This window comes from Mustela nivalis, assembly GCF_964662115.1.
Source record: "Mustela nivalis genome assembly, contig: HAP1_SCAFFOLD_405, whole genome shotgun sequence".
Classification (NCBI taxonomy): domain Eukaryota; kingdom Metazoa; phylum Chordata; class Mammalia; order Carnivora; family Mustelidae; genus Mustela; species Mustela nivalis.
This window is the reverse complement of record NW_028136247.1, coordinates 324232-612589: the sequence shown is the minus strand read 5'-3', so window position 1 is coordinate 612589 and position 288358 is coordinate 324232. Positions and strand designations below refer to the sequence as shown.

The 288358-nt window shown below is 39.2% G+C and overlaps 2 protein-coding genes and 2 pseudogenes across 4 annotated transcripts; 1 reads left to right on the top strand and 3 right to left on the bottom strand.

Annotated features, from left to right (window-relative positions):
* Positions 1-32645: 32645 nt before the first annotated feature.
* LOC309857124 (mRNA decay activator protein ZFP36L2 pseudogene) lies at positions 32646-33805 on the bottom strand (annotated as a pseudogene). The gene has a single exon. The product of its transcript is annotated as an mRNA decay activator protein ZFP36L2 pseudogene (transcript).
* Positions 33806-95771: 61966 nt separating this feature from the next.
* Positions 95772-254909, top strand: LOC309857125 (phosphatidylinositol 3,4,5-trisphosphate-dependent Rac exchanger 2 protein-like). The gene is made up of 8 exons (XM_082749985.1): positions 95772-95776; positions 208148-208218; positions 209514-209636; positions 221861-221962; positions 225302-225463; positions 249900-250033; positions 252814-252978; positions 254836-254909. The coding sequence occupies exons 3-7, from the start codon at positions 209514-209516 to the stop codon at positions 252938-252940; spliced, it is 648 nt and encodes a 215-aa protein (XP_082606111.1). The 5' UTR covers positions 95772-95776; positions 208148-208218; the 3' UTR covers positions 252941-252978; positions 254836-254909.
* LOC309857126 (uncharacterized protein) lies at positions 130776-208221 on the bottom strand. Its single transcript, XM_082749986.1, has 2 exons — positions 208158-208221; positions 130776-131285 (listed from the first exon to the last, which is right to left on the bottom strand). The coding sequence occupies exon 2, from the start codon at positions 131134-131136 to the stop codon at positions 130807-130809; it is 330 nt and encodes a 109-aa protein (XP_082606112.1). The 5' UTR covers positions 131137-131285; positions 208158-208221; the 3' UTR covers positions 130776-130806.
* On the bottom strand, positions 247264-247899 carry LOC309857130 (coiled-coil domain-containing protein 50 pseudogene; annotated as a pseudogene). The gene has a single exon. The product of its transcript is annotated as a coiled-coil domain-containing protein 50 pseudogene (transcript).
* Positions 254910-288358: the final 33449 nt, after the last annotated feature.

The following is a 288358-nucleotide window of genomic DNA, read 5'->3' as shown; positions in this document are numbered from 1 at the left end:
ATAAATTCTAGAAGAAATGGATAAATTCTTAGAAAAATATTACCTCCCATAACTGAATCAAGAAGAAATAAAAAAAAATTATCAGACTGGTTATGAACAATAAAATTGAATCAGTAATTAGGAAAATAAAAATTTAAAAAAAGACCTCCCCCAAACAAAAGTCTAGGACCAGATGACATCATAGGTGAGTTTTACCAAACACTTAAAGTTAAGAACTTTTCTTTTCAAACTTTTACAAAAAAATAGAAGAGAATGGAAAGTCTCCAAAACCAGGCGAAGACACTACAAAAGAATAGAACTACAGGCCAATATCTCTGATAAACATAGATGCAAAAATCCTCAACAAAACATTAACAAAACAAATCCAACAACTTATGAAAAAAAAATCATCCACCATGATCATGTTGGATTTATTCCTGGTATGCAAGAGTTGCCCAATATAAGGGGTGTGCCTGGGTGGCTCAGTCATAAAGTGTTTGCCTTTGGCTCAGGTCATGATCCCAGGGCTCTGGGAATAATGAAATTGTTTCATTGGCTTGAGCCCCAAACCAGGCTCCCTGTAGGAAGCCTGCTTCTTCCTCTTCCAGTCCCCCTGCTTGTGTTCCTGCTCTCACTCTCTCTCTCTCTCTGTCAAATAAATAAATGAAATCTTAAAAAAAAAGATTGTCCAATATTTGCAAATCAATCGACATGATACATCACATCAATAAGAGAAGGGTAAGAACCATATAGTCATTTTGACAAATGATAAAAATGCCTTGGTGATGCAACATGGGGGCTTAAGTGGGTAGGAGAAGAATCAATGAAACAAGATGGGATTGGGAGGGAGACAAACCATAAGTGACTCTTAATCTCACAAAACAAACTGAGGGTTGCTGTGGGGAGGGGGTTTGGGAGAAGGGGGTGGGATTATGGACATTGGGGAGGGTATGTGCTTTGGTGAGTGCTGTGAAGTGTGTAAACCTGGTGATTCACAGACCTGTACCCCTGGGGATAAAAATATATGTTTATAAAAAATAAAAAAATTAATTAAAATTTTAAAATAAAATGTTTTTATATATAAATAATGAAAAAAAATGCCTTTGACCCAGTACTATACTAATTCATGATAAAAACCCTCAACAAAGTAGGTTTAGAGGGAACATCCCTCAACATAATAAAAGCTTTATATGAAAACCCCACAACTAATGTCATACTCAATGGTGAGAAAAATGAGAGCTTTTCCCTTAAGGTCAAGAATAGGACAAAGATATTCACTCTGAGCACTTTTATTCAACATGGTACTGGAAATCCTAGCCATAGCAACCACACAACAAAAAGAATTAAAAGTCATCCAAATTGGTAAGAGAGAAGTAAAACTTTTATCATTTGCAGATGACATGATAATATACTGAAAACCCTGGAGACTGCCAAAAAGCTACTACAACCAATAAATGGATTCATTAAGGTTGCAGGATACAAAACCAGTGTACAGAAATCTGTTGCCTTTCTATTCACTTATAATGAAGTAGCAGAAAAAAAATTAAGAAAACAATTCCATTTACAATTATACCAAAAATAATAAAACACTAACAAATAAACTTCCCTAAGAGGTAAAAGACCTGTACTCTGAAAACTATGAAACATCACTGAAAGAAATTAAAGATGAAACAAACAATGGAAAGATATTCCATGCTTATGGATTTCAAGACAAATTTTGTTAAAATGTCCATACTACCCAAAGCAACCTACACATTTAAAATACCAACAGCATTTTTCACAGAACTAGAACAAATCATCTTAAAATTTGTATGAAATCACAAAAGACGCTGAAAAGCCAGAGATGTCTTGAAAGAGAAGTACAAAACTAAAGGTATCATAATTCCAGATATCAAGATACAGTACAAAGATGCAGTTATCAAAAGAATATAGTACTGGCACAAAAATAGACACACAGATCTATAGAATAGAACAGACGCCTCAGAAATAAATCCATGGTTATGTGGTAAATTAAACTTTGGTAAAGGAGACAAGAATACACAATGGAGAAAAGAAAGGTTTTTCTATGAATGGTGTTGAAAAAGGAGGACAGCTAGTTGCAAAAGAATGGAACTGGATTATTCTCTCACATCATACAAAAACCCCAAAAAACTAAAAATAAATAAATAAATAATCTCAAAATGGAGTGAAGACCTAAATCTGAGACCTGAAGCCATAAAAATCCTTGAAGAGAGCACAGTCAGTAATTTCTCTGACATTGTCCATAGCAACATTTTCCTAGGTAAGTCTCCTGAGGCAAGAGAAACAAAAGCAAAAGTAAACTATTGGCACTATATAAAAATAAAAAGTTTCTGCATAGCAAAAGAAAGAATCAACAAAACAGAGACAATCTACTGAATGGGAAAAGACATTCACAAATGATATATCCAATAAAGGAATAGTATCCAAAATACATAAAAAAAAAAAAACTTATACAACTCAATGCCAACCCCCCCCCCAAAAAACCCTAATGATCTAATTAAATGGATTAAAAATGGGCAGAAGCCATGAGCAGACATTTCTCCAAAGAAGTCATACAGATAGATTAGTCATAGGAAGAAGATGGAAGGCACATCATGTCATCCTGGAATTTGATTTTCTGAAAAATATTTTTACAATATGTACAGTATATTATTCACTAGAAGATCATAAATATGTAATTTATATATGGTTATGCATGTTGAAACAATTTGAAGGATGGAGTGAATTATTTAAAAAGCAAGGCATGGGGCACCTGATTGGCTCAGTCAGTTAAGTGGCTGACTCTTGATTTTGGCTCATGGTCCTGGGAGCCATATGCACATCAGCCTCCATACTCAGCAAATGCCTTTTTCTGCCCTTCCCCTCCACCTCACTAGAGTACACTCTCTCTTTCTAAAATAAATAAATAAATCTTAAGGGGGAAAAAAAACTAAGCATAAAGCAAGATCCCTATTTCTTTGGTGACATATAGGAATTCTTTTATGGTTACTTAAATTAATAATCTTAGGGCTATACCTAGGGCATATGATATATTCTGAGCTTATTAAATGAATGAATAAATAAATGAATAATATTTGGTTACTGAATATACGAGAAAACTTGGGTCACCATAACAACACAGTCTTTCCCTGTAAGTAGATATTTATAGGCAAGTCATATTCTAATTAAGAGCTTGCATGGGGAGCACATAATTATGACAGGAAAAGGCCATTATTGTTGTTACTATCCCTAGGGTACAACAGCCAAATTTAATAATTTTCAGAGTGACATACTTGCCACAGGAGAGAGAAAAATTAGGTCTATGGGCTGGTAGACCCAGTCAACCACTGGCTTGACTTATAGTCCTTTGGCTATTCCATCCCTTCACTATGTGAATTGGACAAATTATAAACTACTGGATTAAGACTTTTGCTTCATAACTTTTATATTCCAGCCAGCTTTCCCTCATTCAGATTTTTTACAGGCTTTCCATTTCTTTTGTTTTTACTTTTTTTTTCTTGAACCCATGTTTTGTTATTCATAATTTCAACTTTCTACTTAGATAATTCTCAGTGCAAGAATATTTATTTTCTATGTCTTTATAATTTCATTTTGTTATTAAATCTTTCAGTTATAGACAATCAATTTTTTATGGTATGAGAAAGGATGTACACTTTTTCCTAAACTGTCTTAAATGAATAAATATTGATTTCTGCTATATATTCTTAATCTTTTGTACATTCAACCATCTCCAGAAAGGATGGGGGGGGGGAAAGGCTGAGAGATAACTTATTTTTATGAGCTAAGGATAACATTGTATGGAAGTGATTGCATCATTATTGTATTATTGAGAAGTTGAAAAAGTTGGTTGACACCTTCTCTGGCTCTAATATGTCTATGTAAACTTAATTAACTCTGTATTGCTGACTTTTTGTTTTTATTAATTAATTATTTCTATATATAATTCATGTTCAATGCAAATATTCAAGGAAGACTAAATGTTTTAATGCCCAGTCAGGTTGCATGAATAAGAGTTAAATTTCTGTTACTCAGTTTTCTGTCTTAAGGTCATATTTCATATTGTGAAATCCCAAAAATAAAACCCTTATTATAAGTTTTCCTAATTTGAGTTTGGTTGATTAGAAATGACACTGGAAATTGGTCTGTGTGGGACTATAGAAAAATCTATCACAGAATACAAATAGCAATGGTGAAGGAAAAACAAACAAACAAACAAACAAAAACACAGATCATCATTTCATTTGATGAAATGTTTTGACCAGAGACTCACAGACTTAACCCTATATTCTGTGACCCACACCACAAAGTAATAGTTCAGTGTTCCATAATTCAGTGCTCACAAGTTTAAAGTATATAACTACCATGAATATTGAGAATTGATTATGCTCTCCAATATTATTACTATAGGGTCTCCATTTCCACGGCACTATTTGTGGTTGCCTATAAACACTTTTCCTGGTGTTCTTGCCCTCTCCTCTTCATCTAGACACCTAGATTCAACCATTAAACATAGCCAACATGTGAAATAATAGAAAATATATATATTGGCCTCTGGCCCTGGTTCCTGACAGAGAGTTCCTGAAACTGTTGTAATTTCCCAAGTGATAAGGGCACTAGGAGCATTTATTCTTATATTTGGGCTTTGACACTGGTTCCTTAAACAGAGCTCCTAAATCCTTTGGAATTTTCTGGCTCCTGGATGAGGACTGGTTACCAGGAAGATGCTTGGAACTTTTTTTCCCAAGGAACAGAAGAGGGGCTAGAAATTGAGTTTACAATTAATCATACCTATGTGATGAAGTCTCCATAAAAATCCCAAAGGTATGGGATTCAGGGAGCTTCCAGATTGGTGTACACAACCACATGCTGGGAGATTACTTAACTCCACAGGGATAGAAGCTCTTATGCTTAGGACCCTTCCAGACCTTGTCTTATGGAGCTCTTCATCTGGCTGCTTATCTACAACCTTAATCATATACTGTATTTATAATAAACACAATAAATGCAAGTAAGAGTTTTCTTGAGTTCAGTGAGTTTTTCTAGGAAATAATTAAACTCGAGGGGGGAGGGGAAATCATGGGAAACTCTGATTTGTAGTTAAGTTATGGGTAACCTGGGGACCTATTACTTGACAACTTGAAGTTGGGTGCAGTCTTGTGGAAATGAGCCCTTAACTTGTGGGGTCTGCATTAATTCCAACTAGTATTAAAATTGAATTAAACTTTAGGATACCCAACAGGCATTGCAGAGAATTGCTTTATTTGGGAAACACACACACACACACACACACACACACACACACACATACACACACCCCTGGTATCAGAAGTGCTGTCAGTACAGTAGTAGAGTAATGAGAGAGAACCAGCACACAGAAGGAGTTTTGTTTTATCCTGCACACTCTGTAATTGCCAGGGAGTGAGTCTCTCTCTCTGGACCCCCAACCCTAGTGTACCTGAGGTATTATTCTTCTTGTTAACACACCGTGTGTACACCTCTCTCTCAACATTTATCACAGCAATCTATTTGTTGATTTGTCTGTTCTCCCCATCCATTTTTAAGCTGTTTAGATGGAAGTTCCATATATATATATATATTATATATTATATAACATATATATATATTAACTTCAACCTTTATCTGATTTTATATATATAAAATCAGATAAAATAGTTTTAACAGATAAAATAGTTTTAACATATTAAATTAAGTTTGTCTCCTTAAATATTTTAATAATTCCTCTACCGCTTTTCTTTTTAGTTTGAGCTATCTATAATAAAATTTTGCTGAACAAAAATAAATTGCAACTTCATCCAAATGGATAATAATTAGAAATTTGGAACAAGCTATCTGAATTAATGTGCTTCTACTGTGTTCAGAATAATTCTAGAATATTAGAACCAGAAGAAATCCTAACTTATTTACACATGTGCTTATTAGGCTCTTCCAGTTTAGCTAAGAAGATAGGAAGGATAAAGATCTGAAACAGCTATCTGGGGCCAGAAAGGAAGGTCATGTGAGGAGAGTGCCATGTCCAGCCTCTGACAGCAGCTCTGTGATTAAACAACTCCTATCTAGTTCTCATGAACAGGCATACACTGCTGCCAGAGCTGGAACTACTGTTATAAAGTCACTGCTCTAGTGGCTACCTATTCCCAGCTTGTCGTGAGCCACTATTCCTATCATTACTCTCTCTACCTACTTTATGCTCCTGCCTAGAAGGGCAAATGCTGATGTTCTCTACAAGCCTAAAACCTCAAACCAAACCAAATTTCACAGGACCAGGTCTCTTCAGATAGCTACTCTCCCTCCTGCTGCATGGAGATCTTGTACATGCCCACCTATTAAAATGCTGGTCACCCTGTAAATTAGTTGCCTTTTGGAAAAGCACTTCCTTGATGAGTTATAATGGTGAGAAGGTATGCTCTAGCTTCTTAGAGGTCCTAAGAGTGTGGAATGAGTTCAAGTTACGCCACTGGGAGCTCCTCTTTCATTGAATAGAGGCAGAAAGTGAAACCTAAAAAGTTAGATAATGACTGCAAGAAGGGTTCCATTCAAAGCCTACCCTGAAGCACACCATCTCCCCATAATAGGAAACTCTCTCTTTGTCTCAGTACTTTTGACCTATCCAAATGTTTGGAGTAAGCCTGCAAGGGCTAAATTAACAGATACATTATGTTTATGGAATGTGTAAACATACTGCCAATGTAAGTTTTATTAGAATTATTTAGGCTTAAAAATTAAGGGTGGTTATGGTTTCTGGATTGGTATGTAAGGACATTAGAGGCTCACCACTTTATCTTAACAACAGATACAAAGCTAAACAAACTGAAAAATCAATACTTTTTGGGGGGATCTTTAAGAGGATTAAGGTCATGGGGCAAACTATTTTCAACAAAATTGGACCAACAGAGAATTACAGTATACTGGAGTAGAAACCTCCCCAGGAACCCGGAATAGGGTCAGGAAATCTGAGCTGTATTGATAAATTGCTGGAGGCTAGGCCTGTACAAATCTGAGAATTAAAGGCTTTAGGGGAATCCAGTCATAGGGGACTGCCACACTTTTGTGACTCTACCGTCAGGAGCTTGACTGGTGGTCACAGGAAATAGCTCAGTAAATTCCCTTCATGTTTCTGGCAGGGAGAGGGGAAAGGAGTCATTTGTAAATATGCCAGAGCACTCTACTCTTCTTAACATGGTCTATCTTCAAGAGAAACTAGTTAACCTCCTAGAAAACCTGCTGGGATTTTCTCTGAGCCTATTTGACATAAGGAGGAAAATACCCAACTTCAACCTTTGTGGAGTTAAAACAACAACAACAACAAAACAAAAACCAGAAATAGTTGTGAAGTTCACAGTCTAGAGGCATAGGAACACTCAAAGACTGAGACCTAACCATAGCACTATAGAATGCTTCCCTCTCACTAGAACTATGATTACATTACCAAAGGCCTACTTACTGTTGTTCATTTCCCCTAGAACATCATACCCAGTAATCAAGAGAAAATTACAAAGCATATTAAAAGGCAATAAACAGAGTTTGAAGAGAAAAAGCAAGCACCAGAACTGGCCATGACAAGGATGTTGGAATTTTCAGAGAGGGAATTTAAAACAATGAAGATTGGACATCAGGAGAAGACAGCAGAGTAGGAAGTTCCTAATCTCATTCCTCATCCTCTGGATACAACTAGAAAATACCAACATCAGTGTAAATTATCCAGAAAATGACCTGAAGACTAGCAAAAGAGACTCCCCACAGCTAAATGTAGAGACAAGCCCACATTCAAGACAATAGGAAGGCCAGAGACATAGTCGGGAGCCAAATGGACCTGTGAGACTGTCTGCACGAGAGAGGGATGTTGTGGGCTCAGGGAGGGGAGAGGAACAGACTCCCCACACCAGGCATCCCAGGCATGGGAGATCCAGACTGGGAAAACAAATAAGCATAATATTTGGCTTTGAAAACCAGAGTGGGCAAACAATCAGTTCCACCTGGAACTTTAAAAACCAGGAACTTGGTTCTAGGATAGCTGGAGATAGCACAACAAGCACCACTCCTGTGATACAGCACAGAAGTAGCAGTTTGAAAAATGCCTAGAGCACACAGGAAGATTGATTAATTGATTGATTGATTGATTTCTTAATCTCAGAGTATGTGCTGGAGGGCAAGGATTTTTGGGAGACTTCACCAAGAACAAAACAGCTGGCAGGTACCATTTTGCTCCCCTGCACCCCAGCCTAAATACAGGGACACCTGAGGGAACTAGCACAGCATTAATACTCTAGAACTATCTTGCAAACGGTATGCCTTGTCCCCACACAGTTCTGTGAAACTGTACCTTCCATCCTAACCTGACTCCCCAGCATTTTTCCCAGGCAGCTTCAGGTCCTGTCCAGCATCAGGCCAGCTCTAATCTTGCTGACACCATGTGTCCTGCCCCCACATTCTGCATACCTGCTCCCACCAATTGACCCTTGGAGCAGAGCCCATCAAAAGCAGTGTTTCAAGCCCAGCACTGTGCAAGCAGTCCAACAGCAGCCAGCACCACTCCAGAGTGATTTAGTTCTGGGAAGAGGAGAAGATAACCACACACACCAGTTCCACTGTGAACCCTGCAATGAGCTAGGGGGCAGACATCTGGTATGACCGCAGGCCCCATCCACCAATGAAAACTTCTCAAGAGAAAACACAGGCAAAGCACCGTGCAGTTTGGTTTTACTGCATGTTTAGCAAATGCCTGGTCTGACAACACGATTTTAAGGTGGGTCCAAACTAACACACTAACAACACAGGGACCAAACCCTACATACAACATGCAAAGGGAACCATTACAGATGACTGAACTGAAGGTAAACATGGCTCAGCCACATCAAAAGGGTACATACAACACACATAGGAGAAAACCCTAAAGTGCCAATTTTTGGTAAACAAGGGAGGTGGTGCTATAGGACATGACAAGACCTCTTCTTCATAAGACCAGTACTTTCAAGAGCAGGGGATATAGGTAACTTTTGTAATACATGGAAACAGTCACAGAGAGTTAGACAAAATGAAGAAACAGGGAAAAAAAAGAAGATTCCAAATGAAAGAACATGATAAAATCACAGCAAGAGAGCTAAACAAAGTGGAGATTAGTAATATACCTAATACAGATTTTAAAGTAATGCTCATAAAAAGAGAAAATAATGGAGGACCTAAAGGAGGGACTTGAAAAAGAGATAGAACACATAAAAAAGAACAAGTCAGAGATGAACATCTTAAGTAAAATTAAAAATATGCTAGGGAATAAATAGTAGACTAGAAGAAGTAAAGGAATGGATCAGTGATCTTGAGGGTAGAATAATAGAAAGGAATGAAGCTGAACAGGAGAGAGAAAAAAGAATTATAATAAATGAAAATAGATGAATGGAAATAAGTGACACCATTAAGTGCAATTGCATTTGCATTACAAAGGTCCCAGAAGGAGAAGAGAGAGAAAAGAGAGCAGAAGGTTTATCTGAAGAAATAATAGCTGAAAGCTTCCTGAATATGGGGAAGGAAATAGATATCCAGATCATGGAGGCACAGAGGGCCACCAACAAAATCAACAAAAGGAGGTCTACACCAAGACACATAGTAATCGAAATAACAAAAAGTACTGATAGAGAATTTTTAAAGCAGCAAGAGAAAACAGTTACAGACAAGAAAGTCCCATTAGGCTATAAGCTGATTTTTCAGCAGAAATTTTATAGACCAGAAGAAAGTGGCATCATATATTCGAAGTGCTGACAGGGAAAGAACCTGCAATCAAAAATACACTATCTGGGGCACCTGGGTGGCTCAGTGGGTTAAGCCGCTGCCTTCGGCTCATGTTATGATCTCAGGGTCCTGGGATCGAGTCCTGCATTGGGCTCTCTGCTCAGCAGGGAGCCTGCTTCCCTCTCTCTCTCTCTCTGCCTGCCTCTCTGCCTACTTGTGATCTCTCTCTGTCAAATAAATAAATAAAATTAAAAAAAAAATACTGTATCCAGCAAGGCTATCATTCAGAATAAAAGTAGAAATAAAGAGTTAAAGGAACTCATTACCACTAAGGCCACTCTATAAGGAATGTTAAAGGGGACCCTTTGAGTATAAAAGAAATACCAAAAGTAAGAACAAGAAAAGTAGGAAGCAAAAAAATAAAATAAAATAAAGTGAATCTGTAATTATCAGTGAAGGGATTCATCAATTAAAAGGATCTAAAATATGACACCATATACCTAAAATTTGGGGGATGGAGAAAGAAGTAAAGAATGGGGTCAATCTTAAGAGACCATCAACTTAATATAGACTGCTGTATGCATGAGATGTTAGGTACAAACCCAATGGTAACTGAGAATCAAAAATTAGTAATATATATGCAAAAAATAATGTGAAAAGAAGTAAGTACATCACAAAACAAAGTGAGAAAACTGTGAGAGAAGAGAGCAAGAGAAGAATGGAAGATAGAACTACACAACCATAAAACAAGTAAAAAAAAATGGCAGTAAGTACATACCTATCAATAATTACTTTGAATGTAAATAAACTAAATGATCCAATCAAAAGACTTAGGGTGATGGCATGGATAAAAAAGGAAAAAACCATTGATATACTGCCCACAAGAGTCCCATTTCTGAGCATGTGCAGATTGACAGTGAGAGAAGGAAAAGTATTTATCATGCAAATGGAAATGAAATAAAAGCCAGGATAGCAAAACTTACATCAGGCAAAACAGACTTTAAAACAAAGATTGTAACAAGAGACAAAGAAGGACACTATATAATCATAAAGGGAACAAATCCAACAAGGGGCTCTAACAATTGTAAATATTTATGTAGCTAACATGTAAGCACCCAAATGCATAAAGCAGCTAATACCACACTTAAAGGAAGTAATCAACACCAATACAATACTAGGGGAGTTTAACCTATCCATTTATATCAATGGATACATCATCTAAATAGAAAATCAACAAGGAAACATAGAACTAAAGGATTTAACATATATATTCAAGACATTCCATCTTAAAAACAGCAGGATACACATTCTTTCAGGTGCACATATTATAGTCCCTAGAAGAGATGACATGTTAGGCCATAAAACAAGTCTCAACAAATTATAAAAGACTGGAATTTTACCATGCATCTTTTGACCACACCATTACGACACTAGAAATCAAGCACAAGAAAAAATCTGGAAAGAACGCAAATATATAGAGGCTTAAAACATGCTACAAAACAATGAATGGGTCAACCAAGACATCAAGAGGAAATTAAAAAAATACATGGAGACAGATGAAAATGAAAGCACAATGATCCAAATTCTTTGATGTTACAAAAGATGTTCTGAGAGGGAAGATGATAGCAGTCCAGGCATACCTCCAGAAGCAAGAAAAACTAAACAAACAAACAAACAAACAACTCACCTTACACCTAAAGGATCTAGCAAAAGTCCAAACAAAACCCAAACAAGTAGAAAGAAGGAAATAATAAAGATTAAAGCAGAAATAAACAAAATAGAAACTACAAAAAACCAATAGAAGAGATCGATGATACCAGTAGATAAACAAATTTGAAATGAACAACAAGAAATAACAGCTAATGCCATGAAAACACAAAGGATTATATGGGATTAACTATGAATAATTATATGCCAATAAATAGGGCAACCTAAAAGAAAAGGATAAATCTTTGGAAACATACAACCTCCTGAACCGGAAGCAGAGGGAAGTGGAAAATTTGAACAGACTGATTTCCAGCAATGAAATTGAATAAAGAGAAATTAACAAAAATCCAATTTATAATTGCCCCCCAAACAATAAAATATCTAGGAATAAACTAAAGCAAGGAGATAAAAGACCTATACTCTGAAAACTATAAACAGTGATGAAAAAAATTGAAAACACCAAGGAAAAATCATTCCATGTTCATGGATTGGTAGAAATCAAATATTGTTAAAATGTCCACACTACCCAAAGTAATCTACAGATTTAATACAGTTCCAACCAAAATACCAACAAGATTTTTTTAAAGATTTTATTTATTTGAGAGAGAGAGAGACAGAGAGAGAGCACAAGTGGTAGGGGAGGGTAGAGGGACAAGAAGACTCCCTGCTGAACAATGGAAGAACAATACAGGATAGATCCCAGGACCCTGGGATCATGACTGAGCAGAAAGCAAACATTTAGCCAACTGAGCCATCCAGGTCCCCCAACAACATTGTTTACAGAACTAGAAAAAACAATCCTAAAATTTGTTTGGAACCATAATAGACCTGGAACAGCCAAGGGAATTATGAAAAAGTAAAATAAAACTGGAGGTATCGTGATTGCAGATTTCAAGCTATATTACAAAGCTATAGTCATCAAAATAGTATGGTACTGGCACAAAAATAGACCTATGGAACAGAATAGAAATCCCCCAAATAAATACTTGGTTATATGCTCAATTAATCTTCAACAAAGGAGGCAAGACATTGCCATGGGGAAAAGTTTCAACAAATGGCTTTGAGAAAACTGGACAGCTACATGCAAAAGAATAAAAGTGGACCCCTTTCTTACACCATATACAAAAATACTTTTTAAGTGGATTAAAGACCTAAAGGCAAAACTTGAAACCATAAAAATCCTATAGTAAACATGGGCAGCAACCTTTTCGACATTGGCCATAACAACTTTTTTCCAGATATGTCTCCTGAGGAAAGGGAAACAAAAGCAAAAATAAACTATTGGGACTACATAAATATAACAAGCTTCTGCATAGTGAAGTAAACAGTCAATAAAACTGTAAGGCAATCTAGTGAATGGGAGCAGGTATTTGGAAATTATCTATTGGATAAAGGATTAGTATTCAAAATATATGAAGAACTTATAAGACTCAACACCCAAAACCCAAATATTCCAATTTATAAATGGGCAGAAGACATGAACAGGCATTTCTGCAAAGAATACACTCAGAAGGCCAACAGACACATGAAAAAAAAAAAAAAAAACGTTCGTTATCACCTACTCTCAAGTAAATGCAAATTAAAACTACAATGAGATATCAACTCATACTTGTCAGAATGGCTAACATCAAAAAACATAAAAAATAAGTGTTGGCAAAGATGGGGAGAAAAAGGAAACCTCATGCACCCTTGGTGGGAATGTAAACTGGTACAGTCACTGGGCAAAACAGAATGAAGTTTCCTCAAAAAAATTAAAAATAGAATTATTATATAATCCAGTAATCCCACTCCTGGGTATTTTCCCCAAAGAATATAAAAATACTAATTTGCTAAGATATATGTACCTTATGTTTATGGCAGCATTATTTATTATAGCTAAATTATGGAAGCAATCCAAGTATTCATCAACAGATGAATAGCTAAAGAAGTGGGAGAAATATATATGTGTGTGTTTATATATGTTACATTATATATCTATCTATATATATATATTACATTATATATCTCTCTATATAATATAATACTCAGCCATAAAAAGAATGAAATCTTGCCACTTACAACAACATGAAGGCATCTAAAAAGTAAAATGTTAAGTAAAATAAGTCAAAGAAAGACAAATACATGAATTCATTTGTATGTAGAAATTAAGAAATGAAACAAATGATCAAAGAAAAGGAGACAAACCAAAAAAAAAAAAAAAAGACTTTTAATATAGAACAAACTGAAGGTTACCAGAAGGAAGGTGGGTGGGCAATGGGTGGAATTGGTGACCAGGACGAAGAGTACAGTTATCACGATGAGCACTGAGTGATGTAGAGAACTGTTGAATCATTTTATTGTACACCTGAAACTAATATAATGCTGTACATTATATATACTGAAATTTTTAAAAATGAAATTTTAAAAACCAACTATGATTAATAAGCTAAGGGCTCCAGTAGATAAATTAGACAGCATACAAGAACAGATAGGCAGAGAGATGGAAATCTTAAGGAAAAAACAATGCTAAAGATAGTGACAGAAACAAAGAGTGACATTTTGGGTTCATTAACAGATTGGACATGGAAAAGATCTTGGAGTTTGAGGATGTATAAATAAAAACCTCCAAGAGTAAAAAATATGGGAACAAAGAATGAAAAACCTGAACAGAATATCCAAGAAATGTGGGACAACTATAAAAGATGTAATATATGTGCAATGGGAATACCAAAGCATAAGAGAGAAAGGAACAGAAATGAAACTGAAGCAATAATGACTGAGAACTTCTACAAATTAATGTCACACATCAAACTGCATATCCAGGAAGCTCAGAAAACAAGCAGGAGAAATTCAAACCCAAACCAAAACCAACCAAACAAAAAACGGCATACACTACACCTAAGCATATTATTTTCAAACTATAAAAAAGTCGAAGATAAAATCCTGAAGGAAGCCACAGAAAAAAGTACCTTGCCTACTGAAGACAAAAATAAAATAATTATGTCCAACTTCTTTTCAGCCATCACAAAGGTAGGAAGAGAGTGAGGTGAAATATCTAAGGCATTGAAAGAAAACACCACCAACTTAGGATTTGGCACATTAAAAAATTATACTTTGGAGAGGAGGAGTCAAGATGGTGGAGAAGTAGCAGGCCTAGACTACTTCAGCTAGCCGGAGATCAGCTAGATAGCTTATCTAAAGATTGCAAACACCTGAATATCCATCGGCAGATCGAAGAAAAGAAGAACAGCAATTCTGGAAACAGAAAAACAACCACTTTCTGAAAGGTAGGACTGGCGGAGAAATGAATCCAAAGAGACGGAAAGATAGACCCCTGGGAAAGGGGCCGGCTCCCGGCAAGCAGCGGAGCAAGGGCGCACAAAATCAGGACTTTTAAAAGTTGTTCCGCTGAGGGAAATGGCTCCAGAGGCTAAACCCGGGTGAAGCCCACACGGGGTCAGCGTGGCCTCAGGTCCTGCAGGGTCACAGAAGGATCGGGGGTGTCTGAGTGTCGCAGAGCTTGCGGGTATTGGAACGGGAAAGCCGGCTACAGAGAAAGAGCTGACAGTAAGCTTACAGCTCGGTGTTACCTTGAACCGGTCGCAGGCTCGGTGAGCTCGGAGCGCAGCCGGAGGTCAGGCAGACAGGAGTGACTGGGCGCTGTTCTCTGAGGGCACACTGAGGAGTGGGGCCCTGGGCTCTCGGCTCCTCCGGGCCGGAGACCAGGAGGCCGCCATTTGTATTCCCCGTCCTCTGGAACTCTACGGAAAGCGCTGAGGGAACAAAAGCTCCTGAAAGCAAACCGGAGCGGATTACTCACCCCGCCCCTGGTAAGGGCAGTGCAAATCCGTCTGGGGCAAAGACACTTGAGAATCACTACAACAGGCCCCTCCCCCAGAAGATCAACAAGAAATCCAGCTGAGACCAAGTTCAAATAACAAGGAGTGTGGTTTCAATACCAAGGAGAGCAGCAGAATTCCAGAGGAAGAGAAAGCAAAGCAGGGAACTCATGGCTTTTTCCTGTGATTTTTTTTAGTCTTGCAGTTAATTTAATATTTTTCTTTTTAATTATTTTTTTCTCAACTTCTGGTTAAATTTTTTTTAACTTTACCTTTTTTTCTTTTTTAACGTTTTTTTTTAGCATTTTTTTTAATTTTTTTATTTTTTATAAACATATATTTTTATCCCCAGGGGTACAGGTCTGTGAATCACCAGGTTTACACACTTCACAGCACTCACCAAAGCACATACCCTCCCCAATGCCCATAATCCCACCCCCTTCTCCCAAACCCCCTCCCCCCAGCAACCCTCAGTTTGTTTTGTGAGATTAAGAGTCACTTATGGTTTGTCTCCCTCCCAATCCCATCTTGTTTCATTGATTCTTCTCCTACCCACTTAAGCCCCCATGTTGCATCACCACTTCCTCATATCAGGGAGATCATATGATAGTTGTCTTTCTCTGCTTGACTTATTTCACTAAGCATGATACGCTCTAGTTCCATCCATGTTGTCACAAATGGCAAGATTTCATTTCTTTTGATGGCTGCATAGTATTCCATTGTGTATATATACCACATCTTCTTGATCCATTCATCTGTTGATGGACATCTAGGTTCTTTCCATAGTTTGGCTATTGTGGACATTGCTGCTATAAACATTCGGGTGCATGTGCCCCTTTGGATCACTACATTTGTATCTTTAGGGTAAATACCCAATAGTGCAATTGCTGGGTCATAGGGCAGTTCTATTTTCAAAATTTTGAGGAACCTCTATGCTGTTTTCCAGAGTGGCTGCACCAGGTGGCATTCCCACCAACAGTGTAGGAGGGTTCCCCTTTCTCTGCATCCTCGCCAGCATATGTCATTTCCTGACTTGTTGATTTTAGCCATTCTGACTGGTGTGAGGTGATATCTCATTGTGGTTTTGATTTGTATTTCCCTGATGCCCAGTGATATGGAGCACTTTTTCATGTGTCTGTTGGCCATCTGGATGTCTTCTTTGCAGAAATGTCTGTTCATGTCCTCTGCCCATTTCTTGATTGGATTATTTGTTCTTTGGGTGTTGAGTTTGCTAAGTTCTTTATAGATTCTGGACACTAGTCCTTTATCTGATATGTCGTTTGCAAATATCTTCTCCCATTCTGTCATTTGTCTTTTGATTTTGTTAACTGTTTCCTTTGCTGTGCAAAAGCTTTTGATCTTGATGAAATCCCAATAGTTCATTTTTTCCCTTCCTTCCCTTGCCTTTTGCGTTGTTCCTAGGAAGATTTTGCTGCGACAGAGGTCGAAGAGGTTGCTGCCCGTGTTCTCCTCAAGGATTTTGATGGATTCCTTTCGCACATTGAGGTCCTTCATCCATTTTGAGTCTATTTTTGTGTGTGGTGTAAGGAAATGGTCCAATTTCATTTTTCTGCATGTGGCTGTCCAATTTTCCCAGCACCATTTATTGAAGAGGCTGTCTTTTTTCCATTGGACATTCTTTCCTGCTTTGTCGAAGATTAGTTGACCATAGAGTTGAGGGTCTATTTCTGGGCTCTCTATTCTGTTCCATTGATCTATGTGTCTGTTTTTGTGCCAGTACCATGCTGTCTTGATGATGACAGCTTTGTAATAGAGCTTGAAATCCGGAATTGTGATGCCACCAACGTTGGCTTTCTTTTTCAATATCCCTTTGGCTATTCGAGGTCTTTTCTGGTTCCATATAAATTTTAGCATTATTTGTTCCATTTCTTTGAAAAAGATGGATGGTACTTTGATAGGAATTGCATTAAATGTGTAGATTGCTTTAGGTAGCATAGACATTTTCACAATATTTATTCTTCCAATCCAGGAGCATGGAACATTTTTCCATTTCTTTGTGTCTTCCTCAATTTCTTTCATGAATACTTTGTAGTTTTCTGAGTATAGATTCTGTGCCTCTTTGGTTAGGTTTATTTCTAGGTATCTTATGGTTTTGGGTGCAATTGTAAATGGGATTGACTCCTTAGTTTGTCGTTCTTCTGTCTTGCTGTTGGTGTAGAGAAATGCAACTGATTTCTGTGCATTGATTTTATATCCTGACACTTTACTGAATTACTGTACAAGTTCTAGCACTTCTGGAGTGGAGTCTTTTGGGTTTTCCACATATAGTATCATATCATCTGTGAAGAGTGATAATTTGACTACTTCTTTGCCGATTTGGATGGCTTTAATTTCCTTTTGTTGTCTGATTGCTGAGGCTAGGACCTCTAGTACTATGTTGAATAGTAGTGGTGATAATGGACATCCTTGCCGTGTTCCTGACCTTAGCGGAAAAGCTTTCAGTTTTTCTCCATTGAGAATGATATTTGCGGTGGGTTTTTCATAGATGGCTTTGATGATATTGTGGTATGTGCCCTCTATCCCTACACTTTGAAGACTTTTGATCAGGAAGGGATGCTCTACTTTGTCAAATGCTTTTTCAGCATCTATTGAGAGTATCATATGGTTCTTGTTCTTTCTTTTATTGATGTGTTGTATCAGATTGACTGATTTGCGGATGTTGAACCAACCTTGCAGCCCTGGAATAAATCCCACTTGGTCATTGTGAATAATCTTTTTAATGTACTGTTGAATCCTATTGGCTAGTATTTTGTTGAGTATTTTCGCATCTGTGTTCATCAAGGATATCGGTCTATAGCTCTCTTTTTTGGTGGGATCCTTGTCTGGTTTTGGGATCAAGGTGATGCTGGCCTCATAAAATGAGTTTGGAAATTTTCCTTTCATTTCTATTTTTTGGAACAGTTTCAGGAGAATAGGAATTAGTTCTTCTTTAAATGTTTGGTAGAATTCCCCCGGGAAGCCGTCTGGCCCTGGGCTTTGGTTTGTTTGGAGATTTTTAATGACTGTTTCAATCTGCTTACTGGTTATGGGTCTGTTCAGGCTTTCTATTTCTTCCTGGTTCAGTTGTGGTAGTTTATATGTTTCTAGGAATGCATCCATTTCTTCCAGATTGTCAAATTTATTGCCGTAGAGTTGCTCATAGTATGTTCTTATAATAGTTTGTATTCCTTTGGTGTTAGTTGTGGTCTCTCCTCTTTCATTCATGATTTTATTTATTTGGGTCCTTTCTCTTTTCTTTTGGATAAGTCAGGGCAGGGGTTTATTATTTTATTAATTCTTTCAAAGAACCAGCTCCTAGTTTTGTTGATTTGTTCTATTGTTTTTTCGGTTTCTATTTCATTGATTTCTGCTCTGATCTTTATGATTTCTCTTCTCTTGCTGGGCTTAGGGTTTCTTTCTTGTTCTTTCTCCAGCTCCTTTAGGTGTAGGGTTAGGTTGTGTACCTGAGACCTTTCTTGTTTCTTGAGAAAGACTTGTACAGCTATATATTTTCCTCTCAGGACTGCCTTTGTTGTGTCCCACAGATTTTGAACCGTTGTATTTTCATTATCATTTGTTTCCATGATTTTTTTCAATTCTTCTTTAATTTCCTGGTTGACCCATTCATTCTTTAGAAGGATACTGTTTAGTCTCCATGTATTTGGGTTCATTCCAAACTAACCTTTTGTGGTTGAGTTCTAGCTTTAGAGCATTGTGGTCTGAAAATATGCAGGGAATGATCCCAATCTTTTGATACCGGTTGAGTCCTGATTTAGGACCGAGGATGTGATCTATTCTGGAGAATGCTCCATGTGCACTAGAGAAGAATGTGTATTCTGTTGCTTGGGGATGAAATATTCTGAATATATCTGTGATGTCCATCTGGTCCAGTGTGTCGTTTAAGGCCTCTATTTCCTTGCTGATCTTTTGCTTGGATGACCTGTCCATTTCAGTGAAGGGAGTGTTAAAGTCCCCGACTATTATTGTATTGTTGTTGATGTGTTTCTTTGATTTTGTTATTAATTGGTTTATATAGTTGGCTGCTCCCACGTTGGGGGCATAGATATTTAAATTTGTTAAATCTTCTTGTTGGACAGACCCTTTGAGTATGATATAGTGTCCTTCCTCATCTCTTATTATAGTCTTTGGCTTAAAATCTAATTGATCTGATATAAGGATTGCCACTCCTGCTTTCTTCTGATGTCCATTAGCATGGTAAATTCTTTTCCACCCCCTCACTTTAAATCTGGAGGTGTCTTAAGGCTTAAAATGAGTTTCTTGGAGGCAACATATAGATGGGTTTTGTTTTTTTATCCATTCTGATACCTTGTGTCTTTTGACAGGGGCATTTAGCCCATTCACATTCAGGGTAACTATTGAGAGATATGAATTTAGTGCCATTGTATTGCCTGTAAGGTGACTGTTACTATTTATTGTTTCTGTTCCCTTATGATCTACCACTTGTAGGCTCTCTCTTTGCTTATAGGACCCCTTTCAATATTTCCTGTAGAGCTGGTTTGGTGTTTGCAAATTCTTTCAGTTTTCGTTTGTCCTGGAAGCTTTTAATCTCTCCTTCTATTTTCAATGATAGTCTAGCTGGATATAGTATTCTTGGCTGCATGTTTTTCTCGTTTAGTGCTCTGAAAATATCATGCCAGCTCTTTCTGGCCTGCCAGGTCTCCGTGGATAAATCAGCTGCCAATCTAATATTTTTACCATTGTATGTTACAGACTTCTTTTCCCGGGCTGCTTTCAGGATTTTCTCTTTGTCACTGAGACTTGTAAATTTTACTATTAGGTGACGGGGTGTGGGCCTATTCTTATTGATTTTGAGGGGTGTTCTCTGAACCTCCTGAATTTTGATGCTCATTCCCTTTGCCATATTGGGGAAATTCTCCCCAATAATTCTCTCCAGTATACCTTCTGCTCCCCTCTCTCTTTCTTCTTCTTTTGGAATTCCAATTATTCTAATGTTGTTTCGTCTTATGGTATCACTTATCTCTCGAATTCTCCCCTCGTGGTCCAGTAGCTGTTTGTCCCTCTTTTGCTCAGCTTCTTTATTCTCTGTCATTTGGTCTTCTATATCCCTAATTATTTCTTTTGCCTCATTTATCCTAGCAGTGAGAGCCTCCATATTTGATTGCACCTCATTAATAGCTTTTTTGATTTCAACTTGTTTAGATTTTAGTTCTTTTATTTCTCCAGAAAGGGCTTTTATATCTCTCGAGAGGGTTTCTCTAATATCTTCCATGCCTTTTTCGAGCCCGGCTAGAACCTTGAGAATTGTCATTCTGAACTGTAGATCTGACATATTACCGATGTCTGTATTGATTAGGTCCCTAGCCTTCGGTACTGCCTCTTGTTCTTTTTTTTGTGTTGAATTTTTACGTCTTGTCATTTTGTCCAGATAAGAGTAAATGAAGGGGCAAGTAAAATACTAAAAGGGTGGCAACAACCCCAGGAAAATATGCCTTAACCAAATTAGAAGAGATCCAAAATCGTGAGTGGGGAGAAAGGGGATAAAAAGAGGTTCATAAAGGAAGAAAGAAAAAAAAAGAAAAAAGAAAAAAAGAAAAGAAAAGAAAAGAATTTTTAAAAAAAGAAAACACCTAAGAAAAATGTAAAAAAGAAAAAATATATATATTAGATAAACTAGTAAAAAATCGTAAAAAAAGAAAAAGGTAACAGTTAAAAAAAAAAAATTTTACCCGAAGGCGAGAAAAAAGAAAAAAATGAAAAAGGAAAAAGCCATGAGTTCCGTGCTTGGCTTTCTCCTCCTCTGGAATTCTGCTGCTCTCCTTGGTATTGAAACCACACTCCTTGGTAGGTGAACTTGTTCTCAGCTGGATTTCTTGTTGATCTTCTGGGGGAGGGGCCTGTTGTAGTGATTCTCAAGTGTCTTTGCCCCAGGCGGATTTGCACTGCCCTTACCAGGGCCGGGTTGAGTAATCCGCTCGGGTTTGCTTTCAGGGCTTTCATTACCTGAGCGCTTTCCGTAGAGTTCCGGAGGACGGGAATACAAATGGCGGCCTCCTGGTCTCCGGCCCGGAGGAGCTGAGAGCCCAGGGCCCCACTCCTCAGTGCGCCCTCAGAGAACAGCGCCCAGTTACTCCCTCTGCCTGACCTCCGGCCGCGCTCCGAGCTCACCGAGCCTGCGACTGGTTCAAGGTAACACCGAGCTGTGAGCTTACTGTCGGCTCTGTCTCTGCAGCCGGCTTTCCCGTTCCAATACCCGCAAGCTCTGCGACACGCAGACACCCCCGATCCTTCTGTGACCCTGCGGGACCTGAGGCCACGCTGACCCCGCGTGGGCTTTGCCCCGGTTTAGCCTCTGGAGCGATGTCCCTCAGCGGAACAGACTTTTAAAAGTCCTGATTTTGTGCAGCGTTGCTCTGCCGCTTGCCGGGAGCCGGCCCCTCCCCCCGGGGTCTATCTTCCCGTCGCGGTCCTACCTTTCAGAAAGTGGTTGTTTTTCTGTTTCCAGAATTGCTGTTCTTCTTCTCTTCGATCTGCTGATGGATTTTCAGGTGTTTGCAATCTTTAGATAAGCTATCTAGCTGATCTCCGACTAGCTGAAGCAGTCTCAGCTTGCTACTTTTCCGCCATCTTGACTCCTCCCTTTTTTTATCGTTTTTTTAACTAGTTTATCTAATATATATATATATTTTCATTTTTATATTTTTCTTAATTGATTTCTTTTTTATCTCTTTTCTTTTTTTTTCTTTTTTCTTTCTTTTTTCTTTCTTCCTTTTTGAACCTCCTTTTATCCCCTTTCTCCCCCCTCACGATTTGGGATCTCTTCTAATTTGGTTAAAGCATATTTTCCTGGGGTTATTGCCACACTTTTAGTATTTTACTTGCTCCTTCATATACTCTTATCTGAACAAAATGACAAGATAGAAAAATTCAACACAAAAAAAAAAAAAAACAAGAGGCAGTACCGAAGGCTAGGGACCTAATCAATACAGACATTGGTAATATGTCAGATCTAGAGTTCAGAATGACAATTCTCAAGGTACTAGCTGGGCTCAAAAAAGGCATGGAAGATATTAGAAAAACCCTCTCAAGAGATATAAAAGCCCTTTCTGGAGAAATAAAAGAACTAAAATCTAACCAAGTTGAAATAAAAAAAAGCTATTAATGAGGTGCAATCAAAAATGGAGGCTCTCACTGCTAGGATAAATGAGGCAGAAGAAATAATTAGGGATATAGAAGAACAAATGACAGAGAATAAAGAAGCTGAGCAAAAGAGGGACAAATAGCTACTGGACCACGAGGGGAGAATTCGAGAGATAAGTGATACCATAAGACGAAACAACATTAGAATAATTGGAATTCCAAAAGAAGAAGAAAGAGAGAGGGGAGCAGAAGGTATACTGGAGAGAATTATTGGGGAGAATTTCCCCAATATGGCAAAGGGAATGAGCATCAAAATTCAGGAGGTTCAGAGAATGCCCCTCAAAATAAATAAGAATAGGACCACACCCCATCACCTAATAGTAAACTTGACAAGTCTCAGTGACAAAGAGAAAATCCTGAAAGCAGCCCGGGAAAAGAAGTCTGTAACATACAATGGTAAAAATATTAGATTGGCAGCTGATTTATCCACGGAGACCTGGCAGGCCAGAAAGAGCTGGCATGATATTTTCAGAGCACTAAAGGAGAAAAACATGCAGCCAAGAATACTATATCCAGCTAGACTATCATTGAAAATAGAAGGAGAGATTAAAAGCTTCCAGGACAAACGAAAACTGAAAGAATTTGCAAACACCAAACCAGCTCTACAGGAAATATTGAAAGGGGTCCTATAAGCAAAGAGAGAGCCTACAAGTGGTAGATCATAAGGGAACAGAAACAATAAATAGTAACAGTCACCTTACAGGCAATACAATGGCACTAAATTCATATCTCTCAATAGTTACCCTGAATGTGAATGGGCTAAATGCCCCTGTCAAAAGACACAGGGTATCAGAATGGATAAAAAAACAAAACCCATCTATATGTTGCCTCCAAGAAACTCATTTTAAGCCCGAAGACACCTCCAGATTTAAAGTGAGGGGGTGGAAAAGAATTTACCATGCTAATGGACATCAGAAGAAAGCAGGAGTGGCAATCCTTATATCAGATCAATTAGATTTTAAGCCAAAGACTATAATAAGAGATGAGGAAGGACACTATATCATACTCAAAGGGTCTGTCCAACAAGAAGATTTAACAAATTTAAATATCTATGCCCCCAACGTGGGAGCAGCCAACTATATAAACCAATTAATAACAAAATCAAAGAAACACATCAACAATAATACAATAATAGTAGGGGACTTTAACACTCCCCTCACTGAAATGGACAGATCATCCAAGCAAAAGATCAGCAAGGAAATAGAGGCCTTAAACGACACACTGGACCAGATGGACATCACAGATATATTCAGAACATTTCATCCTAAAGCAACAGAATACACATTTTTCTCTAGTGCACATGGAGCATTCTCCAGAATAGATCACATCCTCGGTCCTAAATCAGGACTCAACCGGTATCAAAAGATTGGGATCATTCCCTGCATATTTTCAGACCACAATGCTCTAAAGTTAGAACTCAACCACAAAAGGAAGTTTGGAAAGTACCCAAATACATGGAGAATAAACAGCATATTTCTAAAGAATGAATGGTTCAACCGGGAAATTAAAGAATTGAAAAAAAATCATGGAAACAAATGATAATGAAAATACAACGGTTCAAAATCTGTGGGACACAACAAAGGCAGTCCTGAGAGGAAAATATATAGCAGTACACGCCTTTCTCAAGAAACAAGAAAGGTCTCAGGTACACAACGTAACCCTACACCTAAAGGAGCTGGAGAAAGAACGTGAAAGAAACCCTAAGCCCAGCAGGAGAAGAGAAATCATAAAGATCAGAGCAGAAATCAATGAAATAGAAACCAAAAAAAAAAAAAAAAAAAAAAAAAAAAAACAATAGAACAAATCAATGAAACTAGGAGCTGGTTCTTTGAAAGAATTAATAAAATAATAAACACCTGGCCCAACTTATCAAAAAGACAGGAGAAAGGACCCAAATAAATAAAATCATGAATGAAAGAGGAGAGATCACAACTAACACCAAAGAAATACATACTATTATAAGAACATACTATGAGCAACTCTACGGCAATAAATTTGACAATCTGGAAGAAATGGATGCATTCCTAGAAACATATAAACTACCATAACTGAACCAGGAAGAATTAGAAAGCCTGAACAGACCCATAACCAGTAAGGAGATTGAAACAGTCATTAAAAATCTCCAAACAAACCAAAGCCCAGGGCCAGACGGCTTCCCGGGGGAATTCTACCAAACATTTAAACTAATTCCTATTCTCCTGAAACTGTTCTAAAAAATAGAAATGAAAGGAAAACTTCCAAACTCATTTTATGAGGCCAGTATCACCTTGATCCCAAAACCAGACAAGGATCCCATCAAAAAAGAGAGCTATAGACGAATATCCTTGATGAACACAGATGCGAAAATACTCAACAAAATACTAGCCAATAGGATTCAACAGTACATTAAAAAGATTATTCACCATGACCAAGTGGGATTTATTCCAGGGCTGCAAGGTTGGTTCAACATCCGCAAATCAGTCAATCTGATACAACACATCAATAAAAGAAAGAACAAGAACCATATGATACTCTCAATAGATGCTGGAAAAGCATTTGACAAAGTACAGCATCCCTTCCTGATCAAAAGTCTTCAAAGTGTAGGCACAGAGGGCACATACCTCAATATTATCAAAGCCATCTATGAAAAACCCACCGCAAATATCATTCTCAATGGAGAAAAACTGAAAGCTTTTCCGCTAAGGTCAGGAACACGGCAGGGATGTCCATTATCATCACTGCTATTCAACATAGTACTAGAGTTCCTAGCCTCAGCAATCAGACAACAAAAGGAAATTAAAGCCATCCAAATCGGCAAAGAAGAAGTCAAATTATCACTCTTCACAGATGATATGATACTATATGTGGAAAACCCAAAAGACTCCACTCCAGAAGTGCTAGAACTTGTACAGTAATTCAGTAAAGTGTCAGGATATAAAATCAATGCACAGAAATCAGTTGCATTTCTCTACACCAACAGCAAGACAGAAGAAAGACAAACTAAGGAGTCAATCCCATTTACAATTGCACCCAAAACCATAAGATACTTAGGAATAAACTGAACCAAAGATGCACAGCATCTATACTCAGAAAACTACAAAGTATTCATGAAAGAAATTGAGGAAGACACAAAGAAATGGAAAAATGTTCCATGCTCCTTGATTGGAAGAATAAATATTGTGAAAATGTCTATGCTACCTAAAGCAATCTACACATTTAATGCAATTCCTATCAAAGTACCATCCATCTTTTTAAAGAAATGGAACAAATAATTCTAAAATTTATATGGAAGCAGAAAAGACCTTGAATAGCCAAAGGGATATTGAAAAAGAAAGCCAACGTTGGTGGCATCACAATTCTGGATTTCAAGCTCTATTACAAAGCTGTCATCATCAAGACAGCATGGTACTGGCACAAAAACAGACACATAGATCAATGGAACAGAATAGAGAGCCCAGAAATAGACCCTCAGCTCTACAGTCAAGTAATCTTCGACAAAGCAGGAAAGAATGTCCAATGGAAAAAAGACAGCCTCTTCAATAAATGGTGCTGGGAAAATTGGACAGCCACATGCAAAAAAAAAAAAAAAAATGAAATTAAACCATTTCCTTACACCACACACAAAAATAGACTCAAAATGGATGAAGGACCTCAATGTGAGAAAGGAATCCATCAAATTCCTTGAGGACAATGCAGGGAGCAACTTCTTCGACCTCAGCTGCAGCAAAATCTTCCTAGGAACAACGCCAAAGGCAAGGAAAGCAAGGGAAAAAATAAACTATTGGGATTTCATCAAGCTCAAAAGCTTTTGCACAGCAAAGGAAACAGTTAACAAAATCAAAAGACAACTGACAGAATGGGAGAAGATATTTGCGAATGACATATCAGATAAAGGACTAGTGTCCAGAATCTATAAAGAACTTAGCAAACTCAACACCAAAGGAAAAAAAAATCCAATTAAGTAATGGGCAGAGGACATGAACAGACATTTCTGCAAAGAAGACATCCAGATGGCCAACAGACACATGAAAAAGTGCTCCATATCACTGGGCATCAGGGAAATACAAATCAAAACCACAATGAGATATCACCTCCTACCAGTCAGAATGGCTAAAATCAACAAGTCAGGAAATGACAGATGCTGGCGAGGATGCGGAGAAAGGGGAACCCTCCTACACTGTTGGTGGGAATGCCACCTGGTGCAGCCACTCTGGAAAACAGCATGGAGGTTCCTCAGAATGTTGAAAATAGAACTGCCCTATGACCCAGCAATTGCACTATTGGGTATTTACCCTTAAGATACAAACGTAGTGATCTAAAGGGGCACGTGCACCCGAATGTTTATAGCAGCAATGTCCACAATAGCCAAACTATGGAAAGAACCTAGATGTCCATCAACAGATGAATGGATCAAGAAGATGTGGTATATATACACAATGGAATACTATGCAGCCATCAAAAGAAATGAAATCTTGCCATTTGCGACAACATGGATGGAACTAGAGCGTATCACGCTTAGCGAAATAAGTCAAGCAGAGAAAGACAACTATCATATGATCTCCCTGATATGAGGAAGTGGTGATGCAACATGGGGGCTTAAGTGGGTAGGAGAAGAATCAATGAAACAAGATGGGATTGGGAGGGAGACAAACCATAAGTGACTCTTAATCTCACAAAACAAACTGAGGGTTGCTGGGGGGAGGGGGTTTGGGAGAAGGGGGTGGGATTATGGGCATTGGGGAGGGTATGTGCTTTGGTGAGTGCTGTGAAGTGTGTAAACCTGGTGATTCACAGACCTGTACCCCTGGGGATAAAAATATATGTTTATGAAAAATAAAAATTTAAAAAAAGAAAAATATTTATACTTCATAAATGAAAAATTAAGGCTTTTGCAACACAAATTGAGGGACTTTGTTTCTCATAGACTTACATTTCAAGAAACATTTATTAAAAAATTCTATAGAAAGAAGGAAAATTATAGATATCAAAAACTCCGATCTACTTAAAGAGGGAAATTATTAGAGAAGAAATAAATGAAAATAAAACAAAAATTTTGTTTTTCTTTATTTAAAAAAATTAATTTTGTCTATCATGAAATTTATAAGGTGTACAGCATGTAACTTTGATACACTTACATATTGTAATATGATTGCCATTGTAGTGATATTTATTATATTACTTAAATGGAGTACAATATTGTTGTCTATATTCATTTTATTGTGCATTAGATCTCTGTGGCTTATTTATTACTCATTATGTAGAGTATATTACAGTTTTTATTTGTTATATATATATTACAGAGTATATAACAGTATCTCTTTGTTAATATATAATTTGTTTGTTCCAAATAAAACAATGCATTTGATGATATATACTTGTTTCTGTATCTAACATACAACATATGCTTATGTATGCTTATATAAAATAAAGTGAATGAAAGCACTGACAGAAGATGGGAAGTTCATGTGAGGTGTGTTTCATTATTATAGGTTACTTACACTATCTGTGAAGCTGTATGGTGTTATTTGAAAATTACCTTTGATTAGCTGTAAATGTATATTGCAAATTCTATGGCAACCACTAAAAAAAAAAAAAACTAAAAGAAAATATAGTTAATATGTTAAGAAAAGAGATAACTTGGAACAAAAGAAAAATGCTTAATTAAAAACAACATGACAGAAAGGAGTGGAAGACAAAAATAGAAAATATTGGGGTGACAGATAGAAAATAGTAACATGATAAATATTAATCCCATTATGTCAGTAATCACCTTGAATGTCAATCATCTAAATATGACAATTAAAAAATCGTTGGAATGGATTTATAAAATCCCAACTCTATGTAGTCTGTAAGAAAACAACTTTATTTATTTATTTGTTTGTTTATTGATTTTTTAAAATTGTATGTATTTATTTGACAGAGAGAGACACAGCAAGAGAGGGAACACAAGCAGGGGGAGTGGGAGAGGGAGAAGCAGGTCTCCTGCTGAGCAGAGAGCCCTATGTGGGGCTCCATCCCAGGACCCGAGGACCACAACCTGAACTGAAGGCAGATACCCAACCACTGAGCCACCCAGGCACCCCATAAGAAAACAACTGTAAAACATAAAGACAGGGGTGCCTGGGTGGCTCAGTGGGTTAAGCCGCTGCCTTCAGCTCAGGTCATGATCTCAGGGTCCTGGGATTGAGTCCCGCATCGGGCTCTCTGCTCAGCAGGGAGCCTGCTTCCCTCTCTCTCTCTCTCTCTGCCTGCCTCTCCATCTACTTGTGATTTCTCTCTGTCAAATAAATAAATAAAGTTAAAAAAAACCATAAAGACATATGTAAATTAAAAGTAAGTTAATAGAGAAATATATTTAATGCTAATAAAGATTATAATACTAATATTAGACTGAATAAACTTGGAAGCAAGTGAAGTCAGTCTCCAAGGAAACATAACAGTTCTTAGTGTGTGTGAACTTAGTAAACGATCATCAAAATATATGAGGCCAAAATTTATGAGGCAAAAACTTGTAGAAGTACTAAGAGCAATAGATGAATACATTATTTATAATTGGAAACTTCAGCACTCCTCTATCAGAAATGGATAGATCTAGCAGGCAGAAAATCAGTAAGGACACAAATGGAATCAACATTGCTATTAATCACCTGGCTATAATGGACATCCATAGACTATTTCATCTAACAGCAGATGGACATTCTTCTCAAGCTCACAGGGAACATTATTTGAGATAGACCACATGCTGGATACATACAAACCATGACCAAATAAAAACCATGACCAAATGGGATTTATTACAGGTATGCAAGATTGGTTTACCATCTGAAAATCAATTAATGTAATACTTCACAGCAACAGGCTAAATGAAATCACACGATCATATCAAAAAATATCAATAAATGCGGAAAAAAAGTATTTGACAAAATCCAATACCCATTCATGATAAAAACTCCCAGTAAACTAGGAATAGAGGGGAATTTCCTCAACCTGATAAAGAATATCTATTAAAAAAAACTCTACAGCTAACACTATACTTAATGATGAGAAACCAGAAGCTTTCCCACTAAGATCAGGAATAAGGCAGGGGTGTCTCCTCTCACCAATCTTTTTCAATACTGCACTAGAAGTATTAGCTAATGCAGTATAATAATGAAAGGAAATTAAAAGTATATAGACAGGTAAGGAAGAAATAAAAAAGTCTTGTTTGGCATTATTATCTATGTAAAAATCCAAATGAATCCATAAAAATATTCTAGAACTAATAAATGATTATTATAAGGTTTTAAGATATAATATTGATGTACATAAGTTAATAGCTTCCCTGTATACCAACAGCAATTAATAGGTGAAATTTGAAACTGAAAATGTAACATCATTTACATTAGAATCATAAAAAATGAAATATTTAGATATATGAAAAGTACAAAATCTACATGAAGAAACAAAAAAAATCTGATGAAAGGAATAAAGATGAAATAAAATTAATTTCTGGTCTATCTATGAAAGATATTTTTGAAAGAATGAAAAAAGAAACTACAGATTTAGAGAAAATATTTATAAAAGATATACCTGATAAAGAGCTATTATTCAAAATATATAAAGAACCCTTTTTTAAAACTCAAGAGGATAATAACCAAAAAAAAAAAAAAAAAAAAAAAAAAAAGGGGCATCTGGGTGGCTCAGTAGGTTAAGCCTCTGCCTTTGGATCGGGTCATGATCCCAGGGTCCTGGGATCTCTGCTCAGCAAGAAGCCTGCTTCCTCCTCTCTCTCTCTCTCTGCCTTCCTTTCTGCCTACTTATGATCTCTCTCTGTCAAATAAATAAATAAATAAAATCTTTTAAAAAAAGTGGGGAGGGAGAGAGAGACTGAAAATAAACCAATGACTTTAACAGACACCTCACCAAAGAAAAGATATAAATGGCAAATAAACATGAAAAAAAATTCTGCACATCATATGTCATCAGAAAATGTGAATTATAACAATAAGATACCACTATACACCTATTAGAAAGGCCAAAATCTGGAACATTGACAACAGCAAAGGCTGGTAAGGCTGTGGAGCAACAGGAATTCTCATTTATTCTGGTGGGAATACAAAACAGTGGATTCACTTTGAATGACTATTTGGTGTGTTTGTTTGTTTATTTTCCAAGCTGAACATACTTTTACCACACAACCTAGTCATTACATTACTTGATATTTACTCAAAGCATTTGGAAACTTATACCCCCACCACCCCATACTTAAATGTTTATAGCAACATTATTCATAATTACCAAAACTTAGAAGCAACTAAGATGTTCTTCAGTGGGTAAATGGATAAACTATGATACATCTAAACCATGGAATATTGTTCAACACTAAAAAGAAATGACCCATCAAGCTATGAAAAGTCACAGAGGAAAGTTAAATGCATATTACTAACTGAAAAAAGCCAATATGAAAAGACTATACACTGTATGATTGTAAGGATATTCTGGATAAAGCAAAATTATGGAGACAGTAAAAAAAGATCAGTGGTTGCCAGGGGTTGGGGGACAGATTAATAGGTGAATTACCAGGATTTTAGGGTAGTGAAACAATGCTGTATACTACAGTGGTAAATACATATCATTATACATTTGTCCAAACCCCCAGAACATACACCAAGAGTGAACCCTATTATAAACTGTGGACTTTGGGTGGTAATGATCTGGGGTCCTCAGTTATAACCAATGTACTAATCTGGGTGGGGGGATGTTGATAATGTGGGGAGGACAAGGGTAGAAGGGAAATCTTTGTACCTTTCTCTCATATTTGCTTTAAACCTAAAAATAATCTTTAGGGGCGCCTGGGTGGCTCAGTGGTTTGGGCTCCTGCCTTTGGCTCGGGTAATGATCTCAGGGTCCTGGGATCGAGCCCCACATCGGGCTCCCTGCTCCGCAGGAAGCCTGCTTCTCTCTCTCTCTCTCTCTCTCTCTCTCTGCCTGCCTCTCTGCCTACTTGTGATCTCTGTCTGTCAAATAAATAAATAAAATCTTTAAAAAAAATAAAAATAAAAATAATCTTTTAAAAAATTAAGAATGGCTGATATAAATAAAACACTGACTAAATGGGTCCACAACACGTTATTTTCTTTTTTTGTTGTTTTTTTTTTATTTGTTTGTTTTTTGTTTTCCCAAAAAATTTATTGGGGGAAAAATACAAAACATTTACAGTACAATGTTTAAAGTCACAATTTGTAGTGAACTGATTCCCCAAAATAGATTACAACTCAAGTTGACTTATCTTGTTACATTCAAAAACCTACTTCTGTCAAAATAGTCCCGAGTACATACATACATAGTGCCCCATCTGTACCTACATACAAACTAAAGCTACTGCTCATTCATTCGCTGTCCAGGAAAGCATTCCCGCCTACCTACACACGCAAAAAAAAAAAAAAAAAAAAAAAAAGTACAAGTTTTGGAATTTTCTGTAGTGAAAACAAGGCACATTCATGTACTACATACCATTCTTAGCACTAAGAGGTGGCCTCTTCACTTTAGATCTATATTAGAAAGTGGTAAATATCTTCTCCTTTCGTGCAGTTGGCCAAAGGCACTGTGAAACTAACTCTCCCACCCCATTATTGCTACATGTCTTTAAATGCAGAGTAGGTCACAGTAGAATTGGTGGGATAAACAAAAAACATTTTTCTTCTTGCTAATTTAAAAAGCTGGAATGACAAAAAACATTCCACATTTAAGCCTGCTTGCAAAGTATGTGGTCAACTTTTTTTTTTTTTTTTAAAGTTGGATGAGCTAAAACCATTATACATTCTAAGAAAACTCATAAGATATTCCTCAAACTACTTCCACAGCATCAGGATAGATTTCTGTAAAGAAATCATGCAATCTTTCCAAATTTACGTAAACAAGGAAAGAAATTAATGAAATAAATATTACATGCAATCTCTTAAGATTTTTTTACTCATTTACAATAAAATAACCAAGTGAAGTTACAAAAGGCCTATATTATTGTGAAAAGAACATACACGCCACATTCTGCCAATTAATAATGACAATCATAATTTAACATAATAAAAGAATATATATCTATTGCTTTTCATCATACTTGATAAATACAGTATGAACAAAAATTTCAATGTATACTTTTCACAAAATAATAAATAAGTTAAATGGTTTTTTCATATTGAGTTGTGGTGCACTGGTGCAAATCAATTCAAAACAGCTAAAATTTCAGCAGTTATTCTCCCAAGCGTTGTTGCTGGCGCACAAGACCAAAGAGGAGGCCGCGCTTGGGGCTCTGGGCGCTAGCAGATCCTCGGCGCCCCCTGTGCCGTACAGCAGCGCCGCTGCGGCCACAGCCACCGCCGAGGCACAGCACGTCGCAGCACCCGAGGGCGTGGAGGCTGCGGAGGCAGAGGAGCAGGACCAAGCAGAAGAGGAGCAGGATGAGGCTGAGGAGCAAGAAGGTGGCGGCGGCGGCGTGCGCGACGTGGGGCTGTTGAGCAGCAGCGGCGACTCGCGGCCCCCCCGGGGGCTGGTGGTGGCCCGATGGGAAGCCTGAGAAACTGAGGCTGTGATGCAGCTTGGGCCGCAGCTTCCGCGGGAAGCCCAGGTGCAGCGCGTCCCGCGCGCTTAAGGCGCGCAGGTCCCCAGAGGCGCCCCCAGACGGCGCGGGCCGCCGCTCATCTGCATTGTGGATGAAGTGGCAGCGCGGCCCGTAGGGGCAGAAGCCGATGGTGTGGAAGGTGCGGCACAGCTCGGTCTTGTACTTGGGGTGCCGGGTCAGGCTGCGTAGCCCGTAGAAGCAGTGCGCGAACTGGCACTTCTCACCATACTTGCACGTGCCGCTTTCCTGGAAGGGCCAGCAGAGCTCAGTCTTGTAGTGCCTGGGAGTTGATCTGGGAGCCTCCGCCCCGCTTCTGCTGCTGCTGCTGCTGCAGGTGCAAGAGGTGCTGGCTGCACTCGCCATTCTCGCTGAACGATTGGCCGCCAAATTTGTTCTCCTAGTTCTTCAGGGCCGTGCCTCCGCCCCATGATGGCTCCTTGAGTGTGACATAGGAGACCCGGCCGCCCTCCGCCCCGCTGCCACAGCTGCTGCTGTTAGCCGCGCCCGGGAACTTGGGGGAGCAGCTGCCCGGGCTAGGCGCGGGGTGGGCGAGCGCCTGCAAGTTGCTGGCCCAGTGCCATCGGAGAAAGCACAGCGTGAAGCCCGAGCTAGCGGCCGCGACCACCTGCGTCCCCACCGCCTTCTTGTCCAGCATGTTCAGATTGAGGTTGGCCAGGGATTTCTCCGTCTTGCACAAGAAGTCGATATTGTAGAAGGCGGACAGAAATGTGGTTGACATGTTTCTGGATCCTGTAATGGTCCAAATTGCAGGCAGGGAGATCCGGAGGAGCCCTCAGGGCGGCCACGAAGAATAATGGGTGACCAGCGGGGGAGGGACCGAAAGTTTGCCAGGGGACGAGGCAAGAGGGAAAGGGAAGCAGCGCGACCTGGTTTGAGGGTGCCCGGGAGTGCGTAGTGGGGGGAAAGAGGACAGAGGAAAAAGAGCTCTCCTCCGCCCCTTGGGGGTGCCCGGCCCGTCCGCCCCCCACCCATTCACCCCCCCACCCCCCCACCCCCCGCGTGGAGCCCGCGACAGCTAGCAGACTGCTGGACCACAACACGTAATTTTCATTTGTCATTTCATTTGTTTTCTTTAACTTCAATCTAAATAAGTAAGTTGGTGCCTAAAAATAAATGTCACACCACAAGGAAAACTGGTGTCAAACTTACCAGAGCTGCGGTTATGTGAAGCTCTTAGTATTTGGTTTAGGAAGCAAGGTAATATGGAAGATAGAAATTCATTTAATTGATATTTACTGAGAACTAAGTATGTGTTGGACACTGTACTAAGCTTTGAAATCAGCAATAAATAAGGAAGATATAGTTCTTGCTCTCATGAATCATAAATAATATATATTCAATAGACCCATTTTCCCTTTTTTTTAGAATGAAGAATAGGGCAAATGATCGAATGAGGGTTTAAAACTAAATCATACAGTGTACTCTACCACAGTTTTCTAATTAAAGTGTTAATGAATAACCTTAAGCAACCAAAATAGAAATCTGAACTTTAAAAGTGATGATTTGACTCCAATTTTAACCAAAATTGTAAGTCAGAGTAATCCCATAGGATATTTTCAATAATTAATGACTCTGATGCTCATTAGGGTTTCCTTCTTTTCCTTCTCCCCCCACTATCATTTCCCCTGATTAAAAAGAAAGTAAAACAAAACCAAAAATCTCTCAACAACAAATATTAGGAGTCAGTATCTTTTAATTATTGGCTTGATTTTAAGCTTTCAAAAACTCAGTGATGTATGATTATAAATCTCAGACCCCTTGGTCCTGAGCAGTTACCAGTTTGCATCACTAAAGACTTATTATTGCCACAGCAAGTGTCCATCCAAGTCATTCAGCACCAGGCCAATGGTAAAGAATCTGTCTTAATTCCAGCTCTTATTTCCAGCTGATTCATTACTGCTCACAAAGAAGTTTCCTGAAGCCCATTAAAACCCCAGAAGTATAGGCTCATGCATGGAGTGCTCCTTCCTGCTGTTGATCTCAGTACCAGAAAAGACATGTTGTCAGCAGTGGAATATCAAGCAAGAGATTTCTGGAGAATAAGTCTAATATTACTCCATATTTACCACTACTTCCTAGAATTGAAAATGTCTGGATTCCTGGAGGAAGACACTGTTACTCAGAACTTTGAAACTCAGATCAGGGTTAACAGATATGGACCACATCATTCCCCAAACAAAAAGAATATTAAGCCCTAAATTCAAATCTCATACAGTGCTCCTATTTAATATCACTTCACTTAAAGTGGAGCACAGATGTACATCTTTGAGCTGTCTCCCAACTCCACTTCGTATTCTTATATAGTTTGTACACTCTGTTTCCTCAACCAAAGTCTCTCCCCATGCTTGGCCCACTAGCTATTACTCTATGTAATTAGTAGATATACCTTGCCCTCCACTTCCACCTTAAATGCTCCCAATTTGGATGGTATTGCAATCCCAAAGAGCAAATGTGAGCACCCTGAGATATTGGGCCACGAGTAGTTTCACTGGGAGAAGGACACTTCTGAACCCCTGTACTCCTGGAAAATGAAGCAGCAGTTAGATTCACCTAGAAGCCACACAAGTTCAACTGCCTGCTAGACACTTCAATCTTGCACACTGACTGACTCACAGGAATACTTAAGTGTCTGGGCAGCTTTATGCCTGTTTTGGTAGAATGTTGGATTCCATTCAGGATAACACATTTATTATGAAATAAAATGGAAATCTTGCCATACTAGTGAATTTATAAAACTAGGATAGATTTTTCTTTTTTTTTTTAAAGATTTTATTTATTTATTTGACAGACAGAGATCACAAGTAGACAGAGAGGCAGGCAGAGAGAGAGGAGGAAGCAAGCTCCCTGCTGAGCAGAGAGCCTGATGCGGGGCTCGATCCCAGGACTCTGGGATCATGACCTGAGCTGAAGGCAGAGGCTTTAACCCACTGAGCCACCCAGGTGCCCTAGGATAGATTTTTCTAAGTCATATTCACTTTTATTATAATAATATATCCTCATATTTAAAAATAATGTCAATTATTACAGCTTATTGACACAGAAAATAAGCCCTCAGACAATTTAAAGCCCTCAGACAATAGCCATTTCAAGTCAACCAGGGGAGTTGAAGCTTCATTAATAAATATATCAGAGCAAATGAAAATAACAATAATGAGGCACCACCACACATACAACACCAGCTAAAATTGAAAAGACTGACAACCCCTCAGTGTTCACATGGATTCAGAACAACAACTCATTTTCTACAGGAGGAAGCACACTGAGTTTGGTGGCATATACTAGATCTAAAAATTAGCATACCCTGGGATAGCTGGGAAGATAACAAGAGTAGGAGGACCCTAAGCACACCTAAACCCATAGATAATACTAAATAACACTTGCATCAATGTAAATAGCCCAGAAAATGACTCCAAGACTGGCAAAACAAACCCCACTAAACTAAGTGTAGAAAAGCGGCCACATGGAAGAGCATAGGAAGGACAGAGACACAGTTCCTAAACAGTCCCTTGGGATTATCCACAGCTAGAAGGGATGTCATGGGTAAAGAGAGGAAAGAGAAACAGGCCCTCACACTGGGGAACTTGAAAGGACAAGACAAATCACCATAATATATGGCTTTGAAAACCAGAGGGGCGAAATTTTGTAAGTACTTATAATCAGTGGGATTTTAACCTGGGATTTTAAAAAATCAGTGGGCTTGGCTCTGGGAGAGGGGGAGGTCCATAGGAAAGAATCCCTACCCTTAAAGAGACAACAGAACAAATAGTTCCACAAGATACAGCATAGAAGTTGCAGCTTGAAAAACGTGTGAGGCATATGGGTAAGAAAGTTGTTTACTCATCTCAGAGCATGTCCTAGAGGGATTAGGTCACTGGCAGAATCCTGCAGGAACAAAGGAAATGGCAGGCACCATTTCAGTCCCCATGTCTCCCAGTATAAACACACAGCCACCTCACTACCTAACTTGATTAACAGTGTGCCCCACTCCCTCCATCCAGGTGGGCCTCTGACTGCAGATACCCTCCCCTAGAAGACAAGTGTGAAGACCTTGCAAATCAGCATGCATCCTTCTTCTGTGCACACTGCAGATTCGTCTCCTCCAATACGCTCTTGGCAGACACCAACCAAAGCAGTTTCACAAAACTGGCAATGTGCAAGCAGCCTTGACAAGAGCCAGCACCACTCCATACTGAGTCCTGCCCAAGGGAGAGTGAAAGATAACTACACACAACAGTAAGACCACCCAACCCAGAAGTAGGCTGGTAGCAAACAGCTGGTCTGAATGTAGCCCCACCCACCAATGAAAGCTTCTCAAGGGAAAACACTCTGCAATTTTGTGCTATTACTTCTCTGACAAAAAACTGGGCTGAGTCAACTTCAGCCCAAGGTGGCCCCAGACTAGTCTACTAACACCACAGGGACTGAAACCTTCCCACAACAAGTAAAGAGAGCCATCACAGACAACTGGACTAAAGGAAAAATGGCTCAGCCATAACATCAGGGTACATGCAACACACAGGAAACACGCCTGAAATGCCAGGTTCTGGTGAACAAGGGAAAGGACACTGCAGAGCACCACAGGACCTCTTCTTCATAAGGACACTACTTTCAAGAGAAGGAGACATAGCTAACTTTCTTAATATCTGGAAACATACATAGATAGTTAGACAAAATGAGGAGACAGAAAAAATATCAAAGAAGAGGACAAAATCACAGCGAGAGAGCTAAATGAAATAGGGATGAGTAATATGCCTGATAGAGAATTTAAAGTAATGATCATGAAGATACTGGGTTTGAGAAAAGAGTGGAGGACGTCAGTGAGACCCTCACAAACAGATAAAGAAGAACCAATCAGAAATGAAGAGCACAATAAATGGAGTTTAAAGTACACTAGATAGGATAAATACCAGACTAGAGGAAGCAGAGGAATGAATTAATGGCCTCAGAGCGATGGAAAATAAGCAAACTGCACAGGTGGAAAAAAAAAAAGAAAGAAAGAAATTAGGCAAAGTGAGAATAGACTTAGGGAAACCAGTGACACCATGAAGCATAATGACATTGACATTATAGAGATCCCAGAAGAAGAAGAGAGAAAAGGGGGCAGAAAATTTATTTGAGGAAATAATAGCTGAAAACTTCCTGAATATGGGGAAGGAAATAGAAATGCAGAATGAGACGGCACAGAGATGGCTCAATAAAATCAACCAAAAGAGGTCCACACCAAGACACACAGTAATTAAAACTGCTAAAAGGTAGTAGTAAAGAGAGAATATTTTAAAGAAACAAGAGAAAACAGTACCATACAATGAAAACCCTGTTAGGTTGTCAGCCTGATTATTTTTAAAGAGTTTATTTATTTATTTGAGAGAGATACAGATAATGAGAGGGAGCAGGAGTGGGGAGGAGAGAGAGACGCAGGCTTCTTGCTGAGCAGGGAACTGGATGCAGGGTTCCATCCCAGGACCCTCAGATCATGACCTTAGATGAAGGCATATGCTTAATGACTGAGCCACCCAGGTGCCCCTGCAAGCTTGATTTTTCAGCAGAAAATTTGCAAGCCAGATATGAGTGGCATGATATATTCAAAATGCTGAAAAAAGAAAAAAGAAAAAAACACCTTGCAACTTAAAATAGTGTATCCAGCAGAGCTATCATTCAGAATAGAAGGAGAAATAAAGAATTTCCCATATAAAAATTAAATGAGTTCATGACACTAAGACAATCCAACAAGAAATGTTGAAGGTAACTCTTCTAGTGGAAAGGAAAGGTCGTAAGTTAAGAAAAGCAGGAAGCACAAAAGCAGTAAAAGTAAGCATATTTGTAAAAATCAATCAAAGGACTCACAAAAGAAAAGGATGTAAAGTATGGCATTAAATACCTAAAACATGACAGGGAGATGAGACAAAAATGGGTTGAAACTTAAGCAAACATCAACTTAATATAGACTGTTGTATGCAGATGTTATATACAAACCTCTTGGTAATGCAAAATCAAAGAACAGTAATACTTATACAAAAAGTAAGGAGAGAACAATCCAAGTAAATCACTAAAGAGAGGTAAATTATTGTGAGAGAAGTGAACAAGGAAGAAAGGAACAAAGAAGATCTATAAAAAGAACCATGAACCAAGCAACAAAATGGCAGTAAGTACATACCTTCAAATAATTATGTTGAATATCAATAAACTAAATGCATCAATCAAAAGACGTAGGGTGATGGAATGGATAAAACAAAAATAAAAACCTACATGCTGCCTACAAGAGACTCATTTCATATACCTAAAGATACACACAAATTGAAAGTAAAAGATGGGCAAATACTCATCATGCAAATAAGTTTGAAAAGAAAGCTGCAGTAGAGAATCTTATATTGAACAAAACAGACTTTAAAACAAAGATGATGGGGCACCTGGGTGGCTCAGTGGGTTAAAGTCTCTGCCTTCGGCTCAGGTTATGATCCCAGGGTCCTGGGATTGAGCCCTGCATCGAATTCTCTGCTTCACAGGGAGCCTGCTTCCTCCTCTCTCTCTGCCTGCCTCCCTGCCTACTTGTAATCCCTGTCTGTCAAGTAAATAAATAAAATCTTTTTAAAAAATTAAAAAATAAAACAAAGAAGATAATAAGAGACAAAATAGGGCCCTACTTGATAATATAGAGGAAAACCCAACAAGAAGGTATAGCAAATGTAAATATTTATGCACTCAACACAAGAATAAACAAATGCATAATATGATTAATAACAAACATAAAGGTAGTAATTGATAATAAAATGATTATAGAAGAGGGATTTAACACCTCACTTACATCACTGGAGAGGTCATCCAAACAGAAATTCAACATGGAAACAGGGAATTGAATCACACATTGGACCAGTGGATTTAACAGATACACTCAGAACATTTCATGCTAAAACAGCAGAATACACATTCTTTTCAAGTGCACATATAATATTCTCCAGAATATATCACATATTAGTCCACAAAATAAGTCTCAACAAATTCAAAAATATCAGTTATACCATGCATATTTCCTGACCATAATGCTATGAAACTAGAAATCAACCACAAGAAAAAAAATCTAGAAAGAGCACAGACATATCAAGGTAAAATAACATGCTATGAAGCAATGAATGAATCAACCAAGAAATCAAAGAGGAAATAAAAATTACAGGGAGACAAAGAAAATGAAAACACAGTGGTCCAAAATCTTTAGGATGCAGCAAAAGATGTTCTGAGTTGGAAGTTTATAGCAATACAGGCATACCTCAAGAAGCAAGAAAAATCTCAAATAAACAACCCAATTTTACAATCTAGAAAAAGAGGAACACAATTGAAAACAAGTAGAAGAAAGGAAACTGTCAAGATTAGACCAGAAATAAACAAAATAGAAACTGAAAACAAACAAAACAATAGCACAGATCAATGAAACCAGGAGATGGTTTTTTGAAAAGTTCAACAAAATTGATAAAACTTTAGCCAGATTCATCACAAAAAAAAGAAAGAAAAAAAGAGGGACAGACAGAGACACAGAGAGATGAGAAAGAGAGAGAGTGAAGATCAAAATGGAAGAGAAAGAACACAAATCATATGATCGATTGAATAGATGCAGAAAAAAATTTGAAAAAATACATCCAATTATGATAGCAAGCTTGTAGGTTTAGAGGAAACATATCTCAAAAAAGTCTACAAATGAAAAACACATCACTTACCTCATACTCAATGTGCCAGTACCATACTATTTGTGAAAAACAAAAAAATTTCCCTCTAAGGTCAGGAACAACAGAAGTATGTGCATTCTTACCACTCATTCAGCATAGTACTGGAAGTTATACACAAGCAATCAGAGAACAAAAAAATAAGAGGTGTATAATTGGTGAGGAAGAAATAGAACTTCTACCGTTTAACAGAGGACATGATACTATATATAGAAACCCTAAAGATGTCACAAAAATCCTACTAGAACAGATAAATAAACTCAGTAAAGTTGCAGGATTTAAAAAAAATCAATATACAGATATCCACTGCATTTCTATACACTGGTGATGAATTGAAAGAGAAACTAAAAAAACGATCCTACTTACAATTGCCCCAAAATAATAAAATACCTAGGAATAAACTTAACCAAGGAGTTCAAAGGCCTGTACTGAGAATTATAAAACAACAATGAAAGAAATTAAAGAAAACAGAAACAAATGGAAGTCATTCCATGCTTATGGATTGGAAGAACAAATATTGTTAAAATGTCCATACAACCCAAAGCAATCTAGAGATTTAATGCAATTCCTATCACAATGCCAATGACATTTTTCACAGAACTAGAACAAACAAACCTAAAATTTGTTTGAAATTCCTACAGACCCCAAATAATCAAAGCAATCATGAAATAAATAAATAAATAAATAAAACAAAGCTGGAGGTGACACAATTTCAGTTTCAAGCCATATTACAAAGCTGTAGTCATCAAAATAGTATGGTACTGGCACAAAAACAGAGAGGATCAATAGAACAGAATGGAAAGCCTAGAAGTAAATCTATAATTATATGGTAAATTAATTTATGACAAAGGAGGCAACAATATGCAATGGAAAAAGATAGCCTCTTCAACAAATGGTTTTTGAAAAACTGGACAACTACAGGCAAAAGAATGAAACTGGACCACTTTCTTACACCATCACAAAAATAAACTCAAAATGGAGTAAAGACATATATGTGAGATCTGAAACCATAAAAACCCTAGAAGAGAACAGAGGCAATAATTTCTCTGATATTGGCCATTGTAACTTTTTTTCTAGATATGTCTCCTGAGGCAAGGGAAGCAAAAGCAAAATAAAATATTGGGACTACATAAAAAAAAAAAACTGCTACACAACAAAGGAAACAATACAACTGAAAGATAACCTACTGAATAGGTAAAGATATTTACAAATGACATATCTGATAAAGGCTTAGTATCCAAAATATACAAAGAACTACACAACTCAACACCAAATAATCCAACTTAAAATGGGCAGAAGACAGGAACAGTCATTTCTCTAAAGATGACACCCAAAGGGCTAACAGATACATGATAAGATGCTCAGCATTATTCATCATCAGGGAAATGCAAATCAAAATCACAATTACACCTCTCACCTGCCAGAATGCCTAATGTCAAAAAATAAGAAATTGTGTTGGCAAGAATATTGAGAGAAAAGTACTCTCATCTACTCTTAGGAGGAATGTAAACTCGTATAGCCACTATAGAGGACAGTATGAAGGTTCCTTATAAAATTAAAAATAGAACTACCTTTGATCTATAATTCCATTTCTGGTATTTATCCAAAGAATATGAAAACCCTAACTTGAAAGGATCTATGCACACCTATGTTTATTAGAGCATTATTTATAATAGCAAAATTATGGAAGTGTGCCTTGGTAGATGAATGAATAAAGAAGGCATGGTATAACATACAATTGCATATTATTCAGGGATAAAAAAAAGAATGAAATATTGCCATTTGTAACAACATAGATGGATCTAGAGTATATAATGCTAAGTAAAATAAGTCAGCCAAAAGAAATAAATACCATATGATTTCACTGGTACATGATAATTTAAGAAACAATATAAATGAACAAAGGGGGGAAAAGATATATATATATATATATATATATATATATATATATATATATACATACATACATACATACATACATACATATACACACTCTTGGGCACCTGGGTGGCTCAGTTGGTTAAATGTCTGCCTTTGACTCAGGTCATGATCCCTACATTGTGCTCCTTGCTTGGCAGGGAGCCTGCTTCTCCCTCTCCCTTCTGCCTCTGCCTGCTGCTTCCCTATCTTGTGCTCTCTGTCAAATAAACAAAATCTTTAATCTTTCTTCTATAGAGAATAAATAGATGGTTGCCATAGGATAATTGGCTGTTGGGATGGGTGAAATAAGTGATGGGCATGAAAAGTACACCTATTTTGATGAGCACTGAATAATATATGGAATTGTCAAATCACTAAGTATACACCTAAAATGTATTAACTGTGTATTAACTGCATTGGAATTAAACTTTAAAGAAAATTTTAATACCTTAGTATTCAGTTATTCTACTCTTTTGGTAATGGAAAACCAGGCATAGGTACATCAAAAGTACACATATTCAAGAATGTGTGTGTTCTTATTTGTCTTAGAGGAAAAAATACCTTGAAAACTAAATGAGACTTCTGTTTTCCAACTTGGGAGTCATCACTTCCAAGAAGAATAAAGCTGAATAAATAGAACACCAATGACTTTTTCTTAGATTCATCCAAGAGTTGTGTCACAAGGTTGACCAATGCCTCCCAAGTTGGTGACAGGTGAATATAGAGAATCACAGCTTACTGGGAACAAAAGCCCTGGAGAAGCTGGCTGCTGGAGTCAACCAAGGTAGGAAAAATTAAATTATAATCAACAAATTCCTGGAAGATCAATATGCACAATGATGAAGAGTTGAAAATAAGGAGTGGGAGTCTTAGGGGCCCAACACTTCCATGAGTTATCTCTATGAATCCCATCAGGAGCTCTGAATGAGGATCAGGGAGCTTCCTTTGGGGAAAGGAGAATTAGCCTTTCTGAAATATTCTGAAATATGCCGAGAGCATTTTGTACTTCTGAACACAAGCCTACCCTCAAAGAAATCTATTTCACCAGAACCCAACCACTTTGGGTTTTACCAGGGACTTGACAGTACTGGGGGAAGAGAATTATTGAACTCCAGTTTCCTCTAGTCCCCCTGTCTCACCTAAGCAGAGACAGGAAATGGCTGAGAAGCACTTGCGAAGGTCAAAGCCCAGTGGCATAGGATCACTACAAGATTGAGGCCATGGATGGAACTAGAGCGTATCATGCTTAGAGACCTAATCATGAAACTATAAAACACTTCTCACCCCACTCCTTACCACCACCTCAATAATGCTCTTGCACAAAAGATTACAAAGAGAAGACTATAAGCCTTAGTCCTATTTTAAGAAATTTCAAGGAAAACACAAAGACTGTGACGGATTTAAAAAAAAAAAAAGTGACACTGATGAAATTTTTACCTTTAACACTTACAGCTAGAGCAAATAGCAAATACAGCTCAACTCCTAGCCAGGTAAACATAAAACCTTCTGCTCACGGCTTATTTACATAGATTCTTTTACTGAGAACATTGTGTCCAGGTTTCAACAAAAATTTAAAAGACATGCTAAAAACAAAACAAAGCAGCCTAAACAGATAGAGCCATTAGAATCAGACTCAGATATGGCAGAGATTTTGGAATTATCAAACTAGACATTTAAAATAGTTATAATTAATAAAATAAGGGCTTCATGGGGAAAAGTGGACAACATGCAAATATATGTAAGTAAAAGTGGAGAGATAAACACTCTGAAAAAGAATCCAAAGAAAACAGCAGAAATCAGAAACACTGTTACAGAAATACAGAATAAACTTGAGGGGCTCATAATTGGACTGGACATAGCCAAAGAAAGAATCAGTGAACTCAAAGATACATCAATAGAAATTTCCCAAATTAAAAAGCAAAGTGAAAAAAAATAGTGAAAGAAACATAACAGGGTATTCATGAATTGCGGGACAATTTAAAAATGTAGAACAAATGTGTAATGAGAATACCAAAAAGAGAAGAAGGAAAGGAACAGAAAAAAATACTTAAAGTAATGGTTGAGAATTTTCCAAAATAAATGACATACACCAATCCATAGATCCAGGAAACCTGGAGAACACTAAGTAGGCAAATATTTAAAAAATCTACATTTAGGCATATTTTATTTAAACTTCAGAAAATCAAAGACAAAGAGAAAATCTTGAATGAAGCTGGGGATGAGGAGGAATGCCTACATACAGAGGGACAAGAATAAGAATTACATCAGACTTCTCTTCAGAAACCATGCAAGCAAGCATGAAAAACCACCAACCTAAAAATCTATTTCCAGCAAAATTATCCTTCAAAAGTATACAAGAAATAAAAATTTTCTGAGACAAACAAAAATTAAGGGAATTTGTTGCCAGTAGTTCTGCCAAGCAAGAAATGTTAAGAGAAGTTCTTCAGAGAGGAGGAAAATGATATAGGTCAGAAATATTTTTTTGGTAAAGATTAATCTACTTATTTGAGAGAAAAGAGAGAGAGAGAGACAGAGCAGTGAGGAAGGGCAGAGGTAGAGGGAGAGAGAGTTTTAAGCAGACTCCATGAAGAACGCAAGATCCTGAGATCAGGACCTGAGCCTGAAACCAAGAGTTGGATACTTAACCAAGTGTACTACCCAGTTGCCCTAAAACTCCTTTCTACATACAGAAGAATATTAGAGAAGGAATAAATGAAGACCCTTCTCTGTTCCCTCTCTGAGGTAATGGCACCAAATCCAGCACCTGGACCATCCTAATATATGCTGAATAATATGGACATGGAGCACCATGGATTGTTGACTAAAAGAAAAAATAGAAGACTTATTCCCCTGACTCATGCTGAAGATATTGAAATGAACATGGTGAGTTCTCAGACTTCTAGAAGAATCTACTCTGAAGGAACTGGGTAAAACTGTAAATGAAAAATGAAAATACGATGAAAGTTATTTTACTTTCTGCTTTATAAATGTGAATAATTTTTGTCTTATGCAACAGAACATTTTTTTGTAGCATTGTAATCCTAGTTAAATTGTGGCATTATTTTGAGATCAATCATTAAGAATTTAAAGAAAAGGGAATTGAATATTTATACTGTAGACACTATGAACTCTTTAAAAGTCAAATATTAGTTTTAAACTGGAAAAGAAAAGGCCACAGAAGCATCACCCTATAAGTTTTAATTTCTAATAGTGTAAATACCAATCATTATAACCCACATAAACAAAAATCCATTTGGGTCTTCACCCCACCTCCCCACTCTTTTAAGAATAAAAGCTTCTTATGGGGCACCTGGGTGGCTCAGTGGGTTAAGCCACTGCCTTCGGCTCAGGTCATGATCCCAGAGTCCTGGGATCAAGTCCCACATCGGGCTCTCTGCTCAGTGGAGAGCCTGCTTCCCTCTCTCTCCTCTCTGCCTGCCTCTCCATCTACTTGTGATTTCTCTCTGTCAAATAAATAAATAAATAAATAAAATCTTTAAAAAAAAGAATAAAAGCTTCTTAAAACTCAAAAGTGAGAAAACCACTGTTACTCATCATCAGTTATAATTAACCTTAAAACAGGACTCTAGCGGCCTCCAGATTTGAGTTGAGGAAAACCATATAGGACTGAAGTTGAGAGAACAATCACACAGCATAAGCTCAGTCACTCACCAGCTGTGTGATTTGCAATAAGGTCCTCAGCTTCACTAAGCATGTATTTCCCAGTCTGAAAAATGGTAATTTGTGGCTAAAATTAATTAGAATGGTATAGAAGTCTTTAGACAATAGTAAATTGTAATTCGTTGATGTTAATACTATTGTTATAAAACAAGCTCAAGGAAGTGATGGCCAGGGGCACCTGGGTGGCTCAGTGGGTTAAGCCGCTGCCTTCGGCTCAGGTCATGATCCCAGGGTCCTGGGATCAGCCCCGCATCAGCTCTCTGCTCAGCAGGGAGCCTGCTTCCTCCCCTCTCTCTGCCTGCCTCTCTGCCTGCTTGTCATCTCTCTCTGTCAAATAAATAAATAAAAAATCTTTAAAAAAAATTAAAAAAAAAGGAAGTGATGGCCAGTGTTCTCTAAGACAAATGCAAATGGAACTAATTCAACACTTAAAAGTAACTCATAAAATAAGCAGTAAATGCTTCCCTATTAAATATTTTTATTGCGTTTATTTCTATAGAACCATCTGGCCTCTCCCATAAATATGCAAAAGAAAGGAAGAACAGGTGAAGGGAGAAGTACCCTGGGAAAAATACTCCATTGTCTGACGTTTCACCCAGCCAGTGGTAAATGATCAACTTGCAGTTAGGGCTAGCTGGTGTTTTGTATCCCCATAGGCTCTTGTCAGTTCTTTAAACTTAAGTTTGGCAGTTCTTTTAGATACAATGGTTCTACAATAGGTTGCTTGATACCTTAATTTGGAGAGAAAGCAACAATTTGCACACCTCCATCCTCTACTGCTCAAATTATGGGAGAGGGGAGATGGTTCTATAGTAATAAGTGTCTGAAAACTTCTATACCATTCCAATTAATTTTAGCCATAAATGACCATTTTTCAGACTGGGAAATAAATGCTTAGTGAAGCTGAGGACCTTATTGCAGATCACACAGCTGGTGAGTGACTGAGCTTATGCTGTGTTATTGTTCTCTCAACCTCAGTGCTATATGGTTTTCCTTGACTCAGATCTGGGAGCCCCTAGAGTCCTGTTTTAAGGTTAATTATAACTGTGTCTCTCAAATGGACACTTCAAATTCACATGAGCGATGAAACAATGAAATTGCCATGCGTAGCAAATTTTAGTGCTCTTTGTGAATTAATTTGCCTGCAGTCCCCCAGGTTGTCTTCTGCACAGGCAGGACATAGTACAAATTCTACTTTGAAAATGTGGAAGAAAGGTGCAGCTGTCCAGAGTGCTGGAAATGCTTACAGCACATAGAACCCCACACTGTTTAACTTTAGAGGCTCTTTGGCACACAGGTTGGCCTTCTTGGTTATTATAGTTTTAGCATAAACCTAATCCAGATCTAAAGCAGAGGACAGTGGCTAGAAAAATGGTCTCCTTCCTCCTCGCCTACTTCATAACAAAAATTTCTTTTGAACTAATTAGCAAAAGTGGAACAGTGTCAGGAGGATGAACATCTCATATTTTCTCTATACTAGAAGATTCACCTTTCCCTATCAAATCAACCCTTTTCTATTATATATAAATTAATTTATCCAGAAAGTTAATATTTTGACTCTTGTGCAGATGTGAGGAGCTGGATATGTATGGAATATACACAAAAAGTATTTTTGAAGCTAATATATTTATTGGATAGCTACTAACTTCTTGCATGGTGCTAGAATAAGAAATATGAGTAAAATATTACTTGCCCTTCAAGAGCAAGTATATTAGTTGGAAATTTATTCCCAAGCATTTGTTGAATTACCTTCAAGTTCTAAGCACCAGGCAAATAATAAAGAAGTATCTATTTACCTTTATTTGCTTAATGGTGGAGATAAGTGTGGATAAGGGACACTTGATCAATTTTGGGGGAGGAGAGAGTTTAGGGCTGGTGGGAAGTAGAGAAGTTGGGACATCCTACAGGACCCAAAAGAAGTGATGACTGAATGGTCTTTAAAAAATTTTTTTATTTTTTTATTTTTTATAAACATATATTTTTATGCCCAGGGGATAAAGAAGATGTGGTATATATACACAATGGAATACTATGCAGCTACCTGGTGACTGAATGGTCTTTAATGATGAGCAGAAGTTAGCTGGCTAAGGAAAGAGGGTAGGGTAGACCTTCAGAGTGCTGGCACTGAGAAAGAGAACAGAGTATACATTTCAGGCATATATTTCAGCAGTGAACACTGTGTATATGGTGAAAACAGCACTTCTTTCATTCAGAAAGGTAGAGCAGAAGAAATGAATTCTAAGCTGTTGGGGCTAATAAATTCAGAAAGTCCACTTCACCACTTTGTGGAGTTACCTAAAACATAGACATTAATAAGAAGATTTCAAATGCATAAACTCAACTCTTTCCAGAAGATGTTCTATAGAATATAAGATGCTTGGTATAGTAATAAAAACTACTTAATAAATGGGTCCCAAGGTCAAACCAGTTAGGAAAATGTAAATATTCATTGTGAATCTTAAGAAGGGACAAATTCTACAGTTTTCCAGAAGGTTTGGATAATTTTTCACCTGAGCATCTTGAGAAACTTGTTCTCAGAAAACACACTGGGAAATGACATGTCAGCACATGGATGCTACCTGGCTAGTCTAATAGACCCCATTCTTCCTGAAGACAAGCTTACTCTCCTGTGATCATTCAAGTGAGAAACAGGGTGGGGAGAGGCAGCTATAGATACATTAATGGTGGGAAGACCCCACAATGCAAAGTGAAAGTTGTCTAGATAACTGGCTTTTGACTTAACTCATTGCTCATCTGCTGTGTGCTATATATTAGGTCCTTCAGCTCTCCAAAGTGCCAGCTTTCTGCTATGGCCAAGAAGCATTTCCTCTTGTCTTCTCTCACTTCTTTGTATTTTTCTGACCTCTTTAGGCAGTACAGTGACTCACATGGATATTAGAGTTAACACTTGTTTTTATAGCTAACCTATTAGTTGAGAGAAAGTAGGAATTCTGGGTAGGGATAGGAAAGGTAGATTGGGAAATAATTTGATCTATTTTGGTCCCTAGACACTTGAGAAAATTGTGCCCCCCCCCAAAAGCCCAGTTTTCAGAGTCAAAAGCAGGTATCTAAAATTCTAAATGAAAGGCTATGTAAGAGTTATCTCTCATCTGTATTGGAGACATCAGGGTAATTGGCAAGGGCTGGTCTCTTAGAGAGGATCTGACCTACTTTGGGACATCAAAGGGGAAAAAATAATAAATTTGTCCTGATTCCACAAAGCCTTTAGTTTTACATCACTTGCATAAAATTATTGCTCCATTTACTCTCCTGATGTCAGTATGTATCTCCCAAGTGTTAATTTCAATAGGCTATTTATATTTTTTATTATGTTTATAGATGTGTAAAATCCTATCTTTAAAAAGATCTTTACAGATCACAGAGGATAGTGCACTCAGTTTGTGTTCTTCATTTTTTGTAGAGGCAGACTTTATTGTGCATCTATTAGGATCCAGAGGATCTACATATAAGAGAAGGAAATGTTAGAGATGGAGGCACTTGGGATATGTTGAGGGGAGTAGTTCTTGTGTTTGCCTTTCTCTCATGATTGACCATGGACTCTGTGCCTTGTGGGACATGAGGTTAGGACAGTGCAGCAATGATAGGGTGAGAAAATTCACATAGGAAAATGTATAGAGAGCAAAATTTTATATTAAGCATGTTATGTCTACTTCACAACGTTTGTGCTAGGTGTCAGCTATGTCTAGCTTATACTGTTAGCATCATTTTTCATCCATATAGAAATTTATCATATAAATGCTTAACTTTTGAAAGTCACATTGTGGGAGAGGGGGCAAAGATTGTAGAGTAGGGGACTCTAATTCAACCAGTCTCCTGAATTGAGCTGGATAGCTGCCAGCCCACTCTGAACACCCACAGAATCAGCCTGAGATGTAAGAAGATATATCCAGATCTCTATAAACAGAATACCTCTGGTGGTTGGTTTTGAGGTATGAAGCAGGGAGCTATGATTATGAGGGCAAATATTGGAAGATAAATGGAATGGAGAAGGAGCCTCCAGGATCCTGCACCTCTGCAGCACAAAAGCCTCCCCTCCAGGAACCAGGCACAAAGGCCTATTAGCTAGCAGTGGGGATAGGACTTTAGGGCAGCCCCCAGACTGAAACCTGGAGCCGCAGGGGCACACAATTGAACAGGGGGTGACTGGCAGTTATAGAAGCACAAAGGGCAGAGACTTGTCTGTCACTTGGAAGTGAGCACTGGGAGTGGTACTGTGGGAAGGGCACAACCCAGGATTTTGCCCTTTAGCAGCACAGACAAAAACAGAAAGAGTGTGGCCTAGAGAGCTCACTGGAGAACAGAATGCAATCTCTGTTTTGAGACAGAAGTTTGGATATGGTCACTTCTTTTTTCTTTTTTTAATTTATTTCTTATCTATTTTCAGCATAACAGTATTCATCATATTGGATATGGTCACTTCTGCTCTGACTCTTGTAAAGATGCAGAAAGTTGCCAGGGAAAGCTGGCAGAGAACAAAAGCCCCCCAAAACCAGTTTTCACTGAGCCTGTTCAACTCTGCCCAAACAGGGTTGCCTGAGTAATGGCATTCCCAGTTCCAGTCCCAGAAGAAAAGGCCTACAATGTTAAAGTCCCTATAAAACAGGTGCATGCTGTTTGGGTTGTGGTCAATAATTTCAACTCTGTACATTAAGCCTCACCCATACATGAGAAGGGAAATAATTAAGATTAGAGCAGAAATCAATGAATTAGAAACGAGAAACACAACAGAACACATCAATGAAACTAGAAGCTGGGTCTTTGAAAGAATTAATCAGTTCAATAAACCACTGGTCAGACTTATAGCCAAAAGAAAAGATAAAGGACCCAAATTAATAAAATTATGAATGAAATGGGAGAGATCATGACTAACACCAAGGAAATCGAAATTATTATCAGAAATTATTATCAATAGCTATATTCCAATAAGTGAAGTGACCTAGAAGAAATGGATGCTTTTCTGGAAACCTATAAACTACCAAGACTGAAACAGGAAGAAATTGACAACCTGATTAGAGCAATAACCAGTAAGGAGATTGAAGTAGTGATCAAAAACCTCCCAAAAAACAAGAGTCCAGGGGCTGATGGATTCCCTAGAAAATTCTACCAAACATTCAAAGAAGATATAATATCTATTCTATGTACCACTGGGGACAAAAATATATGTTTATAAAAAATAAAAAATTAAAAAAATATATAGAGAAACAGAAGGAAAACGTCCAGACTTTTTCTATGAAACAAACATTACCTTGATCTCCAAACCAGACAAAGATCCCATTAAGGAGGATTTCTGACCTATATTCCTGATGAACATGGATACCAAAATTCTCAACAAGATCCTAAATAATATAAATATGACTCTTTATCTTGATTAACAGCTTTCTAATGTAATTAGCTGCTCCCTTATTGGGGGCATAGATATTTACAATTGTTAGATCATCTTGGTGGATAGTCCCTTTAAGAATTATGTAGTGTCCTTCTGTATCTCTGACTAGTCTTTAGTTTAAAATCAAATTTATCTCATATGAGAATCACCAACCTGACCTTCTTTTGAGGGTCCATTGGCATGAAAGATGCTTCTCTATCCCTTCACTTTCAGTCTGGGTGTATCTTTAGGTTCAAAGTGGGTCTCTTGTAGACAACATATGGATGGGTCCTGTCGTTTTATCCAATCTGCAACCCTGTGCCATTTTATGGGCACATTTAGGCCATTCACATTGACAGTGATTATTGATAGATATGTTTTTATTGACATCGTGTTACCTTTGAAGTCTTTCTTGCTGTAGATTGTCTCTATATTTCTGTTCAATGCTATTCTTAGGATTTTTCCTCTTTTATATTTTTATATCCCCCTTAATATTTCCTGCTGTGTTGGCTTGGTGGTTGCATAGTCTTTTAAGCCTTGCCAGTCTGGGAAACTCTTTATCTCTCCATCCATTTTGTATGTCAATCTTGCTGGATAAAGCATTCTTGGCTGCATGTTCTTCTCATTTAGTGCCCTGAATATATCTTTCCAGCCCTTTCTGGCTTGCAAGGTCTCTGTGGCAGGTCTGACGTTATTCTGATGGGCTTTCCCCTGTAAGTAAGGAGCCTCTTTGACCTAGCGGCATTCAAGAGACTAAAAGTATCATCTACCATTATCAGGTGGGATTTATCCCTGGGATGCAAGGGTGGTTCAACATTCACAAATCAATCAATGTGACAGAACACATTAATAAGAGAGAAGAACCACATGGTCCTCTCCATGCAGAAAGAGCATTTGAGAAGATACAGCATCTTTTCCTGATTAAAACTCTTCAGAGTGTAGGGATAGAGAGGAAATATTCCTCAAGTTCATAAAATCTATGTATGAAAATCCCACAGCAAATATCATTTTCAATGGGGAAAAGCTGAGAGCCTTTCTCTCAGGAACACAACAAGGAAATCGAAATTATTATAAAAAATTATTATCAATAGCTACATGCCAATAAGTTAAGTGACCTAGAATAAATGGATGCTTTTCTGGAAACCTATAAACTACCAAGACTAAAACAGGAAGAACACTCCTGCCACTATTGTTCAACATAGTACTGGAAGTCCTAGCAATAGCAATCAGACAACAAAAAGAAATAAAATGTATTCAAACTGGCAAAGAAGAAATAAAAATCTACCTCTTTGGAGATGACATGATACTTTGTGTGAAAAACCGAAAAGACTCCACCCACAAATTGCTAAAATTCATATAGCAATTCAGTGATGTAGCAGGATACAAAATCAATGCACAGAAATAATTTGCTTTCTTATACATAACAATGTAACTGTGGAAAGAGAGAATCAAGGGGCGCCTGGGTGGTTCAGTGGGTTGAGGCCTCTGCCTTCGTTCGGCTCAGGTCATGATCCCAGGGTCCTGGGTCAGAGCCCCACATTGGGCTGTCTGCTTGGCGGGGAGCCTGCTTCCTCCTCTCTCTCTGCCTGCCTCTCTGCCTACTTGTGATCTCTCTCTCTGTCAAATAAATAAATAAAATCATAAAAAAAGAAAGAAAAAAAGAAAGAGAATCAAGAATTGATTCCATTTAAATAGCACCAAAACCCATAAGATAACTTGGAACAAACCTAATCAAAGAGGTAAAGGATCTATACTCTAGCAACTACAGAACACTAAAGAAAGAAATCGAAGAATACACAAAAAGATGGAAAAATATTCTGTGCTCATGGATTGGAAGAATAAATATTATTAAAATATCTATGCTGCACAGAAGAATCTAAAATACCATTGATCAAAATACCAATGGCATTTTTCCAAGTGCTGGATCAAACAATTCTAAAATTTGTATGGAACCAAAAGACCCAATTCGCCAAGGAAATGTTGAAAGAGAAAAACAAAGCTGTGGGTATCACATTGCCCAATTTCAAATTATATTACAAGGCTATGATCACCAAGACAACGTGCTACTGGCACAAAAACAGACACATAGTCCGCTGGAACAGAATACAGAGCCCAGATATAGACCATCAACTCTATGGTCAAATAATCTTTGACAAAGCAGGAAAATATATCCAATTAGAAAAAGTCAGTCTCTTCAATAAGTGGTGCTAAGAAAATTGGACAGCTAAATAGGGAAAAGTGAAATTTGAGCATTCTTTATACCATACACAAAGATAAACACAAAATGGATGAAAGACCTCAATATGAGATAGAAATCCATCAAAACCCTAGAGGAGAACATAGGCAGTAATCTCTTTGACATAGGCCACAGCAACTTTATTCAACACATCTCCAAAGGCAAGGGAAACAAAAGTGAAAATGAACTTTTGGGTCTTCATCAAGTTAAAAAAGCTTCTGCACAGCAAAGGAAATAGTCAACAAAACAAAAAGGCAACCTGTGGAATGAGAGAAGATACTTACAAATGACACTACAAAGGGCTGATATCCAAGTTCTATAAAGAACTTCTCAGACTCAACACCCAAAAAACAAAAAAATCAAGTTAAAAAATGGGCAGAGGACATGAACAGACATTTCTCCAAAGAAGACATATGGATGGCTAACAGACACATGAAAAAATGTTACTGGCAGTGATCTGGGAAATTCAAATCAAAACCACATTAAGATACCACCTTATAAAATTAGAATGGCAAAAATTAACAAAAGAAGAAACAGCAAATGTTAGCAAGGATGTAGAAAATGGGAAACCCTCTTACACTGTTGGTGGGAATGCAAATTGTTAAAGCCACCTTGGAAAACAGTGTTGAGGTTCTCAAAAAATTACCCTATGGCCCAGTAATTGCACCACTGGTTACCTATCCCAAAGATACAGATATAGTGAAAAGAAGGGTCATATGCACCTCGATGTTCATAGCAGCAATGTCTATAATAACCAAACTTTGGAATGAGCTGAGATGCCCTTCAACAGAAGAATGGATAAAGAAGATGTGGTCCATATATACAATGGGATATTACTCAGCCATCAGAAAGGATGAATACTCAACTTTTACATCAACATGTATGGGGATGGAGGAGATTATGCTAATTGAATTAAGTCAAGCAGAGAAAGTAAATTATCACATGGTTTCACTTATTTGTGGAACCTAAGGAATAGCATGGAGGACATTAGGAGAAGGAAAGGAAAAATGAAGGGGAGGGGAAATCAGAGGGGGAGAGGAACTATGAGAAACTATGGACTCCAAGAAAAAAACTGAGGGTTTTAGAAGGGAAGAGGTGGGGCGTTGGGTTAGCCTGGTGATGGGTATTAAGAAGGGCACATATTTCATGGAGCACTGGGTGTTATATGCAAACGATGAATTGATGAACAATACATCAAAAACTAATGATGGGGGAGCATAGGTGGCTCAGTGGGTTAAACCTCTGCCTTTGGGGAGAAGTAGCAAGCTGAGACTGCTTCAGCTAGCCGGAGATCAGCTAGATAGCTTATCTAAAGATTGCAAACACCTGAAAATCCATCGGCAGATCGAAGAGAAGAAGAACAGCAATTCTGGAAACAGAAAAACAACCACTTTCTGAAAGGTAGGACCGGCGGAGAAGTGAATCCAAAGCGACGGGAAGATAGACCCCGGGGGGAGGGGCCGGCTCCCGGGAAGCAGCGGAGCAACCGCGCACAAAATCAGGACTTTTAAAAGTTTGTTCCGCTGAGGGACATCACTCCAGAGGCTAAACCGGGGCGAAGCCCATGCGGGGTCAGCGTGGCCTCAGGTCCCGCAGGGTCACAGAAGGATCGGGGGTGTCTGAGTGTTGCAGAGCTTGCGGGTATTGGAACGGGAAAGCCGGCTACAGAGACAGAGCCGACAGTAAGCTCACAGCTCGGTGTTACCTTGAACCGGTCGCAGGCTCGGTGAGCTCGGAGCGCGGCCGGAGGTCAGGCAGACGGGAGTAACTGGGCGCTGTTCTCTGAGGGCGCACTGAGGAGTGGGGCCCTGGGCTCTCGGCTCCTCCGGGCCGGAGACCAGGAGGCCGCCATTTGTATTCCCGTCCTCCGGAACTCTACGGAAAGCGCTCAGGGAACAAAAGCTCCTGAAAGCAAACCCGAGCAGATTACTCACCCCGGCCCCGGGTAAGGGTGGTGTAATTCAGCCTGGGGCAAAGACACTTGAGAATCACTACAACAGGCCCCTCCCCCAGAAGATCAACAAGAAATCCAGCCAAGACCAAGTTCACCTACCAAGGAGTGCGGTTTCAATACCAAAGAGAGCAGCAGAATTCCAGAGGAGGAGAAAGCAAAGCACGGAACTCATGGCTTTTTTCCTGTGATTTTTTTTAGTCTTGCAGTTAATTTAATTTTTTCTTTTTCATTTTTTTTTTTTTTTCTTCTCGCCTTCGGGTAAAATTTTTTTTTTTTAACTGTTACCTTTTTCTTTTTTAACGACTTTTTACTAGTTTATCTAATATATATATTTTTTCTTTTTTACATTTTTCTCAGGTGTTTTCTTTTTTTAAAATTTTTTTTCCTTTTCTTTCTTTTTTTTTTCTTTTCTTTTTTCTTTTTTTCTTTCTTTCTTTTTGAACCTCTTTTTATCCCCTTTCTCCCCACTCACGATTTTGGATCTCTTCTAATTTGGTTAAAGCATATTTTCCTGGGGTTGTTGCCACCCTTTTAGTATTTTACTTGCCCCTTCATTTACTCTTATCTGGCCAAAATGACAAGACGTAAAAATTCAACACAAAAAAAAGAACAAGAGACAGTACCGAAGGCTAGGGACCTAATCAATACAGACATCGGTAATATGTCAGATCTAGAGTTCAGAATGACAATTCTCAAGGTTCTAGCCGGGCTCGAAAAAGGCATGGAAGATATTAGAGAAACCCTCTCGAGAGATATAAAAGCCCTTTCTGGAGAAATAAAAGAACTAAAATCTAACCAAGTTGAAATCAAAAAAGCTATTAATGAGGTGCAATCAAAAATGGAGGCTCTAACTGCTAGGATAAATGAGGCAGAAGAAAGAATTAGTGATATAAAAGACCAAATGACAGAGAATAAAGAAGCTGAGCAAAAGAGGGACAAACAGCTACTGGACCACGATGGGGAGAATTCGAGAGATAAGTGACACCATAAGACGAAACAACATTAGAATAATTGGGATTCCAGAAGAAGAAGAAAGAGAGAGGGGAGCAGAAGGTATACTGGAGAGAATTATTGGGGAGAATTTCCCCAATATGGCAAAGAGAACGAGCATCAAAATTCAGGAGGTTCAGAGAACGCCCCTCAAAATCAATAAGAATAGGTCCACACCCCGTCACCTAATAGTAAAATTTACAAGTCTCAGTGACAAAGAGAAAATCCTGAAAGCAGCCCGGGAAAAGAAGTCTGTAACATACAATGGTAAAAAATATTAGATTGGCAGCTGACTTATCCACAGAGACCTGGCAGGCCAGAAAGAGCTGGCATGATACTTTTAGAGCACTAAACGAGAAAAACATGCAGCCCAGAATACTATATTCAGCTAGGCTATCATTGAAAATAGAAGGAGAGATTAAAAGCTGCCAGGACAAACAACAACTAAAAGAATTTGCAAATACCAAACCAGCTCTACAGGAAATATTGAAAGGGGTCCTCTAAGCAAAGAGAGAGGCTACAAGTGGTAGATCAGAAAGGAACAGAGACCATATACAGTAACAGTCACCTTACAGGCAATACAATGGCACTAAATTCATATCTCTCAATAGTTACCCTGAATGTGAATGGGCTAAATGCCCCTGTCAAAAGACACAGGGTATCAGAATGGATAAAAAAACAAAACCCATCTATATGTTGCCTCCAAGAAACTCATTTTAAGCCCGAAGACACCTCCAGATTTAAAGTGAGGGGGTGGAAAAGAATTTACCATGCTAATGGACATCAGAAGAAAGCAGGAGTGGCAATCCTTATATCAGATCAATTAGATTTTAAGCCAAAGACTATAATAAGAGATGAGGAAGGACACTATATCATACTCAAAGGGTCTGTCCAACAAGAAGATTTAACAGTTTTAAATATCTATGCCCCCAACGTGGGAGCAGCCAACTATATAAACCAATTAATAACAAAATCAAAGAAACACATCAACAACAATACAATAATAGTAGGGGACTTTAACACTCCCCTCACTGAAATGGACAGGTCATCCAAGCAAAAGATCAGCAAGGAAATAAAGGCCTTAAACGACACACTGGACCAGATGGACATCACAGATATATTCAGAACATTTCATCCCAAAGCAACAGAATACACATTCTTCTCTAGTGCACATGGAACATTCTCCAGAATAGATCACATCCTCGGTCCTAAATCAGCACTCAACCGGTATCAAAAGATTGGGATCATTCCCTGCATATTTTCAGACCACAATGCTCTAAAGCTAGAACTCAACCACAAAAGGAAGTTGGGAAAGAACCCAAATACATGGAGACTAAACAGTATCCTTCTAAAGAATGAATGGGTCAACCGGGAAATTAAAGAAGAATTGAAAAAAATCATGGAAACAAATGATAATGAAAATACAACGGTTCAAAATCTGTGGGACACAACAAAGGCAGTCCTGAGAGGAAAATATATAGCGGTACAAGCCTTTCTCAAGAAACAAGAAAGGTCCCAGGTACACAACCTAACCCTACACCTAAAGGAGCTGGAGAAAGAACAAGAAAGAAACCCTAAGCCCAGCAGAAGATAAATCATAAAGATCAGAGCAGAAATCAATGAAATAGAAACCAAAAAAACAATAGAACAAATCAACAAAACTAGGAGCTGGTTCTTTGAAAGAATTAATAAAATTGATAAACCCCTGGCCCGACTTATCAAAAAGAAAAGAGAAAGGACCCAATAAATAAAATCATGAATGAAAGAGGAGAGATCACAACTAACACCAAAGAAATACAAACTATTATAAGAACATACTATGAGCAACTCTATGGCAATAAATTTGACAATCTGGAAGAAATGGATGCATTCCTAGAAACATATAAACTACCACAACTGAACCATGAAGAAATAGAAAGCCTGAACAGACCCATCACCAGTAAGGAGATTGAAACAGTCATTAAAAATCTCCAAACAAACAAAAGCCCAGGGCCAGATGGCTTCCCGGGGGAATTCTACCAAACATTTAAAGAAGAACTAATTCCTATTCTCCTGAAACTGTTCCAAAAAATAGAAATGGAAGGAAAACTTCCAAACTCATTTTATTAGGCCAGCATCACCTTGATCCCAAAACCAGACAAGGATCCCACCAAAAAAGAGAGCTATAGACCGATATCCTTGATGAACACAGATGCGAAAATACTCAACAAAATACTAGCCAATACGATTCAACTGTACATTAAAAAGATTATTCACCACGACCAAGTGGGATTTATTCCAGGGCTGCAAGGTTGGTTCAACATCCGCAAATCAGTCAATGTGATACAACACATCAATAAAAGAAAGAACAAGAACCATATGATACTTTCAATAGATGCTGAAAAAGCATTTGACAAAGTACAGCATCCCTTCCTGATCAAAACTCTTCAAAGTGTAAGGATAGAGGGCACATACCTCAATATCATCAAAGCCATCTATGAAAAACCCACCGCAAATATCATTCTCAATGGAGAAAAACTGAAAGCTTTTTCACTAAAGTCAGGAACACGGCAGGGATGTCCATTATCACCACTGCTATTCAACATGGTACTAGAGGTCCTAGCCTCAGCAATCAGACAACAAAAGAAAATTAAAAGCATCCAAATCGGCAAAGAAGAAGTCAAATTATCACTCTTCGCAGATGATATGATACTATATGTGGAAAACCCAAAAGACTCCACTCCAGAAGTGCTAGAACTTTTACAGGAATTCAGTAAAGTGTCAGGATATAAAATCAATGCACAGAAATCAGTTGCATTTCTCTACACCAACAGCAAGACAGAAGAAAGAGATATTAAGGAGTCAATCCCATTTACAATTGCATCAAAACCATAAGATACCTAGGAATAAACCTAACCAAAGAGACACAGAATCTATACTCAGGAAACTATAAAGTACTCATGAAAGAAATTGAGGAAGACACAAAGAAATGGAAAAATGTTCCATGCTCCTGGATTGGAAGAATAAATATTGTGAAAATGTCTATGCTACCTAAAGCAATCTACACATTTAATGCAATTCCTATCAAAGGACCATCCATATTTTTCAAAGAAATGGAACAAATAATGCTAAAATTTATATGGAACCAGAAAAGACCTCGAATAGCCAAAGGGATATTGAAAAAGAAAGCCAACGTTGGTGGCATCACAATTCCGGACTTCAAGCTCTATTACAAAGCTGTCATCATCAAGATAGCATGGTACTGGCACAAATACAGACACATAGATCAATGGAACAGAATAGAGAGCCCAGAAATATACCCTCAACTCTATGGTCAACTCATCTTCGACAAAGCAGGAAAGAATGTCCAATGGAAAAAAGACAGCCTCTTCAATAAATGGTGCTGGGAAAATTGGACAGCCACATGCAGAAAAAATGAAATTGGACCATTTCCTTACACCACACATGAAAATAGACTCAAAATGGATGAAGGACCTCAATGTGAGAAAGGAATCCATCAAAATCCTTGAGGAGAACACGGGCAGCAACCTCTTCGACCTCTGCCGCAGCAACATCTTCCTAGGAACAACGCCAAAGGCAAGGGAAGCAAGGGAAAAAATGAACTATTGGGATTTCATCAAGATCAAAAGCTTTTGCACAGCAAAGGAAACAGTTAACAAAATCAAAAGACAACTGACAGAATGGGAGAAGATATTTGCAAACGACATATCAGATAAAGGACTAGTGTCCAGAATCTATAAAGAACTTAGCAAACTCAACACCCAAAGAACAAATAATCCAATCAAGAAATGGGCAAGGGCATGAACAGACATTTCTGCAAAGAAGACATCCAGATGGCGAACAGACACATGAAAAAGTGCTCCATATCACTCGGCATCAGGGAAATACAAATCAAAACCACAATGAGATATCACCTCACACCAGTCAGAATGGCTAAAATCAACAAGTCAGGAATTGACAGATGCTGGCGAGGATGTGGAGAAAGGGGAACCCTCCTACACTGTTGGTGGGAATGCAAGCTGGTGCAGCCACTCTGGAAAACAGCATAGAGGTTCCTCAGAATGTTGAAAATAGAACTGCCCTATGACCCAGCAATTGCACTATTGGGTATTTACCCTAAAGATACAAATGTAGTGATCCAAAGGGGCACATGCACCCGAATGTTTATAGCAGCAATGTCCACAATAGCCAAACTATGGAAAGAACCTAGATGTCCATCAACAGATGAATGGATCAAGAAGATGTGGTATATATACACAATGGAATACTATGCAGCCATCAAAAGAAATGAAATCTTGCCATTTGTGACAACATGGATGGAACTAGAGCGTATCATGCTTAGCGAAATAAGTCAAGCAGAGAAAGACAACTATCATATTGTCTCCCTGATATGAGGAAGTGGTGATGCAACATGGAGGCTTAAGTGGGTAGCAGTAGAATAAATGAAACAAGATGGGATTGGGAGGGAGACAAACAATAAGTGACTCTTAATCTCACAAAACAAACTGAGGGTTGCTGGGGGGAGGGGGTTTGGGAGAAGGGGGTGGGATTATGGACATTGGGGAGGGTATGTGCTTTGGTGAGTGCTGTGAAGTGTGTAAACCTGGTGATTCACAGATCTGTACCCCTGGGGATAAAAATATATGTTTATAAAAAATAAAAAATTAAAAAAAAAAAAACAAAAAAAAAAACCTCTGCCTTTGGCTCAGGTCATGATCCCAGGGTCCTGGGTTGGAGCCCCACATCAGGGTCTCTGCTCAGCAGAGAGCCTGTTTCCTCCTCTCTCTCTGCCTGCCTCTCTGCCTACTTGTGATCTCTGTCTCTCAAATAAATAAAATCTTTAAAAACAAACAAAACAACTAATGATATACTATATGTTAATTAACATAATAATAAAAAAGTAAAGATACATTGTCTTGAAAACAAAATCTGGAGGAATGTTGAAACCTTCAACTACTAACCCTTCCTCCCTTGTCCCCAAAAATCTCTCATATATATTGAACTATCCTTGAGAAGTGAAGTAATATTGTCCTGGAATTGGTAGTACAGATTAATTCGGTACTTCCTTGGTTGCTGAATATGCATTAAGACACACACAAAAAAATAGAGCTACTCATCATTTATTGTGTAAATAAATGTCTTGCATTATTTTTAAGTGACTTAGTGTTGAAGCATTGCAGTTTTTGGTGTCTCCCAGATGTGAAGTAAAAGATCCAAGACATTCATTAGTTTTGAAATGTCATTTACAGGGGAAGAACATAGAGACTCTGTACTTAAGAGAGTGATAATTCACACATGTATTTTTGGATTGTAATTTGAGGGGATGGGAATAATGTTTTTATTTAGGGCATGTATTTCTAAGAATAAGCATAATATGTTAACAAGGCAAGACAGACTCAGAATACTACTTTCTCTCCCTTTTCTCCAGAATAAGCTAATGACATCATTTGGGGTTATCTCTTTGCATTATCCCCTCTTTGATAATCAGAGCCCCTTTTTGGTAGAGTAATATAGATGTCATTTGAGTGCACCCACTCCTGAGATGTTGGCTCACATTCCCTATGCAAGGTTCATACACTGCAATTGACCCCCTGAGCTCTGATGTGTGCCAGGCTTCTGTCCTCTCAGACAGTCCCCAGGTGGAGGGCACAAAGATTTCATTTAGCTTGAGATTTTTGAGCTTTTTCAAGAGTAGGACTGTTGATGAGGTCACTGAACAGTCTTGGAAGGGTCCTTGGCTGAATACTTTGTTGTATGCTTTCTTTCTGCATGTGCTGTACAACAAGGAGCAACCCTTTTGGCATGGACTTTCCTCTCAAATATTTCTAACAGAGTGCCTGGCATGTAATAAAGCTCAAGAAATAGTATTTTTTCCTCTTTTTCCTGCATGAAACTTATTTAAAAAAAAAAAAAGAACTACAGGGAATTTTTAGGAAAGTGAAAGTCCATTTCTACCTGAGGTGAGGATGAGAAATGTTTTGTGGATGAGGCTGATTTGAGCCAAGAACTGAAAGAAGAGTTTCACTTATTCATTTGACAGACGTGAGAGCCTACTTATTACATTTCAGGTACTGCTGCAAATGAGAATATGATGGCAACCAAAATCAAACACAACAGGTCATAGTCTGAGGAGGAAATAAACATTCATCAAATCAGCACATAGGTAAACATAATTTTATATGGCAAGTGACCTACATGCCCAAACTAATGCTGCAATCTAAATGTCAACCTTGAAAAATCCAGAACACAGCAGCTTTCTCTCCACCTTAAAGAACTGGTGAATCAACAACAAATCAAACCAACTCCACACATAAGAAGGGAAATCATCAAGATTAGAGCTGAGATCAATGAGGTAGAAACCAAAGATACAGTAGAATGTATCAATGAAACTAGAAATTGGTTTTTTGAAAGAATCAATAAGATCGATAAGCCACTGGCCACATAATCCAAAAGAAAAGAGAGAAAGCCCAAATTAATAAAATTATGAATGAAAAGGGAGAGATCACAACTAACACCAAGGAAGTAGAAATAATCATCAGAAGTTATTATCATCAGTTATATGCCAATAAGCTTACAACCTAGATGAAATGGATGCATTCCTGGAAAACTATAAACTCCCAAAATTGAACCAGGAAGACATCGACAAGCTGAATAGAATGATATCTAGTAACGAGATTGAAGCAGTGATCAAAAACCTCCCAAAAACAAGAGCCCAGGACGGATTCCTGGCGGATTCCCTGGGGAATTCTACCAAACATTCAAAGAAGAAATAACACCTATTCTCCTGAAGTTGTTTCAAAAAATTGAAGCAGAAAAAAAACTTCCAGACTCTTTCCATGAAGCCAACATTACCCTGATCCCCAAACCAGGCAAAGACCCTACCAAAAAGGAGAATTTCAGACCAATATCACTGATGAATATGGATACTAAGATTCTCAACAAGATCCTAGCAAACAGGATCCAACAGCACATTCAAAAGATTATCCACCATGACCAGGTGGGATTTATCCCTGGGCTACAAGGATGGTTCAACATTCGCAAATCAATTAATATGATAGAACAAATTAATATGAGAAGAGAGAAGAACCACATGGTCCTCTCAATCGATGCAGACAAAGCATTTAACAAAATCCAGCATCCGTTCCTGATTAAAATGCTTCAAAGTATAGGGATAGAGGGAACATTCCTGAACTTCATCAAATCTATCTATGAAAGACCCACAGCAAATATCATCCTCAATGGGAAAAAGCTTGCAGCCTTCCCGTGGAGATCAGGAACAAGACAAGGATGCCCACTTTCACCACTCTTGTTCAACATAGTATTAGAAGTCCTAGAAACAGCAATCACACAACAAAGAGAAATAAAAGGTATCCAAATTGGCAATGAAGAAGTCAAACTCTCTCTCTTTGCAGATGACATGATTCTTTATATGGAAAACCTAAATGGTGAAATAAATTATGTTCGATTTCATCTATGAAACCACAGAAATTGTTTCAAACAATGTAAAATGATTACAATACACTGGATATTTAAAAATGGGAGACAAGGGGCACCAGGGTGCCTCATTCAGTTAAGCATCTACCTTTGGCTCAGGTCATGATCCTAGTGTCCTGGGATCAAACCCTGAGTTGGGCTCCCTGCTCATCAGGAAGTCGGCTTCTCTCTCCCTGCTCTTGTACTCTTGCTCTCTCTCTCTCTCTCTCTTTAAAAATTAAAAGTGGGACATAAAAGTATAGGATATAATCCCTATTTTATAAAACAAACGCATGTTTGTCCATGCATAGGAAAGTTGATTATATACCACGTTGAGATTTTGAAGCATAGAGGATGTTCTCATTGAAGAGTAATGTTTTGGAGTGCTTGGGTGACTCAGTCAGTTAAACAGCTACGTTTGGCTCAGGTCATGATCTCAGGGTCCTGGGATTAAGTCCCACATCAGACTCCCTGCTGAGCAGGAGCCTGCTTTTCCCTCTCTTTGCTGCTGCCCCTGCTTGTACTTTCTCTCTCTGTGTGTCAAATGAATAAATTAAATCTTTTTAAAAAAGTAAAGAAAGAATAATGTTTTTTCCAGGAGACAAGTAGACCTGTTTTTCCATTGTTTGAATTTGCATTCAGAGCCTTTGCATGCTTCAATGAGGAACTGTTGGAGGTTACAGCATGGTTAGAGTCAAGGATCAAACCAGGCCCTTACTTATGACTCCTTCAAAGCCCAGACACCTTGACAAGGTTAAGGACGGGAAAGTTGAGTAACACTGAAAAAAGTGTCTGTGATATGTGTCGTGCGCTCGCCTACATGACTTCCCACACACTCCCCCTACAGAAGGAACAATGTGTTCAGGGTCATGAATTCCTAGTTGGTCCTTGTTGTTCTGTAACTCCAATAACCCACACCCTGGTTGATTGTCTAGCTAATGGCTTTACTCGAAACTACCTGGCATCACGAGGTTTGCTTGTAGTTAATGTAAACTTGTTATAGGAACTTGCAGTCATCTGACTAGGTACTGATGTATTACTCCTCCTGTTGTGGTCTGCCTTATAAATGCTTGTAAGATGTGGAGTAAAATTGGCACTGTTGGACATCATCTTCAGTGTCCCTCCTGCCCCCATCTCTTTGTCTCTTAATTTCTTTTCACCATCCTCTTAGCCCTCACATTTTCCTGGTTGATTTGTCGTGCTGGCTGCGACAAAGGAGCCTGCTTTTCCCTCTGTTTGCTGCTGCCCCTGCTTGTACTTTCTCTACGTGTCAAATGAATAAATTAAATCTTTAAAAAGTAAAGAAATAATAATGTTTTGCCAGGAGACAAGTAGACTTGTTTTTCCATTGTTTGAATTTGCATTTAGAGCCTTTGTATGCTTCAATGAGGAACTAAAGTTTTAACATGTATTCTTTCTCTTTTGGTTGCTTCTTTTTGGTTTTGATAGGGTAGGGAGTAAGGTGAAGGTCCTTGAGAAAACAAACATTAAAGTTGTGAATACAAATTCAAAGGGGTATATGCACCCCAATGTGGATAGCAGCATTATCAACAATAGCCAAGTTATGGAAAGAAACCAAATGTCTATCTACTAATGAGTGGATAAAGGAGATGCAGCATATTTTGTGTATATATATATATATATATATATATATATACTTCCACCATACACACACACACACACACACACACACACACACACTGGAATATTACTCAGCCATCAGAAAGAATGAAATCTTGCCATTTGCAATGATGTGGATGTAGCTGGAGTGTATTACGCTAAGTGAAATAAGTCAGTCAGAAAAAGACAAATACTACATTATCTCACTCACTTGTGGAATTTAAGAAAGAAAACAGATAAATACATGGGAAGGGGAGAAGAAAAAACGGAGAGGGGCACCTGGGTGGCTCAGTCATTTAAGCATCTGCCTTTAGCTCAGATCGTGATCCCAAGGTCCTAGGATTGAGCTCCCTCCTTGGTGGGAGTCTGCTCTTCCCTCCTCTCCTCACTCATGCTCTCTCTCACTATCTCTCTCTCTTTCTCTCAAATAAATAAATAAAATCTTTTTTTTAAAAAAGAAAGAAAAAATGGAGAGAGGAAAACAAGCCATAAATTACTCATAAGGACAGAAAACAAACTGAGGGTTGCTGGAGGGATGTGGGCAGGAGATGGGATAAATGGGTGATGGGTATTAAAGAGGGTATTTGTTGTGATGAACACTGGGTGTTCTATATAAGTGATGAGTCACTGAATTCTCCTCCAGAAACCAATATTGCACTGCATGTTAACTAACAAAATTTATACTAAAATAAATAAAAAGAATTAATGAACAAATTTGATAAAGTTGCAAGATACAAAATCAAAATTCAGACAAAAAGTTTTAAAAATTTTAAAAAATGAATTGTAAATAAAACATGCTCTCAGTTGTCTTATTTGTGTAATAATGAATTAATACATTATTACCTGGAATTTTGTCTGAGAAAACAAAAGAATGTCAGATTTTACCTTTGGAAGAAATCCAGCTTCAAGAAAATTTTGTTGTGAATTTTTCCTTTGAACCTTGAATGGATATGACAGATACTACAAAGTTCTAGTTCCAATCTTCTTCTGGAGCACACTCAGGGGAACTGTTCTTTCCTGACTACTTATAGTTAGGTGTGTCCCTGGGCCTAGTTCTGCCCAATGCTGAGGATCCTTTCTGATTCAGATTGTACAAAATGCCAGTAAGAGACCCACCCGCTCTGCTCATCCTTGTGAGGCAAATGTAGAAATATGTGCTGACATAAGGCTCCTTCAACTCAGGTCCCTGAGTGAACTACTGAGCAGAGACTCTTCAACCCCTCCTACTGCCCCCACCTAACACCACCCCAGGACCATGTTGGACATGTTAACATACATGAAAGATACACCTTTGTTGTTTAAGCCACTGAGATTTGGAGTGTTTATGGTTACCACAGTTAGCCCATCCTGAATGACAGAAACAGCAGCTTGAGCTCCTTACTGACACCGGCTCGTCCAAAGATCAAAAGAGCCTTCTAAATATCCAAGTTTTCTATTATGACAGATTTTCATGATGCGGCCATTTTCAGTGGACAGTGGAACTTTCTTTTAGAACAGTACACAACATTGCAGTAGGGAAGATTACATGAAAATGCCTGGAGAATGATTTCCTTCTGTGATTTCTAAAGACTGTGTGTATTTAGTGCCAAATGAAAAATTGCCAGACAACAAATGAAAAACTCAATCAAACATCTATGTGTTCTCAAATAGTATCGGGCTCCTTCATGTCAGACAAAACATCTGGTTCACTGCTGAACTGGAACGTTTTGCAGTGGATATTTAGCATTGTCCATAAATAGGACTAAAGTCAATAAGGAAGTCTGAGTTTGGGCATAGAAATCCTCTGTTTGGTGAAGTGAACAAGAAATAGACATAAGCAGGAGGAGTCAAGATGGCGGAGAAGTAGCAGGCTGAGACTATTTCAGCTAGCCGGAGATCAGCTAGATTAGCTTATCTAAAGATTGCAAACACCTGAAAATCCATCAGCAGATCGAAGAGAAGAAGAACAGCAAACTGGAAACAGAAAAACAACCACTTTCTGAAAGGTAGGACTGGCGGAGAAGTGAATCCAAAGCGACGGGAAGATAGACCCCGGGGGAGGGGCCGGTTCCCAGAAAGCAGCGGAGCAAGGGCGCACAAAATCAGGACTTTTAAAAGTCTGTTCTGCTGAGGGACATCGCTCTAGAGGCTAAACCGGGGCGAAGCCCATGCGGGGTCAGCATGGCCTCAGGTCCCGCAGGGTCACAGAAGGATCAGGGCTGTCTGAGTGTCACAGAGCTTGCGGGTATTGGAACGGGAAAGCCGGCTACAGAGACAGAGCCGACAGTAAGCTCGCAGCTCAGGGTTACCTTGAACCGGTCGCAGGCTCGGTGAGCTCGGAGCGCGGCCGGAAGTCAGGCAGACGGGAGTAATTGGGCGCTGTACTCTGAGGGCGCACTGAGGAGTGGGGCCTGGGCTCTCGGCTCCTCCGGGCTGGAGACCAGGAGGCCGCCATTTGTATTCCCGTCCTCCAGAACTCTAAGGAAAGCGCTCAGGGAACAAAAGCTCCTGAAAGCAAACCCAAGCGGATTATTCACCCCAGCCCCTGGTAAGGGCGGTGCAATTCCGCCTGGGGCAAAGACACTTGAGAATCACTACAACAGGCCCCTCCCCCAGAAGATCAACAAGAAATCCAGGCGAGACCAAGTTCACCAACCAAGGAGCACCGTTTCAATACCAAGGAGAGCAGCAGAATTCCAGAGGAGGAGAGGGCAAATCACGGAACTCATGGCTTTTTCCCTTGATTTTTTTTAGTCTTGCAGTTAATTTAATTTTTTTCTTTTTCATTTTTTTTTCCTCGCCTTCTGGTAATTTTTTTTTAACTTTTACCTTTTTCTTTTTTAAGGTTTTTTAACTAGTTTATCCAATATATATATATTTTCCTTTTTATATATTTCTTATTTGTTTTCTTTTTTTTAATTCTTTTCTTTTCTTTCTTTTTCTTTTTTCTTTTTTTTTTTCTTTCTTCCTTTTTGAACCTCTTTTAATCCCCTTTCTCCCCCCTCACGATTTGGGATCTCTTCTAATTTGGTTAAAGCATATTTTCCTGGGGTTGTTGCCACCCTTTTAGTATTTTACTTGCTACTTCATATACTCTTATATGAACAAAATGACAAGACAGAAGAATTCAACACAAAAAAAAGAACAAGAGGCAGTACCGAAGGCTAGGGACCTAATCAATACAGACATTGGTAATGTCAGATCTAGAGTTCAGAATGACAATTCTCAAGGTTCTAGCCGGGCTCGAAAAAGGCATGGAAGATATTAGAGAAACCCTCTCAAGAGATATAAAAGCCCTTTCTGGAGAAATAAAAGAACTAAAATCTAAACAAGTTGAAATCAAAAAAGCTATTAATGAGGTGTAATAAAAAATGGAGGCTCTCACTGCTAGGATAAATGAGGCAGAAGAAAGAATTAGTGATATAGAAGACCAAATGACAGAGAATAAAGAAGCTGAGCAAAAGAGGGACAAACAGCTACTGGACCACGAGGGGAGAATTCGAGAGATAAGTGACACCATAAGGCAAAACAACATTAGAATAATTGGGATTCCAGAAGAAGAAGAAAGAGAGAGGGGAGCAGAAGGTATACTAGAGAAAATTATTGGGGAGAATTTGCCCAATATGGCAAAGGGAATGAGCATCAAAATTCAGGAGTTTCAGAGAACACCCCTCAAAATCAATAAGAATAGGCCCACACCTCATCACCTAATAGTAAATTTGACAAGTCTCAGTGACAAAGAGAAAATCCTGAAAGCAGCCCGGGAAAAGAAGTTTGTAACATACAATGGTAAAAAATATTAGATTGGCAGCTGACTTATCCACAGAGACCTGGCAGGCCAGAAGGAGCTGGCATGATATTTTCAGAGCACTAAACGAGAAAAACATGCAGCCAAGAATACTATATCCAGCTAGACTATCATTGAAAATAGAAGGAGAGATTAAAAGCTTCCAGGACAAACAAAAACTGTAAGAATTTGCAAACACCAAACCAGCTCTACAGGAAATATTGAAAGCGGTCCTCTAAGCAAAGAGAGAGCCTACAAGTGGTAGATCAGAAAGGAACAGAGACCATATACAGTAACAGTCACCTTACAGGCAATACAATGGCACTAAATTCATATCTCTCAATAGTTACCCTGAATGTGAATGGGCTAAATGCCCCTGTCAAAAGACACAGGGTATCAGAATGGATAAAAAAACAAAACCCATCTATATGTTGCCTCCAAGAAACTCATTTTAAGCCCGAAGACACCTCCAGATTTAAAGTGAGGGGGTGGAAAAGAATTTACCATGCTAATGGACATCAGAAGAAAGCAGGAGTGGCAATCCTTATAACAGATCAATTAGATTTTAAGCCAAAGACTATAATAAGAGATGAGGAAGGACACTATATCATACTCAAAGGGTCTGTCCAACAAGAAGATTTAACAGTTTTAAATATCTATGCCCCCAACGTGGGAGCAGCCAACTATATAAACCAATTAATAACAAAATCAAAGAAACACATCAACAACAATACAATAATAGTAGGGGACTTTAACACTCCCCTCACTGAAATGGACAGGTCATCCAAGCAAAAGATCAGCAAGGAAATAAAGGCCTTAAACGACACACTGGACCAGATGGACATCACAGATATATTCAGAACATTTCATCCCAAAGCAACAGAATACACATTCTTCTCTAGTGCACATGGAACATTCTCCAGAATAGATCACATCCTCGGTCCTAAATCAGCACTCAACCGGTATCAAAAGATTGGGATCATTCCCTGCATATTTTCAGACCACAATGCTCTAAAGCTAGAACTCAACCACAAAAGGAAGTTTGGAAAGTACCGAAATACATGGAGAATAAACAGCATCCTTCTAAAGAATGAATGGGTCAACCGGGAAATTAAAGAAGTATTGAAAAAAAGTCATGGAAACAAATGATAATGAAAATACAACGGTTCAAAATCTGTGGGACACAACAAAGGCAGTCCTGAGAGGAAAATATATAGTGGTACAAGCCTTTCTTAAGAAACAAGAAAGGTCTCAGGTACACAACCTAACCCTACACCTAAGGGAGCTGTAGAAAGAACAAGAAAGAAACCCTAAGCCCAGCAGGAGAAGAGAAATCATAAAGATCAGAGCAGAAATCAATGAAATAGAAACCAAAAAACAATAGAACAAATCAATGAAACTAGGAGCTGATTCTTTGAAAGAATTAATAAAATTGATAACCCCCTGGCCTGACTTATCAAAAAGACAGGAGAAAGGACCCAAATAAATAAAATCATGAATGAAAGAGGAGAGATCACAACTAACACCAAAGAAATACAAACTATTATAAGAACATACTATGAGCAACTCTACGCCAATAAATTTGACAATCTGGAAGAAATGGATGCATTCCTAGAAACATATAAACGACCACAACTGAACCAGGAAGAAATAGAAAGCCTGAACAGACCCATAACCAGTAAGGAGATTAAAAAAGTCATTAAAAATCTCCAAACAAACAAAAGCCCAGGGCCAGACGGCTTCCCAGGGGAATTCTACCAAACATTTAAAGAAGAACTAATTCCTATTCTCCTGAAGTTGTTCCAAAAAATAGAAATGGATGGAAAACTTCCAAACTCATTTTATGAAGCCAGCATCACCTTGATCCCAAAACCAGACAAGGATCCCACCAAAAAAGAGAGCTATTGACCAATATTCTTGATGAACACAGATGTGAAAATACTCAACAAAATACTACCCAATAGAAGATTCAACAGTATATTAAAAGGATTATTCACCACGTCCAAGTGGGATTTATTCCAGGGCAGCAAGGTTGGTTCAACATCCGCAAATCAGTCAATCTGATACAACACATCAATAAAAGAAAAAACAAGAACCATATGATACTCTCAATAGATGCTGAAAAAGCATTTGACAAAGTACAGCATCCCTTCCTGATCAAAAGTCTTCAAAGTGTAGGGATAGAGGGCACATACCTCAATATCATCAAAGCCATCTATGAAAAACCCACCGCAAATATCATTCTCAATGGAGAAAAACTGAAAGCTTTTCCGCTAAGGTCAGGAACACAGCAGGGGTGTCCATTATCACCACTGCTATTCAACATAGTACTAGAGGTCCTAGCCTCAGCAATCAGACAACAAAAGGAAATTAAAGGCATCCAAATCAGCAAAGAAGAAGTCAAATTATTACTCTTCGCAGATGATATGATACTGTATGTGGAAAACCCAAAAGACTCCACTCCAGAAGTGCTAGAACTTGTACAGTAATTCAGTAAAGTGTCAGGATATAAAATCAATGCACAGAAATCAGTTGCATTTCTCTACACCAACAGCAAGACAGAAGAAAGACAAACTAAGGAGTCAATCCCATTTACAATTGCACCCAAAACCATAAGATACTTAGGAATAAACTGAACCAAAGATGCACAGCATGTATACTCAGAAAACTATAAAGTACTCATGAAAGAAATTGAGGAAGACACAAAGAAATGGAAAAATGTTCCATGCTCCTGGATTGGAAGAATAAATATTGTGAAAATGTCTATGCTACCTAAAGCAATCTACACATTTAATGCAATTCCTATCAAAGTACCATCCATCTTTTTCAAAGAAATGGAACAATAATTCTAAAATTTATATGGAACCAGAAAAGACCTCGAATAGCCAAAGGGATTTTGAAAAAGAAAGCCAACGTTGGTGGCATCACAATTCCGGACTTCAAGCTCTATTACAAAGCTGTCATCATCAAGACAGCATGGTACTGGCACAAAAACAGACCCATAGATCAATGGAACAGAATAGAGAGCCCAGAAATAGACCCTCAACTCTACAGTCAACTAATCTTGGACAAAGCAGGAAGGAATGTCCAATGGAAAAAAGACAGCCTCTTCAATAAATGGTGCTGGGAAAATTGGACAGCCACATGCAGAAAAATGAAATTGGACCATTTCCTTACACCACACACAAATATAGACTCAAAATGGATGAAGGACCTCAATGTGAGAAAGGAATCCATCAAAATCCTTGAGGAGAATGCAGGCAGCAACCTCTTCGACCTCTGCCGCAGCAACATCTTCCTAGGAACAAAGCCAAAGGCAAGGGAAGCAAGGGCAAAAATGAACTATTGGGATTTCATCAAGATCAAAAGCTTTTGCACAGCAAAGGAAACAGTTAACAAAATCAAAAGACAACTGACAGAATGGGAGAAGATATTTGCAAACGACATATCAGATAAAGGACTAGTGTCCTGAATCTATAAAGAACTTATCAAACTCAACACCCAAAGAACAAATAATCCAATCAAGAAGTGGGCAGAGGACATGAATAGACATTTCTGCAAAGAAGACATCCAGATGGCCAACAGACACATGAAAAAGTGCTCCATATCACTCGGCATCAGGGAAATACGAATCAAAACCACAATGAGATATCACCTCATACCAGTCAGAATGGCTAAAATCAACAAGTCAGGAAATGACAGATGCTGGCGAGGATGCGGAGAAAGGGGAACCCTCCTACACTGTTTTTGGGAATGCAAGCTGGTGCAGCCACTCTGGAAAACAGCATGGAGGTTCCTCAGAATGTTGAAAATAGAACTGCCCTATGACGCAGCAATTGCACTATTGGGTATTTACCCTAAAGATAGTGATCCAAAGGGGCACGTGCACCCAAATGTATATAGCAGCAATGTCCACAATAGCCAAACTATGGAAAGAACCTAGATGTCCATCAACAGATGAATGGATCAAGAAGATGTGGTATATATACACAATGGAATACTATGCAGCCATCAAAAGAAATGAAATCTTGCCATTTGCGACAACATGGATGGAACTAGAGTGTATCACGCTTAGTGAAATAAGTCAAGCAGAGAAAGACAACTATCATATGATCTCCCTGATATGAGGAAGTGGTGATGCAACATGGGGGCTTAAGTGGGTAGGAGAAGAATCAATGAAACAAGATGGGATTGGGAGGGAGACAAACCATAAGTGACTCTTAATCTCACAAAACAAACTGAGGGTTGCTTTGGGGAGGGGGTTTGGGAGAAGGGGGTGGGATTATGGACATTGGGAAGGGTATGTGCTCTGGTGAGTGCTGTGAAGTGTGTAAACCTGGTGATTCACAGACCTGTACCCCTGGGGATAAAAATATATGTTTATAAAAAATAAAATATTAAAAAAAAGAAATAGACATAAGCAGAAGAAGAAGCATTAAATGTTTTGTTAAATGCTTTGTAGCTCCAGAAGTTGGGAGATTTATTCTCCTGATAAAAGATATCTCTTAAAAGTCTATTGTCAATAGTAGACTAGTTTTTTTTTTTTAAATAGAAATTTTATCTCTCTTAAAATGCAAATATGACAGAGGTGGTCACAACAATTTGTCAAATATACGTGCAAATAGGGGCACCTGGGTGACCCAACCATTTGAGCCCCTGCATTTGGCCTCAGGTCATGATCCCAGGGTCTGGGATCAAACCCCACACTGGGCTCTCATCTCAGCAGGGAGCCTGCTTCTCCCTCTTCCCTTAGCTGCTGCTTCCCCTGCTGTGCTCTCTCTCCTCCATTCTCTGTGTCAAATAAATAAATAAACTCTTTAAAATCCATACATGCAAATCATGTAAGGAAAGTAATCTGGGTGTTTACGCTAGAGTAAGCTATAAACTAGGAAATGGATAATTAGAGAAAATTATGAAGAGAGAAAAGCAATTTCAGGAAATAAGCAAGAGCTCTTCAAATTAAGTGACATAGAGATTTCTCAAAGTTCTGTTCTTCCTACACAGACAAACACTTAATCTTTTTTCTCCTAAAATGAGATTTTCCTATAAAATGTGCAGATGGATTCTGGAATTCCTGAGAGAGGCAGACACACACCTAGATGCACAAAGACAGAGACAGAGACAAAGAGAGGAGAACTTTTTTTCATAATCAAAGACACAGCATGTATGCTGTGAACAAGAAAGCTGATAAATAGTACTTTGTTGGGGGGGAAAGCATTGATGTTCACATGTTTATTTGGGCCGATTTTCCACAATTAACTGTGTCTTAGTGCTAGCCAATGATTTCTACTTTTTAATGGTCTGTTTTCCATAAATTGATACAGTTTAGAGAGGCAAGGAGTCCTGGTCTGCTTCATGACTGTGAGCCTTGTGTTCTGCCTGATGTCAGCAACATTTGTTCTGGGAAATTTGCTGCTTCATTGCTGTTGGCCTCACAACAGGATCACAACATACTTCAAGGTCATATACAGTGTTCTCTGGAACGAAGTAGAGGAAACCCCATTTCCTGCTAGAATCAGTTGAGCTTCTGGTACAAAAAGTCACTATTGGCTACAACCTCGTGTGTGGCTCTGGAACTCTCTGAGGGAACTGGTCCAATCAGACATGGATTTGGAGCAAGAATTGGCCTGTTGTTAATTTACTTGGCCTCATGCTGATGAATAATAATGACTTATATGTCATAGATTTTTATCTGATGGGAGCATAAAAGGCTTTAAATCCCCATATTCCCATCAACCCCTTTGCAACTAACTGAAACTTAAAACACTGGCATTTTGGGGGCACCTGGGTGGCTCAGTGGGTTAAGCCTCTGCCTTCTGCTCAGGTCATGATCCCAGGGTCCTGGGATTGAGTCCCACATTAGGCTCTCTGCTCCGGAGGGAGCCTGCTTCCTCCTCTCTCTCTCTGCTTGCCTCTCTGCCTACTTGTGATCTCTCTGACAAATGAATAAAAAACAAAAATCTTAAAAAAAACCTGGATTTTCCCCCTATTGTTGCTTCAGATAGCTATTTAATAGAAAATATGTGGAAATGGCTGGATGCAGATAACACTTCAACTGACTTGATAATAATCAGATTCCTGCATCCCTTCCTTCAAATCACTGAGGACAATTGTTCAGATTGATAGTTTCACATTGTATGTCTCAGTGTAGTTAACCCAATCTCATCACTGTTATTAAGTATTAAAACTCGTGAAGACCTATTTCTCCACCTCCTCCTCTTCTCGCTTTGTTTTTCCTTGTGAGCAACCCACTGCTGCCTATAGACTTATGCTGGTAATAAATGTGTTATTATAGCCAGCAATCATTTTTTCCCTTATTTTTTTCTTTTCAATATCCAGTGTCAGTATCAATTCCCCACCTTAGGTCATGAGTGTCCTATTACTTCTGATCTCCAAACTTCATTATCAATATATTGATCATTTGGCTTTCTGCCTATGGGAGACAGTCTTATTTGAACTTCTTGAGTTTCTACATGTCTTTCTGGGTGAGCCAAGACTGCAAGTCCCTATTACCCAGGCCATTTCTCATGTTTGTTTATGCAGCTGGGAACCTGCGAGAGGAGGTAATATTTGGGTGTAGAGCATAGTAGCTTGCTTCTTGCTAAAAAAGAAATGGATTCCTCAAGCTCCACTGATGCTTGCTTTGTTGTGAATAATAAAGTTATTTGTTTCTGACCCAAGATCTTGTGTCTCTGCTAAGCACCTGGGAAACTGTTATGGGCTAACTTTATAGCCTATAAGTGGAATAAAACCAAATCTATATCCACAGTCTATACCACCTGGATTGCTTTTATGTATGTGCTTTTGCCCCCAAATAGTAAGCCCTTTAAGATCAATAGTCTGAGTCCTCTTTGCACTGCCTTTCATAAACTTCAATAAACATTCAGGAAGTGTTCAGTGGCTATGGTGATATCAACTTATATCATGAGGGGATGGAATTTTGATATCAACACAACAAGGATATCGTGGCAACTTGTAATGCCATAAGAGGATGCCACTCCTTGCTTTCCCCTTACTCACCCTAACTCATGAGTAGATGATACCATGTTGTGGAGAGATTTTTCTGTAGGAAACAGATGTGAGGAACTAGACTGTAATGGAAAGATGCTGGGAATATCACAAACAGGGTTACTCCACCCTTCTGTCCCCACCCTAGCAACAGAAAGCTTCAGCAGAACAGTCATTTGCCATGAAGAAGAAAAGCTCACTTCAGGAAAAAACAAGGCACAAAAAGAAAACAAAAAAGAAGAAGTAGGAGGAGGACAGTGAATGGAGCTGCTTCTTCTCTATATTAGTACAATAACAAATCTTTGTCTCTCTCTGTACCGTTTACTGAGGAGGAACTGACAGCTTTCTTTGAACTGAAAACCATCATATGGCTTCCAAAGGAGTTCAGTAGGTGCAAAGATTCTCTGACTAGTAAATTCCTTTATCTTTTTGAGGTAGGAAAGTACTCATTTCCCTGTCAAGTAAATATATGAACTAATTCCTTCTCATTTAACCAGACATATTTTTTTTTATTTTTTAAAGATTTTATTTACTTCTTTGACAAAGAGAAACAAGGAGAGAGGGAATATAAGCAGGGGGAGTGGGAGAGGGAGAAGTAGGCTTCCCATTGAGCAGGGAGCCCCATGCAAGGCTTCATCCCAGAACCCTGGGATCACAACCTGAGTCAAAGGCAGACACATAATGACTGAGCCACTCAGGTGCCCCTAAACAGACATATTTGTAATGCTAAATGATGCACCAGTAAATGTGCTGTACTGATTCTATGCCTTGGAAGGTGTTCCCAAGAGAGCAGACTCATTGGTGTGACCACCATAAGAATCCGTGTTTCATATCTCCCATGGCAGGAAGCATTACTGACCTAAAGCCCAGCAACCTTGCTTTGAAATCCATTTCTCCATTTGGACAAAGCTCATGCTTCTCAGGCCTTGTTTTTGGACACTGAGTGTGTCAGGAATATTATAGCAGGTCCATTCCTTGGATGTGTGCTACTGCTCTGATGGATGACTTCAGTTCAAAATGTCCCAGCAACCTTGTGGAACTCCCCTTGCAAGTGAACTTCTACACGACTGTCTTTCCTTGTTTCCGTTCCTCTCTTGTGGTCAGACTTGCACCACAGTCTAATAGCTCTCCTACTTTCCCCCAACTCCCTCCATATTTTCTCCTTAAGGGCATTAGCCCTAATAAATTTCTAGCATGTTCAACCCTATCTTGGTATTGGCCTCTCGAAAGATGGACCAACTTATGTGCCTTAGAAATTAACAATGCTATTTGTTGAAAGCATGGAGATTCTTAGAGTGGCTTGAGATGAACACAATATAATCTGAAATTATGAATATTGGGCTCATATAACAATAAAACTCTGAGAGTTCCAGGAATTTTGGAGGAAATTATAATAAAATGCTATTTACACTGTGTACTTATTATTTCAGCAGTTTTAAATTTTTTATTCTAATGCGGGTTATATTTATCAGGATTATGGTCTCCCAAATGCATCCTTGGTTTCTCAGACCATTCCTTTGGTTACAGAGGTTGTGTGCCCCAAATCCACTTGCTTTCTCTCCCTACAGTCTTCAACCCTTATTGTCTTATTCATCCTTTAAGATTGGTTCCGACTGTCTGTGAAGCCTTTGCAGCCTCTTCCCAAGCAGAGTATTTCTCTGTGTTTTCCTTGCTTACAAAGGACTTTTATTTAGTATGTTACTGATTATAGTCACTTACTGTCATATTTGTTACATTACCATGAGATCCTTGTGTTATCTCTCATGGTGGAAGTGTCTTTTGAGTGGGTTGCATTTTATGAATATGTGGGTCCCTCTCCTTTCAAGGAGCAAGCTAAGGACACATTCTGTGCACACTTACAGATCTGAGTGTAACTACTTTCTCAGTCATGGCTATTTAATAGGGAAGCACTTGAAAATTTTGCAACTTAGATCTCACCATTGGGGACTGTTTTTGTCTTTTTTGCCTGACTCTTGACTGCTGAAAAATAATGTTAATTATAAAGTTACATAATGTTTTGTACTGATAATTTTAAAAAAGACAATAATGATTTAAGACCAGTCAATCAAATCTTTTAATTTGAAATTATAACTACTTTCTATAAGCCAGACAGATCTCACTTTTGACTTTTTGCTCTAATTGCTTCCAAAATGAATGCTTAACTCCATATTCTGTTATCCTCTTCAATATGTTGCAGCATTTTGGAGGGCACTTGGGTGTCTCAGTAAAGTGTCTAACTTAGGTCATGATCTCAGGGTCCTGAAATCAAGCTCTGAGTCCTACTCCCCAGCTCAGTGGGGAGTTTGCTTCAGGACTCTTTTTATCTCTTTCTCTGTCTCTTTCTCTATCTCAAATAAATACATCTTTTTAAAAAATGGTACAGCAGGGACACCTGGGTGGCTCAGTGGGTTAAAGCCTCTGCTTTCAGCTCAGGTTATGATCCAGGGTCCTGGGATCGAGCCCCGAATTGGGCTCTCTACTCAGCAGGGAGCCTGCTTCCTCCTCTCTCTGCCAGCTTCTCTGCCTACTTGTGATCTCTGTCTGTTAAATAAATAAATAAATAAAATCTTTAAAAAAATGTTACAGCATTTTCTATATTATCTCAATATACTGCCCATCATACTGGAGTTGTTAGGAGCCATCAGAATGATATGTGTCTGTGGAGAAAATCACCTTTCCTCCCCTGGGATTCTCATCAGTTTTCATGAGCCTTCTGCTAAAGTCCTAAGACTGTTAAAGATTTAATATCTGGACCCCTTTTAAAGTCAGAACAGAGATCAGGTCCCAAACTTTCATCTGGACATCTATAAAGCTGGGATATGAAGAGAGAGACTTCTGACTGTTGCCAAATTTTTGTTATTCTTCAGTCTCTTCCCTCTTGCCTACATATTCCTGTCAAATTGCACTGAAGATATAGAAGATTAGAGAATTTATTTGCATATAACTGTCTCAAATGACCATTTTGTTTTATGGCTTTGTAAAAACATCACATGAAAATATTGGTGTTCTTTTATTTTATTTTTTTAAAAGATTTTATTTATTTATTTGACAGACAGAGATTACAAGTAGGCAGAGAGAGAGAGGAGGAAGCAGGCTCCCTGCTGAGCAGAGAGCCCAATGCAGGACTCGATCCCAGGACCCTGAAATCATGACCTCAGCCGAAGGCAGCAGCTTAACCCACTGAGCCACCCAGGCACTGTGGTGTTCTTTTAAAATATCGTGATCTAACCCCCAGTGAGTGCATTCAACTGTATTTGATCGACAGCTGTTGTAGAATAGTTCAAATTGGGCTAATCTTCCAAATTAGAGAATGGTGAAATTTGATAAGAAACTTTCAGTCATTAAGTGAAGCAAAGCAAAAAGAAACTTCACCTGTGTCTTTTCTATTCCTCCAAAATGCAGTAGCTCTCTGTTGAATGTATAAAGTTTTATTAGACATAATTGAATATGTTTGAGCTTGAATTTAAAATCATTCATTGTAATAGAATCTCTATATTTTTAGAGTGATTTACAATGTTTCATGTAAGTAGTTCAGCAGTAACCCAGGCACTGTGTAAGGGAGGCTCAGCGAATATTTCTGAAGTTCTTCTCTGGCCCATCTGTCTGTATATATATATATGATACCCTATATAGTCATCTACTCTACTATTTTTCAGAGTGAGAATGCATGAAACTTTCAGTGGGTTCTGTAGTTTCCATGAGTAGAGAGGTAGCAAGCATAATAATCGTCCCTCTTATTTCAGACCCCCAAAATACAGAATTCTATCTCACCCTTGCTAGATATTAGCCTGGAGGTGAGCATAGACATCTTTTTTCTGAGACCCTTTCTGATCTAAAATCTCATTAATCTCCCTACTCTATTGAGCTAGAAGCATTTTATCAAGTACGGGGAAATGGTGGGTTATAGATGACAGGGAATGTAAGCTTTACCCAACTGAAACTTGCAATATTTTTTTTCTTCTTTTTCATCTGTAACTAGTCTTCTGCACTAAATATCCAAAATTATTGTTTTCTTTTCTGTTTCCTTTATTGCTCTTCCCAATTTAGAGCAATTATTGGTAGTCACTGAGCAGAGATGACTTTGTGTGTCTTGTGGGAGTTCCTATAATAATCCACATGTCAGCTTGCCTATGTCAATATATAATCTTCAAAAATAAACAGTTAACTCATACTATATGCAATTAATTCAAAATGAATCAACAACACAAATATAAGGGCAAAACCATAAAAGTCTTAGAAGAAAACACAGTGTTAAATCTTCATGGCCTTAGATTTTGGCAATGGATTCTTAGATCTGACACCAAAAGCAATAAGAGAACAGTAAGAGGAAAAAAATAGATAAATTGGATTTCACTGAAATTTTAAAAATTGTGCATGAAAAGATATTGTCAAAAAAAGTGAAAAGATAACCTAGAGAATGGGAGAAAATATTTACAAATAATTTATCTGGTAAGAGTTTAATATCCAGTGTATATAAAGAATTCCCAAAACTCAAGAGAAAAGACAAAAACTGATTAAAAAATGGGCAAAGACTTGAATAGACATTTCTCCAAAGAATATTTACAAATGGGTCATAAACACATGAACAGATACTCAACATCACTAATCATTAGGGAAATACAAATCTTTTTTTTTAAACATTTATTTGACAGACAGAGATCATAAGTAGGCAGAGAGGCTGGCAGAGAGAGGGAGAGGCAGGCTCCTGCCCAACAGAGAGCCCGATGCGGGGCTCCATCCCAGGACCCTGGGATCAAGACCTGAGCTGAAAGCAGAGGCTTTAACCCACTGAGACACCCAGGCACCCCAAATCTTAATGAGATACCACATCAACTTACTAGGATATACTACCATAACTTCAAGAAAATTGAAAAATAACCAGGGTTGGGGAAAGTGAAACTCTCCTCCATTGCTGATGACAATGTAAAATGGTTCAGTTTTCTGTGAGAGTCCGATAGTTCCTCCAAAAGCTAGATACAGAATTATAAGACCCAGGAGTTATGCTCCTATGTATATACCTCACAACAGGAGTTATGCTCCTATGTATATACCTCACAACATTAAAAAGGGGTTCAAACAGATATTTGTATGCCAATGTCCATTGGAACATTATTCATGATAACTGAGGGGTGGAAACTACCCAAGTGTTTATTAACAGATGAAAAGATAAACAAAATACAGTGTGTACCTATGATGAAATACTATTAAGCCATAAAAAGAAATAAAGTTCTGATACATGCTGCAGCATGGATGATCCTTAAAAATATTATGCTTAGTGACAAAGAGCAGATGGAGAAGGACAACTATTGTATGACTCCACGTAATGAAATATCGGGAATAAGCAAATTCATATACAGAAAAGTGGTCTAGTGTTTACCAGGATGTAGAAGGACAGGACAATGGGGAGTTATAACTTGATTATATAATCTCTGTTTGGGGTGATGAAAAGATTTTGGAAATAGATGGTGGTGATAGTTGCATAATATTGTGAATGTAACTAACACTGCTACATCATATACTCAAAAATGACTAAAATGGCAATGAATAAATAAATACATGGCTTTGTTCCCCTATACTAAATAGACAAGCCAAATATGGAAGATGAGTTTAAACATTAGTTTAAGGTTACTGAAAATTGATATTTATTCCCAGAAAGATAGAGTAGAAACAGCAGTGTTTCATAAGAACCGTGAGAAAAAATAAGTATTTCACCCTTTGTTCAGTATGTTTCCTGTTTGTAGAAGAGAATTCTTTAAAAGAGGAACAGAAGTTTCCTTAAGCCTTGTTGTTACTGACATCTGATTAAGACAACCCACATTAGAAGATATTTGGGTTGGTGAAGTTTTCCATTAACTTCATGTGAGTTTTTCTACAGGAATTTTAAATAATACTTTTCCTTTAAAATTCTTATATATGCTTGTCTTAGTTACTAAATCTTGTAGTCTGTCACTATCAACAAAACATAAGAGCTCTCACTAAGGCAGGTCTTTAGTCAACTTGTCTTTCTTCTTATTTTTTCCTGCATGAAATTAGTAATAGGATCTACTAATACTTTTAAATAATTACTTTATTTCTGCTTGGATGACCACCTGGATTAGGACTAAAACTTTCTAACTGCATAACACCTTTCTTCAGGGAAATATTAAATCCTCGGACTTATTTCCATTCTAATTTTTTGGTAACGTTAGCCTTTTTGAAGGGTAAGGAAGATGGCAAGAAGTGAAGAGAAATAGTAAGAAGCAGCCAATACCTAACTTTTTACCCTCTTAAATGGCAACTGACAACACATTAAAAAAAATTCCAAAATTATGCTTCTTTATGCCAACATACCCTTAGTTTGGATTTGCAATAAAATGTTTGCTGGAAGTAAACAATTATTTGTAAGCTCAAGTTGGTGTAATTATATAAAAGTTTCATAATATAAAGTGATATCTAAATATGAAAACACACACAGAAACAAATATAGGCACATCACAATCCCAGATTCTCTGGGACATGATAAAAGCCTGAAGGAAAGAGAGGGAGGGGGATATATTTTTAAACATAAAGGATACTTATGTAACGTAAGGATAAAGTATTTATGATGTCAGAAATTGGGTAGGATAAACAGAGTTCAATGACTTTGATCAGTCCTAGAAAGAAAACAGCTATAGTGAGCATAAAAGAAAGGCGGATAAAGAAAGATGAGTACAGAAAATGGGATTCTTGGAAGAACTACATAAAATAAGTGGGAGTGAGGACACTGGTGACTTTCTCATTCACTTTTCAAGTGGCCAGGATGTTGTAGTGTTAGATTACCTGGGTCTTTTGCTTTTTTTTTTTTTTAATTTTTTTATTTTTTATAAACATATATTTTTATCCCCAGGGGTACAGGTGTGTGAATCACCAGGTTTACACACTTCACAGCACTCACCAAAGCACATACCCTCCCCAATGTCCATAATCCCACCCCCTTCTCCCAAACCCCCTCCCCCCAGCAACCCTCAGTTTGTTTTGTGAGATTAAGAGTCACTTATGGTTTGTCTCCCTCCTAATCCCATCTTGTTTCATTTATTCTTCTTCTACCCACTTAAGCCTCCATGTTGCATCACCACTTCCTCATATCAGGGAGATCATATGATAGTTGTCTTTCTCTGCTTGACTTATTTCGCTAAGCATGATACACTCTAGCTCCATCCATGTTGTTGCAAATGGCAAGATTTCATTTCTTTTGATGGCTGCATAGTATTCCATTGTGTATATATACCACATCTTCTTGATCCATTCATCTGTTGATGGACATATAGGTTCTTTCCATAGTTTGGCTATTGTGGACATTGCTGCTATAAACATTCAAGTGTACGTGCCCCTTTGGATCACTACGTTTGTATCTTTAGGGTAAATACCCAATAGTGCAATTGCTGGGTCATAGGGCAGTTCTATTTTCAACATTTTGAGGAACCTCCATGCTGTTTTCCAGAGTGGCTGCACCAGGTGGCATTCCCACCAACAGTGTAGGAGGGTTCCCCTTTCTCTGCATCCTCGCCAGCATCTGTCATTTCCTGACTTGTTGATTTTAGCCATTCTGACTGGTATGAGGTGATATCTCATTGTGGTTTTGATTTGTATTTCCCTGATGCCGAGTGATATGGAGCACTTTTTCATGTGTCTGTTCGCCATCTGGATGTCTTCTTTGCAGAAATGTCTGTTCATGTCCTCTGCCCATTTCTTGATTGGATTATTTGTTCTTTGGGTGTTGAGTTTGCTAAGTTCTTTATAGATTCTGGGCACTAGTCTTTTATCTGATATGTCGTTTGCAAATATCTTCTCCCATTCTGTCAGTTGTCTTTTGATTTTGTTAACTGTTTCCTTTGCTGTGCAAAAGCTTTTGATCTTGATGAAATCCCAATAGTTCATTTTTTCCCTTGCTTCCCTTGCCTTTGGCGTTGTTCCTAGGAAGATGTTGCTGCGGCAGAGGTCGAAGAGGTTGCTGCCCGTGTTCTCCTCAAGGATTTTGATGGATTCCTTTCATACATTGAGGTCCTTCATCCATTTTGAGTCTATTTTTGTGTGTGGTGTAAGGAAATGGTCCAATTTCATTTTTCTGCATGTGGCTGTCCAATATCATCAAAGCCATCTATGAAAAACCCACCGCAAATATCATTCTCAATGGAGAAAAACTGAAAGCTTTTCCGCTAAGGTCAGGAACACGGCAGGGATGTCCATTATCACCACTGCTATTCAACATAGTACTAGAGTTCCTAGCCTCAGCAATCAGACAACAAAAGGAAATTAAAGGCATCCAAATCGGCAAAGAAGTAGTCAAATTATCACTCTTTGCAGATGATATGATACTATATGTAGAAAACCCAAAAGTCTCCACTCCAAAACTGCTAGAACTTATACAGCAATTCAGTAAAGTGTCAGGATATAAAATCAATGCACGTAAATCAGTTGCATTTCTCTACACCAACAGCAAGACAGAAGAAAGAGATATTAAGGAGTCAATCCCATTTACAATTGCATCCAAAACCATAAGATACCTAGGAATAAACCTAACCAAAGAGACACAGAATCTATACTCAGAAAACTATAAAGTACTCATGAAGGAAATTGAGGAAGACACAAAGAAATGGAAAAATGTTCCATGCTCCTGGATTGGAAGAATAAATATTGTGAAAATGTCTATGCTACCTAAAGCAATCTACACATTTAATGCAATTCCTATCAAAGTACCATCCATCTTTTTCAAAGAAATGGAACAAATAATGCTAAAATTTATATGGAACCAGAAAAGACCTCGAATAGCCAAAGGGATATTGAAAAAGAAAGCCAACGTTGGTGGCATCACAATTCCGGACTTCAAGCTCTATTACAAAGCTGTCATCATCAAGACAGCATGGTACTGGCACAAAAACAGACACATAGATCAATGGAACAGAATAGAGAGCCCAGAAATAGACCCTCAAATCTATGGTCAACTAATCTTCGACAAAGCAGGAAAGAATGTCCAATGGAAAAAAGACAGCCTCTTCAATAAATGGTGCTGGGAAAATTGGACAGCCACATGCAGAAAAATGAAATTGGACCATTTCCTTACACCACACACAAAAATAGGTCTTTTGCTTTTTAAGACTGTTTCTTCACTTTGTTACCCCCACATATTCTGGGGGTATAGGTGTTCATGTTCATGTCCCTCTAGTTTCTGCTGTAAAATTGTTGAAAGCCAGAATGAGGACTCCACCATATTCTAAGTGAAAAACTCCTCAGATACCTGAGGATACATAGCCTCTGAGCAACTTAAACATTTCAGAAGAGATTTTAACTGTTACAATGGAAACAACTTCTCCTTCAGAAGCAAATGACCAATTTGACCACTGCTTTATATGATCTTCTAATAAGACTGTTATGACTTTATATGATCTTCTAATAAGACTGTTATGACTCATTCCTTGATTGATGCTACCATGCTGCTATACCTCACCTTATGAGTGCTTTACTAGTGACTTTTTTTTTTAAGTAGGCTCCACATTGAGTATGGAGTCCAATATGGGGCCCAAAGTCACAATCCTAAGACCAAAACCCAAACTGAGATTAAGAGTCAGATGCTTGACTGACTGAGCCACCCAAGCGCACCTAGTTAGTGACTTTTTGACATAACATATCTTGGAAAGTTATACTACTTTTCAAACAATGACATTTCCCTCCCCAGAATAGCACAGTTTTCACCATGAGGCACACTGGATAAACATGCTCTTAAGAAATGGTATTTGGGGGCACCTGGGTGGTCAGTGGGTTAAAGCCTCTGCCTTCGGCTCAGGTCATCCCAGAATCCTGGGATTGAGCCCCGCATCAGGTTCTTTGCTCAACAGGGAGCCTGCTTTCCCCCCTCTCTCTGCCTGCCTCTCTGCCTACTTGTGATCTTTGTCTGTCAAATAAATAAGATCTTAAAAAAAAAAAAGTGGTATTTTAAAATTATGATTTCAGACAAAGACATGCTTATCAATTCATACCAAACAAGTTTTTAGAGAGTACAACATGTGGAACAAATTTAAGTTGCACACTGTGAAGGATGCACCCAAAATATTTTCCTCTGTATACACAAGACAATCGAAAGAGATGAGAACACAGCATCTTCAGCTAGTTACTCACATGGGTTATTTTGAAGTGTTCTGAAGTATTCTCATGGTTATTTAGTCTTTATTTTACCCTATAGGTATATTTCTGGGCTATAACTTTGAGTGTAGATTTGCGTACTAGACAATGATGTACCTAAGAATGGTTGGAAAATTGTCAAAGAGAAAGATGAAGAACAAACCCTCCAAAGAATATGTTTCCTACACCCCCTCCTCTAAATCTGACCATCCACTATAGTTTTTTATTACATTTTAAGTATAAACTATATTTACTTTAAGCTAGTTATTAATTACAAGAAATTATTTCCTTGCAATTCAATTCATATATTTTTCTAAGAAGATTGTTTGGTATCTTTCCTTTGGTATTGATATAAAACATCATAAATTTCCTTGTTAAATTTAATAGATTTTTAATTGAATGGTCAAGTTGCTTCACTTCTCTGAGCCTTCCTTTCTTCATCAAAAAGAGGGTTAATAAAACTGGTGCTGAGAGTGCTGTGGGGCTTTAAAATAATCAATCAATCAATTAATTAATTAAATGTCATGAGTAAATAGTTTCAAGCACTTTCACAGCATTTATGTATTTATTTACTGGCAAATGTTGTGTTACTAATGAATCCCTCCTGGGGCATCTGCAAGGCTCAGTCAGTTGGCTCTTGGTTTCGGTTCAGGTCATGATCTCATGGGTCATGATCTCACGGGTCATGGGATCAAGCCCCACATGGGGCTCTGTGACCAGTGGGGAGTCTGCTTGAGGATACTCTCCCTCTGTCCCTCCCCCTAAAATAAATACATAAATGTTAAATAATAATATATCACACTTATTTACACATAAAATGGTTATTTAGAATACGAGATATTCAAACTGCATTCTTTGAAAATTAAAAAAGATAAATTTAATGTATTTCTTTTTCATTTAATGGCACTTTACATGGTAGCAGCATTTCACAAATGAAGTAAAATCATTAAACAAAGGAATACATTGATGGAATAAAAGAGCTGAGTAAATTATAGCCTCAGCCTTGGAGGAACTTGCAAGTTTTTAGAGAAGATGAATAGATCTGCACTTAAGAATGTGCAGAATGTAAAAGTTTATGTAAATTATAAAGAAATAGGACCACATTTAAAAAAACAAATAAGCATATCTGAGTTTATATACTAAAACTACAGTTATCTCCTTTAAAAAGTTCCCCTGGAATGTATGCATTGTCATTTCTCACAAACGTATTTGATTGAAAGATAAGTTATGATGATAAAATAATGGGAATGGTATCACAGAGAAGCACTAGGATATAAAATGCCCAGAACATAGATAAGTGATTTTTTAAGGATCTTCCCATGATCTATTCTCCTTTCAACATTTTCTTTATCTATCATCTATCTATCTCTATCTATATTCTATATATATATATATATCTATATTCTATATTCTATATATATATATATTCTATATATATTCTATATATATATATATATATATAATTTGAATATATATATATATTCTATATATATATATATATTCAAATTATATATATATATATATATATATATATATATATATATATAATTTGTATTTTAAGTAGACTCCATGCCCAACATGGGGCTTGAACTCATGACCCTGAGATCAAGAGTCACATGCTCTGCAGACTAAGCCAGCCAGGTGCCCCTCAACATTTTCTACATAAGACTATAACAACGTTCAGAAATGCTGATTGAAAGGAGCATTCCATTGTTAAAGTCCCATTCAGGAAAGTAGGTCAAGCTTGAATCCAACAGTGGGACATTTTTGCAATGGGAAACAACCAACCACAAAGGGAAATGACTTTGAATACCAAGTGAATAGACTCTTTTTCTTGCTTAAAACTGTTGTCAGGAGGCAATGGTGGGAGTAAGGTGTAGTCTCATACCTTGCTATACAGCAGAAACAAGCATTTTCAGAGGATATTTGTGACATACAAGATATTCAAAAGGAGTTTATATGGCAAGAGAAATAAGGTTGGAACACCTGGCGGGCTCAGTCAGTTAAGTCTCTGTCTTAGCTCAGGTCATGATCTGAGATCAAGCCCTACGTCAGGCTCCCTGCTCAGTGGGAATTCTGCTTCTCTCTCTCCCTCTGCTGCTCCCCTTGCTTATATTCTCTCACTCTCATGCTCTCTCTCTCTCAAATAAATAAAATCTTAAGGAAAAAAAAAGAAGTAAGGTTAATGAACTTTGTGTGTCTGAGAGGGGTCTGCAATCAACCATAAACATTGGTACATGTAAATGGTCACCCCATATGAAACAGGTAAAGATTCTAATTAAGTGAGATTGAGAATAACACTGAATCAGGACACAAAGGAGTTCCTGAAAGTCATTCTAAAAGCTTCTGACCGGGCTCTTCAGTGTGCCCTATGATAATATTTTGGTAATAGTGTCATTGCCATCAAACCCACTCATATATGACTTGTATATTTTGGTATGTTTATACCATAATGTGGGTTCATTTGTGTTCAACCAATTCTTTTTTGTCCCAAGTTTAGAAAACAAAACAAACAAACAAACAAAACCCAAAAGGTTTTATTAAGGGGGATTCTGAAACTGAAAGGACATTTTGTTTCTGCCAAATGGACACTTTATACTCTTAACACCCTGATTTGCTCACAGGTAGATAGAGTATCAGTCCCATTATAGAGTAAGCAGGGCCATTTGGTAAACATCCTTACATTAACCAAGGATTGTACGTGGTTAGTGCTTAAATTTGTTTCCCTCAAAATAGACATACAGAGGTTTCTTTAGTACTGTACTGACATATACCCCTATGTCAACATTATCATCATTCCTAAATGGGTCACTGTGAGGGAACTCAGACTTTGTAAGGTCCCCACTGAGGCTGGTGTGTGGGGGCCATACTGTATGTGGGCCTCTTATGACATAGTTTTTGTTCTTCCCCATCCTGCTCCATGCCCCAAGAAGCTAACCTGGAAATCTGCACTGTCCAGACTCATCTGCCCTCTGTCATTTAGTTGGGTTTGACAAATGCAATGCAGGAGATTGGAGTGAGAGGAGGAAGAGGTCAGGGATTTATTCCTGTTTCTCTCTGCCTGGTTCAGGAGCAACTGGGTTCCTTTACAGATGACCTCAGTGCTTGTTGTGTGGCTTCTCTCCAAGGGATACAGCCCTTACCATGCTCCAGTAGAGCTCTCCTTTGGGACTTCCTGTTGTCTCCTCAACATCCTCTGTTGGTTCCTTATCATCCTTGACAATTAATCCCTACATCAAACCCTCTTTGATTTCACCATTGGAATGGCTTCCTGCCTGAAACATATATCTTCCATGTATTATTTTCTTATATATTATTTTTTCTCATTAACACAAATATTTATTAACACTATTTATACACCAAAATAGGTTGAGTGTGAAGTTTGGATAACTTGAAGTCACCATTTGCTTCTGCACAAAGGTATTTTCTTATTTATTAATGAACATTTTTCTTTGCCATCCTTTAGTTTTTGTCCAGATATTGGCCTCTGCCAAATATTTAAAAATTATCTTAGTTTCTATAAACAAAACTAAAAGTGATGCTGTGACAGTGACTTTATGGTAACCAAATACATCTAATGTCAAATGTCATTTAAAACATTTCTTGGGAGGGGCACCTGGGTTGCTCAGTGGGTTGGGGCTTCTGCTCAGGTCATGATCCCAAGGTCCTGGGATTGAGCCCCACATGGGGCACTCTGCTTACCAGGGAGCCTGCTTCCCCTCCTCTCTCTCTGCCTGCCTCTCTGCCTACTTGTGATCTCTCTCTGTCAAATAAATAAATAAGAAACAATCTTAAAATAAAACATATTTCTTGGGATGCCTGGATGACTCAGTCTGTTAAGCATCTGCCTTTGGCTCAGGTCATGATCTCAGGGTCTTGAGATCCAGTCCTGCATCAGGCTCCCTGGAGCCTGCTTCTCCCTCTGCCTGCCACTCCCCCTGCTTATGCTTTCTCTTTCTGACAGATAGATAAATAAAATACAAAACAAAACAAAACAAAACAAAAAACCAACTTTATAAAAACCCCCACCAAAATTTAATAAACAAACAAAAAAACAAACAAACAAAAACCAAAAACACCCATATCTGAGGGGACTCTCAGGATTAGCAGACTCTCTACACTCTCTCTGAATTATACTGGCTGATTCCCACAGAAAAATGAAACTCATCACTGCCATACTAGCCCCCATTCTATCCTTGTACCTGTGCTCCCATCAGCTGAGTTGTATACTTCCCTAGACTCAATTGTGTTTGATTTGAAACCTTGTCATTGTACTACTATAACAACTACATGTTAATACAACTTGACAACTGCATATTACCCAAAACGACAGGTTGTAAAAGAAAATGTTGCTGCTGTGAAAACTAAATTAAATACTTCAGAAAGCATACTGCTTTTTAAAATGAGATCAAATCAAATAATTATAAAGAATTAGGGGGAAAAAACATTTTAAGGCCTAGAAAAATTTTGCTTTTAGCTTTAAGATCTTTTTCTCACTTGAAACTCACTAGGAAATGTAGATGAATTATGTAGATATATATGAAAATGTAGATGAATTATGAGTATAGTTTTGTGAAAAAGACTATCTGGGGGCACCTGAGTGGCTCAGTTGGTTAAGCCACTGCCTTCGGCTCAGGTCATGATCCTGGAGTCCTGGGATCAAGTCCCATATCGAGCTTCCTCTGCTCTGCAGGGAGCCTGTTTCTCCCTCTCCCCCTGCTTGTTCTCTCTCTTTCTCTGTCAAATAAGTAAATAAAATCTTAAAAAAAAAATACTATCTGGAATTCCAGTCACCAGATTTTTATTAAAAAAAAAAAAAAAGCTTTGGTTCTACTATAAAAGGAAGGTAAGTAAAAAAGAAGGTAAGTAAATATGTATTTATAAGTTTGATGTAAAATTCAAAGTTCCAGTTTAATATATATCTCTTTTATGACTGCCTAATATGACTGACATTTCTTGATTAACCAATTGTGATGGTTAATTTTACATGTCAATTTGACTAGGCAATGACGTGCTCAGGTCAAACACTATTCTGACTTTGTGAGGGTATTTTTGGATAAGATTAACATCTGATTAGGTAGACTGAGTAAAGAGACTACCCTTCCTAATGTGGGTGGACCTTATCAAATTAGTTGAAGGCCTAAACAGAACAAAAAGGCTGACTCTCCCATGAGTAAGATTTGTAAGTAAGGAAATTCCTCCTGCTTACTTGAGCTGGAATATCAGTCTTTTCCAACCTTCGCATTCAACTAAAACATCAAACTTCACTATGTCTCAAGATTACCAGCTTTCAGACTAGAACTTACACCATCAGCTCTCCTGGACTCACACTGGAACTCTTCTGGGTCTCCATCTTGTTGACTACAGATCTGGTGACTTTTACCAGATCTTGATGGCAAAAAGAGGAAGAGCAAATGAGGGAGACTGAGGATGAGATGAGGAAGTAAAAGAAAACCAGGAGAATGTGGGATCATTCAACCCCTAAAGGAGAATTTCAAGGAGTAACCAGTTGTATTAAATGCCAAAATATCAAGGAATATGAGGTCAAGGGAATCCCCAATGTATATAGCAATATAGTATAGTTTGTTGTTAACTTTATGGAAGTAATTTCACTGAAATGATATGAATGAAGTCAGATTATAAGGACTGAAGAGGAAATTATATCTCTAGTTAATGAGGTCTATCAGACACAAGTGGTTACTTCTGTCCATTTTATAACAGCATTGAAAAGATAGCAAAAGATAGCAAAAGAAGTTTTTTATAAACTTTGATAAACCCAGAAAAATAATGATGAAATTCTAACAAGCTTTTGAAGGATGAGAAATGGATGAACTTTGGTTGTTGACTTAGCATTATAGTAAAGGTAAACTGAAAATGTGAGGAGCAAGCAGACAAAGATCAAGATGATTCATGTCTCAGAACCCTGGAAGAACTTGGTAATTTAAGTCTTAGGGATCTCTGAAAAATCAGTTGGCAATTTGTTTATGAAACAGCTTTTCACATATTCTCCAGTGTTTTGCCAATTGGTACCCTATCCTCATATTACAGAAGACTGGAAATTCCCTATCTAAGAATGTTGAAACCTTTCCCCAAACAGTATAAAATTCCCCCAGCTTCACTTATACATAACCATGTGGGAGAATAGAGAATCACTTCAGGGAAAAATCTGCCAATGGTGAAAACAAACAAACAAACAAACAAACAAAAAACAGAGTAATATTGATATTTGTGTGCCCTTCAATGAAAAATCCAGCTTATTGCTAAGTGATGTCCAACAGTGACTAATTCTGCTCATGCAAATAGAACTCTGAACATTAAATATAACAAGAAAAAAAAATCAAGCAAACTATTAAAAAAAAACATAAAATATAGGGGCATGTGGGTGGCTCAGTTGATTCTGTCTTCAGCTCAGGTCATGATCCCAGGGTACTGTGATCAAGAGCCCCCTGCTGCTTCCCCTGCCTATGCTCTCTCTCTGTCAAATAAATAAAATCTTTAAAATAAAATAAATAAAATAGAAAATGCAAGGAGGATCAGGAAACTTCAAAAGATATTTTAATAGGATCTTCACAGTGATGCAAGATGATATTACATTCATAAAACAAAAATAGAATGTTATTAAAAGGAATTACCAAGCCTAAGAATGGGCTTTTGGACACCAAAAATATATGAGAAGTAGGAAGGGTGAAAGGTTAAGTCAGGAAAATCTTTCTGGAAATGGACAAAAAGGAAATGGACAATAGATGAAATTTAAATGGACAATAAATGAAAACTAAAACAAATTTAAAGATCTGTGTAGGAGGTCCAATATTTGAATGATATGATTTCCAGAAAGAAATACAGAGGAAAGTATGAAAATGCCTTAAACCAAAAATTTCCTAGAACTGAGGGAACAAGTTTGCAGATTAAAATGACTCACTGGAGGTGCCTAGGTGACTCAGTTACACATCTGATTTCAGCACAAGTTATGATCTTAGGGTTGTGAGATTGAGCCCACATCAGGCTCTGCACTGGCCATCGAGTCTGCTTGAGATTCTCTCTCTTCCTGTCTCTCTGGCCCTCCCTTTTTCTCTCCCACCCCCCCCCCCCAAAAAAAGGAAAGGAAAGGAAAAAAAAAAGACCCATTGAATTTGCGGCCATACAAATAAAGAAAGGCAAATAAGGACAAAAAAAATCATCTTAAAAATTCAAGAAAGAAAAAAAAAATCAGGTCCTATACAAAAGATAGATTCTGAATGTCATTCATAGGAATTCTGAGCAGCATCAAGAAGCCTTGTGATTTAAGGAAGAGCACATCTAATATAGAATTTCTAGATGACAGGGAAATCCCTTCATGAAGGCCATATAGTAAGGAAAGAAAGGACGTGGAATGTGTCAGGAGTTTTGATTGCTGTGAAACCTGAGGTAAGCAGGATTAAAAGGCATGATGAACTCATGACTGGCGATAGAATGGGCAATCAACCTGGTCCTGATATAGCCCTTTGTATGGCGGGGCCTTGGCCAGCTGTTGTTTGTTCTGTATCTCTACTGAGGCAGACAGAGGGGGACTCTGTGCTAATGAAAGTGTAAGCTCCAGCTATCCAGTGGAAATTATCCCCACCGGGAAATACAATCCTCTCTCAAGTCCTATTCTTGAAAGCTTTCTAATATGTGATTGCCAACGCCACCAAGAATTTCCTAAGGTGGAAAAATTCCCTCATAGGAACTACCTATTCCACAACTGCCTTCAGTCTCCATAATTACAGGTTACATGGATATTATACCTTATATGACATGGGATTTTCAAGCAATTGGTTGTTTTCCTTTGTGACAAAGGCACACTTTTGAAGTCCTAATGGAATTTATGTATTGGGCTTGTTTTCTCAACAATTGGCACCAGTATGCCATTTGGGGAGGAAACTACCTTTGAGGAAATGACTTGATTAGCCACTGGGCAGAAGGCAGGGCCCTGTGGCATGTGGTGTTCAGAAAAATGAAAGCCACAAAAGAGTCTGGTCAAATTGCTCTTAGGAGAATTATAGAGAAATTTCTTTTGTTTCTGAGAGGGAGAGGTGGGGAAGATACAGAAGCAAAGAAGAGAGAGAGGAGAGCAGAGAGTAGAAAGAGGAAATTGTGATATGTGCTGCAGAATAGGAAGTAAAACAGCCAGTGGAAAAATTAAAGTGCCTGAAGGATTTTCTATGAAGACATATATTGAAGACTCAACATAAACTATCTGCATTTCTACACTAAAGACATTCCTTGGCTTGCCCATGCCATACCAAGTCTTAAGGCGAACACTCACAAATGGACAGATCAATTGGCTTGATGATAGAGATGATTTTTATGCCCCAGTCAACCTGATGTTAGAGACAGCAGATCCAGAAACAGATTTGACTTCCAGGAATGGGAAGACTTTGGATTTCCACACTGTGCAAAATGAGAGTTCAAGTCTAGACTTGTTTAGATCTCAAGAGTAGAAGACTCCCGCTGAAACGTAGATGATATTCCTAGTAATGCCTCACTAACATGACAAAGTCTTAATGTGACTTTCTTCTCTATAATGGCTGATTTCCTCTCATGTTATTTTGACCTAATGCATATTCAGTGCAAGCCACAGCTCGGTTTTCATTTAGTTACTTTCAGAAAACCCTGCATGAAGTTAATTACATCTCATGAATGGTATGGTTTGTGTGTGTGTGTGTGTGTGTTTCCCATATTTTAAAAAAGGAGGTCAGTTTCTTATTAAATAAGATTTTTGAAAATCAGATTTCATTATTCCAGTTGTTCATTGTTTCCCTTATTTTGTGATGCTTAGTATTACTTTAAAAACCCTGTTACTATGTTGCACATATGTGCCAGATTTGTCCTGGTGTCTGTCCCTTTCCCCCTCTCCACAGATGGATAGATAGAATTTTTTTCCCCCCTTACCTGTCCATTATCCAGTTTTTTGTCTTTGTAGCTAGAAATTTTGCCTCTTGGCATCTTGCCCTTATTAAGAAAAGCAAAAGAAGAGCTTAACAGATCTTCCCTTCCTTTCCTTTTCATACTTGTTGTTCACTATCATTTTTTTTCCTAACCAGATTAATTTTCTTTTTGTTGACCCCCACAGATTAATTTTTTTTTAAGATTTTTTATTTATTTGACAGAGATCACAAGTAGACAGAGAGGCAGGCAGAGAGAGAGAGAGGGAAGCAGGCTCCCCGCTGAGCAGAGAGCCCGATGCGGGCCTCGATCCAGGACCCTGAGATCATGACCCGAGCTGAAGGCAGCGGCTTAACTCACTGAGCCACCCAGGCGCCCAACCCCCACAGATCAATTTAAAAGGCTCTTCTGTGTTAGTTCAAAGACTTTCCATAGTTAACATTGCTTCCCTGTGCTTCTTATTAAATTGGTCTCCGTAATGAAACTCATCTCTGGTATAATTAGCTGATTTTTAAAGCTACCAGAAGGCATTGTTTTATTTTCCTTTATCTCCAATATCAGGGCACATTCTTTTTTTTTTTTTTTTTTAAGATTTTATTTATTTATTTGACAGAGAGAAATCACAAGTAGATGGAGAGGCAGGCAGAGAGAGAGAGAGAGGGAAGCAGGCTCCCTGCCGAGCAGAGAGCCCGATGTGGGACTCGATCCCAAGACCCTGAGATCATGACCTGAGCTGAAGGCAGCAGCTTAACCCACTGAGCCACCCAGGCACCCCCCATAAGTGACTCTTAATCTCACAAAACAAACTGAGGGTTGCTGGGGGGAGGGGGGTTGGGAGAAGGGGGTGGGATTATGGACATTGGGGAGGGTATGTGCTTTGGTGAGTGCTGTGAAGTGTGTAAACCTGGTGATTCACACACCTGTACCCCTGGGGATAAAAATATATGTTTATAAAAAATAAAAAATTATATTAAAAAAAATCTCCAGAGACATTTTCTATTAAGATAAACTCATGGTATGCTCATTTCATTCCACCTGGCTTCTCCTTATTTAACACAGTTTACCATGTTTTCTTCTGTAAAACAGGACACCTGGGGCTTCCATCACTACCCACTCTTCTGATTTTCTACCTCTCTGGCCATTGCTTCTCAGCCTCCTTCTCTGGATTTTTCTTCTATTTTTTTTTTTTTTTTATTTATACTAGTCATGCCAGCTGCCCAGGGCTTGGTCCAATTTCTTCCTCCTTTTTAAAAATTAAAAAAAATTAAAGATCTTTATTTATTTATTTGAGAGAGAAAGATATTGCACACCAGTGGGGAGAGGGGCAGGGAGAGACAGAGGAGCAGGCTCTCTACTAAGCAGGGAGCCCGATGTGGGGCTCAATCCTAGGACCCCGAGATCATGACCTGAGCTGAAGTCTAACACTCAACCCATTAAGCCACCCAGGCACCCCACTTCTTCCTCTCCTAATTCTATACTCTTCCTCATGCATTCATATACTGGCAAAGGTTTTACTTCCCATCTTTTCTCAAAAGATTAATTTAAATGCCAGTGAGTAAAAGGAAGATTCTGGTGATTCCTATTTCTGGGCAGCCTTTCTCTCTCAAGTCAGGGAAACATTCACAGAAACAGGTATGTGCAGTAGCTGACATTTTGCAATCCCCACATTGACAAATAATCAACATGGGACTTCTTTAACAGATCATGAGCACTTTGGAGAATTTTGATAGATCCATAATTATGTCCTTCTTCGGGTCTCAGTGTGATAGCACTCAGAGTATCTTTGTTTTTAAAATTCATATTTTAGCTTCAAAAGACTATTTCTTACATTGAATCATTGCTAATTTCCTCCCAAGGAGAGCACATTTTTCTAGGCTTTTGATAATATGACATATTTTTATGACCAGGATACTTGATAGTCATCTTAGTTTTTTCAGACATTACTTAATCAAGATTAGCTCTCTGTTGGAAGAACTATTTAAAACATTTACTGTAGAAAATGCCTTAAAACCTTTTTAGTGCAATGTAATATTTTGTAGCTGAATGGACTAAGTGGCATGGTTACTTCAATTAATTCAGAAAACCTTACCTAGCTAGAAACTTTGTTTACCAGGTGGTGGGTATTATAGAAGGCAAGGATTGCATGGAGCACTGGGTGTGGTGAAAAAATAATGAATACTGTTATGCTGAAAATAAATAAATTTAATTTTTAAAACAAAACAAAACAAAACAAAACAAAACAAAACAAAAAAATCCTTTGTATTTGCATATTGAGAAATGCCAGCAGAGTGAAAGAGTCCTTCTCTGTGGGAAATATTTGTTGCTGAATCAATCAGACTGAAAGTCCTAGTTTTATGACAGGCTAACTATATATCTCATTTGATCCTTGGTGGGCAATTTCTTCAAGGAATATTGACTTCTTCAATTAACCAGTTTAAAATCTCTCATTATAACGAGCAATTATGTAGAATAGCAGAAAGGTGTGTACAGTGACACTAAGACAACCTAGGTTCAAATGCTTACTCAGTCACCCATTACCTATAATATTTACTAGGAGAGGATTTAACTTTCCTGATTCTCACTTTATCACCTATAAATTAGTTTAAGAACAGTTTTCAGAACTGTTTTACATTTACAACAAAACAAGGGAAGGTATGGAGATTTCCCATAAACAGTTTTTTCAGAACAGTTTTACATATTTTTCAGAACAGTTTTACATTTACAACAAAACAAGAGAAAGTATGGAGATTTCCCATAAACAGTTTTTTCAGAACAGTTTTACATATTTTTCAGAATAGTTTTACATTTACAACAAAACAAGAGAAGGTATGGAGATTTCCCATAAACCTCCTCCCCCTACTCAAGACTAGTGTCCCCCATTATTAACACCATTCATCAGAATGGTACATTTTACCAAGGATGAACTTACATTGACACACCATAATCACCCAAAGCTCATAGTTTACTTTAAGGTTTCTTGCTGATATTATACATTCTGTGAATTTGGTCAAGTATATTACATATATAATATGATTACATATATCCATCATTACAATATCATACAGAGTATTTTCTCTGCCCCAAACACCCTCTGTGCTTTGCCTATTCATTCCCTGTCTCTCTTCTGCCTCTATTCCTGGCAACCATTGATCCTTTTATTATCTCTATTGTTTTGCCTTTTCTAGAACATCATGTAGTTGAAATCAAACAGCATGTATAAAACCTTTTCAGATTGGCTTCTTTCACTTACTAATATGCATTTAAATTTCTTCCATGTTTTTTCATGGCTTGATACCTATTTCTTTTTAGTGCTGAATAATATTTCACTGTTAATATTTCACAGATATGTCACTATTTATCCATTTGCCTACTCTAGGTCAGCTGTGTTATTTCCCAGTTTTGCCAATTATGAACAAAGCTGCTAGAATCAGCTATTGTACATTTGTACTTGTGTTTTCTATTCCTTTGGATAAATACCAAGGAATGTGATCACTGATCACACAGGAAGAATATGTTTAGTGTTGTGAGATGTTGCCAAACTCTCTACCAAAGTGCCATTCTGCACTCCCAACAACAATGTAAGAGAGCTCCTGTTACACCACCCCTTTGTCAGCCTTTGGTGGTGTCAGTGTTCTGGATTTTGGCCATTCTAATGAGTATAGAGTGATATCTCATTGTTGTTTTAATTTGCATTTCCCTGATGATGCATGATGTGGAGCATCTTTTCATAAACGTATTTGTCACCTGTATATCATCTTTGGTGAAGTGTCTTTTAAGGACTTTGGCCCATTTTTTAATTAGGTAGTTTGTTCTTTTCCTATTGAATTTTAAGTGTTCTTTCCCTACTTTATATAACAATCCTTTATCACATGTGTCTTTTGCAAAAACTTCCTCACAGTAGTTAACTGTCTTCTAATTCTCTTGAAATTGTCTTTGATAGGGCAGAACCTTTTGATTTTTATGAAGTCCAGCTTATCAATTGCTTTTTTCATGGATCATGTCTTCACTACTATATCTAAAAACACACTAAGGTCATCTAGGTATCCTTCTATGTTGTCTTCTAGGAACTTCATAATTTTTCATTTTATGGTTAGGTCTATGATCCATTTTGAGATAATGTGTGTGAAGGGTATAAAGGTTTGTGTCTAAGTAAATTTCTTTGCATGTGGATGTTCAGTTGTTCCAGCTCCATTTGTTAAAGAAACTTTCTCCATTGTATTGCCTTTGCTCCTTTGTCAAAGACAAGCTGATTTTATATTGGTGTATTTTGGGGATTTCTATTCTCTCTCATTGATCTATTTGCTTATTGCTTCACTAATACCAGAGTGTCTTGATTATCAAAGCTTTAGAGTATCTATTGAAGTTGGGTAGCATCAATCCTCCAAATATATTTTTATTTCCTTCAATATTTGTGTTGGCTATTCTGGATTTTTGCCTCTCCTTATAAACTTTAGATCATCAGTTTGTTGACGTCCATAAAGTAACTTGGTAGGATTTTGAATGAGATTACATTGAATCTGCACATCAAGTTGGGTAGAACAAGCATTTTGACAATGTTGAGTGTTTCCATTTATGAACATGAAATATCTCTGTATTTATTTAACATTTCTTTGATTGCTTTAATCAGAGTTTTATCATTTCCCTATACAGACATTGTACCTATTTTGTTAGTTTTGTACTAAAGAATTTCATTTAATCAAGAGTCAATATATATGGTGTTTTTAATTTCAAATTCTACTTGTTCATTTTTGGTATATAGGAATTCAGTTGAGCTTTGTATATTAACCTGGTATCCTACATCATGGCTTTAATAGCTTATAAGTTCCAGGAAATTGTCATTTATTCTTTCAGATTTTCAACATAGACAATCATGTCATTTGTCAGCAACAATATTTTTAAGTCTTCCTTCCCAATCTATGTATGTTTTATTTCCTTTTCCTGGCTTATTATTTTAGCAATAATTTCCAGTCTGATGTTGAAAAGCAGTGACAAAGAGGGACATCCTGGCTTTGTACCCTATATTAATTGGAAATCTAATTTCGCACCATTAAGTATAATGTTAGCTATATGTTTTTGTAGATAGTCTTTGTCAAGTTGAGAAAGTTCCTCTTTATTCCTAATTTACTGAGAGGTTTTCAGGGTTTTTTGTTTGTTTGTTGTTTTTCCTTTTTTTTTTTTTGTTTATTTTTGTTTATTTATTTTTTTTTTTTTGGTCACGTAAGCATCTGACTGTTTTTTCTTTAAATATTTCCTTATTTTATTTTATTTTCAGTGTTCCAAAATTTGTTGTTCATGCACCACACCCAGTGCTCCATGCAATATGTGCCTTCCACAATACCCACCACCAGGTTCACCCAACTCCCCAAACCCCTCCCCTCCAAAACCCTCAGTTTGTTTCTCAGGATCCACAGTCTCTCATGGTTTGTCTCCCCCTCTGATTTCCCCCAACTCACATTTCCTCTACATTCTCCATGTTATTCCTTATGGTCCACAAGTAAGTGAACCATATGATACTTGACTCTCTCTGCTTGACTTATTTCACCCAGCATAATCTCTTCTAGTCCCATCCATGTTGATATAAAAATTGGGTCTTCATCTTTTCTGATACAGACATAATAATCCATTGTATATATGGATCATATCTTCTTTATCCACTCACTGGTTGAAGGGTATCTTGGTTCTTTCCAGTTTGGTCACTATGGCTATTGCTGCTATGAATATTGGGGTAAATATGGCTCTTATTTTCACTATATCTATATCTTTGGGTTAGATACCCAGTAGTGCAATTTCAGGGTCAATTGGTAGCTATTGCTACCAATTTTGGTACCAATTTGACAATGGTCAAATTTGTAGCCTCATGTTTAATTTTTTGAGGAATCTCCACACTGTTTTCCAAAGTGGCTATACCAACTTGCATTCCCACCAACAGTGTAAGAATGCTCCCCTTTCTCCACATCCTCTCCAACACATGTTCACTGTCTTGTTAATTTTGGCCATTCTAACTGGTGTAAGGTGGTATCTCAATGTGGTTTTGATTTGAATCTCCCTGATGGCTAATGATGATGAACATTTTTTCATGTGTCTGTTAGCCGTTTGTATGTCTTTTTTGGAGAAGTGTCTGTTCATGTCTTCTGCCTGTGTTTTTGACATGATTATCTGTTTCGTGTGTGTTGATTTTGAGGGATTCTTTATAGATCTTGGATATCAGCCCTTTGAAGTGTCATTCGCGAATATCTTCTCCCATTCTGTGAATTGCCTCTTTGTTTTGTCACAGCTGGCACGACAAATCGACCAGGAACATGAAGGTAAGAGGATGAAGAAAAGAACTTGAGAAGCAGAGAGATGGGGGCAGGAGGAGCACTGAGGAGGATGTCCAACAGTGCTAAGTTTATTCAAAGCATTAAGGCCATATATATAGTGACATTATAATAGGAGAAGCAAAACATCTGTGTCTAGTTAAACAACCACGAGTTCCCATAATAAGTTTCACATTTGACTATAAGCAGACCTCGTGATGCCAAATGGCTGATGCCAGTACAATTGTTCTGTATTGATACAGCAAACCCAAAAGTAATTTATGGGCTGTACTAGGGCAGCAAGGACCAGCCACAAACTTATGACACCAACTGAATTGTTCTCATCTGTTTAGCAAGCATGTGGGAAGTCACGTAGGCAAGCACACAACACATAGCATAGACCCTTTCTCAGTGCTACTCAACTTTTCCCGTTCTAAACCTTTTGTTAGGTTATTTGGACTTTAAAGGAGGCACAAGTAAAGGCCTGATTTGGTCCTTGTCTCAAGACTTATTGCAGCCTCCCACAGTTTTGGTGTTTTCTTTGCTTGTGCAGAAGCTTTTGATCTTGATGAAGTCTCAAAAGTTCATTTTCACTTTTGTTTCCTTTGCCTTTGGAGACATGTCTTGAAAGAAGTTGCTGTGGCCGAAGTCGAAGAGGTTACTGCCTATGCTATCCTCTATTCTGGTGGATTTCTGCCTCAAGTTGAAGTCCTTTATCCATTTTGAATTTATCTTTATGTATGGTGTAAGAGAATGGTCAAGTTTCATTCTTCTACACACAGCTGTCCAATTTTCCCAACACCATTTATTGAAGAGACTGTCTGTATCTCACTGTATATTTTTTCCTGCTTTGTTGAAGATTATTTGACCATATAGTTGAGAGTCCATATAGTTGAGAGTCCATATATGGGCTCTCTATTCTAGTCCACTGGTCTATGTGTCTGTTTTTGTGCCACTACCATGCTGTCTTTATGATCACAGCTTTGTAGTCAAGCTTGAAATCATGCAATGTGATACTCCCAATTTTGTTTTTCTTTTTCAACATTTCCTTAGCAATTCGGGTCTCTTCTGGTTCCATACAAATTTTAGGATTGTTTGTTCCAGCTCTTTGAAAAATGCCCATGGAATTTTGATCAGGATTGGCATTGAAAGTGTAGATAGTTCTAGGCAGTATAGACATTTGAACAGTGTTTATTCTTCTAATCCATGAGCATGAGTGGGGCGCGTCACCGGGCCAGCTGGAGACCCCCACTAGGGGCTGAGCGGGATGGCGAGTGTCGCGAGTCCAGGCGCATTAACAAACCACACCAGACTCGGGAGGTCTGTCGAAACAGGATCTCACTTTATTGAGCGGAGCAGCGACTTATAAGGGGTGAGGGAAGGGAAGTGAGGTCAGCAAAGTGGGGGCCAATGGGGATGTGCCGTGTCGGCGGGAGTTGGGAGAGACACGCCCTGCAGGGGGTGGAGGCTCGCGGGAAACAGAACTGATGGGAAACCGAAACCACCACTTTGGCACCTTTGTGGTCAGCCATGTGGGTTCCCGATCCGGAAGAGAAGGCCACCCGGCGCCATCTTAGCCTCTTGGGGCCCAACATCTCCCCCTTTTGTTTTTGTATGCATGAATTCTGCCTTAGGTCGCTGGCGGCAGGCCTTCAGGCTTACCTGTCATTGGGGAATCACACTGCTTTGGTGTACCCCCTGTCTTAGGTTGCTCTGCATCCCCCGCCGGTCATATCCGTCATTGAATATCATGCCTGTATGGGGGTTTTGTCCCTGACCTGGCGTGGGTTGTTCCTGCAAGGAATCCCATCCGCCATAGGTCGTGAGACTATTGATGGGGCCCCTCGTAGGACTCGTCGTCACGGGTGGCCAGGCTCTGGTATTGAACATGGACATTCATGAGTTGAATGGCCTCCACTCTTTTTTGGACGAATTGGGCAATCTTATTGATAATACAGGGGCCAAAGGTCAGCAGGAGAAGTAGGGTTAGGATGGGCCCCAAGAGGGGGAGGAGAAAGGGAAGTAAGCCATTAAAGCTTGTCCAGAAGGGGGAGGTCATCAGGGCGTGGCGGCGCTTCTCTAGGTCCTCCTGTAGCTTCTTGATTTTGTCTCGTACAATACCCGACCGGTTGGCAAAGAAACAACATTCCTCCTGTAAAAACAAACATATGCCTCCCTTTTCGGCTGTTAATAGATCTGAGCCTCGCCGGTTTTGGAGGACTACCACAGCCAGGGAGTCCATCTATGTTTGGAGGTCAAGGATGGTCTCCGAGACTGCACCCAAGTCATTAATCATCTGTCGGGATAATGTGTTATAGTAGTGGAGAGAGGTACCTATCCCGGCAGAGCCGGTTGCAACTCCCGCAGTGATCCCTAATCCCAGCATGATGGGGATGGCCTGGATGGCTCTTTTGGATCGCCCTCCGAGATGATCGAAGGCAGGAATCGGAAGGCTCTGATTGTTGGGAATAATGTTGAGATCTGGCAGAAGCCAAGCTAAGGCACAAAGGCCAGTCCAATTAGTGGGGAGGAAGCTGAATGCCTGGTCCCCACAGATGAATACAGTGGCATTGGGGGGGCAGAGTTGAGTATTGTTTACTGTGGTGTTTTGGTCACAGTAGCTGGGGTCAATAGCCCCGAGGTCAATATTAGAGCCATTGTCCGCCAACGGGGGGGCCCAAAGACAGGTGACATTAGAAGAGAGGGGGGATATGTACACATAGTCTCTGGGAGGCCAAAGAGGGCAGTTCGTGGTGGGAAGGAGCAGGGAGACATTGGCGAGGAAAGCCTGGGCCAGTAGGGGCCCATTCTTTAAGCATAAGCCAGCGCGAGTGACTTGTCCATGAGCCAGCAGAAGAAGAAGCGGTGCCACCCAAGACATAAATAATGCCTTCTTAAGCTGGTCGTGTGGGGGGAGTGATTCCCCCTTTTGTTTTTGTAAATGGTCCTTAAGGGTGCGGTTTTGTCTTTCTATGATTGCTTGGCCCCTGGGATTATAGGGGATTCCCGTGGAGTGGGAGATATTCCAGGTAGTAAGGAAATCCTTGAGGGCCTGACTAGTGAAGCAGGGGCCATTATCAGTCTTGATCTGTTCTGGGAGTCCTAGTGTGGCAAAACATTGTAGGAAGTGGCTAATGGAATGTTTAGTATTTTCACTGGCATGGGCCGTTGCCCAACACGCATGTGAGTGGGTGTCAGCAGACATGAAAACATACTTAAGTTTACCAAAGGAGGGGTAATGAGTTACCTCTGTTTGCCAGAGGTGATTAGGGCGTAGCCCTCTGGGGTTGCACTCAGGTCCCTGGAGTGGGGGGACCTGCAAAAAAAGGCTGGCAGGATTTGCAGGTTCGAATGATCTTTTTAAGATCTTTGACGGGGGCCAGGGGGAAACGGTGGTGGAGTCCCCTCCAATTGGCGTGGGTGAGTCTATGAAAATGAGTGGCCTCCTCAACGGAGTAACATTGGGGGGTAGACACAAGTCGGTCGGCCAGGGAGTTTCCCTGTGAAAGGAATCCTGGAAGTCCCTGGTGTTCTCTAAGGTGTTGGATGTATATTGGGTTGGTTCTCTGTTTTAGAAGGGTACGGGTCTGGATCACGAGTGGGGTAATGTGGTTAGAATCAAGTCTAATGTGGGCATCAATCAGATTGGGCAGGAGATTGACCACATAAAGGCTGTCTGAAAACAGGTTGAGGGGACCTTCAACTCTGGAGAGAGCTAGGACCACGGCATATAGCTCTTTGAATTGTGCTGATCCCTGTACCTCATGGGTGAGGGATTCTTGAGGTGTAAGGCTTCCCTTGTCGCTAGGATGAGGCGGGAAAATTACTGCTGAGGCTCCTATCTTGCCTCCATCTGTGAAGGCCGTGTGATAGGAAGGGTCTGCCCGGGGGGACAAACAATGTGGGGAACTTCCATGGTAATTTACCGAAGGAGTTCATCCATTTATAGGGCCCATAATGACAGTCTATGTCGCCAGTGAACCCTTCTAAAGCTATGGCTACCCTTGCATTATTGCGCTGGAGCCAGGCAAAGTCCTGAATTCTATAGGGAGTAATAATAGCACTTGGGTCCTGTCCAAAAAGACGAAGTGAGTTGGTCCTCCCCTTTGTGATGCAGTCAGCGAGTTGGTCCGTTGTTGCATATACCTGTGGGTTGCCCCCCACCGAGAGGTGGATCCATTGGATGGGTTCCCCCTGTTGGGCAAGCAACACAGTCATCAGGGATTCCCCCGGGAAGATGTACAAAACCAGAGGCACAGAGGGGGTGAACCGCTTTAAGGTGGACTTGTCAATGGCCTGTTGAACCTCAGTAAGCGCTTGGAGGTGATCAGCGTTCAGAATGATGGCGGACGAGAGGGAGGAGCCCTTGAGCAGGTCAAATAGGGGGGTGAGTCTCTCGGTAGAGATTGAGATCCATGGCCTCATCCAGTTTATTTCGCCCAGGAGTTTTTGTAATTGAGGCAGGGTATATGAGGACTGGATCTTTAATTGAGGTCTAATGGGGGATACTGTGTCCAGGGAGAGCAGGAACCCAAGGATTTTAAAAGGGGGGACCCTTTGAATATTTTCAGGGGCAACCTTAAAACCATGGCGGGCCAAGATGGAGAGACATTTAGAAGTGAGGAGATCAAGTTGAGATGGGTCAGGGGCCCCCAGGATAATATCATCCATGTAGATATAGAAAAGGATGTCTGGGTCCCTAAGAAATGATGCAAAGACTCAAGCCAATATATTTTGGCAGATTGAGGGGCTATTAGCCATTCCTTGGGGGAGAACAGTCCATTCAAATCTCTGGTCGGGCCCGGAGAAGTTAGGAGCAGGCAGGGAAAAGGCGAATTTTTCTGTGTTGTCGGGATGAAGGGGAATGGAGAAGAAACAATCCTTAATATCAATGGTGGTAATTAAATGGTTAGATGGAATAGCAGGGATCCATGGGAGCTCCCTTTGAGGGGTCCTGAAGGGGATCATCCTGTTGTTCACTAGTCGTAAGTCCTGTAACAACCTCCATGAGTTGTTAGACTTTTTGATGACAAAAATGGGGGAATTCCAGGGGCTAAGAGATGGGCGAATATGCCCAAGGTCAAGCTGTTGTTGTACCAGAAGGTGGAGTTGCTGCAATTTGTGAGAAGGGAGAGGCCACTGCTCTTCCCAAATGGGAGGACCCTCTTTCCAATTAATTTTGGGGACCTGAGGCAGGGCAGTGGCCTTTAGGATTGGGGGGACTGGTGTCTTTGCCTTATACTCTCCAGGTAGGGGTCATCTCGGTAGTTGGAGTGGGCACTCCTTCCCTCCCGGAATTGTTGCTGGTATTCCTCCTCATCAAAAAAGGCCTTATGATCAGTAGTAATGAAGGCCTCTGTGGCTCCTAGAATGTCTTGACCAAGGAGTTTGGCGGTGAGCCCAGAGGCTACCAAGGGACAAATTTGTCCTCTGTTGCCGTCTGGATCGACCCAGCACATTAAGTTGGCAGTCTCATGGGAGCCAGCTTGGCCTCCAACCCCCACTAAGGGGGGGCCAGGAACAAGTTTCCATGAACGGGGGACCTCCTCCTGTCGGAGGACGGTACGTTCAGCTCCGGTGTCAATGAGGCACTTAAAAGATTTGTCTCCGATTGTGAGGCGCATCTTGGGGTGGAGGCCCCGGGACCAGCGGGACGGTCCAATGCGCTCGAACAGCGCACTTCCCCTTATTAACGGGGCTGGGGATTGCCCCGACTGGAGTTTAAAGGCTTGCCCTGGATATCGAATCTGGATTTGCAGTCCTTTGCCCAGTGGAACCCCTTTTTACATTTAGGGCATGGGGTCCGTGGCAGGACAGAAGATTGAGGCTGGACAGGCTTACGGCCCTGTGGGCAGTTTCTCTTGAAATGCCCCTCTTTTCCACAACCAAAGCATAAACGAGGTGAGTCTGTGGGGCGGGACTGCAGGGATGTTTGCTGAATGGCGCAAACGAGGGTCTCAAGGCTCTCCTGCTGGTGCTCCTTGAGGGCAGCGGCCATAGCTCTCGCTTGATGTGATGTAGAGCTAATGTCTTTGGTTGCAATAACCCAGCGGTCCATGGACCTTTCTTTTAAGCCCGCACAGGCCATTCTATGGTCACGGGTCATACCTTCCCACACTGCCATTTTTAGAAAATGGTCCCTAAGGTCCCCCGGGGGGAGTTTCTTTTTGATGGATTTTTCCACCCGGTCGATAAACGAGGGAAGGTCCTCATTAGCCTTTTGATGTAGCCCCGCGATGGGCGACTCAGAAGGCCCTTCTTCGAGTTTATTCCAGGCGGCGAGCCCCGCGGCTCACACCTGATCTTGGTACGGGGGAGGAATGGCAGCCTGCTGAATACCGGAGGCATATTGGCCATCCATTCCAGTAAGCATTCCCATGGTGATCGGGATGGCAGGATTGGCATGGGCATTCCTTTCTGCAATTTGTTGACATTCCTCCTTGTATAGGGCAGTCCACTTTATATACAGGGCGCCCAGGAGTACGGCCCTGGCCAGCGAGCGCCAGTCTGCCGCCGTACAGGGAGAATATGCAAGTCCGCAGAGGATGGTTTCGGTCTAGGGGGCATTAGGCCCATCCTCCAGAACTGCCTTCTTAAGTTCCTTGAGGTCCCCAGGTTCCCATGGGTAAGGTGGGATATCAGTACTTTCTGCTGCCCTGGGAACTACTGTGAAAGTACGTGCTGGGCCCGGATCCTTTATTGACTGAGCCAGCAGCTGCAATTGCTCTAAATTTAAGGATCCCCCACCCGACAAGATGTAGAACTGGGAGAGGAACAGCAGCAGCGGGCACAGGCGGCACAGCACCCGCAATGGGACCGCCGCAGCCGCCATGTCGCCGGCGCGCGCACTTCCGGGGAAGGGAGGCGTAACCCGGGGGTTCGGGGGTGTGGTGTTCCGAAGGAGGAGGGCAGTATGGAGGCGGAGGGGTAGGCGCTGATGGTTGGATAAAGGGGTTAGTAGAAGGGGGGCGCGCAGGGGGGCCCTCAGCCAGAGATCCGGGTTGGAGGTCTGGGGGCCAAGGAGCCGCGTCAAAGGGGTCTAGCGAGGGGTAGAACCTCTTTGGTTCAACAGGGGGGTCGTTTTTAGAAGAGGACTGCCCCATAACTTATGGGGGTACACTCACCCGTTAACCGATTGGCCCGTCAGCGGAAGAGACTCCTCACACGGGGCACCAGTTGTGGGGCGTGTGGCTGGGCCGGCCGGAGACCCCCACTAGGGGCTGAGCGGGATGGCGAGTGTCGCGAGTCCAGGTGCATTAACAAACCACACCAGACTCTGGAGGTCTGTCGAAGCAGGATCTCACTTTATTGAGCAGGGCAGCGACTTATATGGGGTGAGGGAAGGGAAGTGAGGTCAGCAAAGTGGGGGCCAATGGGGATGTGCCGTGTCAGCGGGAGTTGGGAGAGACACGCCCTGCAGGGGGTGGAGGCTCGCGGGAAACAGAACTGATGGGAAACCGAAACCGCCACTTTGGTGCCTTTGTGGTCGGCCATGGGAAGTGAGGTCAGCAAAGTGGGGGCCAATGGGGATGTGCCGTGTCGGCGGGAGTTGGGAGAGACACGCCCTGCAGGGGGTGGAGGCTCGCGGGAAACAGAACTGATGGGAAACCGAAACTGCCACTTTGGCGCCTTTGTGGTCGGCCATGTGGGTTCCCGATCCGGAAGAGAAGGCCACCCGGCACCATCTTAGCCTCTTGGGGCCCAACAAGCATGGAATGCTCTTCCATATTTTTGTGTCTTCTTCAATTCCTTTCATGAGTATTCTGTAGTTCTTCCTGATGAATATAAAGATTCTCAAAAAGATTAGCTAATAGGATCCATCAGTACATTAAAAAAATTATTGGGCATCTGGGTGGCTCAGTGGGTTAGGCCACTGCCTTTGGCTCAGGTCATGATCTCAGGGTCCTGGGATCGAGTCCGGCATCGGGCTCTCTGCTTGGCGGGGAACCTGCCTCCTCCTCTCTCTCTCTCTGCCTGCCTCTCTGCCTACTTGTGATCTCTCTCTGTCAAATAAATAGGTAAAAATCTTTGAAAAAAAATTATCCACCATGACCAGATGGGATTTATCCATGGGATTCAAGGGTGGTTCAACATTTCCAAATCAATCAATGTGATAGAACAAATCAGTAAGAGAAGAGAGAAGAACAACATGGTCCTCTCAATTGATGCAGAAAAAGCATTTGATAAGGCACAGCATCTGTTCCTGATTTAAATGATTCAATGTATAGGGATAGAGAGAACATTATTCAACTTCATAAAATATATTTATGAAAAACCCACAGCAAATATCATCCTCAATGGGGAAAAGCTGACAGCCTTCCCTTTGAGATCAGGAACATGACAAGGATGTCCACTCTCGCCACTGTTATTCAACATAGTACTAGAAGTCCTAGCAACAGCAGACAGCAAAAAGAAATAAAAGGTATTCAAATTGGCAAAGAAGTCAAACTCTCTCTCTTCACAGATGACATGATACTTTATATGGAGAACCCAAAAGACTCCACCCCCAAAGTATTAGAACTCATATAGCAATTCAGTAATGTGGCAGGATACAAAATCAATGTACAGAATTCAGTTGCTTTCTTATACACTAAGAATGAAAATACAGAAAGGGAAATGAGAGAATTGATTACATTTACTATAGCGCCAAGAACCATAAGATATCTGGGAATAAACCTACCCCAAGAAGTAAAGGATCTATACTCAAAGAACAACAAAAAACTCATTTAAATTGTTTTAAAAATCATGAATGGGTACTGGATTTTGTCAAATGCTTTTTCTGCATCTATTGGTATGATCGTATGATTTTTCTTATTTAGTTCACTGATGTGGATTGCATTAATTGATTTTCAAATGTTCAACCAGCCTTCCATATCTGGTATAAATTCCACTTTATCGTGGTGTATAATTGTTTTCACAGTTTTTTTAGATTTCATTTGTTAATTTTTTAGGGATTTGCATATATGTTTATGAGAGCTTAGATCTGTTGTTTTCTATTGTACAATTTTGGTATTAAGGTAAGAGGCTGGAGGCCCCTGGGTGGCTTAGTGGGTTAAAGACTCTGCCTTCAGTTCAGGTCATTATCTCAGGGTCCTGGGATCAAGCCCGGCATCAGGCTCCTGCTTGGTGGGGAGCCTGCTTCCCACTCTTCCCCCACCTGCCTCTATGTCTGCTTGTCAAAAATATAAATAAAATCTTTTAAAAAAAAAAAAAAAGGTAAGAGGCTGGCTTCATAGCATGAGTCAGGAAAAATTCCCTCTGCTTCTATCTTCTGAAAGAGATTGTAGAAATTTTTTCTTAACTGTTTAGTACGATCCATTAGTGAAACTGTCTGGTCCTGATGGTTTCTGTGTTGGATAAATCGGCTTTAATTATGCTTATGTCATAGGGTTATTGTAACCATTAGATGAAATGATGTATGGAAAATAACTGGCACTAATAATAATTATACTCCTAATAATTAAGTCCTCAGTCAGGATCAAAAGTTTCCTCTAGATATCTATGTGTTCCGGAAATGGACATATTTCCAGTTAGACATAATAATAATTAAAATATGGACAAGATTTTGTGACTCTTTGTACATATATTATATAGTTTTATTCCTTAAAATTAACCACCTGTTTGACAGACTTATTCCTGTTTTGGATGAGGAGGTAGAATGTGGGAATTGCTAGATACTTTCTTCATAATTCTCTTCTTAGGTTAGTGCCAGAGGCAGGTGGTGAAATCATAGTCTCTCATTACCTTACAGTGTATTGACAGGGCTGGACCTCTGTAGACTGAAGTTAATTAATCTTAGAGAAAGTGTAATAATATTCAGCATGATGTGTTACACATAGTAAATTTTTCAAGATTGTCAAATGAGTTCACCTAGAAATACCACAATGTGAGGCAGAAACCTAATACTCCTTTTACTGTTTTATTTACGATAGTCAAAATAATTAAATATTAAGCCTATTTGCAATACAAACTGAAGAAAAGCTGGAAGATAGTGTTAAATTATTTTTTTAGAGTTGGTAATAAGTTATTTAATATAACCAAGAGAGTTTTATATTATGTCCCATGTGATGACTGTTTCAACCTAACTGCATTTCTGACACCTCAGATGGAGTGTTTTAGAATTTTGATCATTGCAATATGCCAATTTCACATCCTACTCCTATGTTCTTACGTTAGTGTTTTTATTATTGTTATTTTTTACTATTTTATTTATTTACTTGAGAGGAAGAGAGAGAGAGAGAGAGAGAGAGAGAGAGAGCAGGAACTGGGGAGAGACAGAGAGATTGGAAGAAGCAGACTCCCCCACTGAGCAGGAAGCCCCATGCAGGGCTCGATGCCAGCACCTGGGATCATGACCTGAGCCAAAGGAAGACATTTAACCACCTGAGCCAGCTAGGCACCCACCTATTTTAATGTTTCTAATACCAAGTGTGTAATTGAGTTCTTATTTTTTACCCCCAGCACGTGCGCATACACACACACACACACACACACACACACACACTCAGACTTTAATTTCTCATTAATTACTTAGTGGAGCTTTAAACTTTTTGTTCAGTGCATAGAAAATGACAACATAACTGAAATTAAAAGCTTTTTTGACAAATTAATTACACTATTTTTAACTACTATTGTAGTCTGAAGAAAATAACACAGGTAGGAAAATATTTGATCCAGTTACTATAATTTGAAATCATAGTTGTGTGTTACAGAATATTTTTAAAAATTTTTTTTAAGATTTTATTTATTTATTTGACAGAGAGAGATTACAAGTAGGCAGAGAGGCAGGCAAAGAGAGAGAGAGAGGGAAGCGGGCTCCCTGCTGAGCAGAGAGCCCAATGCAGGACTCGATCCCAGGACCGTGAGGTCAGGACCTGAGCCCAAGGCAGCGGCTTAACCCACTGAGCCACCCAGGTGCCCCAGAATAATTTTTTTAAAGTGAAACCATGCTTTTCATAGAAATATAAAATAAATATAGGTCAATGATTTTCTCATTAATTAAATGAGGAACCAAAAAGATGTAACAACTAGTTCAAACATCAAAAAGCAGAGACAGTTAGGGATCGGGAATACTGAGTAACTGCAAATGGATGCAACACAGCCTTCCTCCCACCCACCCCCCACCCCACCCCTGCCCCTCCACCAAACCCCTGCCCCTATCTTATCTGGGAGTGTGGGTATGGGGGTGGGGCTTCCCTCCACTGGACAGAATTTCTTCCTATATTAACCACCACACTCTTACCAGTGTTTTATAATACAGAGTTGTAAAATACCCTAAAGACAATGAATACCTAAGAGTGTCTATGGAATCAATCAGTTAACCCTGAAGGTTGTGCTCTGAAGCCTTAAACTGTGCATAGTTTTCTATTGAAGCACATGTTTTTCCCTATACTTGGAAAATGGTGATAGGACTTTCCACTTTATGAAACACTGTAGTCAGGTTTGAATAGTCTCTGTTTCAGTGTAGCTTACCTTGGGACAGAAATAATTGTTTACGGGGCACCTGGGTGGCTCAGTGGGTTAAGCCTCTGTCTTCATCTCAGTTCATGATCTCAGGGTCCTGGGATCAAGCCCCACATCGAGCTCCTCGCTCAGTGGAGAGCCCGCTTCCACCCCTCTCTCTGCCTGCCTCTCTGCCTACTTGTGATCCCTCTCTCGGTCAAATAAATAAATATTAAAAAAAAAAAAAGAAATACTTGTTTACTTCTTATAGCAAACCTGAGCATCAAAAGAATTCATTAGATTCCATATTGGCTTGAGAGAATGGGCACAGGGTAACTTCTATGCTTTTGTTTTGACAAAGCCTCTAAAAAGTTAAATAAGCTATTTGGACCTTTGAACAAACTTTATGGTCTCTTCTGAATCTATAATTGTAAGAATTTATTGCAAAGAAATAATTTATTTGCCCCTCAACCCAGCCCAAATATACTAAATCTGTCTTTGCAAGATTAGTGAGAGGTTTCTAGAACTGGGCATTTTTCCAACCCTCAAAGAGGAAGTGAGGTACTGAAAAGTGTGTTCTAATTTGCACATTGCTCCTCTTTGTTCATAAATTTGATACAGAATCTAATCTTGAAACTCAGCAAGAGAACATGGCTTTGATTTTTAACAATCTTAAATGATTGGACCTGGTAATGCAGTGACCAGAGGTGTTCCAACATCAGAAACTGCTCACTGTTGGTGTAAAAACCCTCCTTAGCATCCTTGTTTGCAACTGTGAGCCAGGGGTAAGGAAAGCAAACATACAAGGGAGAAAAAAAGGAAAATGGAGATTTGCTATTATTTAGAATGTCTGTTATTTGAGGAATGTCGGTATCCTCATTTTTTTATTTTTTTATTTTTTATAAACATATATTTTTATCCCCAGGGTACAGGTTCGTGAATCGCCAGGTGGTATCCTCATTTTTGAGGGCTTTAAAAATTGTTGAGTTTCTCACTGTGATCAATGTGTTTGAATAGCTTAGCTTATACCATTTGATGGAGTTTGTATTTTTATTTTAATGAGAATTAAGTTATTCTTAGCATTAATGACAGTTTCAAATTGCTCTTTTCCCAATTTGACAACTATCTTTTTTCTTTTGGAAAATGGATATTTTCTTTCTATCTCTCCTAAAACTTCCTTAGCCTTAAATATTTAGGTGGATTTATTTATTTATTTATTTGTAAAGGTTTTATTTATTTATTTATTTATTTATTTATTTATTTATTTATTTGAGAGAGAGAAAGCATGAGATGGGGGAGGTTTAGGGGGAGGGTCAGAGGGAGAAGTAGACTCCCTGCTAAGTAGGGGATTCAGTCCTGGGACTCCAGGATCATGAGAAGCCAAAGATAGTAGCTTAACCCACTGAGCCACCCAGGCACCCCAATATTTAGTTGGATTTAACATGTGTTTCAAAGCCCATTCTTCTATAACTTCCAAATATTTGCAAGTTACATGTTCATGCAACTTAGTGAGCATATCATGGCAAATAAGTGATGGAAAGAAGTATTGAAATAAAAGTTTAATTTAGTTAGTGGGATGTTTAAGACACTCTTCATTAAGAAATAAATACACATTTGCAGCAAACTCCTTTTGTATGTGTCTGTGTGTGCACGCACGTTTGTTTTCCTGCATCTGTTGTAGACTCCAGAGATTATTTTAGTATAAACTGTAATTGTCTATTTATGGAAATCAATACAGCATAATGAGGCATATTTCTTCTAGATAATAATAATTCTTTAAATGAAAAGTACCTTTGGCCATTGTTTCATTTTTTATAGGCTCAGATTATTTTAGTATGATTAATGAGAGCAGCAGTTCCCTGACATTCTTAATAATTGTATCCTGTTAGTTTAAGACCTCACTTTGCCCAATTTATGATTAAATGCTCCAATTATAGTTGTAACACAAATAGTTCTTGTGTTTGACTATGAGCGAATTTGGAAACCATAGTTTTGATCAAAGCAGTATCCTCGTGGATATTAGAGAATATAAATAAAGAGATATCTCTATGGTATATCCTAATAATTTCCAGGTTCATCCTTAATAAAATCAGTAGATGAGTTGAGTCGGGGTCCTGTCTTATGGAATAGCTTCTGAAATTCTACTCCACAAATGGTTAGTGAAGATATTCTAAAAAGTATTTCAAATATGGAATTGCTGGTAATGCCAATGATGTAAAATATCACTAATCACTTAACTTGTATTTTAAAGCAAATGAGAACTGAATATTGAATCATATTTCCTTATGTGATCCAGTGTCAGTCCCTGGAATATGGTGTTCAATGTATGAGAGAATAAACTTATAAGAATATGGGCGGAGAAAGGGGAACCCTCCTACACTGTTGGTGGGAATGCAAGCTGGTGCAGCCACTCTGGAAAACAGCATGGAGGTTCCTCAAAATGTTGAAAATAGAACTGCCCTATGACCCAGCAATTGCACTATTGGGTATTTACCCTAAAGATACAAACGTAGTGATCCAAAGGGGCACGTGCACCCGAATGTTTGTAGCAGCAATGTCCACAATAGCCAAACTATGGAAAGAACCTAGATGTCCATCAACAGATGAATGGATCAAGAAGATGTGGTATATATACACAATGGAATACTATGCAGCCATCAAAAGAAATGAAATCTTGCCATTTGCAACAACATGGATGGAACTAGAGCGTATCACGCTTAGCGAAATAAGTCAAGCAGAGAAAGACAACAAAGATCATATGATCTCCCTGATATGAGGAAGTGGTGATGCAACATGGGGGCTTAAGTGGGTAGGAGAAGAATCAATGAAACAAGATGGGATTGGGAGGGAGACAAACCATAAGTGACTCTTAATCTCACAAAACAAACTGAGGGTTGCTGGGGGGAGGGGTTTTGGGAGAAGGGGGTGGGATTATGGACATTGGGGAGGGTAGGTGCTTTGGTGAGTGCTGTGAAGTGTGTAAACCTGGTGATTCACAGACCTGTACCCCTGGGGATAAAAATATATGTTTATAAAAAATAAAAAATTATAAAAAAACAATTATGATAGGAGAGAGCATTTCTTTCTTGTTCTTCATTTTAATAAAATTGCTTTAACATTTCACCATTTGAAATAATATTTGTTGCTGGTTTGGAGTTTACAGCCTTTACCATATTTAAGCCATTTATTTCAGTGCTTTCTTATAGTTTTTATTACAATTTTGACTGCCTTTTATCAAGTGCTATTTCAGAATGTATTGAAATTATGAAAACAGTTTCTTCCTTAATGTGTTAATTAGGGAATTATGTTATTTGCGATATTCTGATATTGAATTCCCTTCCATTCCTAAAATAAATCCTACTTGATAATTTTGATACACTGTTATTATTATTATTATAATTCTAATTACTATTATTAAATTCTATTTCTATATTCTATTATTAAATAGAATTCTATTATTAAAAGTCAGACACTATTAGATTGAATTGAAAAAAAGCCTAGAAATAGATTGATTTCAAGAATTACTCTTAAAGCCAATAAAAAAAAATACTGCATAGTGCAAAAGGGTGCAAGAACATAAAAATATAATAAATTATAGTGGGAATTTTGATATAGCTCTTTCAAAATCTGATAAAATGAGAAAACAAAAACTAATTAAAGATATAATACAATTAAATAATCCTTAGAATCTTAATTTTATGTATATATAACACTCTATATTGAGAATAAGCTTTTTTTTCCCACATGATCAGGGCACGACTATTATAAAAAGTCATCATACAGTTTGCCACAAATAAATACTGAATGTAGGGATGCCTGGGTGGCTCAGTTGGTTAGGCTGCTGCCTTCAGCTCAGGTCATTTTTCCAGGGTCCTGGGATCAAGTCCCGCATTGGGCTCCTTGCTCTGCAGGGAGCCTGCTTCTCTCTCTGCCTCTGCCTGACTCTCTCCCTGCTTGTGTGTACCATTTCTCTTTCTGGCAAATAAATAAAATCAAGAAAAAAAATACTGGATGTATTTTTTAAATATTTATTTTTTATTTATTTATTTTTTATCTGACAGAGATCACAAGTAGGCAGAGAGGCAGGCAGAAAGAGAGAGGGGGAAACAGGTTCCCTGCTGAGCAGAGAATCCCAACATAGGGCTTGATCCCAGAATCCTGGGATCATGACCTGAGCCTAAGGCAGAGGTTTTAACTCACTGAGCCACCCAGGCACCCTGAATGTATTTTTTAAAAGCAGAGATCCCTAATTATAATTTTTTAAGAGTAAAAATAAATATGAAATATATGACCCAAACTAGTGACTTGAAAATTAAAAAACACACACCTAAATCACTTGGATCAAAGAAGAACTCAAAGTAGAAATTACAAACTGCTAAGGAAACAGGGTAAAGAAGAGAGTTAAAATTATTGAGATGTAAAACAAACAAGCAAACAAACAAACAAACAAAAAAACTGTGCATAGGGAGATATATAGCATTAAATACCTTCACCATTAAAGAAAAATTATTGATTGTATAGGATCTTAGTAATTATCTTAGGGAATGAGAAAAACAGCAGCAAGACAAATGTGAATAAAATAAGAAAATAAAATTAATAAAGAGGTAAAAATAATTAAAGAGGAAAATATGTGTAAAGACTAGAAATTCCAAAAGCTAGATCGATTTACAGACCATTAAAACAGAAAACCTCCTCAAAAAACTGGTTAAGAAGAAAAGGACACCAAAAAATATATAAACTATTAGAAATAGGGGCACCTGGGTGGCTCATTGGGTTAAAGCCTCTGCCTTAGGCTCAGGTCATGATCTCAAGGGTCCTGGGATGGGGCCCCGCATGGGGCTCTCTGCTTGGTGGGGAGACTGCTCCCCACCCCCTCTCTCTCTGCCTGCCTCTCTGCCTACGTGTGACTTCTGTCTGTCAAATAAATAAATAAAATCTTTAAAAAAATAAAATAAAATATTAGAAATAAGACACAACACTGATATAGAAGAGATTAAAATACAGCATTTTTGTTTTCAATTATATGGCAATGAAATAAAAAGCTGGGGAGAAATAAAGATTATTGTGCAAAATATAAACTCCCAAATTTTTTCACAAGAGAATATAAATAGTTGTTGCAAGTTAGGTTAATCACTACTATTTAAATAGGGACTACAATTGGATGGGTTGTCTTATAACTGACTTCCAGCTCACATGTTTAATCCAGACAATTTCAATGTTAATCAAATTAAATTAAATTTCAATTTAAAGTATTCCAGACCACAGATTTTTCTAGATGATTTCTCATTTATGGTAAGAATTGAGGTTAACTTTAATAATAAAACTTGTTAAGGAGGGCTCAAAAAAGGAAAACTAGGCATCCAATGCTCTTATGAATATGGATGCACACTCAAAAAGAAAATATGATCAAGTAGAACCCATTAAGTTGGCACCACATTTTAAAAAATAAAATATGACTCAAATGCATACAAATGTGAGAGGACAGAATGTAAGAGCTGAGAGAAATCTTCCTGGGATATGCATATTCCCTTCCAGCTTTTTCTTTTTCCCTCTCCCTTAATCCCACAGACTACACATGTCAACCTGACCTGGGGTGTAGCTGCAGAGCACTTTCAAAGCAGCAGCCAAACATAAGAAGTGGGAATACACAGAACCTCCTAGGGCTTCACAGTTGTCAAAGTGAGAAAATCCTCTCTGGCAGCCATTGAGGGAATGTATGAATGAGATCCTGGAGGCAATGAGACACTCTTCAGGGATGCAGATGTTTGACTTCCAAGGCAGGCCCACAGATCATTCTGGGTGGCAGCTGTGGCGAGTGTTCTAGAACACAGAGTACTTCCTAAAATTCCGGCTCCTCCACTGGACATTGACTTTTCTCTCTTTTATAGATGATTTTGCAATCAAAGCTGTTCTTGTCACCCCCAAAGCTGCTGTGCTTCTAATGGCAGGGATACATAGCCTTTTCCAGACTATCTGTGAATTCTGTGCCTTTGCAAAAAAGGTGGGGCCAGATACTCTCCTCTTCTTCCCCATTTTGTCCTTTATTTCTGCTTCATGTCTTCTGTCTTTCCAACTTTACCTTCTTGGTTAGACCTTCTCTTTACCCTGTTCTCAGTTCAGTTTAGGTTAGAACGCAGTCCAGCACTTTAGCAGTAGCTGCAGCTCACGCTGCAAGTAATGATTACTGAAGCTATGGAGTAGTTTCATAATGTTGGCAGAAATGGCTTGAAGTAATGGCAGCAGTGATTAGATAGACTCAAAGTGATGATTCTAATAGTTGCAAGTTGGGCAAAGGTGCCAGCAGTTTCCATAGTGATAATGTTGGTTTCAAGAGAAGCAACAATGCATAATGGTCATGAACAGAAACTTTTCCAAGGTGAGTTACTAGCCTCCTCCCACCTGTCCTAGACATTGTAATTGCCTCTGTAGCATCCCCTTTACTCCTACTCCACTGGTTTCCATGATATTGACCTAAGCCACCTGACAACTTCTTGCTACACTAACTAGTTCAAGGAAAAGCAAAAATTCAGACGTAAGCCAATCAGTATACAGAATTCCTTCAGTCACATTGATTGCTGAAGGAAAGAATCTGTACCATTAAAATGGCCCAGAAAGAGGGTCACCTTGGTGGCTCAGTTGGCGAAGCATTGAACTCTTGATTTTGGCTCAGGTCATGATCTCAGGGTTGTAAGACAGAGCCCCATGTTATGCTGGGCGTGCGCCTGCTTAAGAGTCTCTCTCCCTTTCCCTCTGCCCCTCCCCCACCCCTAAAAAATGTTCAATTAGACACAAAGTTCAGAACTTCTGTTAGAGGTTGTTTTTAAAAATCCATTGCTCAAGAAAAAAAAAATACATTCCAAAACTTAGTGACTTAAAACATCAATATTTATTATTTTTCTTAATTTTGTGAGTAGACCACATGAGTGTTTCTTCTTCTGGTCTTGCCTGAGCTCATTCATATGGTTGCAGTCATGTGACAGCTCAGTTGGAACCAGAGTCCCATCTGGTATCACTCTCATATCTGACAACTGATGATGACTGTTGGTTAAGGTACTTTGGCTCTTCTCCACGTGGCTTCCAATCCTACAGAAGGTTACTCTGGGCTTTTGTCTAGATGATGATCTCAGGTTTTCAAGAGGGCAAAAATGGAAGTTACAAGTTTTTCTAGGGCTTAATCTCTGGAACTTACAGATCATCACTTCTATCATATCCTTTTGGAAAAGGCAATTCACGAGGTCAGTTATGACTTAAGGTAGTGGGAAAAAAAGACTCTATCCCTTAGTGGGAGCAACCAAATTGTGAAATTACTAAATGATGTGGATATAGGGAATTCATTAAAGGGCATTATGTGACCTATAATGGTTGAATGAGGTCAGTTATGCTGTAAAATACCACATGTTGTGTAACCCACTATCTAGTATTATCTTTAAAAACTTATGTAGGGGTGCCTGGGTGTCTCAGTGAGTTAAAGCCACTGCCCTTGGCTCAGGTCATGATCTCAGGGTTCTGGGATTGAGCCCTGTATCGGGCTTTCTGCTCAGCAGGGAACGTGCTTCCCCCTCTTCTCTCTGCCTGCCTCTCTGCCTACTTGTGATCTCTCTCTGTGTCAAACAAATAAGCAAAATCTTAAAAAAAAGAGCCATTTACTATTTTAAAAAATTATGTAAATGCTTCCATCTAGTGTATTTCAGTTCCATAACTTTCCTCTTAGAACTGGCTATTTGTTCTACCACATCTTGTGTGTGTACACTTATTTAAGTGTATGTATACATGTCATTAATCAAGATATGAAGTCACCACTAGTTTTCTCTCTTTGGTAATACAGACTTTTTTATTTAAATGTTCCACTGGCAGCAGTGTTATATAGAATTTGAAATTTGTATTTATAGATGGTACAAGATAATGGACAGAGGGTGTGTGTTTTTCCTTAATCCCTTCAATCCCCCTACCAACGTTGGGTAAGAGTAAAAGAAAACACCCATTGCCATAAAGGAAATGAAATAGAAACATGAGCAGGGGAGAGATTTCAACACACTTATGAAAGATAAAAAGAGGATGGAAGATTTTCAACAAGGAAAAGAGTGAGGCAGGTGTAGAGCAGAAAACAGGAGAAGGTTGACCTAGAGGAAAGTTGGAGGGTGTAAAGGCAACAAGAGTGAGAAGGGTGGCATATCTGAGAGGGCTATTTGCACAGTGGCCTAATGTTTTCTTCCTGACATGCTCATTTATTTGCTTCCCTTCTCTGTGTTTTCTGATGCTTAGTGTAAAAATCAAGCATCAGTCTCAGACTAAAAACACCTAAAGATTCTTCTCTAATAAGATACGAGTATCAATACAGGCAAAATTGGAACTTTTGGTGCCAGCACCCCAGAGTAAAGTTCTCCCATTTTGGCAGTTGGAACTTCCACAGCTAAAGACCTATTACCTGCCTGTACCCATTAATAATTCATTCCATTTAGACAAGTCCTAGACACCTACATAAAGGCCTCAGTAAATGTCTATTAATGAGACCAAGTACAAAGACAAACCCACATAAATATAGGAAACACATCCCTGCTGCAGAGAGAAACAATCCCATTCCCTTTTCTTAATTGGAATGAATATACGGTCAACATCACAAAAGGACTGGATAAAAGAAAGACAAAGACAAGACCAAAAAAAAAAAAAAAAAAAAAAAAAGAAAGAAAGAAAGAAAGAAAAAGAAAAAAACCAAAAAACCACCAACAACAGAAAAATTGTTGCTAGAAGAAACAAAGAAATTTCAGAGAAAGATTTGAGAAGGTAGTAACCCCAAGTACAAGAGCAGAATGCTATAAGAAAGAACAGTCAAGGAACAAATTGGAACATTTATTATATATTTAATTATATGCCAAATGAAATATTTAAAGAAGGGTTAGAATATAATGTGAGTAGTTCTCGCACAACATAAAGAGAAAAACAAAGAGATTGAATGAGACAGAGGCAACAACAACAAAACAAGGAGATTGAACACTTGAAATAGATAAGATATTCAGAGTATAATTCTAAGAGATCCAACTCAACTAACAGGATTTCCAGAAAAATGGGCATACATTAACAAAGGTAAATAAATTTTAATTTTAATTTTAATTTTAAATTAAATTAATTAATTTTAAATTTTAATCAAAATAATTTCTAAGTTCAATGGGCTTGAACTCACAACCCTGAGATTAATATCTGAGTTGAGATTAAGAGTCAGACATTTAACCAACTGAGCCACCCGGTGCCCCACTAAGAGAAAGAAATTTTAAAGAAATACTACAAAAAAACTTTCCCAGAGGTCAGAAACACTATTCTGTTTGAGTCTATCAAGTTCCAGTAAATTAAGAGAAAATCCACATGTAAATGTATGCCTGAAATCTTTCTGTCAGAACACAAAAGAAAGAGCATTCCAAAAAAACTTACATAGATAAAACAGGTCATCTGCAAAGGATAGAGAGTCAAAGTGGCACTGCATTTCTAATCACCAACACAACTGGTAAGAGAAAAATGAGCAATGGTATTTACAGTTCTAATGGATAATAATTCTGAAGCAAATGCATCATGGCAAAATAACTACATTTTAGAGTTCCCAGGACTCAGAAAATTTTTATGTCATGCACTCTTCTAAAGGAAGTCATTTGAGATATAATCCAGTGAAATGGGTGTAGATATCAAGTGTTGTCAGTTGAATTATATGCTCCCAAAAGATTTTGTCATTCTAGTCCCCAGGACCTATGAATGTGACCTTCTTTGGAACAAAGTTTTTCAGATCAATTTACGATGAGGTCATTAGGAGAGACCATAATCCAATATGACTGTTCTTCTAAAAAGGGAACACAGACATGCACAGAAGAAAAACAATGTGGAAGACATGGGGAGAACCCATCTACAAGCTAAGGAATATCTAAGGATACCCAGCAATAGGAGAGAGGGATGATCAGATTCTCCCTCATAGACCTTAGAAAAAATCAACCTTTTCAACCTCTTGATCTTATACTTTCATCTTCCAGTACTGTGAGATGTTAAAACTTAGTTATGGAAGCCCAAGAAAATGAATATACCATGAGAAAAGACTCTGAAAAGAGAGATGGTGGAATTCACTGGAATTGGAAAAGCAATCCCAGGATGACAGTTTTTGATCAGGTACTTATTCTATCAGTCCAGTGTGCAAATGAAATCAAGGGCTCCAAGAAGAATGAACAGAATAAAAACAAAACAGAGCAACAGATAGTACATAAGTGGCAGGAGAATATTAGTGATTTTCCAAAGAAAGGATAGATTTCTTCTCTTCACAGAAAATTAGAATCTCTACCAAAAATAGAAAATAAAACCAAAACCTAACAGAATGTCTAATAAAGTCTTGGTTCAGATATGAAAGAAACCCAATGTCATGCAGGTCTTTCAGCAATTGATGGTGTGTTATGAAACAGAACCCATTTAACCTAGAAGAGGTCCCTGAGTGTCCTGAGTGTTATGAATTTGGACCCAAAGAGAAGGAAGTACAATTTTATTGTACAACTTATTTATGCAATGAGCATTATTTAAGTAGTCATATAATATATACACTGTTAATTGATTTTAAACTTTTAAAAAGAAATGTGGATGTCTTAAATGTAGTTACACAATACAAGATAAATATTATCAATCCTGACAGTACAAAACTAAAGCTACTGATTAAAAGGTAAAGGTGGAAGGTGGTGAGTCAGAGAAAGAAAGGCAGAATTGTTAATAGTCTCATGTAATACAATGGGTAGTCAGGAGACATTGCATAACTTTTCTGTAACAGGAAGGAGTATTTTAAGTGTGTTGCTTATTTACAGATGTTGCCAATATAAGATTTAAAACAACTATCAAAAATGGGCATACCCTCTCTCAACTTGATAAAGAACATCCTTGAAAACCTACAGCTAATATCATACTTAATGGTGAGCAACTAGATGGTTTCCCACTAAGATCTAGAATAAGGCAAAGATATGTGCTCTTACCACTTCTATTTTATATTGTATTAAATCCTAGCTAATGCAATAAAATAAGAAAAGGAAATTAAAAGTGTACAGATTAGGAAGGAAGAAATAAAACTATCCTTGCTGTAGGATGACATGACTATGTGGAAGTCCAAAACATTAACAATAAAAACCTCCTGTTACTAGTAAGTGATTAAAACAAGCTAGAAGGATACTAGACTAAAATAAAAAGCTAATTGCTTTCTTCTATACTAGTAATGAATAATTAAAATTTGAAATAAAAAACACAAGACCATTTACTTTGTAAACCTCATGTCCACACAAAACCCTGCACACTAAAGTTTATAGCAGCTTCATTCTTATTTTTAGTACCAAAAACTATACATAGGTATAATGTTAACACAGTATATGTAATATCTATATGAGAAACATAATGAAACTCTGATGAAAGAAAGCAATGTAGATCCAAATAAATGAAGAGATATTCTATGTTCATGGGTAGAAATATTCCATATTGTAAGTACGTCAGTTCTTTCTAACTTGATATATAGATTCAACATAATTCCAAACAAAATCTCAGCAAGCTATCTTGTGAATATTGAAAAAAACTATTCTAAGTTGATATGGAGGGGCAAAAGACCCTGATATGGCGAAGAACAAAGTCAGAGGAGTAACTTTGAGACAGAGTATAAATCTAGAGTAATCAATACAGTGCAGTACTGGGGAAAGAAGAGACAAATAGATCAAGGAAAGAGAATAAAGAGTCCAGAAAAAGACCCACACAAACATAATCAACTGATCTTTGAGAAAGGAGCAAAGGCAATTTAATGGAGAAAGGATAATCTTTTCATCGAGTCATGCAGGAACAACTGAACAATCAATGCAAAAAAACAAACCAAAAAAACCCCACAAATCTAGACAAAGACCTTACACCTCTCAAAAATATTAATTCACAGATCATGGGCCTGAATGTAAAATGCAAAGCTAAACATCTGAGAAGACAACCTAAGAGAAAATCTGGGCGACTTTGGGTGTGACAATGATAAATCCAAACATTTTTTGGGTAGAGTGCCAAAAATGTGATCTGTGAAAGAAAAACTTGTTAAGTTGAACTTCATTAAAGTCAAGATCTTCTCTGCCAAAAGACAACGTCAAAAGAATAAAAAGACGGGCCACAGACTGGGAGAAATTATTTGCAAAAGACATATCTGATAAAAGGACTATTGTACAAAATATACAAATAGCTCCTATAGCTTAATTAGAAAGCAACTTCATTAAAAATGGACCAAAGACCTTAACAGACAGATTATGAGAGAGGATATAGTAAGCATGAATGGATGACAAGTAAGCATATGAAAAGATATTCAGTCTTGTATGGCACTAGGGAATTATAAAATAAAACAACAATAGGATGAAACTACATACCAATTAGAATGGCCAAAATCCCAAATCCTGATACCACCAATGGCTGGTGAGGATGTGGAACAAGAGGAATATTCGTTCACTGCTGATGGGAATAAAAAATGATACAGTCTCTTCAAAACAGTTTGGCTGAAATACACTCTCATCTTGTGATCCAGCAGTCATACTCCTTGGTATTTACTCGAAGGAGTTGAAATGTTCTATCTGTATAAAACCTGCCCAATAATGTTCATAGCATCTTTCTTCCTAATTGCCAAAATGTGGAAACATTCAAGATGTCCTTCAAGAGGTAAGTTGATAAGCTGGTACATCCTGATAATGGAATTTTATTCAGTGATAAAAAGAAATGAGCTATCAAGCCATGAAAAGACATGGAGGAAACTTAAATGCAGATTGCTAAGTGGAAGAAGCTTGTCTGAAAATGTACATAATGTATGATTCCAACTACATGTCACTCTGTAAAAGACAAAACTACAGAGACAGTAAAAAGATCAGTAATTGCCAGGATGGGGGAATGGAGAGAGGAGTAAATATGTAGAGAGCAGGGCACTTTTAGAAATTGTTTTCTGACCTGTAGTGGTGGAGATATGTCATACATTTTTAAAAAGATTTACTTATTTATTGAAGAGAAAGAGAGCAAAAGAGCAAGATGGAAGGGGCAGAGAGAGAGAGAGGCAGAAAAGCAGACTCCCCTCTTAGCACAGAGCCTGATGCAGGGCTCAATCTCTGGACCCTGAGATCATGACCTGAGCCAAAATCAAGAGTTAGACACTTAACAGACTAAGCCACTCAGGCGCCCCTATATCATACATCTGTTAAAACACACAGAATGTGCAACATCAGGAGTGGATTCTAATGTAAGCTATAGATTTTCATTAATAATAATTTATACATATTGGCTGATTAATTGTAACAAGTGTGCCACACTAATGCAAGATGTTCACAATAAGAAAATCTGTGTTGGGAAGGTGAAATATAAGAGGGTTTATAGGAACTCTCTAGCCTAATATATTACATATCTGTTTTCAGTAAACTTTTTTGCTTTGGTAATGTGATTTCTTCCCTGAATTTATTATCATGTATTTCTTTCAGTTTCCCATGATTGGTTAAGGAATAGTGTATATGGATTTTAATTATGTGATTGCCACATTTCAGGTGAAATGAATGATACTTCTTTGAGAATATAAGAAATGTAATATTTGTAGTTTCTTCTTGTCCTCTAAACAAAATCATGAGTCACAGTGACAGTTATTTACATATACACCATTTTTCTCTGAGAAAATAAAAGGGTATCTATCTTGCCTTCTCCTGAAGAAATGTTAGAGAAGCAAAAAGCCAAGTCTAAACAAAGACCATTTTTGTTCAGAGATTAAAGAATTCCAGTGCAATTCATTTGATCAACAAATATATATTTAACAAGACTGTATGCCAGATTCTGGAGAAGCTGTGGTGACACTGTCTTTTCCTTCAAGATACTGTGGTCCAGTAAAGAATTCCATCAATTGACCTGGCAATTATAATGAACATAACGGATGATAAGAAAAAGGACTGTGCTATGGATCTTGGCATTTAAGAATTCTGAAAGTACTCCCGCATGGCTGGGGTTCATTTGCCAAGGTGAGAGTGGCATGAAATAAACCCTGAGAGGCTGGGTCATAAATGACATTTGCCTTTACCTGAGGGATTTGAAGCAGATTCAAACCCTTCTTGTATTCCAGGAAAAACTCTCTTGATCTCTTCTTGTCCAAGACTCTTAATTATGCTTTATACAGCTCCAACATACCTATATTTTTTATATGAGTATAATCTAGAATCATCTATCATAGGCTAGAGTAGTAAAGGAAATGCCAGAATCATTTTTACTTGTAAATAAAAAAGTCTGTCTCCTAGAATTCTCTGTTTAACAAGATGGCTGTGCAATGAAGTGATCTTTCTTTCTTGTTTTTAGCCAGTGCTGTAGTCTTTAAATGACTTCCACATCAAATCTGATTTATTACTTCACCTGGGCAAACACTAGTACCGGGATGGCAGGCAAGCTAAAATGATCTCTATCATAAATAGAAGTTGGGAACTCTTTTTTTTTTTTTTTTTTTTTTAAGAGACCATCTTGGGTTCTTCAGTCCAGGAGTTGTTCTTCTCTAAGTCTGACCAAAGAAAACCTACTGTGCATTGTACTTTGGCTCTTTGAACTGTATAATAATAGATTTTAACCTGAACAAGTACATGCATATGAAATAAACCTAATGGCTGGGCTAGTTTACCACTTAGCCTTTTCTCACTATCTTCTTTTTTCCCATCCCTTTTTTATTGGATGCTTCAACCTCATTAGTATTTCAGGAAAAAACTGGATCCTGTCCATCATTTTTGTTGTTGCTTTCCTTTTCCTGGCAGACAGAGCTTCAAGTTTCAATAGAGGAACTGGGGAGGGATACAACACATTCAGAGTTTATGAAAGACCCTATTTGCCATCAAAGTGAAGGTTTCCAGATACTCTGGCCCTGTTTTCTTATGCTCTTAAGTCTTTGATAAGGAATTAAGAACTCCTGCCAGGGCTACAAAAGACACTGAGAGGTGCCTTTCAGAAGGCACTACATGGTGTTCTGAAGCTGTTCATTTATTACAAATGGTGTTGAGGAATACTACACTGAGGAACAGAAGAATGGGGAAAAACTGTTAATATCATAATAATTTCTACATGAGCATTTCTGAGAGACAATTGGATGTGCACACTTGAATATTTTTCTGTTAACATCCTTGCACTTTTTTTTTTCAAAGCATGCCTTGCAGCTTCCTTTGAACAGAATTACTTATATTTATAACACTCTCCTACTCAATTACAATTCCTTAGAATGGTGGTTCTCAAATATTAGTGAGGTAAGAATAATATGAAAACCCATCAAAAGAGTTTAGGGCTTGCATCTCTGAGATTCTCATTCAATACATCTAGAATAAGGCCCATAAATGTTCAACAAGACCTCCATGTAATGGTCTGTGAAATACCTTCAGAAATATTTGCCTAGAGATCAAGTCTCTGTGGTCCTCAGGCCATAGGTCCATGCAATGCACATAGAGGTACTCAATACACGTTTGTAGATTCAAGGCAAATGGTTTGGGTAGGTAAAACCCCACTGGAGATTTAAGCTCAATATATTACTCTCAGAGATGAGGCTGAAGCTCTAGTGGCTTGAATATAAACTAATTATTTTTGATAGAAGGATAATGGCATAAATAGGCTCAAACTTGGGGGGGGGGATTGGTTAGAAATATATATATATATATTTACCTATAAGAGTGCCTGAATGGAAAGCCTGATTTATTTACTCACGTTTTTCATTTGAGAAGGGTAGATGTAAGAAGGAGGAAAAGCATTCATTCCTAGCTGCTTGTGGTACATTGTGAAAAGGATAAACCATGTTTGATTTTCTCCATTCATTGTTGGATGTGTATTTCCTTTGTCCTCCCCTTGTTACTTTTGTTTATTGTTTACTAGGGGTTATGAGATCTGCTCTTTAAGGCTCCTCCTCCTTTGTTCTTCTGCCACAAGGTGTGAAGCCATTTGTTTATTTGTCCTTTGTTCAGAGCTACCTGTATATAGGCATGCACAAAACAAAGGAAAATCATATCTTGTCCATCAGCTCCTCACACATTCAAAAGCCGTGCCCTTAATAAAAGAAGAATATTTCACTCCCTCTTTGCTCTTTGAGGGACGTAGGGATTCATCATGCTCTGAAAAGATATCTCTAATAATTATTTTAATGTAAGTAATGTGGAAAATATCTTTTATTTTTAGAGATTTGCTAATGCTTTCAACTATTGGGAAAAATTAACATGCTACTTTCTTTCATCAAAGCCATTCACTCTTCAGTTTATTTAAATGTCATTAGTGTGGAGTGCTTCAAGTTCTAAGTAGGAAAAAAATGACACTGACAAATCAATGTGGATAATATAAAGACAAAAGTATATATGGATTATTCTGCGTGGAATTGTTAAATGTTCAGTGATCATTAGCTTCTGATTCTGTTTCCAAGTGAGAAAAGGCAAAAACATACATATTCCAATCAGGACATGCTCTGTGTTTCTCTCCTTTTTCAAATCCTAAGAATATATCTGTATCTATATATCTTTATGTGTATCTACATATCTTTTGATAACCACTCAATAACAGCTTTAGACAAAGCTGCTCATTTAGTGACACTGTGTTAAATCATAGCAGCTCTCAGAAACAAAATTGGCACAAGTATTTTTGCCTGTGATTGAATTTCATATTATCTTGCTATTGGAAAAAAGTCATAGGCATGCAAAGCATCCCTCCAAAACAGCACAGTGCAATGGGGATGCTCATTCTATCTGGAGTCTGTTGTTTGGGCCAGGGCTGTCACTTTCCCATAGTGTCTTCATTTTTTATGCTAATTGACTTTCCAAGGGCAGACAGGAGGGTGTCTGCCCTGTGAATTATTCTCGGTTGGGGGGCTTTTAAAAGCAAACCTATTTTGTGCCCAAACAAAACCAAAAATCAATGTGTTTCTTTTCAAAGATGGTAGGGTCAATACCATGGTTGTTTTGTTCCCATCCAGTTATGTAACCGTGGGGACTTGTGTCTTTGCTTTCAGGATTTGTACAAAACACATTAAAGCTAAACAATAGGCGGGAATCATAGAAGCAACCCTTGAGCTGTGTCTTGGAGAATGTCCTCCTAGGTTTGGGAATCTCCAATTAGTTCCAACTGAAGTGCTGACTCCGTGTGTGTGTGTGTGTTAGCTGGCATGCAACACACTTCCCCAGGGTTGTTTCATTTTTCCTGAGATTTGGCGAAGGGTAAAGGGTCGGAGTCACATGGGTACAAAGCATTTGATTAATGTTTAAGTCACCGCTCTCGCTGTCGGAGCTGCCTCCCCGCCAGCCCCGGCCGCGTGAGGCCAGAGCCGCGGGGCTCGGCGTGCAGGTCCGGGACCCGGGCCGCCTCTCCCGTGAGTTGTCTGATCAGAGCCTCGCGCCTCCCGCGCCTGAGTTCCAGCGAGCGCCCTTTCCTCTCCCAACACCCCAGCCTCTACCCAGCCTGTAAAGTCGCCGGTACCCCCTCGGGCTTCTCGGATGCAGCAACTTTCCCCTCTGGCCGGCGCGGGGCCGGGCGCCAGTCGGCTAGCGGAATAGCGCGCAGCACAGCAGCCCTGCGTCCCGCCGCCCACCATGACCGACGGGAGCCGCTGGGACGGCCGCGCCCAGAGAGCCAAGGACCTGGAGAAACAGCTTCGCTTGCGCGTGTGCGTGCTCAGCGAGCTCCAGAAGACCGAGCGGGACTATGTGGGCACGCTGGAGCTCCTGGTGTCGGAGAGTGTGTCTCCCCTCCTCTATGCAGGGTGTAGCAGGCGGCGCAGCGCGCGGATCCCGAAGCGGCAGCGGGCGCGTGGCATTGTCTGCGGGGGGACAGGGCACCGCTCCCGGCGTCGCGGGACCATGAACCCGCGCACGGACACTCTGCTCGCCCGCGCGTGGACCCCGGGCGGGACTGTTTAAAGCCTGGACACCCAATGAGTTTGCCAGGGCCTTGGACACATGCGGGCTTGAAAAGTTAGGTCCAATGGGAGAAGGGTCCTGTCCCGGGAATCCCTGCTTACCCCCTCTTTCCTCACTCTTTACCCCGTCCCTGGCTGCCTTGTGTAATTTTTTTACCCTCTTCTCCTCCCCTGGGTTTTTAAGACTTTGGCTTGGTGATTAAGGTCAGTCTACTACATTCAGGTACATTTAGTTAAAAGAAAAAAAAAATCCTTGATTGTTTTGGACCTTGAGTTCATTATTCAGATTAGATGGCAGCGAAGTCCCTTTAGTTATAATAATCTTTGAAACACAGGATTCTGGCAAGGGGTAGAGAACGAGCAGTGGGGTTATGATCTCTAGCAGCTGTTGGCTGTTAAAGCCACCTGTGGTGCTCACCCTGTTCTAGCCCTGCAGTCTTACCCCCATCCTCCCTCCCGGGTTTAAATTTGCTCTCCCAGCTCAGCTTCTGGATTCTCTGTTCATACTGAGCCCAGTAGTGCAGTATAATAAAACTAGTGTCAAAAAAACTTCAAGATTTCATAGAAAGAACTGGCAGGAACTTTGTTTCAAAGTTTCAGCTTGACGTATTGGAAGCCTGCTCTGGAAACGTTTCATTCATTTTAGAGCCAGAAGGGGCAAAACTGAGTGAAAGAAACTTCTGAGACAACCCTCAGAAATTGATTTTTTTTTTTTTTCTATTCATTGTTGCAAAGACAAACTTTGAGCATTGTCTCTTTTCCACCCAGATGCCTGGGAGAGCATAGGACTGAGGAGCTCTTAGACTTTGCAATCTAACTCACATCTTCAAACCTTCTGCTCCTTCCACCTCCGTGTTGCATGCCCTCCTGGTCCAACGGGAAATGTTTCAAAGGCCAAAACTTCCCGCTCAGTGTTCTGTAAGATGTAAACGTTCTGCTTATAATTATGGTAGAGAAATTCACTTCTTTGCTATGTCTAGAAAGAGAGAACATTGTTTCAACACAGGTTGACTTCTGGTTGACTTCTCAAATTAAAATCAGGATACCTGAGCCTCTGGGACCACATTCTTTGGAAATATTTAGATATTTGAGAATATATGGGTAATTGGTGATAAATTGGATTGTTGTACACTTCCATGTAGCAATGTCAAAAAAGCATGTTTTTAAGATTTGACATTTTTTTACAAAGTTATTACAATATTATTGACTATATTCCCTATGTTGTATGTTTCTATGACTTATAATCAGAAGTGTGTACCTCTTAATCCTCTTTATCTATTTCACTTATCCCCCGACCCTCCTCCCTGCTGGCAACTCCTTGTTTGTTCTCTGTATTGATGAATCTGTTTCTCTTTTTGTTGTTGTTTGCTTGTTTTGTTTTTTAGATTCCACTATAAATGAAGTTATATGGTGTCTTTCTGTCCGACTCACTTCACTTGGCATAATACTGTTAATCTGTGTTGTCACAAATGGCCAGATTTAATGCTTTTTATGGCTGAGTAATATTCCATAGTGAATTTCATATTCTATTCCATACCACATCTTCTAGATCAATTCATCTATAGATGGACGCTTAAGTTGCTTACATACTGTAAATAATGCTGCAACAAACAGGTATACATATATCTTTTTGAATTGGTGTTTTCATTTCCCTCAGGCAAACGCCCAGAACTGGAGTTATAGATCATATGATACTTCTATTTTTAGTTATTTGAGGAACTTCCATACTGTTTTCCATAAGGACCCCAGAAATTTACATTACCACCAACAGTGCATGAGGGTTTCCTTTCCTCCATGTCTTTGCCAACACTTGTTATTTCTTGTTATTTTGATACTAGCCATTCTGACTGATGTGAGGTGGATATTTGACTTTTAATAGCTTCAGATTTGCCTTTCATGAAATTTCATTGGTGACGAAGTCCTTTGGCTTTTGAAAAATCTGAGCCACTTCTTAAACTGTATTAGTTACTTCTTTCTAGAGGTATTTGAAAAAAGTACTGTGCAGAGTCCTGAATTGTAGAAATAGAGAGCTAACCTAATCTACATCAAAAACTAATTTGTTGATCATTAATATATGAGTTTTTCCTCTAACCTTAACACTTGATTATTAAAATTGAAAACTTATTGCTAGATAGAGTTGGGTAAGAAATTGTGGGAGGGGACACATGGGTGGCTCAGTTGCTTAAGCATCTATCTGCCTTTAGCTCTGGTCATGATCCCAGGGTCCTGGGATTGAGCCCCACATTGGAATCTTTGCTCAGCAGGGAGCCTGCTTCTCTCTCTGCCTGCTGCTTCTCCTGCTTGAGATCTCTCTCTCTGACAAATAAATAAATAAAATCTTTTTAAAAAAAGAAAAAAAAAACCCAAGAAATTGTGGGAGGTATAAAATAAATGATATGTACCTATTTACAAGTATTTCATTTAATGATTTCATTCTTCTTATTTCATTCAGAAATTATGGACTCTTCCACTTTTATTTTTCTTTGTCCATTATTTTGTGCACGTACATCCAATACTTATGCACAAACATGTACACACACACACAAACACACTAAAGTTTATCCTGACTTCTTTTTTTTTTTAATTTTTTAATTTTTTATAAACATATATTTTTATCCCCAGGGGTACAGGTCTGTGAATCACCAGGTTTACACACTTCACAGCACTCCCCAAAGCACATACCCTATCCTGACTTCTTTTTAATCATAATCATTGAAAGCCCCAGATCTACTTATAATATACTTTTAGATTTTCATTTCTGAGTATTTATTTTTTCATTATTATTTATAGTAACATTGAATACACATGTATTATTACTTGGTCACCTTCTGTTGATGTAGTCAATCTAGTTCTAACTTTAGTGTAAGCTAATAATATACCAAGCTTTAAAAATATTCAAACTCTTTGGCCTGGCAATTCTATTTCTAGGAGTCCATCTCGAAGGAATGATATGAAATATAGACAAACCATAAAATTGATTTTTTAAAAAAAGTTAGCACTAGTGTTAAATAAGGGGTACATTTGTTGTAAAAAATCTGATAGTGCATTTCTAAGTCAAATATAAATATTTGTTAGATTAGTCATCGTTTTAGATTTCTGTCATTGTTTCAGCCATTAACATGCATGAAGGGTAACTCTTATCTTTATTATGAAGAGATAGAAAACATATTTTCAGTTTTATCAAGAACATATTTTTTACTTAGAAGCCCATACATAATCAAACAAAATGGTATTTTTTCTCTTGATTAAATGATCATATGACCTGAAGGGGAAAACTTTTCATACTAAGATCTTTTTTTTTTTAAAGATTTTTATTTATTTATTTGATAGACAGAGAGAGATCACAAGTAGGCAGAGAGACAGGCAGAGAGAGAGGGAGAAGCAGGCTCCCCGCTGAGCAGGGAGCCCGACGTGGGGCTCGATCCCAGGACCCTGAGATCATGACCTGAGCTGAAGGCAGAGGCTTAAACCACTGAGCCACCCAGGTGCCCCATTCATACTAAGATCTTTTATACTTCTTTTTCTTTTAAAGATTTTTAAAAATTTTATTTGACAGAGAAAGAAGAAGATCACATGATCATGAACCAGGGGAGAGGCAGAGGGAGAAGGAAAAGGTGAAGCAGACTCCCTGCTAAGGGGAGCCTGACTGGGGTTTGATTCTAGGACTCCGAGATTAGGACCTGAGCATTTAAGTCAGATGCTTAACTGACAGAGTCACCCAGGTACCCCTAAGATCTTTTATATTTCTAATTCCTTTTTGTTCTCATTTCCAACCCTTTCATTTTTAAAAGCGAGAACAACTTTCCCCACTCCCACCCCACAGATAGCTGGTATGTAGAGTGATTCTCTCTTCCCATGGGATCTCTGGCTTCTTTTGTTTCTTGCTAGCCCTTCTATCCTTTTGTATTCTCACTGGGCTTTCAGGGCTCCGTTCCTTCAGGAAACTTCATAATCCTGTCCTCTCTGCTGTCCCCCCTACCCCATCCCAGTCTACAGTGCTCACTGCTTTGTAGTTTCTTCTTCCCTGCACTGAAGGAGGCTTATATATGTATGTGTTTACTTTGGTCTCATTCTATTAGAATGTAAGCTTCTTGGGGACAGGCCCATATTTTACTTGTCTGTTTTTCCCCAGAATTTTGTGCAGTGCTTGTGAAATCATAGGCCATTCCAAGATCAGGATGTCTTCCCAGACCCATTTGAGTGAACAGAAGAGCAGAGCAGGGCCAGCTTCATGGGTGTGCATGCTCTGCACGTTGCTCTGGGCTTCATGCTCAGAAGGACCTGGAACTTGGTTCAGAGCTCTGCTACCAAAGTCTTGAAATTTTTGCTCGTTTTATCTTTGAACTTGTGTTTTATAAGTGAAGTCCATTGGACAGTAGAGTGTGAGTAGAGCTAATATATGAAAGAAAGAGAAAAGCTTTATATTTCAGTACCACTTTTTTTTAAAGACTGTATTTATTTGACAGAGAGAGACAATGAGAGAGGGAACATAAGCATGAGGAGAGGGAGAGGGAGAAGCGGGCTTCCTGCTGAGCAGGGAGCCCGATGTGGGGCTCAATTCCCTGACCCTGGGATCATGACCTGAGCTGAAGACAGAGGCTTAACCAACTAAGCCACCCAGGTGCCCCTATTTCAGTACCTTTAATAAAACATTTCCCCCTGCTTTTTGAGCAAAAGGCCTCACACTTTTATTTTGCACTGGGCCTGGAAAATCTTGTAGACACATTTCACTATGGCATTGTGGCTGGATGGCTCTGAACATTTTTGTCTAAAATGGGACACTTCTGAGGGTGAAAGGGAGTGCTGTTAATAATTACACTGGGAAACAGATGTAACCCTGGAGTGTTCCTGGCAAATCAGAATGTGCTGTTCTTCCACGTTGCCAGCACATGAAGACAAAGACTTTGAGTTACATGTCTTGTCATAAACAAAAGATTTTGAAATTTGTCACCTGTCTAGGCGTTGACCTCGGATAGCCCAGAATCTGAGTCCTGTCTCTAATATACTAGTTAACTTTGGACACATTCCTAAACTTTTCCAGCCCCATTTTCTTCATCTGTAAAATGGGGAAACAATAGCATTTCTCAAGGTTGCTGTAAGGATGAGATGATGGATGCTTTGGGCTCTGCCCAGTCCCTGACTTACAGGAGTGCCCTATATATGGTTACTGTTATTTCTTCTGATGCTACCGTTGCTACACAGAGGTACCCATACTGGTCAGCCTTAATGTCTAATTTTTGCATGTGTGATATTCCTCTTTACACTTTCTATCTTTGAGTCTCTTCTTTACTTCTTCCCCCGGTGTTTCTCCTTCTTTTCATGCAGTCCTTCTTCCCATGATATTCTTATTTTTTTAAAAGATTTTATTTATTTCTTGTCAGAAAGAGAGAGAGCAAAAGAGCGAGTGCACACATAAGCAGGGAGAGCAGTAGGTAGAGGGAGAAGCAGACTCCCCACCGAGCAGGGAGCCCAATGCGGGACTTGAACCCTGGAATCATAACCTGAGCCAAAGGCATACGCTTAACCAATTGAGCCACCCAGGTGTGCCCCATGATATTCTTATACATACTCAATTGACGTAAGACTGCGAGAACACCTTGCAGTCTACAAAACAACAACCATAGTTAGTATGCTATTTTACTGTTTACAGTAAACAATTGCATATTTATTACCTGATTTGGGTTAATATATGTGCCCCTTACTCTTTCAAATGGTGATCCCTAGGGTTCCAGGGTTCTGTGGTTTGGCTTCAGGGTTCTGTGGTTTGTCCCTCATAGAGGGTGAGCAGGAACTGAATTGGATGGCTTCAGGCTTTCCACTGAACCTCTGCTAGCATAGTCCCACCTTCTTCTGATTTGTACCTTTGCTAAAGCAGTTAGAAAAGCCTCTTACCTAGATAGTAAACTCCAAGAGAACAGGAGTGGTGCATTTTTCTCTTAGGTACAATTTTCTTGGCCTAAATATAGTGGTGTGTAAATAGGTGCACAGGAAAACAAACAAATCAAACAAAAGCAAACACACAGTTTGAATGAGTCCAAAAACACCTTCCTTCAGTCATGATCTAACTTTTTCCAAGCAAGGATAAACTAATTCAACACATTACATTTAGGTTTGTGCTATACAGGCTGAATTGTGTGACCGTCAAATTCATATGCTGCCATCCTAACCCTCAGTATACAAATAATTACAATGCCATCTGGGCAAGTCAATGATAGAGTTATGAGCAAAGTTGCATGGAGGCATTAAGAGGCCCCTTCAGTGCAGGGTCAAGGGAAGCTTTAGGAAAGAGGTGAAGGATAGCTTCTGAGGGATGAGGAGAATATACCAGAATGGGAAGACAGCTAACTATCCATCTGAAAAGAACAGCGTGCTCCGTGTGACCTTCATATGACATTTTAGGGCTGCTGGCATGACATTGTGTAGGCGATGCTGACAGTTCTTTGTTGTTGGAGATTGATAAGTTCTATATGCTCTTTGGATACTTTTGGGTATTGGTAAGATGTGAAGTAAGTTCAGTCTAGTTTGAGAAGGATTGTATGTTTAAGAATTCTTTCTCCCTTTCTTTCTTTCTCTCTATTTTTATTACTTATTTGAGAGAGAGAATGAGAGAGGAAGAGAGAGACAGAGTATGAGGAGGGGAGAAGCAGACTCCCTTTTGAGCAGAAGCCCGATGCTGGACTCAATCCTGGGACTCCATAATCATGACCTGAGCTGAAGACAGTCACTTAACAAGCTGAGCCACCCAGATGCCCCAAGACTTCTTTTTTTTTTCAAATATTTTATTAATCTATGTAAAAGAGAGAGTGGGGGAGAGAACATGAGCAGGGGGAGGGACAGAGGGAGAAACAGACTCTCCACTGAGCATGACCTGAGCCAAAGGCAGACGCTTAACTGAGTCACCGAGGCACTCCTATTTGAAAAATTCGGACTTTACCTAAAAGTAGTAGGAAATCAATTGTGAGGGGACACCTACTGTCCTGTTAGTAATAAACAAATTTGAGATCTCCAAAGTTGGCACTGGAAAGAGATGTCTTGTGGGATTGTGGGATAAAGGTACTAGGCCAAGATTTCCTGAATCACTATCTCTGAATTTCACCTTGGGATTCCTTCTCTTCATTCCCTATGTCTATGACCTTTTTGGTCCTCAGCAATCCACATAAGCATATGGAGAAGACCTTTCCTTGCTTCTCTTAATCTGAGACATGTTATAATATTCAAAGCATTATTCTTGAGTAGGGAAGAACAGAGGCCAGTAATACTAGAAACAACATGAAACACAAACATAGTCCAACTTGTATAATACAGATTCCTGCTCCTAACAAAGTGATCTTTCAGGGCCTGGAGATTTGGACCTATTTTTATCCTAAGCCCCAACATAGTTACTCCTGGGCTGACTTGGGGGAGTGCTTTGTTTTCTAAACATTAACTTGAACATGTAGGTATGAGGATGGCCTCAGGACACTGCCCTTAGGATGTCTTGAGTCTTGTAGTGAATACACCTTAGTTCATTCATAATTCAGATATTTGGAATATTAATCATTCTGGCCAGAGCCTACTCCCTCTACAGAGGAAGGTATCTTTAGTCTTATGGTTTCATCTGCATAGCTGTACCTTATTATAATGCCATTAATATAAGAATAGTATCTACTGAGATTAGCTTTGTTTCTCAGCAAGAGAGCTCTGTCAGTAGGATTGAGGAATGAAGACTGGAGTCTGGTTACACATTGGGAGCTTCTGCCATTGCATTGGTCCAGGTAAGAAATGTGGAATGTCTGATTTAAGACAGAGCAATGAAGAAGATAAACAAAGCAAAACAGAATAAAAACCAAACCAAACCACAAACAGGCAAACAAGTACCCATCAACTAGGAGACATCCTTGGGTGGAACTTTTGGTATGTGTATTTATTCAGAAGTGGAGGTTTCTGTAGAAGGGAGAACATTGTGTGGAACTTCAGACTGTAGTTTGAAAACAAGATGGGCACAAGAGATGGAAGAGCATCGGGAGGAGGAAAAAGGTGAATTTGGTTTGGGACCCGCTGGGCGCAAATTCTGCTTCTTTTTGAGGATATGAATATGAAAGTTAAGAAAGAATTTGGGGCAAAAATTAGAGTTCTAGAATTTAACTTATCATATTTTTTGAAGTCATCAGGTGGATGAGATGCCCTAAGGGGAAGAATTTGAGGAAAAAAGCCATATAGACAGAGGGTAGGTTGTTGGAAAGCCAGCATTTGAAGGATGGAGGAAGAAATAGACTGTGCTGGTGACTCAGACTGAGCCATCAAGGGTTGAAACAAAGAACCAGGAGAGAGTGATCTCTTGAAATCCAAGGAAGGACCTAGTACCCAGACAAAAGTCTTCCTTAGAACTTTTGAGAAGTAGGTGGTGGGAAGACTGAAAAGGCCCCTGGATTTGCCAATTAAATGCCTGTCATTGGGCTTTAGTTCAGGAGTATGTGTGAGCAGAAGACTGATAGAGAATGAGCTGAGACCCCGTGGAAGCTGAGGGATGAAGACCAGTGGAAATACTATCCTGAGACTTTGTCAGTATATGCAAGGGGAGAAGTAGGTTAGTAACAGAAGCAGGTGATTTTGCCCAGGGATGTTTGAGGAACTGCCATGTCACCAGGAGATAAAGATTCTTGGCAAGATTCACTGCCATGAAACACCCACAACAACACATCAGTGAGCTGCAGACTGTAATGCCAAGAGTGAGCCGGCTGTCTTGGATACTTTTACATTTCTGCTGCTTCTCTAGTGTAGCATGTGAGGAACTGCTGGGATGGCCTTTGTGCCTCCTTTTGCACACTCACCAGCGGCCCTGCTGGGACAGTAGGGTGAGGTGCACGGTACAGAGCATGGTTTTAGGGAATCTGATGACCTGGGTTAAAGTTCTGGCACTGAAACTTACCAACCATTTGTAACTTGGGGCAAATTACATAGCCTCTTTATGCTTGGTTTCATATTTGGAAAACACATTCAATAATATCTCACAGGCTGGCCTCAAGTTCAAATCAGGTTGTGTAGGTACAGTCCTGATAGGTAGTAAGGCTTTCCTCTTTTTCCTTTCTCTTCCTGCCTCACAGATAGAGTTTGGTGGTTGTTGAGGCCACCTAGCCTGCTTCTGGGCCCTTTCTCTTCCAGCCTGGAAGCATATTGGAGGTTTTAATAGATAAGTTTTAATAGAAAGGTCCTAAGGAGGCTGGAAGGGCCTTCAGGAATGCAGGGGAGGTGTGGTCTTAGAGGAGGAGAGGGAGTGGTAAGGGTGTGGAAGATGCAGGTGGCAGGAAGGGGTGTTGAGGGGGTGAGGAGGTGAGGGGTGGGGGGCTGGAGGAGGTGGGGGAGTGTTGTGCTGTGGAAGGTGTAGAGTAGTTTGCCTCTCGGAGGAACAAAGGATGCAAGGAGTTGGAGGTTTCTGCCTGATGACCTTTACTTTTCTATGAAACTGAACTATTGTTTTCTTTGTGTTCTGTTTTGTTTGTTTTTGCTGAGAGTAAGGCCTATGAAGACAGTGATAAAGATTTGAAACATACACTTTCAAGAACAGTAAGGGGAACTGAATTCAGGTATCTGAGGTTGGATGTCTGACTGTCTTTGTGTAATCATTCTTTTATTTATTTTTATTATTATTTTAAAAGATTTTGTTTATTTATTTATTTGAAAGTGGAGGGGAGAGAGAGCATGAGTGGAGAGGGGAGAGATGGAGAGAGAGAAGTAGATTCTTCTGCTAAGCAGGGAGCTCAACGAGGGTAGAGGGGGCAATGACTCAATCCTAGGACCCTAGGATCATGGGATCATGACCTGAGCCAGAGCCAAAGGCAGAAGCTATTTAACTGAATGAACCACCCAAGCGCCCCATACGTATTCTTTTAAATGTGACTTTCTTAATGCAACATATCAATTTAGAAGTCAAAATAGAGAAATGGCTTCACCTCATTTCTTATATTATGATTAGGTTCAAATCTTGGAAATAATGACATAATCATTTTTTTAAACCATGACACAAATTGTGTAGAACTTCCAAACTATTACATTTAATGCACACAGCAATTACTGTGCACACTCTTTGAAAAGAAACATTGATTTATCTGACAGCATTTGGATAACATTACATTTTTTCTCAGTACTGTCTTTTAGCATTGTTCTGTTGAGTGTTCTCTTATTATATACCTGGTTTATACTTTAATTCCAAATAAAATTGTTATGTTTGAGTTTTGAGTACAATTAGTTTGACCTAAAAATAGTTGTTTCTATTTACATAAATTCTTTAAAATTCTTACCTATAATATTTACTTTTCATAATAGATGAGTTTTTATTCTCAGTGTATTGTAATTGCATTAGCTATATTAAAACCAGGATTTCTTTGACTTATTATATTATTGCCTGAAACAATAGTAAATTCAAAATCACCCCATAATAAATGTTTCTTTGCTTAAAACTATGGTTGGGTCACTTTTCAAATGGTGTTTGGTATATTCATTCAAATCCTGGGACATCTTATAAAATTTTTTTTAATTTTTAATTTTTTATAAACATATATTTTTATCCCCAGGGGTACAGGTCTGTGAATCACCAGGTTTACACACTTCACAGCACTCACCAAAGCACATACCCTCCATAATGTCCATAATCCCACCCCCTTCTCCCAAACCCCCTCCCCCCAGCAACCCTCAGTTTGTTTTGTGAGATTAAGAGTTACTTATGGTTGGTCTCCCTCCCAATCCCATCTTGTTTCATTTATTCTTCTCCTACCCACTTAAGCCCCCATGTTTCAATTTTTTCCCATTCTCATGAACAAACATTGAATTTTATCCAAGAATTCAATGATTATAATTTTAAGAAAATTGATATGTTAAGTTGTGGTTATGGTTTTTAAACATCTCTAGTTAGTATAGAGAACTTCAGACTTTGATTCCATGCATAAATTTGTAGTATTTTAGCCTTACCATATAGCTAAGCATACTGTACAAAAAAGGACCTGTGTTGTTGGAGAATAGCTAAGCCAAGGACATTATGTTCTGTCTTCAATGTGAAATGAGTATTTTCCATTAAAAGACAACCCCTTCATTTGGAAAGCTTAAATGGTATAATACTTAAGAAATGACAACATCTGGTTAAATTTAGAATACTGACATAAAAATATTCTCTGGGTTAATAGCAAAAACACAGTAATCTAGAATATGAATGAGTAAACATTTTTATTTATTTTAAAACTTTGTTTCTCTGGGAGAGTTGTGGGAGGCCACAGTAAGGCTTGAGACGAGGACCAAACCAGGCCCTGACTTGTGCCTCCTTTAAAGGCTAAATAGCCAAACAAAAGGCTTAGGTAGATAAAGTCCAGTAGCACTGAGAAAGGGTCTGTGCTATGTGTTGTGCACTCACCTATGTGACTTCCCACATGTTTGCTGGTAAGATAAGAGATGATTTGGTCGGGGTCAGAAATTCTTGGCTGGTCCTCGCTGTCCTCACACAGGCTATAGACTACACCACTGTAAGACTGTGCTGTGCTTACACAAACCATGTCTTGAGTGGCCTTGAAGTCAGTACATCTGGTGCTAGAAGGTCTGCTATTGGTGCTTGGGAAATAGATAATGGTAAAGCTTGTATGTATTGTTCTACATTCAGTGGATATTGTATAGTTGGCATTGGTAGAAAGCATTAATGTAACTAAAACACAGAGGAAGTGAACTATAATTCAAATGATTGTTATTCCTGGAAGTACTCTATTTTCCAGGACTACTTTTTTTGATGGGATAGACGAGGGAGAGGAACAGGCATTGTCGTAATCCCAGAATGACCTTTGATAAATAAGCCATGTTATATAGGTGGGGCCATTTTTCTTATTTTCTTATTCTAGCAAGGACAATTAGCACAGCTGTGTAATCTTAGAGTCCAGAAGGGAATCATGCTATGGATCGATGAATATAGCTTTCAAGTAAAATATGAGAAGTTGATGTTTCTCATGTATATTTTGAAATAATAATTCTCACATATAAATTGTACCTTCTCTGTATGGTGAAATTTTCCGAGGATATCAACTATTCTTTGGGCTTTAGGGCTATTTTTTAAAAAAATTATTTTATATTTAAAATTGACTTAATTATAAGGTATTTAATGAGTTAGATCATCAGAAAATGTGAAAGTTCAGTTGATAACTCCAATATATTCTTAATTTTAAACATTTGCATTACTATAGTTGAGTATTTCGTTCAGATTCAACTTTAATGGCATCAGAAAAATATACACAAACCTAAATGAGAGGTCCAAGAAGTCAGCCAGGATATTTGAATAAAATCTTAAAAAAGAAAAAGTCTGCTAACTAGATTTAAAGAGAAAATTATAGCTTTACTATATTGTATTATATATTCTTTCTACAAACCATTTCTTTTCCAGCTTGTCAGAATTGAAGTTCCAATTATTCTGTGATATTCTAGAATTCTTTCCTAGAATTTAATTTTTGCCAAATGAAATCTGTAGTAATTTTATAATAAGTAAAGACAGAACTAAGCAATCAGTGAAAAAAAAATAACTATGGAATGGAATTGGAGTGATTTTTAAATTTATTTCAAAACCAACTTACAAGTGAAAAACCTTTTTTTTTTAAAAGATTTTATTTATTTATTTGACAGAGAGAGATCACAAGTAGATGGCGAGAGAGGCAGGCAGAGAGAGAGAGAGAGGGAAGCAGGCTCCCTGCTGAGCAGAGAGCCCGATATGGGACTTGATCCCAGGACCCTGAGATCCTGACCTGAGCCAAAGGCAGCGGCTTAAACCACTGAGCCACCCAGGTGCCCAAGTGAAAAACCTTTTAACAGTACAATTTATGTCTCAGGTCAATTAAAAAAATACTTTTATACTAGGTCTTATGATTTAGTCTCTTCAATAATTGTTTTAAAAACATAAGGTTCAGGTATTTTTGATTCTTTTTTTTTTAAGATTTTATTTATTTATTTGACAGAGAGAGAGACAGCAAGAGAGGGAAGAGAAGCAGGGGGAGTGGGAGAGAAAGAAGCGGGCTTCCCGCTGAGCAGGGGCTTGATTCTAGGACCCTGGGATCATGACCTGAGCTGAAGGCAGATGCTTAACGACTGAGCCACCTAGGCACCCCTGATTCCTTTTTAAAAGACTTATTTATTTATTTATTTGAGAGAGGGAAAGAGAGAATCTTAACCAGACTCCCCACTGAGCACAGAGCCTGATTCTAGGATCAGTGGAGACCACCCCTGCCGAAATGAAGAGTCAGATGCCTAAGCGACAGACCCACCCAGGCACCCCCAAATATACTTTTTTAAGATTTTATTTATCCATCTGAGAGCGAGAGAAAGTGAGAGAGGGAGAGAGCATGAGTGGGGTGAAGAGCAGAGAGAGAGGCAGATTCCCAGCTGAGCAGGGAGCCCCCTGTGGGGCTTGATCCTGGGGATCCAGAATCATGACCTGAGCCAAAGGCAGACACTTAGCCAACTGAGCCACACAGGTGCACCAGTTTTGATTCTTAATAATATTCATTAAGCACGTATTGCATGCCAATCACTGTGCTAGGCTGGGAGGAGGAGTTAAAAATCCCCTGTTTCATGGAGCTCCCTTTCTAAAACAGTAGCTACCAGATAAATGAGTGAAATGTTTGGTATATTAGCTAGTTTAAATGGCAATGAGAATGAGTGAAGCAGATGGACAATAAAAATCTGTGTATGTTTTTACATTTTATATAGGTTGGGAAGGCAGAAAGTCACTCCTTTCTGCAAGGCTCTAAAAATACTTAAAAAATAACATTTTTTATTTTTATTTTTTTACACTCTTAACTCAGGCATTACCTAAGAGGAAAGTGCTACTTAGGTCTCTTGTTCAGCTCTTTAGTATAATTACAATTTAATGATGAATTTAAACTCAGATATACATTGCTAATAAATTTAATGGAACAGATTAGCAATAGCTTAGTGAGTGTAAGACTTAAGGCTTTAAGTAGCTAATTCTTAAGCTGTCATTTCTCAGTACACTGACTTTAATAGTGTAGGCACATGTTTTTTTGGAGGTTCAGCAAACTAACAATATATCTACCTCACCTTGTCATTGTTACATGTTTATGCCATTGAGAAGTTTATTTTGTAGAGTGTTTGTCAATACAGTTTCATATCCCAGCAGCTTTGTGTCTAGTGGGAATTGCATCCAGGGTTAGAATCCATCACTGGTGGGAACCAGCCAGCTTAGCAGTGCACCACCTCAGGGAAGCTTTTGCTGGAAATGAAGTGTCCTTCAGTTGTGAGCGGACTGAAGCATTAAGCAACAAGGGTGGGGGTGACAGGTTGGGAATCGTGAAGGTGCAGTGGGATCTCAAGCCAGTTTTATAACTGTTACCTTAGATAATCCCAGATGAGTTAAAAGCTAAGGTATGGAATGCTTTCTTCTGTTTTATCCATTAAGGTCTTACCCTGATAGAAAAAGGAAGGGTAACAAGTGTACCTTGCAACACCTCCCCATTCCTTGTTTTGATAGTATTAGCTCCCTTATGGCCCTGTAGAAGTGACTCCCTGGAGAAGTGTGGACAGCTGGAGGCAGCCCCTCTGTGGCCTATAAAGTGTCATTGGGAGCCACAGCCAGAGACTGTGGGGGAGGGGAAGGGTCACTTCAGGTCTGTGGAACACACTCCCTTACCCCTCAGCATCCTGAGGCCTTGTTTCTTGCGTTATTGTTAATAGAGTCTGGGAGCTTGGATTCTGGTGCTGAAATTCTTTTCTGGGTTAGTTCTATAAATGATATATTTAAAGCAACCTTTTGGAGTTTCAGTCTTTAGTTCACTGAATTTGTAGCACAAAGGAACAGAAAGATTTATTTCTATCGTCATTACCAACTTCAGAATAGAAATTGGTGAGTAATTATACTTACACTAGACTTTTTAAAAAGTGTAACTGAGGGAAAGGGATTCAGCTGGCTGTATTTTTTGATAAGGTTCTGTGCTTTCCTTTTCCATTTCTTTTTAGAGAATTCTAAATACATTATATGGCTAATACATTATAAATGTGTAAAGGAAGTGCAAACACAATTACCACAGAAAGTCGAAATCTCTTCCATTCACTTCTTTATGCTGTTTGTGACTTGTCTGCCTGATTGTTTCAAAGTAAGAAAAAGCTTGGGATTCTCATCATTATCAGTGGCACTGGTTTTGAGTGTGTGGTGTGGTTCTGACAAAACTGGGACAAAATCAACCTTCATGCTAGCAGCCATTGTACCAAACTAATCACAAGATTGTGTACAGAATATATGCAGTGAGCTTTAAAGACAAGTACATTTGTCTAATGAGATAATGCAAGATACAATGAAAGGAGGGAGATCAGATACAGAATGAACATTCCGTTAACTCTGTAACAGAATGTTCAGTGCCATCAGTAGTTCTTCCGTGGGGGCTTTGAGATTTTCTGCTCCACTCTGCTCAGTTTCTTAGTCCTCATCCAGTCCTGAAGCCCCCAGAGGAGGAGCTAAGGGCTGATGGGGCCCCTTAATCAAGAATACAGTGAATGTGTTTGAAATGATCCCTGGGAAACAAGGCTGGGTTTAGAATTTGGTCTAAGATAACATCTGGACATTTCAGAGGTCCCAAAATGATCTGGGGTCAAGGGTTAACACAGCTGAGGTCTGCAGTCTGTGACACAGAGCCAAGGAGCAGCTTCAGGGGATTTCCGCCAACTTTTACACTTGAAAAATGTAGCTCCTACTCTTTTGCCCCTTCCCATGCCCCCTGGTCTAGTCATTCCCTCTCCCCCTTCACTTTCAGGTTCCTCTAGCAGGTTTCCTAGACTGACCAGGTAGCTTTGCATATGGGCTTTAGGTTTATGATAACTTCTGAGGGGTGGATAATCCCATAGTGATAAAGATTAGGATCAATATTTGTAATCCAAGATGAGGTAGATTTTGACTATTTTCATTAAACTTATTTCATTAGATGATTAGAATAATCATTTAAACCATTTGGTTCATAGTTACTCCCTTAAAGCATTTTTTTTTTTTTACCTAGAAAGGTTTACTAATGTTTTATAATTCTTGTATAATTTTGAACAATATTTATCAGACTCAAATAACTTCCCTGATAGCTCGAGTCTGGTCTTAGTGACAAACTGTGCCATTTGGAAAAGCTTGAAAACTTTCCTGACTACTTGTTTGAAGTTTGCTGTTTATTTTGATCAGCAGGTTTACTAGGCTACCCCTGTGGAAATGTTAGAAGGGTCTCAGGTAGACACAGATGAAGTGAGTTGCTCCAAACAAAAGCAACAGAGTTAGAGAATCTTCCGCCTATCATCTGAGCCAGCCTTGTCTTAACATCTTACAATTCAAGTTTCTATGGCTTGATTTGTTCTAATTCCCAGGACCTGGAATATTTCTTCTCCTTTTTATTTATACCGTTGCTATAATTTGTTTAGAAATTCAGGAAGTATGGAAGAAAAGTTAAGAGAGAAATCAGTTATCTCCATTTTGGGAAACAAAGAGCAAAGTGGTTTTGTTTATTAACTTGATGTTGTATGTTTGAGTAACAGTTGTTGAGAGGTTAAGGTCTTTTTCACAGTCATAATCTCTGAATTTCACATAAGACAGTATAGTCCAGATACAACTTAGTTTTCAAACTGCCACCCCAAACTGAAAACAATAATGAGTAAAAAAAAAAACAAAAACCCAAACCCCAAAACTTCAAATGAGAGCTATTCCTGTTCACATGAAGAAATACTGTAATGATCATCAGCCTTTCAACAACATGGGATTAATTATCCCAGTAAAAAGAACAATACCCCTAATCTGTTTTCACGCTTCTATGTCTCTGATGGAACCAATTTACAAATAAAGGCTGACGTTTTACTTTGTAGTTCTCAGCCTTGCCAATCCCTCATGGTCATTGCGCTGGCCTGCCAGTTTGGGAAAATACACTAAAAATAACTCGGAGTTAAGAGTTCTCACACTAGTAGCTATAAACTCATGTTTTCTTTTTTTTTTTTTTTATAACTTTTTATTTTTTATAAACATATATTTTTATCCCCAGGGGTACAGGTCTGTGAATCACCAGGTTTACACACTTCACAGCACTCACCAAAGCACATACCCTCCCCAATGTCCATAATCCCACCCCCTTCTCCCAAACCCCCTCCCCCTAGCAGCAATGTCCACAATAGCCAAACTATGGAAAGAACCTAGATGTCCATCCACAGATGAATGGATCAAGAAGATGTGGTATATATACACAATGGAATACTATAAACTCATGTTTTCTTGATCAGGGGGTAATCCTCTTTTGATTTCAGAGTAAGAAATGCGAAATGCATCAAGATAAGACCATTCTCCTCTTCTAAGATTGTGATGCAATTGATGCAAGGATCCTCAGAACCTGCTAGACTAGAGCCTGAAAGGTCTAAGGGAAGGGAGTTGGGAATCCGGACCCAGTGCCCAGCTGCATGGAGCCCTGGGCTCCACCCTGGAAGGCTGGTCTGAGAACTGGGAACTGGCCTGTGTGTGGGGGGATTGTTCCCAGTGAGGATTCAGGGAGGGGGGGACACAGGGGTTTTAAGCTTCACTCTGTGACCAACCAGTTGTGCTCTTTTGGGCAACAATCAGTTAGGAACATGCCCCTTGCCACCATTAGTGAGTTTTTATCTGCCAGGGCACCAACATAAGGACCTCAACACGACCATCGTCTTTTCGCCATGACACTTCGTACCTAACGATGCGCTGATGTAATCTGTCCAGGTATAAAGCAGCAGCAGAAACTTGCTCTATTTTCAATGAATGAGAAATGAAAATGATGATGTCCCGCATATGGGGCTGGGTACCTGGGGTAGTGTGCTGAAGGGGACAAACACAGTTCCTTCTTCATGGAGCTTCGAATGCCTTCCCAAGGCTTCTGCCACTCGATGCCATGGACCACCCTCCCAGGACCCATCAGGACCCATAGGACAGGTCAGGGAACCACTGACCGACGACAAGGAGCAAAGAACTCTCAGAGCCTTACTTAAGACAACAAATAACGTGACCCCTGGGTTTAGGAGGTATAATTAGGACCTTCGAAAGTGTGTCAGTTATCGAGGAGTTCTCGACTTGTTGAAAAGTATCCAGGGCAATCACGCCGACAGGCATTCCAGCTGGTGGTAAGAGGGGGGACACGGCAGCAGACTCTTGGACCAAATCATCAGAGCTGCCAAAGGCATCAGGGAGGTCACTGCAATTGGAAGGGGGACTGGATAGCAATGCCACTTGTATTCAAGCCTTCCACTTGGGCAGAGTGATGTCAGCTCCTCGATAAAGATGATGCTCTACACTTTCCGAGTTCATCCCAATACTGTACTTAAAAACATTACAATACAGATACATTCACCCACAAAGGTCTGCTGCTTGATAAATCATCCCCCTACTAGCATCCAGCTGTATTTTTTTTCAAGGGGGAAAGACATTAGAGTCATAAAAATTTTTAAACTTCGAGGACAGTTTTCACTCTGCCAATGTATTGTGTGAAAAAGCTGGTTTGTACACGAGCTGTTTGGACTGCAACTAAGAACTGCCACAGAGGGCACCTGGGTGGCTCAGTGGGTTAAGCCGCTGCCTTCGGCTCAGGTCATGATCTCGTGTCCCGGGATCGAGTCCCACATCGGGCTCTCTGCTTGGCAGGGAGCCTGCTTCCTCCTCTCTCTCTCTCTGCCTGCCTCTCTGCCTACTTGTGATCTCTCTCTGTCAAATAAATAAATAAAATCTAAAAAAAAAAAAAAAAAAAAGAACTGCCACAGAAATAACATTATATGTAACTGGCGATGAGATCTCAGGGCCACCCACAGTAACCTAGTTAATCCCCAACACAGATGAATGTACTCATTGAACTCTGCAAAAGTTACAATCATGCTTCCCTTCCCACCTGCAATGTTTACCTTCCCAGCAAAATATTTGGGATTTCTGTTAGTGTTGTCAGTTTCTGGGTCTTTCCTTCCTTTAAAAAATGCTGCTACCAGTTAGCACAAAAACCTAACCATTATTTATAGCCATAGGTAACAATCATTGCAAGGGAATTTAATATACTAGAAGAGAGGAATATATATGTGAAGTAATGAGTACACTGAATGCATCTGATTAGAGGTTCGGCAGATGAATAATTATGTGGTTATCTATACTTAGAGATATTACTAGTTACATTAATAGAAGAAAAATGTACTAAATGAGTGGGGTTTTGGGGTAACACAACTCTGATAGATGAAGAAGCAGAGGAAATAAAGATGAAGGGTCTTTAGGCTGAATATATTCTTGGGACCCCAAAGAAAGAGTGAGGTCTGCCAAGGTCAAAGTTCGAGTTTGACCAAGTAAAGCAAATAACCCTCCTAGGTGACTCAGAAGCTCACTCTATGAGAAGAAATCATAAATATGATGTCCGCTATCCCTCACACAATTCTTACCATGTGCTAAGTATGGGCATTACTGCACCCTGATGCACCTGCTACTGTACTAAACCCTCACTATGTGACCAGTCGACTGGCCTGGCCAGGACACTGGGGCCCCTCCTCATGCTAATGCTCTTCTAATTAGTAAAACCACATCAAATGATGTAAACTATGGCCTTGCTGGTTCTGTGATGCAAGAAGGTTAGGTAAAGGGGGTAAGGAGAGGATAAAGTGTCCATCTGTTGCAGAAGGGTCTGAGTGGTGAATGCATAGGACATTCAAGGTCTGAGAGCTCAATAGCATCTCAGGCATTGAGATGCTGCCATCCTGTCTGCGGGCATGGTCACCACCACTGGGAGCAAAGAAGGTGTGTGGGACTCCTCACTGTCATCTCCACCCTGCTTACTGTCATTTCTGCACTGGAAGGAGGCCCCAGAAGGAGCCCATGGGGTGGGTGGGGGCCAACACGCATCCTTAGTTCTTTGGGGGAAACACAGTCTAATTCCCAAGCCGGGGTTCCACTGTGTCTTCAGACCAAAATGCTGAGCAAGTGCCAGGGGCGTGGGGAGCACTTGGAACATGGGCTTGGGAACCTATAAGGTTAAATGTTAGGGTATTCAGATTGGCCTGGACACGGAATCAGAATGATCTTGTCATTTTGCTGGAAATGAGGAATGCAGAATACAATGTCTGGGGTAGTTATGAAAGACTGAGAACAATGAAACCTTGCTTTTCTGAAACCTTTTGGCAGAAAGGACTTAGACACGAGAGTAATCATGTTTGGTGAGACTGAGAGCTAAAAGCCATCTTCGAGCCCTAAGAGCTAAAGATGGCAGACTGGAAACACATACTTAGCTCTGTTCCTTCCACACACCGTACTGCAAAGACAGTAAACGCTCCAGGACTAAGTAAGAGGTGAGGAAGAACAGCCACAGAAATGTGGAACCTGGAGAGCAGGTGAACAAGGGGGCTTAGCTCACTCAGAAAGTTAATCCATCAGCTCAAAGTAGGAAAGGATAAGAGAGCAACTGGCTTGGTGCATCCCTACAGAAAACAATCTGGAGAGATTTACTGAAGCTCAACCTCCATTTTCCTGATGACCCAGCAATTCCACTCCCAGGACTGTCCCTGAAGAATGGCATGCACTGGTCTAATGAAGATATAATTCAAGAGTGTTCACAACAGCGTTATTTATAGGAGTCCTCGAAGAGCAATGACCCGGGTACCCACCAGTAGCAAAATGGGTGGGTATATTGTGATACAATCATTAGATGGGATACTGTGGTGCAGTAACAAAGGGCATAAGGTAGAGGAATTATAGATATTACACACAGCACAAGAAGCCAGAAGAGTACATGCTGTACGATCCCATTGTTACGAATTTCAAGAACAGGCAAAACCAACTGGGACAGACAGGTTTCTGATGGAGAAGAAGCACGATGGAGCTTTCTGGCAGGTGGCAAATGTTCTCTATCCTGATGTGAGGAGTGGTTAAGGTTGGATTTGCCTGTTCAAGCTCTTTGTCTCTGAATAACTGCATTTGTTTTTTACATTGTACCTCAATTTTAAAAAGAAGTAAAGGAAAATAAATGAAAGGAAAGAAGAATCAGATTTGTATTAGAGATACTCTGAAGGCTGAAGAATGTGTAGCAACAGGTGTCCTTGGAAATGGAGTAGAAGAGAGCCAGAGTGGAAAGATGCCCTGAAATCCCCCAGGGCTGGACCACTGCCCTTTATACTTTGGGAGACTAGAGGGTGGGGTGGGGAGGCTTCAGTTTTTGTAAAGAGTAAATAGGATTCTGAAAGCCAACAGGTACAGCTGGGGAAAGGGGTACCATAATGAAGGCAGGAACATTAAGATAAAAGGTTTGAACATAATTTTCTGAGCAGAGCCTTTTCCCTTCATGTGCCCTAAGAATGAGAGTGGCCAGGTGGGACCGCCCCCCTCAGCAAGAGTCAGGAAGAATTTACCAGAGGGCATTTGGGAGCCCAAGAGAAAAGACCTACAGACACTGGTTTTAGGGAAGTGGCGGTGGGGAGGGGGGCGGGATTTGCTGCCCTATGGTGAAGATCATAGGACACAAACCCAGCTCCAAAAGGTCTATTCAGCTTTTTAGGGCTGCCCTGCTGTGCATGTGTGATGTACTCAAACTGGCATGGACAACCAGGGATCATTATACACAGCCAATATGAAAGACACCGCAGTTGGACAGGCTGTGGAGAAAGGGGAACCCTCTTACACTATTGGTGGGAATACAAACTGGTGCAGCCACTCTGGAAAACAGTATGGAGATTCCTCAAAAAGTTAAAAATAGAGCAACCCTATGACCCAGCAATTGCACTACTGGGTATCTCCACCAAAGATACAGATGTAGTGAAAAGAAGGGGTATATGTACCCCAATGTTCATAGCAATGTCCACAACAGCCAAATGGTGGGAAGAACCTAGATGCCGTTCAACAGACAAAGGGATGAAGAAGATGTGGTCCATATATACAATGGAATATTACTCAGCCATCAGAAAGGACGAATACCCAACTTTTGCATCAACATGGATGGGACTGGAGGGGATTATGATAAGTGAAATAAGTCAAGCAGAGAAAGACAATTATCATATGGTTTCACTTACTTGTAGAACATAAAGAATAGATGGGAGGACATAAGGAGAAGTAAGGAAAAATGAAGGAGGGGAATTGGAGGGGGAGATGAACCATGAGACACTGTGGACTCTGAGAAACAAACAGGGTTTTAGAGGGGAGAGGGTGGAATGATGGGTTCAACCAGTGATGGGTATTAAGGAGGGCATGGATTGCAGGGAACACTGGGTGTTATATGCAAACAATGAATCATGGAACACTACACCAAAAAATAATGATGTACTATATGGTCAATAACATAACATAAACTTTTAAAAAATAGAAAAGAAAAAATAAAGTGTCATTACAGAAAAAAAAAAGAAAAAAAAAGAAAGACACCCCAAACAATCAAAACAGGGGACAACAGATATTACTTGGAGAAGGAAAGAAAAAAACATCTTCACTATTCTCAGGGAAGGAAAAGATATTGTAACCCCATCAAACAATTCAGGAGTAATGACCAAAACAGCTCTTGAAAATTAAAACTATGGTAGTGGAAATAAAAATCTCAACAGAAGGCTTAGAAGATAAAGGTGAAGAAATACCTCAGAAAGTAGAGTAAGCAAAGAAGTTGGGCAGGGGGAAGAGGGGAAGGAGACAATATTTGAGGGCCAGTATAGGAAGTCTAACTAATCTAAAGAACTTAAGTGCAGAGTGTATATATAAAAAAAAAATATCTGGAGGAAAATCATCACTGAAATAATTCAACAATATTTCAGAACCAAAGGCCGTGACTTTAAGTAAGTAAATAAGGCTTTAAGTAAGTAAATAAGTATATCACACTGTTATATCCAGAACCCTGAATACCACCAGAAGATCCTACATATATCTCCTTTCATATAAGGGATCAAGAATCAGAGGGGAATTGAACCTCTTAAAATCCATACTGGATGAACAAAGGCAAGGAAGCTGAGCTTTCAAAATTCTGAGAGAAAAACGACTGCTTACCTAACATTCTATACTTAGCTGAACTACCACAATCTCCAATTAACGTAAGGCTACAATGTGGGTATTTCAAATATAAATTCTTCTCCAGAAGCTACAAGAGCCTGTCACCCACCTAACAAGGAAGGAAACAGGGTCCAACATGAGCGAGGTGAAGGTAGTCAGTTTCTAGAATGAGGGTGGGAGTCTCAAGACAATAGCTGTCTGCAGGCTTAGAGGAACCAGACGCAAAACAGAGAACTTTATCCTAGACAGAACTCAAAAAGCTGAAGCTGACAGAGTGCCCAATATTTTTAAATTTACTGACAGAAAATCTGTGCACTTTCACCTGAGGCTGAATTAGTACATTTGAGGGTTGCTGGGGGGAGGGGGTTTGGGAAAGGGGGTGGGATTATGGACATTGGGGAGGGTATGTGCTTTGGTGAGTGCTGTGAAGTGTGTAAACCTGGTGATTCACAGACCTGTACCCCTGGGGATAAAAATATATGTTTATAAAAAATTAAAAATTAAAAGTAAAAAAAAAAAGGGGGTGCTTGGGTGGCTCAACCAGTTAAGTATCTGCCTTCAGCTCAGGTCATGCTCTTGGGGTCCTGGGATTGAGCCCCGCATCAGGCTCCCAGCTCAATGGAGAGTCTGCTTCTCCCTCTCCCTCTACCCCTGTACTCCACTCATGCTCTCTTGCTCACTCACTCTCTATAAATAAATAAAATATTTTTAAAAATTAAGACATTTTGGAACACCTGGTTATCTCAGTCAGTAGATCATGTGACTCTTGATCTCATGAACCCCACCTTGGGTGTAGAGATTACTTAAAAAAATAAAATAAAATCTTTAAAATAAAAATTAAGACAGTTAATTTTTATTTTAAAGATTTTATTTATCTGACAGAGAGTGAGACAGCGAGAGAGGGAATACAAGCAGGGGGAGTAGGAGAGGGGGAAGCAGGATTCCTGCAGAGCAGGGAGCCAAATGCGGGGCTCAATCCCAGGACCCTGGGATCATGACCTGAGTCAAAGACAGATGCCCAACAACTGAGCCACCCAGGCACCCTAAGACAGTTTGTTTTAAAAACACAAAAAGAATCTGCAGGGAAAATCATTATGACATACAAACGTGGCTCGTTGTGAATAATGTTTAAGGTAATGCATAAAGAGCTGAACTATTATAAATACCAAATACTGATATAACTAAAATTAAAATTTAATGAAAATGTAGATTCACTGAATAACAAAGGGCAGATCCAGAAATGGTAACATAAGCATGTTATTTACAACTACAGAGTGGTTATCAACATCATTAGCAAAAATCACTGATGAGTGCTGCTGCTGGGAAGGGAGCCGTGACCAAGTGAGGCATCGTGAGTTGCCCCTTCTCATAACAGTCTGTATACAATGATCTGATTCACTAATCTGCATGCCTACATAATGCTGACAAAGATGAAAAACTGAACCAGAGAAGCAAGACTTTAAATCACAGCACTATTTGGGTCACTGTAAAACAGCAATTCCATAACCCATATAAACTATTACACAATAGTTTTTGTAATTAAGAAAATCACTTTCCTGTCCCAAAGGTATTTCCATGTCTAGAATGTAGTTCATCCCCTCCGAGTGGCTATGGGGTTCTCACGAGGCCCCATCATCAGAGCAGATGAGGTAGTAGGGCTGAACACAGGGGATCACAAACCCTGGTGTGCACCCCACAAAGACTGTGAAGCAAGAGACGGCCTCAAAGCAGAGATCAGCCAGGGCCAGAGACGAAACGGCTCCTCTGTCCTACCTTGTGCTCAACTGCTCTCCCCTGCGCGCCACCAGACTTCAGACATCAGGCAAGGCAGGAAGATGCAGGACAGGAAATGGGGTGAGCCCTGCCAACAGGCAGAGAAGTGTGGAATGTTGTCTGGAGGGACAGCTGGGGAGACGTGGGTCACTGCCATTGCAAGTATACGGACATCTGGGGGACCCGGGGAGCACCTCCTTTTCAAGGGCCTGAAAATCTGCCCCTCTGGCATGCTCCACTGAACAAATACTATTTCTCCCCCTCCATCCCTTGTGCAAAGAGACAGAATGAGCAGGCACTGACTGTATAGCAATTTGTACCAAGACCCAGGTGCCCCTTCCCCAAAGATGTACTACACATGGTGAAACAATATGTATAATTATACTGCCTGCTTTATAGGGTCGTTAGGAAGGTGGAGTGACTTCATCTTTGCAAAGCACTTAGAACAATGCCTGGTACACAACAAGCCCTATATAAATATTAGTGATGTTAGCAAAGGAACAGAAGAGAACATGGTGTTTGCAGAGGCACACTGGGAAGTCTCTCTGTCCAGAAGCTGTGCTCATGTGCTGAGGAATGGATCCTACAACAGACTTAAAAGGGACCTGCCCCTCACTGGGTGGCTCAGTGGGTTGAGTCTCTGCCTTCGGCTCAGGTCATGATCTCAGGGTCCTGGTATCTCTCCCAGCATCGGGCTCTCTGCTCAGCGGGGAGCCTGCTTTCTCCTCTCTCTCTGCTTGCCTCTCTGCCTACTTGTGATCTCTGTCTGTCAAATACATAAATAAAACCTTTTAAAAAAAAAAAAGGGACCTGCCCCTTTTTGGTGCCCCACTGAGGAAAGGAAGTCCCATGTAGATGACACTGCCCCCAGTAGTGGGGGAGATGTAGGCCTGGATATCCTTACAGGCAGTGTTTAGGCCTTAGGGGATGTCTAAATGGACCAGAGCACCTGGCATCTGGGACAAGAGATGTCCTGGGCCCTTGTAGTGTGCCTGAGCTTGCTGCCAGCGTTCTGACTTTGTTGCAGTGAGCTGGGCATATGGGGTGGAGGGTGAGGGGGTCCCTGTTAAGTCTAAGGTGGCTTGGACCTTCAGAAAACCTACCCCAATGCCAGCAAAGGTCTGAAAACTGGGTGCAGCACAAGCAAATACTGCTTAGCACTCTCCCCACATGAAGAGAAGGTTTAAATACGTCTAGATCTTGGCCCTTGGTGTCTGGAAACTTCCAGCTAGTGTATTAAAAGAAAGTGAATTGTAACCCGAAGAGAAAACTACAAAGAAAACAGGGCAATGACTTAGGTTCAGTATTCTTCCCATTGGCTTAACAAACATCTCCTGGACACCCCACTCTGTCTGGGCACTAAGAGCACAGATGAACGCAGAACACACACACTGCTGGCCCTCTTGGAACTCACCCACTAGTGCAGAGAGATGCAGTACAGTTAGGACAGACGGTGTGTTGGATGTTACCAGGCACTAAGTGTTATGGGGAAATTACCCCAGGGTGGGTGTTAGGAGAGGATGGGAGGAAAGGCAATTTTACAATCAGGGACAATCTCGGTAAAAAGGAGACATGCAAGCAAAGACCTGAGGCTAGGGTGACAAGTATCCAGAGGGTCAGCAGAAGCTTGGGTACAGGAAGAAAGGAGAGGAGGTAATGGGAAGAGGAACAGTATGTGTGAGAACAGAAAGGAGGCAAAGCCCACTGGGAGGAAAGCGACAGGAGACGGGGCAGGCGGGGTGGGATCAGGCAGAGCCTTGTGGCCCACAGTAAGGACCTGCCTGGACTCTTAGAGCAATTGGTGGGGGGGGGGGGTCCCTGAAGAATTTTGAGCAGGGATGGGCATGGTCAGGATTTTGAGCAAGGATGGGCATGGTCAGGATGGAGGTTTCAACCCACTCCACTGGCTGCAAGGCGTGTACTGGCCACAACTTTTTGGAAGAATGAAAGAAAGAAATGAAATGAAGAATGAAAGGGGAAGTCTGCAGAGCCCCACCCCCCAACCTTACTGAAGATTTCTATGAACCATGTCGGGCTGTACAGGCTGCCTGGCTGGCCAGATGGTGAGAAGAAAAGGGACACGGGAGCTGGGCAGCCAAGGGGCTGGAGGCTACCAGTGTGGTGGCCAGATACAAAACAGCAGAAGGAGGAGGCTGGAGGAACACCTAAATCATGTTCTGTCTTCCTGGTATTCATCCTTTCAGTGTCAGGGGACACCTGCCGCAGGACTGAAGGATCTGGTCATTTTTTGAAATATAAACATTGCCAGCATCTCGTTCTACCAAGGAAAAGTCACCATGACAATAAGAGTGTCTGATGGTCGTTGATGATCAACGGGGACGGTGGACTCTGATGCAGGTAGAAGACCTGTTAGCAGATGGGTCAGGTTTCGAGTGGCTCTTCCTCTACAGAATGTTAGCAATCCTGGGGCGCCTGGGTGGGTCAGAGGGTTAAAGCCTCTGCCTTCAGCTTGGGTCACGATCCCAGGGTCCTGGGATCGAGCCCTGCATCGGGCTCTCTGCTCAATGGGGAGCCTGCTTGTGATCTGTCCATCAAATAAATAAATAAAATCTTAAAAAAAAAAAAGAAAGTGTTTGCAATCCAAGGCTCACATCATGGTGTCCACAAGGTGATCCACACACCACCCTTCAATAAAGGATGTACTGGTGGGAAGTGGTTCTCGAAGCCAAGGATATGGAATGCTACCCCTTCCATTACGAGTAATTTTCTAGAAAGAGCCCGACATAGAAGTAAAAGCAGGGATAAAGGAATGTGCAAGTCAAAGGCTGTGCTCACTTGCAGTAAGGACAGCCTTGGACCATACTCCTCATCACACCACAGGCAGCAGCCCCTGTACCCCTAGACCCACAGCCTCCTTCTCCCCACAAAAGAGGAATGCAAGGCTGGTTGGTAGTCACAAGAATCTCTAAGAGACCAGCCTCCTGGAGCAGCCAGGGCATCCTCACACCACAAGGCACCACAGAGCAAGACAGGGCCTCAAGTTCCTGCCAAGGCTTCGTCGGTAGTGGGCCCGCAGACTGGACTCCCGCACACCATGCCGTTCTAAGACTGACAGGCCTCCAGGGCATAAACAAGCCGGTTAATCACCTGCGGAGAAATTATCAGACTCAAGTCTCGGATGATTTCTGTATTGGGAACAGCCATGTGCAAACCCCAGAAGCATTTTAGACTTTTTGACAATCACAATGCAATCACATGCAGGTTCGTATACATATAGAGAAAGAAAAGGAAAGGTCCCAGGTGAGCGCTTGGAACTGGAAGGAGAACACAGGGCACCAGTTCTCCATTCTTACAACACAGAGCTGGAAGACACCTTGCTGGAGAAAAACAAAAAACAAAAAACAAACCAAAAAAACCACTCCTGAATTATGCATTTGTGGGGTTTTTGGTTTTGTTTGTTTTTGTTTTTAAGATTTTATTTATTTATTTATTTGACAGAGATCTCAAGTAGGCAGAGAGGCAGGCATAGAGAGAGGGGAGCAGGGAGCCTGATGCAGGGCTCGATCCCAGGACCCTGAGATCCTGACCTGAGCTGAAGGGAGAAGATTTAAGCCACTGAGCCACCCAGGCGCCCCTGAATTATGCACTTGACTTAAGAGGAAATGGTGTCTTCTGAAAAAAATACACAAAATGTATTTTTCTAAAAATTAAAAAATCTAGGGGCGCCTGCCTGGGTCAGTCAGTTAAGCATCTGCTTTGGGTGCAGGTCATGATCCCAGAGTCCTGGGACTGAGCCCCACCTTGGGCTCCCTGCCTAGCAGGAAGCCTGCTTCTCCCTCTCCCTCTCCCCACCTGCCCCTCCTTGTGCTCTTCTCTCTCAAATAAATAAAGGAAATCTTAAAAAAAAAAAAAAAAAAAGAAATCCAGGAGCATCTCGGTGGCTCAGTGGGTTAAAGCCTCTGCCTTTGGCTCAGGTCATGATCCCAGGGTCCTGGGATCAAGCCTCGCATCAGGCTCTCTGCTCATCGAGGAGCCTGCTTCCTCCCCTCTCTGTTCCTGCCTCTCTGCCTACCTGTGATCACTGTCTGTCAAATAAATAAAGTCTTTAAAAAAAATTCAAACCCGAACTTCTGTTCTGACGGGTTCTTATATTTGTAACACCTGTTACTTGAGGGAGTAGAATAAATTATTCTCCAGGCCTTGAAATGCAAAACCAAAACACACACGACAAAAAATACCATCTCCATACACACTTAAGCATTAGACCTGGCCCCGAAGAAATCACAGTAAAATCCCTCCCCAAACACGTGTTGCGGTGGCTCAGACTTCCAGAAGGCAGCCTGACACTCCACATCTCCTGGGGAGAAAGAAGGAATGGGGGTGGCCAGAGAGAACGCAAACTTTCACACTGTCGTCTTGGTGAATCTGGACTTGAGGCCAGCACCCGAGTGTTTGCTGGGCAGGAAGAGATCAAGCCCTATAAGAATAGCCCAGGAAACAGAGACCAACCACATGAGCCATGAAATGAGGAAGACCCTGGGCATTCAGAAAGAGACCAGACACTGCCAGAGTAAAGAGGAGATCGGCGAAATGGGGAATATACTTCGGCATGCAACACCACAAAACACACTTACAAAATCTTAAAATTAAGAGATGGATGCTGAAGCACATCTATCAAGAAAATGTCCTAAAGCACAGAAAATAATATTCAGAGTATTTTTACTCGAGGGGCTCTATTTTATTTATTATTTATTACTTAAGGGGCTCTGTTTTATTTTAGTGCACATTTAAAAAAATATGAAAGATGGCGTATTCTTAATAAAGTGACATTACCAGCCATTCGCAACAATGCTTGTAATAACAGAGAGGCTTATCTACGTTATGTGAAAAATCACAGTGCAGAAAACTGCAAATAATGTATGAACTCAGCTATGCAAAGAAAAAAAAATTTAAAGATTAGAAAGAAATATGCCAAAAATGTTAATAGTCATTGCCTCTGGGTGGTACAGAATTATGAGTAATTTTTCTTATTCTTCTTCCCTAATTTCTCTCACTTGAGCATCTATTACTTTTACAATCACACACATACAAACCACACATGCTATTAAAAAGCACATTACAGGGATGAAATGTCTGAGTATTTGAGTTCGTAAATGCATCACTCTAAGCTGAGGGCATGAATATAGATGATCACAGTTTCATTTATTCTGAAACAAGAACACTGGGATTTTCGGGAATAATGAAGGGCAAAAAAGCTCCTGGCAAAGGAGCTCACCTACTTAAACGGCAAGATTATACAAATGATTCAGAGTCCGAGAGTATGGACTAAGTGCCGGGTAAAGGCCTATTAAGGAGGCCACCATCCCAGGCCCCGTGCTAAAAATTCCAACCCTGCTCAGGGAATTAAAGTCACCTTATCAGACCCCAAAGATACAGTCACCGCACATTACTGCTGCAATATTATTAACCAACTGTTTCTGCCAATATATGTTTAATGTAGAAGCAAAACTCTGGCAAGCAATTGTCCATGCCCCGCAGCAGGACAAGGTCAAGCGCAAGAGATCCGCCAGAAGGACTCCAGCAAGCGGGGTGTCGCTGTGGACGGCAAGAAGGCTCTGTTGGGAGGGAGGTCTGGCTTTGAAGCTTGGTCCTGCCCCTTATTGAGCTGCACAACCTCAGTCAAGTCATTTATTCTTCCTGAGATTCCATTTCTAATTGCAAAATAAGGATAATAATGTCTATTTGCTAGGGCTGTTATGAGAATTAAAAAAAAAAAATGTGTGTATAGGGTACGAGTATAGAGACTGGTTCACACCAGACAAGGGATGAATGAATGTATAAATAATCAAAGCGAGTGAGTTTCTCCTACTTGTCCACTAATACCAAAGTACATGTTCAGGTAAATGTGCAGGGAAAGGAGTAGGCGGATCACTATAGGTAGGCTGGCCTAACTCCTATTTCTTCCCTTTTTCTCTTGTTCACCTCCAGTAAAGAGCCTGGAAAAAGCTACACTTTCTGGCTAGAAGGGGCAAAGTAACAAGGTGACCCAAGAAGAAAGTACCTGGTGGCGGTGGGTGGGGGGATTCCAGGGAATCTTTTGCTTCCTTGATGACAGGGTCACAGGTCAGTGGTAACGCCTCCTTCTCTTAAACATGGAGGGGATGGCTGGGCCACAGCAGCCATCTTGCAGTCATGAGGAGAGTCACAGGAACACAACAAAGACACGGATCATGATGCTGTTAAGCAACGTTAATGCCAGCAGGTGTTGACTTTTTTTAGACTTGTTATTATGTGAGAAAAATAAGCCCTATTTTTATTTAAGCCACTTTTTCTCAGAACCCACAGCCAAAAGCATTTGTAAAGAATACAAATCGTGAGTATAACTCTGTCGGATCCTTGCTCTTGTGGACCTCATTGTCTACTTATGATAAGGACAAAAAAGGGGCTCACATATAAATGTAAACTTAGAATGTTAATGTTCTAAGTGTTATGTTATTAGTGTTATGAAGAAGGGGATACTTGAAATTCCGTCCTTTGTACTTAAGGGGTTTTGAGCCTGTGGAGAAGGTCAGGGGTGAAAGGGACAAAGGAGAGAATGCTCAGCAAAGTGAATGGCAAGTGCACACCCCCGTGGCAGGAGAGGAGGGTATGGAACAGGACTGTGGGCTGGTGCAGAGGATGTGGAGAGCAGGGATGGCACAGAGCAAGATCGGGTGGTGGGAGGTGCGGAGGGCCAGACCTCTGGACCTTGTATTTCTTATAAGTAGATAGGATTTTTCCCCCAAGAGCAAGGGGAAGGTATATGAGTGAGTCTGGCAAAGGGGAGGAATGTTCAGAAGGAATCCTGGTGGCTATCTGATATCTACCAGTTTGGGGGGTGGGGCGTGGATTATGAGAGAAAGACAGAGACTGAAAAGTCCTATCTGCAGCATATGGTGTATGCAGGACCTCTTCTCCCTTCTTCCTTGCTGACAAAGACCTAATCTTGGTTGGGGCAGTACTGTGCTGGGCCCTGGTGATGGACTGAGGGAATGGATAGAATAATAGATAATAATAGACATTATTATCCAATGAGCACTTTCTTCTTCCCTGTTTTCTAAGACTCCCTGGAGCCCAGGATTCCACCTGCTGGCGGGGGTGGGGTGGGGGTGTGTGCTGAGGGTGTAATCCTAGGGACAGATTTGCTTTCCTGGTAAGAGGGGAACCCTATGCTGAGACCAGACGGTAACAAGCAGGAGCATGAAAGCCAGCATGCTAAGACTGATAGGGCTTACAGTGAGAAAGGGGAGCCTGCTGGGTTGCTGGACTGCAGAATCTTGTTTAAACCGCCGACACTTGGGAGGCCTTTCCCTATAGCTAAACACTCTCCCAAGTGAAGCACCTGCTATCTACAGAGAAAAGGCAAAGGGTCTGCACCCGTTTAACATGCCTGTTAAGTCATCTGCTTCATCAGTCTAAAAAGCAGTGCACTAGGAAACATTCCCACTTCCACTCTGGGAGAACCACCCAACACGGGAATATTAACGGGACCCGATGATGACAAAACAAGACAGTAACTCATAATAAAGTGGACACAAAAGCAGACAGGAAACCGTGGATGGCAGCAGTGATCCCCTGGAGAGTGTGATATCAGACTTGAAAACTCGAACAGAAAAGACAAATCTTCTTTGGACACTTTTTTTGTGGTAAGTGAATGGAGAGAGACCTGTTTACGGAGAGCTGTGGAGAATTAAGGCCTGGAGAGAGATGGCAGTCATCATGAGCGATGAAGGAATCTCTGCTCCCTGCGGGTATGGTTCAAGACGTTATGCTCAATAGCGCCTGGTGGCTCAGTGGGTTCAAGCCTCTGCCTTTGGCTCAGGTCGTGATCTCGGGGTCCTGGGATTGAGTCCCGCATCAGGCTCTCTGCTCAGTGGGGAGCCTGCTTCCCCCTCTCTCTCTGCCTGCCTCTCTGCCTACTTGTGATCAAAGTAACATCTTTTTTTAAAGAATTACGCTCAATTTACAGCAGTCTTTGAAATCTGCTTCCCTTCAAGAGGGGAGAAAAGTTAGTTGGACCCTTCTGATCTGTTCACAGAAGCCACTAGAAAAACCCACTGCGGAAAAGCTGGTCTCACACATGAATTTCTAAGGGACAAAGACACTGAACAGACAAATTAGACAAGTGTTCCAGTTTTAGGGGAAGATTCACAGTTAACTGTGTGGCAGCTCACAACCTCTAGATCATGTGGCCAATCGTTCTGTATGCACTCACCTTGTGTCTAGATCAACTTAAGTCAACAGGACTTAAAGACACGACAAAATAGAGACATCCTTAGAAACACATGAATAGAGAAATAGAAATTATAATATCTGGAGAAAAAATATTTTAAATTATTGTAGACAGGTCTTTCAAAACATTATGAAGCATGGAATCACTGTGATGTAAGCGATTCACTGGTAATGAACCACTCCCTAAAGGAGCGGTATGAATGAAAGCAACTCGATTGAAGAGTTGGCGTGCTGTGTTAGAAATCACACGGTGACCTGTCTCAGTGTGGGCTACTCTAACACAGTGTCACAGACTGGATGACTAACACACAACAGAAACTTCTTTCTCACAGTTCGGGGGGCTGGAAGTTCAAGATCAGGGTGCTGGCATGGCCAGGTTCTGGTGAGGCCCTCCTCTGGGTTGCAGCTGGCAGACTCACTGTGTCCTCGCGTGGTGGTAAGAGGAGCCGGGAAACTCTGGGGGGTCTCTTTTATCAAGCATGACTCCCACTCACCTCCCAAATAGGATCTAATCACCTCCCAAAGGCCCCACCTCCTAATACCATCCCATCGGAGGCTAAGACTTCAAAACAGGAATTCTGCAGGAGACGCAAACATTCAGGCCATAGCACGACACAATGGTGGGAATGCCATGCATGCTAAATGACCTTGGGATTTTAAATTCTTAGACATGAATGAAGGAGGTAGGAAATTGTTAACTGAAAACATTAGATGAATTATAAATATTCCAAGATGATAAAAAATAACCTTTTCCCCCATATCTATTTACGGTCAGGAATCGTAATTTATGTCACTAATTGCAAAAACATAAAATATACCTGCCTGAAAGATTTACTGCTGAATATTTAACACCTTCCTCCAAGCTACCATAGACTTTACCTGATCCTTTCTTAGGGTTATTAATTACCATTTATTGAGTGGCACAGTGTATGTGCCAGGAATTGTATGAACCGCCCGAAAGGGAAGGAAGCTTAGGGGCTTCGATGAAGAACTAATGTCCAAGAGTGGTTACAAATAGTGCTCAGTACCTAGTCCTGAGAAGTCCCCAAGACTGCTCCCAGTTCTGATGATTCTAAGGAGGGCTCACAGGACAAAACTCTGCACACAGTCATGCTTACAGCTGGGACTTTATCACAGCAGAGGAACAGAAGAGCAAAGCAGCAGAAGGGCCAAGGGCACAGGGTATCAGCCACCACCTTCCCAGAGACCTCTCCCGGGGCAGGCATAGAGGAAATACTTAACGCCGTAGGCAGTGAGCTGTGACGACATGTGTGACATGTTGTTTATCAAGAAAACACCTTAGAGACCCCGTGTCAGGTCCTTTCTTGGGGTTGGTCATGCAGACAGCCTCTGCTGGGCACATAAAGCATTCTAGACTCATAGAACAGAAGTGTAAGCCATGTGATCTACACAGTCAAGGTAGAGGGAGGACCTGTTCAGTGCTGGTACCCCCTCCCCCCGCCCCCACTCCAAAATGCCGGCTCCTGGATGCCAGCCAGCATGTGGCCAGGCCTTCCTGTGGGCACGTCTCTAGCCCCAACTCTTGTCTGCAGAGATAGACGAACCACTACATGGGGCTGGGACAAGTGGCGGTCACAACGAGAAAACAATAAGATAAAACTGGATCCCTACCCCACCACACACTAAAATCAGTTCCAAATAAATTATAGTCCAAAACATAAAGACCTTATTAAGCTTTTAGAAGAAAATATAGTAGAATATCTTAATGACTTGAGGGCAAAGAATGATTTTTTAAAACAAAAAGATGCACTGATTGTACAGGATATTGACAAAACTGGACTATACTAACGCTTAAAACTTCGGGCCATCAAAAATAGCATCATCTTTTAAATGAAAAGATAATTCAATCTAGGAAAAGACAGCAACAACCGATATATGCTGACAAAAGATTAATCTGTGAAACACATACAGGGCTGTTCCAAGTTACTAAGAAAAAGATATATAAATAACCAGGCAGACAAGAACACACAGTTCAAGGAGGAAGAAATCCACGTGATCCGAAAAGACGCCTCACCTCTCCAGCAATTACAAAGAGGAAATTAACAAGCACCGGGGGGGCCTACTTCTGCTTCCAGGCGAGGAGGAGGAACACACACGGGACTGACCCTCCTGCCTGGAATGAGTGAAACACTGGAAAACCCCACAAAGCTCTGGTGCTCAGTTCACCAGCCTGGAAGCCACGGCCGCCAGTGAGCACGCGGGGGTGGGGGTGGGGGGATGGTCCGAGCAAGTGAGGCGGGGGCCGTGCCACAGCCCAGACGCCGCGGGCACAGTCTCCAGGCGGTGCCGCAGGCAGAGCAGACCAGGCTGAGAGCCGTGGTCTCGGGGCTAAGAGTCCGGGCACTGGGTCCGAGAGTTTGAGGGCAGAGAATGAGCAAGGGCAGAGCTGCTTTGACAGAGAACTCCGGGATCCCCCTCTGAGCGGTCAGTGAGAACAGATCGGCGCAGGTGAGGAATCATCTAAGGCCAAGGAGGGAAACACCTGCAACTCGCAGAGGGAACAGTCCTCAGTGTCCACACAGGGCCAGAACGACTTCCATCCCCACCAGCCGGAGGGGGAAAGCCTCATAATTCAGGGGCCGTCAGGAAAAATACTCGAAGGGGTTTGCATCAGTGGTGGGGAAAAATGAGCCCCAAACCAAACTCGGCTCGGGCCCTGCCCATCAAACTAAGAGCAAGACTGAAAAGGCTGAACTGTTCCAAACAGCTGTGCCCCAGAACGGCTCAAAAATATTAATAGGAAGACAGAAATATCTAGCATCCAACAAGGTAAAATCCACTAGGTCTGATGTCCAACCCAAAATAACCCGAAATGCAAAGGAGGAGGAAAATAATCCCCACAGCGAGGAGAAAAATCACCATTCTGGCTAACGGAAGGGGAGAGAGTAAATGCAGTAACCAAAACCCCTTACCTGTCGTCCAGGAGCACAGCTGGGGAAGGTCAGTAAGCTGTACTGTGCTCGCCCACCAGAACCCTTGCCCGCAGTGGACAGAAACAGGCCAGCGTGCTTCCTGTCAATGCAGAGGCCTCCCACCGACGGCTCAAGGCCACACACAGCTCATGCTCCCATCTACATCGACATCAAGTTATTAAAATAAACCTAGGTCTTGGGGGGGGTGTGGTCATACGCATAGAGTAAAAACATGAAGAGACCCCATTTTTTTAAAATAATTTTTTAAAGATTTTCATTTATTAATTTGAGAGACAGAGATCACAAATAGGCAGAGAACAGGCAGAGCAGGGGTGGGGTTGGGGGGTGGGGGTGGGAAGCAGGCTCCCTTCCAGAGATCCGGGCACCGGGCTGGATCCCAGGACCCTGAGATCGCCACCTAAGCTGAAGACAGAGCCTTAACCCACTGAGCCACCAGGTGTCCCAGAGACCCCATTTTAAAACGCTCCTAACTCAGGCCAGTGTTTCCCTCAAGGGCAGAAGCTGCCAGCTGCCCACCTCATTACCCTTCTCTCCTTCCTTCCTAAGGGCACCTGCAAGACCATAATTCCCAGGGCAAGCCCAGCCTCTGAAGTGGACTCGTTAGGAGACCCTTTGTTGAAGAGCCCTGCCGCACTGGCCTCCCTCCTTCCCCGATGTCCCACGGGAGAGCTATGCAGCAACATGTCCCCTGACGACGGAGGAGCACAGAGCTAGAGAAGCCTGCGTCCCAGGAATGCTCAGCCCCAAACTTCTCATCGCTGGAGACGGAGTGTGCCATGCTTACTTGGGATTTTGTGTTACAGGCCCTTAATCCCTAACAAAAGTGGCACACAGGTGGCTTCAAGCGCAGTGCTCACGTTTTCCTTCACTAGCTGGCGGGCAGACGCATGTACACACCTTATATTCATCTTTGGACTATTTCTGGCATTCTTTATGCTTTTCAGTTTTTTTTTTTTTTTAAGGCTGGAACATTGAAAACATTAAAAATGAAGAGCCCAATACCTAATCCTCGGGAAAAGTTAAAGACTTGAGGATAATGAGAAATGTCTTTTGAGGCAACTCAACGAAGAGTTTGGAGTCAGAAACAAAGAGGCGGCTTCCCAGAGTCTGCAAGCCTGGAGACAGAATGCCAGCGTTTAAGGTCCGAGCAGTGCCCGTTCAGCGGCTCTGCCTTGGAGATAAAGGTCTCTCCTAATAAAGCGGCTCTGGTTCATGAAATCAAATGCAACGGGAGAGCAGAGGCAAAGGGCTATTATGAAGAAGCTCTCTCTTTAAGTGAAACCCTACTAGCAGAAGGTCACGGGTTGGAACTGGATTTTTGGTGAGAAGTGCCCTGTAGGTCTTGGAAGGCCTACCTGATGTTGGTTTGTAACACAGATGTGCACCCTGAGCCGCTCCCAGCTCGGCTGGGAATGGGCTGCCATGCTGGGTGACTCACAGCTGCTGGTTCTCTACCACACGCACGGCTAAGCTTTGCTCAGCCCTGACAGCCCTCGCCTGACTCTCCCTGACTGCCTTCTGGTCAACCACAGCGGTCTTCCCATGGGTGGGAATGGATCCGTTTGGTCGGTTTCAAGTCAATCACATTTATTAAACTCTAAATATCGGTTACTCGAGGGCTATCCTGGCAGGTAAACAAGTGAATAAACGGAGAGAAAGTGTATGCAATGGTATGATAATTACATATATGTGTCTGTCTGTCTCTCTTTACTGGGGCAGCGCTATCAACTCCAACCTCTCTCGCCCTTGAGATTTGCAGGCGAGCTTGCTTCCTCTCTTACCACCCTCTGTGCAAGCACACTGTGAGGAAGAACTGCCTGCAAACCAGGAAGGGCCCCTCAGCAGACACCAGATTCTGCCAGGACCTTGATCTCAGACTTCCCGTGAGAAGGAACTATGTGGGGTTACAGCTACCCATCTAGGGCCACTGGTACGGCAGCCTGAGCAGATGAACACACACATCACAAATGCAGAGCTTTCAAAAACTCCACTAGGGTTAAGAAACCAACAAAGGAAATCATTTGGATGTGGTGAGAGTTACCTCCTGAAAACTCTCTCTATAGGACAGCTTTTATTTCTGTTTTGTTCAGGGTTCTTTCCCCCCCTCGATGCTTACCACCGACCCTGAGTCGGACCAGAAGGACTGCTGCTCCCCACCCCACAAGGGCCCTGGGCCAGCAGCCACGGGAGCGCCAGTGCTTGGCACAGGGTAAGCTCGGAGGGCCAGTGGGTGGGGGGGAAGTGAAGGGAGCAAGCAGGACTACCGGGGAGTGAACCTGCAGATCAGCCGGACACAGCCACGGCTTCCAGTGTCTTCCCTGTGCAGCCGGATTCCCTGCCTTCACTCTGGGTGGTGGGGAAACGGGTTCCACAAGGCAGAGGTGTGTTACTGCCTGGGAAAAGTGAGCGATGTCCGTGCACCTTCTCCCCATCCCGTCCGACCCAGCCAAGAAGGTCTTCATGAGTCCCCTAGCTTGGGGCTGTCCTGCGCCTGCGTCTTGTTTTGGAATGAGCCTCGCTGTGGTGGCATCTGTCAACACCACCTGCCCTGCATCTCGTCTCTCCTTCTGACAACTGCGCCACACCACGATTCACAGAACCACCTTGAGTAGCTGTTCACAGACCCTGCCAGGACGGCCATTGGGGATGACGTGCTCTTCCTCTCAGAGGCGTGGGAGTGGGCATCAACTGGGCCGCTCCGACTCCCCCTCGACCCCGGCACCGACTCTTGAGTGGAGCGACAGGAGGATGAAGCCTGGCAGCGGCGGATGCACCTGGACGGCGGATGCACCTGGACAGCGGTGCTGGGGGTTGATCTAGCGGTAACCTCTGCCTGCCTGGCCCCCGGAGCCGCTCAGGGCCCTCTCCCCTCCAGATGCCTGTTTTTCAGCTTTTCCTTCAATCCTTGAACCACCTCTAATCTTTTCAACTAGTCCAATTCTGTTGCTTGCATCCAGAAGACCCTCCATTCCCCTCTGGGAGAGATGCATCTAGAAGATTCCTGCCCCCACTCGCACACACGGAGACGGATGAGACCAGCAGTCATGTTTGTAACGTGTGACCCCCGCCACTGGCAATGGCTGATGGTCTCAGGAGACACCCCATCCCACCTGAGCCAATCATATACTCTCTTCTGGGCATTGGAAATCTTGGAAATCAGACCGTTTAATATCTACGCATCTCACTGAGGAGAGGAGCTATGAGACGACATGAAGGCCCGGCAGGGATCATCCTATATGTGTGCCCAGATAGAGAAAGCTGGTCTTCAGACGGGAAGGACAGGGAGAATGCCATGGGGACCCAAGAAAGGGCAAGTCAGTGGCTGCTGCCTTTCCTGGCTCTGTGCCCACGCGTCTCCCTCTCCTCAGCTCTCAGCGCACTCCTGCCCTCCCATTCGCTGAAATCCTCCTGACCAACGCCCACCTCCCCGACATACTTTTTTTTTTCCACCCTTAAGTTTGAGTAGATCTCTGTTTCTTACAAGAGAACTGCCTTTCTTCAAGATCCTCATAAACCCCCCTTTCCTCCAGAAGCCCCCTCCCCTCTCTACGGGGTGATTTGAACATGCTTCTGATTTTTCACAAGAACTCTGTTTCCTTCCTTTTCCCTGGACCACATTCCCAGTGGGAGCCCCCCACCCACCCGTGCTACTCCTGCAGAGCCTGGTCTCCTGGAAGTCCAGCCCTATTTGGTGACCGACCCAGGAAAAGAGGAAGAGCAGCTGTTGCTCCTACACGGGCTGTGAAGATGCTGGACAAGGATGGACCAAAACGGCCACGAACAAGGCTCTGGGTCACTGAAAAGCTCATCAAGCTCGTTTCCCTACAACGCGTGCAACCTCCCTGGGGTCCTTTCTGGCTGTCCCCCCTGGCGGCCCGTCAGTCCCAGCTCTGGCTATTTCCTTGGGTGGCAGGTTTGTCAGGCGGGAGACCGAGAGTTATCTGGTCCTCAGAGATCATCTCGGTAAGGAAGAGCCACACCCAGGGGCCCTGCAGTCTCTGAACCACCCACGTGAGGGTTCGCAGTCTCTGGAGGAGGGCAAATGAACTAATAAAGATGGGTTTTAAGACTTGCATTGTCCCTCGATCATTCTGACGGGACCTTTTCACGCCAAACCCAAACCTCGTCGTTCAAAGCCACTTTCACAAGCAGCTGCTTGTTGGTTTTTGGGTTGGCTGTTCACGCACGTGGGCACACATGCACAGACCAGGGCCGCTCTTCCTCCCACCACACTAACAGCCACTGTTCTCGATACACTGCGGGGGTGGGGGGGGGGGGCAACACAATTTCTCAATCGAATCTACAGGCACTTGGTTAAACTGAGGGCGTGAGCGCACACGCACGCAGATTCCTCGCCCTACAAAAGGAGAAACTGTAGAGACCTCCAGGATGCTCTGCCGCACACAGTCTATTTTTAAAAATCTAATTTGCACAGGACCTTCTCTACTGCTGGGAGGAAGAGGCCGACGGGGAGAACACCAGCTTTTCCTGGACCTTAGACCAGATCAGAGCAAATGTTAACATACAGCAGGAACTGCAGGGGCGGGGGGTGAGACTCACGATGAAAGTCCTGTGCCCACGAAGCTGCAGGGCAAGGGAAACCTCCTGTGGATTCCATTGATTCTTGTACTGCTGTGGAAATTCTCTCGCAATGCTTTCAGACTCCTTGACCACACTGTTGTATGTATTTACTGTTGCACTGACTGCTTTCTTGCCCTCTTTGAAGCCTTTCCCAACCTGGCTTCTGACCCTTCTTTTCAGAAGAAAGACTCCTAACCTTTTCCCATGACCATCTTTTAACTATATATTTTAAGTCTGCCCCAGTAGGATTTCCTTTTGCTTCCCTGTGGCATTTGACATTGCTTATCAGTGTTACTTTTCTGAAATTTCCTCCTTGGGTAGCATTCCTTGGGTTCACTGATGAAAGTCTGTAATATCCTCCTTTGCTTTCAACTCTCGTTCTTGGCTTTTCATTCCCTTTTTTTTAATATAAATTTTATCTGTCTTTTTAATAAACTTATCAACTCATCATGGCCTCTACAATTACCTTTACATAAATAAAACTAAAGTCAAATATATAATTCCAGTTAAGATGTCAAGTCCCAAAGTCATGTCTTCTATATTTGGGACATTGCACTGTATGTTTCACTTTTGCCTGCAATTCTGTCATTATTTTTCCTCTCTTGGGCCCTACTACTTTTTTTTTTTTCTTAAAGATTTTATTGGCCCTACTACCTTATAATTGGCATTTTCCGATTTCCCTAGACTGGGAAGGCTCAGTGTCTTTTTGTTCTTCTTGTTTTTTATCCCCTATTAAACCAGTCTCAATGCCCTATTGATTCCCTCTTCTGATCGTGTTTAGACCTTTCTAAATGTGTCCAGGATGCTGCTACTTATGTAATGAATTGATCTCCCTTTGTTCAAGGGAGATGTAACAATGACAGTGCGGGCAGAATGATAACCATCCAACAAACATGCCCAGATTAGTTTTCCTAAAATACTATTTTCATCTTTTTTTATTTATTTATTTTGCCAAAGACAGAACTCACCTCCTTGAGGCTCACACATCCTAATTTCTCCAGTTGACATTCTAGAACCTTCATAAAAATCTCCTTACCGTATCTGTTCACACTTACCATGGCTACCCCTGACAAATCTCTCCTGTAGGGTTAGTTTGTTTCTCAAGTAATCCAATCAGTTATCTTGCTGACTTATCTGATTGTCTCTGCTTATGCTCTTCTTTCTGCTGGGACAAACTCTCCTCTCTTAGATATCCATATTCCACTTGCCTTGTAAGACTTGATTCAAATATCACATTCCTATAAAGATATTCCATACCACTCTTGCCTTTCATCACCTCCCAATGTTTTGTCGTTCATATCACAAATGTCATCATTTCAATGCTGCTTTTCTTGCATCATCATTTGATGACATCATTTGATGATGTCTTGCATCATCATCATGTGGTTTCTGTAGTAATTATTGGTTTGGACATCACAGTTTATAAATCATTATCGTATTTGTGCCTGATAATAAGGAAAATCAGTCATTTTACATTTGGGATCAATAATACTAGTAAGAATTTCAGAACACACAGATAGTGAGAGTAAAATGTGAAATAGAAGTGCGATGTAAGGATTAATGCTAAATGCAGCACTGTTTCCATCACTTTCAAAGTTTGTTCTTCCTTCCTTTCCTTTCTTGTCCTTTCTTTCTTCTCTTCTTTCTTTCTTTAAGATTTTATTTATTTATTTGACAGAGAGATACACAGAAAGAGAGGGAAGAAACACAAGCAGGGGGAGTGGGAGAGGGAGAAGCAGGACTCCCACTGAGCAGGGAGACTGATGTGGGGCTCGATCCCAGGACCCTGGGATGAGCTGAGCTGAAAGCAGATGCTTAACTACTGAGCCACCCAGGCGCCCCTCAAAGTGCTTACACTTATTGCAAAACTTAACTCCTTTTTTTCTTTATGTTTTCCACAGAACCTAGCTTATGACTGTTACCTAGTAGATATTAAGTATCTTACTGGCTGATTGTAATATATGCAATAAGTAATCAAGAAAATGTTCTCTGAGTTCTAAAATCGCACTTAAAAACTTACCTTTCTGCATTTAGGGAGAAGGAACAATTGGAGAAAAGGTCAAATATTACTAAAATTTGCTTTGTTGTGTTCTGATAAACAGCTTTCTTAAAATAATTCAAATTCTAAAGACCTCATGTTTGAAAGCTCCTCTCTGAGAGTTGCTTTTGTGATACTACTCTGTGGACTTATACTGTTGAAATAGAATTTTCCTCATGTCTTGGCTAAGAAGAAAAAGCACGATTATTAGGTTGAAAAATTAAAAGGTATGCATTTTGAAGGTATATAGTTTTGAGCATTTTTATGTTATGTTCTAAAAATATATTTAATATATCTCTCTATATAAATATATACACTTTATATTTTAATAAATGTATCTTAGAGCATGGCATGAGATCAGTTAGCTTAAATATTACCCAGAAATACTCTATTTTATTAAAGTTTGGAGTTAATTTTCCCAAGTAAAGAATGACAAAAGGATGAATGAAAGGGAATTGATTTTTTAAAATAATGTTTTTGTAGTAGGTTAAAATAGTGTGATTGGTCAACTGTGAGGTTGACAAAATGTTCCCGTTATTAATCATGCAAATTCTGAGAATTTATTTGGGATTGGTTATACAAAACTAATACAAAGAAGTGACTTAGCTTTTACTATAGTGAATAGTTATGCCTGTTCTAATCAGAGACAATATAATGATTCCATTTTAAAGATAATTGTTTCAAATCCATTTACTGCTTAGGTCTCTTTCAGCTTTACTCTCCTGTTCATGTGAGGGCATAAACAATTGGATATTAAGTTAGTTGTAGAAACAGGTATAAAAATGGACAGTTTTTGTGTTCAAGCCAGTCTCTGTTGTATCCTAATTGCTGTGTCTCAGAACCAGCTGCTGATTCCTTTGCTCCTGGCTGTTTCTGCTACTCCCTGGTCTCCACGTTTGTTCCTCTTTCTGGAGCTCTCTGAACTGGTTTTTGCTTTTATTATCTCTCAATTTTTCCTTGCTAAGAAATAAAATTTCCTAATGAACGTATAGCTTTTACTTTATTCTTTTCTCTCTAAAAAATGTATAATAGCTCAGTGACTTACCGAGAATCAGTCCAAACTCATGGCCTCTTGTAGTTAAAGGCTCCTAGTCTTTTGAACTCTTAACAAATGAACTGGGGTGCCTGGGTGGCTCAGTCGTTAAGCATCTGCTTTCAGCTTAGGTCATGATCCCAGGGTCCTGGGATTGAGCCCCACATCAGGCTCCCTGCTCAGCAGAAAGCCTGCTTCTCCCTCTCCCACTCTCCCTGCTTGTGTTCCCTCTCTTGCTATGTCTCTCTCTGTCAAATAAATAAATAAAATCCTTAAAAAATGGCAACAAAAAATGAACTGATAGATCTGGTCCACGTTACGAGTGCATAGCCTGTGCTTTTCTGTCTCTATGTCCTTTTCATTGTGTTTTCTCTACGTATATTTTATTTTTAATTTTTTTTCAAGATTTTATTTATTTATTTGACAGAGAGAGATCACAAGGAGGCAGAGATGCAGACAGAGAGGAGGAAGCAGGTTCCCTGCTGGGCAGAGAGCCCGATGCGGGGCTCCATCCCAGGATCCTGGGATCATGACCTGAGCCGAAGGCAGAGGCTTTAACCCACTGAGCCACCCAGGCTCCCCTCTACATATCTTTAAGCAGAAACTGCCTTTCTCTTATTTTTATTTTCTATAATTAGTTTATAATGCACTGCCAATCCTATAGTGAAACTAGAGAATGAATGAATGACCAAACAAATAAATGTTACCATACATCTTTTTTTAAAAATCTCTTACATTTCCAAGTACACAATAGTCTGAATAAGCTAAATATAGGAAAAGATGAGGGCGATGGAATTAAACAAAGTGTTGGATGGACATTATTATCAATAAGTAGGGCAAGGAAGTGCTGCCTAAGTAAGTATTATATTTTAGCATGTAATTGTATCTTTTTAATCATATATCTTATTCATTTAATGTTCCCAGTATTTATCAGGAATTCAGTAAATGGTTTTTGTGGAAACAAATACATGAATTGTGTCTCATATATTTTTAAGTATTTGATTAAAGAATAATGCACTGCCACAGCTGGTTTCCAAAGTTGTCTCCCCAAGGAACTTTACCTCCCAGTGGTCACACCTTTGTGGCATCCTTTCTTTGACTCTGAGCTGGCCCTGTAAGTTGCTGTTGACCAAAGACTCCTAAGTCTAGGTCATAAGAAGCTGTGCAGCTTGAAGGAAGATTTACTTTTGTGATGCTTCGCCTCGAAGCCAGCCACCATGTAGGAAGTATACCTATTCTGAGACCACTGTGCCATGAGAAGCTTGAGCCATGTTAAGAAAATCACAAGAAAGAGAAAACACAGTGACTGTACTATACTGTAAAAATGTACCTGTAAGGACAGCCATGAAGTTAAACTCATGTTAAAGGTCAACTGCTTTGTGTCTCCAATTTTTCGCATACCCCTGTTTGTGCAATTTACCTGTAGTTTTTTAATTGCTATATTGTATCCCATTCTGTGAGTGTATCACAATTTATCCATTCTACTATTGATGGACGTTGGAGTAGTTTCCTCTTGTTGACTAATATGGATAGTCTTGCTGTTAGCATTCTTATAAATGTCTTTGATAAAAGTACGTACCCCTTTCTGTTGGGTGGTTTTGAATTGTTTTATGGCTATTTTGCATTGCATTAGTTTTGTGTCTACAAGTAGCCTATATGCCGTTTTAGAGTGTAATGACTAGGGTGTATGTGTTTCTCTTTCTCATCATAATGCCTACCAAGCAGAGTTTATAGTTTAACTATTCAAGAAATATACATTGATCGTTCATTTAGAAATTTTATTTTTTAAAAGATTTTATTTATTTATTTGACAGACAGAGATCACAAGTAGGCAGAGAGGCAGGCGGAGAGTAAGAGGGGGAAAGCAGCATCCCTGCTGAGCAGAGAGCCCCATGTGGGGGCTCCATCCCAGGACCCTGGGATCATGATCTGAACTGAAGGCAGAGGTTTTAACCCACTGAGCCAACCAGGCATCTCTGTTCACTTAGAAATTTTAAAGCACATATGCTTGGCTTCTCAAAAAAAGTTCTAAATTAATCATGGAGTTTGTACTCCAGTCTTTAAGTACAAAAAAATAGGGAATATCTTTTTAACTAGACATTCCTGTTGAATAAATAGCAGTTTGTTGGAAAATATTTCATCTGCCCAGAGCTATTGTTTATTGTTTTATAAAGAGCATGAGAAAGAAAATCACTTTTCTCATAATGATAAAAGAAAGGATAGTAATAAACAACTGAAGTTTCTGTGTACTATTATCATACCTTAGGGTTATAAGCTTCAGTGAATCACTTGTTAGGATAAAATTTATAAATTATCAGTGTGTGTAACTTGAGAACAGTGTTAGAGTACATATTTTCTATTTGATGAGCTATGTTTTAGAGCTGCATCATATCATTTACTCTAGTATAAATTAATGGGTACTAAAATTACAATAGTTTTTCCTTCACAGGTAATCAACTTGAGGAATTGTCTTTTTCTTTGCCTCTTTGCTGTAACATTTGGATTATTTATTTTAAAAATTACAATGATAAAATCTATTTCAAATAGGCCAGGTCTGATTACTTTCCATCCCAGCAAATTTACTTTAAGTGCCAATACCATATGGAAAAGTTTGACTCTGATATACCAGACTTTTTTTTATTCTTTTTGGTAAAATGTAGCTCTTGAACAACAACAACAAAAAAATAGTGACATGGAGATTTTTTTTTTAATTTTTTTTTAAAGATTTTATTTATTTATTTGACAGAGAGAAATCACAAGTAGATGGAGAGGCAGGCAGAGAGAGAGAGAGGGAAGCAGGCTCCCTGCTGAGCAGAGAGCCCGATGCGGGACTCGATCCCAGGACCCTGAGATCATGACCTGAGCCGAAGGCAGCGGCTTAACCCACTGAGCCACCCAGGCACCCGTGACATGGAGATTTAAATTAATTTCAGATGGTTTATAGTTTGTGGTTTGTGGTTGTTAACTCTAAAGAATCAGGATATATAAAAAGATTAAAGAATCTTTTCAACCAAGCTTAAAATATGTGTGTTTATGAACAAATGTCATGCATTTTCTATCTTGGTTTATTCTTGTTCCTTTAATTCCTAGTATTTTGTTGTTGTTGTTGTTTTGAATATCTTTTTCATCTTTCCACTCATGTATTTACGCAGCAAACATTTACTGAGTGTTTTTATGAGGTAAATATTACTGTGGGACTTCCATTTTCAAAGACCTGGTTCTTCCCTGGAGGAAATCAAGTGTACTGGGAATACCAGCTATAGACAAATATAATATAATATCAGTAAACCTGAGCAAAGTAGGATCAGAGCAACTCGTTCTGCCTAAGGGAGTCCAGGAAGTTGTACACAGCAGAGAACTTTGGAAGGGAGACATAAAGAATGTATAGTAATTTGAGCAAAAAAGTGGAAGGAAAGATCTTCTGTGCAAAGAGAGTAGTGTAATACAGAGGCACAGATAGAGAGGTTTGGCACGTTCTAGAAACAATGATAAGTGCTGTTTTCTTAGAGCTTAAAGCACACTGGGATAAAGAAGAGGGGGAAGACTTGAGATGAAGAAGGTTACCATTTACATTGCCAGCCAGACATGAAAAGCACAGCCTTCTCCCAGAATGACCCCCTCCTTTTTATCTTGGAACCGAACAGTAATATGGGAACTGGTAACCCTTTGTACAATTGGCAGGAATTGAATAAAAAATGGGCTTTTGATCAGCAAAGAAAATAGGATTGAGTTTTCTAAAAAAGTGTAAAAAGGACAAATGAGAGTAAAACCCCAACATAGTCTCAGAGCAATAAGCAATCAGTTGTCATTCCCAAAGTAGAGATGCTACAGATAAGAAGGAAGGAAGCCTCCATTAGAGTGCCTTTCAGCACTGGGTATGGTTTTCTTTATTTCTTTATCTTCCTTTATCAACCTGGGTGAAACCACAGAGGACAACTGGATGGAATTAGGTAGACACTAATGTGGTTGATAACAGAAATAGGCAACAGAATGATTATGATAGGGAGATATGCTGGTCTGAGAGTGAGAAAGTAAAGTTTAAAGGCATAAATCCAAATTTCTGCAATTCTATAATTACTGGGAAAGAGATGTTCTATGTTTTAAACAAGCCCCTAAAAGAAGGGAACAGTATTAGAAGACTGTTAGGAAAGTAAATGTGGTCTTACCAGGAAGGTGTTGGTAAAGACAGGTGACACTGGATAGAGGTGTCACCTCCATCAATGCATTTCCCTTTGTTCTGGAGGCCGTATTTTTAGAGATAATTACAGAGAAGAGAATGGCCAGGGAAGGTAACCAGGGTGGTGAACGGTCTGGGAAGAATATTGCAGGTATAAGAGACAATGGACCTGAAGCTGATCAACTCTCCCATTGAATAAAGGAGACAAGATAGTCTAAAGCAAGAATTGTCTAGAGGGAAGGCAACAACCACTAACTGGAGGTCTGAGGAGTAGATTTAGTTCTATGAAGAAATTTAGTTCTATGATCTTTCTTACGACTTTCATTGACAATAAGGAAATAAACAACTTTGGGATAAATACCTCTGTGTATTGTTCTCTGTGTATTGTTAATGTTCAAGCTGTGATGGGTGCCAACTTGTCAGTTATGCTGTGATTTGTAGGCATTTTGACTAATGACCTTCAGTGTCATTATAAGATGTCTGAGGATGTAAAATATGACACTCTTGATAGCCTTAAGATGTATGTGAACCAGATGGCCTCAGCTGGATACATTTAGGAGCCGTGATGCCAGCAAGCCCTGGGCATGCGGTAGGGCTGTGTGAGAGCTTTCATTGGAGATATGACTGGTAGGAAATGACCTAGTTGCTAAATTGAGATGAAATAACAATTAAAGCCATTAGGAAATGAATGTCTGCTAGTGCCCAATTCTCAGCTGGGTACTTTATACACACTATCTGACTTAGTCATCACAACAGACTTGGGTGGTGGAGCTTATTATCTATCCCTTGTTTTATCAATGAACAAAGAAAGGATTGACTAAAGTGAGTCCAGCTGCAACATTTGCCAGCTGTGTCACTTTGGAGACTCACGTGTCTCCATGCCTCCATCCCCCCATTGAAAAGTGTGCATGGTATGAGTGGCTGCCACATAGATGAGGGTTAAATGTGTTCAGTACATAGTAGATGCTTAGTACAAGTTTGCTATCATACTTTAATTTTTACTATGGCTCCAAAGCTCATGCTGTTTTCCCTGTGATGCAATGGGTTAGGGGAATGTCACAGCTAAAGAAATATGAAAAAATATTAGAATCTTCATTCTTTTTTTTTTAAGATTTTATTTATTTATTTGACAGACAGAGATCACAAGTAGGCAGAGAGGCAGGCAGAGAGAGAGAAAGAGGAAGGGAAGCAGGCTCCCTGCTGAGCAGAGAGCCCTATGTGGGGCTCGATCTCAGGACCCTGAGACCATGACCTGAGCCGAAGGCAGAGCCACCCAGGCACCCCTAGAATCTTCATTCTTTACAGGGGGAAAATATATGTATATATAATATTATTATATTATATTATACATATATATATATATATATATACATATATATATATATATATATAAAATAAAAATATATCATTCCACTTGGGAGTTTGGGAGAGAGCCAGGTAGCAGTTGATGATTATTACATGAGTAGTCTCGTATATTTATGTATAAGAACGGTGTACAGTATGGGGCCATATATCCTTCTTCAGGTAAACAACCTCTCAACACCAATCCAAAATGCTACTTACTTTATAAAATTTTTCTGATCCTCAAACTGGGATGGGATTATGTTTTCCTTTAACAGCCCACCTCTGCACATACACACACCCCCACCCCGAATGTTCTTACTTGCTTATTATTCCCTGCTTATTATTCCCTGATTTATATCACGGTTACTTGCGTACTCTCCAAAGAACCTGAAGCTCAGTTTTGGCCTGGCCTTTAGCATCTCCTCTGTGGTATTTCTTGGAATACCTCAGTTCTGGTATGCAGGTACTCCAGTCTTTATTTGAATTGAGGTGCATTATTAAGTTTTCATTTTTATCCCCCCCCCCTTTTTTTTTAATGACCCCTTTAGACAATACTGAAAGGCATCCACAGAACATTTACTTTCTGTAGACCATAGAGTTTGTTTTTTTAAAGCGATAGGCTAATTCCTAAAATTTTAAGTTTGTGTACTTCTTTAAAAACAAACATTACTTTAATGAAAACAGATCCTGAATTTGGTATCTGCATATCAATGATTAGGAATTGGTGGGGGAGGAAACAAACTTTGTTTCACTCTGGCACCAAAAGGCTTTCATGCAAAAAGACTAAATGCTCCCTTTAACTGACTCAGTTGCACAGATGTGTGGATGCCTATGTCCCCCTTCATCACCCAGCCATGCTGGTGCAGTGATGCTCGAATGTGCACATGTTTTGCAATACCTTCCACCGCTCCATCTTCACTGTCACTTAATTTAAATTCTTATACCTGAGTTATTGTATTAGCTTCCTCATTGAGGTGCCTGCCACCATTCTGGACTCAGGTAAGCCCTCACCCTCCATGATCGTGAACATTCTATGCACAGAGCTGACCATCTTCATGGACCTAGAATGCCACAGGAGTTTCAAGCAGTGAAGCTGGCCTCAGGGTCCTTCCGAGATCCCCCTCTCCCCATAACAGATTTCTAGCAGCAGTCTTTCCCTGTCCTTTCCCTTCTGCCAGACCCCTTGGATTTTATGCTTCAGAAATATAGGTAGTTTTTTGTTGTGTTACTCACTCTTTGATAACCCCTTAAATGTTATTGTAGCTATTAGGGATGTGGGCTCTACACTCAAATATTATTTCCTTCAACTTTCACAACTGTAAGGTGGGGATTATGTTAGTGCCTAAGTCATAGGATTGTTATGAGGATTGAGTTAATATGTGTAAAGCACATCAGTGTACCTCTGTGCTCTGTCCTGCTTTGGGAATGTGTGTCATCATGCCTTTAGATGTGTGTCACATGCCAGCAGTTCCTGCTGTTCTCCCTATTTTCTTTTAAGATTTTATTAATTTATTTGACAGAAAGAGCATACACATGAATGGGGGGAGGAGGGGCAGAGAGAAGAGGAGAAGCAGGCTTTCAGCTGAGCAGGGAGCCCAATCCAGGACTTGATCCCAGGACCCTGAGATCATAACCTGAGCCGAAGGCAGATGCTTAACCAATTGAGCCACTCAAGCACCCCGCGGTTCCCACTATCTTGAGTTCTTTTCTTGAAGAATTTCTATCTGTTTCTTTAGAACCCTCCTCTAAGATGTCAGTCTCTTAGTAAAGCCTTTCCATGTTACCCTTTACATGCTCAGAAAGATCTGATACTCCATCTACTTCTGAACCTTGAAAATAAATTTATATGGAACACACTGTGATGCAAATATTTTTATATGTATCAGTGTGTCTTCTACTGGATCAGCAACTCATGAAATCATTATTGACTTATCATTGGTTCCTCAGAAGCTAGCTCAGTGTCAAACACATCATTTTTTTTTTAATTTTTTATTTTTTATAAACATATATTTTTATCCCCAGGGGTACAGGTCTGTGAATCACCAGGTTTACACACTTCACAGCACTCACCAAATCACATACCCTCCCCAATGTCCATAATCCCACCCCCTTCTCCCAAAACCCTCCCCCCAGCAACCCTCAGTTTGTTTTGTGAGATTAAGAGTCACTTATGGTTTGTCTCCCTCCCAATCCCATCTTGTTTCATTTATTCTTCTTCTACCCACTTAAGCCTCCGTGGTGATGAAACACATCATTTTTAATAAATAATCACTGGACAATTTTTTTTTTTGACTGAACAGCGAAGCATTTTATGACAGAATGTGGTGGTGGTAGTACTGAATTTCAAGATTTCCTTTGGACTTTGTTCCAGAGCATGGTGTTCTTGTGTGATTCTGATAGGTATAGATACATATCTGCATATGTGTACTTTTATTAGTGTATGCCTGATTAAATACAGTCATTACTGCCAGTTTGCATTTATTTAACTAGTTCTGGTAGTTTATAAGAAATTAATCTTCTGACTTCCCATGTAAAAGTGCTAGCTGGAAGCTGTGGTGATTCCATGCCAAAGATCTGTTGCTGTTCACCTGGAAGACTGACGCGTCCTCTGGTTCAAGCTGTGCTTTAATAAACAGGAGCTCAAACACTTTGTGATGGGAAGTACAGCTGAGGACTCTTTCAAGTGCACAAGCGGATCATGCTGATCCGCTTTCCTAGGTCATGTTCATTTCATAAAAACAGTCAATTCCCAGCCATCCCAGAAGAGGAAATGCTGAAGGTCCCTTGCTGCACTGCGGGGTGAGGAGGAAACCAAGTGCTGCGAGCGGGAGGGGCCCCACCGCCATACCCTTCCTTGGCTAGTAACTGGTGGGCATGGAGCCCGGTTGCACAGGTCCCCACACAGCAACTTTCAGGCTAAATTTGTGCAGCTGTTTCAATGCAGAAGTTTTTGTTGTTTGATTTTTTTTTTCCCCTTTCCTTTTGCAGCCACCACATAGTTCCAGGGACCAGAGCAACATGACAACATGACACAGAAGCAGAGAAAACACACCAAGTTCTTGCCAGTTGCTAAGCAGAGAAAATGCTTTTGGATGTTTGATGTATGCTTCCCTTGTTGATTTCCTAATCATGACTTGTTTTCAAAGCCAAACACAATAGCATCCTGAACACTCATCAGCATTTGGTCAGTTTTGCTCCCAAGCTAATTAACAGATTTTTATTTAAAGGGATGAGAATGAAGGGGATGCTTTTGGTAAAGAAGTAGCATTGTGGGAAATCTGATTTTTCTCTTCTGTTTAAGGATGATTATTTCTAATTTTTGGACATTATGTTGTAAATATTAATTCCACTGGCCATGTTTGCTTTAATTTAAAGCAAACACAGTTTTCAGATTTTGCTGACCATTGATATTGACACATTTGTGATGGATATTACCAATTTATCCTTTTTTAAAAAAAGATATTATTTATTTATTTGAGAGAGAGACAGCGAGTGAGAGCATGAGAGAGGAGAAGGTTAGAGGGAGAAGTAGACTCCCCGTGGAGCTGAGAGTCAGATGCTAGACTCAACCCCGGGACTCCAGGATCATGACCTGAGCCAAAGGCAGTTGCTTAACCAACAGAGCCATCCAGGCACCACCCCCAAGTTATCTTTTTAAAAACCTGATGAGTTATTGAGAAGGTACAACTTTGGATCTAAATGCCAAGATCAGAGCAGCTGACAAGTAAGTCTACTTGTGCGGTGACAAAACTTATTTTTCCTTCTTTTCAGGGATGGGAAAACAACATTTTAGAGGCAGAGAATACTAGGGAGAGTGCTAAGTGTAGGCGGCTGAAGGGGAATCGGGAAGGAATCTCTCTTCCCTGGCATGACCAAACATTTGGAAGGTAGAGGAGCAGCTAGGCCATTGGAGGCAATTTGAGTTCAATGTCTGGACAGGGCATTTGGGCTTGGCTAAGGTCCACAATTTTTCTGGGGTGTGGAGCTGCTCCAACGTCACATACAACCAGTGCTTTCCACCAGAAATATCCAGAATGATGTCTCTTTAGTTCTTTTATCAGGACCATGAGGTTTCTAGCAGGGAACAGCTCTGCTGGAGGCTTTCAGGAAGCTTGCTGAATAAGAAGACTCATGTAGTGGTGGAAAGATCTCAGGCAGCTGTCACTTGGGAGATCGAAGTTCAAGGTTAATTTCACTTGGTTGGCAAATGTATATTGAGAAAAAAGTTCATTTTCATAATGCTTCTTTTGGCTGGAGACAGGAGAAATGCAGGAAAGATTAACATTTTTCTAGGCTCTCTTTTGGGCTAATCAGGTTATACTAATGAAAATATTTTAGTGTGCAATGCACAGTATTAAGTGCACCGTGTGTAATTTTTTTTAATTCTCACAGTAATCCCATGAGGTAGGCACTCTTATTTTGCCTTTTTTACAGTTGGGACATTGAGGCACAGAGAGATTAAGTGATTGCCCCAGAATCACCCAGCTGATCAGGGGCACAGCTGGGATTTAAACCACGTCTTAGAGTTGAGATTCTGCTCTTTGTCAGGACACTGTACTGCCTGAGCATGCAGGGAGCATGTAGATACAATAGTTGGATTGGTCTCTGAACTCTCTGTAACACTTCAAGGAGCATTGATTTATCTCACTGGGTTTAAGCCATTGATTTCCATTTATATTACTTCTCTCCTTCTGTAACCTTCCAAAGGCAGATTAAACCAAAGGATTTGAATAAAATGCTCATGAGGTAAGGCACGGAACAAAAATGGCCAAAGCTGCTCAGGGGCAAACACTAGGGAATGGTGAGGAGTGAGGAGTGCAAGGAGGGCATCACCCCTCTGCTCCAGCCAATTGCTGCCAGGCAGATGTGTGGCCCCAAGTATAGTTAGCACATCTGATGTTTTAAGAGGTACTCTATAAATCTGGAACTTTAATTTTTAAAATTTATTGATTTATTTAAAGGTTTTATTTATTTATCAGATAGAAAACCCAAGAAGGCAGAGAGGAGGAAGCAGGCTCCAGGCTGAGTAGAAATCCCGATGCAGGGCTCAATCCCAGGACCCTGAGATCATGACCTGAGCCAAGGGCAGAGGCTTTAACCCACTGAGCCACCCAGGTGCCCCCAAAATCTGGAATTTTTAATATGAATCTTCCTTACCTTTTAAACTAGCAAACCTCTGTTACAAATTATGCTGTCTCCACTGTTCTTCATTCTCATTAAGGGAAGCCCTAGTCAAGGACAGAGATACTGAAAAGACAATATGAGCAACACATTAAGCTCTGTGAAAAGAAGGCATGTAGATTCTTTTGGGGAGGGACTGGTCTTTCCACAGACAGGACCTGCATTGATCTACACAAGCTCTTTGTGTTACTCTTCTGAAACTGGTATATACTGTTCTTTGTGACACTAAACTAAGCTGCAGGTGTGGGAATGTCTTATTGATCTGAAGGTCATATCAAGGACATCTCTCATTTCTTTGTCACCTCTGTGGTCTGTGGTTCAGCACAGATGAGGGTATCTATCATATCATAAACACAAGTGTTAAGATATAACCTGCCCCCATCAACTTAATATCCTGGTTTTGCTTAATTTTCATGTATAAATTTCTCATTTTTGTGCATGTGCATTAATTAGTCTCAGCTGAGAAGTTTGATGAACATTTTCTTAGTATTTATTCATTCAACAAATATACAGGCTGAGAAGTATTTAAGAACTTGGAAAATAAAGTGTTTTCTAATTTAAGGAACAATGCTTAAAATCTGATTTGGTCAGATATTGACCCTTCTAAATTTCTTAGATTTCTAAGATTAAGGAACATTAACTATGAACAACTTTTGATAGATTTCTCCCTTAGTGTTCTAATACAGCACAATAGTTTAGACATTCTTAAAACAGTGCAGTGTTTTGCAAGAAATGTCATTGTTAGTAACAGTATAACCATGGGACCTGAATGATAGCACTTTGATTTAGAACCAGCCTCTATAGCCTCTATAGCAATGGTTCAGATTCTATTAGTTTGAGTTATTCATCTGAACATAATAGGATCTGTCTTCTTGTTAGAGGAACCAAACTGAGTTATTTTAGAAGATGTAGAGGGTCATAACTGGGTACCTTAGAAAAAACAGGGACAATGCAATTACTTATTCTTAAGGAAAAACTTCAGGTGAATACATTTCTCTTGGAAAACCTAAGTTTATAAAAAAATGCACTGTTTATTTTTAAAAATAAGTTTTGAATATTATGGATTGTTTATTTCAGAACTTGAACTGTTCAAAATTATCCTTGGCTTAAGTTGGTAAGCAGATTTCAAAATATTCTGGTTTTTTTTCTTTTAATGATGAAGAAATAATTATTAAAATTTGTTCTAGATTTATAAGTATTTAGAGATAGGTATTCTATTGTTTAAGAATTCTGTTTCTTTTAAATACAGGTAGGTCCTCAAATTAATGCCATGCTTCAACTCAACTTTCTAACCATAGAGCACATTTTATTGGACTGTGTTCTTTTTCCAGATAGTTACACCCATATGTAATCATATGATTGAAGATGAAATGTTCAATTTGCATATAAAATTCTAGGTCTTAGAAAGAATATTATGTCTAACTTTTTGAAAATTTAGAATTGTTACTTCAGTTTGGTAGCTACTTATTGAGTATTTTATCTAGTAATTCTATTGGTTATTTAATTAAGAAAAAAAAATATGGGCCAAAGGATTGGAGAAAATATTCTGGAAGGAAGTAGGCTTTGACCTAGACCCTGGAGGATGGATTGAAACCTTCCTTCACCACTGCAGTGGTGGCTGCAGTTCTTATCAATGACACTGGTGACTGAAGGGAAATGAGTGGAATTAGAGTATGATTTTGAGACGAGTAATGGCTGAGCGATAAAACTTAAAAAGCTAAATGAAGTTCTGTAGGAATGATTTATGTAATTTTAAACAGATTATTGCTCATCTACTATCATCTGGTCCTAGGTGATTCCACTGGTTAAAGCATACATCTAGTGCAAGCCAGATCATGCTTGCTTCTTCTTCTTCTTCTTCTTTATTTTTTTTAAGATTTTATTTATTTGACAGAGATCACAAGCAGGCAGAGAGGCAGGCAGAGAGAGAGGGGGAAGCAGGCTCCCCGCTGGGCAGAGAGCCCGATGTGGGGCTCTATCTCAGGACCCCGGGATCAAGACCTGAACTGAAGGCAGAGGCTTTAACCCACTGAGCCATCCAGGTGCCTCTCATGCTTGCTTCTGTCCCAAGGCTATAGGCTACACTTACTATCTCAGAAACCTGCAGCGGGGGTCATCAAGCAGGTAGCTATTGACAGGCAAGAGGGAAAAACCTGCATTAGCCAGCCCAGGAATCTTCTCTTTTGCCTTTGACAATTATTTGACATGGCATAGATATCAGAACAAAAATTCAGCTGGAGTTGCCTTAATATTGTCACTGAATGTATTTTTCTAAGTTTTCTGGTAGAGAAGAGAGAGATTCTTTCACTATTTATAGCCTTTTGATGTCGACTAATTGTTTCTCTTAAATCTTGAATGAAATATCTTCCTGTACTTGAAGAAGATAATACAGATGACTATGAGTTATTTACATATAATCGTATATTAAGCAGTTGTTGGAAAATTGGAATTCAAAAAAGAACACTGGAGAAATGAAATCGTTATACCCAATGAATTTGACATTCTTTTGTTTTGCATCTATTATGTGTGAGATTCTGGGCTAGATTCTGTGAGAGAACCAGGGAAATAAATTTAATCCTGGTTTTTAAGAATTTTATCAGTAACTACCGTTGCTGACTCAGTATTCGGGAGAACTGCTTCACCATGAAGTCCAGATAATGTGTTAACACATGTGTATGGAGCTTGTGCTACGTGTCAGACCATATAAAATCCAGGACACATTAAGAGTAAGAGCTGTGCCTGGAGAGAACACAGGGGTTAGACCCTAGAAGACAGCATATGCAAAGGAGATCTATACAATTTGAATATAATTTGATAGGTGTATAATTCTATCCTAAAACTAATTTTTTTTTAATTTTAAACATTTTGAGGGGAATAATTTTTTTTATCTTTTTTTCTTTTCTTCCCTTCTTCCTGCTTCATATTTTTCTCCTCTTCTTTTAGACAGTTTACTTAGTACACTCCTTATGTTGATTGCCCTCCATACATAATGATATATATAATAAAGTTTTACAGATAATGGAAGTATAAGGTTTAGAGTTATTGTAAAGTTACTGAATAGAATTACATGGCTTTTCATGCTTAGATTCCTTATAATTAGTATAATGCATAACATTTTCTTAATAAGCCTTTTATTATGGGTTTAAATTTTTTTATTTTCACTGCTTATGTATCAGTGAATGATATAAATTGCTATGATATAAATTGCTCACCTGGTGATGATTGAGAATTGGCACTTTAACTTAGTTTTAGAGTGTCATTTGTAGTCCTAGATAAAACCACATTCTCCCCAACACTTGGTATTGCTAGTCTTTATTATTTTAGTTCCTGGTATTAGTGTATCTTATTTTCATTTTGATTTGATTGTTCCTGATAACAGATGACCCAAGCTGCTCTTTTAAGTGTTTATCAGCATTTTTGTATCTTCTTTCTGTTCAAATGTTTACCCGTTAAAAAATTGTAAAGTATTTCTTTTTTTATTATTGATTTAAATATTTGTATATTCTACATAAGGAAACTTTGTCAGACTTACATATTACAGATATTTTTCCCCAGTCTGTGGTTTGCCTATTAATTTCCCTAATTAATGGTGCTTCGATCAGGGCAAAACTTAGATTTAATATCATAAAAGAAACAGCTTTCTGGAGAATGAATGCTTAGGATAATTATCATTATTAACTACATTGGTCATCTTCAAAGGAGATTTTATGCTGTTTTGAATTCATTAGTACATTGTTTTGGATGTCTGAAGACTGATTCAGGGTTTCAGGGTTTGGCATGTATGCTATGTCCTAAACCCTTATAAACTCCTGTATTTCTCTCTGTAGTAGTAAAACAATAATTTTGGATGAAAACAAGGTAAACTCTAAGTATCTAAATTCCTCAAATGGTGAAAGGCCATTTCCTACATTTTGTAGGTGAAACTAGTGGGTAGTATGCTAACCAGGCAGACTTTGGTCTGCCCCTGGTAATTGCTGGAATTTGTTAGCTGAAAGTAGGTACTCAGTTGTATTGTGCTCTTTAATGTGGTCTTAACTTACATGCTATAATTAGGTTAAGAGGACAGGATTTTCAGAGAATTTTCTTCTGTAAGCAATATTCTGTTACAGATATAAGAGCTTACTCAAATTATGTGCTTTTTATTCATTTCAGGAAAAAATCCCTACAATCAAATCTAGTAGCCTTAAACAGAAGATTTCTGTGCTCAAAGATATGAGAGAGTGCCATCCTTATCCAAAGCAGGCCTTGGAACTTTGGAAATCAAATTTAGAAACTGAACATAATTTGGTTTCTGTCTCAGCCTCTGCATGAGGTCTCCTGACCTGACTATTTTAGTTTCCCTGTGAGGGAGTGTGGGTCTTATAATCCAGTGCTGAGTCAAGCAAGAATATAATCCAGGATCCCTCATATCCTGGCTGCTTGACCTTGGAGAAGTTACTTCACCTTTTTAAGACTCAGTTTCTCCATTGTTAAAATTCAGCTAAGATTATATCTAAACTTAGAGGATCATGGAAACATTGAGTTAATTTATATAACTGGTGAAAAAATGGACACTTTATTTATTAAATAATTATTGAATTAAATGTTATTGCTCTGTATGTGATAGAAATAGTAAGTTTGACCAGTAATCTTAATTATTCTGTACCTGCCTTTCTTTTTCTGTTCATGTGGCAATGGCTAATTATTTCATGTCCCTTTATTCATATGTGTTTTTATTAATTAATTATTTAGTGAATAGGCATCAAAGCAGTTATATCTGTCTTTACTTAGTCAACTGAGAATTCAGAGTTGTTTATATTTCTTGCCACTGAGAAAAGGGCCTTGCCAATTTATATGAAATACTCTTATTTTATATTTTTTAGTTTAGTATTTAGGCAATTTACTTATTGATTAAAATAAAGTTTAATATTTTTCTTAAACAGTCACAATCCATATATGAAAATATATATAACATTTCTTATTTCTGAACAAATATTCCAGCGAGTGTGGACTTTTGACCCGGGGAGTTCATCATTCCTTTCTATCACTTTGGAATGAGAAAGAACCCAGTATGGCCACATCTCATTCATTCTTAACTTAATGAAATGATACATAAGAAAGCAATTGTTGACACTATTTATAAGTAATAGGTTTTTTTTTAAAAGATTTTATTTATTTACTTGAGAGAGAGACAGTGAGAGAGAGCATGAACGAGGAGAAGGTCAGAGAGAGAAGCAGACTCCCCATGGAGCTGGGAGTCTGATGCGGGACTCAATCCCGGGACTCCAGGATCATGACCTGAGCTGAAGGCAGTCGTCCAACCAACTGAGCCACCCAGGCGTCCCATAAGTAATAGTTTTTGATGGCTCTTTAATTCAGTCTACAGAACAGAAGGGAAAATTTAAATGAAAAAAAAAAAAAACAGAGAACAGAAGAAATAGTCATGCATCTATTCCTTAACTGGCATTTTAAATGATTTTGAGAAATAAAAAATGGGATTACTTGGATCGGTGTTTATTAATTGAAATGGGGTGTGTGTGTGTTTGTGTGTGCATATGGATGTGTGAGAAACATTTTAATTATGGAAGTACAAAATTCATTTCACCAAATGAGAGATGCAGTAGCTTCATCACTCATCTTCCTGCTTCTGAGCTTGCATCTCATTTTTTATTATCAGAAAGCGACCAGACTCCATCTAAAACATAGGCCAAGTCCTGTCACTACTCAGTTCGAAACCTTCCCCATTGCACTAGGAGTAAAAGTCAAAGTTCTCATAATGGTCAACATGGTCCTATACTCTCCCCTCTCCTTACCTCTCTGCTCTCATCCTCTACCTCTTTTCCTTCTCTATAAAGTGGTACTATTTTTGGCCCCTGCTTACACGTGAAGAAACGGAGACTCAGAGATTTCTTAATCTTGCTTGCATTCAGTCCATTGTTCATTTATGAAACATTGAATTTCTACTCTGTGCACAGCATTGGCCTGTTGTTTGGGTATAAAGGTGGTTAAAATATTGTGTTTATCCCCATCAGCTTCAAGCTAGTCGGGGAGAGGAGTGCATAAATTTAATACAATCAAATAGTACATGCGGTACAATCATGAGAAAGTGCACAGGGCATTCTGGAAACCAAAAGAGCAGAACCAACCCCAACCTAGAGAATTAACGCAAGGCTACCTACAGAAGAGGACCCTGAACCACTGTTAGGGAGGAGTAGAAGCTGACTAAATTTGGAGTGGAGGAGGGCATTCCAGGGAGAGGGCATGGTGAGGACAGAGGCATAGAGTACGAAACAAGGTGATAAATGTACACTGGGAGATGGCGGGTGTTTCAGGACCATAAACTTAACACAAAGCAACAAGCGATAAACAGACTGCATCACCTCTTCCACCCTGGGAAGCAGGATCTGGAATTAGTTTTACTGTCTCAGGTCCAGGGAACTGGACCTAATTCCTCAGTTTCAAGCTGATAACGCACTTCTACAGTGTGACTCGGCACTATAAAGTCACATGCTACTTCATTTCTGAATTTTATTCCTGTTCTTTATCAGCTTTAGGGTCCAAATTTAAATCCTATTGCATTTGGAAGAGGCCATGACAATAAAAATTATTCCCCGGTAGGTGCCATTTTCCCTTCCTCCCACCTCCTCTTCTCCCCACTCCACGTAAAGGAGCATCTGTATATTCGTATAAGTTTCAGACCAATGACAGTGGGACACATGCTCCCATCTCCCTGAATATTATCATTGCTGCCTGAAGTCTTCTTGCTGGGGGCACTTAGGACTTCCAGACAAACCCCCAAATATTGGGTGTAGTTCTGATTAGATTTTAGTTTACTGTTTAGTTTGTTCTTTATATTGTTTGCATTTTCAAGCTCTAAGCTCTGCAAATAATTGCCCTAACCCATGTTAGTAATGTGCACTCAGCCTAGGGACAATTTCATTTATATCCCATTAAGGCTGCTTCTTGAGGATCTAGGATGATTTAAGTGTTCTGAAACAATGAAAGTACTGGTATTAGAGGGTATTTGCTGTTTTGGAGCAGTAAGCAAATCTATTGCATCTTTGTGGATATATAACAAAATTCATAAAGTTTTGAATGAACATTAGCTTTTTCTTTGTTATTTTACATAACCCAGGCCAGAAAAAAATGCATAAATTTTTGTTGTTGTTATAATTGTTGTTATAATTTTCCTGTAAGGGAAGTTTTCTCATTTACCTGCATCCAACTTGCTTCATGAATATTCAGCTGTTGATGGAGCTGCAAGCTAATATCCATGGAAATGAACACATTAATAGTATTTTCCTGGCTCCTACTTGGTTCATGAAGTATACAGACCATTTATGATATTTCCTATTTCATTTTCCTGTTGGCTCTTGAAATATAATGAGATTATTGATAATAATTGTTATCCCATATTTTCAGTTATTTTTTCTCATATTTCTTGAGTGCATAAGCAAAATATTTCAGATATTTGCCTTTTTAAAGATTGTTAATGTGTACTTATAAAGCAAATTATGAATAAAAATTATAAATGGCTTAAAGACCAAGATATTTTACATATTTATGCATATATGATACTAATCCTTTTGTTAGTGCATTGATTATCACATGTTGTATAAAAGACTGATTCTTCTTGAAGGTCTTTCAGAGATTAAATGTACTGTCATTTAATGAGAATAACATCTGGCAAGTATATTTGGTGATATAAAATAAAATAGGAAAAAATAGTAGTTATAGCTAACAATGATATATTGGTTTTTGATGTAATAGTTGCTTCACAAATATTAATTTATTTAACCTTTGCCTGAAGGCTATAAGAAGAAATACCATATTAATTCTCATTTTACAGATGTTGGGACAGCATCAGGGAAGTAAATTTACTGGTGAGATGTCTTATATCTAGCATTTGGTAGACCTGGGGTTTGAATCCAGGCAGACTGGCTCTAGAATTCAAACTTTAAACCACTTCATGTTCTTTTTTTTTTCTGTTGACAAAGTCTGCAAACTGAACTGACTGTTGTCTCAACACCTGTGCATTCCTTCCCCACTGATTTAAAGTACTACGTGCTTCACAGGGCATCTGGGTGGGTCAGTTGGTTATGCCTCAGACTCTTGATTTTGGCTCAGGTCATGATCTCAAGGTTGTAAGATTGGGCTCCACGTGGGGCTGTGGGCCAGCATTGAGTCAACTTGAGGATTCTCTCTCTCATCCTCCCTCTCCCCTTCTGTCCTCTCCCCTATGCATGCTTGCAAGTGCTCTCTTTCTCTATAATAAATAAATTAATTAAAAAAATAAAGTGCCACTGGTTTCAAATACAGAATTCCCTTCTACTCAGAGTGTTTTCTGGACTCTCTTCTGTTCCACTGATCTGTACTAGCCCCAAACTAACTGTTAACATTACTATACATTAGTTCCTTTTAGAAATAGAGTTCAGATAGAATGAAAATGGAAAGGAAACAGAACTATAGACTGAGAAGTGGATGGTATGGTGAGTATCTAGACATGAAGAAAGGAGAGAAGGGGGCATTGGTAAGTCAGAAGGGCAAAAGGATGTTGGTAGAAAAGTCATATGTATCTTAAGGATAGGAATGGACAATTTTAGGAGTTCTGAAGAAAAGTTAAAATAGATACAGAAATTTCTAAATAAAAAAAGTTCTTTAAATTAGTTCAAGCATACATGTATCATGAGGCAAATTTTAAAAAACCTTTCTTCTCGACCTTGTGGGATTATATAGTGAGCTTGAACAGAGTGTGGGGAAAAAAAAAAAAGAGGTCTGGATGCCAGGCAGAGACAAATCCTCGTGTTGGGATCCTCAGTCATTTCTCTGGGTTGTTTTCCAGCATTAAATACTTTTCCTTCCCTCGCTGTTACATTTCCTTTTCATGGGAACTGAATTCTCAAATAACAACTTAAACAGGAATAGTGTTCTGCACCTTAAATTGGGGAAATGACCAGTTTCCTGTACCAGAGAAAAATTTGTGCTTGAGAATATTATCTATATAATGTGCTTTGTACTTCCTGCTTAGCCTTTTCTTTCACTGTGCTGTGTTTTTTAAGTTATCTGATATCACTGTGAATTCCTGAGCAGCACAATATGAAGTATTATATTAGAGCCACAGTAGTCTCCTGGCATCTCTGAATAAATATTTGTGCAATATTAAAAATAAGTTAATTGAGCTGGCATTTTATTGAGAAAAAAATTTCACAAGTGTGTTCCTATAAGCTTATGAAAGGCCCTCGGAAATTCATTTTATCCCATATCGATCACCAACACCGGAAACATGCTTTTATCTTATTAAATGCCACCCAAAATTCTGAGATATTTGAAATACCCTTTTTTGTTATTAATTCAGAATGTAATGAAATGTTCATTATTATCATCTGACTTTGAGCTCTTTTACAAATATTATGACTTGTAATACATAAAGGAATAGATTTTAATTTTTGTTTTATAGTCTCGCCTAATGCACCATGTTTGTTTAATGGTTCTCTTGGTGCTATAAAGAATTAATAGTATTCAGAAGAGCTAAGGCAACTCCAAGAGTATTAGTCTTCTTTCTGTACCTGAGTTTTCTGTAGAACTTTTTTTCAGATTGGCCTGTCATTTTATTTTATTTTAAACTATTAATATTTTTTGATAAAGTGATTTTTTGGCAATAAATTTCTTTTGGCTTATATATTCAAAGTATCATTTGATTCATGATGATCTTGTATTCCTTGTATTGTTTTGGGTGATTGATGTCTTTTTCCAGAATGGTCAGTGAGACACCAAACTTCAGGAAAAAAACAACTAAATAAATAAGATTAAGAAGTGCCCAATGTTTATTCTTTGCTGTTTTGAAACCCCTCAGAGCTAATCCTCCTCAATACACCTATAAACACCTACTACACACCTACGCAGATACAGGATGGCTCATAGGCAGGGAATGCAGCCAAAGCTCTGAGCCTTGGTTTCCTCACACATTAAATTAGGTTAAAAATATTAGTACTTTGGGATGTTTGGGTGGCTTAGTTGGCTGAGTCTCTGGCTTTTTGTTTTTGACTCAGGTCACTATCTCAGGGTCCTGGGGTAAGCCCCACATCCAGGTCTGCACTCAGCAAGGAATCTGCTTGATATTCTCTGCACCCCCCCGCCCCTACCGCTGCTTATGGGTGCATGCTCTTTGGCTTTCTCTCTGTCTCTCTGTCTTATTCTTGTTCTCTCTTAAATAAATAAATAAATCTTTCAAAAGAATAATAGTACTTACCTCACAGAGAGGTGAAAAGAATTCACAGAGGTAATTTTTGTCGGCACTTAGCACAGTGTCAGTGCATAATCAGAGCCAAATAAATGCTGACTGGTATTTCTGCCACTACTGCTGCAACCACAGCATCTACTGTGGTATATCTATTACATCTACAGTGGTTTTATTTATTCCTAACACTAGAGAAAAAATAACTAAAGGGTAAACCCCCACATCCCATTTTTGCTCCTCTCTTAACAGTAAATCAAGCCAACTAATGCTAACTTCAAGAAAATTCCTTGGTTTCAAAACAAATAAGTCAAGGTATTTGTTTGGAGGGGGTGCTATTGTTTGCTAAAATATATGTATATTCCATATTGTCATATAGTATTGGATCTTTTCTGCTCAGAATTCCAGGTTTGCCCTCAAATGTGGTTCATGTCAATCAATCTCTTCAGTCCTATTTTCTAAACATTTCAGAAATTTAAAAACTAACAAATGCAAAGAAGGTAGAAAAAATTAATTCAAGATCAATCTGTAAGGTGTTTCTAGAGACTGCAGCCCATCTATAATCCTTGAGAGGACTTAGAGCACAAAGTACTAATAAAAGTTGAACAATGTATGTGGAGTAAGGCCACACTATGGCTTTGATTTCAGTGATCTGCTAAATGATCTTGGTATGGACAGAACTCACACAGGTTGATAAAGTAAAATGACAGACCCATCCGAAAAAAAAAATGTAAACTTTATGTTAGAATTAATGTAATTGTTAATGCCTTGGAAAAACAGATGTTAAGTAAATAGGCTCCAATTTTCTTCGTGCTATTTCTTTAAGCTTTTTCTCTTCTCATCTGGGGACTTTTTCACTCTAATACTTTAAGACCATGTGCCATTTTAAAACATTTTAAACTCTCCGGGCTCAGTCAGGGGACCATGCGACTTGATCTCAGGGTGCTGACTTGAAGTCCCACCTTGGGTGTAGAGATTACTAAAAATAAGCAAACTTCGAAAATAAAATCAAATAGAAGTTAGAAGTATGGAATTAAAAGGGCCCCATCCGCCAGAGGGAGCCATTTCCTTGTGGGCTTGGGTTGACCCTGACCCTCCTGGAGTAACTTGCTTGCAGGCCCCAGATCTGGGGGCGGGGCAGGTCGGTTGGAGACATCCAATCAGTGGGGCACGCATATATTTGCTGTGGTAAGTTGGAATTTAATTGGCCACCGGTATTGCTGAGGGCGGGTGACTGCAGTTTTCCCTGTTTGTTGCAGTCTCATTGGCCATGTGTGTGGGCGGGGCTCAACCACCTCTATAAAGATTAGTCTGCAAGGCAGGGAAGTAGTGATAGTCGTCTGGGTAGTAGTGGTAGCGTTGGGGTCGTTGGGGTTGTTGGGATTGTCAGGGTCATTGGGAGTGTCATGGGCCTCAACAGGGAGCGGCCTCGCCTCGCTGGGTAATGGGAGCGGCCTGGCCTCACCAGGTAAGGGGAGTGGTCTGGCCTGGCCTCCCCTCGCTGGGTAAGGGGAGCAGCCTGGCCTGGCCTGGCCTGGTCTCACCTCGCCAGGTAAGGGGAGCGGCCTGGCCTGGCCTCACCTCAATGGGTAGGGGGTAGCAGCCTGGCCTCCTCTCGCCTCGCCGGGTGAGGGGAACCGCCTCGCGGGGTGAGGGGAACTGCCTTCCCGGGTGAGGGGAACCGCCTCGCTCGGCGAGGGGAACCGCCAGGGTCCGTGTCCTGGTCCTCGTCACCTCTTTGTATGAGAGGGCCCCAACTGGTTGGTTTGATTTTCGATGCTTGGTGTGAAGTAAAGCTTTGCTTGACTTTCGCTTTGCTTGACTTTCGCTTTGCGTTGGTTTCATTCCTTTGATCACGGACCCCAACAGACAGATTACTATTAAAGAAAGCTTTATAAAAGCCAACAGGGCCTTGGCAAAACCTCAAGATTATGTGCTGAAAATTTAAAGGGCCACAGAGATTTCTAAGTCTCAAAAATCAGTAAAATGAATTTTATGTAAATTACATACCCATATTTTTTTTTAAAGATTTTATTTATTTATTTGACAGAGAGAAATTACCAGTACACTGAGAGGCAGGCAGAGAGAGAGAGAGAGAGAGAGAAGGAAGCAGGCTCCCTGCTGAGCAGAGAGCCCGATGCGGGACTCGATCCCAGGACCCTGAGATCATGACCCCAGCCAAAGGCAGCGGCTTAACCCACTAGTGTTGAAAAAAAAAAAAAAATTGCCATTTAGTTTTGGTCTGGGGGTAACAGGGAATAGTGATGACTGCAGGGAGGGAAGGGAACTTGTGGTTGCTTTTGCTCCAGCCTATTGCTGCCATTCAGGAATCTGGAACCTGGGTTGATTTTTTTTTTTTTTCTAGTGTTTGAAGAGGGACTGTAATGATTGATTTTTATGTAAATGTTCTTATTAAACGGAAGCCATTAAAACAATATCTTAACCAGTTGTGTTATGTTCAAAAATACCTCCACTTCTTTCAATCTCTGCTTTAGACTTAACTAATTGCCTTAAGTCAATGGAATTTAAATATCCAAAAAAGATGGCTATTATTAATCTACTTTTATGGGTTGAGTGGTGAGGATGAGATGGCAGGAACTGAAATCACAGAAACACAAGAGAAAAACAAAAACTTAACAAAGTAACAAAAGTTGACAAAAAACACAATTCAGAAAAGTTTGCTTTTATTTTGGTATGTTATTAAAATCACTTAATAAAATTCTGATTTTTACTCTTCGTTCAGTTTTATGCATCTCCGAGATTCCATTGATCATGGTTGTGGTTTTTCCTTCATCTTCTGTCCATTTTCACTAGTGGCTTTCTAGCCCCCTCTTAGCCACCCTTAAAATCTTGTGCCTTGTATGTAGTTAGAGTACCGATGACATGCTGATCCTTCATGAATTCTTTACCCTGAGAAGTCCTGAAGAGCACAGTTTTGTCATGCTGCCTTTTAACACATTGAGGTCAAACAGAAGACACTAAATAATGTTTTAATTATCCTCAAATCCCGGGGAAGTTTCAGCCCAGGAAGTTTAAAAAGTATGGTTGTATGGTGAAAAATTATCTTCGCCTAGATGTTGGTGATTTTAATTTTGAAATAATAGTTGTTTTGAGAAAGAATAAAACATCTTTTTGTGGGAAATTAAGTATATATTAATAGGCTCTCAACAAATATGACATAATAAATCCTTTTGGTTCTGAATCATGAAAAAACACCAACATTCCAAGGTTTTTTTGGTCTGGATATTGACATAGTGTTTGGTATCACTGTGATATTTTTAGGCATCTATCTGAGTAACCCAGGGTGGCATATATTTTCTTTTAATGGTTTGTAGAGAGATAGATGCCCAAGAGGGTCAGTCTTCAGTGCTACTGAACAAGTGACAAGTGATTTATTATTCTCTCAGTTTTTGGAGTTTTATATGGATAGAATGTTGTCATGGCAATCTAGGGACAAACTAATATCTGTTCCAAAAGATGAAAACATGCTGCCCATACATTTTCTGTAGCATCATATAGTCTGATGGAGAACAGACATGCAAACTCAAAGTATTTTATAATTGTTGTTCATTGTGTCTGAGTTGAAACTACACAACAAAGGGAGCTTTAAAAATTCCGCTTTGTTTGAAAGGAACTTTAAACTCTGCCTAATAATTTTATAAAAATGTGGTGGACTTTTTACTTATAATCTAATGAAATAATTGTGGGACATTGCTAAAGCCCAGGAAGCCAGAAAAAATTACTTATTTTTATAATGTAGCCCAGAGATGTTGATAATGCAGACGCTTTTAGTCTCAAATTTGTGAATCTCCTTAACAGTGCTATAGGTATTTTAGGATTGTATATACCAGGGATGCTCAACTGCACCACTGTGGTGGTGCTGAGTCATGGCAATGTGGAGAGACATTTTTGGTTGTTGCAACTGGGATGGTAGTTGCTGTTAGCATCTAGTCAGTGCAGGCCATGAAACTCTTAAACATCCTACATGTAAGGACAAACCCCACAACCAATATTTTTCTGGCGCAAGTGTCCAGAGTGTTAATATTGAGATACCCTGGTATATGATGATGAAAAAGAAAAGCAATTGTATGATATTTTTATACTCTAAGTTGCTGATGATTAGATATATTCTAATAGCTGGGAAGATAATACAATAGGGGAATTAATACTACACAGTCTGGTGGTCTTTAGAAACGAAGATCTAGTGAAGAAAATATTTTTTACTTATACCACTAAACTTATTGAGTGCTTACCAAGTGCTAGGCATTGTTGGGAGACACTGGGGAAACCCAAGTGAACAAAACAGATAGACTGCCTTCACAAAGCTCTGGTATGAATGTGGGAGACTAGTAAACTAATACATAAAATGGGACATGGAGGAGCAGGTAGTGCCATAGGGTAGATAAAGTGGAGTAATGGGGTAGATAGGTAATGATAGAGGGTGGGAAAGGGAACACTTAGACTGGATGGCTATGAGAGACCTGAAGCTTAGGAGTGAGTGACAGCAGGAGGCAGCCTGATGAAGTGGGTTTTAGGCAGAGGAAGAAAGTTGTGAAAAGGTGTCAAGGTGGAAAGTAGGTGTGGCTTTCTGGGAAGGCGCAGAGAGGTGGCTGTGGTTGGGCAGAGGTCCAGAATGGGGAAGCTGGGATGAGACAGAATACAAGAGGAGGGAGGGGCCAGATCATGCTCATTTCTTTGTTAGGTTGAGAATATTCCATTGTTTGGATGCCTTTATCCATTTACTTACTGAAGGACATCTTGATTGCTTCCAACTTTTGTCATTTATGAATACAGCTGCTATGAACTTCTAGGTGCAGGTTTTGTTATGGATAAATTTTCAGCTCATTTAGGTAAGTTCTAAGGAACACGATCCTTGAATTGGCATGGTAAGAACATTTATGGGAAGAATATGCCAACTGTTTCCAAAAGTGGCTGTATCAGTTTGCATTCCCACCAGCAATCAGTGAGAGTTTCTGATTATTCGCCATCCTGCCAGCTTTTGGCACTCTGAGTATTTTGGATTTTGTCCTTTCTGATAGGTGTGTAGTATCTCATTGTTTTAATTTGCAGCTGCCTAATGACACTAGATTTGAACACCTTTTCATATGCTTATCTGCCATGAGTATATCTTCTTTGGTGAGGGGTCTGTTCAGTTCTGCCCATTTTTTAATTTCATTGTTGACTTTTGTATTGTTGAGTTTTACTTTGTACCTTTTGGACAATGTTTTTTTTTTTTTTTTTTAATCACATGTGTCATATAATTCTTAGGGAAATACTTCCTGGATTGTGGCTTGTCTTCTTCTCTTGTCATTCACAGAGGAAAAGTTTTTAATTTTAATGATGTCTGGATTGTCAATTATTTTTTTCATGAATCATACCTTTGGTGTTACATCTTAAAAAGTCATCCCCATCGGTGGTGTCACCTAGAAATTTTCCCCTATGTTAATTCTAGGCACTTTATGGTTTTGTATTTTATATTTGGGTCTGATCCATTTTGAGCTAATTCTTCTGAAGGATGTAAAGTCTGTGTCTAGATGATGATGATGATGATGATGATGATGATTATTTTTGTCTTTTTACATGTGGATGTCCAGTTGTTCCCAGCACTGTTAGAAAGACTATCCTTTCTCCAATGTATAGCATAGCCTTTGCTCCTTTGTCAAAGCTTAGTTGAACTATATTTGTGTGAGTCTGTTTCTGGGCTCTCTGTTGTATTTCATTTATCTATTTGTTCTTTAACCAAATCCATATTGTTTTGATTATGGCTTTATAATAAGCCTTGAAATCAAGTAGTGTCAGTCTTCTGACTTTTTTCTTATTTTTTAGTACTGTTTTGGCAATTCTGAGTCTTTTCATTCTCCATATAAACTTATCATTTTGTTGATACCCACAAAAGAACTTGCTAGAATTTTGATTAAAGTTGTGTTAAACCAGGTTGGGAAGAACTAGCATCTTGACATTACCAAGTCTTCCTATCCATTAATGTGGACTACCTCTCTCCACTTATTTAGTCTTTTTTGGTATATTTTTATCAGAGTTTTGTGGCTTTCCTCCTGTTGTACATATTTTGTTAGATTTATAACTAAGTATTTCATTTTTGGAGGTGCTAATATAAATGGTATTGTGGTTTTTTTTTTTTTTAATTTCAGTTCCATTTGTTCATTGCTGGCACAGAGGAAAGTGAGTGAATTTTGTATATTAACCATGTATCCTGCAACTTTGCTATAATTGCTTCTAAGTTCCAGGAGGTTTTTTTGTTGATTCTTTTTCATTTCCCACATAGATAATCATATCATTTGTGAATAAAGACAGTTTTGTTTTTCCTTTCCAACCTATATGCCTTTTACTTCCCTTTTTGTCTTATTATATTAGCTAGGAAACAGAGGACAATGCTGAAAAGGAGTGGTGACAGGAGACATTCTTGCCTTGGTCCTGATTGTAATGGGAAATTTTCTATTTTCTCACTTTATATATGATGTTAGCTGTAGGGTTTTTTTTTTAAGATTTTTTTAAATAATGTTGAGGACATTCCCTTGTATTCTTAGTTTACTGAGTATTTGTAATGAGTGGGTGTTGGAATTGTCAAATGCTTTTTACTTCATCTTTTGATGAGATCATATGATTTTTCTTTTTAGACTGGTAATGTGATGGATTTCATTAGCTGATTTTAGAATTTTGAACCAGCTTTGCATACCTATGGTAAATTCCCCTTGGTTGAGGAGTACAATTGTTTTTAGACATTTGTGGCTTTTATTTGTTAATATATTGCTTAGAACTTTTATACTTATAAGAGATATTGGTCTGTTATTTTCTTGTGAAGTCTTTGGTTTTGGTATTAGTGTGATGTTGGCCTCATAAAAAAAGTGAGGAAATATTTCTTCTATTCATGTCTTCTGAAAGAGATTGCAGAGACTTGGTGTAATTTAAATGTTTGGTAACATTTAATAATTATTATTTTTTTCAAATGTGTGTAGATAGGTTTTTATTATTACAGTAAGATCATTGCTCAGTTTTAGCACCTAGCTTCTCATATGCTGAATATATGTTTATTGTGTATTGTCTGCCTCCTCCCACTGGAATAAGAGCAGAAATTCTTGACTATTTTGTTTATTTGATATGTTTTATATGCCTAAAACAGTGGTTCTCAGTGTGTGCTTTGCAGTTTCTTGGGGTTTTGCAAAATCCTTTTGGAGAATATAGAAGGTCAAAGCTATTCTTGTGGTAATACTAAGACTAAGACTTAATTTGCTTTTTTCTGCCCCACTGTGCTGTTGCTCACACTGGTGGGGGAAAATCAGTCATGTGTAAAACTGCTGATGTTTTAGTGTGAATCGAGCAGTGACACCAAATTCTACTAGGAGCTACTACATACTTCCTGGTCCTCCCTCATGAGGGAGTGACAAGGGGATGCCAATTTCACTTAAAGCTGTAAAAAATATGAGTTTTATTAAGTCCTGACTCTTGAGCATGTGCCTTTTTAATATTCTGTGTGATGAAATGGGAAGTATATCTAGTACTTCTGCTGCATACTCAAAAATATGGTTGTCTCCAGGGACTAGAATTTGTGATTGGGTTGCTATGGAACATTATATTTACTTGAAATAACAACTGTGAGATAAACTATGTTTCAGTTTCAGGGCACTCAGGCATTTGGCAGATACTTTTTTTCAAAAAAAAAGAATAAAGTAAGCTTTTCACCTCAAGGAAAACAACTGATAGTACTTGTTGATGATGATAAATTCAAGTTTGCAAGGAAATTCGAGTTTTGGAAAATTTATATCTATGAGCTGGATACTTTCCAAATACCTACAGATTTTTCTAATGAGTTGGATAGTGATATTAACTATTGTGATGGTGGGTTTTCTTTGATATAAAATAACAAAATGTGTTAATATCTTGAAGATATATTTAACTCCCAGTGAATCATTGCTAAAAAAAAAAAAAAAAAGTACAGCATCAAGCATATGTAATACATCCCTTCAAACTGCAGATAGATTAGTTGGTTTTAATGCAACAGAGTGTGGAGAGTTCACTGATATCATTGGTTTCAGATTAAAAATCATGACTACCCTTTAAGAAATGACCACTTAATGAAGTTTGGTGTTGTATTAAAGAAGAATATCCACAACTATCTGAAAATGTTATAGCAATGAACATGTCTGTGTGACTTTTAAGAGTGATCTACTGTGCGTGCCTGACAGGAAGAGTGGGGAGGACAAAAATGAGTTGAAGGAGATAAATTAGTACATCAGAATTATAAAGTAAACTGGTACATTCTGAGAATGAAATTCATCGTGGAGTTTGTCTTACCCTTTCAACAAGCAGTGGCCCAGATGGGCAGACATGGAGGAAGGGAATTGCTGTTTTCTCTCTCTTTTATCCTCATGAGTTTTCTTCCTTCTTTTACTCTCTTGGTTGCACATTTGTGACATTTTTAGCTTTCTTAAGCTTTAATTAATATATGGCATTTATCCCGTTTTACCAAATACATGGTAGGAAAAAAACAAAATGGAAGAAACTGAAGAGGAGATGAAGAATTCTGTTCTTGGTGTAGGGAAAGAGAAGCCCCTGACTGCAGTGAATCTAGGAATGTGTTGTGTAATCATTGTTAGCTGAATGCTGGCAAATTGAGTTCATGCTGACACACCTGCAAGCTGGAAGGCACAAGAAAGGGTAACTGTGAGCCTCACCTCTTCCAAATGCAATGTAGTCTGTCTTAGGTCACTGGTCTCTGCATCTCCCTAGCCTTCAGACATATTATGCCCCGTTTATGCAGCCCATATTTGAGGTTCATGGTCCAAACGGTATCCTCTGGTATGATGATCAGGAACACCAAGTGGCAGATCCAGAGGTTATTGTGAATAGAGGGAGCTGACATAGGGTTTGAAAATAAAGAAGAAATAACTGAACCCATTTTTGCTATTGAGACTCACTTATTTCTTCGCGGTCTGTTTCTTTAGTCTTTGGAAGAATAAACTCACAGGAGTGTTCATCAGATGTGGTCTCTATACCAACTATATCAGAATCATCTGGGGAACTTACCAACGTGCAGATTTCTGGGTCCTCAACTAGTCTGCTGAGTCAGACCTTCTGGGGATAGGGCAATCTGCAATTAGAAGAAACTCTCCAGATTTCATGCACAATAAAAAGCTTGAGAACCACTGGCATTACAAGCTTTTTCCAGTACTTACTTTCAATGTATTCATATCAAAGTGAAGATGACCTAATTCTGATGAAACTCTGGACCAATAGGAATTAACGAATGCAGAGATAAAACAGTGTATGAAATCTCTCATGTATTTTTGTATTTAGGGTATTAATGACTAATTGGAGAAAAATTAAATGCTCCAATTACAAAGACTGAAAGGACTTTGTAGATGCTGGTTTTTACAAGAGGATTCTGAAAACATGTTATTTTTCTTTATCTTAGGGAAAGAAGACTTACATGTTTTGTTAAGAATGTCAGTTTTAGTGATTTTGTGCTCTAGGCAAACTATCTGAAATCTGACTGAACGGTGTGTATTAAATGAAAGACAAATGCCTCATCAGAAATGTTAACAATTTCCAGGTTTTCTTTCATATACAGTTAAACAAAAAGTTCCATGTTGTCACAGAGGCTAAGAAGATAAAAAGTCAGGTGAAGATACAGTTTACTTTCTTAGTGTGTATGTGCCTTTCTAACTCACATTTTGATCCATTCGTACTGTCTCCTTACTTTAATTCATGGGCTTCAGAATGTGACTGAGTTTAGCTCCTAAGAAAAGGTTTATAAATGTAGAGGTGAACTTTCGGTTTTGCTTGCATGAGAGGTTACCTGTTTACTGTGTGGTCAACACGAAATGTAAACTAGGCGACTACACCACCATGTTATTTTAAGACTAAGTGGAAAGAACTGATGGAGCCTTTTTGATATGAGTGTACAAAACCAAATCTAAAATTAAAAATGAGACTGATAGTGATTAAAATGGGCAAAGTCAGAAAATTTGAAATCTCTTTTCATGAGTAATTTTACTTAACTCTAGATAATAGTTCAAAAATCATATCACAAGTTTCCAATTAAAAAAACAAGGACAAGACATCCATTACTTTCTTATTAAGTTTATTTAATTCAGCTGAATTATTTCATTCTGTTGAGGCTGTTAGTATTGATGTGGCTTTGTAATTATAGACTGAAACATGAACTAATTGAATCAGGAATAGAGATGAGTTTGAAGCTAATGCTAGGAATGAGGTCCTATGGCTCATTTTTTTTAATAGTTTTGCTTTTCTTTTTACTAATGTTACAGTATGCTCACAGCCAAATATTCTGTGCATAAGGAGGTATACAAAGGTCACTTTAACCACTGTTGCATTTTGATATGTGCTACATATTTTTTCTTAGTATGAATGCACACTGCCATTACACAAGTATATTTATGCCTATATGCTTGTGTGTGTAATATGTATTTGTGTGTACATATAAGTGTGTACCTATCAAGAAAGCTGTTTGATAAATTTGTTCATGAAACAATATTTTATAGACATCTATTTACACATATTTCTATGAAATTTTGGTCACATTCCACTTATGATTATAGTTCTGCATAGTATTTTGTAATTTGCATGTACCATTATATAAATGATTCCCTTTTGAATGGGCATTTATGTTGTTTCCAATGTTTTCACTTTTGTAATTAATATTTCATCTTATCTGAAAAGCTTTCTTGGGATAAATTCTTGGAGGTAAGAATTTCTGGGTTAAAGGGTATGCCCATTTAAAAATTTGAGATATATGGTCAAGTTATTCCCAGATATGTTGTGCCATTTTATACCCCCCCCTTTTTTTAGAAGGGGGAGGGGCAGAGACAGAGGGAGAAAGAGAATCTTAAGTAGGCTTCACACTCAGCCCAGAGCCTGATGTGTGGCTCCGTCTCACAACTCAGAGATCAGGACCTGAGCTGAAATCAAGAGTTGGATGCTTAATCAACTGAGCCACTGAGGCGCCCCTGTGCCATTTCATATTCTTACTCCAGTGTGCTTGAGGGTGATTTGGAACATTATGAGCAATACTGGGTTTTCTTAATCTCTCTTTTTTTAAAAAATATTTTATTTATTGACAGAGAGAGAGAGATCACAAGTAGGCAGAGAGGCAAGCAGAGAGGGTTTTCTTAATCTCTTAAGTCTTTGTAAATATAGCATGTCAAAAATGGGATTCTTACTTTAATCTTCATTTGTTTGATATTAGTATCCAGAGGTTCCTTGGAGACTCTGTGTGCCCTGGGGATTGATGGGCTATGTACTCATACCCCAACTTGGCTGGTAGTACTTGAAGTTCTTAAGACAGACAGGGAAACAATGATTTCACCTGGTTACTAGGTGGCTAATGAGCAATGTCTTGAGGACACAAGTGACTGCATGGAAAGTCACTTCTCCTTTTCCTTCCAAACTTTCTATTTTAAGGCCCAATATAAAAAGTTCTTTCTACTCTTTTCTTCGTTTGCAAAAATAATAGCTTACTTGGTCATGGGTCCAAGTTTAATTAATGACTTATTAAGGAGAGTCCAGATCTTTGAAATACTAAGGAACTTTTCTGCCTACCATAGGGCTTTGGAGAGCCCTGACCTGATCCCAGAAATGCAAAATCTGGCTTTCTAAAACTTGGCAGGGGGTAGTTAGGAAGGGAAGGGAAATTGTTTCATTCCTTCTTGAAGAGTCACTTTCTTTCTCTCTTTCTCTTTCATTCTCTTTCTATCTTTGACTCCCTATTTCTTCCCTCAGTCTATCTCAGTCTATCTTAGTTCCAAAGGATCACCTTGGAATTTCTGACCCCTCCCCTTTTTTAAAAATCAGAAATCCCATTTTTCATTAGATCTTGGTGTTATGTGCTTCACAAGACTTAGAAGTTTAGGAAACATTTGACTCCTGTTTACCACAGAACAATGAGATCGTGATGGATAAATTTAGTTCATGTATATACATGGTCACTTTTGGTCTTGCCCCCAAATTCTGAAGGATATAATTCCCAGGGAAAAACCACTGTGAACCAGGGTTTCACTTTTTACAACAAAACTATTATTCTCAGTAGTTATTGGGTTTTTAAACTCTGGCTTCCTACAAAAAATTTAGTTCTAATCAATACCCTGTTATTTTACTAACCTAATGTTGCCTTCACAAAATCTTTTTTTATTTGTTTGTTTCATGCAGGCATTCTTACAAGAATTAACCAGTGTGCAGCATCAAAAATTGAGAAAAATATAACAAAAGAAACAGTAAAGGTGAGGAGACACAGACAGCCCTTAACCCAAGCACACATTCCCTTTTAGTTAAAATTTCTTCTGTGGGATGTTACTCTAGGCTTTTCAGCTTCTCCTCAGTTCCACTATAAGTTCTGCACCAGCCACTTGTGTGGGCAACCCTGAGATAAAGGGAAAGAGGGTTTGGGAAAAGAAACAGAGACTGACAAGGATGGCGAGAAGACATGGAACAACTTTCTGCCAAGGCCTTAGGACAGTTTGAAAAGAGGGAGAAAAACAAACTCCTGACCAAGAACCTCAGTGTCTGTGAGCAGGGGGGAATAGAGCCCTAAGTGGGAGAATTGCCAGATGTGGCTTAGGAAGGCAAGGGTAAATGATTTGAGTGGTTCCGTGGTGCGGATAATGTCTGCATAATGTCTTCAACTCAGAAACACATGTATAAGCCCTTCCTTTTAGGCTGCAGGAAAGGAAAATGATGAAGGGTTTTGTAAAGGGGGGAGGAGGTAAATGAAAATTAATTGCACTACATTACTATTCATTTAAGCTGCCTAAATTATTATTGATGTTTATTTTTGGTGCTGATTTGCTGTTTTATTTTACAAAAATTAAAAAATTCCCAAGGATTTTTATAGGCTCTTCTGACTATTTTTTCATAAATTAAAAATGAACTTTCAAATTCTCTTACCATGGGAGCATTTTAGTTTGTGTGCTTTAGGTCTCAAGCAAAAGACACTTATTATTCAAATGACTTGGAGACACTTCAGCTCTCATTTGGGGACTCCAGACAGAAGAGAAGGTTCAGGACCTGTGACTCAGGGAGGTCGATAAGATTGCCAGGTTCTGTCTAGCTCTTCACTTTGCCATTCAGGTTATCCACTTTGCCCCAGGAATGGCTCCTCTCATCCCTGCAAAATGACGTTGTAGCTGTCCAAGCTATCACTTCCAGACAGCACCTTTCCAGAGGGGAAGCTGTCCATTCCAGGATGCCGTTCCAGAACCAAAGAAGCCTTTGCTCTGAAAAGCCTACCAGCAAATCTGCCTGCACTATGTTACCTGCTGCCCATTCTCACTAATGGGTTTGGGACTGTCATGCTTGGATTTAGTCACTCGGGTTTTTCCTGAGAGCCAGGAATGGGTTCCTGGTTCCCAGAGCTGTGTAGGAGTAGAAAGGATGTCCATACAAAATTGGTCCTCTGCTCTCTGGGTGGGTGGAAAGGATAAGCATGCCCTGAAATTTTCAGCTTGGAAAGAGAATACCATCCTCTCATGGACTTTTTTTTTACCTGCTTCATTATTGCACTTATATTTATTTGTAGATGCTGTTCTCAAACATTGAAGATATCCTTGCTGTACATAAGGAATTTTCAAAAGTCGTGGAAGAATGCCTGCATTCAGAACCTAACGCTCAACAAGAAGTGGGAACCTGCTTTCCTCACTTTGTAAGATCAATTTCTGTTTATTTTAGAAGCTCTGGATTTTAAGGTTTTAAGGTATAGCTCCAGATTTTAAGGTTTAGCTTTTAGCACAGTAGCATGTGAGAACTCAGTGTAGAAGTAAAATGTGACACGGAAAATTTGGGGTCTTTTAAGGCCAATGAAATCTTCCACTGAGAGCCAGAAAGGGGATGAGGGCCTCACATCATCCATTTTACTCAGTGAAGAACAAACAGCCTTTTCTTTTTCCCAGCAAGTTAGTTCTTCGCATCCTCTGTAGCTTTGAATCCTAATGAATATTCAGGCTGTTCATAATGAATGGATTTTTATGTTTCTCCCAAAGACAGAGCATTTCCCTTTTGAGGCAGAAAATCCTTACTCTTATAATGGCGTGATGAGCCTTTTGTGAGTCAGAATGTTTCCTTGTTAATCGGCTGGTGACAAGCCTGCGGGTGAACAAGGGGTGTCACTCTAGGTACACAGACACCAGAGTCTTGGTGTTTCTCAAGGGTAGTTTCTCAGAAGGTCATACTGAGTGGTGGAGAAGTATAACCAGTCAGACCTCAGTTGTTTCAAATTACACATCACGCTCATGTAATCATTTCTGTCTCTTTGGACAGGATAGTTGAAATTATTTGTGTAATTGATTTATAAAATAAGAAGTCACCTATAAAATGAAAATTATTTTTAGAACTGAAGGGCATTCATAGCAAAAAAAAAAAAAAAAAGAAAAGAAAAATAGTGCTGCTATTTATAGCATTCCACAGACGCTAATTTTCCGAACACCTACCTGAATTTCTTTCTATACCAAAGTGCTATATAATTGATGTTTTATTTTAAAATGCATAAGAGTATTTTGTCACAGAAGTCAATGTTTGTTTATTTTTATTTATATTTAGCCTTTAGAAAGGTAATGGTATGTAGTCTCTAAGGCTGTAATTCTGTATGTAGTGGGCAGAGCTGCATATGTCCTTTTTATAATCAGGAAATATTTCATAAAGGTAATTAATATTAAATGGAGAGAGGCTCCTTGGCATAGGAAGATCAAGCCGTACTTTCCTTGGGTATAACTAGAAACCATGCATGATTGTGTCCACTTAATCCAGATTGTTCCTCTTCATGAAGGAATTCCCATCTTCTGCCAGATGGGCATTTGCTGCCTTAGTCCAGGGCCTCACATGGGAATCTTGCACTCTGACATCCATTTCCTCAGTAACACACTATGAATCTGTCATCCATGAATTTAGCTAAACTATTTCTGAAGCATATTTCATTCTGGGTCATACCATCTCTTGAAATAAGTAACTCAATATATATATATTTTACTTTATCAAGTTATCAATGATTTTTTAATACTTTTTATTTTTTCAGCATAACAGAATTCATTATTTTTGCAGCATACCCAGTGCTCCATGCAACCCGTGCCCTCTCCAACACCCACCACCTGGATCCCCCAACCTACCACCCCCCACCCCTTCAAAACCCTCAGATTGTTTTTCAGAGTCCATAGTCTCTCATGGTTCACCTCCCCTTCAAATTTCCCTCAACTCCCTTCTCCTCTCCATCTCCCCTTGTCCTCCATGCTATTTGTTATGCTCCACAAATAAGTGAAACCATATGATAATTGACTTTCTCTGCTTGACTTATTTCACTCAACATCATCTCTTCCAGTCCTGTCCATCTTGCCACAAAAGTTGGGTATTCCTCCTTTCTGACGGAGGCATAATACTCCATAGTGTATATGGACACCTTTCTTATCCATTCATCCATTGAAGGGCATCTTGGTTCTTTCCACAGTTTGGCGACCGTGGCCATTGCTACTCTAAACACTGGGGTACAGATGGCCCTTCTTTTCACTACATCTGTATCTTTGGGGTAAATACCCAGTAATGCAATGGCAGGGTCATAGGGAAGCTCTATTTATAATTTCTTGAGGAATCTCCACACTGTTCTCCAAAGTGACTGCACCAACTTGCATTCCCACCAACAGTGTAAGAGGGTTCCCCTTTCTCCACATCCTCTCCAACACATGTTGCTTCCTGTCTTTCTATTTTTGGCCATTGTAACTGGTGTAAGGTGGTATCTCAATGTGGTTTTAATATGAATCTCCATGATGGCTAGTGATGATGAACATTTTTTCATGTGTCTAATAGCCATTTGTATGTCTTGATTGGAGAATTGTCTGTTCATATCTTCTGCCCATTTTTTGATATGATTGTCTGTTTTGTGTGTGTTGAGTTTCAGGAGTTCTTTATAGATCCTGGATATCAACCTTTTGTCTGTACTGTCATTTGCAAATATCTTCTCCCATTCCGTGGGTTGCCTCTTTGTTTTTTTTGACTGTTTCCTTTGCTGTGCAGAAGCCTTTGATTTTGATGAAGTCCCAAAAGTTCATCTTTGCTTTTGTTTCCTTTGCATTTGGAGACATATCTTGAAAGAAGTTGCTGTGGCTGATATCGAACAGGTTACTGCCGGTGTTCTCCTCTACGATTCTGATGGATTCCTGTCTCACATTGAGATCTTTTATCCATTTTGAGTTTATCATCATGTACAGTGTAAGAGAATGGTCGAGTTTCGTTCTTCTGCATATAGCTGTCCAGTTTTCCCAGCACCATTTATTGAAGAGACTGTATTTAATTTTAGACCAATATCACTGATGAATATGGATGCTAAGATTCTCAAAAAGATCCTAGCAAACAGGATCGAATAGCACATTAAATGACCAGGTGGGATTCATCCCTGGGTTACAAGGGATTCGCAAATCAATCAATGTGATAGAACAAATCAATAAGAGAAGAGAGAAGAACCACGTGGTCCTCTCAATTGATGTAGAAAAAGCATTGGACAAAATCTAGCATCCATTCCTGATTAAAACACTTCGAAGTATAGGGATAGAGGGAACATTTCTGAACTTCATAAAATCTATCTATGAAAGACCCACAGCAAATATCATCCTCAATGGGAAAACGCTGCAGCCTTCCCATTGAGATCAGGAACACGACAAGGATGCCCACTCTCACCACTCTTGTTCAACATAGTATTAGAAGTCCTAGCAACAGCAATCAGAGAACAAGGAGAAATAAAAGGTATCTAAATAGGCAGTGAAGAAGTCAAACTCTCTCTCTTCGCAGATGACGTGATTCTTTATATGGAAAACCCAAAAGACTCCACCCCCAAACTACTAGAACTCATACAGCAATTCATAACGTGGCAGGATACAAAGTCAATGTACAGAAATCAGTGGCTTTCTTATACACTAACAATGAAAATACAGAAACTGGGGGCATCACGTTACCTGATTTCAAGCTTTACTACAAAGTCATGATCACCAAGACAGTATGGTACTGGTATAAAAAACAGAAGTGGCGGGGGGGTGGGAGGTTGGGGTACCAGGTGGTGGGTAATATAGAGGGCATGGGTGGCATGGAGCACTAGGTGTGGTGAAAAAATAATGAATACTGTTTTTCTGAAAATAAATAAATTGAAAAATTAAAAAAAAAAAAAAGACACATAGACCATTGGATCAGAGTAGAGAGCCCAGATATGGACCCTAAGCTCTATGGTCAATTCATCTTCCACAGAACAGGAAAAAATATACAGTGGAAAAAAGACAGACTCAATATATTTTTTGCTGGCTATATAAAATAGTATACATTGTTGCTTTCCAAATGTATGTCATGGAAATTCCAGAGGGTACTTCGGTTCTAATATTTGATCAATACATTTTCTGTGTCTTCCTGGTATTGGAGCTGCTTTGGTAGATACTAATCCAAGCCACTGAGAGAAAATTTAATGACGGAAGGATGCTCAGAGGCCATGATGGTGAAATTACTCCCTTTTTGAAAGTACCCCTTCTGTAGCAAATACGAAGGTTATTTATTTTGTTCCTACTTGATCACTTTTAGTGAGAACTATAAACACTAGAAGACCTTTATGTTAATCCTGAATCTGCCTACCACTGCCCATTATGGATTGCCCTTGCAATTTCCACCCAGTGGTCTTGGCTTTTGTTTTGGAGCTACACGCTGTTGTAAGTCCTATTACAGTATGACAGCTGTCTGAAAGTAGCTACCATTTCCTTACTTTATTATACTAACAAATCATTCTACTTGAAATTACCTCTCATACTTTTTCACAGAGAGTCTCATATTAGAGTCTTCAAAGTCCATCATTATCTTAGTCACTTGTTGCTGACTATTCTCATTTGTTCCTGTCCCTCCTAAACACAGCTGTCCAGATTGGTGCATGTGAACTGCAGGGTACTAGGTCTCTCTATTCTTGCATGATCAGGCACATGCTTTTCCCTGTTCCTAAAATGCTTTCTTCCCTCACCCTGCCTGGGAATGATGGATTCATCTCTCTGAACCTTGCTCAGATACTACTTTTTTTTTTTAAGCTGTATCTGAACCCTCTCAGGAAAGCTAAGCACTCTCTTCTCTGTAATTTGCTACCATTTGGCTCATTTACTTAGTATTGCATACATCATATTGGACTCTAGTTAATATAACCTTTTTTCTTAGATTATTATTCTTGAATCAGAGAAAATTGATAAATAAAGTGTGCTTAGATACATACATAGAATAGAGCTCCCAAAATATTGTAAACACTTTGGACACATAGCGTATGTTCACAAACATCATACAGGTTAATCTTTCCAAGTAACTACTGCCATGACTCTCTCTAACTTATCCTTATTCAAATTCACAGAAAGACAAGTTTCGTATATATGATGAATATTGTAGTAACCATGAGAAGGCAGAGAAATTGGTTCTCGAACTTAACAAAATAAGAACAATCTGCAAATTTTTTTTGGTAAGTATATGTATGAGTGTTACCATACGCTGTGATTTGTTGATAGGCTCTCTAAGGAACCAAGGACTAGCGTCAGTGTGGTGTAAAAAGTACTCATGGGACAATGCTTTAAATGTGTCTAACCTAGGAGACTAGAGTCCCAAAGGACTCTAATCGTAAGAGGAGAGAGTTGGCAGGAGCTCATGGATGGGCAAACACTGATAATGCCCTCTCCTGGCTGACTATGAATTGTTTGTGAGAACCACAGATTCTTAGTGAGAGAAGACATTTATGCTCATCATCGCTTTTATATCCCTCAGCTCCCTAGGGTTTCATTTGCTTTTCTAAGAGAGCTGTAAGTGGGGCAGTCACAGGAAGGAAGCAGATCCTGGATATGGTAGAAAAGAAATTTAAAGATTGACCTTTCTCCTGCATAAATTCTTTACTCACTTTCCACAGAAAGAATAAGAATCTATGTTTCATTTCTTCAGGATAGCACAAAGAAATGCATATTTTGGTAGTAATTTGGGCAATTTAATTGCCAGTGAGGACCACATTGAAGTGTACAATTCAATAATATCTAGCCAATTGTGGAGTGGAGGAATAATCCCCAATATCCAGTTATAGAGATTTCTAGCACATCCCTCATGCCTGCTCATGGCCCATCTCTACAACCCCTGTAAACTTTAGGCAATCATTGATTTATTTTCAATCTCTGTAGTTTGCCTTTTCTGGATAGTTCTTACAAATGGAATCCTTCAATGTAATATTTTACACCTGGTTTCTTTTACTGAGTAAAATGTTTTGAGGTTCATCCCCATTGTGACATGTATCCATATGCCATTCATTTTTATTGCTGGATAGTATTCGTTGTACGGCTATACCATATTTTATTTATCCATTTGCCAGTATATGGGCTTTGGTCAGCAAGCAGGTATGAGTTTAATGATGGGCCTTGAAGATCTTTTTGGAGAGAGGTATTAGTATAGAAAAAGTCAGGAAATGTCCAGTTTGAACTGTTTTATAAACGATGCTGAGATGAACATTCATGTACAAGTCTTTGTGTGGATATTTTCATTTTCTTGGATGGATGCTAAGAGTGGAATTGCTAGGTCATAGTAAGTGTATATTTAAGAAACTGCCAAAATGACTGTGCCATATACACCAGCAATGTATGTTTGCAGATTCTTTATATCTTTGCAAACACATGGTATTAACAGTTGCAATTACAGCTGGTTTAGTGGGTGTAGTTTATCTCAAGATGATTTTTATTTGCATTTCTCTCATGACCATTGATATCAGGTATGCTTTCAATGATCTCATTAGACATTCATATATCCTGTTAGTGAAATGCTTATTCAGAACTTTTGCTCAATTTTTAAATTGAGATGTTTATCTTATATTGAGCTACAAGTGTTCTTTATTTTGGAATACACCTTCTGTATCTGACATATAATTTGTGAATATTTCCACTCAGTGTGGTTTGTTTAAAAATGTTATCTTTTGGAAATCAAAATTCTTACATTTTGTTGAAGTAGGATTTATTAAATTTTTCCCTATGAACATATTTTCATTTTATTTAAGAAGTCCGTATTCAGGTTTTATTCTTACTTGTTAAGTTTTTTCCCAAGTATTTCGCTCTTTTTGATGCTGTTGTGATTGGAATGATCTTAATATCATTTTTGGACTGTTTATTGCTACCATATAAACATTTGACTTTTATTTATTTTTGTTTATTGTATATTTTTGTATCATGTGCTTTAAATTCATGTATTAGTTCTAGTAGTTTTTTGGTAGATTCTTAGGACACTTTACATATAGAATGAAGTCATCTGAGGGTAAAGACAGTTATATTACTTCCTTTACAATATAATTGTCTTTTTTATCTCCCTGGGTTTTGCACTGGTTAGAACCAGTTTACTATTGAATAGAAGTGATAAGAACAGACATGCCTGCCTTGGTTCTGATCTTGGGGGAAATCAATCAGTTTTTCATCATGAAGTGTGATGTTAACTGTTGTCACAGATGTCCTCTTACAGTTGAAGAAGTTCCACTATATTCATAGTTTGTCAAGAGTTTTTATTGGAACCTTTTTGCTTTTTCCAACGTAGGTGTTTAAAGCTATGAATTTTGCCCTACACACTGCATTAGTTTTATTCCCTAAAATTTTACATATGTTTTGTTATTGAAAAGGTCTAGTTTCCTTTGTAATATCTATAGTCTATTCTTTATTTAGAGTTTGTCTTGGAAGGCAGTTCTGCATGGGACTGTGTCCCTGCACATTTTCTGAGTGGAGGGACTGACTGCTTTTGTTCTGGCTGATCTTTAAAGGATGTTTATATCACAATATAAGGGACGTTTATATCAGAAAGTAGAGATATTCTCTTCCTCCTAAGTGATGGGCAGTCATGCCTGCTGACCTCATGAAAGATGCATGGTTCTTAGCCTTAGGTCTCCTTTCCTGGTGTCCCATGTGCATGGGCCACCTGGTCTTCCCTGTGTTGCAATTTGGGAACTGAGCCTTGGCAAACTGGCCCCCAAATAATGATACTCTGGCTACTGCTATTGCTCTAAGGGGAAAAAAGTCCTGTAGCTCTGGCTTAGGAGTTTCACGTGTTCTTCCAGCATCCAGAAATCTCTGGCCTGTTGACTTTTGAGCTTGTCAGTAGGGTAAAATCTTAGAATCATCAGTTTTAACATTCTGTTATTTTATTTCCCAATGTTGGAATTTTTCAAATTTCTTCCTGTAGTTGACTTTTTAAATTTAATTCCATTTTGGTCAGAGAACATAATTAAATCATTTAAATCTTTTTAAATTCATTAAGACATTTTTATGGCTTAGCATGTGATCTGTCCTGGAGTTTTTTGTTTTTTCCCCCTCTCTGTATGCTTCATGTGTGCTTAAAAACTATGCATATTCTGCAGCTGTTGAGTGGAATATTCTATAAATGTTAGGTCAGTTTTGTTCATAGTGTTGTTCTTCTCTTCTTTGTCTTTTCCTCTAGGTGTTCTGTCAGTTATTGAGGGTAGGATATTGAAATCTATAGGTATAATTGTTAAATTGTCTGTCTTGCCTTTCAATTATGTCAGTTTTGTTTCATATGTATTGGGGCTCTGTTATTAAATATATACGCATTGAAAGTGCTTGTATTTTTATTTCTATTGATCATAAAATGTTTTTCTTTGTCCCTAGGCATATTTCTTTTCTTTTTTATTTATTTATTTGTTTGTTTTTTTAAAGATTTTGTTTATTTATTTGACAGATGGAGATCACAAGTAGGCAGAGAGGCAGGCAGAGAGAGAGGGAAGCAGGCTCCGTGCTGAGCAGAGAGCCCGATGTGGGGCTTGATCCCAGGACCCTGAGATCATGACCTGAGCTGAAGGCAGAGGCTTAACCCACTGAGCCACCCAGGTGCCCCGGGATATTTCTTTTCTTAAAGTCTGTTTTGGCTGATATTATTATAGCCATGACACTTCTTGTACTGTTTGTTTATCTTTTTCCAGTATTTTACTTACAAACTATTTAGGTCTTTGAATCTAAAACATGTCCCTGGTAGACAGTATATAGTTAGATCCTACCTTTTTTTTTTTTTAAGTATATTTTATTTAAATTCAATTAGCCAACTATAGTACATCATTATGGATCTTGCTTTTTTTATCCAGCCTGATCATCTCTGACTTTTGATTGGAGTGTTCCATTCATTGATCTTTAACTGAATTATTGATATTGTATTGACAGGTATTGTTTTACTGTTTTTTCTGTATGTGTTTTTATTGTTGCCCCTCTGTTCCTCCTTTACCTTCCTTAGTGTACTGTTTTATCTCCTCTGTTGCTGTTTTTGAACTATTTTTTTTAGTGTTTAGTTTTTTAGTGTTTTTTTTAGGTTTTTTTTTTTTTTTTTTTTTTTTTTTACTGTTTAGTGTTTTTAGTGTTTAGTGTGATTGCTCTAAGAACAATATTCATCTTAATTTATCAAGTCTATTTCCTGAAGTTGGTTTTTGTTTTTTGTTTGTGTTGTTTTGTTTTGCTGTTGTAACTTTCCTGGACTTGATTTAAGAACCTGTGACTCTTGTATGTACAGCTTCTATCTCTACTCATTTTTTTGTTTGTTTGTTTTATAATTTAGCCTTTCTTTATAGGGGGTGACTACAGTAACTGCTTAACTTAGTTCTGTTGGTGGTTTGTCAGAGGTGACTAAACATCGTTAATCATCTTGTCTATGGATCTATGTGTTAGTTGGTGGGGGGTGGGGGAGACATTCAAAGGGTAGGCAGTTTACAAGTCAGATCTAGGTCTTTATTTCCATGGGGATACCCCTTCCCCTTTGGGTCTTTTCTACAGATGCACAGCCTGATATCTGCTCCAAAGAGGGCTGTAATCTCAGGCCAACAGAATTGTGGGCATTCTCCATTTTTCTTATAGAGTGTGCTAACTTTATTGACATTGCCCTCAGGAGTGAGATATTTACCCTCTGCAGTAAAGGGTCTACCTGAAAGCAGGTTTTCAGGGTCTATCACTATGTCAGGGCCCCTTTGATGGAGCCACTGCAGGACAGCCACTGTGGAAGCACCATTTTGATAGGGCCACTGGGCAGGGTGAGCTGAGGAGGATGGGGGCATGAGGAGGCAGAGGGAAGGTGGGAGAAGCTCTTGTGAGAATGTTATAGACTCCCACCTTTCTTATCTGAAATTTCCACAGTTTTTCATGAATAAAAATATCGTTTTTTTTTTGTTTGTTTGTTTGACTTTAGTTGATTTCCAGAGCTCTGAAGTTGATATTTTTGACAATTTGCTGAGGTTACAGTTGTTTTTTTGTTGTTGTTGTTGTTTTGGTTTGGTTTGGTTTGGTTTTTTTGGAAGAGGATTTACTGATCCCTTTTCTCTGCCACAGCCAGAAGAGGTGTCTATGCCACTAAAATTTTAGGGCTTTTTAGGAGGTGTTAGAGCTTCATTGTCTTAGTGAATCCGGTCTTTTCTCAGCACAGTCAACTCTTTGATCCCCCTTGGTCTAGTTTATTGACTGAATTGTGTCAAGCCATGCCAGTAAAGTCCGAAGAGTGCTGGTTTTTATATGGTCTTACAGCACAGTCTGGTAGGAAACCTGGCTTTTATAATTCCCGCTCTGGTACTAAGTGACCTCTAATTACTTGAATGACTTTAAGAAATTCATTACATCGCTGGTGTCATTTTCCATCTCTGTAAAATGGGGGTTAATAACAGTCACCCTTGGGAAGACAGGTGAGAGCTTACAGATTTGGTGATAAATACTTGGATATGCCACCACCGTTTTCATCATCAGGGAGATCTCTGGGAGGTCATTTAGAAGATATTCTTTCTGGACGCATGGAGAGAGAGTTGGCTTTCATAAGCCAGTCTAAAGTGACAACCCACCTCTGCTGTTATGAAGACAGTCCATGATCTGTACGGGCCTATTAGACAAGGAAATAACAGTGTTAAGCAGTCATGAAATTCTTAGGGTACTTCAACCCAGGGATGGGGAAAGGGGTGGATGTGTTTATAAGGGGTGCTAACTTATGTAGGGATGCTGAAACATCACTGGAAATACAGTGAGATGTACATGGTTGTGTTTCATATGGTTCCTCTGGGGACAGCACCATGTGGGGTTGGAAAAAATATTTTGGTAAACTGATTGCAATGGGGGATGAAGCCCTCAAAGAGCATGCTTGAGTCAGAACATTTCTTTGCTTCCCTGTCTTCTAAAGTGTCTGGGTGAAGTTAAAGGCATGATGTTAGTTTTGCTGACATGAATACATTTGGCTAAAGCCAAGTTGCTCACGACAGTCGGGGGTGGGGGCATATACTGCTACCCCCAGTCTTTTCTTTTTCATCCTTTCCTGTTTAGCTCTTGGTCTCGCTTCTCAATGTATGTAGGACAGTAGTCTCAACCCTTGTAAAATGCTGGTATAAAGGTTGTTAAATTATCAGTATGATATTTGAGGAGCCCTTTTCTCCATTTATTACATATTTATTGACTACTTTCTTTTTGCCAGCCACTCTGATAGGCATTGTAGGAAAAGGATTTGGCACAAGTTTCTAATCTTTTTCTTTTTTAAATTGATACTTAAACTATGAAATAAAGACAAGATGCTTCAGAGGATATAGGCTTTTTTTTTTTAATCAGAGTTGATTCTCTCTTCTATTACATCTTATTCTGATTGCTGCTTTTGAGATTTCTCCATTCATCTTGCCTCTCTGGTGATCATACCTGACCTCCTTCTCAGAGACTGGCTGGCCATTGTCACTGGTAGTGTATTATAACTAAAAGTAATTTAGCAATCACTTGGTTAAAACACGACAGTTTTACAGGCAGGAAAACTAGCATTCTGAAATCAACCCAAAGTGGGAGCTCTCTGCCACTCACGGAGCTCCCAGGGGAGTGAGCCGGTCCGATGGTGGAAGCAAACGGGTCACACACAATAACTGAAAGCGAAAACTGTTTATTAGCATGTACCACACAATAGCTAATACAAGACAGACAACTCTAGCCATGTGGGCTAGGGAGAGGGCTCGATCCCCTTCTCGGGAGCACACCGTTTGGGTGCATCGACTGATAAGGTGACCAATCCCCTCCCTGGAGCACACCTTTTGGGTGCATCGACCGGGAGGATGATCTGAGTGAGAGTGTCCCAAGAGCCCTCTGACAAGCAGAGGGCCAGTGTTGCTTATATGCCAGTTCAGTCACTGCGTCAAAGGCGCTTGCGGTTAATCTGCGGTCTGCTGTACGTGCGAGGCTGCTCGTCTGCTGCTGCTGATGTTGTTTGTAGCACATACCCCATGTCCTGGTGGTCTATCTGTGGTCGGTTATAACATCCTGTATAACATCTCCTAGTTCATAACAGTTCTCGGAAGCCCTTTGTCTGCTGGGAAGTTCTGCAACAGTGGGGTTCATGCTCACAGGACTCCCTCACAAAGTTACATCACTAGTCAGTGGTGAGGATGTATAGAACCCAGTTGTCTCCAGCCCTGTTCTTTACAACACAGCACAACACCACAATTCAGCTACAACACAACTCCCTTTATAAGCAGGATTGATCTGTGTATCTTTGTGTCTATTATTTATTTATCCATCAGTCCATTCATCCACCCATCTGTCCATCCATCCATCCATCCATCCACCTACCCATCATTTATTCCTCCATTTCTATCCTATTTCTTTTCTTCAGACTTCAGAGGATAGTACATGAAAATTAATTTTAAAGGTATGTATTTAAAACATATTTTGGTTTCTATAACTAACGTGATATGAAAATACTTCTCGTTGTCTTCTGTAAATGTTCTTTGTGATTTCACAGGCTCATCTCAGAGAAAGAAGGTATAAAGAAAGGCTTTCACAAGTTTTTGACAGAAAATTTTATGATAAAAGAAAATTTCATGCCTTCAGCTTTAAAAATTTATGATTATTTTTATCTCCACTGCAGAACTGCATGCTACTTGGAGGACGGAAGAATACAGATGTTCCCCTGGAAGGATATTTAGTAACACCAATACAAAGAATTTGCAAATACCCTCTCATTTTGAAGGTATTTTATGTGTTTATTTTACTGTAGTATCTTTCTTGTATCTGCATATTTTGCTGCATATTTTGCTTTAATTTTTTTTTCTTTTAAATAATCTGATTTTCTGAAGAAAGAGCAGCTCAGAGTTACTAGGGAAAATAGCTATTTCATCACATATATATGGATTAGGAAACAAATCTTTTAGGAAAGGAGACTTTTAGTGCTCTCTGTATAAAACGTATCCATTTGAGTTTTCTTTAGAGTAAATGCATTAGTTTCAAGATGGATCCCATTAAATATCTTATGACAAGTTTATATTGCATATTATCTACAGGGTTCATTATCTTAAGTAAATCTATTGTTTTATTTTTTGACTTCCCCATTGATGCTAATGAACTTAAAGTGAAAGTTACATAATTTCACAGTTTGGTTTTTGAATCAGTATTATAGGAAATGTTGTGGGTCACATGGGACAATAAATGGTACGATGTAGAATGACCGTGCTAAGCAAGTACTGCCTCTGGACACATTAATGGTCGTAGGCCATTGCCTCATTACAATGACTAAAAGTGTTGTGAAAAACATATTTTTTTTAAAGATTTATTTATTTATTTGACAGAGAGAGATTACAAGTAGGTAAAGAGGCAGGCAGAGAGAGAGAGGAGGAAGCAGGCTCCCTGCTGAGCAGAGAGCCCGATGCGGCACTCGATCGCAGGACCCTGAGATCATGACCTGAGCCGAAGGCAGTGGCTTAACCCACTGAGCCACCCAGGCGCCATATTTTAATGTGCTAATTATGCTTGTACTGTAAGAATATGTGAATAGATTGGAATAGCAATTCTGGAAATGGTGCTTCTTGGAACTACAGCAGCAGTTTGTGTTTGTGGTTGAGCACGGGAGCTCTGAGTTCAGATCCTAAGTATTCTGCTTACTAGCTGTGTGACTGAATACATAATCTAACTTCTTAAAGCCTTGGGTTTTTATTAATGAAACAGAAATAATGATGATGAAATTGTAGCATATGTCTGCAAGGATGTGTATAATGGATGTGTATGTCTGTGTATGTGTGTATATACATATATATACACACATATGGAAAATGTATTACATAAAAATAGTAATTAAACTGTTATGCCAATCATTTAGCACAGTATGTACTCCGTATATGTTAGCTATTATTATTCATATATATTTGATTCTGATTTATCTTAATAGTTTAACTACTTCTTTAAATTTTTAAAAATTTAAAATATTTCAATATGTTATGCACATATTAACTGGTGTTCTTATTGATTTACTTTTTGAGAAACAAATATAAGGAATTTGAACTTAAAATACATTTTTTTTAACTACAACTTCCATGAGTTGCATAATTGGGTTTTTGTGTAAAATTTCTTTGAAAACAATTTCTCCTTATTTAAAAAAACAAGTTAAAATTGCTTGGCTAAGCCACAGAGGGAAGCTAACATGGGGATCTTCAGTTCTGCAGACCTTTAATATGGTCTTCAGTACAGGAAGGTTGGGGCAAACATGACTCCTGTCTTTCTGAGAGTCCTTTCAGACTCTTGACTTGGTGACTCAGATCACATCAGCTATTCCTGGACCTGATTTAGCAATCCCAGGCATCTGTTTGTTTTAAGAGTCAGAAGGGGTAGTGATATTAAGAGAAGGATATCATGCTAAGTAGTTGTTCTAAATAACTTCTGGATGGGGATGACCACCAGAGAGGGTTGGCTGATCTGACCTCTCAACAGATAGAATAATGGCCACATCCTTGCTTAGGAAGAAAATGATCAACTCAGCGCTCCTTCAAGAAGTGGAAAGATGCCATATTTCCCCTTCTTTGGATGATTATCTTCACAAAGAAACTATTTACTTGTGTAGTAGATATGTTGGTGTTGATAATTTTTTTGTTGTTGTACCATTGTGCTGATAATCTCTTTGATTTTGGTTGGTTTTATATATTCAGAGAAAAACATTAGGGGTTACACTTTGTGTTAAACTATTGGTCATATTTGTGGAACTTGAAATTATTGGTGTGGCCAACCAGTACAGGGTTCATAGAAAGTAACTGACAAAAGATTATTACTAGTTATTTTTCTTGCTATTTCACATTGTCTACATTCATGTCTCAACTTCATGGATACCCACTGGGCACAATTCCATAGGACCTCAAATCACAGTCCGCAGACTGACTTGACCACTTCACATAATTTACAAATACTTCTGCACTTTAGAATTTTTAGAGAAGCTAGCATATATCTTTTATGGATTTGTGATCCAACATAAGTTTTTAAATTTTATCTTGGGAGTGATGCAATGTGTATTCTTCTGGCGATAGCTCTGCAGAATGAAGTTTGAACATACTGAATGCAGGGTCAAAGTTTATGGCAGAAGTTTCAACAGTAACAGCCCTCAAGAGAGTATAACAACTGCATAATTTCCCACTGGATATTAAGAATTGAGAAAATTATTTTAAAGACTTGCCCCAGGATTTCTGTAATTGTGTTAGTTACGTGATGATGGCAACTGTAGTAAAGAAACAAATGACTGATTAAAAAGCAATGTGGTCACAACTGTCTACACAGTGGGTGAAGATGTTTAATTTTGTGCTTCTAAACAACAAACAAAACCTTTAAATTTAAAATATTAAAGATCACGCTTGCTCTGATATCCTAAATGGGAAAAAAAAACCATAAAATGCCCCCCAAAATCAAATCAAAACCACAACAAAAAAAATAATCTGTGGCGGGGCTTATGGCAATTCATTCATTGCAGAAAGTGAAACCAGGTTTTTGGTGAAAATAGCATAATTGCTCTGTTAGTGATGGAGTATAATGGAACTTGTAAGTTATTTATTTTGCTAGAGTATAAGACATTATTTAAAAATTTTGCTTTACTTATGGCATGTTTTTGTAGTTTCTCAAAGGTGTATTAGGAAATAAGGCATTGAAATTATTTTTGATATTATGAGACATATTTATATAATGACTTAATGTTCCGCTAAGGCTCTAGGAAGACATACAGAGTTCTATTTCTGTTGGAGCAGAGGTCAATCTTAGAAACAAATTACATGCTGCAGGTGAGATATTTGACAATTCAAAAGGAGAAATCTAATTTAGTTTTTAAAACAAAATAATTTTAAGGCAAAAAAATTAAAGGAGCTGCAAAATGTGTGTCAGGGTAATGTATATTCATTGATTCAACCTTTGTTTTTGATCTGAATTTTAGTGGAGTTTGTGATGTCCCTTCTGAAAGTGACTCTCACAATCTCTGCAGTTCTCATTTCCTGGCCATTCTGAACATGCTATACCAGAAAGCTGAAGATCAAAGGGCGATTTATTTTTTTGTGTGTATAAACAGGAGTTGCTGAAGCAGAGTCCAAGGAAACACAGTGACTACGCAGCGGTAATGGAAGCCCTCCAAGTCGTGAAAGCTGTCTGTTCCAACATAAATGAGGCCAAGAGGCAGATGGAGAAGTTAGAAGTCTTAGAGGAATGGCAGTCTCACATTGAAGGCTGGGAGGTACATTCACTCTACTCAACAATGGAGCTTAAAATAGTTTTGTTATGTCTTGTGCTGCATGTAGAATTGTTGACATTGGATGGAACCATAAATGGTCATTTTAACAGATAATGCCAGAGGGCTATAACCATTTCTGCAAAGTGCTGTCATTATCATTTTTAAATATCTTTAGAGTGGCAAGTTAACTGACTTTACATCAACCTGAAAGCTTTGTCATAGAACCTTCTAATATTGTGTGGGTTATGAGCTTTGGTATTTCAGTATTTGTGCATCTTGATTATCCTGCCCTCCTTTGGTCAGTAAGTACATAGCCTAAAACCTGGAGAGAGTAAGGAAGGGGAGTTATGCCCCATATGTGTTCTATGATACTGTTATTTTCAGATTCTAAATTAGGTGTTTGATGATGATTTTAATTTTAAGGCCACTTAATCTCTTAAATTGCATTTCATTGCAATTATTTCATCATTTCTTTTTTTTTTTTTTTTTCTTTTTTTTTTTAATTTTTATTTTTTATAAACATATATTTTTATCCCCAGGGGTACAGGTCTGTGAATCACCAGGTTTACACACTTCACAGCACTCACCAAAGCACATACCCTCCCCAATGTCCATAATCCCACCCTCTTCTCCAAAACCCCCTCCCCCCAGCAACCCTCAGTTTGTTTTGTGAGATTAAGAGTCACTTATGGTTTGTCTCCCTCCCAATCCCATCTTGTTTCATTTATTCTTCTCCTACCCACTTAAGCCTCCATGTTGCATCACCACTTCCTCATATCAGGGAGATCATATGATAGTTGTCTTTCTCTGCTTGACTTATTTCGCTAAGCATGATTCGCTCTAGTTCCATCCATGTTGTCGCAAATGGCAAGATTTCATTTCTTTTGATGGCTGCATAGTATTCCATTGTGTATATATACCACATCTTCGTGATCCATTCATCTGTTGATGGACATCTAGGTTCTTTCCATAGTTTGGCTATTGTGGACATTGCTGCTATAAACATTCGGGTGCATGTGCCCCTTTGGATCACTACATTTGTATCTTTAGGGTAAATACCCAATAGTGCAATTGCTGGGTCATAGGGCAGTTCTATTTTCAACATTCTGAGGAACCTCCATGCTGTTTTCCAGAGTGGCTGCACCAGCTTGCATTCCCACCAACAATGTAGGAGGGTTCCCCTTTCTCCACATCCTCGCCAGCATCTGTCATTTCCTGACTTGTTGATTTTAGCCATTCTGACTGGTGTGAGGTGATATCTCATTGTGGTTTTGATTTGTATTTCCCTGATGCCGAGTGATATGGAGCACTTTTTCATGTGTCTGTTGGCCATCTGGATGTCTTCTTTGCAGAAATGTCTGTTCATGTCCTCTGCCCATTTCTTGATTGGATTATTTGTTCTTTGGGTGTTGAGTTTGCTAAGTTCTTTATAGATTCTGGACACTAGTCCTTTATCTGATATGTCATTTGCAAATATCTTCTCCCATTCTGTCAGTTGTCTTTTGATTTTGTTAACTGTTTCCTTTGCTGTGCAAAAGCTTTTGATCTTGATGAAATCCCAATAGTTGATTTTTTCCCTTGCTTCCCTTGCCTTTTGCGTTGTTCCTAGGAAGATGTTGCTGCGGCAGAGGTCGAAGAGGTTGCTGCCTGTGTTCTCCTCAAGGATTTTGATGGATTCCTTTCGCACATTGAGGTCCTTCATCCATTTTGAGTCTATTTTTGTGTGTGGTGTAAGGAAATGGTCCAATTTCATTTTTCTACATGTGGCTGTCCAGTTTTCCCAGCACCATTTATTGAAGAGGCTGTCTTTTTTCCATTGGACATTCTTTCCTGCTTTGTCGAAGATGAGTTGACCATAGATTTGAGGGTCTATTTCTGGGCTCTCTATTCTGTTCCATTGATCTATGTGTCTGTTTTTGTGCCAGTACCATGCTGTCTTGATGATGACAGCTTTGTAATAGAGCTTGAAGTCCGGAATTGTGATGCCACCAACGTTGGCTTTCTTTTTCAATATCCCTTTGGCTATTCGAGGTCTTTTCTGGTTCCATATAAATTTTAGCATTATTTGTTCCATTTCTTTGAAAAAGATGGATGGTACTTTGATAGGAACTGCATTAAATGTGTAGATTGCTTTAGGTAGCATAGACATTTTCACAATATTTATTCTTCCAATCCAGGAACATGGAACATTTTTCCATTTCTTTGTGTCTTCCTCAATTTCTTTCATGAGTACTTTATAGTTTTCTGAGTATAGATTCTGTGTCTCTTTGGTTAGGTTTATTCCTAGGTATCTTATGGTTTTGGATGCAATTGTAAATGGGATTGACTCCTTAATATCTCTTTCTTCTGTCTTGCTGTTGGTGTAAAGAAATGCAACTGATTTCTGTGCATTGATTTTATATCCTGACACTTTACTGAATTCCTGTATAAGTTCTAGCAGTTTTGGAGTGGAGTCTTTTGGGTTTTCCACATATAGTATCATATCATCTGCGAAGAGTGATAATTTGACTTCTTCTTTGCCGATTTGGATGCCTTTAATTTCCTTTTGTTGTCTGATTGCTGAGGCTAGGACCTCTAGTACTATGTTGAATAGCAGTGGTGATAATGGACATCCCTGCCGTGTTCCTGACCTTAGCGGAAAAGCTTTCAGTTTTTCTCCATTGAGAATGATATTTGCGGTGGGTTTTTCATAGATGGCTTTGATGATATTGAGGTATGTGCCCTCTATCCCTACACTTTGAAGAGTTTTGATCAGGAAGGGATGCTGTACTTTGTCAAATGCTTTTTCAGCATCTATTGAGAGTATCATATGGTTCTTGTTCTTTCTTTTATTGATGTGTTCTATCACATTGACTGATTTGCGGATGTTGAACCAACCTTGCAGCCCTGGAATAAATCCCACTTGGTCGTGGTGAATAATCTTTTTAATGTACTGTTGAATCCTATTGGCTAGTATTTTGTTGAGTATTTTCGCATCTGTGTTCATCAAGGATATCGGTCTATAGCTCTCTTTTTTGGTGGGATCCTTGTCTGGTTTTGGGATCAAGGTGATGCTGGCCTCATAAAATGAGTTTGGAAGTTTTCCTTCCATTTCTATTTTTTGGAACAGTTTCAGGAGAATAGGAATTAGTTCTTCTTTAAATGTTTGGTAGAATTCCCCCGGGAAGCCGTCTGGCCCTGGGCTTTTGTTTGTTTGGAGATTTTTAATGACTGTTTCAATCTCCTTACTGGTTATGGGTCTGTTCAGGCTTTCTACTTCTTCCTGGTTTAGTTGTGGTAGTTTATATGTTTCTAGGAATGCATCCATTTCTTCCAGATTGTCAAATTTATTGCCGTAGAGTTGCTCATAGTATGTTCTTATAATAGTTTGCATTTCTTTGGTGTTAGTTGTGATCTCTCCTCTTTCATTCATGATTTTATTTATTTGGGTCCTTTCTCTTTTCTTTTTGATAAGTCGGGCCAGGGGTTTATCAATTTTATTAATTCTTTCAAAGAACCAGCTCCTAGTTTTGTTGATTTGTTCTATTGTTTTTTTGGTTTCTATTTCATTGATTTCTGCTCTGATCTTTATGATTTCTCTTCTCCTGCTGGGCTTAGGGTTTCTTTCTTGTTCTTTCTCCAGCTCCTTTAGGTGTAGGGTTAGGTTGTGTACCTGAGACCTTTCTTGTTTCTTGAGAAAGGCTTGTACCGCTATATATTTTCCTCTCAGGACTGCCTTTGTTGTGTCCCACAGATTTTGAACCGTTGTATTTTCATTATCATTTGTTTCCATGATTTTTTTCAATTCTTCTTTAATTTCCCGGTTGACCCATTCATTCTTTAGAAGGATACTGTTTAGTCTCCATGTATTTGGGTTCTTTCCAAACTTCCTTTTGTGGTTGAGTTCTAGCTTTAGAGCATTGTGGTCTGAAAATATGCAGGGAATGATCCCAATCTTTTGATACCGGTTGAGTCCTGATTTAGGACCGAGGATGTGATCTATTCTGGAGAATGTTCCATGTGCACTAGAGAAGAATGTGTATTCTGTTGCTTTGGGATGAAATATTCTGAATATATCTGTGATGTCCATCTGGTCCAGTGTGTCGTTTAAGGCCTTTATTTCCTTGCTGATCTTTTGCTTGGATGACCTGTCCATTTCAGTGAGGGGAGTGTTAAAGTCCCCTACTATTATTGTATTATTGTTGATGTGTTTCTTTGATTTTGTTATTAATTGGTTTATATAGTTGGCTGCTCCCACGTTGGGGGCATAGATATTTAAAATTGTTAAATCTTCTTGTTGGACAGACCCTTTGAGTATGATATAGTGTCCTTCCTCATCTCTTATTATAGTCTTTGGCTTAAAATCTAATTGATCTGATATAAGGATTGCCACTCCTGCTTTCTTCTGATGTCCATTAGCATGGTAAATTCTTTTCCACCCCCTCACTTTAAATCTGGAGGTGTCTTCGGGCTTAAAATGAGTTTCTTGGAGGCAACATATAGATGGGTTTTGTTTTTTTATCCATTCTGATACCCTGTGTCTTTTGACAGGGGCATTTAGCCCATTCACATTCAGGGTAACTATTGAGAGATATGAATTTAGTGCCATTGTATTGCCTGTAAGGTGACTGTTACTGTATATGGTCTCTGTTCCTTTCTGATCTACCACTTGTAGGCTCTCTCTTTGCTTAGAGGACCCCTTTCAATATTTCCTGTAGAGCTGGTTTGGTATTTGCAAATTCTTTCAGTTGTTGTTTGTCCTGGAAGCTTTTAATCTCTCCTTCTATTTTCAATGATAGCCTAGCTGGATATAGTATTCTGGGCTGCATGTTTTTCTCGTTTAGTGCTCTAAAAATATCATGCCAGCTCTTTCTGGCCTGCCAGGTCTCTGTGGATAAGTCAGCTGCCAATCTAATATTTTTACCATTGTATGTTACAGACTTCTTTTCCCGGGCTGCTTTCAGGATTTTCTCTTTGTCACTGAGACTTGTAAATTTTACTATTAGGTGACGGGGTGTGGGCCTATTCTTATTGATTTTGAGGGGCGTTCTCTGAACCTCCTGAATTTTGATGCTCATTCCCTTTGCCATATTGGGGAAATTCTCCCCAATAATTCTCTCCAGTATACCTTCTGCTCCCCTCTCTCTTTCTTCTTCTTCTGGAATCCCAATTATTCTAATGTTGTTTCGTCTTATGGTGTCACTTATCTCTCGAATTCTCCCCTCGTGGTCCAGTAGCTGTTTGTCTCTCTTTTGCTCAGCTTCTTTATTCTCTGTCATTTGGTCTTCTATATCACTAATTCTTTCTTCTGCCTCATTTATCCTAGCAGTTAGAGCCTCCATTTTTGATTGCACCTCATTAATAGCTTTTTTGATTTCAACTTGGTTAGATTTTAGTTCTTTTATTTCTCCAGAAAGGGCTTTTATATCTCTCGAGAGGGTTTCTCTAATATCTTCCATGCCTTTTTCTAGCCCGGCTAGAACCTTGAGAATTGTCATTCTGAACTCTAGATCTGACATATTACCGATGTCTGTATTGATTAGGTCCCTAGCCTTCGGTACTGCCTCTTGTTCTTTTTTTTGTGTTGAATTTTTACGTCTTGTCATTTTGGCCAGATAAGAGTAAATGAAGGGGCAAGTAAAATACTAAAAGGGTGGCAACAACCCCAGGAAAATATGCTTTAACCAAATTAGAAGAGATCCAAAATCGTGAGTGGGGAGAAAGGGGATAAAAAAAGGTTCAAAAAGGAAGAAAGAAAAAAAAAGAACAAAGAAAAGAAAAAAAAAAAAAAGAAAAAAATTTTTTTTAAAAAAGAAAACACCTTTCAGAAAGTGGTTGTTTTTCTGTTTCCAGAATTGCTGTTCTTCTTCTCTTCGATCTGCCGATGGATTTTCAGGTGTTTGCAATCTTTAGATAAGCTATCTAGCTGATCTCCGGCTAGTTGAAGCAGTCTCAGCTTGCTCTAGAATAGTCGGCTATTGGTTACTAATCATGAGTCACTTTCATTCTTGGGATCCTTTCCTGACCAGGCCAATGATCCCAGTGTCTATTTCATCATTTCTAAATGAAGAGACTGTCTATGATGTGATTTTTAAGGTCCATTCAAGATGAAAAGTCTTATGGATTTATGACACATTAAAGAAAGATTTTTTTAAATGATAAAAAAAGCAAACGAAGAGTGATATATGTTTTCATCCATGGTAACTTTGAATCCCTATTATTTCATGGGGTTGGAGCCCTATGTTATTTTAATGCTATATAAAGCATAAACTAAAATTTTGTCTTTAAATTGACTTAATTGAGATGAGATGAGCTTTCAACTGGGATCATTTATTTTTATAAAGTAAAGCAATTAAGACATTTTTTAAAGGTATAGGGAAGATTTAAAATGTTTCCAACCAAATAATGTATCACACAAATTCGATTGGATTGCTTTTTATCTTTAGGACCTTATAATTGACTGATTTGTTTCGTATCTTCAATATGTTGGTTTCCATTTAGATCTAAAATTATATCCATTCAGATTTGCAAAGAAACTTCAAACGTTGACGTCCACGAATTCCCCAGTTTATCCACTCTTCACCATGAAACTTTCAAATCCAGTAGGGATCAAAGCTTTCTCTTTATCTATATTCTTTCATTTCAAGTGTCCAGGGTGACCTCATATTTCAGCATGAATGCTACTTATTTCAGTCAGTTAAAATGGTTGTGTGTTTTACAGTTGATTCACGATGATAATTCCTTTCCTGGGGAGTGGTTGTCCTGCTGGGTTGAGAAAAATGGATTGAAGTTTGCTTTTGTCATTCTGTTGTCACTTGAGCATTGGAAGAAAAACTGAATGTGCTTTACATTGCAGGGTTTTTCATTGATATCTGCCCAGCCTTTTCCCAAAACAAAACCTCACAGATTCTTCTTGGTACTCTAGGGGAATGGAATCTGTCATAATTTTGTTCCTCCTCACTTATATTCTAAAAATAAAATTGCATCTAGTGCAGAATTAAGAGATTCTTTAAAAAGTTGATATTTCTTGCTCTGGGCAAGCCAGTTACTCAAAGGAAGAATGTGTGTGGATCATGTTCCGTTACTATCAGCCCCTAACAGGGGGGCCCTCAATCTCACCAGCTCTCTATGTTTACAATAAACAGTTGAAGTGCAAGAGGAAAATGCAGCACCTGGACAGAGGAAACTGGCTGCAGGAAATCAGATATGACTACAGTTCCAGCAGGCACAGAGGAGATCATATGAGTGTTGGGTCCCAATAAAAGGGCAGCAATGCAGATTCTATTTGAGTAGGATTTGAATATAATTGCATGAGACACAGCCAGGCTACTTTGGGGGGTTTTGGGACATTGAGGGAATGCAGCTTGGAGGAAGGCCCAGCTAACTGGTTGGCAATTTTTGATAAGAACATGATTCCTCATCTCAGTCCACCAGCTTGGAGAGCGGGGGAAAGGTCTTATAATACTCACACCTGGTCTGTTCCTGGAAGCTTTGGAGAAACTGCTGATAGGACTCCAATTTGTCCAGGAGAGAGGGGTAGTCTTAAAGAATAAATGCAGGCCCTGGGAGGGAAGGAGGATAGATACAGAGCTTTCTCTAAATTGCAAACAGAGATTACTGCTCAGCTTGCAGACAGCTTTGTGTATGTTTAAAGTAGCTCTAGTGGGTTTAGGACATGGCCAAGGGCAGATGTCAGGTGGCATGCTGGCCAAGAATTGAGAGTTACTTAAAAAACCTTTGAGGTAAGAAGTCTTGAGCTTATAAGGTTGGGAAAACAACTCCCTGTCTAATTCCTTCCCCAAGCTCCTGCAGACCCTTGAGGACCACCTGAGGGATGACACCCTCGCTCCAGTAACTAAAATTTCTTGAATGGGATCTGAATCTGATACACCATGATTTAGCATTATTTTCACCTTAGGTGGATTATTTATTTCAAGTAAGTCACTTCATTATCCAGTCTTATCTTCCCATTAATCAAATAAAGGCTTTTTAGAGTGAAATATATCAGGTATCTTGCCTGTCTAATATTCTGTGCTATAAATTATCGTTACATTCCTTTATGTTGAATTTAGGTAAACAAGTGATTGAAATCTATGGTCCCAAATTAGATGACATAGAGCTGAAGCCTGATTTTCAAGCAGACTTCATCTTTTGTCCAGACTCTAACCCTTACCTTGGGGATGATGTATCAGACCTCTCCCACATACTATGTGGGTTATTACAGGAGCCAAACGAAATAAGTGGAGGTGCCTTGAATAATGTCAAATGCTATGCAAATGAGTAATTTTTTTATTATTTATTTTTTATAAACATATATTTTTATCCCCAGGGGTACAGGTCTGTGAATCACCAGGTTTACACACTTCACAGCACTCACCAAATCACATACCCTCCCCAATGTCCATAATCCCACCCCCTCCTCCCAAACCCCCTCCCCCCAGCAACCCTCAGTTTGTTTTGTGAGATTAAGAGCCACAAATGAGTAATATTTTAAAGCTCTGGTTCAATGGTAGGATTTTACCCTTGAGAAATTCCTATTTGTCTAATACATGCTCCTGCCTACTGAAGGTGTTATATTACTTCAGTTAAGGTTAGATAGTTCCAAGTCACAGAAACTAAAAGAAAAATTAATTTAAAAAGATATGGGGCAGCTCACAGAATCAGTAGAAAAGCTACACTCTCAAGGGTGTCTAGGCAGCCAATGCTCATAAGTAGGTTCATCAGTGCCCTGACTAAAATGAATAGACTCTAATAATTTTTTCTATCATTCTATTACATCACTCAGGATTCAAGATCAAAATCTAAGATTCCTGTAGTCTTGCCTAGGGGAAGACAGAGGTCCTTATTGGCCAGTCAGCCACTTTCCTTTTGGGGAAAGACTGATCTTCCATTGTATGCAATCTTGGTGAGCCCTTAACAGTTTGCTGAGGTATTATAATCCCCATTACACAGATTTAAAAAATGAGGGCCATAAAATTTCCCTCAAGTGCTTACAGCTAATGGATGGCAGAGTTTAAACCTATATTCCTTGTCACCATGTAATATTGTATCTACTCAGAAAAAAATTAAGCTAATTCTTTAGATTAATTTGATTGCTTGCCATTTAGAAGTAAATTGAATATAGAAATTAGGTTTTGTCATCATTTACATAGTGACTGCCATTACAGAAGATCTGTAGTTTAATTGCTCATATTTGAAGTTTTGCCTTTTATTAGTATAATTTATCATATCTCATTTTTATGTCTTATCCAACATTCAGAGCATTGCATAGGATATTCTACCAAAGGTAATTGTAGGGCAATGATCAGTGTGCTTGGAAAGGAAGTTCGTTAGTTGTTTAATCAGAGTCACTGGTTCATTTCATAGAACAGGACCAGTTGCTGTCTTGGTCTGCTTTTTGGCTGATTGATAGCATTGTAATGGTAACTTTAATCTTTGGAATCATAATGAACTCTATCAACAAGGGAGTATCAAAAAGCATTATATTACTTGGTAATTCAGCTTTATATCCGTGATAGCCCTGTTTGGAATAGATCTCTCAAATCTGAAAACAATCATATTAAAAGATAAGAGGGAGAATTATTAATATATGAAGGTGCTGGAAAAAATAAGATCAAAATAGTCACTGCATTTTACGAAATAGAAACAGAATAGAAATTTGACACCTCTTGGCTTTCTACATGGAGAAATATAATGGCACAAAACCATTTTAACATCCATTTCCTGCTTTACATATGATTAAGTTTGTGTCTGACAGTATATTGACTTCAAGTCATGTTCTCTTACTTTATGAGTGTGAGTCTAACAGAGGTTGTGATCAGAATTTTTTTTCTTTTCTACAAAGTGATTTGGTAGATACAAATTTGTCTATTGCCTTGAGACAGAATTGATTTATAGATGGCCCTTGTTACTTAAGGATAGGTCGTTTGGGAAGAAGGCCATTGAAAGTTAATCTGTGAAGAAAGGGAGCAGAATTTTCTAAGTGGGAGGGGGCGAAGCTTGATTGGGACTTCATTTCAATAAAATGAACATTTATGTTATTAGTTTTATCTAATATATGACAGAATGTAGGTTAAAACATCAGTTAATAAATTGAATCTCAAAAAGAGTGAACCAAATGCTGAATCTTGCTGGGCGGCATACATTTTATGACATTACATGATAAAATGATGTGATATTATTCATTTCATGTTTAACTTTTCTAGTAGTTTTAAAAGATTTTTTGAGAGAATATTCAAATGCTTCATTCATTTTCTTGAGACACTTCTTTGATATTGAAACCATTCTCTTATGCGACGCCCACCCAGTTGTCATTCTTGTCAATTTTCTTCCACAGTGAGTGGGTCTAACTCTTGTTAGATCTTCATCTGTCTGTGCTTTGTATATGATTGGGGGAAGTTTCAGAGCCTCCTGTCATCCTTCTTCTTTGCCAAGATTATGCCTTTTCTCTGCAGTCTGCGTTTTTCTGGTATTGACATTCAACATTTAGTTGACAAGATGAATGAGGTAGACTCTGGTATTAAGCAGGGAGCGCTGACAGTGGGGTCAGATAGTGACTAGTTTCCTATTATAGTGATTTTTTGCCTCTTCATAGCTGCAAAGAATCAGTAATGAACCCTTACATAACATATTGAGAACTTAATATAAAAAGATTTAACCTTTCAAATAATCCAGACGTGGTTTAGCAATATTATTTTCATTGCATCTTTTTCAGAGGTGGGGCTTTGTTCTACTGTTGCAGTGTTTAATAAATCATTTCATAAATCATATTTGAAGACACACTGGAAATTAGAAAAGGAGCCATAAAATAAATGCACACACTCCTGACTGTCTTTTCTGAGTGTTGTCATTTTCTGAAAGCATACTTTGGCACCTAACTAGTGTCCAGCTATGGAAATTCATCATATTCCAAATTAAATTAAATTAAATTAAATTAAATACAGTAAGTTCTGTAATGGCACTTTGAATTTACTAGTCTTTCATGTATGCTGACTATATATAATTCACACCTGATTATACCTCAAATTGTAGAATCAAAATTTATTCAGCTTCTTAGCAAATTAGATTCTGAATTGTCACCATTTTCTGGCTGGATCTTGACCACGAGACACCCACAGTGAGAAGGGGAGCCATTGGTGAGGAGTGTTGCCAACATGGATTGCCTCTGGGTCCTGGATTTAGTGACTGAAATCATGGTTTGCTCCATCCATTTCAGACTGATCTTTTCACCCTATGAGAAGGTGATACTGAAATGGTGTACTTTGTAAGTGACAAAGAAAATCCCTAAAGCATGATTGAAATCTGAAACCATGACATGAAATGAACTATATAGTTAATGATAAACAAATAATCATACACACACAGCTATCTCTAATAGTGTTAATTCATGCCAGCTCTCATTTTGTTGATACTCTGCTACTACAGTGATCATGCTGCATTTAATTCTATGCTTTAATATGTATTTCTTCCACTAGTATCAGGAACAGGGGTCATGTCCCAAGACTTTGCACCTGCTGGGACCAAAGTGAAGGAGGCGGGATAACATAGGTTTCCACAGACTGGACTAGAAAGAGAAGCTTTTGGAAGGAGAGGCACTGGATGAGTGAGTAGATTCCCACCTATGGTGCAGTTATTAGTGGATGGTTACTTCTCCTCTTGAACTGCCACTCAGCCTACCTTTCCTGATTTAATAAAAGTGGTCAGGATTAGAACCATCCATGGAACTTCCTTGCTGGGTCTTTTCTGTATTTAGTTCTATATATATATATAATTCATCACAGGTGTGATTTCACATGATCAATATTGCTTCTTAAAGGGAATTGCATGTTAAAAAGGATAAATCATCTAGATGAAAAAAGTCCATTATTTTGGTTATTTATTTATTAAGGGAATGTTGAGACAGCATAACTCTGAATCATATGGGTAAACACATTATTTAAAAATACTTGTTTTGGGGCACCTGGGTGGCTCAGTGGGTTAAAGCCTCTGTCTTCAGCTCAGGTCATGGTCTCAGGGTCCTGGGATCCAGCCCCACATGGGGTTCTGCTCAGCAGGGAGCTTGCTTCCCCTCTCTCTCTCTGCTTGCCTCTCTGCCAGATTGTGATCTCTCTCTGTGTGTCAAATAAATAAGTAAAATCTTTTTTAAAAATCTGTATTTAATTGTGTATATATATCACATCTTCTTTATCCACAATGGAATACTATGCAGCCATCAAAAGAAATGAAATCTTGCCATTTGCGACAACATGGATGGAACTAGAGCATATCATGCTTAGCGAAATAAGTCAAGCAGAGAAAGGCAACTATCATATGATCTCCCTGATATGAGGAAGTGGTGATGCAACATGGGGGCTTAAGTGGGTAGGAGAAGAATCAATGAAACAAGATGGGATTGGGAGGGAGACAAACAATAAGTGACTCTTAATCTCACAAAACAAATTGAGGGTTGCTGAGGGAGGGGTGTTGGGAGAAGGGGGGTGGGGTTCTGGACATTGGGGAGGGTATGTGCTTCGGTAAGTGCTGTGAAGTGTGTAAACCTGATAATACATAGACCTGTACTCCTGGGGATAAAAATATATGTTTATAAAAAATTAAAAAAAAATTTTAAAAATCTGTATTTAATATGTACATATACATATTACATTATGGGTAATAGCTTTAGAATAGTTCAAAATAAATGATTTATACAAGCCCTCTTACTTTTTAAAAATAATTCTTTTATACCTTGCCTCTCAAATGTTGGTTTATGACTCTATGATATATCAGTGTACTTTTAAAATAGCTTATTTTCATGGACAATATTTTTTTCACAAACACATGAAATTCCATCTTTGTAAAAGTATTTCTATAGGTTTGTTTGTTTGTTTTCCCATAGTGAAATAATCTGCTGCTTTCAACATCTACTTGGTGACCCATGAAAAACTGTACAAAACTGATCTAACCAAACATCTTTCCCTTTCTTTTATCTTCCTTGCACCTGTCCTCCCTCCATCTTTCTTTCTTTCCTTCCTTCCTTCCTCCCTTCCTCCTTTACTCCCTCCCTCCAGTTTCCCTCCCTCCCATCTCCCTCTGTCCGTCCCTCTTGCTTCCTAAAAGTTTACAAACAGAGAAACCAACCTGCTAGAGATTTATACCAGGAAAAAATGTTTAACAAATTGTTTGACATGTTATAAAATGTTAAAATCCTGACTTCAGTATTCATATAGAGAAAAGTGTTTATCATACATTATTGTTCAATGACTAAATATGGAATTGCCAAAGAACATATTTCTAGATTTAAAAATTAGCATCAATTTTCAAAATGAAGATAAAACACTAACTAGGTTATGTAACATTATTTAGGTGTAAGTGAATATTCACCGGTGATGAAATATACCATAGGTGACCATGGGGTATATTTGCGACCATGGTAACATGATCAGTGCCTATCTGCCCTGGGACTAGGAAGCAGTCAGGACTACCTCAGGCAGAGACCTGTGCTCACCTCTATCTCCCTGTCAGCAGGGTTGCCATCTGATGCACTTGAGCACCTGGATTCAGGTACCCAAAACCTCCAAGGTAATTTTACTTAGAGTGTTCCAGATGCATCAGCATTTACTGAAATGACCTGGGACCTACCACAGCTTTACTCAGTTTCAATCTCCAAAGGTAGGACCAGGGAAACTGGGAATTTCAAGAATCATATCAGGTGTGTCTCCCAAACACTAAACTTTGAGAACCATGCCCTAGAGGCTTTGCTCTCTTCCAATGATCTGCCTGGCTTGTTTTACTGCTTCCACATTTTTTATATTCTAGTTCACTTGCCTGACGTTGTCATTTTGATAGACTTTAGCGCTCCTGACCCTTACCTAGTAATCTGATGTTCATAATCATACTTTATTTCAATTTCTTCTGTGAATTTTGTAGCTTGACTTCTTTATTTCTGACCCCAGAAAACTCTCCTGGGATTTCTAGGTAAATGAAAAAAAATTGCATGTAATTTCAAAATATCATAAATTTCATTTACTTTAAAGATAAAGTTGTGAGGTTTTTGTTTTGTTTTCTTTTGTTTTAGCTACAGAGAAAGGTAGATTTATCATGTAAGCAAGGAGAATATAACCACAACATTATTTAAAAAGAGACGCTTATTAAGTGTCTACTTGTACATGGGATGGATTTGAAGTGAGAGGCATATCATGACTATACAGAAGACTGTATATACACTTGGTCAAATTTTTAATATTTCTAACATTGTACGTCTCTGTAGTTAAAAGATTCTTAGTGATTTCTAGTTGCCATTGTCCTATTAATAATGCACGGATTCAATCATGGTAAATCAAAGACACAATGGTTCTTCTTTACCATTTACGGCTTTACACAGGGTATAAAGAGAAATGCTATAGGCCATTCATTTAGAAGGAGTTTTTTAGACAAATGTGTATGTTCAACTCAGATTCCTTTAAGTGACTAAGCAATCCTCTGGGAATTATTTAATGGACATTTCCTGTGATAATAGTAGATTACTATTATCTAATACTATTACTATTCTACTCTGGTACAAGATGGTAAAGGTACCTACTCTACTGATTCTTAAAGCTTGATGTTAAATATGAAAGAAATATCTTTACAGTGATAGAAATGTCTCAGTAGGATTTAGTAAAATATAATGAGTGATGTTATGTTTATAGTGTGAGATATACTTTAAAACATAAAAAGATTGTTGGGCTTGATGTCATTACCCGACAAAGTTTCATTAATAGATTATTAAACAGATGCTTTGGGCTGTTTTTGAAAAGAAGTGTTTTACCTCACAGAGCTCAATTAATATTCAGATTTTTTATCAGGAGCTAGGAGCTAATGGGAACTTATGGTAATGACTTAAACATAATTTAGTTTTTAATATTTTTTAAAAATTTTATTTATTTGAAAGGGAGAGAGAGAGCACAAGTGGAGGGACAGGGAGAGGGAGAGGCAGACTCCCTGCTAGGCAGGGAGCCTGACACAGGGCTCCATTCCAGGACCTTGGGATCATGACCTGAGCTGAAAACAGACAGTTAACTAACTGAGCCACCAGGTGCCCCCAAATATAATGTATTTGTATATTAGTAGGGGGTTTAGGGTTTGCTATGATACCAATCTAGATTAAATCAAAAGTCGAACTATTTAAGCATACAATAGAGGAAAATGATCTAGAGGCGTTGTTGACTAATGGAGCACTTTGAATTAGTTGGAAGATGGAATTGCCATAGATGTGTTAATACAATCTTATAGAATCAAGATATATATTGTAGGGGTCTGGAGAAATACTGATATCACTACATGATTTATTCGCCAACTTGCATCTGAGTAGTAGTGCTCACTTCTCGAGATGTTTCATATTGAGGGAGACCCTCACAAACTGGAGAAGGTTCAGAAGAGATCTTCAGGGATCTTGCAAATCTTTCCATAGTTTGGCTATTGTGGACATTACTGCTATAGACATTTGGGTGCATGTACCCCTTCAGATTACTACACTTGTATCGTTAGGGTAAATACCCAGTAGTGAGAGTGCTGGGTCATAGGGTAGCTCTATTTTCAACTTTTTGAGGAACCTCTATACTGTTTTCCAGAGTGGCTGCACCAGCTTGCATTCCCACCGACAGTGTAGGAGGGTTCCCCTTTCTTCGCATCCTCTCCAACATCTATTGTTTCCTGACTTGTTAATTTTAGCCATTCTCATTGGTATGGGGTGGTATCTTATTGTGGTTTTGATTTGTATGTCCTGATGCCGAGTGATGTTGAGTACTTTTTCATGTGTTTGGTGGCCATTTGGATGTCTTCTTTTCAGAAATGTCTGTTCATGTCTTCTGCCCATTTCTTGATTGGATTATTTGTTCTTTGGGTGTTGAGTTTGATAAGTTCTTTATAGATTATAGGTACTAGTCCTTTATCAGATATGTCATTTGCAGATATCTTCTCCCATTCTGCCAGTTGTCTTTTGGTTTTGTTGACTGTTTCCCTTGCTGTGCAAAAGCTTTTGATCTTGATGAAATCCCAAGAGTTCATTTTTTCCCTCGCTTGCCTTGCCTTTGGTGATGTTTCTAGGAAGAAGTTGTTGCAGCTGAGGTTGAAGAGGTTTTGCTGCCTGTGTTCTTCTCAAGGATTTTGATGGATTTCTGTCTCACATTGAGGTATTCCATCCGTTTTTAGTCTATTTATGTGTGTGGTGTAAGGAAATGGTCCAGCTTTATTCCTCTGCATGTAGCTGTCCAATTTCCCCAACACCATTTGTTGAAGAGACCATCATTTTTCCATTGGACATTCTTTCCTGCCTTATCAAAGATTAGTTGACCATAGAGTTGAGGATCCATTTCTGGGATTTCTATTCTGTTCCATTGACCTATGTGTCTGTTTTTGAGCCCATCCCATACTGTCTTGATGATTATAGGTTTGTAATAGAGCTTGAAGTCCGGAATTGTGATTCTGCCAACTTTAGTTTTCTTTTCAACATTCCTCTGGCTATTTGGGGTCTTTTCTGGTTCCATATAAATTTTAAGATTACTTATTCAATTTCTTTGAAAAAAATTGATGGTATTTTGATAGAGATTGCATTAAATGTATAGATTGCTTTAGGTAGCATAGACATACTCACAATATTTGTTTTTCCAATCTATGAGCATGAAACACTTTTCCATTTCTTTGTGTCTTCCTCAATTTCTTTCATGAATACATTATCGTTTTCTGAGTACAGATTCCTTGCCTCTTTGGTTAGGTTTATTCCTAGGTGTCTTATGGTTTTGAGTGCAATTGTAAATGGGATTGACTGTTTAATTTCTCTTTCTTCTGTCCTGTTGTTGGTGTATAGAAATGCAGCTTATTTCTGTGCACTGATTTTATATCCTGACACTTTACTGAATTCCTGTATTAGTTCTAGCAGTTTTGGAGTGGAGTCTTTGGGTTTTCCACATAATGTATCATATCTGCAAAGAGGGAGAGTTTGACTTCTTCATTGCCAATTTGGATGCCTTTAATTTCTTTTCCTTGTCTGATTATTGAGGCTAATACTTCTGGTATTATGTTGAATAGCAGTGATGATAGTGGACATCCCTGCTGTGTTCTTGACCTTAGGGAAAATGTTCTTAGTTTTTCCCCTGTGAGAATGGACATTTGCTTTGAGTTTTTTACAGATGGCTTTGATGACTTTGAGGTATGTACCCTCTATCCCTACACTGTGAAGAGTTTTGATCAAGAGAGGATGCTGTACTTTGTCAAATGCTTTTTGAGCATCTATTAAGAATATCATATGGTTCTTGTTCTTTCTTTTATTAATGTACTGTGTCACATTGATTGATTTGCAGATGTTGAACAAACCTTGCAGCCGAAGATAAATCCCACTTGATCATGGTGAATAATCTTTTTAATGTACTATTAGATCCTATTGGCTAGTATTTTGGCGAGATTATCTGCATCCATGTTCATCAAGGATATTGGTCATAATTCTTTTTGATGCGGTCTCTGTCTGGTTTTGGGAATGCTGGTCTCATAAAATGAGTTTGAAAGTTTTTCTTTCATTTCCAATTTTTGGAACAGTTTCAGGAGAATAGGTGTTAATCCTTTAAATGCTTGGTAGAATTCCCCTTGGAATACATCTGGCCCTGGGCTCTTGTTTGTTGGGAGATTTTTTTTTTTTTAAAGACTGTTTCAGTCTCCTTACTGGTTATGGTTATTTTTCTGTTTCTTCCTGGTTTAATTTTGGTAGTTTATATGTCTCTAGGAATGCATCCATTTCTTCCAGATTGTCAAATTTGCTGGTGTGTAGTTGCTCATATGTTCTTTATATTGTTTGTATTTCTTTGGTGTTGGTTGTGATCTCTCCTCTTTCATTCATGTTTTTTATTTATTTGGTTCTTTCTCTTTTCTTTTCGATAAGTGTGGCCAGGAGTTTATCAATCTTATTAGTTCTTTCAAAGAACCAGCTCCCAGTTTTGTTGATTTGTTCTGCTGTTTTTTTGGTTTCTATTTCATTTATTTCTCCTCTGAGTCTTTATGAGTTCTCTTCTGATCTTTATGATTTCTCTTCTCCTGCTGGGTTTAGGCTTTCTTTGCTATTCTTTCTCCAGCTCCTTTAGGTGTAGGTTTAGGTTGAGTACTTGAGACCTTTCTTTTTTTCTTGAGAAGGGTTATCTTGCTATATACTTCCTATCAGGACTCTCTTTGTTGTTTCCAAAAATTTAGAATAGTTGTGTTTTCATTGTCATTTTTTTTCCATGAATTTTTTTAATTCTTTAATTTTCTGGTTGACCCATTCATTCTTTAGCAGTATGCTCTTTAGCCTCTATGTATTTGAGTGTTTTACAACTTTCCTTTTATGGTTGGGTTCTAGTTTCAAAGCACTGCAGCCTGAAAATATGTGGGGAATGATCCCAATCTTTTGGTACCAGTTGAGACTTGATTTGTGATCCAGAATGTGATCTATTCTGGAGAATGTTCCATGTGCACTAGAGGAATATGTGTAATCTGTTATTCTGGGATAGAATGTTCTAAATATATCTGAGATGTCTATCTGGTCCAATGTGTCATTTAAAGCCTTCATTTCCTTCTTGATCTCTTCCTTAGAGGATCTGTCCATTTCAGTGAGGGGGTTGTTAAAGTTTCCTACTATTATTATTAGTATTATTATTGATGTATTTCTTTGATTTTGTTATTAATTGGTTTATATAATTAGCTGATTCCATGTTAGGGGCATAGATATTTAAAATTGTTAGATCTTGTTGGACAAAACTTGTAAGCATGGTATAGTTTCCTTTCTCATCTCTTACTATAGTCTTTGGCTTAAAATTTAAATTATCTCATGTAAGGATTGCTACACCAGCTTTCTTTTGATGTTTATTAACGTGGTAACTTGCTTTCCACCCCCTGACTTTAAATCTGGTGTCTTTAGGTCTCAAATGAGTTTCTTGCTGACAGCATATCAATGGGTCTTTTCTTTCTTCTTCTTCTTTTTTTAATCCATTCTGATACTCTGTGTCTTTTGACTGGAGCATTTAGCCTACTTACATTCAGAGTTACTATTGAAAGCTATACAGTTAGTGCCCTTCTAGTGCCTGTAAGGTGACGGTTACTGTATATTGTCTTTGTTCCTTTTTGGTCTGTTACTTTTAGGCTCTGTCTTTGATTAGAGGACCACTTTCAATATTTTCGATAGGGCTGGTTTGGTGTTTGCAAATTCTTTTAGTCTTTGTCCTGGAAGTTTTTTATCTCTCCTATTTTCAATGACAGCCAAGCTGGATGTAGTATTCTTGGTTGCATATTTTTCTCCTTATAGTGCTCTGATTATATCATGCCAGTACTTTTGGCCTGCCTGATCTCTGTAGACAGGTCTGCTTCCAATCTAATATTTTTACTGTTGTAGGTTACAGACCTCTTGTCCCAGGCTGCGTTCAGGGTTTTCTCTTTGTCCCTAGGAATTGTAAGTTTTACTATTCAATGATAGGGTGTGGACCTATTTTTATTGATTTTTAAATTTTTTAAAATTTATTTTTATTTTTTTATAAACATAAAATATATTTTTATCCCCAGGGGTACAGGTCTGTGAATTGCCGGGTTTACACGCTTCACAGCACTCACCATACACATACCCTCCCCAATGTCCATAACCCCCCCATTTTTATTGATTTTGAGGGGGGTTCTCTAAGCCTCCTGGATTTTTATGCTTGTTCCCTTTGCCCAATTGGGGAAATTCTCCGCTATAATTTTTTCCAAAATACCTTCTACCTCTCTCTTTCTTTCTTCTTCTGGGATCCCAATTATCCTAATATTATTTCATCTATTTCATCTTATGGTATCATTTATTTCTCAAATTCTGCCCTCATGGTTCAGTAGTAGTTTGTCTTTTTCTCAGCTTCTTTATTCTCCATCATTTGGTCTTCTAAATCACTAATTCTTTCTTCTGCCTCATTTATCCTAGAAGTAAGAGCCTCCATTTTTTTTATTACACCTCATCAATACCTTGTTTGATTTCAACTTAGTTAGATTTTCATTCCTGTATTTCTCCAGAAAGGGATTTTATTTCTCCAGAAAGGGATTCTCTAGGGTCTTTCATGCTTTTTTCAAGCCAAGTTAGCACCTTGATAGTTATCATTCTGAACATTAGTTCTGAGATATTACTGTTGTTTGTATTGGTTAGGTCTCTAGGCATCCGTACTGCCTCTTGTTCTTCTTCTTTTTTTTTTTTTTGTGGTGAGTTTTTCCACCTTGTCATTTTATACAGATAAAAAAGATGAATGATTGAACAAAATACTACAAGGGTGGCAATGATCCCAGAAAATTATATATTAACCAAGTCAGAAGAGACCCAAAACTGGGAGGAAAACAAAGGAGGAAAAAAGGAAAAAAGAAAAAAATTTATATTAGACTGGAGAATAGAACAGACAAAATAAGGGTAAACATGATGAAGGGGTGGAATATGACTGTAAAGCTAAAAATTAAAAAATATTCTAAAAAAGGAAACAATAATTTCTTTGAAAAAGGGGAAAGAATGTGATTAGGCTGGAGACTAGAACAAAGACATGTGCTAGATTTAGGGTATATTTTGGCCTATTAGAAGAATCTGTGTCCCAGAATTTAAAAAAAATAAACCTGTATGTATACAAAAAATAAAGTTAAATACAATGAAGGGATAGAATATGACTATCCCAATGAAAATTTAAAAAGAATTTTAAAAGGTATTGATAAGATAAAATAGTTTTAAAAAACGTTAAAATAAGATGGAGGAGAAATTTTTACAAATAGAATGAGGAAAAAAAAATGTAAAAAATTAACTTTCAAAGACTAAAGAATCATGGGAAAAAGTAATGAATTCTATGTGTTGCTTTCCCCTAGCTCTGGAGTTCTGCAGTTCTCATTGAGAGGAAACTTGTTCTTGGCTAGATGTTCTTGCTAATATACTGGGGAAGGGGCCTGTTGCAGTGATTCTCAAATGTCTTTGCCTGAGGTGGAACTGAACCACCCTTGCCAGGGGCCAGGCTAAGTAATCTGCTTGTGTTTGCTTTCAGGAACTTTTGTTCCCTGAACACTTTCTGTATAACTTTGGAGGACCAAAATGAAGATGGTGGCTTCTCAATCTCTGGCCTTGGAGGATCTGAGAGCTTGGGGGCCCTACTGCTCAGTGCACCCTCAAAGAAAAGCATTTAATCCCTCTGTCTCCCAGGTCTCTGGCTGCAATCCAAGCTCACTCATCCTGTGACTGAGTTTTACTATCTCTGGAGAATTGACCCATTTGGAGTCTCCAAACCCAGCTGATTCTGGCACTGTGCTCCTGTGGAGCTCCTGTTGGAGGAGGAAGGGCGTTTCTCCCCTGATCTGCCCTTTGTGGGGTTCCTGCTGGGAGAGTAGTGGCCCAACTATGCCTCAGATTATGGTTTAAGGTAATCCTGAGCTTAGTTCTCCCCCCTTGGCTCTGTCTCTGAAGCCAGCTTCCCTGCTCTATACCTGGAAGCTTTGCCACACTCAGACACCCCTGGTCTTTTTTTGACCCCGTGGGTCCTGAGACCATACTATCCCGAGAAGAGTTACCCCTTACCCTCTTAGCCTCTACAATGACATCCCACAGTGGTGTAGACTTCTAAAAGTTCCTTTTTGTGCCCAGCTGCTCCCTCTTTCGCTGGAAGCTGGCCCTTCCCCCCCAGTTTGTCTTCCCATATGTCGCCTTGGATTCACTTCTCTGCACGTTCTACCTTCTGGAAAGTGGTCTATTTTCTCTTCTTAGAATTACTGGTCTTCTTCTCTTTGATCTCCTGTTGAGTTTGTAGGGATTCAGAATGGTTTGATAACTATCTAGCTGAACTCCTGATGATATATTTTTTTAAATGAATTAAAATTATTTATGGTCAGAACACTTGAAGATAAATCTCAGGAATACAAATACAGGAGGAAAAAAATGAGTGTGGAATGCATTCTGTATCATCCAGTAATGTTTGCTACAGTGAGTCCATTCTCAAGGCACATTCCTAGGGTTTTACTGCTTATGATGGAAACCTTTATGAGTGGATTCTGATTTTGAGAAATGACGCGTGGAATTATGCTGGTTTGTAAAATGAGTGTAATCCAAATCTTCAGCATCTGTCATGATAGGTGGTGGTGGCCGTGAGGGTGGAGTGAGGGTCATCACTCTCTTTTGACTTTGAGTGTGCCGATTTAGTTGTTTTTGGCTTCTAATCAGGGCTGTGCTTCCTTTTGTCCAAAGATGATTTCTCCCGCTCCTTGGCCTTCTTATAAGCTTTCTTTTCTTCAGCCATGAGAAGTCTAGCTATTTCCTCATCCTGGGCTACTTGAACTGCTCTCATGTCCACCTGGGTAGCCAAAATTTCTTCTTCTTGCAGTTTTCTGGCAATTTCAGCATCATACCATTCCTGATCTCTGTGGGCCACTCGTGAGGGAGTAGAGAGAGCTTCTTTCATCCCTCTTGGCTTCATTCCTCCATTTTCATAATAGTAACTATCTCCATACACCTCCCCCATCTTGCTCCTCTCTTGCAGGTCCCATTTAATTAGATAACAACTTAGCTTCTTTGTTTTACTTTTTTGGGCTACCATGAGAAATAACCTAAGGTGAAGTATTTTGTATGTTTAGTAAAATTGTTATCAATAAAACCACTTCCATAACATTGTATAGGTCCTTGTGCAAGAATCAATGTGATGTTTCCTTATTTCCATTTTTAATAGTATTCTATTGTAATTTTTTTCTGAGGTAGGGATAGTACTTAAGTAAGAGTCATTGCCACTGAAATTGGGATTTATATTTGAATTTGATGACAGTTTTTACTTCACTATCACATGAGGTAGGATATGTAATTGTATAAATTTTTGATAGATCTCTAGTTATATGTCCACCTTTATGATGAAAGATGAAAAAAGGGAAATGTCTTAAATCTAAAATATTTTGTAATGGATGGTCCCCAGAGGAAAGGTGAGTCGGGGGAAGGGTGAAAGAGGTGAGGGGGATTAAGAATACACTTCTCATGATGAGCACTGAATAAGGCATGGACTTGCTGAGTCATTATATTATACACTTGAAACTAGTATAACACGGTATGTTAACTCTCCTGGAATTAAAATTATTTTTTTAATTTAAGTTAAATATAAAAACAAAAAATAAAATATGGGTGTAGTGTTGCCTGGGTGTCTCACTCAATTAAGCACCTGCCTTTGGCTCAGGTCATGACCCCAGGGTCCTGGGATTGAGCCTGCTTCTCTCCCTCTGCCTGTTGCTCCCCCTGTTTGTGCTCTCTCTGTCTCTCTCTCTCTGACAAATAAATAAAAATTTTTAAAATAATAAAGTTAGTAAAAAGTAAAAAAAAAAAAATAAAATATGTTTGTAATGCAGATACTCAGCACAATCACATTCTCTTCACTTCCCATTTGGGAAATTTCTTACTGACATGTATGAGTTATCACTTTAATTTAAATTTTTATAATCAGGGAAACTGTATCAGTGATTACTGTGGAAATATGAAATTTACAATTAGTTGTCTGATTTTTAAATATCAAAAACAAAAATAAAAGCATTGAGTTGAAAAAGAATTAGAAATTTATCCCTAGATTTAAAGAGACCAGAATATTGAAAAGAGAGCATGTTATCAGCTATCTACTAAAAAAATTTTTTTTCTTTGCTTCTTGTTTTGTCTAACTTAGTGCATTACTTGTGATAGTTTAAGTTGTAGAAACAAATGCACTGCCACTTTTATAATGGCTCAAAGGAGAAACTTTTGATCAGCTCACACAATAATCCAATGCTTGTGCTCGGCTTCATCGGGCAGCTTTCCTCTGTTCATGATTCAGGCTCTTTCCATCTGTGGCTCCTCTCAGTGGTTAGTTTTTGTGTTAAGACTTAGTTTTGTCACTAGTCATCTGACCTTAGCATGCACTCAGTGAAGTGCCTATGCTAACTTTTAACTTGGGTTAAAGCTCTATGGAAGGTTGCTCTCTTTAAATAGCTTATTTTTTTCTTTTGTTTCTTCTTTTTTCTTCTATCCATCCAAGGAGTGGATAAATAGGTTGAGACCTGTTAAAAATTTAGAGAATTTAATGTACTTTGTGATATATCCATGGAACTCTTTTCCCATACCAAGGAAAGAGAGGAGGGGGAGAGGAGTGCTAGACACATGAATTTTACACATCAGTTTGAAATCATCTCTTTGTAAAAGAGCATAGGTAACATGTATCATCCATGCTTATATATGCCTACATGTGTAAGAAAGCTAAAAGAAGACCCAGAGTCTCCTAACCACAGTTGTATCTGCTGAGACTGATGAGGAGGAGTCTGAGAGGAAAAGAGAATTCCATCCAGTGTTTATTTATGGTGTTTCAATTTTTATCCTGTCCATATATTGTATCTTGATATAAAAACAGACTTTTAATGAGAAAAAGAATTACACAGAAGTTTCTGTTAAGTAATCGGACATTGTCTCTCTCTCTCTTTTACTTTTTTTTTTTTTTTAACCTAGGGATCCAATATCATTGACACCTGCACTGAGATGCTAATGTGTGGCATCTTGCTGAAAATTTCTTCTGGAAATATTCAAGAACGGGTGTTTTTTCTTTTTGATAATCTTCTGATGTATTGCAAAAGGAAACACAGGTAGGGTGATAAAGAGGTACTACTTTAGAAATAATTTATTAATCTTGGAAAATATTTTTTAATAAAAAATAAATTATCAATCTCACAGTTTCAACCTTTTCCTCTGTCCTCCTGGGAACTCAGGATCTCCTCAGTAAAATTCACATACTCTTAGCCTGTTTTCTGATTCTTCTCATTACCTTCTTGTAAAACCTGACTGAAATGTGACTATCATTCAATAACACTACCTTCCTAGGAAGCTTTTGGAGGAAAAAAAAATTCTTCTGTTGCTAACCCACATGCCTCAGGCTCTATAGGAAAGGCGAAAATGTCTTCCATGTTTCCCAGTGCTGTTTCCCAGTAATTTCCTCCCTGTCCTTGGAAATATTTTCCTTGACTGCCCCATCTGGTATAGCTTCCCGGCAATTTTATATCGGTATCTAGAAAATTCTTGCTAATATTTTCTTTATTATTTATTTATTTGTTGCCACCTTTGATGGATTAGACTATAAAGTCCATGAGAATACTGGTCTTGCTATTTATTCTGTGCTATTTCCCCCGAGACTGGACCTGCCGTGAAAAAGACACTCAAGAGGTATTTGTTGAATAAGTGAATAAATGAATGAACAAGTGAATGAATGAAACCCAAGCAAGTTCCTGGTATATCTTAGTTATCATTAGTTTAAGTAATTTAATGTAGCAGTGTTACTGATGTATGTTATTTGTTTTAAAGTTGGGAATATAATTTTTTCCTCAGGAGGTACTTAATTTATAGGATGTTTCCTTGAACACCTGGTGAAACATTTTACAGATTGTTTAAGCAAAATAATAAAGCTGAAATTAATTAGGAAATTTCCAGAGCCTTTATATACTTCCTCCTAACCATATCTAGGATACAATATTTTCAGTGAAAAGGTACTAAAAGTCTTCATGAAATCTAAAGGTAAAACAGATGGGTTGAGGATGCAGGGTTTGCGTGAGTGTTTATTATAGGTTCAGAAATGAGGACAATGTAACCAAAGATTTTTGGTAACATGAGAATGAGAAACTCAAACACTGATTTCTGAGGCAACATTAAGGGAACATCATTCTTCATCTCTTGAAATGAAATTTCCTAAGTCAATGTACACAAGATGTCAAGAGCAAGTTCTCTGAGTTGGCAGCTATGTTGATGGCATGGGAGTTCAACCTCTTGGATTATAGTATCAGAATGCCCTAGCAGGAGACATTAGTGCAAAAATACAGTGATGCTGAGAAAGCATAAAACTACCCATGTGTCTTGCTGAAAGGGAACAGGTTAGGGTTAAAGTCAAAAGATAGTTATGGATTGCCTGGGTGGTGCAGTTGGTTAAGTGTCTAACTCTTGGTTTTGAATCAGGTTATGATCTCAGGTTTGTGAAATTGAGCCCCATATCAGGCTCTGCAACAAATTGGTGTCAGCTTGAGTTTCTCTCTCTCATTCCTTCTCTCTCACTCTGCCCTTTCCCAATCTCACACATGCTCTCTCTCTTTAAAATAAATAAAGAAATAATAAAATTTTCAAAAAAAGATAGTTTTTAATCCCCGCCTTAATGAGTTTAAAAAAAAAAAAAGATGCTTTCTACCACATATGAAAATTAATTGTCTATTTTATTTTACTGTGCAATTCTAAATTCTTTGTATTTTGCAGCAAGATTGGGACTCACAGAAATAGGTTTCAGGAAGATGTAGAAAAGGCTGTTAATTTTACTTGTATAGCACTCATTAAAAAATTATAATGTGCTTCAAGTTGTTAAGGTACAATTGTTTTTATCCAGCTTTATTGAGGACTAGTTGACAAATAACATTGTAATATATTTTAATTGAACAACATGATGATTTGATATACATCATGAAAGGATTTTGCCCATGGAGTCAATTAATACATCCATCTAGGTCCAGTTATTAAAGGCATCCATTTGAGAATGAGAACTTTTTTTAAAATTACAATTGATCTTATACGGATTAATATATATGCCTGCCTTCAAGTGCAAGCTTTTGCAAGGTTAGTTGTGTACAATGATGATATCATTTACAGTCTTATGACTTTCCTTGTTAAATTGGTAAACAACAGAAAAGATTTTGTAAAATTAAAATCTTGAAGGGTTTTTTTGTTTATTTTTAAAAGATTTATTTAATTATTTTGAGAGAGAGAGAGTGAGCAGCAGGAGGGGCAAAGGGAGAGGGAGAGAAGCAGACTCTTCCCGTTGAAGTGCAGAGCCTGACATGGACTTAGTCCCAGTAACCTAAGATCACATTTTTGGCTTCTCTGCTGGGGTTGAAATTCCAGGGAAATCAAGAGATGGTAGAAACTACTGAGAGATTAGGGTAAACCATGTAAGAAAGAGGACCTCTGTTCTGTTCACCATGTATCTCTCTGAGAGGAAATCCCCTCACTTGATCCTCCCATGCCGATATTTGGCAAATGCAGGAGGAGACAATGGCTGTGTGGTACAAGTCTGCTGAGAGCACTAGACCCAGCCCCGTAGAGCCTCCTAGAAGGCAGAGAAAGAGCCCAGAAGTTCCTTGGTGTCCCTAGAGAAGGCACAGAAATTAGATGAGTTGAAAGCCTAGGACATGGTCATTGGACTTCTGGGCTAGAGGGGAGATGGCCTGTGGAAGGGATGCTACCCACAACCCCTCTTGGACCAGATGCCTCCTGTCTGCTTTGGGATACTGAGGATTAATAGGAGAATGAACTAGCATAGAAGAGATGGTGTTCTAATGCTTGGCAGGTTTAAAGTTGTTGAAATCATTGACATTCCTTTTCTCCTCCTCCGCAGGACCACCATTAGTGGGAAGGGGCCTTCAAAGATGCAAGAGGAGTTTATCACTTACAGGCCTGTCAAGTGTCAATATCCAACCACTCCAGTCCCTTCCACCCCCTTGGCAGCCCCACTGCTTTCATAAGGACACAGATACATTCATGTACAGGCTTTTGAACAAACGTAAGTTTTGATTCCTCTAAGATAAATGCCATAGTGCCATGACTGGGTCATATGGTAGTAGCAAGTCTAGTTTTCAAAGAATCTGTGTGGAAGTGTTGAGTCACTCTAGTGTGCACCCGAAATTGGTATTACATTTCATGCTAACTCGAATTTAACTCAAGGCTTTGAAAAGGAAAAGAAACTGTTAACTGTTTTCAAGATTTAGCTCTATCATCTTCTATTCCCAACAGCGATGCAGGAGTGATCCTGTCATTCCACATCCTGCCTTGCATTTGGTAGTGGGGTCTGTCTCTCCCTTTCTGGTGCATTTGGTTTGAATCATTGTGATAGGTGTGCAGTGAGAGCTCAGTGTAGTTTTAATTTGAATTGCCCCAATGGCAACTTCCTATGTGATTTCCATCTGTATACTCTTTGGTAAAGTATTTAAGTCTTTTGCCCCCTTTTTTTTTCCTTTTCCTGACTGGATTGCTTGCTTTCTTATTTGGGGGACAAATTTTGAGTTTTTATACTTCAGACAGGAGTCTTTTATCAGGTATGTGGTTTACACATATTTTCTCCCAGTTTGTAGCTTGTCTTTTGTGTCTTCTTAACAGGGTCTTTCACACAGTTCAGATTTATAATCCGGATTGTTGGATAATGTCCAATTAATCAACTTTTCCCTTATGGAAAATGGTTTGATGTCCAAATGGAGGATTCTTTACCTAGCTTTACATTCTGGAAAATTTCTCCCATTTTTTCCTTTATCACTTTAGATGTAAGGCAGTAAATAATTATGAGTTAATTTTTAAAATTTCTTTTTTTTTTTTTAGAGAGAATGAGCATGCACATGAGCAGGGGATGGGGTGGAGGGAGAAGGGCAAAGAGCATCCTTAAGCAGACTCGCCAGTAAGCTTAGAGCCTGACTTTGTCCCAGGACCCTGGGAGCATGACAAGAGCTGAAATCAAGAGCTGGCTGCCTCACCAGCTGAGTCATCCAGGCACCCTGAGCTAAGTTTTGTATAGGGTATGCCACTTAGATTGTGGTCCTCATCCTCCACCACCTCCTCATCTCTCCCCCTCCCTCTTCTTCTCCTTATTCTTCTTTGGCTATGCAAGTCCACTTGTTCTAGCACCATTTATTCAAAACGCTGTCACGCCTCCACTGAACTGCTTTTTACCTTTGTCAAAACCCCATTGCACATATTGGTGTCGGTCTCTTTTGGGTCCTTGATCCTCTTCCACTTCACTAACTTTATTCTGTTCCATTTGTCTATCCCTTCACCAACACACCACACTCTTGATTACTGTAGCTATAGATCTTGAAATTGGGTAGAAGGATTCTTTTGGTTTTATTCTTTAGTTTATTTTCTCTATTTTTTCTAGGTTCTTAAGCTGAGAGCTTGTTGTTTTGAGACTCTTTTTTTTTTAGATGGGAGGGAGAGAGAGACAGGGAAGGGGTGCAGAGAGAAAGAGAGAGAGATTATTAAGCAGCCTCCATGCCCAGCACCAGCACAATGCAGGTTCAGTCTCACAACACCGAGAATGATCATGACCTGAGTCAAAATCAAGAATTGGACTAATTGACTGAGCCACCCCTCCTTCTGAATGATGCCCCTCCTCCTTTCTAACATATGCATTAAGTGCTATAAATTTGGCTATCCATTGATTTAGCTGTGTCCCACAAATTTTAATATGTTGTATTTAATTTTCCTTCAGTTCAGCACATTGAGATATTATCTTTTATCTTTGATAATGTAGAATGTTTCTTTCTAAGTGTTTGGATATTTGTTATCTTTCTCCTTTTGATATTTTTTTATTTTTTTAATTTTTAAAATTTTAATTCCAATAAATTGACATCTAGTGTTGTATTTGTTTCAGGTATATAATAGAGGGATTCACCCCCCCACCCCAGCTACTGTCAGCTCCTGTTGCCACGCACTGATTTGCAGGCGGGCCCAAGCTTCCTGATGGAGGAGTGTGGGTTTAGGCCACCGGTGAGGGCCAGAGCCAACACCACACCCTCAGCCAGATCCTACTGAAGTTGATGCATCTGCTGGAGCTGCTTAGAGATCATCTAGAACGTGGGGGCTCAAGGAGGCAGGTGGAGACTGGCTCCTCCTCCACTGACCATGTGCCCTCAGGCGGGACCCTCGTGAACAAAGGAAAGCCTTCCAGGGCCCAGAAGAAGGCACATCAGAGGCATGAAGAGCTCTCAAGGAACAAAATTATCCACCAGGCTGAGCAGAGATCTTTTCACCTGCCAAACACCCTCCTCCTGAACAGTGAGATTCAGAAGTTGCACCTGAAGCTGGAGGCAGAGCCTAAGCTATGGGAAAAGCACATCAAACACCTGAAGAGGAAGGTGATGGAGGTGAAGGCACGCTGCCTGCAAGTGAATAAGGAACTTGCCAAGGTGCACAAGAAGGCGGCTGCTGCCCACTGGGACTTAGGCCTCTACAGGTCCATGGGCTAGGACCTGCACCGCCAGGGGTGGAAAAATCTCCTCTTTGCATGACCGTGAGCACCTCCTGTGGACAACAGAAGTAAGGAGAGCCAGAAAGCTGTTCTGTGGCCAGAGAGGGAGTTCCAAAGGCTCCAGGCACAAAAGCACTGCCTCAGGCAGAAGCTGGCCAACTCTGGGCCCAGGGTCCAGCCTGTCTCTGGGGGGGGGGGGAGGGCTCCTGCTCCTGCTCCTGCTCTTCTGGGCACAGCCCACAAGGGCCAAAGGCTCCCCTGAATCCCCAGGAGCCCAAGAAGGGAGCAAGGGTGCACTGGCCAGACTCCCAAGTTCTTGGGTCCCCTGCAGGTCTGATTCCCTTTCCTAGCAGCCACCAACACTCACAACCAGAGCCCAAAAGCTCCTGTGCTTACCCCTTAAGCCATACCCATTGCTCCTTTTACTGGAGATCCACCCCATTATTGTACTAATGCTACATATTCCCTATAGCATGTGAGAGAGTATTTTTCAATGTGAAGCATACAAAAAATAAAAATATCAAATTGCTGATACTACTTCTACTGAGAATTGATTTTATTAAGGGATTCTATGCCTTAATAGAATGAATAGAATGAAGGGTTTGAAATGTCTTTTACTGTTCACTTAATTGTCCCAATAACCCAGTGTGTCATATATGACTGAGGTTCAGAGAGGGGAAACAATTTGCCCCAAGATCACACAGCTAGTGAATTTCAGAGCTCCCATTCCAAACCAGGGTTGTCTCATTATGAACTGCTATGCAAAAAGCTTCTACTCCTACTACTCCTCCTACTTCTACTACTAGACAAAAAGGGAGAGGACACACACAGACAAGTGGGAGAGGGGCGGAGGGAGAGAGTTACCTAGACAGCCTTTCCACTCAAGTGCAGAAGTGGATGTTGGGCTGGATTTCACAGCTCATAGGATTACGATTTGAACCAAAATCAAGAGTCAGACGCTGAACTTACGGAGCACACAGGCACCCTTGTGCAAGGAACTTCTAGGCAAGCTGCTTGCAGGATCCCAGAAGGGCTTGATAAAATATTCTCCTAGTTCATGTTCTAGTAAGGATGCAAAGATTCTCGTGGTGGCTAGCAAAGGTAAAGTCCCACCAAATTATGGAGGGCAGCCTTTAAGGGTCTCCAATGATTCCCATCTTTGGTACACATAGTTTTGTGTTGCATACTCTACCTCTTGAATGCAGTTAGGAACGACTGACTCACTTCTAAAGGACGGAATGGGGAAAAGTGATAGGATGTCACTTCTGAAGTTAGTTGACAAAGAGACCAGTCTCCTCTTGAGCTTGCTCTCCCTCCCTCCGTCCCTCCCTCTTCTGTTCCTAGGGAAGCCTGCTGCTTGTTGTGGGCTAAATTATGGAGAGGCCCATGTGGCAAGGAATGAATATTTCCTGCTTATAGCAATAAAGAACCTCTGGCTGCTAACAGCCACCTGAGTGAGCTCAAAAGAAGATTTTCCCCTGAAAAGCCCTGAGATGACTGAAGAGCCAGATGACATCTTGACTGCAGCCTTGTGAGAGATCCTGAGCCACAGGTACCTGGCTAGTTGCACCTGAATGGCTGGCTCACAGAAACCATATCAGATTATCAATGTTGTTCCCTTTGGTTTGGGGATATAAGTAAAACAGAAGCGTGAAGCCGAATTTTTGGCTTCTGACCCACCCCACCCCCCTCTCCTGGGGTTGAAATTCCAGGGAAATCAAGAGATGGTAGAAACTACTGAAAGATTAGGGTGAACAATGTAAGAAAGAGGACCTCTATCTGTTCACCATGTATCTCTCTGAGAGGACATGTCCTCACTTGATCCTCCCGTGCTGATATATTTGGCAAATGCAGGAGGAAACAACTGGCAGTGTGGTACAAGTCGGCTGAGAGCACTAGACCCAGCCCCGTAGAGCCTCCTAGAAGGCAGAGAAAGAGCCCAGAAGTTCCCTGGTGTCCCTAGAGAAAGCACAGAAATTATATGAGTTGAAAGTCTGGGACCTGGCCATTGGACTTCTTGGCTGAAGGGGAGATGGCCTTTGGAAGGGACGCTGCCCAGAACCCCTCTTGGACCAGATGCCTTCTGTCTGCTTTGGGAGACTGAGGATTAATACGAGAATGAATTAGTGTAGAAGAGATGGTGTTCTAATACTTGGTAGGTTTAAACTTCTTGAAATCATTGACATTTCTTTTTTCCTTGTCCCATCCAGTTGCACCTGGATGGCTGGCCCACAGAAACCATATCAGATTATCAATGTTGTTTTAAACCCTTTGGTTTGGGGAAATCATTCAAGTAAAACAGAAGTGTGAAGGACCACCATAAATGGGAAGGGGCCTTCAAAGAAGCAAGATGAGAACACCTCTTATAAGCCTGTAAAGTGTCAATATCAGACCACTGCAGTCACTTCTACCCCCTTGGCAGCCCCACTGCTTCCATAAGGACACAGATACATTTATGTACAGGTTTTGAGTTTTTAGTGGGTTAGTGTGGAAGCTCCTTAAAATCATGTTGTCAGACCAGACATTTCTAAAGATGCGGTAACACCAAACTGCGGGGTGATTTTCCTGTGTTTTCCCTGAGAAGTTTTCATTGGTGGATGGGGCCTGCAGTCATACCAGATGCCTGGCCCTAGCTCATTGCTGGGTCCACAGTGGAACTGGTGTGTGTGGTTATCTTCTCTTCCTAGGGGAGGAATCACTTTAGAGTGGTTCTGGCTGCTGTTGGGCTGCTTGCACACTGCTAGGCTTGTAATACTGCTTTTGATGGTCTCCAGCCAAGATTGTATTGGTGGGAGCAGGTCTGCAGAATGTAAGGGCAGGATACATGTTTCTATCAAGGTTAGAGCTGGCCTGCTGCAGGACAGGACCTGCAGCTGCTTGGGAAAACTCCTGGGGTGTCAGGTTGGGATGGAAGGTATGGCTTCACAGAACTGTGTGTGGACAAGGCATACTGTTTGCAAGCTAGTTCTAGAGTATTAATCTGTGCTAGTTCCCTCAGGTGTCCCCTTATTTACGCTGGGGTGCAGGGGAGCAAAATGATACTTGCCAGCTGTTTTGTATTTGGTGAAGTCTCCCCAAAATCCTTGCCTCCAGCACATGCTCTGAGATTAAGAAATCAATCAGTCAATCGTCCTGTGTACTCTAGGCATTTTTCAAACTGCTACTTCTGTGCTGTATCACAGGAGCGGTATTTGTTGTGCTATCTCTGGCTCTCCTAGAACCAAGCTGCTGATTTTAAAGCTCCAAGTGGAACTGATTCTTTGCCCATTCTGGTTTTCACAGCCAAATATTATGCTGATTTGTTTTCTCAGTCAGGATCTCCCATGCCTGGGATGCCTGGTGTGGGGTCTGTTCCTCTCCCCTCCCTGAGCCCACAACATCCCTCCCTCTTGCAGACAGTCTCACAGGTCCATTTGACTCCCTACTATGTCTCTTTCCTTCCTATTGTCTTGAATGTGGGCTTGTCTCTACATTTAGCTGTGGGGAGTCTTGTGCTAATCTTCAGGTCATTTTCTGGATTATTTACTCTGATGTTGGTGTTTCCTAGCTGTATCCAGAGGTTGAAGGATTAGTTTAGGAACTTCCTACTCTGTTGTCTTCTTCTGATGTCCAGTCCTCATTGCTTTAAATTCCCTGTCTGAAAATTCCAACATCCCTGTCATGTCCAGTTCTGGTGCTTGCTCTTTCTCTTCAAACTGTGTTTATTGCCTTTTAATATGCCTTGTAATTTTCTCTTGATTACTGGATGTGATGTGCTAGGTAAAATGAACAACAGTAAGTAGGCCTTTGGTAATGTAGTTGTAGTTCTAGTGAAAGGGAAGCATTCTATAGTGCAATGGTTAGGTCTCAGTCTTTTAGTGTGCCTATGCCTCTGGACTGTGAACATCACAAGTTTGTTTGTTTGTTTGTTTAACTCCACAAAGACTTAAGTTGGGTATTTTCCTCCTTAGGTCAAATAGGCTCAGAGAAAATCCCAGCAGGTTAGGCTCTGGTTTTTTCAGAAGATATTCAGTTGAGTTTTTCCAGAAGATAGACCATGTTAAGAAGAGTAGAGTGTTCTGGCATGTGTCCAAATGCCTTTCCCCTCTCCCTGCCAGAAACATGAAGGGAATTTACTGTGATATTTCTTGTGAGCACCAGTCAAGCTCCTAACGGTAGGGTCACAAAAGTGTGGCAGTCACCTATGACTGGTTTCCCCTAAAGCCCTTAATTCCAAGATTTGTACAGGCCTAGCCTCCAGCAATTTACCAATACACTCAGATTTTTTGACCCTATTACTGGTTCCTGGGGAGGTTTCTACTCCTGTATATTGTAATTCTCTGTCTGTCCAATTTTGGTGGAAAGTTTGCCCCACGACCTTAATCCTCTTAAAGATCCAAAAAAAAAAAAAAAAAAAAAGGTGTTGATTTTTCAGTTTGTTTAGTTTTGTATCTGATGTTAAGATAAAGCAGTGACCCTCTAATGTCCTTACATACCAATCCAGAAATCATAACCATCCTTAATTTTTAAGCCTAAATAATTCTAAATAAAACATACATTGGCAATATGTTTACACATTCCATAAACCTGATGTGTCTCTTAATTCAGCCCTTGTGGGCTTAACCCAAACATTTGGAATAGGTCAAAAGGACTGAGACAAAGAGATAGTTTCTTATTATGAGGAGACAATGTGCTTCAGGGTAGGCTTTGAATGGAATCCTTCTTGCAGTGATCATCTAACTATTTAGGTTTCACTTTCTGCCTCTGTAAAGGGAAGGAGGAAGAGTTCCCAGTGGTGTAACTTGAGCTCATTCCACACTCTTAGGACCTCTATGAAGCTGGATCATACCTTCTCACCATTATAACTCATAAAGGAAGTGCTTGTCCAAAAGGCAACTAATTTACAGGGTGACCAGCATCATCGTAGGTGGGCATGCACAAGATCTCCATGAGGCAGGAAGGAGAGTAGCTATCTTAAGAAACCTGAATCTGTGGAATTTGGTTTGATTTGAGTTTTAGGCTTGTAGAGAGCATTAGCACTTGGACTTCTAGGCAGGAGCAGGAGCATAAAGTAGGCAGAGAGAGTAGTGATAGAAATAGTGGCTCACGACAAGCTGGGCATAAGTAGCCACTAGAGCAATGGCTCTATAACAGTAGTTCCAGCTCTGGCAGCAGTGTATGCCTGTTCATAAGAAGACAGCTTGGAGCTGTTTAATCACAGAGCTGCTCTCAGATGCTGGACATGGCACTCTCCTCACATGACCTTCCTTTCTGGCCCCCGATCGCTGTTTCAGATCTTTATCCTTCCTATCTTCTTAGCTAACCTGGAAGAGCTAATGGAAGTGTAAATAAGTTAGGATTTCTCCTGGCTCTAATATTCTAGAATTATTCTGAGCACAGTAGAAACACATTAATTCAGATGGCTTTTTCCAAATTTTTAATTATTCCATTTGGACTAAGCTGCAGTTTATTTTTGTTCAGCAACATTTTATTATAGATAGCTCAAATTCAAAAGAAAGGGGGGGTAAAGAAATTATTAAAATATTTAAGGAGACAAACTGTTAATTTAATACATTGAAACTATTTGATATATATATGGAACTTGCATCTCAACAGCTTAAAAATGGATGGGGAAAACAGAAAAAATCAACAAATTGATTGCTGAGATAAATGCTGAGAGAAAGGTGTACACACGGTGCATTAACAAGAAGAAGAATACCTCAGGTACACTAGAGTTGGGGGTCCAGAGAGAGAGAGTGTCTCCCTGAGGATTTGAGCATGGAGGATAAAACAACACTCCTTCTGTGTGCTTCTTCTCTCTCATTACTCTTCTACCTTATTGACAGCACTTCTGATACCAGGTATGTGTGTGTGTGTGTGTGTGTGTGCTTCCCAAACCAAGCAATTCTCTGCAATGCCTGTTGAGTATCCTACAGTTTAATTCAATTTTAATACTAGTTGGAATTAATGCAGACTCCACAATTTAAGGGTTCAGTTACAAACAACTGCACCCAACTTCAACTTGTCAATTGCAAAGTAAAAGGTCCCCATGTTACCCATAACTTAGCTACAAACAGAGGTTCCCATGATTTCCCCTCCCCCCTTGAATTCAATTATTCCCTAGAAAAACTCACTAAACTCAAGAAAACTCTTACTTGCATTTATTGTGTTTATTATAAAAATAGTATATGATTAAGGATGTAGATGAGCAGCCAGATGAAGAGCTCCATAAGACAAGGTCTGGAAGGGTCCTAAGCATAGGAGCTTCTATCCCTATGGAGTTGAGTACTTTTCCAACATGTGGTTGTGTATACCAACCTGAAAGCTCCCTGAATCTCATACCTTTGGGATTTTTATGGGGACTTCATCACATAGGTATGATTAATTGTAAACTCAATTTCTAGCCCCTCTTCTGTTCCTTGGGGTTGGGGCTTGGGCTAAAAGTTCTGAGCATCTTCCTGGCAACCAGTCCTTATCCAGGAGCCAGAAAATTCCAAAGGATTTAGGAGCTCTGTGTAAGGAACCAGTGTCAAAGACCAAATATTAGAACGAATGCTCCTAGTGCTCTTATCACTTGGGAAATTACAACAGTTTCAGGAACTCTCTGTCAGGAACCAGGGCCAGAGTCCAATATATATATATTAGTGGAAATGGAGACCATATGGCAATAATATTGGAGAGAATAATCAATTCTCATTATTCATGGTAGTTATATACTATAAACTTGTGAGCACTGAATTAGGGAACACTGAACTATTACTTTGTGGTGTGGGTCACAGAATATAGGGTTAAGTTTCTATGAGTCTCTGTTCAAAACATTTTCATCAACTGAAACACAATTTGTGTTACATAGGTTTGTTTTCCAGGATCCTTGTGAAACAAGCTGGTCTCATCAGTGTTGAAAGTCTGTCCTTACACATAACACTTTTCCTGTATAACACTTGTCAGATACTTTTAAAATTCTTCTATAGCTTCCAGATTCCTTTGGCCACACTGACTCAGGTCTTTACAAAACATAAAAATAAAAAATAAAATAAAATAAAAGCAAATGGTATTCTGTTCAACAGAGGTGCTTGAAGTCCTAGCCAGAGCGACCAAATAAGAAAATAATAATTATAATAAGGGCATCAAAATTGTAAAGGAAGAAGAAATTTTTTTTCTGTCTGAAGACGAGATGACCTTATATACATAGAAAACCTTGTAAATTCACTTCCACAAAGAAACTGTTAGAAAAAGTGAATTCAACAAAGTTGTGAGATATAAAATCAGCACACAAATATCAATAGAGTTTCCGTATATTAACAATGAACAGTGTAAAAATGATGTTAAGAAAACTCAGTCAGGAAGGGTGTCTAGGTGGCTCAGTCAGTTGAGCACCTCATTCTTGTTTTTGGCTCAAGTCACGCTCTCAGGGTTCCGGGATTGAGCCCCATGTTCAGCTCCACACTCAGTGGGGAGTCTGCTTGAAAGATTCTCTCCCTCTGCCCCTTCTCACGACTCTCTCAAATAAATAAATAGATCTTAAAAGAAAGAAGTCTCATTTACGATAGCATCATAAAGAATAAAATACTCAGAATATAAATATAACCAAGAAGCTGAAAGGCTTTTATTTTGAAGCTTAATTTCTGGAACTTATAGATCATCACTTCTATCACATTCTTTTGGAAAAGGCAATTCACGACGTCAGTTAAGACTTAAGGTAGTGAGAAAAAAAGACTCTATCCCTTATGGGAGCAACCAAATTGTGAAATTACTAAATGATGTGGATATAGGGAATTCATTAAGGGGCATTAGGTACCTACAATGGTTGAATGAGGTCAGTTATGCTGTAAAATACCACATGTTCTGTAACCCACTATCTAGTATTATCTTTAAAAACTTATGTAGGGGTGCCTGGGTGTCTCAGTGAGTTAAAGCCACTGCCCTTGGCTCAGGTCATGATCTCAGGGTCCTGGGTTTGAGCCCTGCATCAGTCTTTCTGCTACTTCCCCCTCTCTCTCTGCTTGCCTCTCTGCCTACTTGTGATCTCTCACTCTGTCAAACAAATAAACGAGATCTTAAAACAAAGAGCCACTTACTATTTTTTAAAAATTATATAAACTCTTCCATCTAGTGTATTTCAGTTCCATAACTTTCCTCTTAGAACTGGTTATTTGTTCTACCACATCTTGTGTGTGTACACTTATTTAAGTGTATGTATACATGTCGTTAATCAAGATATGAAGTCACCACTAGTTTTCTCTTTTTGGTAATACAGACTTTTTTATTTAAATGTTCCACTGGCAGCAGTGTTACATAGAATTTGAAATTTGTATTTCTAGGTGGTACAAGATAATGGGCAGAGGGTGTGTGTTTTTCCTTAATCCCTTCAACCCCACTACCAACGTTCAGTAAGAGTAAAAGAAAACACCCATTGCTGCAAAGGGAATAAAATAGAAACATGAGCAGGAGAGAGATTTCAACACATTTATGAAAGGTAAAAAAAAAATCTTCCACTTATGGAAGATTTTCAACAAAAAAAAAGAGAGTGAGGCAGGTGTAGAGCAGAAAATAGGAGAAGGTTGACCTAGAGGAAAGTTGGAGTGGGTAAAGGCGACAAGAGTAAGAAGAGTGGCATATCTGAGAAGGCTATTTGCACAGCAGCCTCATGTTTTCTCCCTGACATGCTCATTTCTTTGCTTCCCTTCTCTGTGTTTTCTGATGCTTAGTGTAAAAATCAAGCATCAGTCTCAGACTAAAAACACCTAAGGATTCTTCTCTAATAAGATGCAAGCATCGATATAGGCAGAATTGGAACTTTTGGTGCCAGCACCCCAGAATAAAGTTCTCCCATTTTGGCAGTTGGGACCTCCACAGCTAAAGACCTGTTACCTGCCTGTACCCATTAAATAATTCATCTCATTTAGACAAGTCCTAGACACCTATATAAAGGTCTCAGTAAATGTCTATTAATGAGAGAAACCAAGTAGAAAAACAAACCCACATAAATAGAGGAAACGCATCCCTGCTACAGAGAGAAACAATCCCATTCCCTTTTCTTAATTGGAATGAATATACTGTCAACATCACAAAAGGACTGGATAAAAGAAAGACAAGACAAAAAAAAAAAAGAAAGAAAGAAAAAGAAAAAACCCCAAAAAGCAACAACAACAGAAAAATTGTTGCTAGAAGAAACAAAGAAATTTCAGAGAAAGATTTGAGAAGGTAGTACCCCCAAGTACAAGAGCAGAATGCTACAAGAAAGAACAGTCAAGGAACAAATTGGAACATTCATTATATATTTAATTATATGCCAAATGAAATATTTAAAGAAGGGTTAGAATATAATGTGAGTAGTTCTCGCACAACATAAAGAGAAAAACAAAGAGATTGAATGAGACAGAGGCAACAACAACAAAACAAGGAGATTGAACACTTGAAATAGATAAGATATTCAGAGTATAATTCTAAGAGATCCAACTCAACTAACAGGATTTCCAGAAAAATGGGCATACATTAACAAAGGTAAAGAAATTTTCATTTAAATTTTAAATTTTAATTTTAAAAATTTCTATGCCTAGCATGGAGCTCAATGGGTTTGAACTCACAACCCTGAGATCAAGATCTGAGTTGAGATTAAGAGTCAGACATTTAACCAACTGAGCCACCCAGGTGCCCCACTAAGAGAAAGAAATTTTAAAGAAATACTACAAAAAAACTTTCCCAGAGGTCAGAAAACACTATTCTGTTTGAGCCTATCAAGTTTCTTGTAAATTAAGAGAAAATCCACATGTAAACGTATGCCTGAAATCTTTCTGTCAGAACACAAAAGAAAGAGAATTCCAAAAAACTTTCACATAGATAAAATAGGTCATCTACAAAGAATAGAGAGTCAAAGTCACACTGGACTTCTAATCACCAACACAACTGGTAAGAGAAAAATGAGCAATGGTATTTACAGTTCTAATGGATAATAGTTCTGAAGCAAATACATCATGGCAAAATAACTACATTTTAGATATCCTAGGACTCAGAAAATTTATATCTCATGTACTCTTCTAAAGGAAGTCATTTGAGATATAATCCAGTAAAATGGGTGTAGATATCAAGTGTTGTCAGTTGAATTGTATGCCCCCAAAAGATTTTGTCATTCTAGTCCCCAGTACCTATGAATGTGACCTTCTTTGGAACAAAGTTTTTCAGATCAATTTAAGATGAGGTCATTAGGAGAGACCACAATCCAATATGACTGTGTCCTTCTAAAAAGGGAATAAAGACATGCACAGAAGAAAAACAGTGTGAGGACATGGAGAGAACACACCTACAAGCTAAGGAGTATCTAAGAATACCCAACAATAGGAGAGAGGGATGACCAGATTCTCCCTCACGGACCTTAGAAGAAATCAACCTTTTTAACCTCTTGATCTTATTCTTTCAGCTTCCAGTATTGTGAGATGTTAAAACTTAGTTATGGTAGCCATAGAAAATGAATATACCAAGAGAAAAGACTCTGAAAAGAGAGATTGTGGAATTCACCTGAAGGCCTTGGAAGACCAATCCCAGGATGACTGTTTTGATCAGGTACTTAATCAATCAGTCCAGTGTGGGAATGAAATCAAGGGCTTCAAGAAGAATGAACAGAATAAAAACAAAACAGAGCAACAGATAGTACCTAAGGGGCTGGAGAATATTAATGATTTTCCAAAGAAAGGATATACTTCTTCTTTTCACAGAAAATTAGAATCTCTACCAAAAATAGAAAATAAAACCCAAACCTAACAGACTGTGTAATAAAGTCATGGTTCAGATATGAAAGAAACCAAATGTCATGTAGGTCTTACAGCAATCGATAGTGTGTTATGAAACAGAATCCATTTAACCTAGAAGAGGTCCCTGAGTGTCCTGAGTGTTATGAATTTGGACCTAAAGAGAAAGAAGTACAATTTTATTGTACTACTTATTTATGCAATGAGCATTATTTAAGTAGTCATATAATATATACACTGTTAATTAATTTTAAACTTTTAAAAAGAAACGTGGGTGTCTTAAATGTAGTTACAGAATACACGATAAATATTATCAATCCTGACAGTACAAAACTAAAGATACTGATTAAAAGGTAAAGGTGGTAGGTGGTGAGTCAAAGAAAGAAAGGCAGAATTGTTAATAGTCTCATGTAATACAGTGGGTAGTCAGGAGACATTGCATAACTTTTCTGTAACAGGAAGGAGTATTTTAAGTGTGCTGCTTATTTACAGATGTTGCCAATATAAGAATTAAAACAACTATCAAAAATGGGCATACCCTCTCTCAACTTGATAAAGAACATCCTTGAAAACCTACAACTAATATCATACTTAATGGTGAGCAACTAGATGCTTTCCCACTAAGATCAAGAATACGGCAAGGATACATGCTCTCACCCTTCTATTTTATATTGTATTAAATCCTAGCTAATGCAATAAAATAAGAAAAGAAAATTAAAAGTATACAGATTAGGAAGGAAGAAATAAAACTGTCCTTGCTGTAGGATGACATGACTGTCTATGTGGAAATCCAAAACAATAACAATAAAAACCTCCTGTTACTAGTAAGTGATTAAAACAAGCTAGAAGGATACTAGGCTAAAATAAAAATCTAATTGCTTTCTTCTATACTAACAATGAATAATTAAAATTTGAAATAAAAAACACAAGACCATTTACTGGTAAATCTCATGTCCACACAAAAACCTGCACACTAAAGTTTATAGCAGCTTTGTTCTTATTTTTTGTACCAAAAATTATACTTAAGTATAATGTTAACAAAGTATATGTAATATCTATATAAGAAACATAATGAAACTCTGATGAAAGAAATCAATGAAGATCCAAATAAATGAAGAGATATTCTATGTTCATGGGTAGAAATATTCCATATTGTAAGTATGTCAGTTCTTTCTAACTTGATATATAGATTCAACATAATTCCAAACAAAATCTCAGCAAGCTAACTTGTGAATATTGAAAAAACTATTCTAAAGTTGATATGGAGAGGCAAAAGACCCAAAATAGTCAATTCGATATGGCAAAGAACAAAGTCAGAGGAGTAACTTTAAGCCATAGTATAAATCTAGAGTAATCAATACAGTGTGGTACTGGGGAAAGAATAGACAAATAGATCAAGGAAAGAGAATAAAGAGTCCAGAAAAAGACCCACACAAACATTATCAATTGATCTTTGGTAAAGGAGCAAAGGCAATTTAATAGAGAAAGGATAATCTTTTTATCAAATCATGCAGGAACAACTGGACAACCAATGCAAAAAACAAACCAAAAAACCCCCCACAAATATAGACAAATACCTTACACCCCTCAAAAATATTAACTCATGGATCATGGGTCTGAATGTAAAATGCAAAGCTAAACATCTGAGAAGACAACCTAAGAGAAAATCTGAGTGACTTTGGGTGTGACAATGATAAATCCAAACATATTTCGGATAGAGTGCCAAAAATGTGATCTATGAAAGAAAAACTTGATAAGTTGGACTTCATTAAAATCAAGATCTTCTCTGCCAAAAGACAAAGTCAAAAGAATAAAAAGACGAGCCACAAACTGGGAGAAATTATTTGCAAAAGACACATCTGATAAAAGGACTATTGTACAAGATATACAAATAGCTCTTATAGCTCAATAAAAAGAAAACAACCTAGTTAAAAATGGACCAAAGACCTTAACAGACAGATTATGAAAGAGGATATACAGAAGACAAGTAAGCATATGAAAAGATATTCAGTCTTGTATGGCACTAGGGAATAAAACAACAATAGAGTGCAACTACATACCAATTAGAATGGCCCAAATCCAAAATCCTGATACCGCCAAAGGCTGGTGAGGATGTGGAACAACAGGAATATTCGTTCACAGCTGATGGGAATAAAAAATGATACAGTCTCTTCAGAACAGTTTGGCAGAAATACACTCTCATCTTGTGATCCAGCAGTCATACTCCTTGGTATTTACTTGAAGGAGTTGAAATGTTCTATCTGTATAAAACCTGCCCAATAATGTTCATAGTAGCTTTCTTCCTAATTGCCAAAACTTGGAAACATTCAAGATGTCCTTCTACAGGTAAGTTGATAAGCTAGTACATCCTGATAATGGAATTTTATTCAGTGATAAAAAGAAATGAGCTATCAAGCCATGAAGAGAGATGGAGGAAACTTAAATGCAGATTACTAAGTGGAAGAAGCTTGTCTGAAAATGTACATAATGTATGATTCCAACTATATGTCACTCTGTAAAAGACAAAACTACAGAGACAGTAAAAAGATCAGTAATTGCCAGGATGGGGGAACAGAGAGAGAAGCAAATACGTAGAGAGCAGGGCACTTTTAGAAATTATTTTCTGACCTGTAATGGTGGATATATGTCATCCATTTTTTTTAAAAAGATTTACTTATTTATTGAAGAGAAAGAGAGCAAAAGAGCATGGTGGAAGAGGCAGAGAGAGAGAGAGAGGCAGAGAAGCAGACTCCCCTCTTAGCACAGAGCCTGATGCAGGGCTCAATCTCTGGACCCTGAGATCATGACCTGAGCCAAAATCTAGAGTTAGACGCTTAACAGACTAAGCCTCCCAGGCGCCCCTATATCATACATCTGTTAAAACACACAGAATGTGCAACACAAGGAGTGTATTCTAATGTTAAAACACACAGAATGTGCAACACAAGGAGTGTATTCTAATGTAAACTATAGATTTTCATTAATAATAATTTATACATATTGTCTGATTAATTGTAGCAAGCGTGCCACACTAATGCAAGATGTTCACAATAAGAAAATCTGTGTTGGGAAGGTAGAATATAAGGGGGTTTACAGGAATTCTCTAGCCTAATACATTATATATCTGTTTTCAGTAAACTTGCTTTTCTGCTTTGGTAATGTGATTTCTTTTTTTTTTTTTTTTAAAGATTTTATTTATTTATTTGACAGAGAGAAATCACAAGTAGATGGAGAGGCAGGCAGAGAGAGAGAGAGGGAAGCAGGCTCTCTGCTCAGCAGAGAGCCCGATGTGGGACTCGATCCCAGGACTCTGAGATCATGACCTGAGCCGAAGGCAGCGGCTTAACCCACTGAGCCACCCAGGCGCCCAGTAATGTGATTTCTTTCCTGAATTTATTATCATGTATTTCTTTCAGTTTTCCATGTTTGGTTTAGGAATAGTGTTTATTGATTTTAATTATGTGATTGCCACATTTCAGGGGAAATGAATGATACTTCTTTGAGAATATAAGAAATTTAATATTTGTAGTTTCTTCTTGTTCCTTAAACAGGCTCATAATTCACAGTGACAGTTATTTACATATACACCATTTTTCTCTGAGAAAATAAAAGGGTATCTATCTTGCCTTCTCCTGAAGAATGTTAGAGGAGAAGCAAAAAACCAAGTCTAAACAAAGACCATTTATGTTTAGAGAGAATGATTAAAGAGTTCCATTGCAATTCATTCATTCATTCATTTGACCAACAAATATATATTTAACAAGACTGTATGCCAGATTCTGGAGAAGCTGTGGTGACACTGTCTTTTCCTTGAAGATACTGTGGTCTGCTAAAGAATTCCATCAAGTGATCTGGCAATTATAATGAACGTAATGGATGCTATGATAAGGAAAAAGGACTGTGCTATGGATCTTGGCATTTAAGAATTCTGAAAGTACTCCTGCATGGCTGGGGTTCCTTTGCCAAGGTGGGAGTGGCATGAAATAAACCCTGAAAGGCTGGGTCATAAATGACATTTGCCTTTATCTTGAGGTATTTGAAGCAGATTCAAACCCTTCTTGTATTCCAGGAAAAACTCTCTTGACCTCTTCTCTTATTCTTGATGACCATGGATGCAGTTCCTCAAATGCTCTCACCAACTTCATACAGGAAGAATCTAAGAGTGCCTCACCCTTCTTGCTTCCTGACTCCAGTCTTATCTGTGCAAACCTCTAAGCATTCACGCAAGGGCACCATGCAAGTATAAAGTCCTATGAATGCCTTATGAGCAATCCTTGACCATCTGGGAATAGGAAATAATGAATAAATTCTTCCCTCTTTCTTCCCCCAGGATAGTTCTGAGATGTATTTCATAAGACTACTCAGAAGGTCCTGTAGAAGAGAGCATCTAGTTTCCCACTAGAATGGTAAACTCTATTTTGTATTCTTGTATTGGTTTTCCCTTTTTCTCTGTTTCACTCTTTCTTCCCTAGAATCACATTACCATATATATTATCTTCATGTTAGCTATTGTCTCCTCTCTGCTTTCTAAGAAAACCAGGATAAGACACACAGGCAATGACATGAAAGACATATATTTTTTATAAATTACATATATATATTGATAATAATAAAATATTACATATATTATATACTTCATGTACATTTATATATATTAGAGTGAAAACCTTGGAGGACACAGGAGAGGGTGTTAATAGAGGCAACAAGACAACCGGGTAGAAGTTTTTATGGGGAGGAGGGAAATAAGGTATAGCTTGCAGTTTATGAGGTTGGAGAGGATTTTTAAAGGGAGCTAAGCAGGCAGATGGTACACTGTAAGAACAGTATTCTTCTGGGATTAACCATAGACAAAAACTGGCTGTTTATTTTGCAGGCATGGTTGTATAAGGACCTATTTAGCCAGAGTGGCTCCACCTTGGTAGAACAGCCATTTTGTTTTTTATGTAGTAAACTTAAACAGACCCAACCCCCACCCCCCTCAAGGGGAACTTACTTAAAAGGAAGTCCTGGGAACCAGTAAAATATGGCCAACCAGTTCCTGATAACAGAGCCCAAATACAAGGGTGGGTCAGGTCAGGTGGAGATAACAGAGCTTGAATGCAGGGATGAGTCAGGTCAAGTGGAGACATCCAATCAGTGGAGTACTTGTATGTTGTCTCCTAGCTACCAAGGAGTGTGGGCCCCACCTTTTGGGTGCCTTTTGGGTGCGATTCTGACCAAGGAGATAGACTAGTTCAAATAGCTACTATGGGGTGAATTGTAATACAATTGGCCACTTGTGTGTGACCTAGCATGACTGTGCAGCTTTCTCTGTGTGTTGCAATCTCATTGGCCACCTGTGTGTGGCCACACTCAACCACATAGCCTTTGCTCTATAAAAGTTAGTCTGTGAGGCTGGGGGAGGCCGCCCTCTCTTTAAGAGGTGGCCCTGAAAGATCGGTTTGATTCTCGATGCTTGGCACGAAAAAAAGCTTTGTATGTCTTTCTTTTTGTATCAGTCATGCTCCTTTGATTATGAACCTAACAGTTGTTTAAGTTTCCATAATGAGGAAAGTGATTATCCATTACATGTTAGATTATGGCTGTGAGGATGATTTGGGGTTAATCAAGTTAGTGTAGAAAGGACCACACTTTTAAGAACTTGAGAGTCTTGGGGCTCCTGGGTGGCTCAGTGGGTTGAGGCCTCTGCCTTCGGCTCGGGTCATGATCCCAGGGTCCTAGGATCAAGCCCCGCATTGGGCTCTCTGCTCAGCGGGGAGCCTGCTTCTTCCTCCCTCTTTCTTCTGCCTCTCTGCCTACTTGTGGTCTCTCTCTCTGTCAAATAAATGGATAAAATCTTTAAAAAAAAAAAAAAACTTGAGAATCTTCCTAAAGAAATTATATTCAAACATTTATTTAGTTTGCTATGCCATGAACATTGTATCTAAAATTAAAATATGGCTGTGAAACTATATTTTTTCTTTTAGGTAATACACATTCTAAAATCCTAAAGTAATAAGTATTTTTAGAATTATTTCTTGTCCAAGACTCTTCATTATGCTTTATACAGCTCCAACATACCTTTATTTTTGTACGAGTATAGTCTAGAATCATCTATCATAGGCTGGAGTAGTAAGGGAAATGCCAGAATCAATTTTACTTGTAAATAAAAAAGTCTAACTCCTAGAATTCTCTGTTTAGCAAGATGGCTGTGCAAAGAAGTGATCTTTCTTTCTTTTTTTTAGCCAGTGCTATTGTCTTTTAATGACTTCCACATCAATCTGATTTATTACTTCACCTGGGCAAACACTAGTACCAGAATGGCAGGCAAGCTAAAATGATCTCTATCAGAAATAGAAGTTGGGAACTCTTTTTTTTTTTTTTTTTTTTTTTTTTTTTTTTTTTTTAAAGAGACCATCTTGTATTTTTCTGTTCAGGAGTTGTTCTTCTCTAAGTCTGACCAAAGAAAACCTACTGTGCATTGTACTTTGGCTCTTTGAACCTCATAATAATAGATTCTAAACCGAACAGTACATGCATATGAAATAAACCTAATGGCTCGGCTAGTTTACCACTTAGCCTTTTCTCACTATCTTCTTTTTTCCCATCGCTTTTTTATTGGATGCTTCAACCTCATTAGTATTTCAGGAAAAAACTGGATCCTGTCCATCATTTTTGTTGTTGCTTTCCTTTTCCTGGCAGACAGAGCTTCAAGTTTCAATAAAGGAAGTGGGGAGGGATACAACACATTCAGAGTTTATGAAAGACTTTATTTACCATCAAAGTGAAGGTTTCCAGATACTCTGACCCTGTTTTCTTATGCTCTTAAGTCTTTGATAAGGAATTAAGAACTCCTGCCAGGGCTACAGAAGACACTGAGAGGTGCCTGGCAGAAGGCACTACATGGTGTTCTGAAGCTATTCATTAATTATAAATGGTGTTGAGGAATAATACACTAAGGAACAGAAGAATGGGGAGAAACTGTTAATATCATAATAATTTCTACATGGGCACTTCTGAGAGACAATTGGATGTCTTCCATATTTTTCTGTTAACGTCCTTGCACTTTTTTTTTTTTCAAAGCATGCCTTGCAGCTTCTTTTTAACAGAATTACTTATATTTATAATATAAATATTATATATTTATATTATATACTCAATTACAATTCCTTAGAATGGTGGCTTTTAAATAGTAGTGGGGCTAAGAAAAATATGAAAACCCGTCAAAAGAGTTTAGGGTTTGCATCTCTGAGATTCTCATTCAATACATTTAGGATGAGGCCCAGAAATGTTTAACAAGACCTCCGTGTAATGGTCTGTGAAATACCTTCAGAAATATTTGCCTAGACATCAAGTCGCTGTGGTCCTCAGGCCATAGGTCTATGCAATGCACATAGAAGTACTCAATACATGTTTGTAGATTCAAGGCAAATGGTTTGGATAGGTAAAACCCCACTGGAGATTTAAGCTCAATATATTACTCTCAGAGATGAGGCTGAAGCTCTAGTGGGTTGTATATAAACTATTTTTGATAGAAGGATAATGGCATAAACAGCTCTCAAACTTGGGGGGAGTAATTGGTTAGAAATATATATATATATTTATCTGTAAGAATGCCTGAATGGAAAACGTGATTTATATAATTAATTTTTACATTGGAGAAGGGTAGATGTAAGGAGGAGGAAATGCATTCATTCCTTGCTGCTTGTGGTACATTGTGAAAAAGCTAAACCATGTTTGATTTTCCCATTCATTGTTGGATGTGTATTTCCTTTGTCCTCCCCTTGTTACTTTTGTTTATTGTTTACTAGGGGTTATGAGATCTGCTCTTTAAGGCTCCTCCTTTTTTGTGCTTCTGTCACAAGGTGTGAAGCCATTTGCTTATTTGTCCTTTGCTCAGAGCTACCTGTAGATAGGCATGCACAAAACAAAGGAAAATCATATCTTGTCCATCAGCTCCTCACACATTCAAAAGCTGTGCCCTTAATAAAAGAAGAATATTTCACTCCCTCTTTGCTCTTTGAGGGACGTAGGGATTCATCATGCTCTGAAAAGATATCTCTGATAATTATTTTAATGTAAGTAATGTGGAAAATATCTTTTATTTTTAGAGTTTTGCTAATGCTTTCAACTATTGGAAAAAATTAACATGCTACTTTCTTTCATCAAAACCATTCACTCTTCAATTTATTTAAATGTCATTAGTGTGGAGTACTTCAAGTTCTAAGTAGGAAAAAAATGACACTGAAAAATCAATGTGGATAATATAAAGACAAAAGTATATATGGATTATTCTGGTTGGAATTGTAAATGTTCAGTGCTCATTAGCTTCTGATTCTGTATCCAAGTGAGAAAAGGCAATAAATATACACATTCCAATCAGGACATGCTCTGTGTTTCTCTCCTTTTTCAAATCCTAAGAATATATCTGTATCTATATACCTTTATGTGTATCTACATATCTTTTGATAACCACTCAATAAGAGCTTTAGACAAAGCTGCTCATTTAGTGACACTGTTAAATCATAGCAACTCTTAGAAACGAAATTGGCACAAGTATTTTTGCCTGTGATTGAATTTCATATTATCTTGCTATTGGAAAAAAGTCATAGGCATGCAAAGCATCCCTCCAAAACAGCACAGTGCAATGGGGATGCTCATTCTATCTGGAGTCTGTTGTTTGGGCCAGGGCTGTCACTTTCCCATAGTGTCTTCATTTATTATGCTAATTGACTTTCCAAGCGCAGGCGGGAGGGTATCTGCCTGGTGAATTATTCTCGGTTGGGGGTCTTTTAAAAGCAAACCTATTTTGTGCCCAAACAAAACCAAAAATCAATGTGTTTCTTTTCAAAGATGGGAGGGTCAATACCATGGTTGTTTTGTTCCCATCCAGTTATGTAATCGTGGGGACTTGTGTCTTTGCTTTCAGGATTTGTACAAAACACATTAAAGCTAAACAATAGGCGGGAGTCATAGAAGCAACCCTCGAGCTGTGTCTTGGAGTACGTCCTCCTAGGTTTGGGAATCTCCAATTAGTTCCAACTCAAGTGCTGACTCCGTGTGTGTGTGTGTGTGTGTGTGTGTGTGTGTGTGTGTGTGTGTGTGTTTAGTTAGCTGGCATGCAACACACTTCCCCAGGGTTGTTTCCTTTTTCCTGAGATTTGGCGAAGGGTAAAGGGTCGGAGTCACATGGATACAAAGCATTTGATTAATGTCCAAGTCACCGCTGTGGCTGTCGGAGCTGCCTCCCCGCCAGCCCAGGCCGCGTGAGGCCGGAACCGCGGGGCTCGGCGTGCAGGTCCCGGACCCGGGCCACCTCTCCCGGGAGTTGTCTGCCCAGAGCCTCGCGCCTCCCGCGCCGGAGTTCCAGCGAGCGCACTCTCCTCTCCCACCCACCCAGCCTCTCCCCAGCATGTAAAGTCGCCCGTACCTCCTCGGGCTTCTCGGAGGTAACAACTTTCCCCTCTGGCCGGCGCGGGGCCGGGCACCGGTTGGCGCGCGGGATAGCGCGCAGCACAGCAGCCCTGCGTCTCGCCGCCCACCATGACCGACGAGAGCCGCGGGGACGGCCGAGCCGAGAGCGCCAAGGACCTGGAGAAACAGCTTCGCCTGCGCGTGTGCGTGCTCAGCGAGCTCCAGAAGACCGAGCGGGACTATGTGGGCACGCTGGAGTTCCTGGTGTCGGTGAGTGTGTCCCCGCGCGGCGACGCAGGGTGTGGCGGGCGGCGCGGGGCGCGGATCCCCGAGCGGCCGCGGGCGCGTGGCATTGTCTGCGGGGGGACGGGGCACCGCTCCCGGCGTCGCGGGACCATGAACCCGCGCACGGACACTCTGCTCGCCCGCGCGTGGACCCCGGGCGGGACTGTTTCACGCCTGGACACGGAATAAGTTTGCCAGGGCCTTGGACATATGCGGGCTTGAAAAGTTAGCTCCAATGGGAGAAGACTCTTGTCCCGGGAATCCCTGCTTACCCCATCTTTCCTCACTCTTTACCCCGTCCCCGGCTGCCTTTTGTAATTTTTTTTACCCTGTTCTCCTCTTCCCCTGGGATTTTAAGACTTTGGCTTGGTGATTAAACTCAGTCTACTACATTCAGGTACATTTAGTTAAAAGAAAAAAAAAATCCTTGATTGTTTTGGAGCTTGAGTTCATTATTCAGATTAGATGGCAGCGAAGTCCCTTTAGTTACAATAATCTTTAAAACACAGGATTCTGGCGGCGGGTAGAGAACGAGCAGTGGGGTTATGATCTCTAGCAGCTGTTGGATATTAAAGCCACCTGTGGTGCTCACCCTGTTCTAACCCTGCAGTCTCCTACACCCCATCCTCCATCCCTGGTTTAAATTTGCCCCCCGCTCAGCTTCTGGATTCTCTGTTCACACTGAGCCCAGGAGAGCAGTATAATAAAACTAGTGTCAAAAAAACTTCAAGATTTCATAGAAAGAACTGGCAGGAACTTTGTTTCAAAGTTTCAGCTTGACGTATTGGAAGCCTGCTCTGGAAACGTTTCATTCATTTTAGAGCCAGAAGGGGCAAAGCTGAGTGAAAGAAACTTCTGAGACATCACTCAGAAATTGAATTTTTTTTCTATTCATTGTTGCAAAGACAAAAGAGTTTGAGCATTGGCTGCTTTCCACCCAGATGCCTGGGAGAGCATAGGACTGAGGAGCTCTTAGCCTTTGCAATCTAACTCACATCTTCAAACCTTCTGCTCCTTCCACCTCCGTGTTGCATGCCCTCCTGGTCCAAAGGGAAATGTTTCAAAGGCCAAAACTTCCAGCTCAGTGTTCTGTAAGATGTAAACTTTCTGCTTATAATTATGGTAGAGGAATTCACTTCCTCGCTGTGTCAAGAAGGAGAGAACAATGTTTCAACACAGACTGACTTCTGGTTGACTTCTCAAATTAAAATCAGTATACTCAGGTATACTGAGTGTACCTGGGGCCACATTCTTTGGAAATATTTAGATATTTGAGAATATATGGGTAATTGATGATAAATTGGATTGTTGTACACTTCCATGCAGCAATGTCAAAAAAGCATGGTTTTAAGATTTGACTTTTTTTTTTACAAAGTTATTACAATGTTATAGACTATATTCCCTATGTTGTATGTTTCTATGACTTATTTTATAATCAGAAGTGTGTACCTCTTAATCCTCTTCATCTGTTTCACTTATCCCCCCCACCACCCTCCCTGCTGGCAACTACTTGTTTGTTCTCTGTATTTATGAATCTGTTTCTCTTTTTGTTATATGTTTGCTTGTTTTGTTTTTTAGATTCCACTGTAAATGAAATTATATAGTGTCTTTCTGTCTGACTTACTTCACTTGGCATAATACTGTCAATCTGTGTTGTCACAAATGGTCAGATTTAATGCTTTTTAATGGCTGAGTAATATTCCATTGTGAATTTCATATTCTATTCCATACTACATCTTCTAGATCAATTGATCTATAGATGGATGCTTAAGTTGCTTACATACTGTAAATAATGCTGCAACAAACATAGGTGTACATATATCTTTTTAAATTGGTGTTTTCATTTTCCTCAGACAAACGCCCAGAACTGGAGTTACAGATCATATGACACTTCTATTTTTAGTTATTTGAGGAACTTCCATACTATTTTCCATAAGGGCCCCACAAATTTACATTACCACCAACAGTGCATGAGGGTTTCCTTTCCTCCATGTCTTTATCAATACTTGTTATTTTTTGTTTTTTTTTTTTTTTTTTGATACTAGCCATTCTGACTGATGTGAGGTGGAGATTTGACTTTTAATAGCTTCAGATTTGCCTTTCATGAAACTTCATTGGTAACAAAGTCCTTTGACTTTTGAAAAATCTGAGCCACTACTTAAACTGTATTAGTTACTTCTTTCTAGAGGTATTTGAAAAAAGTACTGTGCAGAGTCCTGAATTGTAGAAATAGCTAACCTAATCTACATCAAAAACCAATTTGTTGATCTTTATTTAATATATGAGTTGATTATTAAAATTTATTTAATATATGACTTGATTATTAAAGTTGAAAACTTATTGATAGAGTTGGGTAAAAAATTGTGGGAGGGGACACATGGGTGGCTCAGTTGGTTAAGCATCTGTCTTTGGTTCTGGTCATGATCCCAGGGTCCTGGGATTGTGCCCCACATTGGAGTCTTTGCGCTTCTCTCTCTGCCTGCTGCTTCTCCTGCTTATGATCTTTCTCTCTGACAAATAAACAAATAAAATCTTAAAAAAAAAGAAAAAAAAAGAAATTGTGGGAGGTTAAAATAAATTATATGTACCTATTTACAAGTAGTTCATTTAATGATTTCATTCTTCTTATTTCATTCAGAAATTATGGACTCTTCCACTTTTATTTTTCTTTGCCCATTATTTTGTGCACATACGTCCCATACTTATGCACAAACTGTTCACACACACACAAACACACTAATTGGCCTGTCATCCTAAACAAAAGTTTACCCTGACTTCTTTTTAATCATAATCATTGAAAGCCTCAGATCTACTTGTAATACACGTTTAGATTTTCTTTTCTGAGTATTTATTTTTTCATTATTATTTATAGTAACACTGAATACGCATGTATTATTACTTGGTCACCTTCTGTTGATGTAGTCAATCTAGTCCTAACTCTAGCATAAGCTAATAATATACCAAGCTTTAAAAATATTCAAACTCTGGGGCGCCTGGGTGGCTCAGTGGGTTAAGCCGCTGCCTTCGGCTCAGGTCATGATCTCGGGGTCCTGGGATCGAGTCCCGCATCGGGCTCTCTGCTCGGCAGGGAGCCTGCTTCCCTCTCTCTCTCTCTCTGACTGCCTCTCCATCTACTTGTGATTTCTCTCTGTCAAATAAATAAATAAAATCTTTAAAAAAAAAATATTCAAACTCTTTGGCCTGGCAGTTCTTTTTCTAGGAGTCCCATCTTGAAGGACTGATAAGAAATGTAGACAAACCATAAAAGTGATTTTTTAAAAAAGTTAACACAAGTATTAAATAAGGGGCACATTTGTTGTAAAAAATCTGATAGTGCATTTCTTTTTTTTTTTTTTTTCTAAGTCAATATAAATATTTGTTAGATTAGTCATTGTTTTAGATTTCTGTCATTGTTTCAGCCATTAACACGCATGAAGGGTAACTCTTATCTTATTATGAAGAGATATAAAATGTATTTTTAGTTTTATCAAGAACATATTTTTTACTTCAAGCCCATAAATAATCAAACAAAATGGTATTTTTTCTCTTGATTAAATGATCATATGACCTGAAGGGAAAAACTTTTCATACTAAGATCTTTTATACTTCTTTTTCTTTTAAAGATTTTTAAAAATTTTATTTGAGAGAGAAAGAAAAAGATCACATGATCATGAACCAGGGGAGAGACAGAGGGAAGAGGAAAAGGAGAAGCAGACTCCCTGCTAGGGGAAGCCTGACTGGGATTCGATTCTAGGACTCTGAGACTAAGACCTGAGCATTTAAGTCAGATGCTTAACTGACAGAGTCACCCAGGTACCCCTAAGATCTTTTCTACTTCTAATTCCTTTTTGTTCTCATTTCCAACCCTTTCATTTTTTAAAGCGAGAACAACTTTCCCCACTCCCACCCCACAGAGAGCTGGTATATAGAGTGATTCTCTCTTCCCATGGGATCTCTGGCTTCTTTTGTTTCTTGCTAGCCCTTCTATCCTTTTGTATTTTCACTGGGTTTTCAGGGCTCCGTTCCCTTCAGGAAACTTCATAAACCTGTCCTCTCTGCTGTCCCCCACTACCCCATCCCAGTCAACAGTGCTCACTGCTTTGTAGTTTCTTCTTCCCTGCACCAAAGGAGGCTTATACATGTATGTGTTTACTTTGGTCTCATTCTATTAGAATGTAAGCTTCTTCAAGACAGGCCCATATTTTACTTGTCTGTTTTCCCCCAGAATTTTGTGCAGTGCTTGTGAAATCATAAGCCATACCAAGATCAGGATGTCTTCCCAGACCCATCTGAGTGAACAGAAGAAAAGCAGAGCAGGGCCAGCTTCATGGGTGTGCATGCTCTGCACTTTGCTCTGGGCTTCATGCTCAGAAGGACCTGGAACTTGGTTTAGAGCTCTGCTACCAATGTCTTGAAATTTGTGCTCGTTTTATCTTTGAACTTGTGTTTGTACAAGTGAAGTCCATTGGGACAGTAGAGTGTGAGTAGAGCTAATATATGAAAGAAAGAGAAAAGCTTTATATTTCAGTACCTCTTTTATTTTTTTAAAGATTTTATTTATTTGACAGAGACAATGAGAGAGGGAACACAAGCATGAGGAGAGGGAGAGGGAGAAGCGGGCTTCCTGCTGAGGAGGGAGCCCAATGCGGGGCTCAATTCCCTGACCCTGGGATCATGACGTGAGCTGAAGGCAGAGGCTTAACCAACTGAGTCACCAGGTGCCCCTATTTCGGTACCTTTAATAACACATTTCCCCCTGGTTTTTGAGCAAAAGGCCTCACACTTTTATTTTGCGCTAGGCCTGGAAAATCTTGTAGACACATTTCACTATGGCATTGTGGCTGGATGGCTCTGAATGTTTTTGTCTAAAATGGGACACTTCTGAGAGTGAAAGGGAGTGCTGTTAATAATTACACTGGGAAACAGATGTAACCCTGGGGTGTTCCTGGCAAATCAGAATGTGCTGTTCCTCCATGTTGTGGGCACATGAAGACAAAGACTTTGAGTTACATGTCTTGTCATAAACAAAAGATGTTGAAATTTGTTACCTGTCTAGGGATTGACCTCAGATAGCCTAGAATCTGAGTGCTGTTTCTAATATACTAGTTAATTTTGGACACATTCCTAAACTTTTCCAGCCCCATTTTCTTCATCTGTAAAATGGGGAAACAATAGCATTTCTCAAGGTTGCTATAAGGATGAGATGATGGATGCTTTGGGCTCTGCCCAGTCCCTGACTTACAGGAGTGCCCTATATATGGTTACTGTTATTTCTTCTGATGCTACAATTGCTACACAGAGGTACCTATACTGGTCAGCCTTAATGTCTAATTTTTGCATGTGTGATATTCCGGTGATATTCCGGTGTTTCTCCTTCTTTTCATGCAGTCCTTCTTCCCATGATATTCTTATTTTTTAAAAGATTTTGTTTATTTACTTGTCAGAGAGAGAGAGAGAGAGTGCAAATACACACACAAGCAGGGGGAACGGTAGGCAGAGGGAGAAGCAGACTCCCCGTGGAGCAGGGAACCCAGTGTGGGACTTGAACCCTGGAATCATGACCTGAGCCAAAGGCAGACGCTTAACCAATTGAGCCACCCAGGTGTGCCCTGTGATATTCTTATACATGCTCAGTTGACTTAAGACTGCAAGAACACTTTGCAGTCTACAAAACAACAATAGTTAGTATGCTATTTTACAGTTTACAGTAAACAATTGCATATTTATTATCTGATTTGGGTTAATATATGTGCCCCTTACTCTTTCAAATGGTGCTCTCTAGGGTTCCAGGGTTCTGTGGTTTGGCTTCAGGGTTCTGTGGTTTGTCCCTCATAGAGGGTGAGCAGAAACTGAATTGGATGGCTTCAGGCTTTCCACTGAACCTCTCCTAGCATAGCCCCACCTTCTTCTGATTTGTGCCTTTGCTAAAGCAGTTAGAAAAGCCTCTTACCTAGATAATAAACTCCAAGAGAACAGGAGTGGTGCATTTTTCTCTTAGGTACAATTTTCTTGGCCTAAATATAGTGGTGTGTAAATAGGTGCACAGGGAAACAAACAAATCAAACAAAAGCAAACACACAGTTTGAATGATTCCAAAAACAACTTCCTTCAGTCACAATCTAACTTTTTCCAGGCAAGGATAAACTAATTCAACACATTATGTTTAGGTTTGTGCGATACTGGCTCAACTGTGTGACCGTCAAATTCATATACTGCCATCCTAACCCTCAATGCCATGTGGGCGAGGCAATGATAGAGTAATAAACAAAGTTGCATGGAGACATTAAGGGTCCCGTTCAGTGGGAGGACTGGGAAGACAGCTAACTATCCACCCGGAAAGAGCAGTGTGTTCCGTGTGACCTTTATATGACATTTTGGGGCTGCTGGCATCACGTTGTGTAGGCGATGTTGACAATTCTCTGTTGATGGGAATTGATAGGTTCTATATCCTCTTTGGATACTTTTGGGTATTGGTAAGAGGTGAAGTAAGTTCAGTCTAGTTTGAGAAGGATTGTATGTTTAAGAATTCTTTCTCCCTTTCTTTCTTTCTCTCTATTTTTATTATTCATTTGAGAGAGAGAATGAGAGGAAGAGAGAGAGAATGAGGAGGGGAGAAGCAGACTCCCTGCTGAGCAGAAGCCCGATGCTGGACTCAATCCTGGGACTCCATAATCATGACCTGAGCTGAAGACAGTTACTTAACAAGCTGAGCCACCCAGATGCCCCAAGAATTCTTTTTTTTTAAATTTTTTTTTTATTTTTAAAGATTTTTTTAATCTATTTAAAAGAGAGAGTGGGGGAGAGAACATGAGCAGGGGGAGGGACAGAGGGAGAAACAGACTCTCCACTGAGCATGACCTGAGCCAAAGGCAGACACTTAACTGAGTCACCCAGGCATCCCTATTTGAAGAATCCTGACTTGTGAGGGGACACCTACTGTCCTGTTAGTAATAAACAAATTTGAGACCGCCAAAGTTGGCACTAGAAAGGGATGTCTTGTGGGATAAAGTTACTAGGCCAACATTTCCTGAATCACTGTCTCTGAATTTCACCTGATTCCTTCTCTTCATTCCCTATGTCTACGACCTCTGGTCATCAGCAATCCATATAAGCATACGGAGAAGACCTTTCCTTGCTTCTCTTAATCTGGGACATGTTATAATCTTCAAAACATTATTCTTGAGTAGGGAAGAACAGAGGCCGGTAATCCTAGAAACAGCATGAAACACAAACATAATCCAATTTGTATAATACAGATTCCTGCTCCGAACAAAGTGATCTTTTAGGTCCCGGAGACTCAGACCTATTTTTATCCTAAGCCCCAAGGTAGTTACTCCTGGGCTGACTTGGGGGAGTGCTTTGTTTTCTAAACATTAACTTGAACATGTATGTATGAGAATGGCCTCAGGACTCTGCCCTTAGGATGTCTTGAGTCTCGTAGTGAATACACCTTAGTTCATTCATAATTCAGATATTTGGAATATTAATCATTATGGCCAGAGCCTACTCCCTATACAGAGGAAGGTATCTTTAGTCTTATGGTTTCATCTGCATAGCTGTACCTTATTATAATGCCATTAATATAAGAATAGTATCTACTGAGATAAGCTTTGTTTCTCAGCAAGAGAGTTCTGTCAGTAGGATTGAGGAATGAAGACTGGAGTCTGGTTACCCATTGGGAGCTTCTGCCATTGCATTGGTCCAGGTAAGAAATGTGGAATGTCTGATTTAAGACAGAAGCAATGAAGAAGATAAACAAATCAAAACAGAATAAAAACCAAACCAAACCACAAACAGGCAAACAAACACCCACCAACTAGGAGACATCCTTGGGTGGAACTTTTGGTATGTGTGTTCCTTCAGAAGTGGAAGTTTCTGTAGAAGGGAGAGCATTGTGTGGAACTTGAGCCTGTAGTTTGAAAACAAGACGGATACAAGGGGCAGAAGAGCATTGGGAGGAGGAAAAAGGTGAATTTGGTTTTGGACCTGCTGGGCTGCAAATTCTGCTGCTTTTTGAAGATATGAATATGAAAGTTAAGAAAGAATTTGGGGCAAAAATTAGAGTTATAGAAATTAACTTATATTTTTTGAAGTCATTAGGTGGATGAGATGCCCTAAGGGGAAGAACTTGAGGAAAAAAGCCATATAGACAGAGGGTAGGTTGTTGGAAAGCCAGCATTTGAAGGATGGAGAACGAAATAGACTGCGCTGGTGACTCAGACTGAGCCATCAAAGTTTGAAACAAAGAACCAGGAGAGAGTGATCTCTTGAAATCCAAGGAAGGACCTAGTACCCAGAAGAGAGTCTTCCTTAGAACTTTTGAGAAGTAGGTGGTGGGAAGACTGGAAAGGCCCCTGGATTTGTCAATTAAATGCCTGTCATTGGGCTTTAGTTCAGGAGTATGTGTGAGCAGAAGACTGACAGAGAATGAGGTGAGACCCCAGTGGAAGCTGAGGGCTGAAGACCAGTGGAAAAACTCTCCTGAGTCTTTGTCAGTAAATGCAAGGGGAGAAGTAGGTTAGTATCAGAAGCAGGTGATTTTTGTCCAGGGATGTTTGAGGAACTGCCATGTCACCAGGAGATAAAGAAGATCCTTGGCAAGATTCAATGCCACGAAACACCCACAACAACACATCGTTGCAGACTGTAACGCCAAGAGTGAGCCGGCTGTCTTGGATACTTTTAAAATTCTGCTGCTTCTTTAGTGTAGCATGTGAGGAACTGCTGGGATGGCCCTTGTGCCTCCTTTTGCACACTCACCAGCGGCCCTGCTGGGACAGTAGGGTGCGGTGCATGGTGCAGAGCATGGGTTTAGGGAATCTGAGGACCTGGGTTAAAGTTCTGGCACTGATACTTACAAACTGTATGTAACTTGGGGCAAATTACATAGCCTCTTTATTCTTGGTTTCATATTTGGAAAACACATTTAATAATATCTCACAGGCTGGCGTCAAGTTCAAATCAGCTTCTGTAGGTACAGTCCTGATAGGTAGTAAGGCTTTCCTCTTTTTCCTTTCTCTTCCTGCCTCACAGATAGAGTCTGGTGGTTGTTGAGGCCACCTAGCCTGCTTCTGGGCCCTTTCTCTTCCAGCCTGGAAGCATACTGGAGGTTTTAATAGATAAGTTTTAATAGAAAGGTCCTGAGGAGGCTGGAGGGGCCTTCAGGAATGCAGGGGAGGTGTGGTCTTAGAGGAGGAGAGGAAGCAGTAAGGGTGTGGGAGATGTGGTTGGGGGTGTGTGTGCTGTGGAAGGTGCAGAGTAGTTTGCCTCTGGGAGGAACAAAGGATGCAATGCCCAGAGTTATTTTAGAGGAGAGGGGGGTTGGAGGTTTCTGCCTGATGACCTTTACTTTTCTATGAAATTGAACTATTTTCTTTGTGTTCTGTTTTGTTTGTTTTTGCTGAGAGTAAGGCCTATGAAGACAATGATAAAGATTTGAAACATACACTTTCAAGAACAGTAAGGGGAACTGAACTCAGGTATCTGATGTTGGATGTCTGACTGTCTTTGTGTAATCATTCTTTTATTTATTTTTATTATTATTTTAAAAGATTTTATTTATTTATTTATTTGAAAGCGTGGGGGAGAGAGAGCATGAGCAGAGTGGGGAGAGATAGATGGAGAGGGAGAAGTAGATTCTTCTACTAAGCAGGGAGCTCAACGAGGGTAGAGGGGGGAACGACTCAATCCTAGGACCCTAGGATCATGGGATCATGACCTGAGCCAGAGCCGAAGGCAGAAGCTTTTAACTGAATGAACCACCCAAGCGCCCCATACGTATTCTTTTAAATGTGACTTTCTTAATGCAACATATCAATTTAGAAATCAAAATAGAGAAATGCCTTCACCTGATTTCTTATATTATGACTAGGTTCAAATCTTGGAAATAATGACATAATCATTTTTTTAAACCATGACACAAATTGTGTAGAACATCTGTACTATTACATTTAAGGCACACAGCAATTACTGTGCATACAATTTGAAACGAAACATTGATTTATCTGACAACATTTTGATAACATTACATTTTTTCTCAGTACTGTCTTTTAGCATTGTTCTGTTGAGTGTTCTCTTATTATATTCCTGGTTTATCCTTTAATTCCAAATAAAATTGTTATGTTTTTGAGTTTTGAGTAAAATTAGTTTGACCTAAAAATAGTTGTTTCTGTTTACATGAATTCTTTAAAATTCTTATCTATAATACTTACTTTTCATAATAGATGAATTTTTATTCTCAGTGTATTATAATTGCATTAGCTATATTAAAACCAAGATTTCTTTGACTTATTATATTATTGCCTCAAACAATAACAAATTCAAAATCACCCCTTAATATGTGTTTCTTTGCTTAAAACTATGGTTGGGTCACTTTTCAAATGGTGTTGAGTATATTCATTCAAATCCTGAGACATCTTATAAAAACTTTTTTTCAATTTTTCCCATTCTCATGAACAATCATTGAATTTTATTCACAACCATTGAATTCAATGATTGTAATTTTAAGAAAATTGATATGTTAAGTTGAGGTTATGGTTTTTAAACATCTCTAGTTAGTATAGATGACTTCAGACTTTGATTCCATGCATAAATTTGTAGTAGTTTAGCCTTACCATATAGCTAAGCATACTGTATGGAAAAGGACCTGTGTTTTTAGAGAATAGCTAAGCCAAGGACATTATGTTCTGTCATCAATGTGAAATGAGTATTTTCCATTAAAAGACAACCCCTTCAATTGGAAAGGTTAAATGGTGTAATACTTAGAAATGACGGCATCTGGTTAAATTTAGAATACTGACATAAAAATATTCTCTGGGTTAATAGCAAAAATGCAGTAATATAGAATATGAATGAGTAAACATTTTTATTTATTAAAAAAATTTTTTTTTAATTTATTTGACAGAGATCACAAGTAGGCAGAGAGGCAGGAAAGCAGGCTCCCTGCTGAGCAGAGAGCCCCATGTGGGGCTCGTTCCCAGGACCCTGGGATCATGACCTGAGCCGAAAGCAGAGGCTTTAACCCACTGAGCCACCAAGGTGCCCCCATTTTTATTTATTTTAAAACTTTGTTTCTCTGAGAGAGTCGCCTAAGAGTTGATATCTGTGTTTGACTTTGCTTTGCTACTTTTGTTCTTTTAATTATCTATTTAAGTTGTCTTCTTGACAGTAGAAGAGGCTTTATAGAAGGTGCCACATTTTCAGTGATTGCGCAAGAAATGCGGATGTTTTCCTTTGATGCCTTGTAATGCTTCACCTTGGCCTCGCTCTCATGTTCCTTTGGTTTCTAGTTTTTTTCTTGTTTGAGACTATTGCCCCAAAGAAAGAAATCTTAGGATTCCAGAAATAACATCTCCCATTCCAAAGTTTTTTTTTCTGTCAGTAACACTTGGAGGAGAGCTATGGAAAGACATTTTATCACCTAGATGTTAGTCCCATACTTGCCGATTCCAAGATTGCTTTAATAATTCATTATTTCCCCAGAACTAAAATTATGGAAGCAAAGGGAATTTTCATTTTCTACACTGTGTATCTGTGTGTTGGATTTTGTGTGACTTTAATATATTTTTGTATGTTATTTAGGAATATTTTTGTATTCATATATTTATTCTCCTAAAATTTTTTTGCATATTCTAAACACTCTATGCCAGGTTTTCTAGTATCTCTTGAATAATGAGATGTCTGGCAGAGATTTCTAATTGCTCCCAATGTCCAATATTCTTTTCTTCCATAGTGATAAAAGTTTTAGCTCAGGACACGATTATCTAACTTAAGATTGCATGTCTCAGCCTCCCTTGCAGTTAAGTGTGGGCCTATGAATATGGTCTGGGCAGTGGGTTGTGAGCAGAAGTGGCATGGGTAACTTCCAAGGTGTACCTTGATAATGGAGGAGTATGCACTCTCTCCCTTCTCCCTGGGTGGTGTGAGGATATGATGGTAGGAAATGAAGCAGCCATTTTGGACAATGATTTCATTGACATGGAGTCACATGTTGAGGATAATAGAACAACAAAACAGAAAGAGTCCATTTCTTTATTAAAACAGTCTAACTGGTATCCTGTCAAAAATGGGCCTGTAAAAATAAGTCAGTATTTACTTAACTCTGTCTTAACATCATCTTTTTTGACATTTTTACATTGTGCTTCCAATTTTTCACTAATTTATGCAAATTATTAATGAATTGGCAAAGTTTAATATATTTTTCTGCCTTTGTCTTAACTGAGTAATCCTAACGTTTTAAATTTATTTCTAGCTTTTCTTTAATGAAAAGCTCACCAGCGATTTCCCTGGATTACACTAAAACTACACTCTCTTTTGCTCTTGGTAAACTTTCTTTTTTTGTTGTTAGAAAAAGAACAGTATTATTTTTAACCTATGCTTCTATATTTTTTTTTCCTGAAGACCAGAATTTGTGTGTTCGTTATGTATATTTATAAGAACGTTTGTTCAGCTGCTTTCACTGAGGTACAACAGCAGTTTAAACAACACGGATTGTTTGTGACTCTGAAAGCCGTATGTAATCAACA

Bases quoted from the DNA above. Each gene is read 5' to 3' on its own strand.
- LOC309857126 (XM_082749986.1), bottom strand. From the start codon at position 131,136: ATGGTGGGCGGCGGGACGCAGGGCTGCTGTGCTGCGCGCTATTCCGCT.
- LOC309857125 (XM_082749985.1), top strand. From the start codon at position 209,514: ATGCTGTTCTCAAACATTGAAGATATCCTTGCTGTACATAAGGAATTT. The intron at 209,637-221,860 runs GTAAGATCAATT...TCTCCACTGCAG, and splicing joins GAACCTGCTTTCCTCACTTT to AACTGCATGCTACTTGGAGG. The intron at 221,963-225,301 runs GTATTTTATGTG...GTGTATAAACAG, and splicing joins AATACCCTCTCATTTTGAAG to GAGTTGCTGAAGCAGAGTCC.